Source organism: Lytechinus variegatus, chromosome 5 (assembly GCF_018143015.1).
Source record: "Lytechinus variegatus isolate NC3 chromosome 5, Lvar_3.0, whole genome shotgun sequence".
NCBI classification, from domain to species: Eukaryota; Metazoa; Echinodermata; class Echinoidea; order Temnopleuroida; family Toxopneustidae; genus Lytechinus; species Lytechinus variegatus.
This window is the reverse complement of record NC_054744.1, coordinates 37,851,163-38,103,255: the sequence shown is the minus strand read 5'-3', so window position 1 is coordinate 38,103,255 and position 252,093 is coordinate 37,851,163. Positions and strand designations below refer to the sequence as shown.

The 252,093-nt window shown below is 36.5% G+C and overlaps 5 protein-coding genes across 10 annotated transcripts; 2 read left to right on the top strand and 3 right to left on the bottom strand.

Annotated features, from left to right (window-relative positions):
* Positions 1-13,304: 13,304 nt before the first annotated feature.
* LOC121416082 (long-chain-fatty-acid--CoA ligase ACSBG2-like) lies at positions 13,305-68,844 on the top strand. 5 transcript variants are annotated; one of them, XM_041609534.1, is made up of 17 exons: positions 13,306-13,453; positions 23,418-23,656; positions 27,594-27,670; positions 48,395-48,633; positions 51,613-51,701; positions 52,172-52,373; positions 53,064-53,213; positions 53,581-53,748; positions 54,002-54,183; positions 57,757-57,792; positions 59,203-59,254; positions 61,926-62,061; positions 62,609-62,718; positions 63,279-63,429; positions 66,699-66,838; positions 67,223-67,463; positions 67,748-68,844. In XM_041609534.1, the coding sequence occupies exons 2-17, from the start codon at positions 23,496-23,498 to the stop codon at positions 67,840-67,842; spliced, it is 2,229 nt and encodes a 742-aa protein (XP_041465468.1). In that variant the 5' UTR covers positions 13,306-13,453; positions 23,418-23,495; the 3' UTR covers positions 67,843-68,844. The 5 variants fall into 5 exon arrangements, with proteins under 5 accessions (XP_041465471.1, XP_041465468.1, XP_041465470.1 ...); XM_041609536.1 differs by lacking the exon at positions 13,306-13,453 and adding an exon at positions 16,954-16,971; XM_041609535.1 differs by lacking the exon at positions 13,306-13,453 and adding an exon at positions 16,957-16,975.
* A 5,135-nt stretch (positions 68,845-73,979) lies between these two features.
* LOC121416081 (probable E3 ubiquitin-protein ligase HERC1) lies at positions 73,980-142,048 on the bottom strand. The gene is given in 77 exon segments (XM_041609533.1): positions 73,980-76,714; positions 78,048-78,219; positions 78,726-78,859; positions 79,448-79,600; positions 80,577-80,657; positions 81,061-81,232; positions 81,905-82,147; positions 82,597-82,769; positions 83,069-83,299; positions 83,769-84,013; positions 84,498-84,600; positions 85,122-85,244; positions 86,001-86,153; positions 86,718-86,899; positions 87,434-87,572; positions 88,061-88,186; positions 88,776-89,126; positions 89,478-89,750; positions 90,227-90,376; positions 90,831-90,957; positions 91,343-91,548; positions 91,771-91,901; positions 92,504-92,707; positions 93,322-93,536; positions 94,187-94,472; positions 94,605-94,803; positions 95,141-95,450; positions 95,803-95,980; positions 96,515-96,715; positions 97,344-97,635; positions 98,095-98,267; positions 98,715-98,842; positions 99,264-99,528; positions 99,808-99,924; positions 100,268-100,558; positions 101,139-101,535; positions 102,116-102,264; positions 102,561-103,064; positions 103,332-103,636; positions 104,291-104,477; positions 104,979-105,636; positions 106,104-106,187; positions 106,779-107,018; positions 107,387-107,553; positions 107,990-108,242; positions 108,782-108,885; positions 109,374-109,544; positions 110,036-110,232; positions 110,642-110,894; positions 111,335-111,455; positions 112,194-112,412; positions 112,986-113,137; positions 113,570-113,699; positions 113,951-113,988; positions 116,356-116,652; positions 117,032-117,107; positions 117,109-117,340; positions 117,702-117,816; positions 118,191-118,364; positions 118,787-119,008; positions 125,945-126,136; positions 126,499-126,637; positions 127,218-127,370; positions 127,955-128,167; positions 128,658-128,783; positions 129,508-129,673; positions 130,393-130,527; positions 130,775-130,946; positions 131,526-131,670; positions 132,386-132,513; positions 134,074-134,217; positions 134,762-134,999; positions 135,626-135,793; positions 136,402-136,593; positions 137,203-137,298; positions 137,795-138,772; positions 141,913-142,048. Coding segments are annotated over 77 exon segments (15,546 nt in total). The 5' UTR covers positions 141,916-142,048; the 3' UTR covers positions 73,980-76,528.
* Positions 142,049-147,282: 5,234 nt separating this feature from the next.
* LOC121416080 (pyroglutamyl-peptidase 1-like) lies at positions 147,283-159,302 on the top strand. Its single transcript, XM_041609532.1, has 5 exons — positions 147,283-147,456; positions 154,648-154,817; positions 156,190-156,303; positions 156,612-156,739; positions 157,579-159,302. Exons 1-5 carry the CDS (start codon positions 147,423-147,425, stop codon positions 157,751-157,753), a joined length of 621 nt encoding a protein of 206 aa, XP_041465466.1. The 5' UTR covers positions 147,283-147,422; the 3' UTR covers positions 157,754-159,302.
* A 7,065-nt stretch (positions 159,303-166,367) lies between these two features.
* On the bottom strand, positions 166,368-226,794 carry LOC121416079 (probable phospholipid-transporting ATPase IM). 2 transcript variants are annotated; one of them, XR_005970098.1, is made up of 26 exons: positions 226,603-226,794; positions 214,243-214,316; positions 212,445-212,503; positions 199,464-199,577; positions 197,486-197,584; positions 196,643-196,704; positions 195,892-196,035; positions 195,224-195,306; positions 189,909-190,023; positions 189,186-189,318; positions 186,708-186,898; positions 185,593-185,755; positions 184,839-184,928; positions 183,492-183,657; positions 183,092-183,171; positions 182,279-182,500; positions 181,084-181,181; positions 180,225-180,363; positions 179,058-179,345; positions 178,403-178,586; positions 177,286-177,509; positions 176,196-176,279; positions 175,200-175,341; positions 173,745-173,848; positions 169,574-173,233; positions 166,368-169,539 (listed from the first exon to the last, which is right to left on the bottom strand). XR_005970098.1 is itself a non-coding variant. In XM_041609530.1 (25 exons), the coding sequence occupies exons 2-25, from the start codon at positions 214,256-214,258 to the stop codon at positions 172,595-172,597; spliced, it is 3,639 nt and encodes a 1,212-aa protein (XP_041465464.1). In that variant the 5' UTR covers positions 214,259-214,316; positions 226,603-226,794; the 3' UTR covers positions 166,368-172,594. The 2 variants fall into 2 exon arrangements, 1 of the variants encoding a protein (XP_041465464.1); XM_041609530.1 differs by having other exon boundaries at positions 166,368-173,233.
* Positions 226,795-230,627: 3,833 nt separating this feature from the next.
* Positions 230,628-244,011, bottom strand: LOC121416078 (cilia- and flagella-associated protein 53-like). Its single transcript, XM_041609529.1, has 7 exons — positions 243,673-244,011; positions 237,896-238,125; positions 236,317-236,490; positions 235,585-235,888; positions 232,973-233,191; positions 231,860-232,076; positions 230,628-231,343 (listed from the first exon to the last, which is right to left on the bottom strand). The coding sequence occupies exons 1-7, from the start codon at positions 243,739-243,741 to the stop codon at positions 231,006-231,008; spliced, it is 1,551 nt and encodes a 516-aa protein (XP_041465463.1). The 5' UTR covers positions 243,742-244,011; the 3' UTR covers positions 230,628-231,005.
* Between the last annotated feature and the right edge of the window lie 8,082 nt (positions 244,012-252,093).

Genomic DNA, 252,093 nt, shown 5'->3' with positions numbered 1-252,093 from the left:
TGCACAGAGTTGTATGACTGGTTGTGACCAGAGGTTTACTTTAAACATCAAGAGAGGAACCACATCCAGTAGAAACGTACTTATATTTGGAATATTACTGCATGCACTATTTAATTGTATCTGGGGCCGTTTCATAAAGAGTTACAACTGTTGAAACTTTGCCATTATGATAACTGCCATGGCAACAGGGCTCAGCAGCCAATCAAAATCAGGGTCACCATGGTAGATGCCATAATTGCAAAGTTGCAACAGATGTACTATTGTAAGTCTTTTATGAAATAGGCCCCTGGACCAGAAATTGCTGATCTTGATGGTAAATTGATTCATCAATGGGAGAGGACCTTGTATGATGATGATAAAAACAATTACCAATTCATGATTTATTCATTGCAACGCTTAGAACAAAAATTGCACTTTCATTTGTAATGGAAATTCCTTAACCATTTTTTGAGCTTTTCCTGCTATATTCTGTTTTACTCAAGCAGATTTAATTTGATGATCAATTTCCCAGTAATATGATGTTTCTCTTTGCTGAATTGTCAAAAATTTAGAGGAAAGTCATTGGATCTGTCATTAATTCTATGAATATTGTTATAAGCACTTGTTTGCAAAGCAATGCTACATTAGGATACGCATGGTGACATGACTAATGCTTTTATATTACGGAAAATGGTTGATATTCCTATGGGTCTTGTAGCATTGATTGAATTAACCCTAGGCTAATGTTGATTATACATTTAGGGAGTATCAGTTGCTAACTCATTCATCATGTAGGGATTATTTTAATCTTGTAAGTGGTGTGTAACCAAAAGTTCATTTGGTTCATGGATTTACAAGAAAAAGAAGATAATAAGTAGTATGAAATGGATTTCTTTTCATTATTTGGCAGATTATCCTTGATATGAATATTACTATCAGATATCAAAAGAAAGGCCAAAGAGCATTCCTTAAAAATGTGGACAAAACTCATTGAATCTGGTCTTAAACTCTGTTTGATAATAACACCCAGTGAATATCTATACTTTATTGCATTCTAATGATTTGATATTTGGATTTTCATTCATAATGTTTAGTTTCATTTGGCATTATTTTTTTAGCATGTAAAACAGTATGATTTGAACTAAGTTTTTGTGCAATTGTAATTTGGGATGATTATTATTTGATAATTTCCCATATCATATGTTTATTTTTTCTTTAACTTTATGATATAGCTTAATCTTCACTGTAAACTCACAAATATAATTTGTACAGAAAATTTATATTCCATTGATTTTTGTTCAATTTTGTATGTATCATCTGACTCTACCCCCCCCCCCCCACATCCATTACTGGCTATTATTTTCACCCTACTGCAAAATGTTGTTTCCCTATTCTAGACTTTTTTTTTCATTATTTAAAATTCGATGGAAGATTGTTTTTCTTGTTCACAACAATTTAAAGGTCAAGTCCACCTCAGAAAAATGTTGATTCGAATCAATAGAGAAAAATTAGACAAGCACAATGCTGAAGATTTCTTCAAAATCGGATGTAAAATAAAGTTATGACATTTCAAAGTTTTGCTTATTTTCAACAAAACAGTTATATGAACGAGCCAGTTACATCCAAATGAGAGAGTCGATGATGTCACTCACTCACTATTTCTTTTGTTTTTTATTGTTTGAATTATACAATATTTCACTTTTTACGAATTTAATGATTAGGACCTCCTTGCCTGAAGCACAAAATGTTAAAATAATGGAATTCCACGTGTTCAGGGAGGAATGGAACTTCATTTCACATGACAATGACGAGAAAATCAAACTATTTCATATTTCAAACAATAAAAAACAAAAGATATAGTGAGTGAGTGACATCATGGACTCTCATTTGCATACTGACCGAGATGTGCATATAACTGTTTTGTGAAATGAAGCGAAACTTAAAAATGTCATAACTTTCTTATTTTACATCCGATTTTGATGAAATTTTCAGTGTTATGCTTGTTGAATTTTTCTCTTTTTATTCAAATCAAGTTTTCGTTGGGGTGGACTTGTCCTTTGATAGAAGAAAACTGTATGGTCAGTTTACGTGTTACTATTTTGTCGAATATTTTGGACCACCTGAGAAATGAGAAGTCATTGATGCAAATGTTGTATAGCCCCCTCTATGGTAAAATATCTACATTCTATACACAGAATCCTTTGGGGTGCCACGAGCCTAATTACATCAGGAGGGCTAAAGATATTCGTTCGACCCAACCCATTCGATTTTTTTTCAATTTGATGTTGCTGATTGACAAAAATGTAGAAAATGATTCAAAATCTAACACTGATTCTAGAAATGGTAACTACTGAACTTCCTTCGCCCAAATTGGGAAGATAAATAAGTGACTTTGAACTATTTTTTGACTGGCGGACTAATTAGGGCTATTTTACTGTTTCAGTTGATGAATTTGATCCATTCATAGTTATCTTCGTAAATGGCGATTTATTTTTAAAATGAGCTGGCTACGGTACCCTTTCCTGGTCAAATATGGAATGTCAGATATATATCCTATCCAATGGTAGTAAACATTCCACCCTCTAATTTCACATTTATTTTTTATGAATTTTTCAAAAGTGCCATTTTAACACACAAGTCTATGGGGAATGTTTTACGTGCGTGACACCTTGGAGTTGCACGGGCCTAATCACAACTGGCAGGCCATAGATATTCATTTGAGCCAACCCATTGCTCATTTTTTGTCTCGCCTTCACCTCTGGTAGGGATCCAAATGTCATCCGGCGTCCGTCCGTCACAAACCTGTAATGACACATAACTCCACAACCGTAAGTCGCTTTTCAAACAAACTTGGATGGTAGATGGACTTGGGGGACCTGCATGTTATGCTGCAGTCGGAGGTCACATGGTAAGGTCAAAGGTCGTTTTCAGGTCAACGTTAAAGTTAACATGCAAGACTCTCTTATGACACCTAACTCCGCAACCGTAAGTCACTTTTCAACCAAACTTGGATGTTAGATAGACTTGGGGGACCTGCATGTTATGCTGCAGTTAGAGGTCACATGGTAAGGTCAAAGGTCATTTCAGGTCAATATTAAAGTTTACATGCAAGACTCTCTTATGACACCTAACTCCGCAACCGTAAGTCACTTTTCAACCAAACTTAGAAGTAGATGGACTTGGGGAACCTGCATGTTATGCTGCAGTTGGAGGTCAAAGGTCATTTTGAGGTCAACGTAAAAGTTTACATGCAAGACTCTCTTATGACACCTAACTCTGCAACCGTAAGTTACTTTTCAACAAAACTTGGATGGTAGATGTACTTAGACGACCTGCATATGCTGCAGTCGGAGGTCACATGATTAGGTCAAAGGTCATTTTCAGGTCAACATTAAAGTTTACGTGCAAGGCTCTTATGACAAGTGTTATTCCATCCAAGTCATTTCACAATGAAGTTTCGATATAATTCTCTTGCGTGCCCTCGCAAATCATGATATTTCTGGTTATTTTCATAAGTGGGCGAGACACAAATTGCTTTTGCCTTGTTTAATTTGATATTGCTGATTGACAAAAATGAATGAATATGACTGACAATCTAACACTGATTCTAGGGAGGGTACCTACTGAACTTACTTTTTCCAAATTGGAAAGATATATCACCACTATGGAACTATATTTTTACTGGCGGAAGAATGAGGGTCATATTCTACTCTCTCAAGTGATGAATTTGGTCCTGTCAGGTGTAGTCTTCATAAATACTGATTTATTTTTTAAATGAGCCGGTCGAGATACCTTTTTCTGGTCAGATATGGAATGTCAGACATTTATCCTATCCACTAGTAGTAGATCGACATTCAACCCGCCTCGAATTTCCTCCTTATTTTTTATGAATTCTTGTGCCACTTTAACACATGAGTCTATATATGGGAAATGAATTAGGCCTGTGTGCCCTTGGACTGATGGAAATCCAGACAATTTTAGTACACATAGGCTATTTCATAAATTCTAATTATCTTCTTTGAAATAAAGTTTTATCACTTCACAAATTTCTTAACATTACTTGGGGGTGGGGAATAGCCACAAGACGCAACAAAAAGAATATATAAATCTTAAGGCGTCTGACCTTTATACTAGCGTAATGCTCAAGTCTAATAGCAATGTTTTATCTCCATGTGGTTAGTCTCAAACTTCAGACCCTTTTGAACAGATATTTTGTTTGTGCTGAATCCTGACGCATGGATATATCTTCATTCCAAATCAAAGAGCCCCTCCCATCCCAGAGCGTGAGAGCTCGATGAATGATTGCTCGATCTTGATTCTGAGCCTTGATTGGGTATGAAGGAACAAGCCACACCCCCTGTATTTTCGATCAAAATTATAAAGATATAGATATATTTCAAAGTTACATTGGATTACATTAAAAAATCTAAAGAAAAAAACATTTGATGGTAAATTTCCATTTCCATTTTAAAAAGTTTGCCGTTTCACCGGTAGGCCCTACCGTATTTACCGTACGTCAATCATATATGAAAATTGATGACGCCGGATCGATGACATGACGCATCAATGAATTCGTGCGTAAACAAATTGTTGGGCTGAGATAGATAGCATGCATGGTCGCCCGGTTCTGTCCGACTTTGACTAGTACTAACTTACATCTTTCCTTACTTTGTCTTGATCTTTAACACTAATGTGAAGCTGTGCTGAGTTGAGCTATCCTACGTCCGTCTTACTGACTTCCAAATTGGCCAAGGCAAACACTGACTGAAAAAAAAGGTAAGATCACTCGCCGACGTCGTAGAGCGGGGTCTAGCGGCCTCGGGTCGAGCTCGGCACCGCGCAGCATGCTGCACCAGCACATGTCCCGAGGTACACGGGTACGATACGTACCTGAGTCCCGGCTCCTTGGGCTTGGCTTGAGCTGGGGCTCGAGCATAACGTCAGGCCTAGCCTGGAGAGTGGAGGCTCCTGGACTGGAGAGTAACAGTCATTTTACTGACGTAGGCTTACTCTCCATTGAGCCTCGAATGGGATGGTATATATGCCCACACACACATACGGTGCCAAGTATTTGGACTTGGTCTTGGAGACAACATTTTGAATGAGTACGGTATTGACATTGTAATTCATTGCTCCAGTCCAAAATACTTCATTATTAGTTATTATCTAGCCTAGGGTAGCCCTAGGCCTAGACCTACTTCATTAGTCATTACTTGTTCTCTTTCTTTTAAAACTTTAATTAGATCTCTAGAAAGTCTAGGCCTATACCTTATCGCAAATACCGTTCGTTGCATGAGGGAGATGTCACCGCAAAAGATCACAGGAATGAAATGGGAGAACACGGAATCGGCTTTTTAATTCGGGAAGCTAGGCCTATAGCCTAGGCCTATAGAGTCTACATTACAACTAAATACAACGCCATATGTTTTGTGTAGTGTAGTGTCACTCAAAATCCAGACTTTTTTAAAGTCTGATTCCTTCATAATGAACATTATTTTGGATACTTGAATTTTTATTTTATAGAACAATCTTTGTATCATGATTGTACCATGAAAGTATGAACTCAATGCTCTCTGTATTTTTCAAGTTTTCTGGGGCTAAATTTGGGAAGATTTTGTGGGAAAAGTGAGTATGGTGATTGCGGGCATAATTTATCATCCCGATCGACTTTAGAAAAGAGCATGTCGGCGATCCAAAGAGAGCCTAAGCCTTGGCTTATTTCGAAAGGGTGGGTGCTGTCGCGTTAGGGTGCGTCAACGCGAACGCGAAGATTCGTCCAAAGCCCCCCGGTTTGGCCGAAAGGGTGCGTTGGGAGCGCCACGTCGCGTCGCGTTCACTGGAACGCGCCCTTTCGTCCAAAGCCCCCCCGGTTTGGACGAAAGGGTGTGTTTAATAATAATGAATAATTAAATAAAAATATTTATAAGAAAGCTGAATATAAGGTATTTTGTCAAACATTGCCAATTTGCACGTAAAATAGTGGATTTTCAATCATTTAAAGCATTTACAATTTGAGGAAAAGAAAGAAAAGTTCAACTAAGAATAATAATGATAATAATAATAATAATAATAATAATAAAATCAGATACCCACCCTTGCAATAAGCCACTTGGCGTGAAAATTATTATTATCATTATTATAAGTATTATTATTATTATTGTTATTATTTTTATTATTATAAGTATTATTATTATTATTAATAGTATACAAACAACACGCACATATTATTATTATTATACACACAACACGCACACATGCACAACAGACACATCTCACAAAATATACTGAGGCAGGGTCTCAAGTGTAAAATATAGTAAGGTAGGGTCTGAAGAGTTAAACGTTGTGAATGCTGACCCGACATCAATTTTGGCCTTGCCTTTCCAGGACACATCTGCCGTAAGTTTTATAATTTGGGGGACACCAAATATCTCCAGGTATACTAATGTTTTCCTTTGTAATAAATACACACCTGCTAAATATAAAATTGAAGGTAAGTTACTTTTATTTATTTGAAAGAACCTTGAAATCAGTCATAATTTTTACATGTATCAATATTATACCATAAAACATTTCCACCGAAAAAATCGTCATGCAGCATGCCGTCATTGTTTTTTTTTACCTTAAAAAATAATGTTTATGCCATATGATGATTTATGTTCCTATGCAAATTTCACATATCACTCGTCTTTTTTTGTTTCTTCAGCTTTCTTATAAATATTTGTATTTATTTATTCATTATTATTAAACACACCCTTTCGTCCAAACCGGGGGGGCTTTGGACGAAAGGGCGCGTTCCAGTGAACGCGACGCGACGTGGCGCTCCCAACGCACCCTTTCGGCCAAACCGGGGGGCTTTGGACGAATCTTCGCGTTCGCGTTGACGCACCCTAACGCGACAGCACCCACCCTTTCGAAATAAGCCCTAAGCCTTAGGCCATTTTTCCATTAAAGAATATTGATGAGAATCATAATGTAGACCATATTAATATATTTTATCTCCATAACTATTAAATTTAGCTAGTTTTTGAAAATTTGGGGGAAATAAAGTTCTTTGCAAATGGGCTTTTGAGCTCATTACAACTTGATCTAAGTTAGAGGGGGTGGGGGGGGGGGGGTGAGACTCGAGGATCGAGCGGCCGGAGAGACCAAATACAAAAATAAGCTACTTGTGTATTAAGAATTACATAAGAATAGGCCTATGACATGCAGAATAAAATGAGATTAGATAAATCCCTGAATTTAAAACTTTCTATCGATGCTGTATAGGCCCTAGTGTTCTTCATAGTCTCCCTCTGACCTCTCTGTAATTTCATTCTGTCTGAAAACTAAGCAGCTGATGGATATTTAATTCATATAAATAATATATATTGTTTTAATAAAACAAATTGGCATCTTCAATTAATTTCATCGCAGATTACTTCTCTCACAGATCACCTTCCTCATTTCATTTTTTTTATACTTATTTTTCTCTCATACTTTCATCTATTCTCACATTTTTTTCTATTTAATTCATTATTTTGTCTTTGCAGTATTATAAAATCTTGGGACCAGGGCCCGTATTCCATAAACGAGATAAGCATGCTTAAGTCAAAAATCTAAGCATTTTGTCTTATTTTTTTGTCTAAGACAAAAGTCTTAGACAAAACGCGTATTCCATAAAGAATTGGCTAAGAATTTTGTCTAAGAATTTGGCTAAGAATTTTTGCGCGACTAAGACAGATTTAGGATGAATGGCTAAGTAACTTTTCTTAAATATGCAGAGTCTGTATTCCATAAATTCTACATGGCTAAGAATTTTGCCCTAACTTTAAGACAGCTGTGAGTTGTCTTAATTGTATTAGTTTCAAGGTAATTCAGCCAACAAAATTTTTAGAATTTATACCTATATTGCATTTCGAGCTCCTGCCTCATTTTTTAAACCGATTTTCATGAAATTTTGAACACACATTGGTCTTAAGGTAAGGAGGTGGAAAATGTTTTTCTTTTTCAGAAATTGTTTTGCCATGGTAACAATATATTATGGCCAAAATTTTACCGTTTAAAATACTTCATTAATTTTCTACCAATTCTCATGAAAGTTGGCTCACACATTGGATTTGAGGAAAAGATGTTCAAGACACATTTATGCATGTGTCGGAATTTATGTTGCCATGGTAACGGTATATATTGGCAAAAATTATGTATAAATCTTGCTGTTCCAACTACTTCTTCAGTATTTAACCAATTTTCATTAAATGTGGCACAAACATTAGTCTTGATGTGAAGATGTGCAAAACATATTTTATGCCTATATAAAAAATTGTGTTGCCATGGTAACAAAAAAATTCCAAAAATAAATGAAAATCTTGTGATTGAATTACTTTATCAGTTTTCAACTGGTCTATTCTCCTAAAAACTTGACATACACATTAGTCTTGAGTTGAAGATGTCTAAGACACATTTTTGCCTGTATAAAAAATCGTGTTGCCATGGTAACGAAATATTATTTAACGAAAATCTTGTAGTTCGAACTCCTTCATCTTTTTCAACCAATGCTCATGAAATTTGGCACACACATCAGTCTTGAGTTGAAAGTGTGCAAGAATATTTTTTGTCTGTATCAGAAATCGTGTTGCCAAAGGTAACAACATATTATATAATGAAATTAGGTGAAAATCTTGTGGTTTGAAACCCTTTTTAGTTTTCAACCAATTCTTATAAAAGTTGGCTCACACATTGATTTTGAGGTATAGATCTGCAAGACATAGTCATAGTCTATATTGGAAAATTTGTTGCGTGAACAAATTTTTCTGTGGCCGGTCGAGACAAGTATTTCCTAATAAAACCAATATTTCGCAATTGGTAGCGAACTGATATACAAATAAAAGAAATGTGATTAGACATGTGAGAATCAAAAACTATACCGAGATTACGACAAGAACTTGACAGATTTACAGTGAGGCCAGAAAATGAGATTGAGTCGATGTGGATTTTACTAAGATGTACCGGTACTTTGGAGCCAAAAAGAAGAAATTCACATTTGGCTGGATTCAACTTAATGCTAGATCCCTAGCCTGCTTCCTTTTTCAGGCCTACTGTTAGATAAATAGATATAGACTAGCCTACATTTACTATTTTTTAGAACTAGGCCTAGAATCTATATTTTGATAAAGTCTACAAGTCTCTAATTTAGATCTCGACCTAAAACTATTAACACCTAGATTGTTATAGTTCTACTTCTACTAGATCTAGATAGGGTCTAGCTTTTAGTCTTATTTTTCGTCTAGATCTAGGCCTACGTTAGAGATTCTAGATCAAACAGTAGACTAGTCTGACTAGATCAGCCAGTCCTAACGTTAGGGCTACCGGCTAGGCTAAAAATAGAATCCAGAATGAATAGAAGAAAGTATAGCCATAATAGGCTAGGCCGCCTAGACCTGAAGTAAATTTTTATATAAATCTATTATCTAGGCCCCAGTCTAGACTGAGCTGTTGGTCTACTGTCTAGGCTTTACTTTTTAGGCCTGTTTTCTAGAAACCTAGATCTAAACAAACTCCCCAAATGTATAAATTAAGAACTCCTCCAAACAAACATATGGACCTAAAACAGAAGTAGACCTAGGCCTAGATCTACTTAGAATCTACATAGATGTCTAGGTCAGGACTAGGCCTAGATCTAAGTTTAGGCGTAGTTGGCAAGCAATGCATAGCGATAGGCCTAGCAGTAGCACTGTAGACAGGAATAACCATTGTTTCTGGGAATTTATTTAAAAGTTTCTGACATTTACTGTCATATCATTGGTGAGATTAGGGTCTAGGCCAACGTAATGTTGTTAGACTGTTGAGTGTCGTACTCGTAGTTTAGCTGAAAAACCAAAATACAGTCGGAGACAGAAGCTTTTGGTCTCGGGCTAGGCCTAACCGCCTAACTCTAGACTAAGTCAGATCTATTCTAGTACATGTAGGCCCTAAATCTATCCCTGTCCTAAGTAAGGCTAAGCCAGGCTAAGTCCTGAATGTTGTTCTAGGCCTAGGCCAATACTAATATAGGTCTATATGATGTATTAATATACTATTAGGGCCTATATAGCTTCAGTCTCGGTTGCTCCACTATGTCTATGGCATGCATTGCCACTAGAGTCTAGACTAACAAAGTTACGTTTTGCAGCCTTCATGAAACTAGGCCTAGGCCCTAGGCCTAGTAAAAAAAAGTAAAAAACAATGTTTAATTATCCTCCAAACAGACGGATATTATAGATCTAATTGGGCCTAGACTAGATCTAGGCCTAATGTTAGACCCAAGACTAGTCTCAAAAGTTTTCCCATAGGGGGCCTAGGTATACAGTGAAGTTAGAGTAAAGATGTCGAGAAGAATATATTCAATTTATATTTTGACAAACAATACATGAAAAGTAATATATGGGACTGATACAGAAAAAAACTGTGCAAGTCACTCGGTTTGGGATTGAAATGTTTTGGTAATTAACAAAAATATAGATAAGTAGAATTAAAAATTCTTACCATATATGTGTGATGAATGCTCTTCTCTTACTACAATAGTTGTAATTAGTTCCAATAAAATCCAAATTTTTAAGAAAAAACAACTTTAGTCACATTTTTGCAAGTTTGTTGCAGTGACCTCTGCAGCAATTTATCATTAAGAAGGTCACTGAAGGTCATAGAATTTGAGACTTTGGCTTAGCCATATCGCCTGACTTGAGACAAATGTCTTAAAGTTTATAGAATATCGTTAGGGAAGATTTCTTAGACAAGCAAAATGCTAAGACAAATTGCTAAGACTTAAGCAAAAATCTTATCTCGTTTATGGAATACGGGCCCAGGCCACTAATAAAATTTCAGAATGTCCGGCAATGTTCCTGAATAGACCAGTTCGTAGTTACTCATGGACAATTTTGGTCAAATGACCTTTCATTTCTTTGAGTAAGATAGGCAGATTTCAAAGCAAGATATTACGTAAGCTTGCCTTACATTGCAGGATGAAGAAATTGAATAGACCAGGGCTCCGTAAAACAAATGTTTGCGATGGATTGCAAATATGAAAGAAGCGCACTGATTGGTCCTTGGTCAGTATTTTAAACCAAATAAGCATGTAAAATTGATATCGATTGGTCAGTTCATTTAGCGATTGATCGCTAATCTTTGTGTTATGGAGCCCAGGTGACTAGAATAGCACACCAATGAACACTTCATCAAGGTATTTGTTGCTACATGTACTTTGACTGTATCATAGCATGTTGCACAATGTACATGTACTTGGCAAACTGTGAAATACAAGTCGTTGGTGGATGCATTGTTGTTTTTGTGGATGTAAATAAAAACCACAATTCAAAAGAATATATAAATAATCAAGACATAATGTTGGTGCTTATCTCATTAGATTTTAAACCACCATGTCACTTTTATACAAATGACCTTCGTCTGATCATGCGTAGAACGGAACTACGAACTGGCTTATTACATGTAATAATTGAGTATCCGTGGAGAGAAAAAAAAACTCAGTTAATATCTGAATAAAATCAGGCAGTGGAAGCAGGGGGCTGGGGGTGGGCTGCAGCCCCCCCCCCCCCCCAACTTTTTTTTCCAAAACTCTGTACAAAAACGTAAAAATAACCAGGCATACGATTTTTTGCATGGTCAGCCTTTTGGCTCAGCACCCCCCCCACTTTAAAAACCGTTCCGCGGCCCCTGAAATCTACTGCAGAATCTGTTTTATTGATCATCATTTTATTAATTCCTTGGATTTCTGGGACCATGCAATTTCATCCACTGCCTTGCAGACGTACACTGTCCCTGGGCCGAAAGGGCCCGCAGTCCGTGCCAGAGGTCCGTGCATACAAGTGCACTTTGCACAGTCACAGCTGCACAGCTCAGAATACGCACAGACAGTGCGTGAAAATGAAACAAAATTGCACTTGTCTTCATAAAATCTGTGGTATTTCTTGCAACTATAGATGGCACATCTATCTCTGCCACCCATTAATAAGAAGAAAAGTGATGTTAGTTTCTGAAACAAATATGATGAGCCGTTTACTTGAAGAAAGCAAAAAGTTGGCTGCAGGCGTCGATCATATTTTGATACACTGGAAATCGTACACTTTATTGTCGGCTGCTTGCGTTCGCATGGTCTCATACGGACAATAGCAGCGCTATTGCTCCCTTTTCGATCCTATGATCATTTGCATGAATATATTTGCGATAAGGTCTATATTTTCTGTAAATGGGCTTAAACCTCATTTCCTCCCACTAGGAAAAAATTAAAATTCTTTTTACACGAAAAATAATATTAAAAAAGAAGAATCATGTTAGAAGATGAGCTATACTCACAGATGTTGTTGTCGCCATCTTGCCGTCTTTGTTATTGTAGCTAAAGATACAGATGCGGTATAGAGGCATGAGCAGTGCCAACTTGGATTTTAAAAAATACTTGCATCGGCCGATAAATCATGAATCGTAAAATATGAAGTGATTTCAGGATATTTATTAGCCGATGCAAGTATTTTACAATCCATGATATTTATCGTCCAACGCAAGTATGTTTTTTGCCACTATCCCTGGGAGGGGCCAAAGCCCAGACCACCCCCCCCCCCCCCCCCCCCGTCTCGGTTGCTCTACTACCTCAGAGTCTACTGCTTTTGCAGTCTTTCTTGTTGTAAAGTAGTCCTACCTGTTATAGCTTTCACCTGTGATGCAGGCATGCTTCTACATGTATGATTAAAGGTAAATGCTAGTTTAATCACAGGATTCTGGCCCGACGCTCTAAGCAATAATTATGCATTGTCCCACATGCGCTTATCTGTGTTGGGGATCTTCGGTGTGAATATTTTTCAGCGTAGATTTCAAGATTTTACAAAGTTCATGACTGTAACTGTACCAGATCTAGATCCTTGATGATATACTGACAATTAAGCCTTGTTTTACAGACTTTCTCATGAAATCATTGTTTACTGCAACTACTGGAATTTCTCTTAACTTTTTTTCCTTCTGATACCCAATTCAGATAATCCTCTTCAATGATTAGAAATGCTGCACTCCCATTTCTCTCATGGCTGCTGAACGGCCAGACTTAAATTTGTAGGCCCATGTCCCAGGCACCTGCTACTGTCATGCCGTACACGTACCTTGAATGTCAGTTTCGTACTTATTTGTGTACCTTGATAGTCTCCAGCTTCTGTGTCAATTGACCGTGAGCTTTGCTCACAATCACAGATAAGATCAAGATTCAACTTCATTGTTTGAGAAGACTTGCAAATATTTGGTATGATTATTCTAAAGAGATAAATGGAAAGGTAAAAATCTCCATAGAAGTTCTGAACATTGCCATTCTCAGGTTTGTCACGACCACTGCCGCCATTTTTTCGCTGCTGAATGCGCGAGTTGTTGACAGAACTTGAAGATCTAACTGTGTGTTAGTGTATCTGAGATCTTTCGGATTTATTTTTTTTGTTCTAGGGACTACTAGCTCAACGCAAATCAGGTACAGTATGAAACATCCATTATTCTAGCTTTCATATAGGTATGTGTAGTATAGTGTGTTTAACATTATAAATCAAAATATAGTGTCTAATGCACACTGCAGAGATGCCAAGTTCCAAAACCAGCTATGCGTGAGATTTTCTGTGATCCGACGTGAGATCTATGATAAATTATACATGGAATTAGGCTGTGATACATGCATGAGAAAGAGATTTGAGGAAATGAGCAGGAGTCTCTAATGTGGGAGTTCCATGCATAATGCATGAGACTTGGCATGTCTAATTAAAGGTCAAGTCCACCCCAGAAAAATATTGATTTGAATAAATAGAGAAAAATCAAACTTGCATAATGCTGAAAATTTCATCAAAATTGGATGTAAAATAAGAAAGTTATGGCATTTCAAAGTTTCACTTATTTTTCACAAAACATACGATGTATGTACATGTAGAACTCGGTGACATGCAAATGAGACAGTCGATGATGTCCCTCACTCACTATTTCTTTCTTTTTTTTAACTACATACAATATTTCATTTTTAACAGATCTGAAAACAAGGGCCAACTTGAATGAACTGAACCTTCAACCATTTATATTTAAACAAAGCTTAAAACACATGTTAAGGGAGAAATTTATCTTTGTTTCACTTGACAATGAGGAGAACATTAGAATATTTCATACAATGAAATACAAAAGAAAAAGTGAGTGGATGACGTCATGAGTCTCCTCATTTGCATACATGTACCGACTAAGAGGTGCATATAACTGTTTTGTGAAATCAAGTGAAACTTTAGAATGTAATAACTTTCTTATTTTACATTCGATTTTGATGAAATTTTCAACGTTATGCTAGTCAATTTTTCTCTCCTTATTCAAATCAACAGTTTTCATGGGTGGACTTGACCTTTAAAGATGTGCATTATTCCCTGCTTCATGCATGTAAATTCATTGAATATTTCTTTGTAGACCACTGTAACTTTATAGAAATTGCATTGAATTTTATGGCCTGTCCTTATCCTACATGTACTCATAATTTACCTTTTCATCCAAGTTTGAATTTCATGTACAGCTGTACATGTTGGTTTGGTGAAGTCTGTTTTATAACGACTTGTCAAATATCTGAAATTTTAAACCGAGATCCATTGATCTTTAAAAAAGAATATATATCTTCTTACTAAACATTTTTCTGAATATGCAATGTGTGTTTGATTGAATCTGTTTTCATTTAGCATTGCCCGTATACTGGAGTGAATGTATGGGGGCGGATCAAGTGAGAGCTTTTTTTAGTGTATTATCTTTGCTGGTACTATTATGAATGAATTGTTTCCGGTTTTAAACACGATTCCAGAAATTCACAAGAAAAATGTACATGTATCGTAAATGAAAGGGCAGTGTGCGGGATGTTTGCATTTGCAAAATACCAATTTGAAAAAGATTTTTCATTTCCATTTTGATTTTTTATTTATTACATGTATTCCATAGTATGTAATTACATGACCAAGCCATGCCTTCTAGACATAAAACTCCTACTGTACTTAAACGTTTACACATGAATGTCTACCTGCAGTTTTTCTTTTTAATGGCTTTTTTTTAGATCATGCAACAGCAGTGTGGTACTTGTTACAATTCTCTGTATATATAATGTATGCCTACCATTCAAAATTTGGGCATCAATGCATAAAATACTACATGTATAACTAATCTCGTAAACTATTCCTGATGAATGAAAAGGAACTGCCATTAAAAAGAAGAGGGCACTATTAGAAATACATAAAATCACTGAACAAGATGATACTGGGGCCCCATCTCGGGGGGGGGGGGGGAGAAATGAAAAAGCCTAATGTAAGCTATTGATCTTAAAGGGCCATTTGACAGCAAAGTCCTTGGATGTTATAATCTGATATTTATCTCTAAATCAGAGTGACTTTGAGATTGATGATTATAGGGAGGAAAGAGAACAAACAACTCTTTGACCTGATAAAGGAATGGGGTGATCATATTCAATTTGACAATGCTAACTTGACATTTTTTATATCAGAATGCACAATATTGACAATGTACATTAATTCAGGTTTTGGCAGTTGCCCCGGGGTGGGGGGGGGGGGCACGAGTGGATACCATGCGTGACCATGGGGTCTCGAAAAGCACCCTAAACACGTAATTTCCATATTCTGAAAATGCACCCCTTAACAAGTACAGGAATGTTTTATTGTTACGGGTCCTTCGGTCGTCAGCTTTACCTTATTTGGTTTTAGTACGACCCCACCTTCTACACCTCATGCAAATCGGACTCTAAACACGAAGTGTTGGGGCAAAAAGGACATCCTTTATAAAACATTTTAATTTTGTTTTATCATCCCCGCAAATTAAACCCTAAACACGTAATTTTCCTAGTGAAATAGATACCCTTTTTTCATTATTTTTATGTTTTTGACACCCTTATCACGTTACGTACGTAACGTGCCCTATCGTGAAAAAGACATCCTTTTTACATGTTTTTTTGGTCAAGCATGGTATCCACCCGTCAATGTAAGTGCCCCCCCGGGGCAGCTGCATACACTACCAAAATACTGTACCTATATCATTCAAGTCCTAGTGTGCACATAATAATCAGGTGGACAAAGGCTCATTCTAACATTTCGCACACTCAGCAACAAAGTCTTTCAATAATTACCCACCTCCCTATAGATGACAATGAAATTTTAAAAATCATAAAAGTTTATTTAATAAAAAACAAAAATTTGCAATGTATATAAAAACACAGAAAAGAAAAATTGTTAAAATGCCATTGAGGCAAGGCTCTCCAATGATGTATATAATGTCCTTTGTTGTCTGGTAAAAAAAAAATGTAATGAAATTCTTTAATCAGTTTATAAATGTCAGAACAGTATCCTTGTAGATGTATGTACACAAGTTTGTTGGTAAAGTCTTGGACAGAAAAAAATCCTTTGTTGGCCTGCACACAATGTACATGTACAATGCTGTAATGCAATATTTGGATTTTTAATTTGGCAATTCATTCAGACACTATGCCCGGGCTCTATTTACCTTTGATGCACTACATGTATGAGAAAGGTTTAGAGTCTGTCTGAAGTTAAAAGCTTGGTATCTAAGGGTCAATAATTGTGAATTATACTAGCCCTGGACATAACATTTAAATTTCAAGCCAGCATTTTATTGATTATAAACAGCTGATCTGCATTATTTGAATGTAAACAATAACCATGTCCCCTCACACTCCCAATGATGAAAAGATGAAGAAGTGTGTACAAAATAGAGATACATGTATGTACAGGTAAATCCTTTGTATGGCCTCTGCCTGGGGATGTATGCCTTTTGTTCTCTAAATCAATACGATTGATTTTGAGTCTTTGAGATGTTCGCCCCCAAAAAATTAGGGACATGACATTCTTGGCGACCTTGTGAAAAAACTTGGTAGTACATGTACATGTACATACAGATGTTTGGATAATACCCTGAACGCGTTCATCTTGTGGCTTCTTGTTCATCTACTATGCATTCGTAGGTACAAGTCGAGTGTATTTTTTTCTAACTTATCTAAGAATACTTTTTCTTTGTTGTGGAAGGTTGGCATGTCATTGGTATCGAATTCATTTTGGTTTGTTATTTTTATTTTAAGTGGAAGGAAAAACTGAGTTATGATTTCTTCACTGTTAATGACAAGATCTAAATCTCTGTTTATGACTTTATTTTAGATTAAAAAAATATTTGCCTACATGTATATAGTGCTGTCATGAGTTTTTGACATTCTTATGACAGGGCTGCATCATTTGATATTTGGTTCTTAATATAACAGGGTTTGTGTTGGCCCACAAATATAGTGATGGTAGACCAGCATTTATTAAAAAAAAAATACTAGCCAGCAGTATGCTGAATTTATTTTGCCCAGTGAATTTTACTGCCTCTTTAATTTGCTGACCTGTTAAAATATATTTGTGTAAACATATGAGTAGCAGTAGAGAAGTGAAAGTCAACTGAAAGTCAACAGATGACCTATGTGTAATCAGGCCTCGTACAGGATAGGGGCCTTCTCAGGAATTGGGGGCTGATGTACTAGGACCTACACTGTACAGTAGGACTACATTTATTCTCTTGAGTCTTGAACTTTCATTAAAGGGATGGTCCTGGCTGAAAGTATTTTATAAAGCTTAATATTTAATAGAGTAGAATAATAGCAAAATGCCGAAAATTTCTTCAAAATCGAATAACAAATAACAGAGTTATTCAATTTTAAATTTTAGCAATATTTTGTGAAAACAGTCGTCATGAATATTCATTAGGTGGGCTGATGATGTCACATCTCCACTTTTTCTTTTGAATTTTATTATATGAAATTGGGTTTATTCAATTTTTTTCCTCCAAGAACTAGAAAAATTGGATTGACAACTGATTTAGTGCATTAGATATTTATTGCTTCAACTTATTTCATTATAATATAAGGAAGATATTATTCACACAGGTATGAAATTATGAAAAAATTATGATTTTATGTAATAACATAAGAAAGCGGAAAGTGGGGATGTGACATCAGCCCACCTAATGAATATTCATGACGACTATTTTCACAAAATATTGCTAAAGTCTAGACTTCAATAACTTTATTATTTGTTCTCTGATTTTAATGAAATTTTCGGTATTTTGCTCAGTGAATTCTACTCTATGTATTGATATATAAATATTCTCAGCCTGGACCGTCCCTTTAAGTTTGAAACTACAAAAAACAAACTAGGAAAGTTCCTTTCTTATAATCTTCTGCCCGAGACTATGATGGCGTGTTTTGCCTACATGTACATGTATGATATCGATGGTCCGGTTTAAAGAGTTTTAATCTGTAAAACTATTGGAAATTAGAAATTGATAATTTATACCTGTAGGTTTTTCACACCTAATTTTCAGTTCTATAGATACTTTGAATGACAAAAGTCACAGCGTGGTGTACAGCATATTTAGTTCCCAAGACCCTATATTTGTCCCTTAATAGTCGGTTCCTTTAAAGGTAAATGCCAGTTTTGGTAACGATCTCAAAATGACTTTTTACAGAATCCAATACAGTATAATGACCACCCAAGTGTCTGTTTATATGAATAAAAAATATGTGCCGAAGGATTCTGGAAGAAATTGTGTAATAGCTGAGAAATAAGCAAAATAAGTGTGGATTCGGGCACTTCCGTCGGGTCTTTATTCCAGCAATATAATATATACTGTCCCACGTGTGCCTATCTGTGTTGGCGATCTTCAGTGTGATTGTTTTTCAGCTTAGATTTAATGATTTCACAAAGTTCAGTTTATGTAACTGTACCAGATCTAGATCGACGATGATATAGTAATACTTAACCTTAGTTTTACAGACTTTCTCACGAAATCAGAGCTTTACTGCAACTACTGTAATTTAGCTTTAACCAAGGAGATATCACTATCTCCTTGCTTTAAAGGGGAAGTTTACCCTGACAAAAAGTTTATTGTAAAAATAGCAGGAAAAATAATAAAAAATATTGCCGAAGGTTTGAGAAAAATTCATCAAGTGATTAAAAAGTTATTAGAATTTCAATAATTTGATTTGTGACGTCATATGCGAGCAGCATTCCTACATAGCGAATGGTAAAAAATCAATGAAATGTTTTTTTTCCCAGAAAATTGAAAATGGTTTTCACTCTACCTTTTGTATATCAATAGGCAAATCATTTCACACCAGATCATGAATAGAAAACAAAATTAAGGCATCAGGAACAATAAAAAATTTGAATTTCAAGCATTTTATATTACATAACACATGGGGCAGCTGCTCGTTTATGACGTCACAAATCCAAAACTTTGAACTCTAATAACTTTCGTACTCTTTAACGGATTTTCCTCAAACCTTCACCAATATTTCTTACTATTTTTTCTGCTATTTTTACAACAAAGTTTTCTTCAGGGTGAACTTCCCCTTTAACCCCCATTTCAGAGTTTTGTGAGGCACACCCTCATCAAAAGATAATTTGAGTGCCCCCCCCCTCGGGCATTCCCCCTTTCCAAATTGATGATGCTATCCTCCTCTCATATGTAATTATGACCATGGACATTCCAGAGGCAATGATACATGTACATGTAGCTGACAGAGTATGACGTGAATAGACAGCTCTTTTATTCTGCTTGCCAGATATCACGTCATGACATACCTTTAAACTGGTAAACTGGAATGTCATTTCCTCACTTGTTTTGTTTACATCTTAGACATTGAATAGGAAAAATTTTGGTTTATGATTTCATTTTCATAAATATGAAATCATCCAACACTGTCAATTCTTTTGGTCATATTTGGAAATGTCAGTCATTGTTTCTTTCAAAAGAAGAGGCAATTTTTTTTGCAAGCTTTCATTTCCAATCAACATTTTACCCACCATTGCTTATAGTTTGCAGATTGCATACAATAGTGTCATGATCATGTGCATTTTCATTTACAATCTCAAATAGCATTACAAAATTGTTAATTTTATTTATCAGTTTATTATAGTACAATTTTTTTCTGATTTGTCTAAGTCTGCCAGTGTTGCTAATTTAGACATCCCATGGAGCTGTTCAGATAGAGTTTTGAAGTTTACTTGTTAGTGTCTATGCTTGTACATGATTACTGGCATCACCACTTTCAATCAACAATTGGTAATTTTATTATTAAAGTTCAGCATATGTAAGTCAATTGAGGAGCATAAAGCTTCTACCAATAATTTTGAGAAAGGCAGCTGCACTAATTTATGAAGTACATTGTCAATTCAAAAAGTTTTTTTTTTATTCACAATATGAGCTACAATGTACAATTTTTGGTATGGTACGCAATATGTTTTCTCAATCTTTTTACATGTACATCCACATTTCCTGGAGGCCATGTACTGTACATGTACATTGTAAACTTCATGACCTTTAAATATTGTGAAAAAGTCAAGTCCATTGAATTGAATAAATCCCTTTTCTTCCAAGTTCAATATTTTTTTATTTTATTGCATTTTATTTGCTATGCTTGGGCAATACCTACATGTATAGGCCTATACACAAAGCAACCAAGCACTAGAACATGGGAAGGGAAAAGAGGAGATTATTCATGTATCGATTGCTATCATCTAGCCGGTTATCACACGTAGAAACCCTACCGCTACATCATGCATGAAAAGATCTCTTGAGAGAATAAGAGAGAGATAGAGAGAGGGATGTACACATAAATTTGGAAGAATCAGAGAAAGACAAAAATACATCAGATTAGAAACAAGGAATTGTTATTAATAGTAATAGTTGTCATGGAGCTGTCAATAAAATAGTCCTTCAATGTATTTCTATATTTCATGAGACGGACAGAAATAGATGAACAGTGAGTAACATTTTATTAGGGTGTGTATAAAGGATACGAAAGAGAATGCAGAGAGCCGATACCTAATGATAATAAAATGTACATGTACTTATGGAAGAGATGTGTTGGAAAGAAAGCGGATGTTCAAAAATAGAACACTGAATGTGGGCATGTACTAGAGAAATAATAAAGCAATCCATGGTGTCATCTATTACATTCCGATTTAGATTTAAAGCTCCTTGAATGAAGTGAGATGTAGGCTATATTGTACAAATTTGGTGTGATTAAGTGTGATCTCCTTGTCTAGGCATTTCTATATTGGGCCCTATATTTTTATCTCCACAGACATACTCAATTAACAAGCAGTTACATGTAGTGCCTAATTCTTGGTTTTAAAATGTTGTAGATACATGTGGGACTACCAGTATGCAATATGTGTGTTTAAAACACACAAGTGGGATTTAGGCCTATACATTTATACATGCAATGCACTGCAGATATGGGGGGGGGGTCGAAATTAGTTACAAATGAGTACGGTAAACATAAAGATGTTATAAGAAAAAAAAAAATCAGTTTTCACTTAATATGACAAATCCAGAATTCATTTTAATATTGTATTTGACTATTTGAGTTATAATTACATTCCAAGGTATTATCATCAATGTTATTATCCTGACATGAATGATGCAAATACTGTATGCCCACTCCTCCAAACAATATGTACTAGTATTATGATTCAGAAAGTTTGTTCACCTTGGTTTGCTTTGTCTAGTTGGTGTAAGTGTAGTCTTCACATTTCAGTCTTTTTTATGACCACTAATCTGAGTTTCTCTATTATACAAAAATGATGAATTGAAATGTAAAAAAATATTATTATGAAATTCTTGGATTCTCAATGAATTAATTGATACTTTATTAGGATTTAAAAATGGTTTTGTAAACTGGGTAAAAATTCTTTTGAACTGCAGTACTGAACCGGATGAGGAATATTGCAATACATGTAGGTCTGGAAGGCAAAGTCAGTTGTGTACCATATTCCATTCATTGCTCTGTGTATGTGTGTGTGCTTTGTTATGCATCACTCTTGAAGGATGCAGTGTACGTGTATGGCTCATGAATATGGATGAGTGATATGAGGTCATTCTGGCCTGATGTGTAGTTGTAGTATTTACATGTAAGTACACGTGTCTTGTCTTGAAGTCTAGATCATCCCATGCCGGTTGAAATTCTGTACAGCATGCTGTAACTGTTGAATTCCAAATTGTTCTTACTTCTGATTATGTTGATGAAAGGATATTAAGATTGATTGCTTTTGCATATAATTTTGAATCAGGTTTGTTGAAATTATAATTTTTTTTTTACACATTATAGTAGATTCGACATGTTAAACTTTTCTGCAAAAAGTGCAATATTTTTTGTTCTAAAATGTCTTGTCACAAAATGAAATTTGCATGTATGTTACATGTATTTGTCTAATTTCAATTTGCTCATTTTCAAATTCCATCTCAATAAATTGTTGAGCGAATGACCGCTGCAACTTCCACAAGTTCCAGGTTGCACATCGTATGCAGTGTGGCGCAATTCAGCGGCTCTCGCCCGCATTGACTTGTGAACGTGCAATGCGCTTTGTCGAACAAAGGGCAGGGGATTAATCCTGGCCCTGAAACATGGCAATATATTTCAAGATTTATTTTTTCTGTTTTCTTTCATTTTCTTTACTTCAGATAATCTGGCGCCTTTGTCTTTGTTGTGTTCAATACTATACCTCCATCAGATCAATGCAGATAACATTTTCATTGTATATACCAGTCCATGCATTTATTTCTAGCTCTTGTTGATGTACCGGTACTTTACTTTAATCCAACGATGCATGTAGGACTGCATGTTTATTGGTCCAAGGGAATGAACTGTTTTATAAAAAAACTCACTTTGTATGAGGATCAGGATCATCAGGTGATGCTGCTACCGAATCACTCAACTTGTTGGTATCCATAAAAATGATTTTGTGTCATGTCATGAGTTGCAATTCCACTGATTTGCAACAAAATGGAGTTATGGACAAAAGTAAGGAGCTAAATGGTGAATTACATACCATTGCTGAGTAATTACACAGTTCAAATCATCAGACATGTCAGATGTTTTGTTTCATTCATTGAATTTTAACATAATGTTTGCAAATTACATGCATCAAAAACATTGACTGAAAATAGTTTAGTGCCTGAAGTGCTCACCATACATGTACACTGTACATGTGTCCTCGGTGTGCTACAGAAGTAATGGTACATACTGATTTAATTACCATTGCACTGCAAAAACTCCAGTGTTGATTTGATTTAACACTAGCACATATATTTGCACCAGAGAAGTATTGAAACAACACGTTTAGAATCAAACTGAAGATGTTTTGATACAAATTGGTGTTGTATAAACACCTACATGTACGGTATCTGGTGTTAGACCAAAACAAAACTGGTGTTTTTTAACACTTCTTTGATGTGGACATATATAGATTCTAGGCTGGTGTTGAATCAACACCAGAGTTTTGTAGTGAGTATGAAATAAGTTTGGGTTCCTATTCTTTCTATTTAATTTTTAAACCTAGTATGTATTTATCATATCTCCTTCACAGATTGATTGATACTACCTGATCTACATCTAATACAAATCCTCAAGAACTTCTGATTTCAAAGAGAAGCTCAAGATTATTATGATGGCGGAAACAGCAGAAGTGGATGTAGCAGAAGTCAAAGTGGGAGAAAAGTCACCTGACTCACCATATGATCCAGAGGATACTATAAATACCACGATCACATCGATAGACACAACGTTACCGAGTGATTCGGTAGCATCACCTCCTCCCCATACAAAGTAAGTTTTATAAACTATGTCATGAACCAGGGGTTTTTGTTGAGGATGTATTCATTCATTAGGAGTTTATTTTATATTCTTAATTCCATTTATTTCATTTTGTGTGTGTGTGTGTTATTCTGAAACATTCATTTTTTTCTATTTCATTTTGGCCATCATTTATTATTTCCATAATTCCTTTAACTCATTTTATTGATCAATTTATCATTAATTATGGGGGTGGATGGTCATTCATTTGATGCATTACAGTATGGGGTTGGCGTAGATCCAGCTTTGAGTAGCAGTATTACTGGCTTTGCAGATGAACATGAATAAAAATGAAGAAGATCGTAATACTAATTATTGTTCTCTGCTTTGCATCTGTAGTGGTAGTGTAGACTGTAGTAGTTGGCCCACATGCCCAAAATTTGATTTTTTTTTTTGGGGGGGGGTGTTAGGTTCATAAAAAATTTACATTTTGCTTTTCCATATTTTATGTTTTGGATGTTAGAACATAGGCCTATAGGCTATAGTATGACTTTAATAATGAATCAGGAAACATGTACTTGAAATCTTTAGACCAGAATCTCAATGGGAAAATCCCATTTCCTATTATTGAGCTTCCAGGAACATGCTCTTAACACTACAACGAATGCAGGATCTCAAATTCCCAAGTTACTGTACATTGAGTGATTGGAAAGTGAAAGATTGTACATATGTATATTCCAGAATATTTGTCAGACAAAGGCTCTAAACTGTGTGATGATATTATGCATTCATACTTTTCTCTATTTTTATGCATAGGGAAACAAATTGAATAAGGTTTAAATACTGACTTGGCCTATACACATGCAATGAAGGCTCCAACAAATTCATTGAAAATACAATTAGAGATAGCAAGTTTGTCATTTGTAAATGGTAATTGCCAAGCTTCCTCATGAATGATTAATGATGAGGTTATTCGTGGAATGTGTATTTCTACCACCCAATTGTGTGTGTGTATTAGGATCACCAAACAGTGTGTTATGTACTAAAGATGTGTGGGTGTTTTTGCTGTCAAAAATATATTTAGTTTCAAAAATTCATTTCTAAATGAAAGCACTGTCTCATTACGTTACATCCCCCTTAAACAGCAGTGTTGATATAGTTGCCACCATGACAAGGTTGCCATTGGCAGACAATGTATGCCTGAAGCTGAAGGTCTATTAATCATACATAGATACATTTCCTGCAGGGAACTGTAATTTACACCTGAATATTTGTTGTTTTTTTTTCATTAGAATATTTAGTCCTGACAGTAAATTTACAAATTATTATTCAAAATAAGTACTTGTGATTGCGTTGTGGCCCAGTAGATTAGTCTTCGGACTTTGAAACAGAGGGTCGTGGGTTTGAATCCCAACCATGGCATAATTTCCTTCAGCAAGAAATTGATCCACAATGCGCTGCACTCAACCCAGGTGAGGTAAATGGGTACCTGGCAGGAATTTATTCCTTGAAACGCAGCGCGCGTAACAGCTGCACTGCTAAAGCCAGGGTAATTATGCTGCATATACTGTAGAGCGCTTAGAGACTTCTGACAAAGTAAGTATTAAGCGCTACATGTATACATGTATAAGCAAGTATAATTATCATTGCGAATGTGCTCTCAGGAATCAATTCATGAAATACTTCATCTTAATGGTTTCATGACAGTAGGTGGTTTCAAACCGCCTTGATCACAAGAATCCCCGTTAAATTACGAGAACTTTGTAAGGCTAAAAAATACCCGTTAATTATTCCTGCATTCACACCGCCCCGAAACACATCCTTCGGGATAAGTTCCTGAAGTTACGAGCATGCGCAGTATGGTCTGATAAGCAGGCAAGGCGCGAGATTCAAAATCACTAGCCCAGCAGCCACCCACGCCGCCGCGCCCAACGACACGCTGGGCTAAAAGTTCCCGTAATTTGCTTTCACATCGCCAAAATACCTGCGACCTTGGAAAAATCCTCACGAAAGTTCTCGTAATTTCGCCAAGTACCTACTATTTAGCGGGTATTTTCTTTCGGGGAAATTACGCGTAGTTTGCTTTCACATTACCAAAATACCTGGTATTTTCTGATCGGGGTAAATTTCCCGATCAGAGAATACCTGGAACTGGCGAACTTCGAGGCGGTCTGAAACCACCTAGTTACTCCGCTCAAAATGATTGAATGACCAACTTCAACCCTGGCTCTATACCCTACCCTAAAGCTAGTCTGCAGGCACAGACTCCTATTAATAATTAATAATAACATACAAATATTCTATGTTGATGAGTGCGATCGTACCGAATATTGCATGAGTGTGCAAGTTGAAACAGTCTATTCAACGACGCAAAGCGGAGTTGAATAGACTGTTTCAACTTGCAACAAATGTAATATTTGGAACGTTGCAAGAATACAACATTGAATATTTGTTTTATAACAACACCGATAGGTTACACTATAGACTAGATCTGGATAGGCTAGATCTATAGGTCTAGTCTATGACTAACACGCGTTTTCATTTTGCTTACAATGTTGTCTTTTGAGCGTCAGTAGATTTAATACTCCAGTATTCCCAGGAGAGTCAAGTACTTTCAACATAGATCCATAAATTCATAGATATTCATGAAGTCCAATTTGTGAACGAATTCCATAAACCCAAAAGGAAATCCAGAAGATACATAGCTGTACCCTGGGAATATTTTGTTTAGCGATGTATGTACGCGCATTGTGTTCAGCTTAGCAAGGTGTGAGCTATGTACATCGGTCAGATATACGGAAACGTGTTCACCACTAATTCACTTTAACATGTACGGGACTCGTATGTCCATGGGTTCAGTGTGCCCAGGGATCTTGCAGTGCTGGCTCATTTACTTCAGCGTGCTTTAGTCGACTATAGCACGAGCGTGCAATAGTCGACAATAGCACGACTAGCATATCTTTGCGTGCTTAGCTGATTCCTCTCAATGTCATGTGACATTCAGCTGTCAAGGATCTATCCATATGTTGTATAATAATAATTATACTTGGTTTATAGCGCTTAACACTTTATCAGAAGTTTGTAAGCGCTCTACAACAATGCCACATAATTATCCTGGCTTTTAATAGCAGAGCAGCTGTTATGCGTGCTGCGTTTCAATAAAATAAATTCTTACCAGGTACCCATTCATCTCACCTGGGTTGAGTGCGGCACAATGTGAGTAAATTTCTTGCTGATGGAAATTACGCCATGGCGAAGACTTGAAACCATGTCCCCGGATTGAAAGACTAGTGATATACCGTAACCACTAGACCATGATGCACCCATAATTTGACACTTCAAGTTCAACCAATAATCAGGTCTAGAGTGAAGACTAGACTCCAAAGACCTTGGAAAAGCCATCCACAATACATAGTGAATCTACATGTAGTCGTTGTGGCCCAGAGGATTAGTCTTCGGACTTTGAAACAGAGGGTCATGGGTTCGAATCCCAGCCATGGCGTAGTTTCCTTCGGCAAGAAATTTATCCACATTGTGCTGCACTCGACCCAGGTGAGGTGAATGGGTACCCGGTAGGATTTATTCCTTGAATGCTTTAGCGCCTACATATATGGCCGATCAGCTATTGCTGGGGTAATAATAATATACCAAGTATATTTTTTTCAGCGCCTTGAGCACATAATCAATGTGGATTTGGCACTTTAGAAATACTCTATATTATTATTATTCAGACTCTACATTAATATGCACTATTCAAATAGGGGAAAACCAAGGTCTGTGCCTGCAGACTACCCTAAACCCACCATTAAAACCATATTATTTGCAACCCTAGTATTAACCCTACATCTAGAGACATGTTTTGTGATAAGTGCTATACAAAAATGTTAATTATTATTAAATTAAGCCAACTTCCATGAAACAATGCTATGATTTCTATTGTTTGTTCTTTCCATTTTTCTTTGCTCAAAAGCGGTATCTCAAATGGAAAAACCAATGGATCTGCCGTAGCTGGAAATGATGTGCATAATTTGAAACAATACAAGCCTGGTAAGCATGAATCCACATACATAATGCAGGATACAAAACTGATGTGCCTTGTTTCTGACATTCATTTTTTATGTCTGTCTTATCCTCATGGGAACAGCATGAAGGCTTGTATAAAATTTATGTTAAGGATAGATTGACAATGTGTTTGTTTTGAGTGTCTATAGAAGCCTACGTGTATTGAGTTTTGACTCTGTTTTATCATAATTGTCTTTGTTTTTCAGTGTATTTGATGGGGGGGGGGGGATTCACAATAGTATATTTGGTTTTGTCACATCATGTATTACTCCTCCATGTGCTTCCATATAGACTTTGTTGCTTATACCACAAAATATTCAGAGGTAGGGGGGGGGGGGGAGGAGGTGATTGCTCAAGGATAATGAAATATTTTGTGGGTCAGAATTGCTAGGGATAGATTCTCAAGACCTGTATTACAAAAACTGACAATCTACTTAAACAGTAAAATGTTGCTCTGTGGAAAGGCCATGCGAAGGGGCTTTGTTTGTATGTTTCGCAAAACTTAGAATGCCATTCATCTTATTTTTTTTTCATTTAAAGGACACTATGCATACACTGGTATAATGAACTACTTGTATGAACAATGTGTAGTTTATATTGCCAATGAAACAGAATTAGGTTTCCCACTAGGTGGTTTCAAACCGCCTCGATCACAAGAATCCCTGTTAAATTACGAGAACTTTGTGTGGCTAAAAAATACCCATTAATTATTCCTGCATTCACACCGCCCCGAAACATACCCTTCGGGATAACTTCCCGAAGTTACGAGCATGTGCAGTATGGTCTGATAAGCAGGCAGCAAGGCCCGAGATTCAAATTCACTAGCCCAGCAGCCACCCACGCCGCCACGCCCAACGACACGCTGGGCTAAAAGTTCCCGTAATTTGCTTTCACATCGCCAAAATACCTGCGACCTTGGAAAAATCCCCGCGAAAGTTCTCGTAATTTTGCCAAGTACCTACTATTTAGCGGGCATTTTCTTTTGGGGAAATTACGCGTAGTTTGCTTTCACATTACCAAAATACCTGGTATTTTCTGATTGGGGTAAATTTCCCGATCAGAGAATAGCTGGAACTGACGAATTTCGAGGCGGTCTGAAACCACCTACTGTGTACCCATTTCAATTTCATCAGTCTAACAGGTGGATCAAAAAAATAATGTTGGGTTTTCTCTGTGTAAATAGCTATTTAATGACACTGAAGCTATTTTTTAACAATAGCACTTCAATGTCACCTTATATGCTGTGTGCTTTGCATAGAAGAGCACACTTTGTTTTTGTATTACCAGTATATAGGAGCTTGATGCTTTTGACCTGACCTTCAAGAATTGGGTCATTGTAGGACATGTAGATATACTGATTAGGGTAAATTATATCTCAGTTGAACAAATTAGTATTATGGTTTAAAAGAAAGTGAACAAACCCTTGACTTTGGACAGCTCTAAAAAATTTTAAAGATATTTGATTGCCAAGTTTATAGTCAACAATAAAAGTTTAAACTTTTAGAGTTCATGCTATTTGATCAGTAGAGTTGATGTTTGAGTTCAGACCAATATTAAAGTAATTTTCTTCACAGGATTGTATACATGTACAAATAATGCATATACATTTCTTTGTGAGTAGCCTTCTTAAGTTTCATGCTCTGGTGGTGGTAACATGACTTTGTTGCTTTTATTAGAAAAATACCTTCTTTGCAATTGTGGCACCATAGAGCATTGAAAACGGGGGCTGGGGGGCGATTTAGCCCCCGAATCGCTCAAAAGAGCCCCAGAAACTAAAAAAAAAGGAGCCCTGGGAATCCCCATCCATCTTGATGTTGAAGCATATCCAATGTTGTTACAGATTTAGACAGTAAGTTGTTTAAAGTGGCCCTGACACAATTTATTTTTGCCTGATTGAAAAGAATAGAAGACAAGGGGGTGTTTCATGAGAATTACATGAAACTGTCAGTGCTAAAGATTGATGACTGGTCAAGAAGTACTAGATGTGGCTGTGGCTAGTGGCAACTGTCAAAAAATATTTATTTATTGATGCTGACAACTTCCATGAAATGGTCCCTTGGTTCAGCCCCCCCCCCCAAAAAAAAAAAAAAATCATCCCCTTGTTCTTGAGAGGGTTCTAATTTAAATAGCTTTTTACACCCTACCCTGAAAAGGGGATATTTTAGGGAGATATCCTCTACTAAAGTTTGATGAGAATTTTGACATTACAAACAAGAACTCTTTGCCTAAAATGAAGCAAGGCAACCACCATGGCTGTTTCCCCACCTGAGAAAGATTATATTATAGTGTATGAGGTTAAATACATAAATTCATGGTCATGTAATAATGTTATTACCAGAAAATAAAATGACCTTGGAGTTTATTTTGAGGTATTTTGGGGTAGACTTAAAGGCCTCTTCTTAAAAGCTCATTGAAAAAGTGATTTCCCAGCCTTTATTAGAGATCATTTAAATTTGTCGCTCTACAGTGTAGCAAGTTAAAAGCAGCTTTAAAAAAAATGAATAAAAATTCCAAACAATTTCAGGGCTTTGCATATGTGCTTGATCTCTGAATGTGTGTTGACCAATTAAGTACAAATGTAGGTCATTGTCGTATATTGTGAAAAGGAACTGATGAGGTCATCTCCTTGTGGTCAGGAATACTACAGGCCACACCACAGCCATGGTCCACTACAGTCCATTCATCATGGAAATAGGAAGTGACGTCCATTTGGGTCAAGGCCAATGAGGATGTTTCCTTTTAGCTTCTGACATAGTTATTTCAATAAAGTAGACTGCCCCTCCATGTGTACACCCATTTTTGATGAATAAATTTGGACAGAACAGTCAGAACACTTCTCTACTTTGGAAAAAAAAGAAGAAGAGTCAAAATACTCAAGTATTATAAGTAAAAATAATGGGCTGGTAGTTTTGTGATATTTTATTTTACAGAGCTCTCACTGTATTAAAGTTTAAACTACACATTCAGAGCCTAAATGTACAATGTGGGCCTGTATAGTGTGCATGTACTACAGAGTAGTGCACATGACATTTAAGGACAAGTCCACCCCAACAAAAAGAAAATTGAATAAAAAGAGAAAAATCCAACAAGCATAACACTGAAAATTTCATCAAAATCTGATGTAAAATAAGGAAGTTATGATATTTTAAAATTTCGCTTAAGTTTACAAAACAGTTACAGGTATATGGACATCCTGGTCGGTATGCAGTTGAGGAGACTGATGATGTCATCTGCTCACTATTTCTTTTGTTTTTCATTTCATGAAATATTCCAATTTTCTCCTAATTGTCAAGTGAAACAACAATTAATTCCTCTGTGAACATGTGGAAATTAGCATTTAATCAGTGAAGTTGGTCCTTATTGTCAGATCCGTAAAAATTGAAATATTGCATAATTCAAACAATGAAAAACAAAAGAAATATTGAGGCACATCATCGACTGCATGTCACTGAGTTGTGCATATCAGTTTTTTGGTGAAAAATAAGCAAAACTTTAAAATGTCATAACTTATTTTGCATCCGATTTTGATGAAATTTTCAGCGTCATGCTAGTTCAAATCTATATTTTTCTTGGGTGGACTTGACCTTTAAGTAAGATACACTATTAGTCAGTGGGTAATAAATTGGGATGGAGATACGAGATACATGAATTTGAATAAAGTGACTTGAATACACAGCTTTGTATTCAGAATTAGACTAGCAACAAAAGAGTTGATAAAGAAAGTCAAAGTTTTAATATGGATATACCCTTTCAACACCTCTCAGAAAGTTTGTTTACCTTGTTTTATAAAGTACCTGCTTCCTTTCATTTTATTTGAAGCTCTAGTTTGTTTTTTATGTGTACATTATACTGAAGGTTACTTCAAACAGGTCAGTGAATATCACTTTGACTTGAGGCCATCTCTTTCTATTTTTATTTTTTATTCGGGGGGTGGGGTAGGGGGCTAAAATGAAAGCTGAGTTAAGAACCATTCCATTTTTCAAGAAATACTGCAAATATGTACAGATTTTGAATTTTGTGCTATTGTTCATGAATTTAAAATTCCAGATTAATGAATGCAAATATGTAATTTTGTACTTTTTTGAACAATAATTTGCTCTAAACATGTATTACTGCCCTGTTTCTCTATTTTTTTTTCTGAGCACTTCTATTTGATGTAGAATATTCTCATGGTGATGATTCCTACATAAATTAAAGATGTAGGATTCTACACCATGAGAATAACAAAAGGTGGTTTCAGACCGCCTCGAAGTTCTTTAGTTCCAGGTATTCTCTGATCAGGAAATTTACCCTGATCAGAAAATACCAGGTATTTTGGTAATGTGAAAGCAAACTACGCGTAATCTTCCCGAAAGAAAATACCCGCTAAATAGTAGGTACTTGGCGAAATTACGAGAACTTTCGTGGGGATTTTTCCAAGGTCGCAGGTATTTTGGCGATGTGAAAGCAAATTACGGGAACTTTTAGCCCAGCGTGTCGTTGGGCACGGGAGCTGTGGGTGGCTGCTGGGCTAGTGATTTTGAATCTCGCGCCTTGCCTGCTTATCAGACCATACTATGCGCATGCTCGTAACTTCAGGAACTTATCCCGAAGGGTATGTTTCGGGGCGGTGTGAATGCAGGAATAATTAATGGGTATTTTTTAGCTGAAAACAGTTCCCGTAATTTAACGGGGATTCTTGTGATCGAGGCGGTTTGAAACCACCTACTTAGAAGTGCTAAGTTGGCACCTCAATCCAAGGTTTTAAAGTAACCACCTTTCAACTTCCGATAAAGTTGAATCAACCTGGGAATGTGATGAGTGTCACACATGAGGCACAGGTGTTATATGATCATGAACATCAGTGAAATATATTACATCTTATCACCTGTATGGAGTAGGAAGCAGGCATTTCCTTGATTAATTATGATTTCTGCATTTGTAATTCACGTGTAGTTTTTATATTCATATGTACAGTTGTGGGGGAACAATCTGTAATGGGGGCTCTTTTTTATTCAACTTTATAAAGCTATTCTTTTGGACTCTTGCAAAGTTGAATTGGGCCTGATTTTGTATACACGTAGTTAGTGGTTAGAATATCTTAAAGAGAAATTCCAGTAGTTGCAGTAAACACTGATTTCATGAGAAAGTCTGTCAAACAAGGCTTAATTGTCAGTATATCATCAAGGATCTAGATCTGGTACAGTTACATTAACTGAACTTTGTGAAATCTTGAAATCTACGCTGAAAAATATTCACACCGAAGATCCCCAACACAGATAAGCGCACATGGGACAGTGTATAATTATTGCTTAGAGCGTCGGGCCTGACGCTCAACCCGAATCCTGTGCTTATTTGCTGATTTCTCAGCAATTACAAAATTTCTTCCAGAATCCTTTGGCACATGCGTTTTATTTTTACATACAGACACTTTGGTGGTCATTTCATTGGATTCTGTACGAACTCATTTTGATATTGTTACCAAAACTAGCATTTAGGCCTACCTTGAAGAATCACCCCCCCAAAAAAGAAATAATGAATAAATTATGTAACTGATACTTAAATTTACTTCAATAACTCCATACATCTACTTGATTTGCTAGTTCAGCCCTCTGGACTGCCATACCCGAATAGAACTCCCAAGGATTTAAAAAGCGCGAGCGCGCCCTCTCCCGTTCAGGCTTACTACCCATGATCACCGCGCAACTAGCGTCCATCTTCCTCTTTTGCTTTCGGCAAGCCACCTGTCAAGACGTGCTCAGATAAGTCTCCTAAGAGCTCAAATCTTTTTGAGCTTTGGTATATTATTTTCGCTTATCTGTGGTGCATTCTCCCTTTTAATTTCAATCTTTCCATTTGTGTGTAAGATTGTGTTCAGAATTTACACTTGGCGTGACTTTTTAGACGTGTTTTTGGTGACACTTAAATTGTTTTTCTAACGTTTGAGTTCTCGTCGCGCCGCATCGCTAGCGCGTTCGCGAGGCACCGGGCTTGGCCTGCCTACGTGGCAGCAAGCCTTCACCACCTGTCATGGTTATTGTTCTTCACGTTCAAAGCGTGGTGGCTTTTGGTGCCGTTTTTGAATTAAATTCTAGACAGCCTCTACACTTTGTTGTCGAGGGTGTTATTGTTATTTCTTTTTGCAGGTTGGGATCTTCAACTCTGTTCCTTCCTTGCTTTCTGGAATTGATTTATTAAGATTTTCGATTGATTATTGATTGATTAATTCTTCAATTCTCTTCCCTTTCTGTTCTGAATAAATTTCTTAATTGATATTTTATTCACAGGCGGATCTTAAAGCTCAATTCCTCTTTCCTTCTGTTCTGAATAAATTTCTTGATTGATATTTTATTCACAGGCGGATCTTAAAGCTCAATTCCTTTTCCTTCTGTTCTGAATAAATTTCTTGATTGATATTTTATTCACAGGCGGATCCTAAAGCTCAATTCCTTTTCCTTTCTGTTCTGAATAAAATTCTTGATTAATATTTTATTCACAGACGCTTCGGGGATTGTTTAATTCGGCTTACGCAATTATACCTGATGATTGTTTGGTTATTCAATCCCCCCCCCAAAAAAAAAAAAAATTTTTTGTTCTTTACAGGTGGGGTCTCCTTCCTGTTAGAAATTTTTTTTTTTGACCTGTCCCGGAATTGTTTTCTTCGTTCAATTCCCTCTTCCCTCCTAGTCTTATATATTTTTTTTATTTCGACAGGCGGGCTCTACGATTCCCTTTGAGGATTTACTGTGTCGTTCTTCCTCTTGGAATCGTTACTAGAGACGTTCCTCCTTCCTCCTGTTCTGAATTTCTTTACCTTTCCACAGGAGGTTACTTTTTTTTCCTCTTGGAAATTATCGTAAAATTTCTCTTATCTGGAATTATTTGTCTCTCAATCCCTTTTCTTCCTGCTCTGAAATGCTTGTTTTTGTGTTTCTTCGCAGGTGGAAACTTCGTTCTCTTCTGAACTTGCATTCATTTTTGAATTTTTGTTTCGAATTTTTCCTTCGGGCACAAAAAAGAGAATATAGTAGGGGAACCTTGTAGGAGTTTCTTTTTTTTCAAAGTCTCCGATCTCCTTTTTATTTTCTTACAGGCAGATACCTAAACTATTCTTAGGTTCTTCTTCCTCCCTACCCCTCCCCTCTTGTTTTGTTCTGTTTGCTCAAACAAACTCCTTTTAGGAGGAGGGAAAGACCACTCCGGTCTCCACTTTTAATCTAAGCGAGATCTTTGTAAAAAAAAAAAAAAAAGAAAAAGAAAAATTCTTGTTTTCCTTTTTCAGGGTAGAGAGAGGTATCTTTGAATGGGACTAACACAGCCCCAGAGGACCTGGTGCCCTCCATGGGGACCGTCCCGATTGCAAGTTACAGAAGTCGGCCGCCTCCAGGCGAGCAGGAGGGACGCCGCGGTGAGCGCCCAGCGGCGGTGAGTATGAGGGTGCGTCGATCAGCATTCCGAATTTGCGGTCGGATGCTAAGAGAAGGAAGGCCGAGACTGTGGTGCCACGGTCTCGGACAAAGGAAAAAGTGGTAGCCAAGGCTTCCAAGCCTAAACTAGGTCCTGCCGCCGCAGCACCCATAGGGCTATGCGACCCACCGGCTACCGGGTCACCAGAAGTCCGGAGGGAGAGTGCGGTTCTCTCCCCCCGGCACAGGTCAGGATCTCTGCCGTATAAGTCGTCCTCCGTTGACAGCATCGGGAGAGATCGCCCAGCCCCTGACCGCGAGAGGCGTCACACAGACTGTAACCACAATCTGATCGTGACCACAATCTGACCCCGTCAGATTCGGGTGAAGTTTCGTTGTTGGCGGCCGCCCTGCCAGGGGCGGCAAATCGTAAGAGATCACCCGTGCCTCTTGTGCCTTCTTCTGCTCCGGCCACGCCGGCGGAGCCCGCAAAATAAGAAGAAGAAGAAGAGGTCGAAGGAGAGGTCGGCCAGCCCTGTTGCCATGGGCATTCCTCCTTCAGACCCTCTTATCGGTGGCCAGATGTTACAGTCATACATGTTATGCTGCTATATTCTGCTACCGCGAGAGGCGTCACACATCGGGCTGTGACCACAATCTGACCCCGTCAGATTCGGGTGAAGTTTCATTGTCGGCGGCCGCCCTGCCAGGGGCGGCAAATCGTAAGAAATCACCCGTGCCTCTCATGCCTTCTTCTGCCCCGGCCACGCCGGCGGAGCCCGCAGAAAGAGAAGAAGAAGAAGAGGTCGAAGGAGAGGTTGGCCAGCCCTGCTGCCATGGGCGTTCCTCCTTCAGACCCTTGTGTCGGTGGTCAGATGTTACAGCTATTCATGCTGCTACATTCTGCTACCGCGAGAGGCGTCACACATCAGACTGTGACCACAATCTGACCCCGTCAGATTCGGGTGAAGTTTCGTTGTTGACGGCCGCCCTGCGGCGGCAAATCGTAAGAAATCACCCGTGCCTCTTGTGCCTTCTTCTGCCCCGGCCACACCGGCGGAGGCCGCGAAGAAGAAGAGGTCGAAGGTGAGGTCGGCCAGCCCTGTTGCCATGGGCGTCCCTCCTTCAGACCCTTGTGTCGGTGGTCAGATGTCACAGCTATTCATGCTGCTACATTCTGCTTTCGAGTAGTGCGGGTTCACCCCACCCTCGACGTCTACTCACCCCGCTGATGCCCCTGAGCATCAAGCGAGACAAGTGGGCAATAACCACCAGACACCCGGGAAATCCTCGAGCGATTCTGTTAAATCGCCAGCCAGTGCACCGACTAACCGGGTGCCCCAAGATCGCGTGTGCTTTCCAGCATTTTCGTCGATCTCAGAGCACGTGTCCCAGCCGACACGCGGGGCCACCCCGGCGCTTACTGGACAACCTCCCGGTTCAGTCCATAGAGCGAGACTCCCTTTACGAGGACAACCCCTATCCCGCGGGCGACTTTTCAGTAAGCGCTCAGGCGCTGCTTGACAAGTATCTACCTCACATCTACCCTCCGAGCGGGGGTATTGATGAAGCAAGGGAGTCCATATTTTCTCGCCCCGCCTCTTCAGGCGCTCCGAGCTCAATCGGCCGAATTGGGGGTCTCGGAGAGTGACGGGGTCGCTCTAGACGAGGCGGCTCCTACGACGAGGAAGCCGCCAGCTCCGTGGGTGTAAACCCACCCCCGCTCTGCTGCTGCCCGGAAGCGCCAGGCTCCGGCGCCGCCGTCTCGAAATTTTCAAGCCTCTCGAGGCTAGCGAGAAGGCAGAGGCAGGGGGGGGGGGCGATTATTATGCAGGTACTCCCGAATTCGCCCTCTACGTCAAGCTCACATACGGCGACGACTCCTTCAGCGGTAACTCTCTCCATTCTTCCCCCTAAGCGGGCCCGTAGATTGGAGGTATGAATCTCTTACATACCGCATGCCGCACTTCTCTCGTGAGAATGTTTGGCTGCTTTGAGAGGACAACCTATCACGTCCGCGGACCGTCCGCCCAGGCGACGGGACCGTCGCATTTCTGGCCTGAACCTCACTTTCTATTCGAAAGTAAGGGTGCCCTGTCTTACTTAGCTCCTACCCTTGCAACGCCAGAGTCAGGGCTATAGTACAGACACCCGTTCTCCAGCGATCGCCGCTGAAGAGAGGGCGACTCTGATATGAGCACCATCACCGCTCAGCGGTATGTCTCACTATCTCATAGCTCTCCGAGCTTATGAGTATGTATATCGGATCTGAATGTCACGGCGATTAAAAGTTCTCCTGTGCTTAATAATCGCTATGCCTTCACCACCCGGTGCATTATGGTTATGTTAACCTATTTGTCTCGTATTCGGGCGGCTCGTACGAACCCTGCCCGAGCTGCCATCACCGGTCGTCCCCCCGGACACCGCCGGCAGCACCCGCACCGAATACGTGGAAGGAATCAGCTTTTCATATGCTAGATATCCCTCCTGTTGACATTCACAGCTGTTCCCCGAGTCTTTCCCGGTTGGGTAAACATCATCTCGGAGGAAAGTAACCGCCGTACATCTCATGAGATTGTTGGCTATGTACGTGCGTTCAAACTTGTTTAAAGCCCCAGGATTCTCTGTCGGCATTCTATGCCTACTTTCTGGGCACACCCACCGTACCGGGTCGGCGAGTTCACACCAAACTGTACACCGCCAGACCATCGGTCGAGCTCTAACTGTCTATCTTATAGACTGCCCTCTATGTGGGTCAATCTTGCGGGCGTCTCCGCCGCTCCCTCCTTGTGCGGAGTGGTCTACGGTGGATGTCTTTACCGTGCCCGTTAGTCGAATCGGCTTCTTTCTTAGAAATTTTTTCACGGCACACTCGAGTCGCCCCGCATGCTGCTTTCATCCTCCTTCCATGCAAGGCATGTGGCCAGGGTCACCGCACGACCGAGGATGATGTAACAGTGGATGGATGTATGCTTATGCCTTCCTAACCACGATCACTACGACCCGCCTTCTCTCGGGCCGACTGTGGATGAGCCTCTCCATGTAAGTGATTTACTTCACTGGAGTTCTTCTTTTAGAAATTTAGATTCTCATCCCCCGCTGCTTAGGGCGTCATTTTTGCCGCCCCCCCCCCCCCGCAGCTTTTTGGAGCTCCTTATCTTACCGATATCGGACTGTTCCACGCTGCCGCAACCGGCGCCGGCGGTGCTCGCTCTTACGATCACCTGAGAAACAGGCCTTGTGACTGTTTTCATAAACAACTGGTTCTCACCGCAGACTGATGGAAATTTTGTGATTACTTCCTCAAGTCTCCTTCGCTTGTTTCTTCAAGCGAGGACTTCGACACTCTTAGCCAGTTTCCGTCCCTAACTTGATAGGACAGGGCCGTTGCTACCTCATTCGATTCCGTTGGGAATGTAACGGTTGAGGTATCATATCTGGCGATGTCTGTTCGTTTAGAGCATCTCTTGATGGTCGTTTACACGTAATATCGTGACAGATTTTTTTTCGCCAGCTCCCTCTGGCGTACACTTGCTGCTGCTAGGGATTCCCCCGCCCAGCGGACAGCCATCGCAGCCTAGCCTCACGGGCTCTCTCGGCGATGGTGGCTTGAGCCAAGCCACCTCTTCCACCGCGGGCACTGCACCCTCAGATGGGTGCTTCAATCAGTATGGGAGAAAGGGGATCCTGAGTTCTCTCTCGATCACTCGGTCTAACACACTTTTGTCGTGATGTGTACCGCGCTGTATCCCTGACACGCCCGGTTGAGCTGTTTTGACCAGACTGCTCTATTCTACATAGGCAACATGTCCGCGGCATTCCTTATTAACAGGATGGCACTCAGTCGCTTTCTCGACCCTTGTCTGCCTTACGAGTGGTTTTCTTCCTAAATCCCTACTCTCCGTCGTTCCTGGTCCCCTTCGGACCGCTAGTAACTTTTTACCACAGCTCTCTATCAGAATTCTGCAGATTTCTGCCCTCACGCATTTGAGACAGATATCGAATTCTGGGCGCTTTCTCCCACGCGGAGGCTTCCCCTACAGAAATTTCCAAGCTTGCGGGAAGCGTGCGACTAGCTTGCGCAAGCTTGCGGCATGCTAGTAACTAGCATGCGGTTAGCTTAATAAGCGTGTGATATGCGTGCAGAGTAATAGTTAAGCGATCTTTTAGCGAGCAGGGACTGTTCGCTAGCATGCACTCGCTTATTAAGCGAGTGCCCTTGCTAGTCGCATGCTAGTTACTAGCAAGCGGCACGCTTAAATTTCGGTAGGGGTTCTGAGATATCTCGCCTTCTCAGATTGGTCGATTGATCACTTACTGAGCCTTAAAAGCTTCAGTTTTCCGATCACGATTCTTGTTGAAATTTTCAACAAATTTCGATTCTTACGCTCTAGTCAGCAGGTGATGTTGTTCTCCTGACACTAGGCCGAGGGCCCATGATACTTAGTATTCCTGAGTATACAGGGCATTCCTCTCGAGGACATTTTTGAGGGCCGCCTTTTGGCGCTCAACTAACTCCTTCACTTCTTTCTACTTGAAGGACATTCCGTCCAGCGAGGCGAGATTTGCTGCTTCGGCGCTTAAAGCAGCTGCGGCTTTTTCCCCCTCTCCCTAAATTTCGTTGTTTTTGTTTTTTTTTCTTTTAAAATTTTCTTAGGCTTACAATTGAAAACATGCCTCCCTACGGTTTGAGTCCGTGCTGGTCTAGCAAATCAAGTAGATGTATGGAGTTATTGAAGTAAATTATGAAAATACTTACCTGATTTTCTTATTTACGAGATAACTCATACATCTACTTGATACCCTCCCACCGACCCTCCGCCTTGCGTAGCAACATGTTTCAACGTATGGGCTTGCGAAAGGTGAGGAAGATGGACGCTAGTTGCGCGGTGATCATGGGTAGTAAGCCTGAACGGGAGAGGGCGCGCTCGCGCTTTTTAAATCCTTGGGAGTTCTATTCGGGTATGGCAGTCCAGAGGGCTGAACTAGCAAATCAAGTAGATGTATGAGTTATCTCGTAAATAAGAAAATCAGGTAAGTATTTTCATAATGTGCCTGATAAGCTTAGTAACAATTATCAAAAGACTGCTAATTCTACTGTATAAACCTTTGAATTACAAAAATTTGTCCATTACGCTGGAATTGACCATAGATAGATAGATAGATAGATAGATAGATAGATAGATAGACAGACAGACAGACAGACAGATAGAAAAAATAAATGATAAACAGCAAACAAACAATGACAACTTTCAAGTTTCAGAGGTTGTTGATTGATATAATTTATGTGTACATTGTATGATGAAATATTTTGTCTGTTCTTTGTAGAATGAGTAGATACATTTATTCATTTCTCAATTTCTGATACTAATTTTTCATTCTGTCTTGTGTGGGATTTTTGATGGCTTTTCCACATGTGTCATTCTATTTCACAGACTTAGTAAACTTATATCAGCTGATCATATTTGGCTGGTATTGATTTCATTTCATGTTGTTATGGAATTGGCAGCTGATCCAATCTTCTTTTTGTTTCTATGTACTGTATAGTGCATGAGTAAAAGAGTGTAGGCCAACTACATGTACATAGTATGCTCGCACCCTATATTGGCATATACCAAGGCTCGACATTAGCGGTGGCCCAGGGCCACCAAAAATTCATCTCGGGCAACCATTATTGAAAAAATGTTAAGTTTTGGTGGCCCGAATCGGGCAACCAATAATTTTCAAAGTAGCGCAATTTTTCTCCCGATTTTGCATGCATTTATCAACCTTCTACAGTTAAAATTGCAAGCCAATTCGTCATGCGCCTTTTTTGTTAATCTACACACAAATACACACACACAAAGATTGCATAGTCATGACAGTATGTAGGCCTACCGCTAGCATACAGTAACTACTATTCAGCCGGCCGCGCCGGCTGTCTGGCTGAGCTTTGCATGCATGAAACCAATGCAGCTAGCTGTGCACGAGCAGACTATTCAGACCCAGGGAGCTGCAATACGAAATGTTACTGCTAAGAAATCTTCCCCAGAGCTTTGGAAATCTACGTCAAAGTCACATTTTACACCAATGAAATGCCCTTCTACAGTCCATATTACTGAAACCTGATTAATTGCAAGCATTAAAAGGAGGAATTATGACCTCTCTTTTGACTCAAAAAGACCGATTTCCAAATGCATTAATACACATAAAACACATAGGTGAGTACATCACAGTCCCATATGTGCATTTGTATGTATGTTGATATTTGGTTTATTTCGAAGCTGTTTATCTTTGAGCCAAAAATACATAGGCCGCTCTTTCTTTCTTGTTTACAAATGACTTCTTAAACCACTCTTAAGGAAGTAAATACTTTGGGAAGGCATTTCATTGATGGTCAATTCCATTGTGACTTATGGGACATTTGATACTTTTTTCCACATAACTGAGGTGCATATCTGAAATAGTAGCTGCACAAACATGGATTTACTTTATTAAACTGTAAGAAGAATATTGAAACTTACTATATACAAAAATGTATGCTTTCAGCTTGTTTGCATAGGGTGCTATATCATCAGAAATGTCATTGTGACTTATGGGACGTTGATGGACCACACAAATTGAGCTCTTTTGTTCAAAGTGCCATATCTATCTCAGTTTTATGACAATGTTTTTAAATTTGGACTTGGAGATTAACCAGTGATAGTGCTCACTAACAGTACTTGAATTGGACTTGATTCATTTCATTTGTTTCAGTAGTTGTGTGCAATCGTGTGTGACTTATGGGACAAGTGAACGTGACTGATGGGACCCTATCTAATTTCATGGAATTTACATTTCCTCTCGATGACTTTTTAAGTCAAACTTAATTACAGCATGAATAAATATTCCCTAATAAGATGACACCTTTAATAATTCATGCCATTGTGTCAGAAATAAATTCAACAAAGGGCAGAAACATCTTATCATGCACTTCATTTATATAAAGGGAACATTAACCCCAAAAAAAGCTTCCTAACTTGTCATCAAGTTTTAAGAACTGTAATCAAATAAGTACAAAATAATCAATAAACAATTACAATCATAAATATTTAGCAAACAGATGAAAAATGAGCAATTAGAAAGAATGTACACACTTTCCATTGTGACTGATGGGACATAATGATAGGACATATTTGTTACAGATGGGGCAAATAAATGTTGCTTTTCTCTATCTGTCTCATACAGTATAGTATTAAGAAATGAACCTTTACAGTGTATACATGTAAGAAAATTAAGACATTAATGCTGTCATGAAGTATATCAATATTCTTGTTAATATATTCTCTTTTGTGTCAAATGCTGATATTTTTCATTAGTTGTTGATGTTTATGATAAAACAGATGGATATCAGTGCACAGGCAAATTTTTGACAAAAAAATATTAAAATTTTTGCATAAATTCTTTAAAAAAATTTATTAACTGGACTGTCTAGAAAACGGTTGCAATCGATTTCTACTATCTAAACTGCATGTACATGTATATGTACTTGTATAGTAAAAAGTGTATTCATTTACATGGAAGATTTTACTATTGTCTGTACAAAAAATATGAAAATAATTGATTTTCATGAAAAATCCAAGATGGCCACCAAAAATTGCCAATTTGGAATCCCATGGGACACGATTTGACAAAGGGAACATCAAGATTCATTAACTATAGACTTCAGGCATTAAAAAAAATGTTGGTTAAAAAATATATCATGGGGGTGCACCCTATCACAACTTCTTTTTTTGCCAGCTGCTTGGGCTGATATGTCATCTCTTTCATAGAAATTCTGAATGTCTGTTTTAAAGGACATCATCATTTATAGAGTACCAAAGTGATGATGTCAGTTGTCATGGTGTGATGGGGGCCTGGTTCTAAACAAAATAACCAGGGGGCCGTTTCATAAAGCTGTTGTAAGTTAGGAGCAACTTTAAGAATGACTAGTGATCCTTTCATATATGCTAAAACATTGCCAATTTATGATGACATTTTTCACAAGGATCATCGGTCGTTCTTAAAGTCGCTCTTAAGTTACGAAAAGCTTTATGAACCAGTGCCCTTTTACGACTCTCAGAATGATGGTAACAACCAGGGACAACACACATCACCATTTTTGCAAACACAAATGTGTAAGACGATCATGCAGCTGCGACTAGGTTTAGAACCGGCCGATTCGATGTTCATGACATTGTGACATCACACTTCGGTCCTCCTTAAATGCGCATGTTCCTTTCTATTCTCAGGCGGCAGGAATGATTCTGAGAAAACTTGATTGCAAGCTTCTGAACAATTTTTTGGCATTTACAGGGGCTTTAATAGCTCTGCTCATGGTAGCCTTAAATGCATCTGAGGACTGGTGCTCTTATTTTGACAGGATCCAGAGGGTCGCTCAACTACAAAATTTGTGACTGATGGGACATTGACATAGGTTTTAATAGTTTCCATGGAACTACATGTATATACCAAGTTCATATCATATGTAAAACAGTGGATGTATACTCCAAGGGGACAAGAAAACCAAGAGAGTGATCTGGACCTAAAAAATGAATAAAAGCTAGGGTGAAACAAACCCAATTTACCTGTACTCAGCTTTGCATTTTAGCGATCATATTCAGTTTTCTCCTTTCTGGACTGGGCACACAATGCAAACTTTTTTTTTGTTCAATGCACTGCCTATGATATTCAGACTGTTTTTTTCTGACAGTCAGCATACTGTTCTCCAGCTTTTAAGCATTCTTGTCTCTCTCTTTGCTGTCATGGACAGCTTTAAGGTGGCATGGTTTACGGACTGTATATGTGACTTATGGGACATGTGACTTATGGGACTTAAATGTATGTTTCCCCAGTATAGCTATTTTAAGTCCAATACAGATGCAGCTTGATTTGTTGATGCAAGCATGTACTGTGGTAGATAAAAAAGTCCAATACTTGTCTGCAGGAGTCTTTGGCAGCATATGAGGGAAACTTAATGCTCAAAATTGTGACTTATGGGACATCAAACATACACACCTTGAAATGTATTTTGTGCCTCACAGTTTCACTGCAGCGTGTAAAACAATACAGCTAATGGTAAATTATTGCTTGGAGATCACATGGACAGTGGAATTTTTCATCAGCACCCTTTGCTTGCCAGGAGCCAGGGATGGGTGAAAGTTGTACACTTTCTATGAAATCTTAGTACCAAAATGCAACAGAGTGCACATTGCGTATTTTATGAATGAATGAGGGTATAGTAAATATAGGTGTTTTTTTGTAAACCTTAAACTGTATACTTATAAACAGTATAAACAAAATTGCTCAGAAAAGAAATTTTTGAAAATGGAAAAATGCAACATTTGGCTGGAATTGACCTGATATGACATGTGATTTTTTCCATCATTTTGTCAAATATAGGGAAGGAATTTTCTCACTGTTTTTTCCAGATAACTTTTGCCATTTTATTTTTTTCTTTCATTTTTTTCAGTGATTAAACCATTTATACCCCTTCCCATTGAAAATGCCTGATTAAAGAACATGTTTCTACTGAATAATAATAATTTTCCCCATTTTTTGATAATTTTGTTTTATTTATTTTTCTTAAATTTTCTTTTGTTTTTTCTCAATTTTTTTTATGACCTGTTCTTTGTTTTTTCTTTCTTCATTTTTTTCTTTTGTTTTATTTCACTTACCGTATTCATTTTTACAATTTTTGTTTTCTTTTTTCAATATACTATTCTAAAAATTATTTTTGTTTATTTCCCCCTTTTACACATTGTTCTAATTCTGCAGCATGTGATTTTCTCCTGCTATAATATGCTGGAAAAGAGAAAATAAACTGGATTTGGGGCCTGCATAATCTAGGTTTTACAATCAAAAAGGAAGAAAGGAAAAATCATTGTTTTGTAAATCTATCTGAGTTTGATATGTATATGCACTATTTATTTACTTTACTATTATGAGTGTGTGTCTATACGGAGATTAAAAATCTACACAACCTGGGAACAATACAATTCTTTTATTCTCTTTCAATCATTTCATATTTACAATGATAGAACAATATATATATTACCACAAAATAAGCAAAGTAAAATAACAGCAAGCACGATTTACATATACACGATGTACAAAGAATAGTGGTACGTGTTAGTGATTGAAGAATATTTCAGTTTGTTTTATTCATTTTTAATCAATGTTTTTCTTTATATTTTTCGGGCCACCAAACCTTATTAGTGGGCCACCAAAAAAAATTATTTGAAGGTTTTGGTGGCCCGAACGGGCCACCACCAAAAAAAGTTAATGTGGAGCCTTGCATATACCGTATTGTGTTTTAATACATGTGAGTGTATGTACCCTGCATGATCTCGACCGTGCAATACAATTTGTGACCAATTACAATTTTCAAGACAATTGTTAAAAAAATAGGCCCCAAAGTTTGCATTACGAAGGCCTGTGGACACCTGTCCTCTAAGATCACTTTTATATACATTACAGTATAAATATTGGTTTGAAAGGTGGTCTACAAAATTTAGGGCATCTTGATATAGAATTTACAGTTACACGAGGCTGGGCAAAGGACATTTGGGGTTGCTCAGAACCTGCAAGGTAGATGTAGGCCTACATGTATGGGGGTCTTTGGTGTGAAAAGACACTATCAGTAATTACATTCAGGCCTGCCTGCAATCATTTTATGATCCATATTGTTCATGATTTTGGGTATGAGATGAATTGCCTAAAACTTAAAAGTGAAAGAGTCAAAACAATCCCAAAATTTTCGCCAGCCTAAAAGTTTGTTTGTGGGAAAGGGTCGTACACACTCGAACTGTATAGTTTTCAGTTTAATTTTTTTTGGGGGGATGGAAGTCAGCATCGGCTGTCAAAACAAATTTTGAATAAAATACCATTATCACCCTTGTTGTGATCATCAATTGATTCATAATTGCTTATTTTATTTGTTACTCATGTACAGTACATGTGACGTAAATTTGGACCCCCTGGTCCTTGACATAAGAATACACATTAGCGTCCCTATTCCAGGGGAACAATTGTGATTCACTGGCGTGTGGCACTCAAAGCAGACTGAATGCTTTGAAGTTTTGAGTACAGTCAATAAATGACCCCATCCATTGGTGTTTTGAGATGCATCGGTCCAATCAATAATTTGTTCAATGTAGTACTGTACTGCAAGCAGTAAAGACAGATCAAATGAAGTAGGCTATAGTAGATCTTGATACTCTGTCCAGAAAGCGAATGACCAATTTCAGGACAAGGGCAATTCCTCTGTTTCTTGAAGATATGTGCTCTGACTGCTTGCGACATTCATCTTTTACAGCGGATTATGTTTACAGAGAATTTGTGTCTTGTGACAGTAGACCAGGAGTGAATGAATTGAAGCAAATCATCAGAAATTGTGAAATCACTGTATGAATCTAGAGTACTGATACAGAGCTTTCTCCCAAGTTTGATGTTTTGTGGCATTACTTTTAATATTGTTTTGATTATTAAAGAACGTTTGGTTGGAGTTTCGCTCTTTTCTTCAGTCGTACAGGAAAATGGCTGGATACATTAAAATTTGTGGTCTCCAGCATCAAGATTCCCCAAAGAGAAGTGATTTTTCTTGTTAACTGAGAGGAAGGAGATCATCTACTTTACATGTACATACAGTATAGACAAAACAAAATGTATTGACTAGTGACATACCCAGACTATACATGTAGATCTCAAAGGTCTTGGAAAGTATAGCTGCAGTCAAATGCTATCTTGGCCTGTTGGCCCTAGAGAATGATAGTTTGAAACTATATAATTTTATAGGGTAGATGCCAGTTGTGTAGAACAGGACTGACATACTTTTTTAATATTGACAAGAATCAAATTTCAACAAGCTTGCTGGGAGACAACCCTACTCCACAAGGATTAGACAAGAAAAATGGGAGGAAAGAATGGTGTTCATGCTGCAGCAGAATGGAAAGTTTGTAAGTTCAGGGTCCAGTATAAAACCCAAATTTGGTGATCTATCACAGGGTTAACTTCTGTGATTGAAGTATGGTCATTGGAATGAATTGTGAAAATTGTTAAAACTGTTATGGACCCCATGTGTTGCTTATCCTTTAATAACTCAAGTCAAATGACAAGGCTATGAAGGCCACTTACAGTAAATGTCCTTGAGGCCATCACCGGCCTTGAGGAGAACAACCCTGACCGATGTACAGGGTACTTTTTAATAGTGGAACAACATACATGTACATGTAAGACTGGTGCTTGCATGCATGATAACTTGTAACTTGGTGCAGTCCTATATACGAAGCCTTTTAAAATATTACATTTTGGGCTTATGGCACAAATGCTCAATATTTTTTTGTTTTGTTTTATTTGTAGGCCTATGTATAGTACACTGTACATATGTGTGCATGTAGGAGCATGAATGTATGAAGATCCATAATGTTGTTATGACAGGCCAAATCATTTCAGAATCAAAAGTGAAAGCATGATGATGTTAGTAATAAATTCAAGTTTGATGAGGTTGATGTACACTGTGGAAGTGGGTTTCATCCTCCACTTCCTCCTCTCATAAACATTTGTATTGGTCTCACTCCAGACTCAACTTCAACTCCTTGGTCAGATCACTGAGCACTGTTCAGTCATCAATATCAGTGACACCCCTGATGTCCTTTTTTTTAAAATAATCACAAAATAATAATCCCAGCGTAAAGCAGAGTAACAGAATAATGTGTTTCGAGGAATAAATTTCTGCAAGCTCCCATACCTGGGTTGAGGGCAGCATGATAACATACATGTAGATGAATTACTTGCTAGAACTTGTATGATTTGAAGTCATGACCCTCTGATTGTTAAAGAGATTAGAGTCAGAACCACTACAGTGAGCACCATGATGTCACCACTAATATCACTATTATACATACTTGTATTTGAAAAAAAATCGCCCACTGTATACACATTCATGAATTTTTTTTTATTTTGGTTTCTTATGTACTTTCTTTTTTTTTTCTTTTATATTTTGTGAGATTGATAATGAATGATAGAAATGTGCCTGTTTATTTTGAAAAGCAGTGTCCAACACAAAGCCAGTCTAATGATTCAATTTTCTCTGAACATTCCGAAGCATTAAAAAGTTGGTAATGTTCTGACAATCAATACAGGTAATGTGGAATGTAGATTGTCTTCTTTGCTTTTCTATAAATACAGTGTACAGGTATGACTTTTGCATGATTTGTATGACTATATCAATATCCAAAAGTTATTTGGGCAATCCTCAAAATGTGATCACTTTGTTCTGAATGGGATAAAATGAAATCTAACTTTTTTATTCTTGTATTCTTCATAGGTGAACTGGCTTCATCAGAGACCCTTAGCTCAGTAGACGGCAGTGGAGCGGTCAAACTACGGGAATGTGACGCCAAGTTCAACCACACCCCCAACACAGTGCATGGTCTCTTCCACAGGATACAGAGTGGATATCCAGACAGCATCGCCTTGGCAGTTAAAAGGAATGGCGATTGGAAAAAATGGACGTATAAACAATATTGGGATGAGAGCAGGGCCGCGGCTAAGTCATTTCTGAAGGTGAGCTACATGTATGGTTTGCCAGAAAAAGAACCTCTGCTCATCGTAGGTGGTTGTAGGAGGCATGTTTTCTGGTCACATGTTTGTCACTACAAACATTTGGCTACCCAAGCTGTAGCTTTTGTTAGCTCTGTGGTTTTTGTCTCACCTGTGAAGCAAAGTGAGACTATAGGCGCCGCTTTTCCGACGGCGACGGCGGCGGCAGCGGCGTCAACATCAAATCTTAACCTGAGGTTAAGTTTTTGAAATGACGTCATAACTTAGAAAGTATATGGACCTAGTTAATAAAACTTGGCCATAAGGTTAATCAAGTATTACTGAACATCCTATTAGAGTTTCATGTCACATGACCAAGGTCAAAGGTCATTTAGGGTCAATGAACTTAGACCATGTTGGAGGAATCAACATCGAAATCTTAACCTGAGGTTAAGTTTTTGAAATGTCATCATAACTTAGAAAATATATGGACCTAGTTCATGAAACTTGGACATAAGGTTAATCAAGTATCACTGAACATCCTGCATGAGTTTCACGTCACATAACCAAGGTCAAAGGTCATTTAGGGTCAATGAACTTTGGCCGAATTGGGGATATATGTTGAATTCCCATCATAACTTTGAAAGTTTATGGATCTGATTCATGAAACTTGGACATAATAGTAATCAAGCATCACTGAAAATTTTGTGCAAGTTTCAGGTCTCATGATTAAGGTCAAAGGTCATTTAGGGTCAATGAACTTTGGCCGAATCTGGGTATTTGTTGAATTACCATCATAACTTTGAAAGTTTATTGGTCTAGTTCATTAAACTTGGACATTAGAGTAATCAAGTATCACTGAACATCCTGTGCGCGTTTCAGGTCACATGACCAAGGTCAAAGGTCAATGAACTTTGGCCGAATGGGTGTATCTGTTGAATTACCATCATAACTTTGAAAGTTTATGGATCTGATTCATGAAACTTGTACATAAGAGTAATCAAGTATCACTGAACATCCTGTTCGAGTTTCAGGTCACATGATCAAGGTCAAAGGTCATGTAAGGTCAATGAACTTTGGCCATGTTGGGGTTTTTGTCTCACCTGCGAAGCAAAGTGAGACTATAGGCGCCGCTTTTCCGACGGCGGCGGCGGCGGCGGCGGCGTCAACATCAAATCTTAACCTGAGGTTAAGTTTTTGAAATGACATCATAACTTAGAAAGTATATGGACCTAGTTAATAAAACTTGGCCATAAGGTTAATCAAGTATTACTGAACATCCTATTAGAGTTTCATGTCACATGACCAAGGTCAAAGGTCATTTAGGGTCAATGAACTTAGACCATGTTGGAGGAATCAACATCGAAATCTTAACCTGAGGTTAAGTTTTTGGAATGTCATCATAACTTAGAAAATATATGGACCTAGTTCATGAAACTTGGACATGAGGTTAATCAAGTATCAATGAACATCCTGCATGAGTTTCACGTCACATGACCAAGGTCAAAGGTCATTTAGGGTCAATGAACTTTGGACGAATTGGGGATATCTGTTGAATTCCCATCATAACTTTGAAAGTTTATGGATCTGATTCATGAAACTTGGACATAATAGTAATCAAGCATCACTGAACATTTTGTGCAAGTTTCAGGTCACATGATCAAGGTCAAAGGTCATTTAGGGTCAATGAACTTTGGCCGAATTGGGGATATCTGTTGAATTCCCATCATAACTTTGAAAGTTTATGGATCTTATTCATGAAACTTGGACATAATAGTAATCAAGCATCACTGAACATTTTGTGCAAGTTTCAGGTCTCATGATTAAGGTCAAAGGTCATTTAGGGTCAATGAACTTTGGCAGAATCGGGTATCTGTTGAATTACCATCATAACTTTGAAAGTTTATTGGTCTAGTTCGTTAAACTTGGACATTAGAGTAACCAAGTATCACTGAACATCCTGTGCTTGTTTCAGGTCACATGACCAAGGTCAAAGGTCATTTAGGGTCAATGAACTTTGGACGAATTGGGGATATCTGTTGAATTCCCATCATAACTTTGAAAGTTTATGGATCTGATTCATGAAACTTGGACATAATAGTAATCAAGCATCACTGAACATTTTGTGCAAGTTTCAGGTCACATGATCAAGGTCAAAGGTCATTTAGGGTCAATGAACTTTGGCCGAATTGGGTGTATCTGTTGAATTACCATCATAACTTTGAAAGTTTATGGATCTGATTCATGAAACTTGTACATAAGAGTAATCAAGTATCACTGAACATCCTGTTCCAGTTTCAGGTCACATGATCAAGGTCAAAGGTCATGTAAGGTCAATGAACTTTGGCCATGTTGGGGTTTTTTGTTGAATAACCATCATATCTCTGTAAGTTTATTGGTCTAGTTCATAAAAAGAGGACATAAGAGTAACCATGTATCACTGAACATCTTGTGCGAGTTAGAGTAGTATGCAAAGTCAGCACTGCTACTATATTGAACTGCGTGATGCAGGTGAGACGGCCAGAGGCATTCCACTTGTTTGTTGAATAACCATCATATCTCTGTAAGTTTATTGGTCTAGTTCATAAAAAGTGGACATAAGAGTAACCATGTATCACTGAACATCTTGTGCGAGTTAGAGTAGTATTCAAAGTCAGCACTGCTGCTATATTGAACCGCGTGATGCAGGTGAGACGGCCAGAGGCATTCCACTTGTTAAAAGTAATAAATACATCTCTGAATATTGCATTTAATATTGCATTGATGTTGCATTTACAAAGTATGTACACATATACCTCACATTTGTCTCCTCCTCAGTTTGACTTTGAAGATGTCCAGTAGATATTACACGCTTTTCAAAACTGGTCTGAAAGATTGTTGCAAGACAATACTTGGACAGATATTTTACTTATGGAAATTTCACTTGTATGCAGACTTAACATGTAGGTTCACTGTTTGTTGTCATGTTGACATTGATGTTGATTTCTTGTCTATCTGTTTTAGCTTGGTCTTGAGAGGTTCCATGGCGTGGGTATTATTGGTTTTAATGCACCCGAGTGGTTCCTGTCAAGCATGGGAGCAATGTTTGCTGGGTAAGTTGAATTACAAGTACATGTAGTTGAGAGGACATTTGTTCTGGTTTATAGTTACTTCTTTAAACAGGGAAACCAGTCATTGTCAGAAAAACTTCTTTCTTCATGCTTTCAGGGTTTTTTTATGTTAATATTATATCCATTAATTGAATATAAAATGATTTGTTTGGTTGTTGTTGAAGGGAAGGGCAGGGGGACTCTGCCAAATGTATTTTTAATATCTGTGATGTGTAATTCAGAATATCTTGTTCAGAGAATATTAAGAATATGAAAGAGACACTGATAAATGATACACTGTGTTAGGGGTAAATTGCCAATTCGTATATTGCCAACTCGTCCACCAATGGCATGGGATTTGTAAACCAAGTGAAAATTCAGTTGGTGAAGGAAAACTGACAATTTGGGAAATAGTTGAGAGCAATGTAAACCTGTAGATTGATTACAGGAGCCCCTCTTATTTTTATTTCCAGTGGATTTGGAGTTGGCATCTACACCACAAACTCTCCAGAGGCATGCCAGTATGTGGCAGGTAACTGCAAAGCCAACATCATCGTGGTAGAGAACTCCAAACAACTTCAGAAGATATTGAAGGTTTGGGATCAGTTGCCCCACCTGAAGGCAGTTGTCCAGTACACTGGTAAACTGGATGAAAAGAGGGAGAATGTGTATGAGGTAGGCGAATGGAGGGGCAAGTCCTAGGCCCCATTGCATTATCAAAAAAGTTTACTATCGTGGTAACTTTGCCATCCATTGATAAATTCCATGCAATCCTTGAATTTGATTGGCTTCGGCCATTGTCACGATGGTAGTTAGCATTGGATGGCATAATTACCACAATATTAACTTTTATACAGTAAGGCCCAGGGTGGGATGAGGGAAGTTGGGATGGTGGTGGGGGCTGGAGGAGGGAGGGTCATGAGGTGCTCTTGGTTTTTGGGGATGAATTTATTGAAAAGGTCATGGATTACAATCATCCATTGTGATACAAATCCTATTATGATCAAGAAATAGTTAAATATTCTAACTCATGCACAGTCTTTAGGCTTGCTTAAATGAATTGTAGCCCACTCAAATTCCCAGTTGCGTACGGTACAGAATACATCATGACATTGGTCAGATCATGCGCCCAGGACACGCACTACCGTGTATCAGGTAGCCTGTTGCATATCATATGCGTGTTGGCATTTAGGTGGGACTTAAGTCATACTTAAATCTTTGTAATACACCCCCCTGATCAAGCAGTTCATTAATGTCATTGACTTCACATTATGAGCAGTGCAATCAGTAATAGGCAGCCCTATGATCATCACTAAGTTTGATAGGGTCCTGATCACTGCAATTATCTATGGTTATGCTTCTTAGTGGGAAGATTTCATGAAGCAAGGAAGTTATATGACAGATGATGAATTGGATCGCATCATGCAGAGCCAAGCCCCCAACCAGTGCTGTGCACTCATCTATACATCAGGTACTACAGGCAACCCTAAAGGAGTCATGATTAGTCATGATAATGTGAGTATTCCATACTTTGACATCTCTTTTATGTTCTTAAGATCTTTCTAATTTCTCTATTCTTACAATCTTTCCCACTTCTCTATTGTTAAGACTCTGGAATATTCCATATTAGTCACAATCTAAAAAAAAGAAGAGAGATAGGGTCTGTAATACCTCACTATATTGTTTTGTTTGATCAGCTTAATAATTTCCATCATCAATATTGACATTAAAATGAACATTTTAATTTTTTTCACTGACAATCTCATCATTATCACCACCATCAGCAACATCACTATCATCATTGTAATTTTCATATTCATCATCATCATCATTATGATTGTCTCCATCATCCTTATCCTTTTAATCATTCTCTTTTTTTCAGTACACCTGGATTTCTGAACGCTGTCTCTCTCAAGTGGACATTCCCTTTGGCACCCACAGGGTGGTCAGTTACTTACCGTTGAGTCATGTAGCAGCTCAGGTCTTTGATATCTACTTCCCTCTCCATCTTGCTGGCACGACTTACTTTGCCCAACCAGATGCTCTCAAGGTAAGGATGTATTCCAGGACTATAATGCCACATTTAGAAATGATAAAACGAAAATTCAGCACCCATTTTAAATAGTGTTCAGTTGTGGTAAGACAAATAGTACCAATATCCTAGTAAAGGCACATGGTACAGTTTAAGTCTCAAGTGGTTGGAAAGTGTTCTGACAACCTTGTGAAATCATTATGATCAATTTTAAATAACCATCCGTCAATATTGCTGTAATAATTTGTGATTTCAATTTTCCCATCAACAGGGCTCCCTTGTCGACACACTCAAAGAAGTGAGACCGACAAGTTTCCTCGGCGTACCCCGTGTCTGGGAGAAGATCCATGAGAAGATGCGTTCCGTTGGTGCCAATGTTACTGGAGTGAAGAAACGCATTAGTGTATGGGCCAAAGACATAGGATACAGAGGCAACGTGGCCATTGCTAATAGGTCAGTCTGAAATTCATTTCACTTACTGTGAAACTGAAACATTTTACCTGTTATATATCACTTTTTGTGCAGAGGGCAGTGCTCATTTCTGTTCTTGTTTGGCTGTGTATCCATCTGGTGGGTGTTTCATAAAGTGCTTCGTAAGTTTGGAATGAGTTTAACAACGACTGGTGATCCTTTCCTATTGTAAATGATATCCCCCAAATTTTAATTGCTGATGATTTAGCACCTAAGAAAGGATCATCAGTTGTTCGTAAAGTCACTTGTAGCTTACGAACAGCATCATGAAACACCTACCCGGGGTCTTTTGCATTTAGAAATGCTTTGCTATCTAATCGTAACAGCCATGGTCATAGGGCACAATAGCCAATTAAAATAAGGAATCTATTGAAGTTACCTTGGATGGTAAAGTGATTAGATAAAGGTAACTTTTTATGCAATGGGGCCTTGGTCAATTGCAACTCAAATCATATCTTAATAATAATAATAATAATAATAGCGGTATTTATAAAGCACCTTTTGCCTGAGGATACAAAGCGCTGCTATTATTACCCCGGCTTTAGCTCGAGCTGCCATCACCGGCGCTCAGTGCATGCAAGGAATTAATCCTGCCGGGTACTCATTCACCTCACCTGGGTCGAATGCAGCACATTGCGGATAAATTTCTTGCTGAAGGAAAACACGCCATGGTTAGGATTTGAACCCATGACCCTCTGTTTGAAAGGCGAGAGTCAGAACCACTAGACCACGACGCGCCCGCGTCTATCTTAACCCTATCAAGGCCGCCGTATTTTGGAAGATCATATGGTGGGGGGGGTGTAATCAAAGACCTCCCCCCCCATCCCCTGTAATATTGGCACTGTCAATTGCGCAATTGCCCGAAAAGTGACACACAGGTTGTCTGGGACATAATCAACAAAATTGTATAGTAACTTATTTCCATGCAAATTGCTATTAAGTGATAATGCTAATTTATGCATAATTATTATTCAAAATCATACTCTTTCCTCTAACTCTATCATAACTGGGATATTTCAGACCAACATATACTGGGGGTCAATTTGACATTATCATTATATCACCAATTTATTATGCATTGATGAAGGGTAGGAATCAGAAGTCATTCAGCTTATATTTACAAATGTTTGGAACTTGATAATAATAAAAAGAAATTGAAATGCTTCATTTATACCTTCCCCAATCTTCATTGCATTTTTTTCTATTTTGCTTTGCAGCCTAGCTACATGATAACACCAAATATTACAATTTCAACCCTTTTGCTTTCACTTACATCATGTACATCTCTGAAAAAGATTCCTATTTCAGTTATAGGGACAGTGATTTTCCATTTTTAAAAATTGCCTTTTCCGTTTCAGAAAATGTCAAATTCCGTTTCAGCATGTCTGAAAACGGAAATTCTGTTTCCCCATAGACTTTGTGTACAAGAAAAATTGACAATTCTGTTTACATAGAAAACCAATACGCATACGAGTAGCGATGTCAAAATGCTAGCGCTGCTCAAAATTTGCATCTACCAATGTACTAACATCGCTTCAAAATCCATTTTAATCGAAGAGATTCAAGCTCAAAAACTATTTAGAGAAACAGTCGACATGAATACATTCTCACCTTTCATATTAATAGCATTATTTTATTGTCAAATGGGATTTTATCGCCGATTTGGGGACGGACATCGTTTTGAGCAGTCGACGACTTCCGAATATCCGCCATTTTGGATTTGATGAATCACCGTGATTATTATATTATGAGCGAGCGCAGAGAGCAGCAACACACGGCCGTATTCTGCCTTACATGCGGACATGAGTGTAAACTAATTTGGATACGATCGAGTGATGGAGAGGCTCGAGTGTAGTTACGATGTATTGATTGTCATGATTGTTGTTGCAAAGTGAGATCGTGTTTTTTCAGTTGATATTTTGTTGAGGATTTGGGATTAATTTCTGTTGTTATTTTGTACATTTTGAGAAAAAACTTGTTTTCCATGATTTTCGGTTTGAAAAGCCTCTTTCCGTTTCAAACAGCCGATTCCGTGAATTCCGTCCGTTTTCCGTGATCGCGGAAAATCACTGTCCCTACAGTTAGTTACAATGATACATGTATGCTAGAAATATATCAGATCAAATCACATGATTGAAAATTGAGATTTTCTTCCAACTTCCTAATAACAAATTCCTCTGTGCAATTGTTTTCTTCAAATAAAAATGATTTTCCACACTTTGTAAATCAATATCCGTTCTGCATGCATTTTAGTTTGGAGTTGTTTATTTTTTTTGGGGGGGGGTGGGTTGAGGAAGTCATATGCTATTGTCAATTGATGTGTTTTACAGATTTTGAGAATGCTACGTTCCATGTGTGGTACCAGTTTTTATCGTTCTATGTTTTTTTTTCTTTTAGAATATCAAAATCCTTATGGATTTCCTCTATCGTGTATTAACACCATGCAATATGGGAATACCATTTCCTTTTGTGGCTTGGTCTTTACAAGAACATGACCGTGATTTGTGGACTCTGTAATGTCTGTTGTGAATGACTTTTTTGTTTGTTCATCATGGGTCTTTTCATTTGTTTGAAACATGATAATAAGTCAATGTAATGCCCAATTTACTATTTTTTCCAATTTTAAGAATGTATACATTTAACCCCATGGTATTGGTTAATTTATTACTAAATTACTTCTTTAATAGAGGATATTTTATTAATTATTCTCAGTCTAATTATTCTCATGACTGAATCATGCTTTGGTAGCCTGTGTCCTTTGGCTATATATTCCCATTGTTTATTATTCATATTTCCTCATACTTTCTGTTTGATTATACTATTTCCTTCCACCCTTCCAATGCTTTCTGATTCTTCCTATTCTCTTGAATTTCTTCAAATTCCCCTCACTTGTCCATTTCTCCTTTGTTCTAATAAACTTCCTTTTGGAGTTTCATATTTTTTCTTATCTTCTGTTCCATACATTATCTTCATCTCGCTTTCATTCTATCCATCTTCTTTCATATCTGAATTTCGACTGATTTTCTCTCCTTTCTTCCTTCTTACTTTCACTGTTTCTTCTTTTCACTCACTCTTACATCATGTACATGTACAAGTCTGAAAGTACAGACTCAATTTTGAATTTCATACCAAATTTGATATAAATTTGACAATACAGTTTCTATAGTGAAGACTAGACTTCAGAACTCTGAAAGCAGGGAAAGTACATGAGTGTATCTAGTCTTACTACTCCAGACTCTGCACTAAGCCTACACTGTGCAAAAACCAGTTATTTATGCCTACAGACCAAGGAGATTAGAGGTGATATCTCCTTGTACAGACTATGCATGTACAATGTAGTTTCTTTCACCTCCCTCCTCTTCTCCTCAGCACTCTCTTCTCCTAATTTTGTTTTATTATCTCCTCACTTTCCACGCTTGCTCTGACTTTCTTTGCATCAATCCCACATCCTCATACCTCATCTCTGTATACTGCCTGTATCCTTGCCTGATAATCCACATATTATCTAAAACTTTTTATTTTTCAAATTAAATCACCAAATATTCCATGCCATAGCTCCATTAAGCCCAGAAGACCTAACAAAGTGCCAAGGTGAGAGTTGATATTTATTTGTCAATTAACCTATTCTTTTTAAAACTACATGTATGTGTATTTTTGCTGTCCATGCATGCACATTTTAATACATCCTATCATGCACTGCTAATTAAAACCCACGCTTAAATCCATTTCTTCATTAATCTGTAAATGAGGTGTGATGTTTTGTAGATTGTGACTAAGCATTATGACATTATGTTACTTAAAAGTATTTGGTCTAATTATTGATGTGTTTTGCTTCATGGGCAATAAAGTACTAAAACATAATTTTGATATTACCAAAAACAGGAATAATTTTTGTTTTCTTTCTCTGTCAGATCCAGTTTTAAATGTCTTTTTCATTTGAAGTTGTAGCATTCTGTGACATAAAATTAAGTATTTGAAGTTTCCTGAATGTTAAACTTTTACAATGTCATGCATTTCCAATTTCTCTGTCAATTTCTGCTTCAAATTAACTATTTAAGACAAGCAGTTCCTCGTGTATACCGGTACTTCATTTACAAGTTTAGGGGAACCCCCTTTTTTTCATTATCATTATTGACAGGTCACTGGTTTTAGTTCAGTTGATTATTTTGTTATAGATGTCTTTTATTGTTTATCAAATTGTGTAAAAAGTTTGTTGATATAGTTGAATGTACTAGTTGCTCAGAATATTTCAATGGTATCTGCCAATGTTATTATTAACTTTAAGAAGTTTTAGCTTTGCTTTGTATAAGGCTTTAGATTCAATGTTGTCTCAAATGCATGCTTTTCTGTTGAATAGTAATAATTCCAACAAATGTATTTCAGTTTACTTTGCTGTGCTTATTGGTGAAGAGTTGATGCATGCTCATGAATTATAGTACAGTGTACCTGTTTTGGGAAAGAAATCTCTTCTATCTGATAAAAGTCATTACCTGGTTTTATTTTTTTGATGGTTTATAATTGGCAGCATTTTACACGTTTTATATTGAAGAAGAGTAAAATACTTTTCCATACATCAGAGAAACATAAAAAGTTCATTAGTGAAATCTTGATACGCTACTTTTGTTGTTTTTACGTTGAATTTTAGATGTGGATTTCATTTCAGTTCTTTTGAAATACAATCTTTGTTGTGTTTTTTCTGTGTGGTTAATCAAGTTTTGATTTCTGATTTGGTGTAATCTGTTCTATTGAATAACTTGTGAGTTTTCAGTTTACAATGCTTCAGAGGATACCATTAAATTTTCCTTTCAACCCTACTCCCATGAATTGTGTCCTGTTAGATATTCATGTTTCAAAATTCTTCATTGTACATGTACATGTCCTTGTCCATTTGAAAATCAAACAGCATTTACCATGTACACCCCTCAACTCATACATGTAGTTTTGTAAAATCATAATTTTTAGTTTATCCCATAATGTTTTTTTAATTATTTTTGCTGACAGACAAACAGTACCGTGGGGATGGACGGTTGCTAATCTTGTGGTATTCAGAAAGGTAAAGGAATTTTCTTTTAATTGTAATTTACAAGGAGTCTCATAATTTACAATGTATATTGCACAATGCTCTTTTAGGTCATGTCCATGTAACATTGTTTCATATATAAAGATTTGCAATTGTTAATTTTTATTTTCAATTGAGATATTGGTTATTGACTTCAGTTAGTAATACAAGTAGTTTTTATTACCGCTGGGTTTCTTAAGGAAGCAGAGTTGGATGTATGCTCTCATTTTTGCACTTGAAAATGTTGGAAAAAGGTTTTGAAAATATTTTTTTTGTGGATATCAAGTGAATTGAATCTTTTGGTTGTATACATTAGAAGCATTAGATGACACGTGGAAAATGATCTTTAGCTTTCCTGTTGATATCGTTTTCCTTTTTGTGTTTTTGCTCTTCTGGAGATTGAAGTTATCAAATTTGATATATCAAAGTACTTGAAGTTCAAGAAGGTAATGACCGTGTATGAGTCATTGTGAACACGTGCAGTTCTCATATCTCCAAATTGATAAGGCCCAGAAAGGAAGGTTTTTTTTTTTGGGGGGGGGGGGCTGGTGGTTGGGAAGTATTATGATTAATGTAGGAAACCTGCATGTTATTTATGCTATTGAAAATGATCTTCCAACATAAAACAATGGAGTAAACGATGCTTGTTTTTGTATGCATATACATGTACATGTATGCCACTATCATTGTCAAATTTATTATCTATCTGATGATGAACAATTGAATGATGTATTTACATGTATCAATCATCTCAGACAGAAGTGGTTTGTTTGCTGACTTTGATCATGCCCTTCATAATTTTTTTTTAAAATTCTGATTGTGGAACATGACATCACAATGGGAACCGTATGATCAAGCACATGTACACAACTTGTCCGTCCGTGTACTCTTCTCAGTAAAATTGGAATTTGCTCTTGGTTTAGGTTTAGGAAGTCATCTGACCCCTTGGTGAAGGTTTATTGACCTCTGGCTATTAATTGAGTCATTGCCTTTTATGATGATTACCTATAGATTAATTAGGTTTTTTTTAAATACAGGTATCAAATGAAAATCACATGATACATGTATGTCAAGGTCTTTAAACTATTTTTAGAGCATTTATATTGGAGAAATGCATTTAGATTTGCAAGGTAATGAAAGTATTTCAATAACACTGGCTAGCAATAAGAAAGGTTTTTTTAGGGGGAGAGGTGGTTGCTGGTACATGTATGATGCTAAAAAGAGTCAAAAAGTCAGTTGTAATGTTGTAAGCCTGAAAATTAGGGTATTTCACATCAAACTCTTGCTTCCAAGGGAATAAAGAAAGGGGGTTGTGCTAAATACAAGTCAAATCATAAGTACATGTTTGAATTTAGATACTTTAAAGTGATAAAAAGAGCATTATTTCTCTGGCATCTTATGTACATATTCAAGAAATGCATTTGCAATATTTGTTTGAGATGTTATGTAGTTAATTGAGGTAGTGTGTGGATCAAGGAATAATGATGGAATTATATCTTTTAGATATAGACAGAAATATTTGCCTTTGTTTTCTGAATGTCACACCATTAAAGTATCATAGATTAAGATCTATCAATATGAAAAACAATATGATTTCGACTATTTAACACACTGAGGTTGAATTTCTTTAAGAACAATGCCATCTCATCTTATCATATCTTGCCTTATTATCAGCAAAATTGTCTAGACACTTGCTCAAATTCATCAAAACGTGACTCAAAGACATGACCAAGCTCTGGTCTCTTGAGCATTGTTTAGGTTAGTGGAGACATTGTCAATGACTTCACTTGCAATGAAGAAAGGGGTGGGGGTAAGAAGTAAACAATGATGGGATGGCCGGATGGGTAATTGGAATTCAAAAAAATAATGGCCAAAAAGAGAAGGTTGGTTCCTATGGTTATGTTTTGACATAGGTCATCAAGCATGGGTCTCGTCACAATAGAGCTCCTCTAGACACAAATTAAAGGTGATAACGGTATTGCAGACAGAGGTCATGCATGGGACTCGTCTATTCAATTCCTCCTACTCTTTAATTGTTCCTTAATTTATTAATATACTTGTACTTTTCTCTCTCTTTCTTTCATTGCGCCTTAGGATTTTGTGCACTACAAATCCCATATATTATTGTAATTATTGTAATCATATTTATTTTGCAAGATCTTATTACAAGTTATGTCTTTTGGGGGTCCTAGGTATTATTGTGTAAAAATGAAAAAACAAAAAAAAATTAAATTCTGTTTAAAAGTTAATCAGCGTTGTAGGATATGACAATTGAAAATGTAATCTTTCATAAGCTCTTCATAAATCAAACACAACTAATGAGTGATGACTTTTTCTTGTGCTAGACGATTAGGCCTATTTCAAGCAGGTTAAGTTGGAGTTTTTAATCTTTTTATTTGAAAATTCTTACTTTGAATGCAAACTTTATTTGTCAAGATTTGATTAGAGTTATAGAAAGTTTTTGTTATCTCCTATTGCAAAAGCAAGGGTCACCAAAAGAGTCTTTAAAAAAGTTAGGCACAACCTTTATACAAATAACTGAAATACTGAAAGCCAATTGTGTATAGTCTCAATTGCATTAGCTAAACATATTGCAGGTGTTGATGCATCTTTTTGTGATTTTGTTCACAGATTTATGTCATTCTTCCATTATTCTCAATTTCAGGTTAGATTGGCTCTGGGACTTGACAAATGCATGTACAACTTCTCAGCAGGAGCTCCCTTATCTATGGAAACACTAGAGTACTTCCTCAGTATCAATATACCTGTCTATGATATCTATGGCATGAGCGAAAGCACAGGTAAACAAGACCATAGTATTTTATCCTGTTTGTGCTGTAAAAGAGATAATTGATTGGTTACTGCTGCTAAATTGCTGCTTGGTCGACATCAACTTTGTCCAATGCCCTGCTGTTACTCATCCCCTATGGTTTGATCCCGTCGCCACTTCACATTGCTCATTTTGGTGAATACACACTTGGTGAAGTGCAACTTGGTTCATTCAAACTAGTAATGTAACCAATAGTCGATAGAATGAATGTGGGAAAAAGTAGATAAAATGGTGAATGAAAATTCGACAAAGTGACGAAACGGCAATTAGGCCCACTTGAAGTATTTCTGATTTAATCCATTCTTCCAGATCTTTCCTGGGATGCCCTGAGAAGTGGGTTTAATTGTACTGATACCTCGTCAGGTCTTTCCTAATTCTCTGTCACTCAGTCACCATACATAAATCAAGATACTTCTCCCCTCAGACATAGTTTATTTGTATTATGTTTATAGCATCATGGTAATTTTTGATACCTTTAGTTAATAACTGTCCTGCCATTATCTTTTTTTTTTCCTCAGGTCCTCACAGCTTCTGCTTACCAGGTAAATTCAGGATTGGTAGTTCAGGGACAACGTTCCCTGGATCCAAGACCAAGATCTCAGACCCAGACAGTGACGGTAATGGTGAGGTAAGGTCAAAATCCCTTATTTATCACGCCCCCCCTCTCCTTTATTGATTATTGGGTAATCTGTAAACAAGTAAAAGAAAATATTGTAACAAGGTTTGTGCATTTCTTTTTCAATCTTGTTTTTTTTTGGGGGGTGGGGAGTTCTATGTACAGGTGAAAATAAATAAGTTAGCCCAAATGGCCCAGCTGGAGTAAGCCATAAAGTAATAGTATTAAATACAAATTAGTTTGGACTATCATTATGCAGGTGCCTGGGAGCAGAAAAATATTGAAAAATAGATTTGTTGTGGACCTGATTGTAAAATCTACAAACAGAACTTCAAAATGTTTCATAAGAAAATATTCAGAAACCCCTTAACTTTTTTCTCTTTTCCAGAAAAACAACATAATACCAACAAGGAATCATTCTTAAAACAAAATGTGTCAAAGATAACAAGGCCCTGTCGGCTCTTTAAGGATTGACATTAAGGCCCATTTTTAGAAAATCTGTGGAAAAAATGGTGTATTTTAGATATCCTCACAAAGTTACCAATTGAAGATGTTATATTGTGATGTTATAGGTGTGCTACTATGGACGTCATCTTTTCATGGGCTATCTTAACATGCAAGAGAAGACAGATGAGGCTATTGATGAGGATGGTTGGCTTCATTCTGGTGATTTAGGATACATTGATCAGGATGGATTCTTATTCATTACAGGAAGAATTAAAGGTAAATATCAACAAGTCTTTAATGCATTGTGGTCAGGTGGTTGTCACTCCTGTCTTTAAAAAATGAATAGAGTTTTGAATCCTGGCTTTGGTGTTTTCCTTTGGTATGAAAGATTGTGCTGCACTCAACCCAGGGAAGGTAAATGGGTACCTTGCAGGATTGTGCACTTGAATGCGCTGAGCACTGAAAAATCCAGCTATTATTATTTTCATTCCTCTGATTCTTAAATTTGGCTACACGTTAAAGTCATGTTATAACACTATTGGTTAATTTGGTAGCATACATGCTTCAACTTAATATGCAATGTATGTGAAATGTTTTGTGCAAGTAAGGTTTTATGCCTTGTATAGTTTCAGACTTTTTTGTGTTATTCAATTTTTTATCATATAGGAAGTGTGGAAACTAATCACATGCAATTTATAGTGAATGGTCAGTTTGGTCTTCTTTTTGTGCAAATGTTATGCTATGTGAAATCATGAAAAATGTCCACATTATATTCAGATGTTGGAAAAGGCAGCAATGCCAGTTATATATAAAAGGGATTTTCGTAGATGCTGTCTTGCCTGGCTGCAAAGATTCCTTTTATTTTTGTATGCATATTTAACAAAAAGGTTTCTTGATCGATGTGTCAAGCCTTATATTAGATTAACAGACCCAGGAGTAGAAATCAGGACCATATTTATATATGAAGAGGAAGATATGGACACTGCAGCACAAAGCGTAACATTTGAATTTTTACAAAGATTACAAATGTTTATCAATGTTATCAATAATGAAAACAGGCACAATAATTCAAATTGTGTTTGTGGACTCAGATGAGAGGGCAAGGGCATCCTTCCACAATTAACCTTGTTGAAATCATCATAATCAATGTACCTTTCTCCCAAATAAACAACCGATCAAATCACTGTCCACATCCTGTTGATTGGTTTTGATTTATTTACATGTTCTTTGGCTTGTATTGGGCCTTTTTCTAACATCCTCATGAAATTTATACACGGCCGACACTGAACAAGCTGAATTTTTTTTATTCTTGATAAGTCTTCATTCATGAACTTTCCACTTGTGTGTATGACAATCAGTGCACCACCACCAAAACAATCAGTGACTAAGCTGGAAAACTTTTTTCCCCATTTTAAAGGGAAAGTTCACCCTGAAGAAAACTTTGTTGTAAAAATAGCAGAAAAAATAATAAAAAATATTGGTGAAGGTTTGAGGAAAATCTGTTAAAAAGTAAGAAAGTTATTAGAGTTCAAAATTTTGGATTTGTGACGTCATAAACGAGCAGCTGCCCCATGTGTTATGTAATATAAAATGTATGAATTTCAAATTTTGTATGGTTCCTGATGACTTAATTTTGTTTTCTTTTCATGATCTGGTGTGAAATGATTTGTCTATTGATATACAAAAGTTACAGTGAAAACCATTTTCAATTTTCTGAGAAAATGACATTTCATTGATTTTTTACCATTCGCTATGTAGGAATGCTGCTCGCATATGACGTCACAAATCAAATAATTGAAATTCTAATAACTTTTTAATTATTTGATGAATTTTTCTCAAACCTTTGGCAATATTTTTTATTATTTTTTCTGCTATTTTTACAACAAACTTTTTGTCAGGGTGAACTTCCCCTTTAATAGCTATTGTTGTAGTGGATATATGTATGCTGATTTATTTATGAATATTCATTTTTTTAGAAAAGTATTGATAAATTTGAAAACATTTATTGTTTTAAAATTAGGATGGCAGTAAAATAACCTCAAACTTGAGTCAGAGTGTGTGCGTGTGTTTTGTAGCATGATAGATGTTTGTTTCTTGTATAAACACACTATTAAGTCATGTCACGTTTGACAGATTATCATCTCAGCATGGGCTATCATAATTTCAATACTCTGATGAGGGTTTAATCTTTGCCCCTGACTGCTGATAAGCAGATGATAGCTTGATCAACATACTGAACAAACCATGAAAAGCTATCAGATTAATTCTTCATTAAGGTCATTGAATATAGGTTATTACTGAGGTATTGAATAAGATAAGAGTAGCAAAGTTATCAGAATCTGATATAAAAGTAATGCCATCTCCTTACCATGTTGGAACTCTAGGCTGGCTTTATCAGCAATGGAGAGAAATTAAGTAAAAAGTAGTGATTTTTCACTTGATAATTTAATCTTTCAAGATCCTTGCATTTGATTGGCTGAGAACTAGTTTGTCTGTGAAAATCACTGATTAATCGTTTCATGAAACACTCCCCTGGTTTCCAAATTACCCCACCATTCCTTATAAGGGCCCTGTCGCATAAAACAATCTTTAACATCCAATTCTAACTACCAAGATGGTAACCATCAACGCCAATCAAAGTCCAGGATTCCATGTTAGGTTATGTTGTACTTTAGTCTGTATTGATGATAAACCCAAATCACCACAACAAAATGCATTGCAGAGAACAATGTGTTAAATATATTAGACACCAATCATATTGGTTGTTTTGTTTTGTGAAAAGAGTTCTGGCTCCTGTAATAGAAATATAAAATCAGTTTATACCCAATCAATTGTACAAGTAATTACAATAAGTTCTCTTCTCATGTTACCCTTGAAATACATGCTCGATTCTCAAGTTAGATCGTACTGAGCAGACTTCAAACATTTTTGTGTTATCATTTTTAGTTGATTTATACTTTGTCTTGAGTCTCAATGCTAAAATAGTGAGTGATAACGTAGGTATTGTGTTTGCTTAAAAGCTTTTGCTGCTTATCACGTTTTTAGGACAAACAAAACTATTTGGCCTCTTTATGATAAAATGGCTGTCTACCAGCTATTACAGAACAGGAGTTACTTAATTAAAAAAAAATAGAAGTGATGAATTATAGTTTACGGAATACAAATGTGTATTTTGAAGCAGAAATTATGTTTTTATATGTTTTTGAGACAGTAACTTTGATTCCTTGTCTGCATTCATTTACTCTCTTTAAATCATTAAAGTGCCCAAGTCCTTTCATATCATGGGGAGGGGGGCTAAATATTTGTGTGTAGTCCCCATTATTGATGCATGTTTTATATATATATATATATATATATATATATAGATATATATATATATATATATAGATATATATATATATATGTATATATATGTTGCATACATAGGGCCCATCTTGATATCAGCATATTGCTGAAAGGGCACCCTAATCAGGTATCATTCAAGTTCAGAAAATATTTAAAGTGACATTAATTTTTTTTTCCAATTGTTTTCTTTCATCTTCTAGAGCTAATCATCACAGCAGGAGGAGAAAACATCCCTCCCATCCCTATTGAGGATATCATTAAGAAAGAATGCCCTCTTATCAGTAACTGTATGTTGATTGGAGACAAGAGAAAGTTCCTCTCCATGCTCGTTTCACTCAAGGTAAGAATTAGAGAATTGCTCTTTGGTCTAATTTCTCTCTATCCAATCGCTATGTGGTCTCGTTCACTCTTGGTCTAATTCCACCTTTTCTTTTGCTCATGCGGTATAATCAAACGGAGTGTTGTTCTAATATATATAATACCTGTTTGGTCTTTTGCTATTTGGCCAAATTTTTCCATTTTTTAAAGTACACATTTTGCATTTTGGCTTTTTGTCTAATTCTAATTTGTCTAATGGTTCTTTGTTCTCACACGACTTGGTTCAATTCCACTCTTTTTAGTCTAATCCCATACAGAATTCAAATTTGTCTAATTCTCAAAGTACCAGGTGAAAATCCATTTTTGATTGAATTTTACCTCTTAATTCTTGACCTTTGACTGACAGGTTGTGATTGAAGAGAAGACTGGTGAGTCTACCCAAACGTTGACAAGAGAAGCTCTTCAGATCCTCTCTCCGCTTGGTAGCAGTGCTACAACGGTTGAGATGGCAAAGAAGGATGACATCGTCAAGAAAGAGATCCAGAGGGCAATCAGCGAGCATAACAAGTCAGCGACATCAAGAGCACAGTGCATACAGAAGTTCCACATCCTTGATAAGGACTTCACAGTCGCCGGAGGAGAGCTTGGTAAGTTATTTTCTTTCTTTTTTAGTTAAAGGAATAAGTTGCAGTAAGGAGGAGGAGAATGATGATGATGGGGGTGTACTTGTTCACCATCAAGCAGATACGTGTCAAATTCACTTAAAATACAAGTGGATTCAGCTGATGATCATGACTTTGGTCTACAGATAATGGCTCATCTATGCACTGTCTTCCATGTTAAGAGTAGACTGAAGTTGCTGTACTGCAATCAAATCAAATAATAAACAATGTGATACCTTTTTTAACCATTTTTGTTTACTCTAATCCAGGTCCCACGTTAAAACTGAAGAGACCAATTGTCAACAAGATGTACAAAGCTGAGATCGATGCGCTATATGAAGACGCAGCAACACCGAAGGATTAACCTCTACTCCTCTAAAAACTTGTTCCCATGGAAACTACCTGTAAATAACCTATGTAAATAGATATGTTAAAGTGCATTATTCCAGATAGCATATATATTTTGAAAGTATTGATGCACACTAGTGAATTGTAGATAAGTTGAATAATAAAATTTGAAGCTGTGCACAGACTGAAAGTTACTAGACATCTTCCATTTATCATTTTTTTAAATTCCCTTGTTTTACTTTTTTGCGATATCAATAATTTTGCTTGGGAATTCAGTATTTGATGATTAACTATTTACATTAATGCGTACTTCTTACATCTGATTAATAGGCTATTCTGCATTGTGGGTGCATACCTCCCTCAACTGAAGCAGGAAGCTATGCAGGTCTCATAGATTTTGAACATGCTAGGTACATGTTAAGCGAGCACTTTGTTCTATACTATATTGAAAATGCATGCTTGATTGCATATGTATAATATCTGCAAAAGTTTGAAGATCACAGATTTATTGTAAATTTGCCTATTATTTAAAAAACAAATATCCTCAATTATATCTATTGTATGTATAGTCTCAATTGATATTAGGGTAATATCAGACAACATCAATTTCGATCCTAACAAGATCTTGTATTGTTCATGGAGCAAATTTGTACAAATATTTATGTTCAATTATTTATTTGATTTTGCTTGCAGTTTGTTTTGAATATACATGTAAATCTGCCAGCTTGTTTGGATTCTGCTTTGAAATGAAATTAGTTTGTGGACTTTGTTGTATAATGGAGAAAAATTGTATTCAACACAAAATATTGGGTTGAAATATCTTGCCACTTGTATGTTTCCATGTGGTATTATTAAAAAGGGTATTTGAATCTTGCAATGATGATTTGGTGCTGCAAGATATTTGTTTTCAATGTCATTAAAAAATCTTGGGGTTTAAAACAAATTATGCAGATTATTATAGTTGAATAGCAAAACATATGTGTAAATGCGTTATGCATAATTATTTGTTGTTAGGAACTTACTACCAAGTATGTTGAGGAATACCCGTAAGCATGGAGTACCAGCTGGCATTCTGCGACTTTATAATGAGTTAAAGAATAGCTTGTCTTTGCTATATTATAAACTCGCAAGATTCATTTCAATAGAGAGAGGGACACGCACACAGATGTGAAGAATATCAAACACTTTAGAGGGAATTCCCTATCTGATGAATGAAAGCTGACAAAATATTTAAGCGATGGAAATTTTTCTGAACATGTTATATTTTGTCCAAATCATCATGTAATACTCAGTGTCTATCATCAGCAGGGCTCCATAACACAAAGGTTTGCGATGGATTGCAAATATGAAAGAACCGCACTGATTGGTCCCTGGTCAGTATTTTTAACCAAATACGCATGTAACATAGATATTGATTGGTCATTTCATTTAGTAATTGATCGCTATTCTTTGTGTTACGGAGCCCTGGTCATTCATGAATCAGTTTGGAATAATTGCCAATTGGAAGTCTTTTCTGTGTTCTTAATAATTATGGAGTTTACAGTATAGAATGTTAGCATTCCTGATGTACTGGTATCAGTTTATAGAATACAGGTATCAAATGTGACCAATATAAATACAATAGTTACAAAATAACTTTTATTGTACATTGTGTATATGATTTAAACTTGTACTTGAGGGATGAAATATTCTTGTGCTTGTTTGAAGCAAAATGCATGTGAATGAGGAGACACTTCAATGTTTTGAAATGTTCAGATTTGTAAATTATACAGATAGAAATGAGTTTATATGTGTATATATAAAATGTATGTACAATATTTTGAAATGCAGTTTCCCTATATAGTGTTTTAATTCATTTTATTAGTGATCCTCGTTTTTTTCTTTGTTGAATCAAGAATCTCAACGCCCCCATACATTTTACTCGGGTTTTTTTAATCAAAATTATGGGTGAATTACATTGTAAAAAGAAATAAATCTTGCTTTACTTGTCAATATTTGATCATTATGTTGGCACTTTGCATCAAAGCACATTTCTGTATTTTACAAGTGCCACATCACTGTAGACATTTGTCATTTGTGATCAGTGTTAGGGTTTGATGAGTAACTCTTCTGTTTCGCAAATAATCATCTGCAAATTTCTGCTGTGTATTTCATTTTTGTTAGCAAATTCAGTTTTCTGATCTTGAAAGTGGATCAGGGCTCCGTAACACAAAGATTAGCGATAAATTGCAAATATCAAAGAACCGCACTGATTGGTCTCTGATTAGTATTTTAAGCCTAATGCGCATGGAACATTGATACTGATTGGTCAGTTCTTTTAGCGATTGATCGCTAATCTTTGTGTTACGGAGCCCTGGAATTTATCATGGGCTTGTTTATCAATGTATGATGGTTTTTATTACAGATAGAAAGATACATTGTATAAAAGAGGTTTTTTTTCTCTACTGATGTATACACAAAAATCCTCAGTGAAATTACTCATACTTTGTGTGCACTTGTACTACATATATTTGTACACATATTTTGTATTGTACTCAAATATCAAATTAATTGGTGCATAGCAAAGTCATGTATACCTTGAATCTAATTGAGACAATGAGAATGTACACAATATCCAAAATTAGTAATATATCCACGTGAGAATCATTTAATCGTGTGTGAGCCTAGTCTGTGCCTATATACAAAATGATGTCATCAATTGGTGGTAGTTTGGTGTAAAAATTATTATTACTTTGATTTATTTCTTCATAGGAAAGAAGGCGATCCATTGTTTGGTTTTTAATGATTTGACCATGTCAATTCACCCTACCTGTTCATGTGTGGAATCGTGTGTTACTGCATAGCAATATGGCATTACTAAAATATTTCTAGCCTTCATGGAAGTTCATTTAGTAAGATTCTGAAAAATAAATGTAAATAAATGCTTCAATTCAAATTTTGAAAAGCAGGCTGATTTTTTGGAACTTTGCAAAAAAAAAGAAGATATATTGATATGTTAACCATGGCTATAGATCACAAATTGACAGTGTTATGCATTTATGTTGTCTTGCTGTCCTCATGATAGAATCAAATATGTGTCATGAGATTCAATTTGACCTCCCCTTTCACTGATGTTTATATTTTAAGCAGTTAAGATTTTACTTTGAAATTTAAAACAAGATTGGACACTAGTAGCATTCCAGCTGGCAATTTGAATCCGTGTAATACAAACAAGCCTGACCTCTATCCTGTGCATTTTAATTAGGGTACGGGTTTCACTAAATTGAAAGATCAAAGGCCAGGCATTTCCATTGAAAATAATGGGGTTAATCGTTCTTGTTTGGTCTATTAATACACTGTAGTGTAAATTTATATCAGGGAAACTAGATTTGTGTTGGGGATATGGAGCGTTGTAATGAAATGTTTGATGCAATAATATAAAACTATGTTTTCTTGTTAATGATGTGGTGTTATTATTATGTGAATAAAATACAATGATAGGAACAAAATATGGACTTCTTTCATGCTTAACTTGTCTAATGAATGAGATGGTGATAGTGTTGGACCAAATGGCAAGTGGGTTCAGCAATGATGGCATTATACAATCTGAGCATTAGACCATCTACTAATGGACTAATAGAATACAAACCAGGGGTGGTATTCTGGAACACTGTCATAAATTTTGTCATTTCTCTCCGAGATGTGACACCGCTATGATTGTCACAAATCGGTATTCTGAACATTATATTTTCCCTTCCATAAGTTCCCGCCCATCTTTTCGGTAGCAATCCAATCAAAATCGTTAGTTCCCAGTGGGATCCCTTCTAGCCAATAGGAAGGCCCCGTGACAGGTAGGGCGTATCCCCAATACAGTTGTTGGCATTGCGCAACTACATGAATATTGATGCGCTTAATTACAAAAAGAGACGGAGCTGTGAAGGATTTTAGAGTAGAAGTAGAAAAAGAAGGAAAACAGAAAAAAGGAATTAATATATAGGGCGTAAGTAATTGTAGCATGAAAAAATAATTTTGAAAATTGTCATGGATGATGAGTGAAATTGCTACAATCTAATCTAAATATTATATGCTTGACATCCAGTCGGCAGGGTATCAGGATATTTGGTACTAAAAGATTACAAAATTTATGACTGCTACCCCCCTGTCATAACTTTGTCATATATTTTGCTTGTTTAAAAAGATTACACGCATCTAAAGTCGCGTAATTTTGGTGCGCGCTATTAAGAGATGAGACAAAATTTATGACATCCACCAGAATACCCATTTTGTCATACCTCTGAGAAAAGATAAAATATGGAGAAAAGACAATGTTCAGAATACTGCCCCAGGGGCTATTTCATAAACAGTTCATATCTTACATATGACTTTATACATGACTGGTTCTCCTTCCTTCTTCTAAATGATATATCCACAGGTATGTAGCAGACATTGCACCTAAGAACATGCTTTAGTCTTGTGTAAATATGAACTCATACCTTCTTTATACGCCCATCCTACGGGAGGTATTATGGTATCACGCTCAGTGTCCATCTATCAACTTTTCCTTGTAAACATAATAACTTCAGTTTAACTTTACCTAGACTAGTATAATTTTGTGTGTATGATACTAGCACCGATCCAAGGAAGCCTATTGATTTTGAGGTCGAAGGTGAAGTCGCCACCTTCCACTTTCCTTGCTTGACCAATAACTCAATTTTCCGCGTAAGAGGCGGGCGTATAATGTGCTCGCCTGAGCGACACTCTTGTTGCCAATTTCAATGTTCCGAATAAACAGCTTAAACATCAAGTAACAACACAAAGTGTAACACTCCTTTTCTCGAAAAAATTCTCATCACTGTCATTTATTGATGCTTCATCTCTGAAACATGCAAATATACATTTTAGCATAGCAGGTTTATACAGCAGAGAGAATCACAATTACATGCATTTTGGCATAGTAGATAAAAATCATCTGAACCTTTTTATTTCACCTTCCAAAGAAAATATATATTAAGCAAATAATATGTACATGTATGAAGATGTGATGTTTGGATCATTTAAGAAATTATAAAAAAAATACTTCAAAATATTTAATGGAAAAAATCTTGAAGTCATGCTCTTAAACTCTTGACTTGAAATTGTCTGGAACACATGCATTTGGGCATGCAAGAGAACTCAACTTGCCACACACACTTTCTTCACATTATTTACATTAAAGATATATTGACAGTATGTACAGGTATATCAGACAAATACATGCAAAATAATATTTTGGGGTTAATGGGATGTACATAAACATACATGTAATATAACAATGTGCACACCAACCAATAAATATATAGGCAGAAAGCTATCAAAACTGTTGCAACAGCTTTATAACTCAATAAAGGGCAATACCTTCTATATTTATAATCGAGCAAAGTATATCTATTTCAATTAAAAAAAATATATATATAACCAATATGAAAACAGATATAATAAAAAAGTAAACTGCATTACACTTTGGTTGGAACCAATTCCTAAAAGGACAAAAAATGAGAAAACCTTCAGAATACTTCAGAATCTTACAGTTATGACAATAGTTATAATAGCACTAGAGTACTACCCAAGAATCTTACCATTAAGCGATAAAGCTGTGTCAGGCAATTATTAGTTACAAACTAAAAAAAGGTCACCTTTGAAAGACCATATGAATTCCATACATCTACAGAGAATTTAACAATTACACATCACATTTTTTTTGATATTAACCCCCCCCCAAAAAAAAAAAAAAACTGGTGACAGATTCAGCTCAAATGTCATAATTAAATAGCACATTACTAAAGCCTACAAATGTACGTGTAGATATTGTGCAAAACACTTTGTAGCGTCTCATGACCAAGTTTCACAAAAGATGACCAGTTGAATGCAAAAATTTAAGAAATTATATAAAATCAAATATATTCAAGTTCTTTTGTTGCAAAAAAAAAAGAACTTGAAATAATCACTGAAGAGCACACAGCCTTGAATACTGAAAAACAGAATACTAAAATACAGGACAAATAGTTCCTGTTTCTAATCACAATGGGGGCACAATTTGTTTTGCAATGTTTCAATTAACTATAAAATTCACAACAATAATCCATTTTATCAACGTACAGTGTACATGTACATACGCAGTATGCACCTAATAATAACAGGTATTTATTCAGTGCCGTTTATCGATCAATTCTATTCTGAGGTGCTCGGGCTGTGACTTCCATCGCTTGGTGCATTCAAGGAATTTATCTGGATACACCGTTTTATCAGTTTCTTTCTATATATTTCTACTAAACTTGCATGTATATATATTTGTATAAGAAAATATACAACAAATCAAATAAAAATATTGGGCGATCAATTGAATAACCCTGATATGAAGAATACACTGTTATACCTATTTCTCTTCTAAAAATGTAACATTTCTTTGAAATAGTTCAAGATTTATACAGATATAGAATTTTTTCTTCCTTAGAGACTTTTCCTCGAATCTGGAACATATGAATGTACAGCAACAAAGATCATTTTTTTCTGTATATGAACGAAAATAAGTAAATATATTCATTGCACATAGTTATCTTTGTATTTCACCATATTTTTTGTTTGCTACATTCTTTTATTCATCTGAAAATATAAAGTAAAAAAAAATCAAAAAATGTTGCACAGTCCATCTATTTAACAACTTCTCTAGATGTAACTAAACTGTTAAGTTTATTGTTCATACGCTATTAATTCAATTCGTAAACCCGACATACATGTACCTGTATCTGTGTTATGTTCACCGATATACCAATATTAGTGTTTTCACTTTTGTAACACTTAAAAAATAAGAGTTTTAAAGGTTTACACTAAACCATGGCAGCACTCAGGCAATTTCTTGTCATTTGTGAAAATTATGTTTGTCAAAATACAAACATATAACCATTAGAAAGATGATTTGTAGAACCAGTCAAATTGCTTCAGGTCAACCAAAATCCTGATCATGGATTTATGATGTCTTTGACTGCACTGGCTTGCGTAGAAAGGGGGTAGGCTTTAAATGAAGCTGAATCAGCTTTAATAAAAACCTGCCAAAATGCTATCCTGCATTCACCATATTTTCTTTTTGTGTTTTTTTATTTGTGATTCGTGTTTAGGATTCTAGCCTGAGTGACTCGCTCAAATACAACCTGAAATCTAGCAAGAAGGTCCACTTTGATTAGAATGGTTAGCCAACCTAATAAATAAACACTAGTTGATCCCTGAAGCTCCCTGCTAATAAACAATTCCAAATAATAACCGTTAAAGCAGCATTTAATTCCATTAAATATAACTTACACATACAACATCAGAAATCAAAGATATACAGTATACCTCTCTCCTCAACAACATATTTAGAGTACTGTTCATGTAGCAAATATAGAATAACCTCTTTTCATTATATAACTTGAATGGAACCATACAGTGTACATGTATGTCCTATCTCAACTATTTTCCCATAGTATCATTGTTTTTCCTCAACTGTTTTGTGATAAACTGCACATCTACAAGTACATACACAGACAAACTGTATGTTTTCATTCGGGTATGAAAAATCAATTTTAATGACAGATAAGCTTTCGTTTTTTTTTCAGATGCAAGCCATATCATTTGTGACTAATATAAAATACATGACTGTAAACTTAAAAATATCATGTACTGTTACATGCCAGACATGCATAAAGAAAACATGCAAGTAAAGCTCACACACTTTTTAATGCAATTACTTCAGCAAAAGTAATAAAAACTGATAAAAAATACATGTCCTATTTATATAAACCTTGCAATGTCAAAAAACCCAGGCAAGTGGGCTGATATTTGACTGGTATCATCCTGAAATAAATATTCTCTCTTGCACATTGACATCAAGTAATCTTGCACCACCAAACCTCTTACCACACAATACATAACAGAAAATGTTGACACTTTTATAAATTGTTGTCTTTGGAAAATAACTTAATCTCATTGCCTGGTCTACAGCATTCAGGTGATAATTATATACAACTAACATATGTCACAATGGCAAGAAAACAGAACTACCCATGTCCACAAATTACTAAGCTTATAATCTGATGAATTAATGGCATCCAGTTTTCTAACAATCTTGAGAAAAATTGACAGGGCCATAGAATGTCATCACCGAACAAGTTGCAGCATCTGGGTTTCTCAGAAATAGTGGACGTGCTTACCAACTGTCAGTATGTCTTTACAGAATACTGCACCATCTGAATAACTGGCAGTGTCCAGGTGTCTAGACAACAGTAGATGTATTGTCCAACATACAAAGAGCACCTTAGAAGCTCACATACACCTCACCGTCAGACTAGCTTGCAGCGTCAGGTTTCTTGACTACAAATGATGCGCTTGCTACACTGTCAGAATATCTTCAGAGAACACTCTACATGTACACTGCACTATCTGAATCATTGAGAGTGTTTGGGTTTCTTGATTGCAGTAGATGTATTGTCCAACTGTCAAAGAGCACCATCGTAACACACTACTCACAATCAGCTCACAATTGATTAGCTTTGAAACAGCTTGGTTTTTCTGCAGCAAATTGATTTCTCTTCCAAACCATCAGACTGTCTTACATGTACACTTGATGATCTGAAAATAGGCAGTGTCCATGTTTCTTGAAAGCAGTAGATATATTGTCCTACTGCCAAAGGCTAATATGAGGAACACACTCCCTACATCTCTCCATCAGATAGGTTTGCAGCATCTGTGTTCCTGGATAGCATGTAGTTGTCCATGTCGATTGAGCGGCAGTTATGGATGGCATAGCGTAGTCTTTCTGCCATGATGGCTTGACTTGAGTAGGGTGGAATACGAAGCTGAAAGAAACAGGTCTGGGCAGTAGGGAGTCCATCAACAGACTAGAAAAATGGAGCAAGAAAGAGAGCATTAAAAATGAAGTAAACAAATTGATAAAACATTGAAGAAATAGGGACATTCACAAAATTTGTATTTTGTAAAAAGTATTACAGACTTTTTTTTTAGACACATGAGAGTGAAACGTACAGAATTTTCTGCTACATATCCATTCTTTTTAACCCTATCTAGGCCGGGGTATTTTGGGAGTTCATATGGCCGGGGGGGGGGGCCTCCCAGGCCCCCCCCCTCGAGATCTCGGCCGTCAACCGCGCAATCGCGCCGAAAATTGGCACGCAGGTTGTCTGGGATATAATGTACAAAATTGTGTAGTAATTTATCTCATGTGAATTGTTATTATGTAATTATGCTAATTTATGCGTAATTAGTATGCGAAATCATACTTTTTCCTCTAACTCCATAAATAAAGCTCCAAATGTTCTAATTTTTGGCATAGACACTCTTTGTGATGTTCTTAGCAAATGTACATGAAAAAAATTGTGATATCAGATCAATTTCTTATGTATTATATTGTTTTTTGCAATTTCTTATGTATTTCTTTGTTTTTTGGACCCTTTGTTTTTCATTGTTTTTTCAATGAAATTCGTTGGGGACTCTTCTAAGATCATAAACAGCATAAAAGACATACATTTAGGCCAGCAAAACTAAAAATAATCATACATTTATGATTTTTGGTTGAAAACACAATTTACATTGACTTTGTACACAAAATCACGTTTTTGAGCAATTTTTGGTCTGACGTGCACTTACATAACGTTGCGTAATTTCGGAACCGCGTACCCGGATGACACAAAATTGGTCTCAAAAGTTGCGCAAGACTTGAAAGTAAAAAGTCAGCGAGCAGCACGGTCAAAAAAATTTGCGGCAAAAATATGGCGCGATTTGTGGAGGGGGGGCCTCCGAGGCCCCCCCCCCCCCCGCCTAGATAGGGTTAACAGTTATTCTACCCAGAATGAAAAAAGTCATTGCTGTATGTTTACCACATCAGAAAACATTATTTGGAGCCTGTAACACACTGGCTAGCAATGATTGTAAAATATATTTCAATGAGAGACTACATTGACTACAATGTACAATTAATTGTGGAAATTAAGCTCACAAATAGCCACTAGCCTTCATGTTACAGGACACTAGAGTTACACATTTGAATCAAAAGTAGTAATCAATCACAAAGTTTGTAATGGCCACCAAGGATCACTCTTGAATGCATTTTTAATTTCTCATTTTTCAAATCTCCTGGCTGCAAAGATTCATTTAAGGGGCAATGTTGGGTGAATGAGATCAATACAGAAATCTGTTTGTTTAATGGCTACTCACCCTGTCCACTTTCATGATTTGGAAACGCTGAGAGATGTCTGCAATGTTTGCTGGGAGGCGGGACCGTCCAGACACAAAGCGCATGAAGAGGACACGTTCTTCGTTGGTGAACTGTTCTAGAGTCTGCCAAAGCCACTGGACCAAGGGATGGTGTTCGTCAATTTCACGGTATCTGAAATTTATAGGATATTCATCATCATAATCATGATCTCCATTTTCACCTTCATCACTTCAATCTTCAATACAGTCATGATCATCACTTTCATAATCATCATCATCATTATCATCATCATCAGCAGCTGCAGCATCATCCTCCTCCTCCTCCTCATCATCCTCATCATTGTCATCACAACCATTCGTTACTGATGCTTGATATATACAATACAATGGAAATGTGTTTCTCAAAGTAGTTTGCTAACATTCTTTGGACAAATCATCCAATACATAGTAGATGACTCCCTCTCATTATAGATACCATTGATGTCACTATTATCCTTATCAGCATTACCATCATTGCAATAATCTTATTGTTAATACCATAATTATAAACACCATCACCATCATCACTATCAACATCATCACCCTCCTCATTATCACAAGTTCTGCCATCATCACTACCATCACAACTACCACTAAATGTTTTCTTCTCATTCTTCTCATAAACTGTTGAATACATACCTGACAACTCTCTTGAGGATATCGACTGAGATGACAGGCATCCCACAAACCATCTGTTCCAGCTGGCGATATGTCAGGAGTGAGAGGAGTGGTATTGGTATGATCCATGACATACCTTCTCTTACAGCAGCCACCTGTACGTCACATGACAATCACTAGGATGTCAAACACTTGTAAAGGTACATATCTCACTTCTCACATACCCAATGTGACAACTATCAACCTTTAGAAAATCAAGACTCAATTCAACTGATAGCAATCATGTTTAGCCTACAACAATACTAAGCAAAATACAGCAATAACCTATGATGAGCAAATTTTATAAATAAACAGTGGATTACTAATTTGTAGGTATGATTGCATATTCGGCCCTCAGAACTTTTCTAAGAATTGAGAAAGCAAGTGAAGAATCTGTACCTATGTTATGGACATCTTTAGTGCTTACACACAAAATTTATTGTGTAATTTTCTCAGTTTTGGAATAGAATCAGTATATTTTCACAAGGGGGTGTGGGCTAAGCAATTGGAGCAAATATTACTTATCCAGCCTATAGATATTAGACATCTGGAAAAAATGCATATAATTCTCAGCCAAAACACACAAATAAATATTCCATTTTGTTTATATCTTACATGTAGGTGGAAATTATTTTAAATAAATATGAGCAGTGGCTACCTGGTAAAAGAAAAAGTAAATAATAATAATTTCAAGGTCGACATACCTGTCTGTCGAGTTCATGTAATCTGTATGCCAGAGCCCTCTCGACGTATTCCTTCCTGTTACTGAATGTGAGAGGGATACTCCAGCCCCCAGGTACAACGGGAACAAACCTTCCATCTGCACTCTGACCTTCAAACCTCTCAAGGGGTATCACCTAAATGAAAAAGGTTGCAAGGTCACAAGGTCAATGGGTAAGATCACATCCAAGTTTGCTCCACAAAAAACGACAGCCCTTCATAACATGAGATTTGCCATGCGATGAAAGCTCTTCAGTATCATCTCATGACAAATATCCTGAGAAAAGAATATCCCCTAGGCATGTTTTCTCTAAGTCTTAAAAAATAATGTCCAGAATATCTGACAGCAGTAGCTCTCTTGACATCACCTTTGTTGGAGCAACTGTCTCATTTTGTTATCAGGTCATTACTTGTCATTCAACTAAAAGCATACAGTGGTGCTCAAAAGTTCTGCAATAATTTAGATACTTAATTGTGAAGTCAGGTGATAAAATAAAGTTTCTTTCTCTGGGTTTGCAGAGCATGAAGGAGTGCATTTTGAGTTGGAGTTCACCAACTTTGAGCACAACGGTATGTATGCATGTTACAAAGACAGTGATTGCATTTTGAGGAACAATCATCAATTGTAGTTTTAAGAAGACCAATGTTTACACTGGAAAACAATTACACTGATTTATGTTTACACTGGAAAACAATTACGCTGATTTATGTATACACTGGAAAACAATTACGCTGATTTATGTTTACACTGGAAACAATTACACTGATTTATGTTTACACTGGAAACAATTACACTGATTTATGTTTACACTGGAAACAATTATACTGATAGGCAATAGGACACCTTCCCTTTTCCTAGCATCTAAACTGATGAAATCTAATGAGTTAAGTAGAAAGACAAGTTTGCAACAAGATACAGTCCTGGGTTAATGATATTCCTACAAGATATTTAAATGTTACATCAAGAAGGTGGTCAATTCAAAACTTGCTCACAATAGTATAAAATCATTTAATGAAAGTTGATGTTTCTTTCCTCTAGGCCTTTTCCTTTCACGTCCTTGTTCTTAATTAATTTCTAGACAATTTTCATAGATTAATCATTATTAAACCTACCTCATGAAAGTTATCTTCGTTTACTCCACTCTTGTCAATATCACTGATGCTTCGCAGATTCTGCACATTAAGAAAATCCACCTGTTACATAGGGAAGAAAAAAAGATGGAGAAATGACAACAAAGAAAGTTCATGTATGTAAACATAAAACCCAAATGTTAGAGTGGTCTGTACTGGTACACACGTGAGCATCAAATACAAGGGGAAATGAAGAGGGGATCTGCCATGGTGTAAAGTCAGAAACCCTCAGTTGAAATGGAGAAACTGCTCACTTCAACCAATATGATGATGATGGTGACGATGATGACAACGATAAGGACAATTATGGTGATAATGAAAGTGATGAAGAAGATGATAATGACAATAATGATGATTATAGTGATGGTGATGGTGACAATGATGAAGATAAGAGATGATGCTAATGACACTGATGAGGATGATGATATAATGATAAAATCAACAGCAGAAAGAACAAAATACTCACCTCTTCCAAGTCTTGTGTAGTAAGGGGTATCCCGACCAGTTGTTTCCAGACCACAGGAGCAAGATGAAGATCAAGAGGTTTCTTTGTTCTAATGGCTACTCCAAACAAGATACCAAGGAACTTGAAAAGAGATAGCTGCTCCTCGGAGCTGGCTGAAGGGCTCAGTAAGAATCTTGGGGGAAAGATATGAAATATATATTACAAGTACATATTTCATAGGAGTCAAAAACAGAATTTGCAATAGTGTACACATACTGTACGATTTCGGACCATTTCTCATCTAATACACCTGTATATGTAGGGCAATTCCATAAAGTAATTAAACCTCCTTGAAGGTCCTACCCCCCATTTTCTCAAAGTTTACATTTCTTTACATGTATAAACAGCTCAATTCTTGGTAATCTAAAAGCATTTCAACTTTTTATACGAACTAGAAAACATAAATATTTTAAGGAAGATCCCACACACAGGAAATCAGAAGGGCATACTTTTTAGAATTTCCCTACTTCATTTCTCTTCCCAAATTCAATAAGTTGGGACTGATAATTAATCTCTTGCTTCAAAAAAATTGACTTATATGATAAAGAACAAAAGAACTAAAAAGACTGGCTTAATCCGTTTGAATGGACAAAATTTTGACAAAATTATACAGGGTGGAAGGGACATGAAATTAAACAAGGAATGCAAAAAGTACAGTATTTCTTTTATCCTTGATTTAAAGTAAAGATGAAGGCCTGTGATATGGTTGAAAGGTCTTCTCATTTATCAACCACCTGGAAATGACTACTGAATTTCACTGGTTTATTTCTTGATGATCTAACATAAAAAAAGATGACCATCATACCTATCCCTGTTACTGCCCGTCTCTGAGACTGCATTTGGTGTTGGGATGAGAAGACCTACAGTCCCAGACTCAAGCTCCTGACACATCTCTGTGATGGTATCATCAAACACCCCTCCAGCATCATCAGCACCTTCTCCTACTAATTTAACCTTCCAAGCTCTAGCAGGAAGCCTCAGATCGGCTGGCTTCAGTCGTACAACCTGCTTGGCTATCTGCACAAAGATGGGTTTGCACTTCCGTCCCCTGCAAATCAAGAAAGACATGCAAGTACAATTATTATAGTTTCTTTTTAGTTCTATATCAGATATTCCAGTGTAAAATATAGTCAACTTTACTCATTTTCTCGCTCACATGTTGAGTCTTTATAAGCAAAGTGTAAATAAAAAAAAAATCTGCTAATGCTGAAATTTGTGTTTCATGTGAATTGGTTTATGAGATTTGTAAGAGAAACTAATTGTATTTTGAAAATTTGTATACATTTAATTTGAATACTAAAATCTACCCTCGATTTATTTGTGTGATTTTTTATATTTTCATCCTTTATCAGTCATAATATTCAAACCTTACTTGTTACTACTTTTCAAACTGTTAACTGGCATTAACTAGATGAAAAATTGAACTAAAAATGTTAAATCATAAAGGATGAAGAATATGTATGACCACATAAAAAAACAAAAATTGATTCAATTTACCTTGTTGCTAATCTCTTGACGGTGACTTGAGGGCCATAATTCTTGCCTTGTACCATGGTCCTACCAATAGCCCTCACCATAGGGAGGGTGTAGACCCTGGGCGCCAATAACGGCCGCAGAGAGCCATCCATCAAGCCAGAGATACCAGCTCCATAAGGACCTAGAGTTATGTGCTGCATGGGAAAAATATATCATGAAAGATTTGAAAACATTGAAGCGAAAGCATCAAATGTACCATCTTCCCTGTAAACTTATACAAATAAATGTAGGTGCAGATACTTGAAATATATGTTGATACAGTTAGTAGCCCTGTTTAAATGATTACAATGACAGTTAAATCAAGTTTTAAGCCATTATAATTTCTAAGCTTCCTTGATGATGTTTTTTCTAAAATTCAGGAATGTTTATTATTCCAGCTAATGGTTTTACTTTAATTAACTATGCCAAACAAATCAAAATCCAATAAGTTTACCTGAGCTGGATCTAGATTGAGTAATCTCCATGATGAATACATAAGATCACTGAAGTGATGAAGGAGTCTGAGACGAGCCCTGACACTACCTGGACTACAATCCTTGAGGGCAGTATACTGAGTTGGGATACGATCAGGTAGACCAAGCTGCAAGGGAGCAGGGGTACCAGGGCTGCATCGGGGTACAGGGGGTGCTGTCCAGGCAGCAGAGTGGCTACGCCCTGCAGAAATCTGTAAACAAATTCAACATGCACATAGCTGTATTTGAAACTTTCTTACAATTCATCACACAGAGTGTAAAGTAACTCACAATAGAGGAGTATCCTCATATTCTACTTTGTGTAGCACCAAGCAAACAATTACTACTAGTAGAGGTTACAAATTCTGTCAGAGGAAGTCTAGATTTCCCAAGTGGAACATGGGAAATACTGTTGCTAGGAAAGAGATATGTTTTCTCGGCTGGAATGAAAAGCTGATTAAAACTCCTTGAGGAGCACAAAAGTTATTTTTAAGAATGCACACAAGTAATGTGCACTTATTTCAGTATATTTATTGTTGTAAACAAAACAATACAACATAACCACTTTGTGCTTTTCTTTTCTTGTAATAACACTACATTGAAATATGCTTGAAGTAGATGTAAATCAATTAAATCAAATAGATACACATTAAAAGAAATTGATAAAATGTATGATCCTACCTGTTGGATGTTTTTCCCTTGCAACGAACCAACCAGGACAGGCTCCCTGACTGTGTTGAAGTGACCCAACCCTAGCTGACCATCGCTATTACTACCCCACCCCCAGACATCACCAGTGCTAGTAAGGGCCAGGGTGTGTTCTGATCCTACTGCAATGTCCTCTACGAAGAATCCTGCTAGGGCTAGGACCTGCTGGGGTCGGTTAGCAAGACGGGCCCTGTTCTCTGGTAGTCCTGTCAAACGATCTATGGGAAAAGATTGAGGGAAAATGAAGAGGGATTCAAGTAATGCAATAACAATTACAATCACACAAAACAGAGCCCTAAATCTCTCTTTTATCACAATGACCTACAATGAGGATGATTTTACACATTCCAGTAAGAGTAAAACCATGTGCTACATACTAAAAGCAGATCATTTTAACATTAGAAAATCCATAGCATAATGGAAACAAAAAGTAAGAACAATAAAGAAAGAAAGAAATATTTCATAAGCTAACAACAGCACTGACTCACTATTTTCTTACTGACATTGTAATGCAGATAATTGTTTGAGAAAATCATGCAGAACTTTAAGATGCCATAAATTTGCTTATAATTCCCTAACCTACACTGTATCTAAATTACTTATGTTTTGGTCACTTAATCTAAATTATATTCAACCCACTGATTCTAATCAAATCATCATTTGGGTTGAATAAGCTGAAAGGACTATAGATGGATACTGTACCTTGACCAAATGTGAAGACTCTACCATCCTTTGTGAGAGCAACAGAGTACTGAGTGCCACAGCAAACCTTCTTTACACCAATGTTGCACAAGGTTTCAATCCTCTGCAAAGGGTAAATGAGAAATCCTTTTATATGAAAGACAAATTACACTGGATAACCACAAACGGTACACTATCCAAAGCATTCACCTACCATGCAAAAATACATCAGGCAACAATGATTCATCCCTGAAAAGTTCATAATAGCTCTTGTGAATTACAAAATTGCCCCTTCCCTAAATCGCTTTCAGGTTCAAAACAAATTGAAAATGAAAAATTAAAATGAAAATCCACATTTCATTGTTCGAAATAGAAATTGAAAATGTGGTTTAAAATGGGCAAACGAAGGTGAAATAGCCCCATGCCATCTTCATTATACCAAGAGCACACTTTCCTATCTTACTAAAGTAGGCAGGGAATTGTAATGATTTTATAAATTTGTTCCAGATCACTTTTAACATCACTTTTCAACCAAACTGTTTTATGTATACAACGCATAGGACATAGGAACAGAATTATTTGAAATATTCATACAATTTTATACAGAACAAAGCTCATAGTTACCAAACTGAAAATGCTACTGACCTGTGGATAAGACTTGGCTGTAGAGTTACCCAGTCCAAGCTTGCCGTAATCACCATCACCAAACGCCCATACAATATTACCATCGGCTGACACACATAAGGTATGGTTCATGCCACATGATACCTAGATAGAAAACAGAAAACACTGATAGGTGATCTTTGAAAAAATCAAATGCATCAAGGAAACTTGTCATAAAGAAGATATATATATATGTATTTTTTTTTGCCAACCACTTGGTTAGTCATGACCTGGGCTCTGTAACACAAAAGTTTGCAATCAATAACTAAACATCAATAGCCAATCAAGATAAACATTGTATGTTCATTCTATTCAAAACTCTGACCAGAGGCCAAATAGAATGTTGCATTCATATTTGCAATCTTCTGCAAACCTTTGTGTTAGACGGCCAATGACCTGCCAATGATTTGCATTCTAGCTTTCACTTCTCTCTCTTTCCACACCTCATTTGCTTTTAATTTAGCCTTTTAGGACTCGATCCAAATTTCCCCTTTACACGGAAAAGGCAAAAGCATGTACAAGACCTATGTGTACTATTTGAAAAAAAGTCTATAATAGCAGGATTCTTTTGCTTCCTCTTATTTTTCTTTGAAACCAACTTCAGCTACAAAACTAGACCCCAAATTCACATTAGTGTCACATGTACACATTTAAAGACATCATGTCACTTAATTCTATAACAAACATTACTAGGAATTTTCCTAGAAAATGGACTAATGATCAGTTCATTTGAAGAGTTCTTTCATTTTCCTTGTAGCAAGCTTATAGTAAAAAGAAATTTAAATCATCAACACATTAAGTTAATGCTTTTCTGGGTTAATGACAAGGAAGAGTAAAAAAAAATGTTGAGATAAACTGTACCTGACCCACAGACTGGCCTAAGGCTATGACAGGTTCAGGAGTCTTCTTGTTAGATGTGTTACCATGTCCAAGACGACCGTAGTCTCCATTACCAAATGTGAAGAGTTTGCCATCTGATGTCACGACAGCAGAATGCTTGAAACCACACGCCATCTGAAACAATATTTGAATATATTTATGGTGATTGGTATTGGATATAATAAGGAAACAATTATGAGTCTCTAGGTAAATAATGTACACTTTAAATGAGTATTATGACAGTAGATGTAGTGGTGATGAGTAACTATGATAATAGTGATGATTATTATGGTGATGGTGATGCTAATGACAAAGAAGAATTTGAACAATGATATTGATTATCCTTATTCCTTCCCCCAACCCAACTGAACACCACTCTGCACAGATTTCAATTCATTTATATCCTCTCCTTACAATGCCTCTACTTATCTTGTCCTCCTTCAGATACCAATGTTCCCATTTTCCAGCCCCTCCCCATTTCCTCTTCCCAATCTAAAACATGGTAGTCAATGACTTTAATAATAATATTAATCCGTTTTTATATAGCACTAACTACATCGGAACAACGTGTCTAAGCACTTTACAGACATATTATTACCGCGGTCATCGGATTCAATCAGTCATTCCTGCACACAATAAGTGCACATCCTCCACTCCCTGTGGAGTGACTTTCCCAACCTTGATGGTAAAAGCACTCACCTGACTTATCTCCTCTCCTTGCAGTGCCTCTACTTGTCTTGGTCTCCTCTGCCTATCACTGTTACCATGTCCTAGCTTACCGTAGTCACCGTCCCCCCAGCTGAACACTTCTCCACTCTCAGTCAAAGCCATAGAGTGACCGTCTGAACCACATGATGTGACAAGCTGGGTCACCACAAAACCTTTAAGGGTGGAGGAGAAAAAAATGTATATTTTGACATGTTCCGTGAACGACAATAGCACACATACATGCATGCCTGCATGAGAAAGAGAAATCAAACAAAAAATTTCAATCAAATGAAAGAAATACAGATAAAGAGAGGGAAAAAAAGAGATAGAGACATACAGAAAAACTAACACAGAGTGAAAGAGACAAAAGGAAATATCAAGGGAACAAACACAGAAGCTCTTGGATAATACTGAGTAGAAATTAAGGCAGAGAATCAGAGATAGGGTGGAATGTAGAAATGATTATAGAGAGAGAAAGAAAAAGAATAAAGAATTGCAATACGCAGTCAGGGAAAATGGAGGATGTGTGACATAAGACAGAGAAAAGCATGAAAGCTCTAAATGTAAAAACAAAGAATGATATCTACTTATATTTCTACTGTAAAGATGGACAGCAGGGACAGAGAAAGAAACAGACATATACTATCAGATACTAAGAAGAAAGAAAACACAACTAATAGGATGACTAATCAAGTTATAGCTCATACCTTGAAGAGCTGATATGACAGTGAGAGTATGAAGATCATCCGAGTTTCCTTGTCCAAGCCGCCCATAGCTTCCTTCACCACAGGCTGACACTGTCCCATTAGAATGAATCACAAAGGTACAGTTCTGACCAAGGATTACCTGTACAAAGATCATAAATAGCCAAATTGGTTTACATTCATCCAACTGAACACAAAGCCAAAAGCTTAAAATGTTATACCTTCATTCATCACATTCACATAATACCACAATTTGATCATATTTCACTAGTCGAAATAAATTTTTGTTATATAATACCCCCGACCCATTGTAAAACATTGTCTTAAGACCCCCTTTTTACTGCTATTGGGCAACGTTGTTGATGTTTTTCAAATTTCGACATCTAAAAACATTCAATTTCATTGAATTCCATGTAATAATCAGGGTCTCGTTGCATAAAAGTTACTATTATGGTAACTTTGTCATGCAATGGTAACTTGAATGGAATCCTTGATTCTAATTGGCTGTTGATCAGCGTTATGATGGTAGTTACCATTGCATGGTAAAGTTACCATAATGATAACATTTATGCAACGGGGCTCTGAACATCAAATTTGAGTGGGTATTACAACAGAAGGAACAATGCTTACTTGCTGTGCTGATGAGAATGAGGTGACAAGGTTGGGAGTGGCTGTACCTCGACCAGTCTCTGCTAGTTGTCCCTGCCTACCACTTCCCCAGACAAACACCTCACAACGTCCTCCTAGCTGCCAATCCTAAAATCAACACAATAAACATAATTACATGTCCAATTCAAGTGATCTGACTTTTTATATATATAATATTTTAGATCATGTATAATGCTTTCCATTCACGATAACAATGCCATGAACATATTCAAAGTTACCATACGGGTTACCATTCCTAGCAAAGTAACAATGATTGCCAAAGATTTATACAATGTGACCCACTTAGATCGAACTGCAGTACAAACTCACAATGTCAGCATCAATTCATCACTTCACTGCAGTTTCGTTATGTACATTTGAGAGCATCAATACAATGGAATTCTCCTCTAAAAACTTTACAAGCCTATAAATGATAATATCTTTGCCCCTGCATGTACATGCTTTTTGCATTGTACTTTTGAGAAGTAAAACTTTGAATTCATTGCAGTTTAGTTATGTACATTTGACACAGTTTGTTTATTCAGTTTTGTATTGCACAAAGAATAGTGTTTGATACCATTGATTTATCAAAAATGCATAAATTTGTACAGACAGGAAAACACTTTTGTCATTTGGTGACATATCTCAGTGATATTGTACAGAAAATGTTGCCAATATCTGTCACACCTCCTCTTACCTCAGGTTTCTGCATTGCCCATGACATGATCTGCTGATCCATAGTCAGGGACCACTCGCTGTTCACCGTCGGCCTCGGCCTCTCACCGGCCTGGAGTAACTCCATGTTGGGCACCACAAACTCAGGGGGCATTCCCTCCCTCTGCATGAGTGCAGTGGCCGATTTCATTGCAGTGCAGAATGAGGATAGCCAGTTCCATTCTGGCAGTATAGGGGTGTCGTCTTCCAGGGTGAGGTGGGGCGGGCGAGGGTGGAGGTACAGGGCATGGCCCAGGTTGAGGGCAAGAGCAAGGGCAGCGAGACACTGGAGGAAGCTGCTATGGACAAGCTGATCCCCTCTCAAAACTTGTCCCTGAAAGAAGAATTTCAGAAGTTTCATACTACACTGTAAGCTATTGTCTACTAGTGACAAACTACATGTAACACATGTGTACAAATAGTTTTCTTTACTAATTTCTTACTTATTCAACAAAGAATTTGTATTACTTCCACATCTTCCTTCTCAAATCATTCTTGTAATCAATTCATACCATTACTCTCCATTACCCCATACTTCCTTATTTCCCTCCTTTAATCCATCAATTCACTAATAATTTCATCATTCCTTCCTTTAATACATCTATTACTTTTTTCGCCATGTCCTCATTATTTATTCTTCCTTCCCTCTTCTAAATCATACATCTCCACATTCTTCATTCCTCACCTTCTCAGCTGAGTACTGTGTCTGTAGGATCATGGGCAGTCTCTCCAGGAATGCACGTAGGAACGGAGCCTGGTGCAGCCCTACAATACCCTGAGAGACCAGTGCCATACGGCAGGCAGCATAGACCCGGTGCTTGAGGTACCAGTCCTCGGAGCACACACCAATGGTCAAGAAACGGGACTTGGCTGAGCAGAAGGCCAAACTGGCATTAGATGTCCAGGATAGATCCTGGACAGGGCCGTCTCCCTTGAAGGTGTGTAGAACAGCACCCTCCTGTGATTGTCAAGAATAGAAACATCAAAATTTCCTACTTTAAAGATTGGTAACTCATCACATTCTTCTCATATATCAGTTTTTCATTCCATTTCCAGTTTGGCACTTCAAGAAATGAAAAATCCTGAACTTATGTTTGCATAAAAGTAAAAATATTGGCCCAATCTCCATCTCATACATGAAATAATGTTTAACTATCTAAACCCATCTAATTATATATCATCTACATATTAAGCATCACTACTGCATATTTCCAAATCCATAATCAATACAAGTACTTTATAAGATGGTTCTCAAATATTGCAAACATGTTTTTATCTAAAATATTCACCATACTTTCTTTGTTTCATGAAAATGTAGTAACTGCACAAATATGATTGAAATAACAGTTCATATAGTCACGAAACAAACAATATGCTCTCTATTCATTTTATTTTTAAGAAATATCATTCTATATAATTATGTCAAATACTTACATGTAATGCCCATACATTAACAAGGCCTTCTGAACACCCTGATGCTAACAACAGACCATCTTGGCTAAAGGTCAGATGTGTGATGACCCCCGAGTGACCTTTGACCACTATCAACTCTTTGGGCTTTTCATCTGCAACACTGCTCTTTTCCTGCAAGTTAAAAATAAAATGTCCATGAATAATTCATTATCAACAATCAAATGCTGGGGAAACTTTACAACTCTCATAAAAAAAAATAGGAAAGACTTTTACTCTTCCATGTGGTATGGGGAATTCATGTTTTGTGAAAGAGGGCTAGGATTTATTTAGAAAGTAATCAATTTGATAATTTAGACTATCAATAAAAAAAAAAGTTTAAAGGATGAGCCACCCCCCCCCCCCCCCATTAACAGTGACATGCCACAATTCTGAAATGCACTCTGAAAATATAGCATAATTTCATGACCTTTTTCTATGAAATTTGGGGCAAAATTAAAAAGCTAATTGATACTACATCTTCTGCAATAAGATGAAAAGCTGCTCAAACATCATGTACATTAAACATAGTCAAACCCACATTTCTTGCCTCAGTATTCAGGGTTTTTTCAAATTCCAGTGATCTTACCTGAGCTGGTGAGGCTGGTGTGAGTGGTTCTAAGAACTGCCTAGGTCTAGATCCTAACGGTGTTGGTATGTCCATACGGCTCTGATATGGTATCCTCCACACATGAAGACTACCAGTTACGCAACCACTAGACAAAAATATAAATACATGCATTTCAGTCAGTTGGTTGGCAGTTAAAAAGCTCTAAATCCAGATTTGTTCCTGTTGAACTGGATGGCTGATATAAACCTCACATTCACACAAGTTTTGATTCTGAATTTATTAATAATATAACCATTTTCCCTCTCATAAGCATACATGGGCTGATATTGAATAGTATGTCAAATCCTTCTTGAGTTTGTATTTGACAAATCAAATCATACAATAACGAATACATTCAGTTTCTTTTGCAAGAAACAGAAGATTCGTCATTTGCAAGACTAATGATCCATTATTGGACCTAAAATAAACTTAAATTAACTGCAGGTTTCTTGTAATGCTACCTTATATGAATATGAACCCTATGTACTTACATGGCAAGAATGAAATTAGGGTTACTAAGATGAGGACTGAGCAAGCACCATTCCAAGGTAGAGACCAGGGGACAGGATGGAAGCTGAAGCTCAAATAGACAGCTTGGCTGCTTGCCTGTCTGAAGCCAGATCTTGACCGCATCTCCGGCCGCACAGCTGGCCAGGAGATGACCAGTAGTGTTCCACTCCACACACAGTACTTGGTTCTAGATGCAAAAATTGATTGATGAGAGATTGTTTTTGTTTAAAAGAAAAATTCTAATCCAAATTAAATAATCCCTGAGACATTATCTTGACTTTTAATGACCAATTGCAAGTGCTTCTCTGGAATCAAGTTTGTCAGTGCTCTTGTTCCATGTATGAAAACATACAGATCTTTCAAACTAAATTGAAGGCACAAAAATTAAGACTATATATCATTCACTTACCTCATGAGCTTCTAGAACAAATGATGGTTCTGGATCAAAGGTATCTCTACTGCAGAAAGCAAGCTGACCATCAGAGTAACCTACAGCAAACCGATGGTCTTCATCGTACCATGCTAGGCAGGTAACAGCAACTAAACAAATTAGAGGAGCAGTTTTGAATTAAAAATAATGAAGTAAAATACATGTACATGTAAAAGGATCTTCTGGAAGCAAGGATAGTAAAGACGGTTTATGGTGTGACAAATAAAAATGAAATTATGGAAGTAAAAAGCGTGGCTTCCAAACTACAACTCTTCGTAGTGGTAGTATCAGGATGACATGACTTTATACAATTTTAACAGGATATTTGAATGTATCACTGCAGTGACCTTGAAACCTTAACAAGATTATTGTAATCAATTAAATCAGTCATTTTATTGCTTATAATTAATTACAACAGAACTACTTGGTTTTTTTGTTGTAAGTTTTTCATGCCATTCTTTTCACAAGCACCTGTTCACAAGCTATGAATTCCTTGACATCAGTTTTATGTTGGGATCATCTAATATATGCATTATTGTTATAATTCATGTAAATTCTCATTGATTAATGTTAATTTTTCTGTTAGAGTTGCATATGTATATTTTCAAACATCTTTGATCATACTGATGTATTTCACTCTGTCATGTTTACAATACATATTTCGATTTAATGGACAATAACTAGATACTTATGAAATGAAAGCCATAATTACCTCCCTGTCTGTAGCACTGCTCCAGTTCTACCCGATGGAAGGTAGTATGATCTAGGATCTCAATCAGACCAAGAGAACCATCGGCCCTCCCTACCACCAACATATCAGTGGTAGTACCAGCCCTACCCTCTAGTAGACCTTTATGAAGAGGCCATGTCAGGGATGTTACCAACTGGGGTTGGATGTCTAAGTGACCACGCCCACCTAAATGAATATGTAAAAAAGGATGGTGATGAAAGTGATATGGTGTGGTATAAGGCATTAAAGAAGTAAGATAATCAAACATGGTATGATAAAGACATTAATCCTATTTTACAAGTGATTAAATAAGACCATTTGCAAATGTTCATTATCAGCGAGAAAGAAGTGGGACTTTTTACCCCCACCCCAACTTTCTATCTCTGAACACCATTGTGAATGTCCCCTGTAAGAGATGTCAGCAGTTGGTGATAGACAAAGAACTTGGCCAATCAAGGTGGGTACATATTCATGATGATTGATAAACATGAAGGAGTTTCGAAAGAGGAATACAGTCAGGTAGAACTATAATATCTATTTAGACCAAGGAAACAGCCTTTTGAAGAAGAAGAAAAAATCAATTCATAACCAATGGTCCATCCTATCTTGTCTCCCCCCCCCCCTCCTGTCTCTCCATACGTCCCCTCTTACATCTCTCCTTTCTCAACTCTATTCTCCCCTTTATTTCTCTTTATTGATGTCTCTCCATGACCCTGACCATGAAGGATTAATCCAATGAAACTGGGGGTCCTTTTGCCCACCTATTTTCACCATCACATTTCTTTTAACTCCTGCCTCACCTGTAGTAAACCAAATATTGACCAGGTTGTCAACAGAGCCAGCCATAATGCGACCACTGGGAGTCCAGCAGAAGTTTGAGAGGGGCAGTCCATCTGGGTAGCGCCCCTTCAGGATTGCAATCTGGTCCTCGGTGGCAGAGAAGGTGCATATCTGCTGGGGTAAGGGGTGTGAGGAGGGGGTCAGACTCCAGGTGCGGACACGCCCATCTCGACCACTGTGTTCAAGAGTAGGAGAGAATAAAAAGTTCATTAATTTTCTTTTGTCAGAACGATTGTATATATCATAATTTTTAATAAGTAACATGGGGAAATCATGAATAATCATGAATGTAAACATTTGACCGTAACAAAAAAGTAGTTGCTTCACAACTGAAAAGACATTTGCATGCATGTTCTGTTGTATCATTATTATATTCTATTCATGCATAATACTTATGTATTGATGACTGAAAATCAATATGCTTTACACATGTAACATATTTGCATGGATACTGTCCATCCTTACTAAATGGTGGGATTAAAAGTAACATTACAAGACAATGAAATGCAATAATTGAGATGCATTTTGCTTTCCAATATTTCCCCTATTGTAGCATCCATTCCCCCTTTACCTCTTGATTGAGGGTTGTGGGGACTCAACTCTGCAGCTCACCCACCAATAACATGAATGTAGGGATGCCAGTTGGTATTGATCAGAGGGCCTGAAAATCACCTAGAATACAATATTTTATACACAAAAATGCTAAAACTATGACCTGAAAATAAATTGCCAGAGCCTGAATTCAGGCTTTTGCCTGAATTCAGGCATCTCTGCATAAATGTAATCATCTTAAAATTACAATCAAAATGCCATCACAATACTCACCATGTTGCTAGAAGAGCCTTCTTGGAATTCCACCTGCTGGCTGTCAGGGGTGCTGTATGAGCCTCTACCTTCTCCACTGGGCACTGAGGCAGCTCTCCTTGGACATCAGCCACCATGGGGAGGGACTGGGGACCCCTGGACCCTGTCTCTTCCTTGGCCTTGCCGGCTAGAGCCTTGACCAGCTGCTGTGCTGCCCACTGACGATGTTCACTGGCTAGACGACTTGACAGGCAGCAGGCCGCCAGGGCATTGGCAAGCAGTAGAGGATTGGACTTTGGTTTGGCATCTGGAAAGGTATACATACATTATATAAGATTTATCATAATTTGCAGTGTCTTGCTTGCTATCAGGCCTAAGAAAAAATTGTTATGCTGCCTTCATAAGAAGTATGTATTATCCACATAGAACAGAATCCTACCTTTACTGTCACTTGTTCCATGTGACTTTGCTGTAGATGGTGTACTCTTGGCTAACAGAGCAACAAGAGCCTTAGTTACTGCAAAACTAGGGGATGATAACGCCCTCTGATCTGAACTTCCGGGGTCCTCCGTTGCCATAGTAACTCGTCTTGTGTCTATAGCTGCGATATTTAGACCACAGGCAGCCGATAACAGATCCTTTGAAAGAAATGAGGGGAAAAGAATGATGTTGTGTTTTATACTAGAAAAGTATATTAGGAAGCATAAAGCTATCAGAATGAGCTTAGAGAAGCTCCTGTTACACAGTTTAAATTTAGACAATGCTTGCACTTGTAGAAAAAAAATATAACCCGATTGTATATGCTAAGTAGAAGCAATATGGGTGCGGATATACACACACAGTATTAGCATGTGTTTGAAGAAAACAAGGAAGTTCTTTTGTGAACAGGTAATTGTATTTATTCAATAGAGGAGCAAAAAAAAACAAAGGTTGAGTATGGTTGATTTTGTAAGCAAGTTTCATTTAATATCTTACCTTTGTACATAACTGAACAAGCAGTTTGGCAGCACTAGGATTGCTCAAGACCAGAGCTCCTATGGCCGAGCTAAGGTACGAGAGACTAGATGTCGGAGAACTATGGCTGATAGCATCCACTACTGAACTGGTGGTCGATGAGGGACTGGGGTAGTACTGAGTTTGAGAGAAGCTGGTGTCGGGGTATGAGGTCGACATCGATGTGAAATCAGCTCGGCCTGCTGCGGCCAGGCACATGAGACGGACAACAAGACGGATGTCAGCGAGGCCTAGTCTCTCCAGTCCTTCAGAGAGATTGCATGCTGACCCACTGTGGAATAATTTATATAGAAGCAGATTTTCTTAACAAATTTTAAGTAACAGTAGGTTATACAATAAAAACGGCAAATTCTGACATGGGACAGTGTTCTGGGAAAACATTAGTATTGGCTATTGAAATTGCATATCAACTCCTCAACAGTACAGTAGGTGATGAAAAATAATACCAACTATGTTTTTGATAGCTAAACACCATGAGGCGTAAAGTCCAAGACCATCCTATTCTCACAATGGTTGTTGTGGCCAGTGTTTCCAATCCAACACCAACATTAGTTTTCAATACCAAATTTGAAATGAAACTTGACGTTATGGCCAATGAAACTTCATAAAGATAGCATTTTTACCTGACAGACAACAACGAAAGAGCTCTCATCACCATTGACCGTGCAAGGAGAACTTGGGAAGCTGCAGCTACCTTTCTGAGTGCTACTCCTCTCTCCTGGGGTGTCAGTAAGATAGACACCTGCTCCCCTAAAGACATTCTACAAGGTTGTCCATTGATGCTTGGGAAACTGGTCGCATCTGTAACAGAAGGAAGACAAGAATATTTAATGGTATTTCAAATAATTTCTCTACTGCATCATAGGTTGAATGTTGAAAGCACACTACTTGACAAAGCTTATAATGCCCTAGTAAAGCGTTATATTCAGCGCACATACATACAAAGGAGAAACATCAACCATTGTATTTACACCTATGGATGGTTACAAGGTAGACATGTCTAAACTCTAAGTAATGTCCATGAAATACACCAATTTGTTCTTCCGCCATCTTTAATAGTTTTTTGCTATCGATATGGTACAAGTACTAAAGAGCTAAAAAAAAAGCAAAATCCACCAAATTACAGTAAAACCTGCTTTAATGACTACCTGAATATAAGGAAACCGCTCGATAAAGACCCCATGGTTTCCCTCATATAATTTTCTGCATTGTACTATGAATACGTATTAAAGAAATTTGCCCACAAAAATCATCTGGCCATAATGATCATCATTCTTTTATACCTTGGGCCGTCTTTATAGACACATTCCCTTGTACCTTGTTCGAACATCTTACCATTTTGTTGTGCACTGCCAGAGCTGGTCTGTCCTTTACAATCACAGCAGGCCTTGGCCCCGAGTGGGTCTTGTTCTGAGAAGTCGAGAGCTGAAGGAATGGGCCTGTTATCAGTCAAACCAAGACGATGCATGACCTGTTCAAAGTTCTCTTGGCCAGATAGAAGTAGATCTTCATCAACTCCAAGATGACCAGTCTCATCTATAATGAAGGTAGGAGAAACCCATTCAATCATTATTCAAGGTGGTAGACACTAGCCATGTATAATAGCATCGGCTACAGTCCTGAAATTACTCACACTGTCCAATACCCCTCACCAGTTCATTCTGAGATCATGTCATTTGAAAATACATGGTCAATGTTAGAGTGGTAGAAAAGTTAACTGCTACTCTTTAACGTTCATAATACAAATAAGTTATCAAGAAAAGAAACAATTACAGTATATTTCCGATCATTTTAGTTTTCTAAAGGATAAAGTGGCTATGTATCATATCGGGTGAAAGTACCAAGACTGATGATCAAACGAAGGAGTGATTGGACTATCTATGAGGCATTCCCCTCCAAGAAAAGAACACAATGTATACATTTCAATCACACCAACTTGAAACAGATAAGCTTCACGTACAAATGGAAGTATACTATCGTGGATAGCAGAGCAATGGTCTCATGAAACATAAGCTATTATTTGGAATGTTACTGATAGTAACCACTCACATATACAGCATGATCAACACAATATCAGAGATACAGCAATGACTGAGTGACAAATGCAAGAGTACCTGAAGTTCCAGGATGAATGTGGAAGCTTATCGTCAATATCTCAACTTACCATCAGCTCCAGCATCTGCTCCTACACCCAAGTCAACAGCGACAGGTGAATGCTGCGAAGGCTTTCCTTGAAGGTACTTCTGCCTGCAGTCTTGGCACAGCAAGTAGTAGGGTGTGCCTGTCCCGCAAGCCCCTCCAAACCAACCATCAACGTAGGAGCCATTGCTACGGTATCCCATGTGACCACAGCTCTTGCCGCAGCCAGGGTGATGCTGGTGCATGTGACGGTTGAACCAAGTCACCATGGTGTTACAGAGCTCACAGGTCACCTGAGCAGAGCTGACATGTGACAGCTGAATCAGGATCAGTGAGAAGAGAGATGGGGAAAAGAGTGAGATTCTAATATTTATTTTCTTTCTTTACAGAAATATACATCCTTTTTCTTCTTTTTTTTCAATTTGGCCGCAAAGCAAACAACTTACATTTTTCGCCCCAACACCGCCACAATTGGAAGCTACATGTATGGTGGCAATATGGCTCAAAAGCCAATCAAAGTAGGCATTTTAGATGAGCGTCACCATGAATGCAATTAGATTTAGACATATATGTTTTAAATATGACCTCTGGGGTGCTCTTTATCGATGAATAGAGATGACTGAATTATACATGTATAAATATTCATGTACTTTATCATCAAATCAATTTAGCACTTGTATCAGGCAAATACGAAGACAGGATAAGTGCTGACAGTATAATTTCAATCCAGCCATCACCATCCACATAGAGAAAACAGAATTTAGATAACTACATACCTCCTCATACCACTGTCCAAGTAGATCTGTTTCAGACGTGATTTCAGCAAGGAGTGTGTTAGTCTGGTCATCATCCAAGTCCATGTCCTCGTTATCAAAGACAGTCACGTCAGGTAGGTTCTGAGGAAAGGCACTTGACAGGAGGCCACCTCCAACTCCCATCAGATCTTGATCTAATAAAATGAGTAAAGGAAAAATATGAACATATTCACTGTTTAAAGGAATGGTTCACCCTCACAATAAATTGGTTTTAATAACAGAAGATAAAGCAAAAAATGTTGGTGAAGGTTTGAGTAAAATCTATCAAGGAATAGTGGAATTACGAATGTATAATGGCTCAGTCACAAAAAAACGTTAAGAACTGTTACGAACGTAATACAAACAATTTTTTGAACATTTCGTAAGATCTTCTCAAGAAGGCCAAATGAAACCTGTGTTCGCAGACCATTCTTTAATTCGCAGCTTGGTCAATGGTCTTATTCAAGACTTTTTAAAGTCGTACAAAACTCTGTTTGATCGGTATTACTAGAAAGTATCATGTGGGTTGTGAATTCAGAATATTAATATTGGTCAGTTGTTCTAGGAATGTGATCTTTCATCACATCCATAGGTATACTCACATGGAACACTCGGTGTATCCAGACTCCTAGCCATAGCATTGGCAAGTGACGACAGGTCAGCTACTGCTCTATACCTCTCCAGACGGGATGGAGGACGTTCTGTAGTTATGGCAGGTGTGATGCCAGCCCTGGTAGAAATGCAAGACAAAATTTCAATTTCTTTTGTACATGAAATTAGTTTCTTTGAATTCAGAAGCTATTGCAAATAGATTGAAATAAAAATTCTACAGGTTTGTTTGCCTTGTTCACTCAAGAAGATTGCTAGCCCTGTAGAATGGATCTGGTTCAAAAAGTTCACAAAAATCAGTCAATCATAATTCATTACAGTTCATTGACAGGCAGGTGACCTTGAAAATATGAAACCAAGATCTCTCAGTTTACTCTTACCAAATATTGGAACAGCTCAACTAGCTATGAAACATCAACATAAATCCTACAGTTCTTGAGAAGAATTGACAACTTTTTATGTATGGAAAATTAATCAGGTAACAAAATGTTTGCACCCATAAGGGCAGTTGCATATTTATAAAATAGCCTTAGAGTTCTTACTCGTCGACCATGAAGATAGATTCCTCAATGCCTGCATCTAAGCCATTCTCTCTGTCAGTTGAAACACCCATGGCATCAGTATTAGCTGTTTCTTCAACTGAAAGTGAAGTAGAGCTCAACCCAACAGTTGCTCCTGTCAAGATTTCACTATCATCGATGCCTTCTTCTTCTTCCTCCTCGGGATCTGGCTCAGCCGTGTGAGGATGCTCCAACATCCAAGTTGCAAGGACAGTGATGCGTTCCGGGTCAAGCTCTCCCCTCGTCCCTGAAAAAAAGGAATTCATTGCAAGTTTTAATCAAAATTTCTAATTGGTCAAGGTCTCTTCTCATCACTGTAAAGAAGGAATTCATTGTGAGGTTCAAAACACAAACATTACTGAAAGCCCAAAATGCCAAATTTGAATTTTAACAGATGGAAAAAAAAACATCCATGACCACTATACGTGTAATATTGAAATAATAGATAGATATTCAAGTATAATTCACATTACGGACCCTATACCAAAGCTTTAGACAGGCTTTAACAAAGAAATAAGAACATTACCAGTGACTTCCATCGCTTTCTGGATATGCTGTATAGTAAAACCCATCTCTAGTAGAGGACCAGCGATAGGAGGGGGAGGAGGAGAAGCAGCTCGTCTGGCAGCTGCCCTGCTCGCTGCTGAAAACAAAAGAGAAGGGAAAATAAACTATCAATCATCCATGATGAACAAATATTCCCTGAGAATTGTCAAGTCCCATCATGTTGGGTTAAAAAAAATTGAATATTAAGATGTCTTTGAATTGCTTCAAAATAATGAATATACATATATATATATGTATCATTGAAAATTTCTTGTTCATGAATAATGTTTATGAACACTTTGACGATTGTCATTTTGCAATAGATAGTGATTTTACATGATTGTAGTCTTAAGGTTATTGCATACAAACTTAGTGATCAGCCCCACCCCTCTTAATTCTACAATGTAAACAGCAAATAATTTCTTTTATTGTACACTTACCTGCAGCCGTTTCTCTTGCAGACTCACATGGATCTGGTGACGGTGGGGGCGTGTCAGCAGGAACCCTAGGAGGCCCTCTGGGTTGACGTCTTAGAGTCAGGGTGCCATTGTTGCGAGTAATCCTCCTCAATCTCCGAGGAGGGATGGAGGATGATGGTGTGGGTGGGGCGGAGACCGGAGCCAGGGACAGGCCTTCGTCCTGTGATTGGTCATTGCTATCCCCTTGGGGGAGGAGAGAGTCTTGGGGTGGGGTTTGGGATGGTTTGGAAGAAGTTGATGCAGGTAATGCTGCTGAAACCAGAATACAAACATTGATAAAATGAGTTTGATTAAATTTACATTTTCTTAGATATTTGAACACGATGAGATGCAAGGACTCGAGTGTCGCCATTGATCACAGCTTTTAAAGCGAACTGAGCTCTAATGCACAATACTAAGACACTAATCCGGACTAGCTAGTCCTGATTATATTTACAGCTGAAGGTCACTGGTCACTCCCTACCAAGCTTATGCTTGCCAGGGTTTTTTTTAGCAGATAGATGCAGCATACTCATCATGGTATTTCTAATCAAAATCTACTAACCAGATAATGTTTGAAATTTCGAAAAAAAAGCTCTGCCCTAAATCTTAATCCTTATGCTATCATATGCATGCTCACTACATATTGATACTTTAACTCGATCACCTTTAAACGTAAACCCAAACAATATGGATCTTGAATTGGAAATGTGTACAAGGTGATATCCCCTACCATTGATACATATCATTAAACCATCATTGATAAGTTTCACATGGTCACCTAAACACTGACAAGTAACTGGAAACATTTTTTAATTACTTCCTCTAATTTCAACATAGGTACCATACTAACCTTCATTTGTTCCCCTTTCTTCACCCTCTTCGACAGCAAATGGAGATTGGGCTGTTACTTTCACCAACATGGCTTGCGCCCTCTCTAGTTCAGCAATAGAAACAACACGTTTGATGGGCGATGGCATAACAGCTTGTTTGACCAGTCGTCTCATGATTGACCGAAGGGTACTCCTTAACTCCTCCAGACATTCCCCACTCTTTGGAGGATCGTCACCATCCGATGACTTAGGGCTTGGTGGCCTAGAGGACGACGTGGACGTTGACTGGGTGGATGATTTCTCTTTGCTGTTTTGCCGCTTCACCGATTTGTTACTTGTTTCCATCTTTGGGACAAGGAGCATTTCAGCATACTTACTGCATCCAATGATGGTTCCCAAAGACTTCATCGCATTGACCTGTAAGATTTGTTTTAAAGAAATAATGAGGAAAGAACTCTGCTATATCACACTAATATAGAAAATAGACCTACATGAAGTAGTGGTTTGAATTGAGAATACACAGAAATTTTCATGAAGCAACTACATAATCATAACAGTTTGAAAAGCCTGACTTAAGTGGAAGTTATAAGGGCCCAGGTACAAGAATACAACATACTTAATCGACACCTTTGGCTACATTCAAGCCATTCCATAAAATAATCAACATTTTATATCAAGTTATAAGGGGCCAGGTACAAGAAAAAAACATACTTAACTGACACCTTTAGCTGCATTAATAATGAACCAAGAAGCCATAATTTCAGAGCATTACGTCATTTCACATGAAGCACAAAGCAGAGATGAATATTTCAGGGAAGATCTTGTATAATGTAAATAGGGGTTAAATGTCCATACTAATGGCATTGTACATTTACAAACAGAGATATTTTGATGTTACACTGTAACCTTTCTAAGTGCTTTATAATGTGTATATGCATGGTTGGATCATGCCATTAATATTACTAACATGAAAACCAATAGAAATCCAGCATCTTACCCTAACGAGAGCTAGCATAACCTGCTTCATTTCAAGCTGTGCCTGTTCAATTGGATCTATTGATTTGGATATCGCACTTCCTCGTCGATCACTAGTTGGTCCTGCCTCGCCAACACCACTGCTTGCTGGTATATTTGCAGGTTCTTTGTCTGGGAAATGAAGGAAGAAACAGAAAACGAAGAAAATCTTCAGATCATAACTTTTGAAATAACCTCAAACCAAATATCAGAAATTACAAGGAAAGTTATGTAACTTAGTTGTGGTACCACCCAGGTTTTTATTGATTTGTGCCTTTATTTGCAATTAGAATTCTGTAAATCAGTGAAACTACACTACAGGCGCTGTCAACAACCACACAACTAGGGGTCACCATGAGGGCTGAGATTTGTATGTTCTCGATGTCAGCACTATCTAGAGTTGAATATGAAGAAATAATAATTCTGACCTGTTCTTGGAGGGTTCGCTGCCAGTTGGGTCACAGCAGGAGGAGCCAAGACGTTTGTTGCAGATGACGTTGCAGTGTTGCTGTCATTGCCCGCAGGTTGTGTGAGTTGAATGGTGCAAGTACTAATGGACATGGAGACCGAGATCTCAGGAGGAGCTGCTGCAACTGCAGCATGATTGTCCGTCTTGGGGATATCACCTGAGGCGGCGATGGCATCAGTCACTTGGGTGCTGTCAGGTGTTGTTTCCTGGCAAGACATGGCTTGAAGATCTTCTGTGATGCTCTGAAGCATTTCCTCCACCATCTCTGTTGTCACAGAACCAGAGCCAGCAGCAGCAGCCGCCTTGGCATCATCAGTAGCAGAAACATCTCCATTGTCCTGTTCAGAGACTGCCAAGGGTGAACTGATTGCTCCAACTTCATCAGGTACTGGCGAGGAAGTCTTGGAAGCAGATGCTGTCTCATCTACAGGTGGATCAGTTGACTTTGGGGTTTGGGCAGCATCTATGTATAGATGACAACAACAACAAAAATCATTGATATTTACTTTGCACACAGAATGCAAGAGAATTCATGTTAATTTCTTTCTGAACTGAGCTACTATCCATATCATTTAATCAAATGCATAATTTGCACACACATACTATATAGTATTGGTTGTAGGTGTTGCTATCAAATGTACGTTATATGCAAAAGTTGTGTATTATTAGAACAAAGGTACATGTATAAATTAAGAACGATAATGACAGCTGAAATAAATATCAAACCTACCTCCATTCTGCATTTCATCATCCATTGCTTTAGCTATATCCTCATCTAATGACCTTTCAAGAATCTCCTGTTCCTTTTCTTCCTTCCTCTCTTCTTCTTTGCCCTCCCTCACCGCATCTTTTCCTTTATTACCCTTTGCCCCATCTTGTCTTGCTCCCCCTTCCCTTGGGGAAGTCTTTGGAGTCTCCTCCGCTAGACCAGAGAGGAGGGCTAGGTTGGAGAGGAGGGATGGGGTCAAACCTTGCAATCGACCTGTGTCAAAGGTCATGGGTATCACAGGTTCCAAGTTGGATATTGCACTGTCACTGCAAACAACAAAGGACAAGTACACATCATAACAAGATATACAGAACATGTACACTGTTTTAGTCTAAACAGGTATATCTGTTAAATATTTCAATATCTACAAAAATGTAACACAACATTTGAAAATTATAAGAATGATATTATTAACTGCAAAATATCATCAGACACACAAACATCAATTTAAGTCTATACTGGTAAATTGAAATATAAAGTAAATTGGCATGTGATAATAAATAATTCATTCAGGAAAAAACATCAAATTCTATAGAGGCTGATTCTATTTTACTAAAATATTTTTATTGAATTTTACATTTGTGAATGATCACCAATAACTTTTTAATGGAGCTGATAGCAAACAATCACATGGCATTGAATTGATTAAGAATAGCTGGGTCAAACTCGGGTTAAAAATGATGAAGGTCAATCCATTCGAAGGTCATATGAAACCCAATTGTAATAGGGATCGATAATTGAAATGTTTCTCAAGTTCAATTCAATAAAATTGTGGATAGGGAGGACGTTGCAAGACTTTCATTTTTCTTGCACTCTATCACATCAATCAAAATGACTAAGCAACTACTTACAAGCAAATGGCCACATCACAGGAGCTCATAAAACAAAAAACAAAATGCACACAATTATTACAAGCTCACCTGATATTGGCATCACCGTCTTCCCACTGTACCTTGGCGGAGGAGTTACCGACCTTGGCCACGCCCAGAAGGACCGCCTCCCTCGACGTCTGTCGATGGATACAACGCCCTCCCATCCGTAGACCTCTATCGATACCACCAATGATGGCCAAGGCTGGCCAGACATGCTGACACATATCCTCAAGACCTGGCAAGGGAGAAAATTCCATTTTGTAATTTGTGAATCTTCACCACATAACAAACACTAAGACAAAAGTTTTGCCACTATTTCAACAGCCACCCCTATCCTGCCATACATAAAACTAACTGTCAAAGTAACAACTGTACTGGTCAAGAGCCAATCAAAATCATAAAATCAAGTTTATACTGGAAGATGGTAAAGTTTCCAGAATAGAAAGTCTTCAGTAACAAGAACCATGATTTCTGTCAGCTTATTTTCCATAAGGCAGAAAAGAGTGTAGGCCAATTCAATTATGCATAACTGTGTTCTATTGCCCATAGCATAAAAAAGTTTGTAATTAGTATGGTTTTTCAAGCATTGTGATGGTTATCTTTGAATTTCCCTACAAACGTTCCAACATCCTTCACATGCATATGACATATGATTCTGCCATCTTTGGAAGACTTATCTAATTGCCTTAGTTCATCTTTGTGTATTGGTGAGTAAATTTGCTTTTACATGACTTACTTTGAATATGAGTCTCATTCTTCTTGTCATCCGGGAAAGCTGATGGTAATTCCTTTGCATCATCTTCCTTCTTATCCTTCTCTCCATCCTTCGATGAATCCTTCCTTCCTTCAATCTTATCTGACACTGATGGGATGTCATATTCCACTACTTCCTCCCTTTTCACCTCTTCACTCTTTCCTGAGTTTATTGTTTGCCTAGTAGGTACCATCTCTCTATTCTCATTGCTGTTCTGCTCGGTTTGAACAACCTCCATCTCCTTCAAATCCTCCTTACTGCTGTCTTCTTTTCTAACCATTTCCAATGATTTCTCAGTTTCTTCAGTCCCACCCTTAGTTTTTTCTGTTACTTTTGTGTCATCCTCTTTTAATTTGTCCACTTTCTTGGTATCCTTATTTCCTTTTGAATGACTCCTACTTCTAGCCTCACCTCTACCCGAGGTAGTATCGCCATGGAGATGACCCAAGACTTGACCAATTGACTTGAGGCGGTCAAGGAGGCAAGAGTTGACAACGTCACGCCACTGGTCATTCCGATGAAGCCAATTGACCAATGAGATGTGGGATTCGGACAGGATGGAGGTCATTGGGGCACAGAGGGGGTCACCGGGGTAGAGGTCACGAGGTGCCCCTCTGACTTGCATATCACAGATCTTGACCTGTAAATAGTAAGTATAAAATTAATGATTCTTCAGAGAACTTGTTTTGAAGTGCCCATATACAGCCAAAGGCCAGGCTCTACACTACTTTTGAAACAACGCCTATTTTTCAAATATTTGTCTTTGATCTTACGTTACTTCTCTAGAAACCAAAACATTTTCACTGATCAATTCACATAATCAACAGACCAAGTGAAAGGTGCAATGGTACTGGGTAATATAAATTCTACAATTTATGTCCCAGTCAACAGATAACTTTTTATGTGCACAGAAGCATCATGGAGTGACATAAACAGAAATGCATTACTGTGAATTCTGCATAAGAATAATGAAGATTGCAGCCTGAAAACCTGATTCATCACCTCACTGGCAGAAGAATGTTTACTGGAACTGCATCCAATGCAAGATTGTCAGCCATACTGTACTTCATGCCCTTTTGCCAGACAAGCACCACATGAAATGCTCACCTTTTCACCAGGATTACTGCTGTAGAACATGACCACAGGATAGAGCTCAGTGGCTTCAATGTCATCAAAGGCCAAACGAGGTTCCTGAGAGAGACAAAATTCACTAACAATGACATACCAGAGAGAAAATTCAGAAACAATAACAAGACAACCATTGACAAAATAATTCTGTATTGCATGAGGTACTGTAACTGAACTGTTGTCCAGTCCCCTACCATCACTTCATACGATATTAACAATATAGCAGGGTTGACTTGTTTAACTGGGCAGATGCTACAGTCAATTGGTGCATCCAGTTACCATAAGTAAAATAAATAACAAGAAAAAAAAGAGGTATACAAGAGTAATACTTACATGTAGTTGATTTCTACTCTCATTCCAATATTCTTTCTAATTCTGATCTAAAATACATACATTGTAGGATTACAAATACATTTGTCTAGCAACCTCATCACATACAACATGCTATTCATGAGATGAGTAATACCATATGAAGTGATTGCAGGAAAAAGTGCAACATTTGGTCATCATAAGGTACTACAAGATGTAACAAGCTGGAAAATAACAAGGTCAAACAGTACAAATATGTATGGACAGCCTACCATAATACAGTTTCTTTTTCCCTTCCGAGCTTCCTCAACCCCCCCCCCCACTCCAAATCACCAGCTGTCTCACCTCTCCATTCTTGCCAAAGGACACTGTCCTTGCCTCCATGTCCAGTACACATGTGACATGATCCCCCTGGGTGAACCCTGGAAGTGTCAGGGTATGCTCTCCGTTGTGGTAGAGATTGCCGCTGTATGCCCGGTAGAGCCACATGTCTGAGGTGGTGCGGTGGCTGAAGTCTCTGACAGGGTAGCGGGAGACACCCACACACGTCCCTTCATTGCCTTTGTTCTCCTTCACGATGTTGAACTGTAGAGGGAAGTGACAGGTTTGTGAAAACAGATTGAACTTCTGATAAATATACATGCAAATTTATAAAAATAAAGGAGTGTAGCTCCGTTAAGAAGCCCTGGTCGATTCTACAACATACAGGCAATGAAATTTATTTTTTTTTTTTTATTTTGCTAAGTAGGTTTTAGGGAATAACATTTGAAGGAGAGGATATGTCAATAAATGATCATCCACTCTTTATCCACTGGCAGCTTCCAGCAGTCATCTCAGTAGCTCCCAATCCCATCGGAACCACTCATAAATAAAACCCTTAACGATCATGGTTAAGTGCTTAACCATGACACTGCTATTACAAGAGGATCAAATCAAAGATATCATCAACTCACCTTCCATTGGTAGCATCCAGCAGTTATTCCTGTGGCTCCTAACCCATACCCTCTCCCACCAGAACCATGCACGAGGGTGTGGCTGTTCTCAACGCTACAACAGACTGTCTTATCAGGGTCAAAGACAGCATCTTGCAGAATGAGACCATCATCGTCATCATCATCATCTGATAAGAAAATGAGAGGAACATGTGTTTAGAAATCTGTTGGCAAGATTTATTTTATTTCCATTTTTAAGGGGGGGGGTATTTCAAATATTGTAAGAATCTGTGATTTCTTAGGCTTGAAAATACCATTACACCTGGTATAATAGCAACCACACTGTGAAAAAAAAACAATTTTCCTCCCATTTCTACACTTTAAAAAGTAAGAAATGAAGAGCCCCTATTTTAAAAGATCATTAATCGCTACAGCATAGTGATATCCAAATGAAGAATCATTCAAAAATTCTTAACCAATTAATGCTAAAGAAAGGCCTTTAAAACGAAGAGTCATGTTATTTATACACATCTAAAAACGAGAGAATGTGGTTTTAGGGGAGAAATTCCCTAAAATTATTTTGCTAAAGTAATATCCTCAAATTGGCTGTTCGTTGAAACTGACCTGATGGAGCATCGGCAAGACTGATATTCATCCAGCAGCTATTGCTGTTGATGGTTGTCGTGTCTGTCAGACTCTTCTTGGTGAATGGAAGCGCCCTCTGGTTGCTTTCGGGCCGTCCTGCATCAGAGGAGGATGTGGAAGCTGATCGTTGTCTCGCAAGGGCACTCTGAATGCGGTTGGCACAGTGACGGGCACTAGCGAGGGGTGCTGACCACATGCTGTTCGAGATGTTGGTCATCAGCTGTTCAATGACCTATGAAATCACAAATGTGTAATGATACATTTTGAAATGCAGAATACGTCATATAATTTCTGATGGGCACTATCTATTGAAGTCATAAAAAGGATTTTTTTTTAGCTACCATTACGAAGTTGTCAAAAATCGTAAGAAATTTCTTACAGTAATACATCAGATATTCATGTTTACATCTTTCCTTTACATGTGTTCAGGAATGATACAATAACGTAAAATGAAGTTAAATCACATTTAATTCAAATGATTAGTTGAATATGCAGTTGTACCCTGATACCTGTATTAAGGTACTAATGATAATCATCCTCCCTTCTGCTCATTCTGAACCCATTAGTAAATAAGTTGGATCCATTTGCAACCAATGAGGTACAAGGGCTATTTTTTACAAGGGGGGGTGGTAATTTGCCCTTTTGCCCTTATGCTAAGTTAGTTATCCAATTAAGTCAATCACTGCCACAACCTTCATTGACTATTGCAATTGTTATGATGATAATCAGTATATGACAGCTTTAAAACAAAATAAAGTAAAATAAACTTACTTGGATTTGCTGCCCTCTATTGTTTGTGTTGAGTGCAGGTAAGACAGTTTCAAGTAGATGTAGTGCTAGAAGTCTTGTTCTTACATTCTCAATTCGCGGAAGACCTAGGAGGAATCAAAAACAATTATACAATGCATATATGTTCAGTTACAACAGTAAAATCGTTTTCAAATTTAAACACAAATCATATTTTGATGAACCAATTTTATGTATCTTGTTAGATGGATGTATATGGATGTGTATGTATCTCGTTAGATTTATGGGATGTCCTTAACAAAATGGAATTGGGGTGATTAGAAGGAGTGGAAATTGGGTCATATAAGTTTCAAATTATTTAAATATTTCATGAAGTATTTGAATTTTAGAGTGTCTGTGAAAGGTTGATTGTGATCAGATTGATAAAACAGGTTTTGAGATGAATGAAAACATCAAATTCCAAGATCATCAACAAAATCTATGGGTCAGGTTTCATGAAAATCATTTCCATGAAAGATTTTTCTTAGCCAATCAAATTTCACAATTTCAGAAGCTCGTAACAATAACTTGTAACCTGCCAATGATTACAGACTTATGTAACCTATTGTGACCCCACCTGACTGCGGATGATGTCCAACAATAGCCAATAGGATATCTGTCCATCCGCTGTCAGCCATCTTAGCCTGTACCACTCTACAGCTAGAGACTCGACGTAGGAACACCAAGAAGTCTCCAAGTGCATTCTGAGCAGCTTGCCTTGTGCGTCTCCCAACCTTATGCTCTTTATCTGTAACAAATAAAGTTTGACAGCTTGAGATATTTCATTCTTTAAAATCACATTGAGCGATGGATTCTAATGGAAGTTCTGGCAAAATACACAAAGGATTGATCCTCAGGGTAATCAATCTCAAGGAGAGGATGCTTCATTTGAACTTGTAGAATTCCTCAATCCTCATGTTAAAGAAGTGAAACTGGCTATAAACAAGAGTAGGTATCAAAATTCGTTGCAAAGCAGTATGAGCAGAAAGGCAAACAAAAAAATTAATAAAAAATACCTAAAACAAATAAAGTTAGGTGGAAAAAAGTATACCTTCGTCAACGACAAGCTAATTCATAGAATATGCTTCTAATACCCTAATTAACAAATTCCAGTCAATTACTTGTTAACCTATTGGCTACTTAATGATATGATTTCCACACTTTGTAGTTTGTACTGATATCAACAGTTCCAGTTGTCAATGAGTTAAGAAAGCTTTTGGACAGATTTGTATATCAAACCTTTGGATGACTTGGAAGATTTCGGTTCACTTTTCAAAGACCCAGAACTTGTATCCGTGAGTGAATTAGACTTTGACCTCCGACCCGAGGTCAAGTGAGGGTCGGTGATGGCCAGGGACATCAGACTGTCTAGCTGGTCCCAAAGTAGATCAACAACTGATTGGACAATCTTGTTGTCAAGCTGCTCGGCATATGTTCTGTATGGTTGAAGAAGCAGAATTAATTTCCTCAAAAAATTTAGAAATTTCCCACTTTGGTAAAAAATTTCAGCGAATCTGTAGGATGTTGTTGTATTCCTTTTACCAGAATTCACATATAAGATAAAATCTATTTTAGTAATTGGAACAACAACGTTTAGTCTTGGTCTCAGAGCAAATGTCCTACTGTCTTTTCACTTTGTTATTTGCAAGATATCATCAGTATCATAAATTGATCTTCAGTATTGGGTTTGTTGTCTTTCAGTCTTAAGGCAGTGATATATCAGTATTTGGTCATCTTAGGTCAAGCTGAGACTTGGCCTTAATTAATCAGGTGTTGGTCTTGGCCCATACAAAAGATAATTTCAATTCATTAGTAGACTGAGGATAGAAGTATGTTGCTACTCACCCTGCGGTAATGGCTAGCACCTGAAGCAGTCTCATGCTTGCCACCTGGAGAATCCTTAGGGTTGGAGGAGTCCCTCCTGGCAGCTGAAGACCAATGAGTGATGGATGTAGGGGACGAGCTAGGGCTGATTTACCACCACAAAGATCAGCCAAGAGTGGTAGGATACCACTAGAGATGGCCAGACAGATGTCAGCGGGGTGGTACTTGACACTCAGGGCAAAGACAGTGGCAAGGGTCAGTCTGTGTTGGGCACCTGAGGGGGTTAAAACAATTCATATCAAGTCAAAGCTGGTCGAGGGGTCAGAATCGCAATTTTCCCTTGAATAATTTTTTTAAATGAAACTAATAAGAAAACCTGTCCATAAGGACCACCACATTATAAATTTGACACTTTTCTCCTTTGCATGGCCTTGAAATAAAGTTTTGATACACTTTACAGTGATACTGAGATGTGACAGGGAGTCAAGAGACAGACCTCATTAAATGGGAAGCAGTACAAAGAGGAGAAAAGATAGGAAAGAGAATCAGCAAAGAGTATACATTAGAAATGTAGATTGGTTATAAGAGAGAGAAGAGCCAAGTTAAGAGCTGCCAATCGACAGAGCAAGATGGGAGCTTAATGGTAGAGATTTCAAACTGAATGTCATCAATCTTGTTGAAATTAAAATAAAACCCATGGCATAAGAATCTTACTTTTCTTTGCCATCATTTCTGAAGCTCTCTCTGCTAGCACTGTAACAAGATGATTGCAAATCCGATGAGCAACAGCCCTGATCTGGTCTTGAGTGGATCTTGTGGCAGATCTAATGCCGTCCTGTAATTTTAAGATATTGGGGATAACTACAACTTTCTTTATATATATATATATATATATATATATATATATATATATGACTATTTTCTTGCAAATAATCAGTTCCTGAAGATGCTTTTTAAAACACACATTACAACATGCAATTTTCTTAAGGAATAGAATATTAATTCCAAGTTCATAGTGATATAATATAGAAGGGCCCAATATCATCTAATTTAATAACATAATCACTTCATTACAATGACAACTTATCAAGACAATCTCATATATGATGGGATAGACAATTACATTTTACTAACATTTGGTATGCCTGGGTATTGAAAACATGGTCATCATTGACAATCTGACACTGGGTCGTGGGCTCGAATCCCAGCCATGGTGTAATTTCCCTTGGCAAGAAATTTATCCACATTGTGCCGCACTCGACCCAGGTGAAGTGAATGGGTACCCGGTAGGAAGAAATTCCTTGAATGCTGGAGCGCCCGATCAAGGTAGCCGTGCTAAAGCAATAGTAATAATAATAGCAGGGCCCGCTGGGAGAACAGTTTTCTGAACTGAAGTGGCTACCCTGGGTAAATATGCCGTTATTATTATTATTATAATCTGGAGGTATATCACTTGGTATCCTATTATCCCGGTGTCCTTAAACTTGTTAATTTTCATAAATCTCCACCACACCTGTTAGGGATCATACTACTTTTATATCAATAACACATTAGCAACAATGTAATAGCTTACACTATAATGATAGAGCTGCATAGTTCTGGACGTGTCCCTATTGCACTGGTCTAGCGTGTCCAAGCCAAAGGCACCAAGCATAAACTGAAAGTGAGCCGACGTGAGGAGACATAGAGAACTGAATGGGCTCTCAACACTGCCCTCTGGAGTCTCCTTGGTTTTGTCGTCTTGGTTGCCATGGAGAAGGGCAAGAATCTGGTTCAAGGCATCAAACCGCGTCTGTGTAAGATTGATTGTGATTGGATGGACAGAACAGGAGGGGGGTGAAAACATCAATATCAAATACTTCATTGATAAGGATCATAAAAAATCAACAGATTGGACTAGAACAGTATGCAAAAAAAATCTTGGAGGAACAGTTAGCATGTCCTAAAACTTGCCACACTTTTCAACTCTTTCAAGATGATATTCTTCACATTTGACACAATAAACATTGTTTTTTTTTGAAGGCTGATTTTTTTGTAATCCATTGTACTTCCTCCAGAGACAATTATTCTCACTTCTTCACTTACGCATCTGCTTAAGGATTTCACTGCGCACTTCCTTTTTGTACTAAACATAACACCTCTAATATGCAAGATTAAGAACATGCACAAAAATTTTATTTAATTTTGTTTATTTTCAACAGATACAGAGCATGTTGAATGTTTGCAAATTCTCATCATCTTGCATAATGTTACTCTTCTTTATCTACTAGCTATTGAGGCAATGCTGAGAGTTGAATGTCTTGAAAGGTCAAAGCAGTCCTATTCTATGAATTATCATGTGTCAAATAAGAGAACAGCAGCATACCTCTGCTCTATACTGTTGATTCTGGAGGGCCAGTGCCACCGTGTTGGGGTCAGTACAGTAGAGAAGCTCCTCTTCCTCTCGATTCATCTGAGCAGGAGAGAATTCCTGACATACAAAATTCACTGCTTCCGTGCAGATGTTTCTAAGGCAAGCTGTTCAAAGGAAATCGCAGAGAACACAAACTTAGCAAAGCAAGAGGTGTAATAGAGGTCAAACTTCACAAGGAAGAACCAAAAGAGTAGTAAATTTGTACTAGACTATCACATAACATTCAAATGCATACAGATCATTTAACAATTTATCATTCAGTAATGTATCTTTCTTTTTTTATGACGAAATGCAACACATCCTACATGAAAATGTCAAAACATTATCAACATTATATTTTATTATCGAGACAATATACAACATAGAATTTAATTTGTATAGAACAATTTCACTTCAGTATGACAAAATACAAAATACAAAATACAAAAACTTCTATAGCTACTATCCCAAGCTATCTCCCTGCAGGGCTCAATGGATAAATTAACAAATCTAGTCATTATTCATCCAAGGAAATTCAGAACATAAGTCTAACTTACAGAGGCAATTTTGATGCTTGCTTGAATTACATGAGAAGCTGCTCTTCAATGGAGATCTATTATCTAAATCACTGAAGAGTTTGCTTCCATCTTGGCTTGAAGCACCAGATTCTGAAGACTTCATCTTTTCCTGTAAAATTAAAAAATGGATGGAGCCACTCAAAGGAAATGTAACATGTCTCAAATAAAGATAAATGATATAAGAGTGGTAAATTTTCCAAAATTGGGAGGAGGAACCATTTTAAACAATTCTCAGCCTAAGAAAGAACCTTCCAATAAACTGTTATACATTTATTCAAAATCATAATTAGATCAATACAATTTAAACACCCTCTCAATATGCCCTATTCTAATGTGAAAAAAAAATAAAAAGTACAGTACCTCAGATTTTGTTGATCCATTCTTGTCCTCTGACTTTCCTGTGAAAATTAAAGAATTCGAAAAAAAATCATACAATCATCTAAAAAATTTCTACACGAATGATGAAAACTCTTTAATCATAATGACATATAATGATTACTTGTCATTCAATTATTAGGCCGTGGGCCGAACGACCAAAAGTGCTTTAGTTTTTAACTTTTGCTTCAGTTAACCCTGAGGTATTTTTGACATATTGAAAAAACGAAGAAAAATACATTGATTATGAAATTGCTTTATCATTTCTTCTTTGTACAAATCATATTTTGCAATTGAAATTATTACATTTACTAGAAGTAAAATGGCTATGTTATTAGGAAAACTAATTTTTTTTTATCAGGGGCGGATCCAGGATTTTCCAAGAGGGAGGGGGGCAAATTTTTGAGGAAAATTTGACAAGCAAAAAAAAAATTTTCAACCACAAATTTGGGATATTTCGTACCAGAAAAAAAGAAAATGTTTTCAACCAGAAATTGAGAATATTTTGTACCCGAAAAATTTGACAAGCCAAAAAAGTTGCTTTACATTAAAAATTGTTATTTTGTTTCTCAAAGGGGGGGGGAGTGCCCCCCTCTGGATCCGCACCTGTCTTCCATTGAACTTACCAAAATTAATATGCATTTACATTTATTTTTCCCTCATTCTCCGTCTTTATTTTTCTTTAGTATAATCTCATATTTCTCTTTCTCCTCTTACCCCTCATTTTCTTTCTTTTTCTCTCTTTAACTACACACAGACACAGAAACACAAAGATCGAAAGGCAGGGCCAGGAAAATGCATTCATAAAGGACATAATCTGCCTTCTTAAATCATGTTAATGGAATCTATACATCTTGCCACTTTGGAAAAGGAGTTACTATCATTTCTTAAAATTTGTCCAAGGCGAAATATTGTGCTGTCATACCAAAATTCCATTAAGACCAGTCTGTTCATTTTCAAGTGCTTGTGAATAAAATTGTTTATAAATAGATAGTTTATAAATACAAATTTTCACCATATTCGCGCAGTTTGAATTAACAAATGACGCACTACGTACGATCTGAGTGTACAGCTAAATTGGCAACGCAAAATTTTCTGCTAGTATATTCAGTTTCAGTCCAACAAGTGAGTCTACATTTTTCTCGACTGTTTCGATAAATTTGAGGATATTATTATGGAATATTCATATATTGCGATGATTTGCATTTAAAGGTAGGTTGTTGACATCTAAACAGATTTTCAAAGATACTTCACATTGACTCTCTGATTAATAATAAGGCTCAATCCTGACCGATTTAGACTCGAAGTTCGGATGTCGCGAGCGCGCACTTCTCTGCTGTGTGCCAAAGTGCTATGGCAGTGCGTGTGGCTAAATGCGGCTCGTACAGTTGTTAGACAGCATGATGAAACCGGAGTTCCGAATTACATATTTCACTAACTGCAGCGATATGACTGCGGGAACAAGCAATTTCCCAATCAATGTATTTTTCCCCTTTTTTCAATATATAAAAAAACCTCAGGCTCCAACTGAAACGTTTTGACACGATAAACGCCCACGGCCTATATCTAGACTACACGTATAAATACAATGTTTATTTTTTACATCATGTTTAACACAAATAAAGAGGTAAGCTAAAGTTAGTTTACTGAAAGCTACTTAGAGGGTTTATTGGGACGGTACAAAAATGAGATCGAGATTTAGATTCATGTTGACAGCAATATTTATCTGCAAAAACTTGCAATGCAAGAATTAAACAGGAATTCAGGCTTCTATTTGAAATGTTAGTGTATAGAATCGAGTAAAATTTGAACCTGAATTAAATGGAATTTCCTCAGCACTTCAAACATAAGATTAAAATCAAATTTAATCTGACATTGAACTCTAATTAAGTATTTAATAGATAGGTAAGAGATCAATATCAATCGTATACTGAATCAATCTATTGCAACTATTTGCAATACTAGGAGCAAACACACACTGTTAAACAATGGAAACAAGATTAAACAAAACATTAGACGTGGGGCCCGTTGCAATTCATAAAATCTTGCGCAACTTGATTTTCAGCCAATAAAGCACCCGTATTTGGGACTTGCGCTTGATATTTTGACTTAACTTTGCCATCCATTGCTATCTTTCATAGAATCCTTTATTCTGATATGCTGCTCTGTTGTCATTGTAATTACCATTGGATGGTAAAGTTACCATAATAGTAACTTTTATTCAACGGGACCCAGGTGGCAATTCACCTTGTCCATTCACTCAGTCATGCTATAGTAGCACCAACGAAACTTTTTCAAACTGACCACTGGTATACCATTGTAAATGAATGATGTAATAGCCTTTGTTGATATGGAGTCTGTTATGTAGGGATGACTGTGACATTACCTACCTGTCTTATCGAAATCTGGCAATACACTCTGATGGCCATTCTCCAACATGGCAGGACTAACACCTAGGATGAGGAACATACATCTCTCAATCAAAGACTTGCAGGCCTCACTGAAGCTGAAGTAGGTCTGCTTTGGGGCAGCCTTTGAGGAATCCCTACGTTCTGGGTCTTCTTCCCTGACTGTGTCTTCATCATCGTCCGTGTTGCTGGGGTCAGGCTTGGGTGGTTCTGTCTCAGGGTCAATGTCCAGGTCAGAGAGACTGAGGTTCTGACTATTACTAGAAGTTGATGGGTGCTCTGTACCGGAGTAGATTAAAGAGGGGTAAATTCAATGGTGGTCTCTGAAATGCTAACTGGAGGTTCCCCTTTGCAGGTACATGTAAATGAGTAAAGCAACAAATTTGTACTCTACATTTATTGGATTACTTAACAGATAGTTAAACTGAAATTACTATTTTTAATCATGGATGCTGACCTTATAAAGGTTTTATTCTGTTCCTTAAGATATCAGTCCAAAACATTAGTAGTTCCTCACAATTACTCAGCACCACAAAAACAGACAGTGGCAAATTTAAAGTACATGTAATTCATAATCATAAAGGCATTTTTAAATACTATATTCAAAGTAAGCCAAATGAAAGAGTGTGATACTGGTTCAACTCTACAAAAATCTTACCAGCTTTCTTGCGCACAAATGACTTTGTCCTAGGGCTGTAGGTGATGACAGTTGCCGCTGCTGCCCCTGCCACAGAGAGGGATGACCGCTATGGTCATCCCTGATGAGGTAGAAGCAGTGGCAGCGGTGGGATACATGGTCCTTTCACCACTCTCTGAATCAGAGAGGTTAGAGGATTCATCCATGGGTTCTGATTCTGCTTCTTGGGTGTCTTGCCTCTGCATGAGCTTAGTGGTGACCAGCTTGCGTCTCACCCGGTATACGGTCCGGTAGATTTCAATCAAGATCTTGGAGTCCTCAAGGGTCGACCTAAGGAGGGATAGTAATATAAAATAGTGAGACTTTTCGACACACCACAAGAAAATATGGGGATGATTTGTGACGGTGTTGTTGATGATAATGTCGGTGGTGGTGATTATGAAGGTGACAATGGTGATGATATTGATGATGGTGATGATGATGATGTGATGATGATGACGATGATGATGATGATTAATGTGGCAGTGGCGGAGGTGGGGATAGAATTGTTGAGATGGGAATCTATAACAGTAATGATGACAAAACTTTAAGATAAACACAAGGAAAACTAGAATTACTTCTGAGGACATTCTGGAAGTGTATTTAACAAACACACAAAATCTTGATCTTATTGAAATTGAGTTGTTATTACCTTGGTCTCTGAGCAGCATAATGAAACAAGCGAGTCTGTTTGAGAAGACATGCCAATAGACAGCGTGTTGCTCTATCTAAAAGATCATCCAAATCATCATCACTTGTCTCCCAACCTAATATAATAGAAGAATGAAGAATAACAAATGTACATTTCATTCAAGAAAATCACGACACTTCATTTATAACATATAACCTTTCAGATAAATGTTAAGAATCATTATCAAGACACAATTTAATCCTGATTTGGTGAAATTCCACGTCATATTCATTAAAAAAATCAATACCTGTTGTGTACACTAATTTCTTTGACAGAGGGGCACATTTCTGATGACTTTGGACATTCTTTTGTCGGAAATGGCCTCCTGTGCCATGCGAGAGAAGTAATTACCCCCTGCAGCAGAGGACATATTCCTAAATGACATTTCCTGTTCACTCCCAATTATTACTTAATGCAATATAGGTTCCTTGTCGACAGAGAAGAACTTACCTCTGCTAAGAGCATATTCCTGCATGGATGTCCAAATGAACTGTCCAGGTTCCCTACTCTTCCCTAGTGTCAGGTCCAGGAGAGATAAACATTCCTTAGGGACCTTGTGCTCAGAGATATCAAAGTCATCATCACCAAGCATGGCTGCCTCTGACATCTTACTCACAAGCTTGTCTGTAAGATTAACAAATCAAAACTGTGATACTCGGCTCCTTTCATAAATGCACCGCAAGGATGAGGCTGATTTAGAAAGTCAAGCATGAAATGCAAATTACAGGAATTTGATGCACAAAGTCAATCTCTCGATCATTATTTACTATAAGAGTCCAAATATTCAGCTGTGAGTTGATATATATTATACTACTAAACATATTTAAGTTCATATACGTGCATAACAATTCTCCATGTACAACTTTCCTACATAAACAATTTAACACAATGAGTATGCTTTGGCTCCCTATCTAAATAAGTTTCTTCACAAAATCTAAAGCAGCTTTACAACCACAGCACAAGGTATGACGAAAGATCCACACAGCCTTGGGAGATTCCATATCACTGAAGCTGCAAAGCAAACCTAATTCTGCCTATTAACTCACCTATATGTTGAACCTGTTTCTCCATGCCATTCTGCATGAGTTTGGATACCATCCATCCACTGGTCTCCCTCTCCTCCTTGGATAGTGGTCTCCAGGCCAGCATACCCCCTAGACACCAGCCAATCACCAGGGAACAGGTGCGCTCTAGGTCCACCAGCCACACCCACCCTCTGACTGGCTGGGGTAACGGCATGGCAGTGGGGTCAGGCGAGTCTGATGAAACTGACAAGGTTAAAAAGAGGAATGGATTTAGATTACATGTATCCCATTTTAAATTTTAAAAACACCAATGAAGAGTCAGTTGATTTCAAGGATTTCCAAAATAAATAGGATTACAATTGTATGCACAACTGTCATCCAAGTATGAAATTTGATCACAGTTGTTGAAGTTCTAATTTTATCTCCTAATAAACTGGCAAATATCAATCCTATGCCCCTTTCACAATTGGTGTTGCGACTGCTTACTACCGTTGCAATTCTATGCAACATATACATTAGGCTTGGGCGGTTCTAGTCTTGGCGAGAGTCGACTCCGATTCTTGCACCAGGCGTCGGTTCCAGAGAGAGTCGACTCCCAGCGCCGATAATGAGCTTTGAGACAGTAATGCCTCAATTATGCCCCTACACTAGATACCTTTATCTCGGTGTACGCTTGTTTCGGTTCTTCTCCCAACTCCCTGGTCCTTTCCCCAGTCATCACAAGATCCAACTCACTGCATTGCAAACATAAACCACAGTTACCACACACACAAAAATTCTCTCCCCATTATCACAAGATCAACTCACTGCAAAGATAACACACACAGCACATGTTTCACCGTGGTTTGACCTTCGCATTGTTTCTTTGAAGTGATTGTTTACGATTTTAGTGTTGTGATGATAGATTGATTGTGGTGCTTGAACGATATCTGCATACTTGCCAACATTTGAAATCTAAAAAGAGGGACAAATTTGGCCGGGCGGCCCCCTGGACAAGCGTTAATACATGTCCCACATATAGAGATCGGTGCTGTGCATACATGCGTTGTGCACAAGTACATGGGCGCACTCCGCATCGCATGCAAACAAACCACGTTTTCACAGTCTAGTCAGTCGCATGTGTACACCGGTCACACAGCGGAAAATCGACTTGGGAGAGCGATCGAAACTTGACATACCGTACACATGACCGTACATGTACCATCGGTCAGTTTCGTTGGTGGGACTGTAACATTACGTGTATCGATAGCTCAAACCCGGAAGTCATAGACAATACTGTACATTTCGTAATATTGAACACGCGCAAACACTTTTTTCTCTTGTTTTCTTTATTGATTTTTTTTTTGTCTAGGCTCAAAAATCGGAACATTCCGATTTTTCTGCTCTAAAAAATTTTAAAAACGGGACAATTCCGATAAAAACGGGACAGTTGGCAAGTATGTATCTGAGTTGATTAATGGGAGGTAGAACCTCCATGATTTAATCCAAGTTTGACTGTTTGATACTTGGTTGTGATGTGAGCTTTGCGTGTTTACTATTTAGTGTTTGAGCCCATTATTTGTCAAATTAATCTAGAAAAATCTGTATTCGTGTCTGAAGACAGTGTCAAAGAAAAAGAAAGTTCTTAATTTGTACAGTTCTGAGGTAATTTATTTTATCATACAGACATACAATAAACCTGCAAATGTTATGAAGTTGAACAAATATCCTTCGTACATACATTTTTGACACATTTTAAAAAAGACTTAAAAATTATTCATACAAATGATATATGTCATGAAGGTCATTGAATTGTTAAGCGTTCGTATCAGTTACAGAGATTCGTGACAAATTAAAAAGGCCTATCAGAACCAAATTTGGCAATTTCCAAAGTACATCATCCATCAAGGAGGCCTTGCAAAGCCTCTAATTGAAATGAACTTATCCACGTCTTTGCAAATTTCACCTGACCTAATTTCTCCACACAGTAGAGGCCATGTGGCAGCCAAACCAAAACAGAAAAGGGCGGCAATCTCGTACCCCCCCCCACCACCGCAAGAATATCAGATTTCCAAACATGTGCTTCTCCAGATTGTGCAATACATGACGGAGACAAAGAAAGTATGTAAACAAATTGCCGAGGGTTGATGTCCCTGAATTGAGGGACTAGTCTACGTTCTCAGTCACTTAAGAAAATGGCGAACTGGCCAAAGGTGAAATTCATCATTGAAAAAAAATGAATGTTTGGATTAAAATAGCTAAGATTAAATGAAATATGACTGAAAAATATCCATAGTTGAATCTCTACTTTTATTACTGACAGAATAACATAATTTTTTTTATTACTTTCTCGCCAATATTCCAATAAGGCAAGACTCTCATTTAAGACTAGCAAGCAAATGTTATCAATGGGATTTTGGAATGAAAGAAAAAAAAATCAAAGCGTGATGAATTTTTTTAAAGGGATAAACTGACTCTTGTTTATACCTGATGTTTTCTTGTACAACAAGCGAATATCTTTTACAACTCCTTAAAACCATTTTCATCTCAATTTCAACTCCAATATATACCATGATTGAGAGAAAAGTCATTTTATATCATACAACTTGAAAGTTTGCATACAAAATTGTGTTATCATTTATCAGCGTTCAAAAGAACGTCGACAATGAAATAAATCGGAAATAAGTACAGGTATATCCACTGTTCATTCTAACGGTAAATTCGTTTTGATAGTTTAGTACATTAAGTATATTTACTGAGTTTATACATGACGATTCTTTTTAGCTTGGGGAAAAGAAAATGTTGATCCTTGTTCAGAGAGAGAGAGAGAGAGAGAGAGATACTATAATAAACATCAAACTGCTGGATGCACTAATAAGTGGATAAGTTTACATGTGAGGTTACAATTTTTAACAAAGCAAATCAGGGCCATTGCGTGCATGAGTAAGAGACTAAAATTCACATGATAATCCCAAAGCCATATTATAATTGCTAGCTTATATGAAATGCTGTTTGCTTGCAGTTATCATATTTTAGTCTTATTTTGGTGTATTGTCATGGAGAAATGTGAGCATACCAACATTTTCGGGCGTAAGCAATGATCGTTTTGCTGTGACAATGTTCCCTGCAACACTGAACAATAGTTCAGATGGAACACTTGTTGCGGGAGTACACAGGTATTTTCGCGCCATGGCAGCCAAAGTAGGGAATTTCCCTTCTTCCAACTTCCACCAAGAGAGAGGATCGCCAGACATCCTTACTTTTGGCTCGCGGAGATAACGATTTATCTCATCTCGTGCCTCACTCTCGGGGGAAGTTCGAGGAAGATTTTCCTCTTCGTCAAGTTCGCCAATCGTTTGACTTATGAGGTATGCCAAACTCTTCTGCTTTTTTGTTTTTGGCTGCCCTTCTGATTCGCCATCGATGTCAATATCGGATGCTGGTTCATGCATCCTGCGTTCGGCTGAAATGTTTTCGGTTAGTTCTCGTGCTACAACATCAAAAACTCTGACTCGCTTTTCCTCTTGAAAAAAGAGGAGTCGTTTGAAGCGCCCATCTAAAAAAGCGGAAATCGACAGAAAATCTTGAATATCTTTTTCAACATAGTATTGGGCTAGCTTCTCTGACATTTGCCGCTTCACTGCTACTATATCAGGTAGATCATTACCATCAACTTCAAATATATGCTCCAACATGCATATTGTTGGGATAATGTTAGATATAGTTACTTGGGATTCACTTGAGAGGGACTCAGTGATCTCCTTTAGAGGTTGAAGCAGTTCAACTAATTGTTCTGCGATGGACACTTCCCGATCTGATAAATCAAGCTCCTTCCTCTTTGTTTCGATCAATTGATTTGATATCGGTTGCTGTTGCTCTAGAATTCTCTTCAGCATGTCATGAGTTGACCCCCACCTGGTTTCTACGTCCTGTATTAGCTTGTGCTCGGGAACATTCAGGTTTTTTTGATGTGATGCTAAACAATATTTAGCTTTCGCCGAGCGATGAACAAATTCTACAAGTTTTGAGCATCTGGCAAGTGTTGTCTGTATTCCACGACATTTTAACCCAGCCTTCACTACTAGGTTTAGGGTGTGCCCAAAACATGGGATATTAGGGAGGGACAACCCTTCACGAACAGCCTTCGTGATATTAGTGGCATTGTCCGTGACAACGGCACTGACTTTGTTTTCAAGAGCCCACTGTGCAATAATAGCTCTCAAAACTTCAGCAATATGTTCATTGTCATGCGGCGGGGGGAGTTCTCTGTTTTCAAGGGTAAAACTTCCCATCTTCCAATCATCATCAATGAAGTGAACCGTGACGCCAATGTATTGATCAGAAGCACGGCTCGTCCACATATCCGTTGTTATGGCAACTGAAGTTGCTCGTTCGAGGCGGGGTAGGACAGTTTGCTCTCTGACGATGTCATACATTCTGGGAATGACGGTTGTGGAGAAAGTTTTCCTTGATGGTAAACTGTAGCGTGGATCGAAAACTTTAATCATATCCCGAAAGCCTTTCTCTTCCACAATGTAAATTGGTCTCATTCCCGTTACGATGAATTTAGCAACGGCCGACGTCAATTCCTTCTGTCGTACGGAACCGCTTGTATAAGGGGTCACTGATTGGAAATGTGTCTGTGATTAGAACAGAAATAAAAAGAAATGTCTTAGAAAATATTTTTGACAAGAATTCCATTCAGTTTAAGAAAATTATAATTACTGATCAATAATACTTGTTTGTAAATATCTACATGTATTTTCATATAAATATATTGGTGATTTCAAACGTTTTATTTCTAGGGGTCACTTTAAAAATGCAACGCCTTTTAATGATTGCAAACTATAACATTTTTTAATATTTAAAAATGCATTGAACTTACCATCAAAGAAGGTTGTGTAAGGTTCGTTCGGCCAGTTTCACTCGACTTGGTAATGGGTTGTTCCGCTGTCGTTGATGGATCTTGAACTTGACTTTTTGGCGTAGATGCGCCCTGAGTTAAAGTTCTAGCATCCCTCGGATGAAAGGATTTCAAATGTTTGTGCATCGAACTTGTGCTTGACCCGTACGATAGCTTCTTTGAGCACAAAACGCAACGAACATGTTTGTTAGAGAGTATCTCTTTTGGTTTCTCTGGATTTTCTTCAAATCCAAAGAAGTTCCAAATTAAGCTGGACGCACCCGGTTTTTTCAGGAGTTTTTTCTCGGCAAACAAGTTATCCATAATGATACTGATTACTAGTAGTGTTTAAGGAGTACAAAAACGCTAGACTGAAACAAAGTTTGAGATGGGGCTGCATTTATAAGTTTCACGAACGAATTTATCTGGTGAAAAATAAAATAACTAAATAAAGCGGGTGTCTGGACTGACTAGAGCAAAACAACTCTTCATTGTTTGATAACGCATCATTCTCTTGGAAATATCAATAACCAAGGGAAGATGGAGCTTAAAATTCTAAGGAATTTTTTTCATGAGACAATGACCAACAGTGTATTTTATCAGAATCCTTAATGAACAACTGACAGGAGGGAATGACCACAAAAGCGAAATTATTTGCTAAACACCCCCTCCACTGGGGTTATCTCCTCCAAACTACTTCATTTGTCCTCCCCACAAAAAAGATTTATTGACACTCTCGAATGACATTTTCCAGATGAGAAATATTCAGGAAAGGAAAAAATACAGTAGAACCTTCGAAGCCCACAATACCTTTACTGTTCAAACAAACTGTAAAATGCGTAGTTTTATGTGTACGTTTCAATCATTAATAAAAGTATAAAGGATGGTTAATAAACATGATATTCACTCAAAGCGATATGCAAATAAAGATATATCTCATAGTATTATAAAGAATGCTTGTTTATCAATGCATTTAAATTCAAAGGGGAGACAATAAAAGAGGAGACTTAATGTCCTGAAGATTATCATTGATTTCGAAACATGGGGTATATGCTTCATATAAAATAAGGAAAACGAAAAGTAAACTTATTTTGAACAGAGATATACAATTATTTATAAACAAACAAGAGGTGATAAACACTTCATTAAAATTATAATGAAATTCGTAGTGAATTACAACTTCTAAAAGGAGAAATTAACAAGAATAAAAGGGGAATAAAGTTTGGAAGAAAAGAAGGAATGAGGAGAGAGAAGCTTTGGGGGAAGGATCGGCATGGGGCTGGAGAGTGTACATAAATGGGAGGGGGGGGGGCAATCATCTATTCAGTCACCCAAAATCTTACACCTTCATAACTTCTCACACAATCCACACACAAATCCCAATACACTAACTTTCATGATACAATCACAAGTGTCGCTCAACACAACGCACGTGGTCTCTACTGGCATTTTACAGTCACATACACAGAAATACACAGTACACACAATGCATCCCCATACCACACGCAGTCATGCACACTGAGCCTAATGCACACGGTATACTGCAGGCTCCAACTCCAAGCAGAGAAACGTTCTGCTCGAAGTATGTGACTCTTCGGCTCCAAATTCCACATTTATTTTATCTCAGTGCTTGGATTCGGCGCTGGGAGTCGACGCTGGGGCCGATTTTCGTCCATGAATGAGAGAGCATGGCAAAGACTCGAATCCCTTTATCTCAGAACCGCCGCCGCTTGGTACTCGAGTCTCCAGAAATCAGGGTCGACTCCCCGACTCTGGCATTGAGAATCGGGTAGACTCGATTACCCGGCGCTGGCTCCCAAGCCTAATATACATGTATTGTGACCAAATGATCGCAAACGATCGCACAAGCTACTGTGAAAGGTCAATGCATCTTAATTTAGCAGGAAATGTAAATTATTTTTCTTGATGGGCCCAAATCACAATATAAAGGAAGCAATCTCACTTCTACTTGCAGTATAATTTGAAAATCGAGAGAGATTTATAATGATATCAAAAACTGTGACCTACTATGGGATACTTTGATAAAAGAAAGCAAGAAAATTAAATGATATCCCCTTAAAAAGAACAAACCTTATTGTTTTCTACATAGATACAAATGCAGTTTATTATGTATTACAAATAATAAAAGAATCCTCTTAGAATGATTAGTTAAATATTTACAAAGTTTTGACTGCAAAAAGTGCATACTGATTGAATTATAAAAATATTGGCTAATTAATTCAATTTCCTTCATGTCACTTAATTCCTTAATTAAATTTTTTTTTGCTATATCCTACCCCTCATGGGCCAATCCATTTCCTGCTCTTCTAGGACATTTGCTGCAGGGAGGAGACGATTGAGCTTATCAAGCTCTGGTAGAAGAGCCAAGAGATGATGAAGAAGAGGGCGTGTCACTGTCACTGGTAGGAGGAGCAAGGAGTGGAGAATGTGCGACAGCATGGAACCAGCAGCAGAGTTCATCAGCACATCTGCAGGTAAAGATTTAGGGGAAAAGCAATGATTTTAATGAGCATCACAACAGGGAAGACTGCTGTATTAAAAAACTCTGCCCCAACTCCATCCCCGTTCAGTGATGGCACAGGGAATTTTGATTCAGAAGAAAAAAGTGTCTAGGGATATTTATTTCTTTTGTTCATCAAAAATAACATTTTGGGTTGAGCTAGGTGAAATGTAATTGCAGGGACGTTTATGCAACTTGAGAAGACTAATTCTTGTAAGATAAGGACATGTCAACCCCAATGACATATACCTCTTTTCAAACTTATAAGGGCTATTTTTCGTATTTTGGTGACAAATCATCCGGTGTCTGGTACATGTATGTAAACTTTACCTCTTAGCTTGCTCCTAACTGCCTGAGAGGCATTGCTCCCGCTCTGCTTCAGTAGAGTTGTAGATCTTTGTAGAACTTCCACAGCATGAGGCAGAAGAAGGCATAGGTGTTTGTGTAAAAGACTGACACTAGATGAAATCTGAAAGTTTCAAAAGTGAATAAAGTGATGCATTTATAAATTGGGTGAAATTTTGATGATACATAAGTTATTAACTGTGATTTAATACCCGTAACTTACGACACCTAGGTTTCATAGTACCTAGTCAGGACAAACACTCAAATACCCATGAAAGTATTTCAAAAGCAAACATAACAATCCAAAATGGGGATAGCAAAGCAAATTATCACACAAAATAATCAAGAGTTGCTTGAAAAGGGCCATACCTGTAAATAAAAAAAAAATCATTATCTTTCATTAATATCTCTTGAAAATTATATCTCGGAGGCAAATTCAAAATGAAAGTATAGACAAACTAAGGGCATCTTCCTTAAATCATAAGATTAAGAAGATATTCACAAAGCAGAAAATGGAAAGCCATAAAACAAATATATTAAGCTAGATCCAGTGCATAAACAGAGGAAAAGTATAGCATAACTGTAAATTCTACCCTTTTAACATTTTAAAAATGATAAACTTTGGAGATGACAGATCATCATACTAAAATCAAAGTAGGTGATAATTGAATACAAAATACAAGCAATATCATGGCGCTACAAACCTCATTACTATTGTTTGCATGACAGTAAGCAAGTAGATGTTTCTGAAGTGATGATAAGAGTTCTCTAAGATGAGACGGTGGAGCTCCATCTTCACAAGTAATGGATGGTTGACGTTTATCACTGTTCTTTTCTAGCTCACCAAATGCTTGCTCCTGTGTATCAGGACATATAAAAGGAAGTTATAGTAATGACTTGGGTAAAACAAATTTTACAAATAAATTGCAATAGTAGTAATGACAAGAAAATGAAATCGAAAAGAATTGAAAAATAAACATGGTCAAACGTGTGTTTCTTCATAAAATAATACAGTGTACATGATAAATGTTTCTGGTATCAAAATAAGTAATCTCTCAGAAACTAAAATGGACCTTTTGGAAAATTGGACTGCTAATATTACTACTACTAGTAATACTACAGTAATACCACAAAGTCATATAATCTTTCTCAGTTCTGGCATTCTGGAGAATGTGCGTAGTGTGTGCAGCAATGAATGACTGAATCTAAATGATGGGGGCAATGATAATCTGTCCACAAAGGGTTATGCTTTAAGCACTTTGTACATTATCAGACTATTACTATCATTATCACTTTATTTCAGTGGGACATTGATCACATAATCTCATTTCTGTACTACATTCTCCCCTAAACTTAACAGTTTCCTAATCGCAACTTCTTTATAAACAGGTTTACAAAATATTATAAAATTACTCTTTGCATTGTATAATCTGAAACATACCGTGTGATATCCAAGATTCCTCAGAAGTGTCTTCATGAGGACCTCAGCCAAGTGAGTATCTTCAGTAGGGGAAGCCCCAATGGACATGCCACTCCCACTGTCCCCCTCCAGGGGTGGACTGAGCTCCCCCTCTAACGGTGAGGTGAACCCCAGTAAGGAAGCTACATGGATGTTTTCTTGAAGGCTTGTCAGGACGATACCTAGCTGCATTCGCTGTTTCAAAGATTACAATTTTAATACATTAAAATGTGTCTTTGACTTTTATTTGTAATACATTTTTGGCCTACAAAAACTGCACTTACAAAGGGATGCCAGTAAATTTTACTCACTTGGCCTGAAAAAGGAGCCAGGGCAATTACTAAAGACGAACATGTGCTGTACAATACAGGGCCTGAAATCAGACAAACGCATGAAGACTGGCATCTCTGTATAAGGTTTTCAATCTAATTTTCATTCTCAATAATTATGTCTGTCATTTACCTGCTAAGTACATGTATCTGTCAGTAAGAGTGGGTATTGTATACTTTTGTGTTGTAAGATTCCAAACAAACAAATAAACGCATTCTGCACTTTGACTAAATTCACAATACAACTATTATAAGTATAAATCACACTACAGTAAATACAATAATTCATGTGTACATTTACCCAGGAATCATCTATTCACAACTCTTAGTAATGAAAAGGAGTAATAGAAGCCTACCTGTCCCTTGGATAGGCTGTCCCAGCGATCAGGTCCCTGTGGTAGTAATGAATGTAATAGTTCCATTCTTTCTCTGAGTGGGGGTAGCAGTAGGGGAGCACCGATAGAGAGTGTATCACTCACAGCCTGTTTGCAATGAAATTTAAGTACATTTGAGTCACTCACTTTGGCATGCATGGCAACACTCCAAGGCTTCTGAGGCAGTTACCCATGTGTGTACATCACTAAGCAAGAGTCAATTTCTAACAAAAACCAAGTCACTCAATTGCATGAATAAAAAAAGTCAGGAAAATACATTGTACAATGCATATGATGACTTGAACTTGTGTGAATTTTGCATTTTTGGACTTACAATTGTGCAATCTGGTGCATACCTTAAGAATTACTGTTTATGGGTGTGTTATAATTTGCTCAACCAGAATACAGAAGTTTATATTTAAAAAAAAATACGAATATTAATTGACACACTATGCAAGTATGGATAGCCAAATGTCCCAAAATCATCAAATCTAAACGTTCAGTTTTAGGGAAATAGAAACATCCAAAACTGGAAAATTCAGTTAAAAACTGAATGGTTAGCAATACCGTGAACCCAACCTTCTATTTCAGCCACCCAACACATTTTAAAACTTTATTATGGGGACAATGTAATCAAGAAAAATAAGATGTGATGATCTAAATTGTTTGGAATAGTGTGTGACTATTCAGTTTGATATTTCCCAGTACATGCCTCCATCAAACACCAAGAATAATCTCATGCCAATTCTTAAAATCAATTTCCCATCAAAACCTAAATACCTAGCATGAATGTGGCTATGGACAAAAAAAATATTGGATGCAATAGACTAACCTTCTGTATTGATGCAGGTGTGTTGGCATCGATAAGACGGAATAGAAGATGACGTAATGGCCTAGCCTGGTTACCTAGCACACTGGCAGTCAGGCCTCCTGCTAATGCAAGCTGAAGATGAGTGCATAATAACTTGAGACAGAGTAAAACAAACTGCTGATGCTCTCTGTTATGAAATTGGATCAGAAACAGAAATCATTGGTTGTTAAGTCACAATTATTTGCATATAACTGAACAGGTTGTAAATGGCCCCATAGCTCCAAATACCTGTTTTCCTCAACATTTTGAAAATATCACGAGGGAATAATATTACTCTTTAAAAATGATAATAGATCATTCAACTGAACATTTCCAGTGGAATTAACTAAAGCACACTTGTTAAAGTTACAAGTTATAGTGTAACAGTGATTAAAGAACATTTTAGGACATGCAGTGATATATCTCTGGCAGGAGAGATTGAATGCAAGCAGAATCAGGAGATTTTGATAAAATAGCTTCAGAGCAGGGTCCCATAACACAAAGGTTAGCGATTAATCGTACGCTCGATTTTTACGATTGATTGTACAATGTAGTCAATGGAATCAATCTTATAAAAATTTTCTACGATCATTGCTAAGCTTTGTGTTACGGGCCCCATATCTCCTGCTCTAAAATAGATGGGGGTGTACTTTACGAAATATAATGAACTCTGTGCCATTTCACCTAATGACATAAAACAGAACTTCAATCTACACAAAATCCTAATGCCTCCTGTAACCACCTATGATGGGTGGAGTCATAAAAATTCTCCAAGTAAAGAATATAATATTACATTCTAAAAAAAAGATATCACAATTTCTAGAACTTTCCAATTGGTGTGAGGTTGGATGGTTGCATCACACTTACCTGGAAGTTGGGAATGGGGGTGGAGGCTGTGTTCCACTGAACCCCTCACAGTAATGCTCTATGAACGATCGCAGGTGAGAGAACGTACCCTCTTGAAGGTCAACACAAAATGGACGATGCCAAGCTACAACTTGCCTGAAGAAAGAAATACAAATAAATTTATCAGGAATATTCATTACTTCTATTTTTTCAAAAATAATAATGAATATTAATCACTTTCCATTTTAATGAACATATCACTTTTTATTTTCTCCTGACTCATTCAAAGTCCTGATGAATATTCATTATAATCCTTTTTCTTCAAAGGGGCTTATTTAAACATTATTAATAATATTAAATAAAATATCTCGTAACTAATTCAGACTTAGTATAGTCGTCCTACCTATCTGATGGCAGCGCTGTCCACGCTACACTGTGTGAGGTCCCAGCAGATATCTGGTGAATGGTCACTCCTTCTAGACTGGCCACTTTCTTGACCCTTGTAATGGGGCTAGTAGTATGCCCCTGACCACACTGACCCATAGCATTGTTGCCCCAGCCATATACTTCATTATCTGAAAATAAAAATACAAAAATAATTTTAAATGATAAAGCAAAGTAAATCTAATCCTAGGGTGATTTCTCCATTGTGTATAGGCACACTTTACGTGAATTATGGAAGGTATTTGCATTATTTCAACTCGGGAATGACAACATAATTTGTTTCCATGCTTTCTCTATGATCATGCTCATTTCTTGTATATTTTTTTTTTAATGATGACCAACTGCAAATTCTTTAAAACTGCTAAAGATAATTTTCAATCACTACATTACCAGGATGCATATATACATGGTGACTGCATACTAAAAAATCAAATTAAATGAAACTGAAACCCGCCTGACAACCACTGAATGATTTGACGTTCAATGTTGACTTTTCTGTGTTGATGTTAGGTTGATTTTTACATCAGCTCAGCACCAAACTTAAAATGAAGCTGGTACTGGAATTAATCTCACTAGGTGTTGAGCACTCTATAATGTCATTTGGGTCATTACTGTAGACTCAGATTAGGGTATCTAAATCATGCTTCAAACAGCACCAGCAGCAAAAATGCCAAACCTAAAATCTCCCAATGTCTCCAATGTCATCTTACCATGAGTGAGTGCTAGGCAATGGCTGTCCCCACAGGCAATATCCACGATCCTTGTAAACTGGAGGTCTTCAACAAGTTTGGGTCTCAGCGAAATGGCTTCTGATGATCCACACCCAAGGCAGGCACCATGGCCCCATGCATACACCTTTGTGTAATTGTAACAGAAGATGGACAAATGGTTGCCAAATTAGGACATGTACTTGTATTTTCATTTATGTGGTTTGTCAAGAGGCAGTAATTCTTACAGTTGACAGGCACCCGCCTACATTACATTTTTAACAGAGATAAATTTTCATATTTTTTAAACTTTATTTTCTTTTAATTAATCAGTATCAGGTGCAGAATGAAGTGATCAGATGTAAACATATATGCTCACATTCATTTAACTTGCATCTATGTAATTGGAAGCAGAGGATATGGAAGACATAATAGAAAACTTGACAGGTTCATTCAAGATTGATGTTTCTAAAATTCATATCAATCTCAACTTTGGAAAACCAATGACATCATATTTTGTCACAATGAATCGCAGGCCCTATAGGCCCACACTGTCCATGGCAAACAAAAACATACAAAATAATTATATTGTATGTCCCATTGTACATTTATGCAATCTCTCTGAAGCACTGTGCTTGAACATATAAATTATTTTGTCAGAGGCTTTCCATAAGTAATTATAACCCTGGATAAATTGCATTTACTATGACATAGTCCTGGGCCCTGCAACACAAAGCTTAGCAATTGATGATCGGGCTGATATCATGCTTGATTACATTGACAAGTATGTGCAATCAAGTGTACAGATCAACTATACGATTAATAGCTAAGCTCTGTGTAACAGTACCCTATTAAAGTCTTACCTGTCCTGTTGATGTAAGAGCCAATGAAGACTGGCTACCACACCCAACCTTCTTGATGAATAAACCAATCAATGATTCTATTATCTTGGGCTTGTATATCCTATTTGTGTCTCCATGGCCTAGTTTACCTTCAATAGGGATACAAAGAGGATTAACCATTTGACTCCATAATTCTCTATTCATGGTGAGTCGAATACACTGATCGAAAGCTCACTGTTACAATGGGTTGAGGAACCAATAGAGGTATAGTGCATGCATCATAAGTGTAAGGGAATGTGGCATGAAAAAATTTGCAATCAACCACAAATTTCTGCTGCTAATCTAGAAGTGATAGATCAATCATAACTAGACAAACTTTATTTCTACCAATAGATGCAAGAAGCAGACCAGCAATCAAGTGTGGATTTGCAATTAATTGCCAGTCTTGTGACTGATTTTAGGGACCTAAATTTGACTTGCAATTGATCACAGCTTTCTTGCAATGCCCCATTAGAATAATGTAATAATAATGTTTCATTCAAGAACAACCATAATTTAATTCAGACTTTGACGACTAATGTTCAATAGATATAATGCCTAAGCCCATTAACTTTTAAGTTGATTGTTTGTTTATTTTTGGGAGGGGGGCACTTTCAGTGCTGCCAAGTCAAACTGGAAACCAGAAGAACCTTTTTACAAGGATCTGTTGAAGTAAAGCACTCATTATTATTTTCCCTTTAATATTTATTCTCATAGGAACAATGTACTAAGGAACGCTAGTTATGCATGAAGGCCACTACATTCAGGGACCATTGTTTTCTGTTTCCCCATGAGTGGTCTTTGGAGACAGGAGTCACTGTACTTAAATAATACAATTTCTTAAAGAGCAGATTTAGACACATGTCTTGCAAGCTTCAAAGCTTAACAAAGACTTAGCAGCATTTGACCATGCAGTCTCTGCAAGCAACATTCAGGCACAATCTTATGGGACACAATCAAAGGGGATTAATGTCCCTTTATAATTCAACGAGAACAAAGGAATTCAGAGACAGGTAGCCAAGTCTTGTCTAGGGATTGTTGCTGTCAGATTTTGCTTGTTTAGAGATTAAGAGTCACCAACACCAATAAGCTCTTTAGAAATTTTGTGTCCAGTAAAATAAAAGTGTGGTTGACAGAGAGTGAGGAGTTATACATTATACATCATTATAGTTGTACATCAAAGGCTATCAAGGATTGAACATGTAGATAATGCAATTTGTCAAGGTTTTTACCAATAAGCAAATATCAACAACATAATAATTATATTTCAGTTTTTTTTTTTTTTTCAAATATCCACAATCATCAAAAAATGACAATTGGTTTTTACTTCCTTAATTTTGCTCTGCATTGACATTTCAGTTTGGACAGAGTATGTCATGAATGAAAACATTTTTTTTTTTCGGGGGGGGGGGGCATTTTGAAAATGTAATACATGTATTTGACTTTCTGATGTTCTCTCAGTGTTGCTGTTTTCAAGAAGTGTCCCAAGTGGCCAAAATTCTAATTAGATAAGATATTTATTGCACCATCCTGGGATCAAAATTAAATGAAACTGCACACTTTTAGCCTTCTCAAATGACCACGGAACCAAATCTAAACAGCATGTTCTTTCTAAATTTGTTTACTCTCCTTGGGGAAGATTTGAAAGCAGTGATGATAAGTTTACTTACCATTGTCTCCACCACCAAAGGACCATACTGTTCTACTGTCCTGTGACACGGCTATGGTATGGGAGCTACCACACACAACCTTACCAACATTACTGATGTCTTTTACAAGGGTAGGTACATTCCGACTGTTACTATCACCATGGCCTGGCAAAGAGAGGATGATAGTTCGTAAATTACACAACTGACGTGTCTGGCTAGAATTTCTTCAATCTTATGGGAGAAGCTGAAGTAAATTAGGTATAATATTTCCTTATCTGCCTATGAGGTGCACTGACATTGCATGTCTTACAACAGAAAAAAGGGTCTTTTTTGGAATATCAGCCGTTAAAGACAGACATGTCACAATTCCACTGCATGGAAAATGTACATCCTACTATTACTAGATTTTTATTTCATATTGAAATTTGCAAAATGTTAATTACATTAAGAAACCCAAAGTATGTTTTATCATTAAAAGTCAAAATGCAACTCCTCATCGTTATGTTGACAAAGTGAGAAGTACCAAGAGTCTATTTGTATGTTGTGTCTCATGGCATTTCCTCACATCTTATTTGTTCAGCAGAATAGTGTTTAAAAATCATAGACAGTGATGACAGACATAATGATCAGAGTTAAATATTATCATTTTAGTGAGGCAATACATGTATTGACACACTCCATCATAAAATAAAACTACCTAATAAATTACCCAATCTTCCATAATCTCCTTCACCCCATGTGTAGAGCTGCCCGTCATCTGTAACACAAGCACTGTGCCTGTATCCAGCAGAGATACACACCACAACCTTCCCAGTCAGTACACCCATGATGACCTTAGGGTACTTCTGGGTCAATGTGTTACCATGTCCAAGCTTGCCATAGTCACCATCTCCCCAGCTAAAAACCTGACCTTCTGAGGTCAGCGCAAGGGTGTGGCCATCTGATCCCTGGGGAAAAGGGGTTAAAACAAATGGTAAACTTTGCTTGTGAATTGATTTCTAAAGTTTAGCATCAAATTATATTTTACACATTATGTCAACATGTGTGGCTTTACAAACAACTTGAAAATAAAAAAGCAATAATCAAGTCATTCATGAAGTTTTGCAAAAAGTCTCAATAAGAATCCCTAAGTGGATAATGAAAACATAATGAAATAATTCTTGGGTTTATATGGTGGAGAGATTAATGGAGGTTTTTGCAGTAAACACCATGTTCGGAGGGTGCCATTAAAAATTAGGGGGGAGGGGACACCTGCCGTCTGCCACTTTAATCAAGTATCAATCTTATGGCAGTACCAGCTTTTCTGGTAATCAAAACTATCAAAATATTCTGGAACTAGTAATAGTTAAAACAGTTTTCTTAATATCTAAATAATTCAAATCTAGTAGACTTATTGAAAACAATATTCAATGTAAACAGGAATGCCACATTTGTCAAACTACAGACACACCAAAGACTTCAATGGCTTACGTATAATAAGTATACACAGAACATATTGCATATCTAGGACACAACACGACAGTCTTGTCTAGAATCTGGAAAGAGTGCAATTCACCGCCAGAGATCAACCAACCTTTGAAGATGATATTCTTGTGATGATGCTGTTATCAAAGTTGAGTTTCTTGAGCTGTGTCTGATTGTTAGAGTCACCTAGACCTAGTCTGCCATAGCTCCCTTTCCCACAAGCCCTCACTGAGCCATCCGAAGAGATGACGAATGTGCAATACTGACCGGCTTCAATCTGCATAGGAGTAAATAGGATAGGAATAAATGGTCTAGAAGGAACTAAATACAAAGGAGGAAGAGCACTCTGGGAACAGGGCCATGTGCACTGATATACTCTTGATACTTTTAAATTTGACATATATTTTCTGATTGTTATGAAAAGAGTAAACCATTATGAATCAACTTGATACAAACTGGTATGACCTTCTATAAAACAATCAGAAAAAAATATATTGTGACTTTAGGTTAAAGAATTATAATGATAAGATTGTCTTTATCGAAAACTAAGGAATGTTTTTCACTGCACCTACCAGACTGGCATCTACGTTTATCACAAATATTTGACTTACAATGCCATCCTAATTCCTCTCTGAGGTGGCCATCCATTCAAGCCTAACTGTCATGATGGTGGTCTAGTGCATTCCAAACTGCATATATTTTAAACCAAAAATTATATCTTGAATAATAAAATAAATACATTTATTTCAGATAACTGTTCTTTCTGTTTATATTACTTCAATACACCATGTTATTTTTGCTTTGTATGTTGTGTGGAACAAAGAATAAAACTAAATCAAACAGGCATCAAACAAAGCACCAAAAACTGTATGAAGAAAAACCCACCTGCTGACTCTCAGCAAAGGATATAGCCATCTTCGGTAGAAGGATCTTCTCTTGGCTACCCTCAGCAAGCTGGTGACTACTGTTACTACCCCATACAAACACCTCACTGTTCTCTGACACCACCAGACTGTTTGGTTTCTTATCTTCAGGACTGATGCAGGTCCTTGCATACTCCGATGCAAGCCTTGCAACCTACATGGATCACAAGAAAAGAGTTGTTGTCAACGGTCAGACTTGACAATTAAACTTCAAGTTTGCTTTATGAAGAAAAGTTTTCAAAGCTTCATTTGAAACACAAGATCATAATTTTGAAGTGAAATTATCAGGGTTCTACATGTATATTATAATTAAGTTTTTATAGCACATGGGCGAAAGAGTAATACAGCTCATGCTTTTGTATCAATTTTGTAACCTAATCACATTGAGCACAAAATCTACAAACATTTCTACTGCAAGTATCAAATTCTATCTTCTTATGTTTTGTTCTTCCTTCTGAGGCTCTCTACAAAAACTCTCCACTTTGGAATAACTCACTGCTCTTCAATGCAACATTGTATATTCGCAAATGTAAGAATTCTAGTTTCAATTACTTTGAAAAGAAATAATTATGAATTGAAATTTCATACTACAGTATTTGCACTTAAAAGTAGATGAGATATGCTTTGAAATATTGCATAGATCTTCAAATCAAAGTGAATATATTTGTACCCTGTTGCCATTCACTTCTGAGTAAAAACAAAATTATGGCCAATTTCATAACAAAGAGGGAAAGAGGATGCTGACTTGAATCTCTGCACTTACTTCTTCAATAAGACAAAGAGCTGCTTGATAAAGAGGACATAGTCCTTGAGTGCTCTGCATTTCAGAAAGTATAGACCCCCTCTCAGCTGATGACCCCTGTTGAAGTATGAAAAATAATATGTGTTTGGTATTGCAACATCTGAAAATAGCACTAAACACAGACATACTGAAACTCTTTTTACATCGAATGAATGAAAAGAAAGCAAGACCAAAACAATATACAATATATCCAAGGAAAGTTATAGTAGATGCTGAATGATGAGCTTTGCTTGGCTGTCAAGAAATGCTGAGTACCCTGTTCAGTCAAAGTCATGTAATTTTACCTTGATGAATGCATGTTTATCAATTATAAGATCTAAAGGACAGAGTGAAGAAGCATTTATTGAAAAAAAATCATTTAGTTTTCAGCAATCAAACTAGATGAAAGCAAACATAATTTATGGCCTTTTATCATTGAAAAACTATAAATGTAGCAAAATCATCATCATCACTATAAGAATTCTCTTATGTCTTAATTCATACAAAAATAAAGCAACAAAAAAAAAACCTTCCACAACTAACAAGAAAGTAACTTTACAAATGTTAAACTCACCGTGGCTTTCCTCATCTGTCCTAGTACAGACATGAAGTAGTCATACGAAATACAACTGTTCTGTTCTGGGCCTCCTTGTCCTGGCATAAGTCCCTGGGTAGCTGCTGCAGTTGATGCTCCCACAGCCATTTCTACCCAATCTAAGAGATGCTGTAAAGATCCTCTCTGACTGGCCAGTCCTAAAACTAACTCACAAGCTACTCTCTTCCCCATCAGGTCTGCACCAGACGTCGGCATGGTGACCGATTTCAGGAATGAGGTAACCTGCTTCAGGCATTCTGTACCAAGGGGCGGAATCTTGCTCTCGTTCGCAAGCGAGAGAGGGGGCAATGAGATAACCACATCTTTAGCTGTGAGCAGCACGTCGTTGCAAAGATGTGGTGCCCCAGTCGAAGGTGGCTGCATCCAGTTCTGACGAAGAAGCGCAAAGAGGAGTGTAAGGCTGGTCCTGACGCCCATCTCAATCAGTGCATCTGTGCCAAAACGAGCCCACTGTCCACATGATTTCTCTTCAACTGTTCTTGACTGAGCCTGCTGCAGCTTTTGCTGCTGCTTTACTTTCTCACAATCATGATATTTGCTAGAAACAGAATGAAAGATCCTTCGCAGGACCAGGAGGCGTTTCCGCAGTGTGGTAGAAAATGGAGAATCAGTGCAGACAGACCTTGCTAGACCCAGTTGCGTGCCAAGGAGGAGTTCTAAAAAATGCTCCTGCTCCTCCGTGGAGGGCAACTCACGCTCAAAATCAGGCAGCTGAGGACCCTGTAGGTGGAGGGTGTGACGGGGAGCACCAATGATCTCTTTGTTTGTGATGAGGCGAGAGTAGAGTTCCATTACTCCATCTCGGCTGGCTATTCTAGCCCAGTCCTCTGCCACCCACGAAGCATTCATATGCTCCATCCATTTCAACTTGACTGGAAGATTTGCTGTCATGTTGCTTATCAACTTGTGTCGCCTGGCTTCACACCATGTAGAAATCTTTCTAATGTAAGATAAAAAAAAATCAAAAAGCCATGTCAATTCAGGATTATTTTCTTAAGGACAGCCAAATTAAGGCTGTGAATATAGCAGCACCATCAGAAACCCTGGCCATCTAAGCGAAACCAGGCTGAGGTAGGTGATGTTTTTATATCATATTCTTATTTTTTTTTTAAATGTTTTTAATGTCATTTCAGAGGAGTTCCTTTTTTATAATATGGTGCTAATTAAACCAATAATCAGAAACCATTACATCTGTTATGAAGCAAGGCAGATCTTTTAATTGCTAACTGCATATAAAAACTATGGTGAAGCGAAGCATGTCAGACAAAGCAATGTCTGACTAAGAATTCAACAAAGGCGTCGAGATCTAGCCAAAATACAGCCGATCCCGATCGCGATACTCAGAAAAGCGGAGGGGGGCGTATTGACCTTGAAATGTGATTAAAGTTAAGTATTTGAGGGACATTTGTGAACAATTTTTGGTGGGGAAACTAGTTTAAAGTCAACTGATTTGAAACTGCAGTCAGCATGATTAGCGCTGACAGCGACAAGAGGCATCTTACCAAGTACCTAAGGCTTACTTTTAGAATCCAAAGTCTGATCACTGCCGCATTGAGAGTGTCATGGAAACTTTTGGTTGATAATATTCCTGACATTCTTAAAGAGTAAGTGTACAAAAATCTCATAATAATTTTAAAGAAATAGAAGTAGACTCTGTATGACTTTCTTGGAAAAACCCAAGGCCAGCCATTTTCAGATTGAATAAAAACAAGGTGACCTATGTCTGCGCATCCATTCATTTCACTACACACACGATTCAGGGATTTTGATGAGAAAGGCTGCATTTTGAGGCTGTCACATGATATGCCTAAAACTCATTATTTTTCCACCATTTTGAGTGAGATTTTTTAATGAATACCTTTCAATGCATTGCATCTGTAAAGTTTGTGGTCGTTGCATATTTTCTTTTTAAATTCTTGCAGGTAGTGTATGCATTTGCACAGACAAGGGGGACTGCGCACACTTGGGGGACCTCACCTGGTGCCACACTACCTGTACCAGTGTCGTTGCCTGCACAGATACACTGTGTTGCCATTGCCATGGCACTACCACTCATTCAATGAACAAGGTTATGATGTAACCTCGTTCTCCGTTACATCTCCATGTGTGGCAAAATAAGGGTGGCAATGTTTGGCTATTTTCTCTTTTTCTTTGGAAAAAATGCTTGAATATTTACACTGTCAGTTTTCATTAAACAGCTATTCATCATATAACTTAGCTCTTCAGTAAATTTGATTTTTTGAATTATTTTTTCTTATTTAAAGATAGAGATTGAAAAAATGAAAATTTTCTTGCCACATTACTTTCCACCAGTAGAGGGCGTACACCACAGTATGCCCAAAATTATAAAGTTTTTGAGCGCTCTGTTGAATACAAAAATTATTCCCAAATTACTAATGAAAAGTAAATTGCAATTAGTAACTTTGGTCACAAAAGGGATGATTTTTTAAAGCGTGTGCTCTGTACGGCATTAATTGGCATACCATAGTCCTACCTGTAGATTCCCCACAGGCAGGATGGTTGCAGTGAGCAAGTGCACTACACTTTACTACTGCTACACTGCTGCACCTACCTGAACCATCAGGGTTCTCTCTTATGGTAGATTTGGGAGGCCCGATGGCTCAATGGGTAGAGCAGGGGTTTCGGATTCCAGTAACCCGGGTTCAATTCCCAAGTGGTGCCCTAGTGCCCTTTGGTAAGGTATTTATCCTCATTACTAGGTCCCTCGGGGAGGACCTTAAGCCATTGGTCCCCTGGTTGCTTGCTCACAGGCATTCGTGCTTTCTTAGCAGTCAGGTAAAAAACCCTCGGTATAACATAACTCGCTACCATACTCCTGATGTCGGACCCTCGCGCATGCGATGTTTTGAAATTGGCAGCGAATTATTTATAAGGGTGAGGAACTCGATGTTGGCTCTAAATAAATTACCAATTTTGAGGCTAACCGGAAGATGGATATGGAGTGAAATTAGGGTGTAAAGTAAAAAATTAAGCTTTTATTTTTTTATGCTGTTTCGACATATAACTTTTACAATAAATATGCATTTTTTCCCACCTTTGCCACTCAGAGTATCAGAGCGAGATTTGGACCTCGAAGTTCGGGTACTAGGTGGAGCGTAGTGTAAAAGATGTGAAGTGGAGCCTGCATGAACATCGCTTGAGGTACGATACCATGACGTACCGTACTACTAGACACCTGGCAGCTGTCTGTTTCAAGGAGTTTTTAAACATTTTGTTTATTTTTTTAAATTTCTCCTCCTCGTACACAGACGACTCACTATTGTGCAGCCACCATTAACAATGCAAAATCCCCCCGACAGGGCTCATCGATTTTTGTATTTCATAAAAATATATAAAAAGAACTGTACCAAAATAAAGTTATTATTCCGTTTTGACCTGAAATGCACCAAAACGGGGAAAAAACAGTGACTTACTTTACTCTAACTTTTTTTTATTCCTTTTTTTATTTTTCCTTCATTTTCCCCTTAATTTTTTCTCTCTTTCTTCTCAATTCATCTCTTTTCTTTCGTCTTTTCTTTCTCTCCTTCATTATTTCTTTTGTTCACCCTCCTTTCAATTCTTTATAATTTTACACAGGTGTAACACTGTGTAGCCTTCTTTAGTTTAGTTAGTTTAGTTTACTCCAACGATGTTGTAGGACGAAGCCTGTTCATCGATCAAAGTAGAAATGTCTATTGTTGCTCTCCTTCAGACAAAATTCTTTGTTGACATTTTTTGTCGATTGTCCAGTATTTCATTTTGTGAAATCTGGTCACCCTGCTTAATGGCCGGGCATTGTCATTGAGTCCCTGTACAGAACAAACTAGAACTTCGGTCTATGTATTTGGTGTGTGGAGCCAACGGAGTTCAGCGCACAGCGGAACAGCCAACGTAACAGAGACCGAAGCTTTCGGTCTAATAGTACCGGTACCGTACCCGGGCGTACCGTACGTACCGGTACCGTACCAGACTAACGACAAACGTTAGTCGGCTTCACGAAAATTAAAAATGTGAAATTCTTATATTACCAATACTACAATCAATTTCATATATCCAATTTATGATTCAGAACTTACCATTCAACTGAACATATCACCATATTAACATTACTTTTAACCTCCCATATGAGCAAATTTGTCACCTTCCCGAAAGATTCGAAGTGGGATGGACGAAGATATGTTGACGTCCTTTTATCAACAGATGGCGCCCTAGCTACGTGCCGGCACTGCTCTTTTTCAGCGCAGATCTGATGATGGTGGGTGGTTGTGATGGTGGTGTTAGTGGTGGTGGTGGTGATGATGATGATGATGATGATGATGATGATGATGATGATGATGATGATGATGATGATGATGATGATGATGATGATGATGGTGATGATGATGATGATGATGATGACCGATATGGTCAGATGGAAGAGCGTCGGAATGGGTCGGAATTCAAGCCCCGGCCGCGTCGTTTAGATGGGAAGTGCTGCTATATATCCTTTTTTTTCCGCTTTCACGACATGACACTTTAAGCCTATAAAAATACATTGATCTGGTGCTGCAAAGTGACTGCCGGGTTCATGATCAATTGGGGATGAGTTTTCGGACTATGTATTTCAGATTTCAAGTTCGAACAGTAAATACATAGATTTTCATTCTAAAATATAATGAAAATAAGAATAGGTCTATAGTCGTAAAAATGATATAGATACAGATGCGGATCGAGGATTTTTTAAAGGGGGCACATTTTCCCGAGTAAAATTTGACAATCAATTAAAAAAAAGTTTTCAACCAAAATTTCTGGTAATTTCGTCCACGAATAATTTGACAACCAAAAAAAAATCCCCTTCTCGAGGGAACCAAAAAGCCCTCCCCCCCAGTAAGTTGGGAGTAAACCATGTATTGTTGTTTCGATATCATAATAGTTGCCGTTAATAATCCCTGAAAATAAACAGCTGACCGATCTTTATTTGAAGCCTACATCTCGATTATTTATCGAAGATGTGTATCTTCACCAGTGATCAGCATCTTCCATTCATTCGATTCGTTATTGCTCTTTTCCCTCTCTTGTGAATTCGTAAGATCAGGCTACATCATTTTGCATGATTCAACAATCTTAATATAATCGTTTGGTTGAATTCGTATTCATTGAATGTAAGTGAAAAGTCAAAATGAAATTATCATTGTTCACAAGGGTGGATTGGTTTTTTTTTTAATAGAAGGGGGAGGACATAAATGAAAAATGAAAAACAAAATTACACGGTGATTTTCATTCTATGAATTTCAGAAATTATCTCTTTAATTCTATTTTTTCTCCCGACATCTACAAAAGTTATTTCCTTTTTTTGTTTGTTTTCTTTCCCCATCCTTGTGCCCTTGCTTTTTTTTCAGTCTTTCACCATGTGGCTAAATTAGGCCCAATTGTTCAAGAGATATATTATCAGTGGCGTATCTAAGGGGGCAGCGGCCATGCACGGACGGCACTCTTTGAGGCCGGGACAAACAGAAAAAAAGAAGAAAAGGTTAATCAGAATGAAATAAAGAAAAAAAATCCATTTACTTCAAGGTCACGCCCAAATTGGAATCTGAATTTAATGCATCACAAGTACAGTCTCATGAGTATGGAGGCCGGGGCACATTTGGTTTTTTTTATTCAACTCAATCGCTTTGCCTATACTTGCATTATTTCCGGCAGAATGGCAATATTTTGTGACCCTATTATATGCACCATTTGATCCCAAATTTGAGAGTTTGCATCATTTTATACAGGTAGAGGTGAAGCATTAATTTAAAAGAAAATTATAACTTATGAAGGCGCAATTTGAGGGGCACGTGCAGAAGTTGAAAGAGAGAAAGGGAAAAAGGGAAAAATAAATGAAGTACAATCGTTGGTAGGATTATACTACTTGTAGTACAGACATGGGCGAATCCAGGAAAAGGGGAAACTGAGGGGGGGGGGCACAATTTCCTGAGGATCAACTTCAGACAAGTACAAAAAAAAGTCTTCTCTTTCAAAGGGGGGGGGGCTCACTTCGGTTTTAACGGCATTTTACATTACAAATTTGAATTGTGCATCTCAAGGGGGGGGGGTGACCTTGCCCCCACCCTAGTTCCGCCGTGAGTACAGAGTTAATGCTGTATGAATGATCTGCATAAACAGATCAGGGATGTCGGCCTAGCTCGGACCCCTCCCGTGACTTATAAGTTTCAAGAAATATTCCCGGGGGCACTTAATGCATTGACGAGTGGATACCATGCGCGACCCCCCCCCCAAAAAAAAAAAACATGTAAAAAGAATGTCTTTTTTTAAGGCGGGGCACGTTACGTACGTAACGTAATAAGGGTGTCAAAATAATGAAAAAAGTATTTCGCTCGGAAAGCTACATGTTTAGGGTCAAATTTGCGAGGGTATAAAAATACTAAACTGTCTTATAAAGGATGTAGCTTTTTGCCCCAACAGTCAACACTATGTATTTACTGAACTGAATTTACAATATGTATTACCAATAATGTCAAAATACATTGATACAGGGTAAATTGTCATACTATTAGTAAAAGGACTCCACAGAAATAGCACGCTATTGGGACGTGGAGACGGTGGAGCCCCCCTACAATATAGATAATCTTAATTGATAGCATGAAATAACGTTTAAATAGTAAGTTTACAAATCATGCTCTTTGGCAAATACAATATCTAGTGTATAAAATAAGTGAATAGGTCTAGCGCAATAGGGTAAAAGCAAGATTGCATACAAATGAATTAAAACATATACAACATTTAGAAATAATGAATATTCTTGTATGAAAATGATAAGTGCCCTGCGGAAGGACTCAGATTTAAGCCGTTTTACTTCATCAGAAAACCAGACCCCATGGTTGCACATGGCTTATCCACTCGTCAATGGAAGTGCCCCCCCGGAAATAATAAACAAATATATATTTACAACAAGTAGGCCTAGACCCCGGGGCCGGGCACGGGGGGGGGTCAAATATATTGCTGTATAAATATGCGGCGTGACAAAAAAAAACGCGTTTAAAGGTTTTTTTTAAGTTTTGGACGCCGGTGCACAAGTTAAGAAATTAATGTATAAAAAACACAGATTTTCAAGAAAAAGGGTGGTTTTGATCGTATTTTTTCCCAACGTGTTTAGGGTATGCTTTTTCCCCCGAGGTCTTATGTTCTGTCGACAACTTTTTTAGGGGCCAAATTGTGTAAATCAAGACCGTCAAAACCCGTAGGGAGTTCTTAGTGTATTAGTATACTAATACTCTTCAGGGGCGGATCCAGCCTTCGCCAATAGGGGGGGGGGCCGGAATTTTTTTTCAGCCATATTTTCCCCGATCGGCCACTCGAATATGATATTTGCCGGGATTTTTGGATTCTTTAAATGGGTAGTCCTAATAGTCACTTCTTAGCTTTATTCTTATGAATAAACATATATAATACCATAATCCTTATTTATATAATGCGAGCGCGAAGCGCGAGCCATTTTTTTTCGGGGGGAAATCTTGTGTACTTTTTCCTAAAGTTTTTAACATTCTGGGCAATGTTTGTTATCCTGAAAAAGATGTGTAAGCAAGTGAATAATTATTACGAACGTGAAGCGGGAGCAGAAATGAACTGATGGAAAATATACTGTTAAGGACTTGCTTGCAGTTAGCCATGATGACGACGCTACATATTTAAAAAAATCAAATAATGCGAGCGCGAAGCGCGAGCTGCAATTTTTTGACATTTTTACCTAAGGAATGGAATTCTAAGCACTTTTTGTTACTTAACAGAATAGGTATATATTAAACGATTGGTGCGAGCGCGAAGCGTGAGCAAAAAATTTCGTGATTTAGACCTACTGAACGAGACACTCTATTCAAGTTTATACATTATTAATGCGAGCGCAGAGCGCGAGCAGAAAATTTTTATATACGTTTTGAGCTGATCGAAAACGTACCTGTTATGGACTGCTTGAACTTAGCCATGAAAGACGTTACATATTTCAACATTCAAATATTGCGAGCGCGAAGCGCGAGCTGAAAATTTTTGACATTTCTACCTGAATAATGGAAATTTTAAGCACTTTTTGTAATCGTGGAAAGGATAAGACAAAAACTTAACATTACTGATGCAAGAGCGAAGCGCGAGCGGAAAAATTCTGGACACTCTATTCATGTTTTGTAAATCATGAAAAGGTTAAGTTATTGGAAACTTTTCATACATTAATAATGCGAGCAAAAAGCGCGAGCAGACAATTTTTTCATATTGTGATCTAAAACTGGATTTAAATGGAGAACAAGCTGCGTATCTGAATAAACGTGTGCTTCAGATTTCGACCTAGACTTTGGGTATTCTAAATACATTTTTTTATCATGAAAATCAATAAAGCGAGCGCAAAGCGCGAGCTAAAAATATATGATATTCCGATCTGAAAAGGGGTCACTTTAAGCTCTGTATTGCAAGCACTTTGTGGAAAAATTGTGAGGTGAAAAAGGATCACAGTTAAAACAGAGCTGATATTTTTCATTATTGTTACTTTGAGTTTATGACATAGGACCGGGATATTCTATAAGGACATTATGTCATCATAAGAAAATGATGAATATCTTCCTATTTCTCTTCCTAAGCATGACAGCGCGAAATCTATCAGTATTATGGCCTGAAAACTGGACATTTAAAACACTTTTGCAATATGCATAAGATGCATGAGTTTAATATCTATCAATGCGAGCGCAAATCGCGAGCAGAAATTTATGATTAATTGTCATCAAATGGTGATTTTAAGTAGTTTGCTTTAGAATTAATATTGAGATATACATAACTCACTAATCAAAATGAGAGCGTGCAGTGCTAGCTGGATTTTGAGAACTTTATGAAATACAGGAAAATAATAGGTACCTGACAAATCAAATTTTGCGAGCGCGCAGCGCAAGCAGAAATTGTTAATATTCAGACCATAAAACAGAAATTTTTACACTTTTAAAAAATCAATTTGTAAATAAAACAGAATAATGAAAGTTCAATTTCCCAGCTGAAATATGTTTTGTATATTGACTTCAAAATTTGATAGTTTAAGGTCCATATTGAGCAAGATATCACCTAAAAGGCAATGCAAGCGCGAAGCGCGAGCGAAAAATTTATATCCCAACATGAAAGATTTGTTAAAAATTATTTTCAAAGTCTTCCCCTCATCGTATTTTATTCACTCATCTTCCTCCTCTTATGCTTGTCTTCCTTCTTTTCTCCTCTCTTTTCCCTTCTTTTTCTTTTTTCCTTTCTTTTCCCCTTTTTAAATTTTTTTTGCTCCGCCAATAGGGGGGGGGGGCGGGCCCCTCGGCCCCCCCCCCTGGATCCGCCTATGCTCTTAGTCTACTCTATATTGCATTGCTAAGCTAGCTAGAGCTGTGCTGCTGCGCGCGTGGAATCGCCAGCGCTAGCGCGCGTCATACCGGCGCGCGCCCGTACGTTTACTATTTACACAAGATCGCCGAGACCGTATACCGAGCTAGCGAGGGGTTATTTTTTATATTTAATTGGATGTTTACTCTCAATTTGGAATCATTTACATAAAATTGCAATTTTTTGAAGGAGCAACGATCTTGTGAAGATGCGAGATAAAAAGAAAACCGTCGTTGTCACCGGTATGTATTATTAATGACGTTTTATTTGAGTTACCTTTGTCGTGATTTGCATTGTCATTCATTCAATCATTGATTATTTTGAGCACATCCCTCACAGAGCGTCCCGCTACGCCTTGGCTCCGGCTAACTCCTCTGACAGCTGCCCGATCCAGGCACTGCCCTGGCTTCCTAGCCCGGGGCCGATTGCACGAAAGGGTCTTTCCAAGCCAAGGAAAAAGGACCGTCTTTCGTGTCGCCCATCTTGATGCGCTTTATGCGGGATATTTCTTAAATGTATCATTGTATGATAAACAAATAATCTGAAATTATGAAGTTATTTCAGTTTAAGTCGCGCATATTCATCCAAATTTGTGGTCATTGTCTTAATGTGAAGTCCCGTCAATGGAGTACCGATCCTATTTTTGTGACCATTTTGAACCCAAGTCTTCAAGTTCAACAGGCTCTAACTTCTTTGTTTTTTAGCCCTATGAAGTAATTTAGGTATCAATGAAAGGTGAAAGAAGGCTCAATTGATGTGTAATCATTTAATTTTGTAATTTTTCTTCTTATTATGTGTAAAATAATTTCTAATTCTAATTAATTATGCAAATTACGCAAAATCACAATTACTTGCCTCTTTTTTTGCCAAATGAAGGTGATCATGATAGATATAGTTGGCATCAAAACAGCGTCATGTAGATAATTTCCTAAATGAATTTGTTTAAAGTATTGTTTTTGTAATTTCTAATGTAGGCCTATTTATTTTTATTATATAAATTACAAGCTCTTTTTCAACTTAAGTATTGTAATTTTGTACACATGTATGTACGGGGGTCCTTTTTTATGTATAAAAATCATTCCTTTTGTACTTTGTATGAAAAAATAAAAATACAAGTGTGCTTTTTTCTGATGTATTTGATTGTTTCAGACTTTCACCTAATTCTTATGTATTCTATTGTTTCAACAATCTGTTATACTGTACATGTACATGTGTAATATGTAGCTTTTGATTTTAGAGACAATGGACATTGATGATTTGATTACATTTTTTTAGGAGGAGGGATGAGCAGCTGAGTGTAAAATATGTATTTACATGTAGCTTTGTATGCAATTTATTTAAAGTATCAAGAAGGATAAAAAGTAAGCTTTAGTATATTCTATAATTTTTCAATGTATTTCTTAGATTTGTATACATTATATTAAAAAGGCCCTGTCTGAGCTCTCTTTTTTAAAGAAAAATAAATAAATTCAAATTATTAGTTGAAGCCGAAATAAAAGGAAAAGCGTGGTCTATTTCTTTCAAAACAAAACACACAAAAAAACCAACCAGGAAAAGAAGATAACAAAGCCCTAAACGACAACCAGACATCAAAGCTCCAAACAAACACTAAACACAAGAGAAACAAAATTGACACAAAAACTTGTACCTATCCCGTCCCCATTTTCCATTTTTAAACACAACCCCCACCTGCACCCCTAATAAAAAAAAAGAAAAGTGAATAAAAGAAAAAAGAGTAAAATTAAAAAAAAACATAAATACAGGACTTGGACCCATCTGGAAATGAAATATTCTTTCGTCTGAGTTTTCAAGTATTTTCTTACAAGAGTGAAAAAAGTTCAACAAAAAATGAACAAAGTTCGTGCATTTTGATAAAAAAATCAATTAAGATATTCTCCTTTCAAAAGCAAATCCAGTCTCCAAATAATGAAACATGATAAAATAAAATTGAAAAAAATAAACAATGCAAAAACTTAAAAAAGAAACTAAAAAATAAAAAAAAAATAAACATAATTTTTGCATTTTAATTAAAAAGTAACATGATTGAAAAGTTTCAAAAATATACTTTTTTCTTGAAAAGAAAAAAACACACACTAGATTTTGCATTTCAATTAAAAAAAGTCAACATCGTCAGCATACGCATGCGATGTTTTGAAATCGGCAGCAAATTATTTATGCGTGTGAGGAACTCTATATTGGCTCTAAATCACCAATTTTTAGGCTAACTGGAGGATGGATATTTAGTGAAATTAAGGTGTAAAGTAAGAAATCAAGCTTTTCTTCTTTTTTTTATGCTGCTTCGATGGATAAGTTTTACAATAAAATATGGCAAGTTCCCCCAAGTCTGCACACAGGCTTATATGTGCGATTTCTAGTAAAAGAATACAAACTTTACACATACATAGGGCCTACATGTAGACAGATACTCATAAAAAAATCTGATTCAAAATGGTGGAGAAATATTGAATTTGGGGCATTTCTTGTGACGGCTTCAAAATGCAGCCTTTCTCATCAAAATCCTTGAATCGTGTGCAAAGTAAATGGGTGCACAGACATGGGGCACCATTTTTTTTTTTTAATCTGGAAATGACTGCCTGCTAGGTTTTTTCCAAGAAAATCATATATTTCTTTAAAATTTTTATGAGATATTTGGCACACTAACTCATCATGATGTAAGGAATATTATCAACTGAAAGATTTTGTGAAATAAAAAGAAATTCATGTTAAGATCTTAACTCAAATCGTTCTGCAGACCTGGGGACCACCATCATACATACACTACTACTACAACAAGCTCAGGAAGACTATTCAATAAAATTACATAAGTTGCAGATTCTCAATGTGAGAAAGTTATTAGTATTACATTTCTTTTTAACTCTTATCTTGAAAAACTTGTGTGCGTGAGGGAATTAAGTTGCAGACATGGGGCAACATGCAACATCAGGGTCATATACATGTATATATACACAAAAAAAGTAAGTTCCCCCTAAATCAAATTGCTGTAACTTTTGAATGGAATTATTTTGAGATATGATATTTTGAAATTTGATTAAAATGACCATTTTTGTCTCACCTGCATAGCAGAGTGAGACTATAGGCGCCGCTTTTCCGACGCCAGCAGCGACGGCGTCAACATCCAATCTTAACCTCAGGTTAAGTTTTCGAAATGACATAACTTAGAAAGTATATGGACCTAGTTCATGACACCTAATTTATGAAACATGGCCATAAGGTTAATCAAGTATTACTGAACATCCTATTAGATTTTCATGTCACATGACCAAGGTCAAAGGTCATTTAGGGTCAATGAACTTAGACCATATTGGGGGAATCAACATCAAAATCTTAACCTGAGGTTAAGTTTTTGAAATGTCATCATAACTTAAAAAATATATGGACCTAGTTCATTAAACTTGGACATAAGGTTAATCAAGTATCACCAAATATCCTGCATGAGTTTCACGTCACATGACCAAGGTCAAAGGTCATTTAGGGTCAATGAACTTTGGCCGATTTGGGGGTATCTGTTGAATTACCATCAACTTGGACATAATAGTAATCAAGTATCACTGAACATCCTGTGCAAGTTTCAGGTCACATGATCAAGGTCAAAGGTCATTTAGGGTCAATGAACTTTGGCCGAATTGGGGGTATTTGTTGAATTACCATCATAACTTTGAAAGTATGTTGGTCTAGTTCATAAAACTTGGACATAAGAGTAATCAAGTATCACTGAACATCCTGTGCGCATTTTAGGTCACATGACCAAGGTCAAAGGTCAATGAACTTTGGCCATAATGGGGGTATCTGTTGAATTACCATCAGAACTTTGCAAGTTTATTGATCTGACTTTTGAAACTTGGACATAAGAGTAATCAAGTATCAATGAATATCTTGTGCAAGTTTCAGGTCAAAGGTCATGTGAAGTCAATGAACTTTGGCCACATTGGGGGTATTTGTTGAATTACCATCCTATCTCTGTAAGTGTATTGGTCTAGTTCATAAAACGTGGAAATAAGAGTAACCAAGTATCACTGAACATCTTGTGCGAGTTATAGTAGTTTTCAAAGTCAACACTGCTGCTATGTTGAATCGCGTGATGCAGGTGAGACGGCCAGAGGCATAGGCGGCGGAAGCAGGGGGGACGGGTCCCCCCCTAAATTTGAGGAGGGGGGGAACGGTCCTCCCCTAAAATTATTGTTGATGACCTTTTTTTTTTTTTTTTTTTGCTTGTCAATTTATTTTCCTACGTGTCCCCCCTAAAATTTTTAGGTTGAGAACCTTTTTTTTTTGCTTGTCAAATTTTTTTCTTGGGTTGTCCCCTCCTAAAATTTTTGGCTTCCGCCGCCAATGGCCAGAGGCATTCCACTTGTTGAAAGTTACAAGAGTCGTTTTTCAGATTGTGCAAATACAAAGTTGGGCAAAAGTTGTTGTTAGGTGAATTTTATGGTGTTATGCTGTTTTACTATCCATCATTTAGCCACTCCACACACAATTTTGATATCGTATGTTCATGGTTGAGTGAGCACGATGTTTTGCAGGGGCCATGGAAGTGGAGGGGGGGGGTAGGGGAGGGGCTTCAGCCCCCCTCCCACTTTTTTCCAAAAGCATGTACAAAAATGTAAAAATGACCGAACGATTGTGATTTTTTGCATGGTCAGCCCCCCGCCACCCACTTTGAAAACCGTTCCGCAGCCCCTGTATTGTGACGTATCATCGTAGGGGTTTATGGTAGCATCCTCTACAACTTGTTAGATCATGTTATAATTTTTAAATGTTGGTGTGATTATAGATGTAGGCCCCTCCCCATTTAAAAATTTTTGAGACCAAATTTGTGACGCCCGGGTACATGTAGCGGTTACGACATTACGCAACATGATGTAAGTACATCCCAAAATTGCTCATAAACGTGATTTCATGTACAAATCCAATGCAAATTATGTATTTAGCCAAAATTCATATGTATCATTATTTCTACTTTTACTGATTAAACTTAATTAATTTTGCCTTGTTTATCATCAGAAATAAGTCTGGAATGATTTCCATCGAAAAAACAATAAAAAACAAAAAGGAGAAAACAAAGAAATACATAAGAAATTTAAGAAAAACAATAAAATACATAAGACATCAGTCTTGGTACCAGAAACTTTTTCATTGAAAATTGTTAGGAATGCTATAAAGAATATTTCACAAAAAATAGCATTCTAGGAGCTTTATTTAGTGAGCAAAAAGTATGATTTCATGAATAAATTAGCATAATTAATTCATATAAAATAAATAAAAAAAAATTAATTCAGTGAAATTTACCAATGCATCTGCATAGATAACGTCATTCTCTACCATCATGCAAATTTTTGTTGTGATCGCGCAATCCTTAAGCCGAGATCTTAAGGGGGAGAGGCCATAATGGCCCCCCCAGGAATGACAAGAATCAATATACATGTACAGTACCCCGGGAGATTTAGGGTTAACATTCTGTATTACATCATAACATGCCCTCCTATAGAAAGAACACATGATCTACTGATAGATGTGATAAAAGAGGCAGTTTACACATGTATTAAGTGAAATATATTGGGAGAAAAGGTAAGTTGTGAAGAAAGGTACAATACTGAGCATTACACTGTATTTCAGTAAAGTTTTGATGAAAAATATGGCATATTTTGTTACTGTAAATTATATTCCCAAAAGTACGCCTTGCATATACATGGAACAGTAGCCTCCAATAAGCAGGTACGCACATGAATGTAGATTTATGAATTTCTTTATAGCCGCCTTCAGTTCTACAAATGAAATGGACTTATGAGTGGACACTTCCCGAGTTATGGAACCAAGTTGAAGCTACTGTATATTTTTTATTGAGAATTAAATAAAAAACACTTAATCTTATTTTTGTGCGAAAATTTGTTTGTGTACACCCCTCAACATTTCACATTAGTTTGCATTTCAGAAAGTTCTCACTGTCACATTTCATAATTTGTTTTCTTTAAAATCTTGATTTTATGCATAAATTAGCATACATGTACATGTAATTAATTAGCAATGAAATTTTTGCAAAATTTGATCTCATAGTTTTGGAGATTATGCCATGGGTAACGCATGTGCCGATTTTGGTCGCGATGACGCAATCGACGGCCGAGATCATAAGGGAGGGGGGGGGGGCTGAATCAGCCCCTCATTCTTTTTTTATAGGTGTCAAAATAGCCCAGTCTATATTAATTCTGCCTGATCTGGTGAATATTTAGTAAATTTTCCTGTTTTAATTGTCAATATTCACTATTTTCAGTTTACATGTAATTTCAAACTAAGGAATGAATTACAGCTGAAAAATTATAAAGGAGTGAATGATATTCATACATGTACATGTATACTGGTACATTGGTATCTCTACCTTCAAGGGTTGCATTGAAATAGAATGTTTTCTCACCCCCTTCCTCCTCAGGATGTCGGTATGAAATAACCCTCTCCCCAGTCTGGTCAATCCCAATAAAAAGTTGATTGGAATGGAATAGAGAAAATTTAAAAAATCAAACAAACTAAAAAGTGGACATCATTTTAAAAAGTTGCTTAATTTCACAATAAGACAGATGGGATGCAAATGATCTTACAATGCTACCAAATCACCGTATCATAAGAATTTCATTGTTATATAAATGCAATTTTTTGGGGGGTTCATTTTTGTCTCACCTGCCTACATGTAGCAGAAGCGAGGCAAATGTCCATGTACAGTGAGTAAGCACCACTTATCAGAATGCAATGTCATGTACATTATGTTGCTTTGTAAATCGTATCATTCCAAATTTTCATGTCGATACTGGGTGTATGAAAAGATTTTCTCTTGTGAGTGTGGCAGCACTGCATACAGGATTATCTCTAAAGATGTTTACTCATCTTGCACATAAGTAGGAGGCAAGTGATTAGTGATTCATACAGTGTGGCTGCTCTTTGAGTCTCTCACATCTGAGAGAAGGGTACACTGTACATGTAGCTAATAGCAAGTTAGTATGGAATCAAAAAGTCACATTCAGTGACATCTCACTCATTCATGTGTACAATGCAGTGGTGTCAATCCTGACCAAGCAGTGGAAGGATAATATTGACCTAAATATATATAAAATTTTGTGGGACACTCCTACATTTTCATCAAGGGCTATAATTGGGGTATTGATTAACATTTACAAATATTTTTTGGGAACAGATTTTCACTTGTCTCTTGTCCATGGACTCTGGACATTGGCTGTATTTACAGTAGTAAAGTCTGGTGCTTTAGCATTTCAATGAATACTCATAAATTGTGATGTACATGTACATGGAGTCCGGAGATGTCCACTAAAATGCTACACCACTACATACATGTACATAAAACAATAGTGTAAGAAAGGCAAAGCCTATGATGGAACTTGCAATTAAATTTGTTCTGTTTTTATTTTCAGGGTTTGGTCCTTTTGGTGAGCACGAGGTGAATGCGAGTTGGGTAGCGGTCCAAGAACTGAAAGAATTGGGTTTGAATGAGGATATAGAGCTTGTAGTAAAGGAGGTACCAGTTGTGTACGACGTTGTCGACATTACAGTTCCGGCTCTATGGAAGGAATACAATCCTGTAGTAAGTAATTTTGGAGACAAAATAAAAGAAATGCAATAGAATGGAATTTATTATTTCATTGTACATGTACTATGAAGGATCAAAGGCCACAATCTATTATAAAAACAAAGCGTGAATTATTGTATCAGTAATAAACATTGCATGTGGTCTCCCAGTCACCAGGGAAAAAACAAATACATGTACCCTGTAATATGCAGGACACAATGTACATGTACCTGCATTTGTTTGACAGTATGGAGATTAAATTTTGTCCTGGCCATTGCATGATATCTGTTCACTGTATGCTGATCATTATTCTGTCACATTTTCTGATACCTGAAACCATAAAAGGTATTAGAGCTTGAAATTTGATGCCCTTTTAGGCTACTTCCATTCAACAGCACAGGGATAATTAGAATTAAAGTCTATAAATATTGTAAGATTGATTACATGTTATCTGTTTTGTGTCATTCAATTTTCTTTTTCATTTTAGTGTCATTTGAATGAAGAACAAATCAAACTCTTTATATCTCTCTATTCTGTACAATAATACATATAGGCCTTCATGTAGTATGCATGAGCCAGCAAGGCCGTTTCAATTATGTGCAAATATTCCCACAAATTTACTTCGTGCTATGTAGGCTTTATTCTAGAAAGTCATGATAGTACAAGAACAATAAACACAATGAAGGTCATTGCACTGTTTCTCATTGTTCAATTAAATGTGCATGTCCATGTACAGTTCAGTTTGTTTGATAGAAATCAAGTCCATCATGTGTATTAAGTTATGACCCTATGAAATCATGAGAGATATTTCATTGTTTCTAGTGTTTTATTATTTTTTTTGTTATACATCCAAGGTTCATGAATGAAACCCCTATCATAGTACTTGATCAGATCAGGTATATCACCTAAATGTAATTGCATGTACTTTTCTGTGTCCTTTCATCATCAGAGCTACCAAGTCTCACGCATTTTGCGTGAGACTCAAGCATTTTGGACTCTTGTTCATCCCCTCAAATCTCTGTCTCACGCAACTGTCACAGCCTATCCCCATATACATTGTACACAATGTCTGTGATCTCGCTCAGATTCACAGAAAATCTCACGCATAGCTGGTCTTTGAACTTGGCATCTCTGCATCATTCATGTAAATTGCAATGCACGCATTATTGCTACTGATGTGTGCTTGTTCTATTATGATCAAAATCAATATTTATGTCACTAGAGAACCTAAAACATGATGAATAAAACATCAAAGGCTTGTGTAACATATTCAAATTGATATATATATATTTTTTTTACCAAGCATATTTATTCTTAACCTATGGTAGACATTACAGGTATCTGAGTAATATATTTCATTTTTTTTTTTCTTGTCATTGTGCAACAGTTAATGGTTCATGTTGGAGTTTCTAGTGTTGCCTCAGAATTAACTTTGGAGCAACAAGGTCACAACAAAGGATACAACAAACCAGATGTGACTAGCAAGTGTCCGGAAGCAAAGGTATGTTTTAATGAATACACAATATACATGTACCATGTACTACATGTATACACCATATGTATACTCAGCTAGTTTGATTTTCACCTTGATCCAATTATTTATAATACACACAGAAATGTTTTGAAATTATAAAAGAAAATTGTTCATACCTACATATAAATATAAAAGTATTTTGATGAATATAACCATAAAACTATGATATTTACTTTTATTGAAATAATTTATTGTCTTGTTATGATTCACTGTATACTGTATGTGGCAGATTTTTTTCTCAATATTTTACCCATTTTTGTGATGTAAATTTGCAGGATTTTAACTGCATCATTGGTGGGCCAGACTGTATCTTGAGTCATATCAACATGGCGTTGGTGAGTGATGAAGTGAACAGGAAGGAGAACTGCCCTGTCAAGGCTGTTGTATCATACAACGCTGGAAGGTAATGTATGGGACTGGGATAGAATGATGCAATCAATTGAAATTTAAAATCAATCTTTATTTTATTTCATTTCATTTTATCTTATTTTTTAAAATTTTATTTCATTTTCAGTTTCAATTACAATTTAATTGTAATTTTCAACTTCAATTCCAAGTCAGTCTTATTTGAGATTTAAATCCAAATTCAAGTGTTTTTCCAATTTGAAATTAACTCTCAATTCTAATTTCCAATTACAGTTAGTACTATGGCAGTTTGAATTTCACAATGCTCATTCCAGTTTGTAATGTTGATTTTCAATTTATGCATCTACTTAATAAACCTCAATTTGTCCTGTAATCTTCTCTGGCTAATATTTATATGTAGCAGCAGTGCTGACTTTGAAAACTACTATAACTCGCACAAGATGTTCAGTGATACTTGGTTACTCTTATGTCCACGTTTTATGAACTAGACCAATACACTTACAGAGATATGATGGTAATTCAACAAAAAAAAACCCAACATGGCCAAAGTTCCTTGACCTTACATGACTTTTGACCTTGATCATGTGACCTGAAACTCTCACAGGATGTTCAGTAATACTTGATTACATGTATCTGCACAAATATCAATTCAGGAAGATTGTAATTTTAATGAAATACTCGTAAGTCTTGCATTGTTAATTACAGTTTGCTAATTTTGAACTGAAAAACAATCTCAGTGTCGGGATCGCTGATTCATCTATAAAGCTGCTAGCCGTATTGTAGGTAGCTTGAATCAAGGACTGGACTAGAAACAATTCCAACTCATTCTTAGAATACTAATTGTATATCTTGTCTTTACTTTCTCATGTGATTTAGATACCTGTGTGGTTATTGCTACTACTTATCCTTACACCAATCTTCAGACAGCTCTGTCTTTATACACGTACCCCCACTAAACCAGCCATACTCTGGTATTGACCTAGCCAAGGGTCTACGCACAGCCCTTCTCTGTATGCTGCAACAGATTGAAGAGAAGAATACCAAGTCATGACGCTATCCAAGGGACGAGCAGTCATCTACGTTTTAGTTAGTTAGTTCATTACCGTAGCAAACTTTATCTTGTGTAGGCCCTCTGAAATATCAGCGATGTGATTTCCATGCACAAATTAGATTTATATTGCTGTAATGTTTAGCGGCATTTTGACCCTTTTTTGGTACACAGTTTATAATAACACCAAAATTTATGTTATGGTAAGGCGTTACCATTTTCATGATTTCTAGAAATATGAAGTTTTTAGAATTTTTAAAATGAAACAGGCCATTATGATTCCTGTTTTTCACTTTTTAATGTAAAAGATTTATCATAAGCTGTGTATTTAGAAATCAATTTTTACCGTACACTTAATAAGAAAAAGCATTTTGAGAATGGCATAAGATATTAATTCCTTAAAATTAAGCTCTATGATTTAAGATTTCATACATCAAATTATTTTTCTGTCATTTTTATCAAAAAGTGAAATCAGCTCTAATTGACTGATAACAAGATTTGTATTGAAATTACAAATGCTAAATGTTCAATACTTGCCAAGATTACGAGTCTTTAAAAATGATTGGTAACTGTAAGACTGAACTGAAACTCTTCTATGCTGTTTATAACATTATGTCGTCGTATTAATGGTGTTTTTAATTGGCAGTATTTGTACATGTAGGTATAGTAGTAAAAAATCAACTTGTGCAAAAAATGAATTAACATTAGCTAGCTAGAATACTAGCGTAAAGCTGACAATTATTTTTACTCTTCAAAGAGAAAATACTAGCTGCTATGACAACAGATTAAACTTGCTTTTATGAACTGTATTTAATTCTATATGAAATAATGAACAACGAATGCTTGCTTTTTAAAGAACTTCTTGATGCCCATTTCATTAGTTTAATAGTGGATTAAATATTTATCTCTTCTTTTTTGTCCTTTTTTCTCTCTCTTTCCCTCTCTCTTGTTTACTTGGCCTCTATCTATTTCCTCTTGGAAACCTGACTCTTTATCTATAGTTCACCGTATGGTTATTATTACTATGTGACTATTAAATCAACATGTCTTTCTCCTTTGTTTCTTTTACAGTTATTGGTAGAACTCTCATTTTCAATTTCTTGTTCCTCTTTCTTTGTGAATGTGATATCTGCGGCAGAGTTTAATCTTAACGATAAACCTGTGATGTAAAGATGGACATACACATTCGTAAACTTGAACTTTTTTATATAATAATTGTGTGTGTGTATGTGTGTGGCGTTCTGTAGGTAAAATTTTAGGAATAATGTAGATTGGTATCAACAGTTTTCCTATCAGCAGGACAAGGCTCTCAAACCTGTTGACTCCTGTATTATTGGTGATGCTGATGCTCAGCACTTTGAATCCACATGTAGGAATTGTAATGTATGTAAATCTGGAAATTCATTAAAGAAAATGAATGCTGTGAAACCCACCTACTTTTTATATTTAGAAATTTACACATGGTTTATGACTACCAGTTTCATGTGCTTGACAACCGTATGATTTTACATTTGGGATGTAATGATTATTGTATGTAAGTGGTAGAAAACACAGTGTAGGGGAAGGCGGGGTAAGTTGTGACAGTTTTTGCTTTTTGCATGTAAGAATTGATATGTTTAATAATCTTGTTGAAATAAGTACCTTGCCTTGAAATTTAATTCTTCTGAAATATTTTCCACCTATATATAACTTTCTATCCCCACACTGAAAGTCATCGTGACCTTTGAAAAAAACGATGTCAAATGGCTCAACTTGCCCCATATATGGGGTAAGTTTGAGCCACCTTCTGGGGTAAGTTGAGCCACAAAAACTATGTACAAAATGTATGAGGGGAGAACCAGCATGTCAATTTTTTGTTTAAAGTCTTTTCACTTGCTAATTCTCTGTAAATACTAACATTCTTTAAAAGGAAAAGAGCAGTCATGTAAATTTGCTCCTTTCAGCCAGCATTTCAATCGATTTTTATGGTTTGTTTGTTTTTTAAGATACATTACCATAGGAATTACCATGGCTCAACTTGCCCCATGCTGTTTGGCTCAACTTACCCCAGTCCGAACTTAGTGCGATAATTTTGTATCCACACATTTATTATGTATCCATCATATAAAAGACTATGACAAGAATTAAGATCCATACCTGGACTAATAGTGTTGTTATCATGTCTTTATTATATTTAAAGATGTGTGTGTTTATAAAGCACTTATCTATTTCACACCCTTTTTTACTTTTTTGGCTAAAATTCATATTTTTCCCTCTAAAAAACTACTTTTTGTTTCAAAGTTGAAAATAATGTGGTGGGGTTAGGGGTTATGCTATGGGTCATCAATACATGACACCACCACAATGTCTGACTCATTCATTATTTGCCTGGGGCTGGTGGCTCAACTTGCCCCTATGCTCAACTTACCCCGCCTTCCCCTACATATATATGTATGTACTGTACATGTATAATATCAAATGGAACTGTGACAGATACTGAGGAATCAACCAAATTGCTATGCTTTTGATCCTTACATATTGGATACTGAGGCATTAAAAAAGCACAAGATGATGACATGGAATTGTATTTTTGCGATATTGGGTTGCAATTCTAGAAATTGTGGGAGTGGGGGAAAATATCAGTGCAATCAGACTCTTCAGACAATAGGCATTTTGGTTCTGAAAAAGTGAGGTTAAAGATTAGGTTTTAGGGTTAGATACTGACATTTGCATTAGGTGTTTTGCTAGTGTGTTTGGCTGGATTTGTGCACAATTACCATACATGAGCATTTTGACTTTGTATTTTTTGCTCTTTTAATGGATTAAAGAATTACTAATTTTGGATAAGGGGATCCAAAAAAAAAAATGATACACCCCATAAGAAAATTTTACCTCACATGTAATCTTACTTACATGTACAACTGGAGATGGTTTTGAGATGATCATGATAGATTTATGAAATGATGAGGACCCATTTCAACGTTTTAGTAAAAAGCCCCCAGCCCCACTTTTTTCCAAAACGGTGTACAAAAACGTATTGATTTTTTGCACGGTCAGCCCCCCCCCCCCCCCACTTTGAAAACTGTTCTGCGGCCCCTGTACATGAAAATGTGCGTAACTTACAAACAGCGAAATGCCACTCTATGGGTAATCAATGCCCTCATTTTTCTGATTATTGGTATATTTTTCTGTGAAGCTCATATCTTTGTTGCATGTCCCTCTCATCAAATGTACAGTGCTATACTATTGGGTCAATGGTCTTGTATTCATTATCATCCTTCCAAGTATTCTGTCCATGCTGTTTGCTGCCCAATTTATTTTGATTATATAATGATTCTGTAAGAATGAAAATGTCATTCTCTCATTACATTGCTTTATATCTGTGTATTTCTTTCATAGGGAATATGATTTATCACATAGGTACTTGTAATGTAGTCGTAGGTTAGAGCAGAACTAAAAAAAAAAAGTAGTTTTTTTCTTAGATTGTTGGAGATCATCTTTCTATGAATATGATCATTACCAGAGAGCTTTACTCAATGGCACTATCATAGTTGATATTGAATTTATGTATGACTATGTTATCTTGCTTAGAACAGTATTTTTTGTATACATGTATAGTGTAAGTGTTACTTGTAATTAAAGATGCAATGAATTTTTAGCTTAACATAGGTCCTGTTTTGCAGACTTTTCTAATATAAAAAAAATCTATAGTGAATGTGTAGGATTTTAAGTGCCTTTTGATGGCTTTCGTTTTTGTGTGTATATTTTTGTTTCTTTTTAATTTTTATAGTGATATTGATGTCTTATGCTTTCCATTTTTTAACACATACATAGATATTTGTTTATATTTCATTGTAAATTGGTCCCACTTAACTCATTATGTGGAGGGATGCTGGAAAAATGGTTGAAAGTCCTTTTGCTTTTTTGAAAATAATTCATATCTCATGTGTTTTGTATGGTTAATTTTCATTGTTTTAAAGTCTTATTGTTTTAATTATGGATAGCACTTTTGAGAGGAATATGGTAGCTGAAATTTTACTAATTGAAAGAGATCTAGACTAGATAGACTAACATTTAATTTGGATATTGACTATTTTACCGATATTGACAGTTCTGCATGAATACTTTGCTGATTGTGTCCACTGATTTCAGTTGAATGAAAATACACTTTTGAATATTTGATAAAATTTAGACAGTAAAACTTGTTCTATAACTAATTGAAACCTTGAATTTAAGTATGTTTTGTTGAAATCAGTTGGCTGAAAGCTTTGATACAACATCACTAGTGAAATATTTGTAAATTTAGTAAATGTAGATTGACTTCGATTTGTATATGACTTGGATTATGATATATTCTGTTGAAAATTTGTGGATTGGAATTATATTTGCATTGACTCGAGATAAACATGTAGACGATATTAATTGAATCAAAGTTATGCTAAAGTGCAGTTGCCGTAACCTGTACACATCTGCTTGTAAACGAAGAACTCTTCTAATGAATTGAAATCTGTATTGCAAATAAATGGATGGCTTATGTAGTATATAGCACATATAATTGCTACAAATTACATGGTGTAGGGATTGCAAAACAATAACTCATATACATCATAGTTCATTTTCGATCTCCATTTTCCCCAAATTGGTTTCCATTTGCAAGGATGATGTACTTGTGCATGTAGAAAAGTGTGTGCCTCCCTGCCTGCCTCTTTAGTTGTAAGTGTATTCCTATTTTGTGGAGCTGTACTGAACAAGTTCTGTGTGATAATCAATACAACTCAATCATTTGTGGAATATAATTCATTGCTTGTATCAATATTTCCATTCAAAGAGAGAGAGAAAAAAAGAAGAAGTGATTTGTAACTGTATATAATCATGACAGTGCTTGTGTTTTCTTCAAAACAACTTGACGATATGAAATAATCCAGTTTTTGCAAGGAAAGGTGATTGATGCAATAATTCAGATATTTTATTTTAATGCGTGGAAGTATTTATGGATATATTAAGTTATGAAGATCATCTGTAGAAAATAGAGTTTTGTCCCTTTTTGTGTATATATACATTCCCTGGATTGAAGAGTATAGAGGTATGATGAAAAAAATGTGTAGAATTTGTTCATGTGGGATTTCCTGAAATTATTTTGACATATGGGGTAGGGGGTTTATTTGAAAGAAAACATGCAATCGATCCATTGTGATGTCATCAAATAACATTTGGATTTGCACATACACATGTATGTGGATAATGGAAAAGTGAAACATAAACTGGAAATTACCTGTAAACAACCGATATAGTTAGCATATTTGGAAATTATCACCCTTGATAACCGAAATATCAAATAGAAATACATGATTATGAGCACCCTACAATGGGACATGGTTGTTTGAAATATGCATGTTTTGGTTTTACTAACCTGCTTCCTTTTAATGAAAACTTACAAGGTTTGATTGGTCAAAATTTAATATTTGGGGGTAAAAACAAAAATTTTGCTTGAAACCATTTAGAAAGACATGATGTCTTTTTTTTTTTTGGGGGGGGGGGAGGTACTGGGAGATTTATTGAATAGTTGGTTCTCATTAGGCCAGTTAATCTGTTGACAAACAGTAAAGCCAAATTGAAAATACCTCATTTGAGTTTGATGTGAAAATAATTCTTTGAATATACTTATGGGGAGAGAGGTGTATGTATTTTATTCAATTGTATTCTCATTTATCATAATATAGCTTGCATGGGGGGAGCGTTTCATGAAAGGACTTTCACGTATCAGACGGTTGATCCGACAAGTCTTGTTTTATCCGGCAGGTACATGCACCATATGGACTGTGCTTCTGAGCCAATCATAATCAAGGAAGCTGTCAGATCTGACAACTTGTCAGACTAAAATGTTGATGAAACGCTCCCTAGGACACCATCCAGGTTCTTGTAATTTTCATTATTCCCTGTATAGTGTGCCACCTATTGAATGTCCTGTATTGCACAAAACCTGCAATGCCTCATGGGAAATGCATGTAGTTAAAACCAACAAACGTAGAGGGCAGCAACACACATCATACCGCAAAGTGTTGCTGCCCTCTACATTCGTTGGTTTATACAATGATGCCACGTTTGGATGGTCTAGTACTTCACATCTTATCTGTGGCATCTGTTAGATGGCACTCTGTATTTTGAGTATTGAGAATGAATTCAAGATTTAACTTTATTTTCTTTTGATGTTTTATGTTCATATGCAAGGGATGTCTTTGGCTCAGTTTGAAATCAATTAACATGTTGCTTAATGTAGAATAAATCATGATACGTGTATCTACCCCACAAAATAATTGTCTGAAATTTGTTTCAATCTCTTGCTGTAATTGCATTTTTGCTATCACAAACATGAATGAGATGTAGACTCATGTAAATAAACCTGTTATAAACATAGAGCAACAAGCTTGATGTTAGTACCCTCTGATTGTAAGACATTCATTCATTATGGGATTGGACATTTCACAATTGATGTACCTGATTAAAGGACACGTCCACCCCAAAAAAAAGTTGATTTGAATACAAAGAGAAAAATCCAACAAGCATAACACTGAAAATTTCATCAAAATCGGATGTAAAATACGAAAGTTATGACATTTCAAAGTTTCGCTTAATTTCACAAAGCAGTTATATGCACATCCTGGCTGGTATGCAAATGAGGAGACTGACGTCATCCACTCACTATTTCTTTTTGTGTTTTATTATATGAAATATTCTAATTTTCTACTCATTGTCAAGTAATACAACAATTAATTCCTCCCGGAACATGTGGAATTAGCATTGTTTAATACTAAAATGGTTCAGTCAAGTTGGTCCTTATTGTCAAATCTATAAAAAATGAAATATTGTATAATTCAAACACTAAAAAACAAAAGAAATATTGAGTGATGGACATCATCGACTGACTCACTTAGTTGTGCATATCACTGTTTTGTGGAAAATCAGCGAAACTTAAAAATATCAAAACTTTCTTATTTTACATCCGATTTTGATGAAATTTTCAGCACTATGCTAGTTTAATTTTTCTCTATTCGAGTCAGCATTTTCCTGGGGTGGACTTGACCTTTAATGGTTCAGTTCACTTGATGACTATAACACAAAACACAGGCAAAATTGGCTTTCTTTCCCATTTTTTTATTATTAAAATCATCTAAATATTCCATCTATAAAATATGATATAACTCACGAAACCTGAATTTTATGCAATTAATTTACACAGTACATGATACTCATAGTACATAACATAGATGAACTAATGTGAAAATATTTTTTTAACATACATTTATATACTATAATACTAGACTCTATTGAGCTTAATGTAATACACAAAATATTAAGACAGTGTGTGATGTTCTCACATTGCTGAATTCTGTAATTCCAATGGGCTGACAGTAAGTCTAGGCTAAATTGATAAGAATATTTTTAGTACACTTTAAATGGAATGCTTGGTTTTGCCTTTCTTCATTGACTGTTCTTGAATGAGATAATGTTCCAAAAATTTATCGACATTGGCCTGTAATCTGATGCCTGGTCAAAACTTGAGCAATGGTGTATTTAAAGTCTATGCTTAACCTATGAGAAGCTGAAAATAAAATGTTTACAAAGTGATGTTTCTTCCGTTCACTGCACTCTTTCTCCGTGCTTTGATGGTCAAGAAGAGTATTTCAGTTATCGTTCCAAAACTTGCATTAATAGTTCAACAAAATATGGGCAATTCAGTGGCTATATTATTTTCTCATTCATTGCAGAACCATTGTTAATAATTCAAAAATTCAGTGAGCATACATGTACCAATCAATATAACTACATATTTGATACATTGTGTACTGTACCCACTTTCACTAAAATACATGTAACATAAATACATGTACCTGCAATCCCCACACGAGGATTATAAATCAGCTACATTAATAATGAATTCTACCAATCACCAAAGAGAGATTCTTCTCTTTGTTATAGGTTCCATGTTATAATAGATTCAAAACATGGGGTTCAAATATTAATAATTCCAAAATATTTTGATGTTAATCATTTTTCAAGACGGGGAAATTAGTTTCACCTACATGTACAGCGCTATTCTTTATTCCCTTTGTGCTCTGGAACTCGACATGGCTTGCACATTTTAAGGTCTATGTACATGAGAGGGCAGTTCAGCAATGTTTGTTTTAAAAAAATAGATATTCTCTTTCCAATCATAGCATTGGATTTGCAAATTATCAGATATATTTTAGAGGTTGTTATTACATGATTTACCACATTTTCATAACATAATGAAGTGAATTTTGTTCACAATCCAATAAAAGACACTAGACAATTCATTCCATCTATGAAATATACAAACTTTGCTTATTTTGTTATAGCTCTCACAATGATACATGACTGACTTCAGCTACACACAACTGTGTATCCGACAACATAATTCAAACATACATAGAACATACCATCACATGAATTACAGTACACTTAATAGACATTTCCGTATCATACCCAACAAGTGAATATTTACAAACTACACATGGTAAAAAATATGAGAATGTTCATGTTGTACATTAGACATGTATTAGTACTACGACAATGCATCTGGTTGAATAAATAATACAATTTTTTTTTCAAGTCAAAGTCATATTTTTTGCCAGCATTTTGATAGTATAAGTGAAAGACAAAGCTCACCTTCCACGCACATAATTCACATGTAATGCTGAGTTCTACCTTTCTTTTAATGAGTGAACAGGCCAGTCATATAGAATGTTGCAATGGATTCAAATCAGCTATGGAAGGCCAGTTGCTCCATAAGTTATAGTTGAGAAAAGTTCTGCATGCACTCAAGTTAAAAAAACGAAAAGAGCACGGTTAAAGAGGGATGCACATGGGTACATCTTCAAGAGCACTTCATATGCGCCGACATACTCAAACAAGACACATGATGGAAACACTGGCTTTCCATAGTTGACACAGAATTAAATCACAAGTCTGTAAAGTGAAAACCCAGTTAAACTGAGAGAACACAATCCTATCATGCTCAGAAAGAACCAACAGTCAATTTCAACCATAAATATTTGTGACAGTTGTTTTTCACACTCCTGACCAGAGTTTGTCAACTGATGAATAAACATTTTGAAGATGTTATTAGGAACTCCTTAGTACAGCAAGCCTCAATATATGAGGATTCTTGTTAAAATCTTTCACAATTCACTTACTTTACATGTACTTATGCCATATACATTCTAATGAAGACATAGCTTATTAACAAATAGTATGATACAAAATTAAACATCTTTGTTAAAAAAAACCCATATTCAGCAAAAATCACTACATCACAGCCTCTATTTTAACTTACTGGTAAAACATGTTATACATTTAGGTGTGATTTATATATAGCCTCTAATTAATACTTTTTAAAACAAATAAACTACCAATGACCACAGTGCATAGTGCACCTAAATACCGCATCACCATATGCTCTATAATGTACACATCTATGATTCAAATATATATAAAATTCAGCCTAAAAATCCGCTGATGATCTAATTGTATAAAGAATTATTTTGATCAAGGCATCATTTCCTATTATCATATTCAGCGAGAAATCGTACAAGGTTGAGAAATTCTGTGAAAAAAATCTTTGATCGACTTGGTGCAGGAGAAGAGCCCACGAAGGCACAATGAAAATCATATGAATATATAAACACAACAGAAATTTCTTTGAAAATTATACTGGGGATAGGAAAAAAGTAAAACGAAATTCACTACGATGAGGTACAGAAGCCTTAGCAAGACTATATATTGTACCCAAACAAAATTTAAGTTTTCACCTTGTGTACAAAAAGAAAAGATAACTCAGTGTAGAATCTTTGTGAAAGATATGTATGTACATGTATTAGAAATTTTTCTGCAGGCAGTTATGCAGTTTACTAATTGTAGAATTATCCGAGAAGTACATGCATAACAAAGGTGTTTTCAATATGCATAAAGATTTACAGCAGATATCTTGAATTCCCGGTCATAAGAGAATGACTTTAACCTCAATTTAGTGGACAAAAATGGAGGGATTTAAAAGATTTTAAGATTCTTTACATGCTAATCAATCATATGTTAGGGGGTGTAAGATTTGGGCAGCATTATATTCACATTAACTGATTTCACATCTCTTGGAAATAAAATACTGCCAAGCAAGATCTTACTTACACTTCAAAATGTGAGCATTCTATATGCATACAAATATAAAAGCTTATATTTCATTGTTTCCATATCGGTTGCCGACTAAATGTACATGTACAACCAAAACAGATTTTATGATGTACCACTCTAGATTTGACTGAATCTATAATATTACATTTAAAGTTTGGTATTTGACATGTTCCAAATTGATGATGCTTACATACTCTTAATTGTAAGTCAAGCTTGAAGAAACATCACATAATCTAGGATTGCAAAATAACTGATAACCATGTACAGCAAGTTGAATCATGTCTAATAGGAAAACAATAAGAATAACAGTTCTTCAACCAAGATTTCACTGTACAAATTAATTTGAATATACAATGAAAAATATACCTTCAATATTCAAGGAAAAATAGCAAATTCTTTGACAGCCTCTACTTGTTATAACATAACAAATATGAAATGATTTACATCTTTAAATTACTCTAGCAATCTAATCTCATGATACAAAATTTTAGAAAGAAGTGCCTTACAGTTTTGTCCTGATCGCTTCCAACTTGACAATTTTATTTCATGGAACAGTAGAATAACAAAATTTGATTTGCCATCATGTTTGAACATTTGCATGTAGTATAGGTATGGAGCTTGTCATACATAGCACGGTGCACCCATTCACATAATGTATTTCCGAAAATACCTTGATGAAAATTATTATATGAATACAAGTATTGATTATACCCAAATTCATTTCAATTGTAAATGTGGAAATAAACAAGATATGATGGGCACAAATCAAAAGTTGAGCCACTTCTAATTTTGATAATTCATGTACAGCCAATACCAGGGGAGGTAGATTTTTTATTCTTATGCATCAAATATATATTAAGTTGTTGTCTTATCCTTGTTACAACAAATACTCCAGGACTGAATTCTCAATTATCAAAGTTGAGTATATTTCATTTCTGGAATGAAAAAGTAAGTACAGGATCATATTTCACTCGACTTCCATTATGTGTGCAGTACCAGTTAGCAGTCATGCTTTGAAAACATTATATATTTGACAGTTTTTGCAGTGAAAGTCCCATGATTTTCAGCATTATCTAAAATTATCATTCAGCGAATCAAATAAATCTGAGTAGTGAAAGATTGAAAGACACAATTGCAGATCTAAAGACATTTCACAACACTTCTATGAACATAAACCAATAGAACTCCTGACTTGTTACAAAGTTTTTTGTAATTAAGGCTTTTGCAGAATGGCAAATTTAAGCATTCCTACACCAAGCACAAACCATTGGAAATCGTCTTTCATGATTATTTGAAATGTCCCCACATAAAATGAAAAGCATTATTTACTAACTACTTGCATTGAAGGAGACTATGCGAGGACATTGTCAATTTAATCCTAGGTCTTGCTATGTATGTACATTCTTCACTTGAAAGCTATTTGGAACATGCAAACATGCTATTTCTAGAATATGGTGACCTCATTCGGCAGCACTTTTTATTATCAATAGATCTGCAAAATGAAAGATCAGGCATAAGCTAAATATCAGTAAAGAATACATTCATTATTAGGGCAACATGATATTCTACTTGTATCAAAATATTATGACCACGAGGCTCAGCTACTAAAAACACTACTGTCGGTACACCATGTAACACCTCTCATGGTAATGTAGAGAAATATTGTGTTTAATGAGGCTATGGTATATGGAATATATTGTTAAATTGTGTTGAAAGGATTAATGCAGACATTGTTTGACAATATTGCATACTCACAACACCTGATCAAAGACACAAATGTGTGACACTGCGCAGCCATAATTCAAGAGATATATTGATACATGCAATTATACTGTTTATATTTATCAAGGGGTGGAAAGTGCACAGGGCATACATAAGCAACATGTAGACAGGTTTGGATTATGACTGTAAATTACATGGAGTCGCCTCATCAAAACAAACTCTTTCAAAATCTACCAACTGTAATGAATGATGATGTTATTTGGTCATGCTTCAGTACTGTTAAACTTTCTAATAGGGCAAATAATTGTAGGATATTAACTGTATCAACACAAATGCCTTTAAAAACTTAGACTGGGTTTTCAATTGACTTTGCAATTAGACGTGGTTTCATCACAACACAATAGTATTCATTACATTTTTTAATGAAGGATGAGAATGTAATAAAGATACATAGCGTCATATAATCTTTTGATTTCATTTTGTGTTGGCATTATAAAGTTACTTCATATGTTTTATAGACATAATTCATTGTCATTCAATTAAAATGTAATTCCTGGTTCTCCAAAATAATGCAGTTACCAAAAAAAAAATTACAAATAAGATTCCCCCCTCAAAAAAAAAAATCCTTAAAAATTATTTGATATTGGTAAAATATTTGTGTAAGGTTATAAGAAAACTAGTAACTAGTATTTTGGTTCTCATTGAAATTCAATTGAAATGCTATATGACCCCACAAAAAAAGAAAAGAAAAAAAAAACAGGCAATGGTTTTAAGACCAACAAAGTTCTTTTTTATAATATCACTGGTATCATAGGTTTGAGTGAAGTACTACGTTTTTCAAGGAAATAATTTAATTTTGGAAATTGCCATTTTATAAAAGTCAATACCAACAGCAGGAAAATGTAATAAATAAAATCAACAATAAGTTTGATAAATATTGAATAGTCCAGTCGCAATTGTCTACATTATCATAGAAGGAAATTGAATACAGCTTTCCATTATATCTATACAGATATTAACTTTTGGTCAGTATAACTTTTCCTTCATTTACAAATGCATCTAACAAAATTGAAGATATGATTAATATTTATAACAACCAATGTGTATTCATTAGATTGATATTGAAAGGAACTTTTTTTTATTTCAAACATTTAAATTAACCACAAGCATTGTATCAGTGAAACTTCTTTAATTCGATGAAATTTGCTCTTTACCAATCAAATTGCATTATTTCATAAACTTATAAAAGTAACTTTACATTTGTCAATAACCTTCTTTATGAAACATGTTCCCTGACGTGTGTATACTGACCATTTCATCAAAGTTGAAAATGAAACTGCTTTCAAATAAGACAGAAATATTAAATCTCACGACATAGACTGAATATTGAAATAATTGATGCACTTTGTATCAGCTGGTAGGATACAGTGTTTCAGCTTAAATTTGTTTGGCACATGATTATATTAGGTTCACACTTTGTTTAAAAAAACCCCATTTTCCCTGAAATTCAGCCAGTGTTTCATCAAGCACAGGGTGGCTAAAAAAGGGTGTTAGGGTTTACATAAACTAGCAACAGATATAACACTGGATGTGTAATGAAGCTGGTGCGAAGTCAGTGTTAAACTAGGTGTCGAGCTACAAATAATGTGATTGGCATTATGTCTATAAACCCAAATTTGGTGTTTGCACTCGAATCAACAGCTCTTAACACCAAAATTCCTGACACCAACACCAAATAAACACTAACCAACAATATATCATTGACTGTATATTCTCCTCTTCTGGTAGATTTAAGTATATCATTGTGGAGACAAATGTTTCTGTATACGAAAGAAAGAAGGCCTCTTTTGATCTACATGTACTACATGTATCTCCTTTGACGATGTGCTTCCAGAACAATCTAAGTAATATCTGGATAAATCGGAACACACAATTTTTTTTATCTGTACCAACTGTGAAAACTTAAAATAAAAGAATAATGTACCTGACATTGCAAGTTTGGAGGAAAACTACTGGGTCTCATTTCATAAAACTACTTATAATAAGAACTGCCCAAATTCTATGACATATTTGTTATCAGCCAATCAAATTGAATGATTTCAGTAGCTTGTAACTGTTATTGGAGATTTGTTATTGTAACAAGTTTTATGAAACAGGATCCTGGTTTTTCTCTTACTTTAATCAGTACACTAGAAGATTATAAACCTTTCTGGTCGGTATGATATTTTGGTATCAAAGCAATAAAAGGCAATTGTATCTTAATACTTCATTCATTTTAAGAGCTGTCAACAAATCAACAGCAGTCGTAGGTTGAATTAGAATGTTTACAGCAATCTTTCTGGAATTTCTACACTTTAGAAATGAATTGCAATACAATGCAAGGTTTACGAAAATAAATTACTACCTTGTAATTTTCATTAGAATGATTGGTCTTTGAATATACATCTCCATATAATACTTAAAATTATGAAAATCTTAATGTCAACAATTTTTGTGGCAATGTCAATGAAACTATTCATTCTGAGCACTATAAAAAATTAGATGGTCACTTTAATTAGATAAGTGTTCTATTACGAAATTCATTTTAATCATCAATTCAATCAAACAAGAAGACTATTACAACTTACTAAAGTCTTCACTTTTTCAGGGCGAGGAGAGGCAATGATATATACACTTACCATGTAAGCATGGGATATAAATAAAATTGATATCACTTTTCATTTTCATGAAATAGCTCATGATAAATAAGATCAAAAAGAATAAAATTACCCAAGATTTTTTCATTTAGGATTAAATATAAGACATTACTAGTAATTCTTTACACACCATGAATATAAAAAATAAACTGTTACAAGGAAGAGGGACATTACATGTACCTGTGTTGTGAAATAATAGTCTTTTGGGTCCAAATGACATGTATGACATAATTTGTAGGTACTATGCTAATATCTCATTAATTTCTTCATCTGTTACCGTAGTAACACCATTCTCCTTCTTCTCTTCCACATTCTCCTTGCTCTTTGTTTTCTTGACACCACCGGTTGTTCCGTTCTTTTCTGGTGGATCCTTGATACGCATACTACGCCCCGAAGTGATCATCTCCCCGAAGCCTTCTTGATGGGCGAAGGCGTAACCGGAGCGGACCGATCCAGGTCGCGACTTTCCGCTCCCCATGCGAGATCCTGGTCGGGCAGAGCCGATCCTTGAGGGGATTGCACTCTTGTTTCGGATCTTTGTCAGCTCCACGTCTCCCTTTCCCTTCGCCTTCTTGGCCTCCCGTGCCTCCTTCCTTTGGAGCAGTCTCACGCGGTCTGTCAACGTCGGCGCAACATCCATGCCCAGCGATCGTCTTCCAAGAGCGGGAAAGAGGAGGATGACAGGCAATAGAGCTATGGTGAACCAGAACGTTGGCAGACGACACATAACAAATGTGACTCCAACATAGGTAAATGTCGCCCTCAGTAGTTCATATATGGGCTCAGAGTATAGTAGAAGAGCATACAGCCAGTAGAGGGCAATGCTGCCCCAGATACATAGGTGACTGAAGACAGTCCAATAGGAAGTATCTATCGCAATCTGGAATGGAAACAAAACAAATATTAATTGAAAACTATAAAAAGTCAAGATGACAAATACAAATGTAATATGATAAAAGAATAATGAAGATTCTTTTTTTTTAAAATCATTACATTATTATACACTTTATGAAATTTTCAATTAGGCTTTTACAGATTTTTTTGGGTTTTTTTGGGGGGGATTTGTTTGTCACTGAATACCATTTAATCGGAGCCACCACATGAGTAGAAGTGGAGGTTTGAATCAAAGCGGGAATTACTTTACATTGAACATCTCAATACTAAAGCATGCTTAAAGACCTAATCTTATTTCATCCAGGCAATAAAATGCGGGAAACATCAAAAGTAAAAAGAAGAAAGCGTGAACGAATTGTAGATTCTAAAATGAATAGGAAGGCAGTGAACTATCTTCTTCAGGTCCACATAACTCTAGCAGTTCTAATTTTGTTCATCATACCTAGATGAACACTTAATCACTTCTGAAATGGCACAGGAAGAAAGTTGAAACTGACCTTTAAGTTGACAACATGAACAAGCATAGTCGCCACAATAGCGCCAAAGAGGAACTGTGTGTGTATAGGCTGACCATCAGGGGACAGATTCTCAGACAAGGCACCTAAAACAAATGAAAAGGGATGAAGTGTGAATATATTCTTCTTCGAATGAAAGCTCCCCCCCCTCAAAACATTTTTTTTAAAGGATGCTGTAATATTGATTTAACAATATTTAAGCAGTTCCCTTTTTACAGAACAAGTCCACCCCAACAAAAAGTTGATTTGAAGAAAAAGAGAAAAATCCAACAAGAATAACACTGAAAATTTCATAAAAATCGGATGTGTAATGAAAGCTGCTTTGAAGATAATTTTGTATATTTTATTTATCTGAAAAGCCATCAAATGATTTATTGTGTTAAAACTGGAAAATTTCATGGGGTCTGTGGGTCAGACTACTTGAGTGAGCACACACACATTTTTCTATGTATTTACACTTTGCATGTATAGTATGTGTGCTATGTATGCCTTGTCTGAGATTTTCTTTTGTTAGCGCCATCTCTTGGCAAACTGAGGTAATGTGATATTGGAATCAGTTCTGGAGATTCTGTTTGAGTTTTTGAATCAACATAAATCTAAAGCATCCTACATGGGATTGCCCTAATTAAGAAGATTTCAAGAGGCAAAGAGGTCAGTACAAACTTTGATTCATTTATTTAAGAAATACAAATTTTATAATGCAAAAGAAGGTTGATTTTAATCTGGTTGGATTGACTTGATATTGCTATTGTGTATTAATTGTAATTGATGATAGGAGAGTATAAAGTACATGAATTTCTCAGGTGCTAGTTAATGTATCTTGAAACAGGGTTATGATTTATATTCAGGTAGAATATTGAATTTATGATGTAAAGGTTTATTGCTCTCATACTTATTAATTTCCTATCATTTTGTTTATCCTTACAGTTTTCACGGAATTATTAGCAATTGCTTCATGTCAGATTACACAGAAGAGAATGAACGAAGAATTAAAGGATGGCATGAAATTTACATTCCCGTCGTGACCTTTGTTTTTTGTTATTAAACTCTCGAACAAGTCTCCAGTAACAGGATCCGCTTCGTAAAATAAGAAAGTTATGACACTTTAAAGTTTCGCTTAATTTCACAGACAGTTATATGCACTTTCTGGTTTGTATGCAAATGAGGGAACTGATGTCACTACCATTGCCATAACCTTTACCTATGTAACCATCACCACTTGATTTCTCAATATCATCATAATCAACATCACCACCACCACCACCATCATCATCATCATCATCATCACCATCACCATCATCATCATCTTCTTCACCATCACCACCATCATCATTATCATTATCATCACCATCACCATCACCATCATCATCATCATCACCATCACCTTCATCATTACCATCATCATCACCATCATCATCATCATAATCATCATCTTACCATATGGGATGAAGAACAAGGCGAGTGAAGTAATGACTCCTTGGAAAAGACTTTTTAGGAATACAAACCAGTTGAAGAATTTGTTCTTCTGACCTGGTTTATAGAGTGCTGGGAATCGAATGCTCATTTCATCATTCACATCCTGGACAACACATTGAAAAAATAGAAAGACATCTAATAACATTACAATAGAAAAGACATCTAATAGAGCATTTTCATGAAATGTATGAAATATATGCTGAAATGATTTGTCTCCATTTTACAGTTCACATGGAAAAGTTATGTTCTCAAATTATCATTATTTGAACATGGAGACAAATGGGGTCAGATATAAAAAAAAGGTAATTTTTTTAAAATAACCAAACAGCAATAACAACAGTAATCATTATAACAATAATAGCAAAAGAATAATAATACATGTACATCAACAAAAGACATAATGTTATCATTATTTTGATCTATGCTAACAAAAAATCTGATTGAAAGTAAGTTTGAACTTTGATGATACAAATTCATTTAATTTTCTATCACTTAATGTTGCAGATTGGTAAAAAAAGTGAGAGACTGATCAACAAACAGACAGATAAACACAGATCTAAGCAAACACAAAACAGGTGCAAGATTCCAGTGGCCGATTGCACGAAAGGGTCTTTGCAAGAACCGTCTTTCGTGTCGCCCATCTTTTATGATAAGCTGTATGCGGGGTATTTCTGAAATGTATGATAAACAAATAAAATTCAATAGCTAGCATCTAAATCAATTTGTATACGATTTCATGATTTATCACATCATTTTATAAACAAATATTTTGTTTACTTCAACGGATGAAGAAAATATGTTTGCAGGTAGTTTATTTAAAATACGTTTCTTATGGCGCATCATAATAAATGGGCGACACGAAAGACGGTTCTTGCAAAGACCCTTTCGTGCAATCGGCCCCAGTAATACAGACAAAAAGACAGAGAAAGGATATCATACATAAGTTCAATCACTGACCTGGTCAAATATTCCAAGTGATATAACAGGAGTAGACGTGAAGATAGTATTGTAAGCTGTGATGAACCACTGGTCATAGCCCGTCTGTAGGAAACAACAATAAACAATTATACACTATCCTTGACAATGAAGTATTCTACAACACTATAGCACAGTTATGCAGTTCCATGGACTACTTCTACTTCATCCACATTTGCTCACCTGGGTTGAGTGCGGCATAATGTGGAAATATTGTTTTTCCCTGAAGGAAAATGACATCATGGAGTCGGATTCAAGCCAATGGCCAAGTGATTAAAAATGTATCACGACCACTACAAACCAATGCTTTCAATTCATAGTAATACATATAAAAGTTCATCCATCAAGAAGACAAATTTAATGAATATATTTAGTTAAAAAAATAAGAAAAGCACAACACTGACAATTTTATAAATATAAGATGCAAGATAAAAATCTACATGTACAGCAATTTAATATTCGTGATCTATATAGTTATATGCACATCTCGGTCAGTATGCAAATGAAGTAACCGATGTTGTCACATCTAATGTATTTTATCATGAAACATCAAATTTTTCAACATTCACAGATTTGATGATAAAGATTGTAATAAGTTACATTGTACAACACCTAATTAGCTTGTTGTACACAAGCAAATGGGAGGCTGAATGACAAGCATTCATACCGTTGCACACATGACGTACTGTCCAAAATGTACCTTTGCATGGCTTTAGGAGGTGACGTCAGAATAATATTTAATTCATTACGCTCAGTAAAAATGAAGGGGCCATACGCCTATCTAGCCTGCTGACGAATTGCGCAATGCTGCCCAAAGTCATGTGCGCTTGGGCTTTTTGCTTTCAATTTTTTTCTAAATTCCGAGGTGTTGTACAAAATAAATAGCGAATATACCTATTCGTGCAATGGTGTAAGACACACTCTACTCAGGCTAATGCCTTGTTGAATAGAGCATCTTTCTTTCACCTCATTCGAAATCTTGCACCATTGCACTCATGGCTATTTGCTATTTGTGTAGTGATGATAATTTTCCATGGGGCTAAACAAGCAATGTTGATGAGGATGTACTCACCATAGCAGAGTAACCACAGAAGAATGCAAACCAGAAATGACAGACAGTGAAGGCAAAGTTTTTGTAGAAGAAGTAGGAGAGGAACTTGCACATTCTATAGTAGGACCATCTACCGTGGACGAGGAGAAGACGTTCTAGGTAACGGAACTGAGCAAAGGAGAAATCACTGGACAGTACGGCCTGCATTCCTTCTTGACCACTGATACCAACACCAATGTGAGCAGCTGAACAGAGAGAAAGAATACATTGTGCTTTGTTAATCATACACAGATGGAAATTCAAATTGCCAAATACAGTGTGAAGCAATTACATTATGAATATGTAGATAAATGTAGCAATTGGGCAATTCCATACAATATGTTCATGCGACCCGCTATATATGGGACTTCCTTGAAAATTTCTGTCTCCTATTTCTTGATCTTTTGACAGTCTGTAATGTTCTCAAAGGACCATGACTTGGTCAGTTCATGAAGTGAAGTAAAATTTTAAGAAAAATGGGGGTAGGACGTATAAAAAGGTTGATCATTTTATGGAATTGCCCAAGTGTGAAATCTACATGATATATCATATTTATTTGATGAAATATCAAAGCCAAAAAGAACGAATCAAAAACAGATGATATTGATATGCAAAGAAAAAACAACCACAGACAAACATCTTTTGGGATATTATTTCACAATTAATTCATTACTAACTGAAACTAATTATTAAAAAAAAAAGACGCCTACACTGTATATTACATGGAGGAACATCTGTAATAAATTCCATCAAAGTTGTGCATTCTTCCCAGCCATGGCGTAGTTTCCTTCAGCAAGAAATTTATCCACATTGTGCTACACTCGACCCAGGTGAGGTAAATGGGTACCCGGCAGGATTAATTCCTTGAATGCATGAGCGCTGAAAGGCAGCTCAAGCTAAAGCCAGGTAATAATAATAACAACGCGCCTCGGAATAGAGTATTTCTAGATAGATGGCGCTATATAAATGCCTATTATCATATGTCCTGATTAATCCTCCTCCCAGCAGATATTTAAGTCTCATTTACTTTTTAATAAAATGTGTTGAGAGTAGACAAGTAAACTTGTAGTTAAGTCAAATGGATCTGGACTGTACTTACTCTTGATCATACTGACATCATTAGCTCCATCACCAATGGCCAGAGTGACAGCATTCCTGTGAGTCTTGACCAGGTCAACTACTTGAGCCTTCTGTAGAGGGGTCACTCTGCAGCAGATGACTGTCTTGCAGTAGCAGGCTGCTTCTAGGAAGTCGAGTTCTACCTCTGGGTCGAGAAGATGGGCCTGGGAGGAAAATGAAATATAGTTTATAAGTTTACAACTATATTTTTCTGAAAAAAATAATGGACTACTGTTTTTAACAATTTACTCTAACAAATATGGAGTGATTGTTCTATCGCCTTTTCATTGATCGATTCATCATGAAATTTTGAATTTGACCATATTATCAGGGAATTCTCAATATTTCAAAAATGTTGAAACCCTCATTTGAAAAGGCATCTTTCAAAAATATTTCTTATGATACAATGCATCCCTCATCAAATTTGAACCTAAAGCTGTAATCCCCCAAACATCTCCCAATAGACGAGAGTTGTATTGTATGTACATGGCACTAACATTTCAAAGGATGCCAAAAAAATTTTTTTAGCAGAATTAGGTCATATGTAACTTTCTATAAAAAGTCAATAGGATAATGCAAAAATTCCTAATCAACCCATTAAATTCCAGAAAATACAAAAGTGGCAGCTCTCTCACCAATGCAGCTCCTGTTACAACAATGGCAAAACTGTAGATATCTCCAAGCTCATCAATGTCCTTGCTCTGGTAGGAGACATCATCATCCAGTTGGTCCTTATCCTTGATACCCATCACGTCCTTGATCTTGCACAGCGCCCCCTCTAGTTCCTCACGAGCCTCCGCCTTCTCCTTTGCCGAGATGATGAAGATCTCGTTGAGATCTTCCGTCAACAGGTTGCAGGAGTACCCGATGTTGATGGCAGTCTCTTGCTTGTCACCGGTCAACACCCACAGTTTGATGTTGGCCTGAGGAGGACAAAGAGAGATTTATGTAATTGAGATTGAAATTTCACATCAAAACAAGTGCATATTAGGCTTCATACCCACATGCAATTACGATCTAAATGTGAACAACACAAATTAGTAAGGTAAATAATAAAAAATGCAATATGGCAGCAGGCAAAACTGTAAACAAATATTTAGTGGTATTGTCAACAAAATTAAATATTCTGAAACTTGACAAGTGTATTGGTAATGCACCCCGGTAGAGTCATGGGGTTCAAAAGTAAATAGTGATATTGTCTGCAACCTGTGCAGGTCAGCACAAGCATCGATTAAAAATAATGTAGAGCAATTGAAAAAGATTCACAAAAGATTCTATAGAAATTGTAAAGCCACATAACCTTTTCCATTTAACTGGAGTTATATTCTTAAATGAAAGATAATTGCTCCATTACAAATTTGCACGAACTAAACATGGGTCGTGTGGTCCAGTGGAAAGAGCATTGGACTCATAATTGCAAGGTTGTGAGTTCGAATCCCTACTCTGCCATTTTCTCTACTTTGATAAAAAGGCCTGAGAGTAAAATGAATATCTGTCGTCTATAAGGTCAGCCAATATGACTGATTAACCTTGACGTAAAATGTTTCCTAGGTAATTGGTTATATACCAGCTTGACTTTTACCAGCAAAATGCTGTCCTGCCGAGTTCCTATGGGAGTTACCATAAACAGAAACCTAATCCCTTCTCTTATCTTTCATATTCTGAAACCCCAGACCATATCACATTCCTAACCCTACATCTCTGCATGTGTAAATACAGGTATGCTCTTCCTGGTTGCAAATGTCAATTCATCAAGGCTCCAGTTTGAAATATCAAATATCGAACATGAATTGATCCTTTACCTTGTGTAAGTTTTGGATGGTTTGTGGAACTCCATCTTGAAGTTTGTCTTCAATGGCAGTAGCTCCAAGAAGAACCAAGTCTTGTTCAATCTCGTTGTAGACCTCATCTAGCTTGGACTCTCTGTCAACTGTTGCCAAACTATAAGAAAGAGAATTACTAATTCAATCCTTTTTATCATACAATTTCGCATTTTGAGGTCTGGTTGAAGGGACATATATTCAATATACCAATATACAAGTTAAGAAGCACATTCATACCACCTTTGAAGAACATGTAAATAACTAGTTACAGCAGGGAAGAACATTCCTATCTTTGCCAATGAACTGGTTAACTGATTTCTATTCTAAATATATTTCCATTTCATTTTCAAATTGATTAATTCACGAGAGGATGTTGGCTGTGTATATGCATCTGATGCGATTCTAGCAATGTTTATATGGACTGTGGTATGGAGATAAGGCATCCACTTGAATATATTTATTTACAGCTCACATTCCTAATTCTCACTCATCATTTTACACTTATCTTTTAATTATGTTTCTATTCAATATACACGAATGTGTCATAGGCTACAGTGCTATAGGCTACAACCTCTGTGCTAATTGTTTTAATCCATTTTTTTAAATTGAATATGTTGAAATATGTGTGTAAATACACTTACAGGGCAGCGTTGTGTTGTATAAGTTATGACACCATCATAAAGTAACTCTTCCCTGTCCTCTTCCTGGCTTTTTTTTGTTGTCTTATCAGAAATAATTCATCTTTTTGGTATATCTAAAAATGCATACTTGGAGCAGACCATTTAAACTAATGAAACATTTGAAAGTGTAAATTTTTTAAGAATGATATGTTTCTTACGATGCTTCTTGGTGTCTCTTTCTCCATTCATAATAAGTGTGTTCATCCACCTCCTTCATAGCTAAGCAAAGAGTTCGTAGACCATCGTTAGCAAAGTCCTAGAGGTCAAGGTCAGAAAAAATACAGACGAATTTGGATTGGTGCAATATATAAAGTTTTTATTATAATTGAGATAACATTAAGAACCTAAATATTGACTTGAACTTAAGTCTGACTCAAACCCTAAATTTTGACTAACCTTCAGTTTGACTCAAAAGTAAATCTTGGCTCGATCTTGAAGGTCAAGCCCACCCCAGAAAATTGTTGATTGGAAATGATAGAGAAAATCAAACTGGCATAACGCTGCAAATTTCATCAAAATCGTATGTATACTAAGAAAGTTATGACATCTTTAAAATTCGCTTATTTTTCACAAAATATTTATATGCACCACTTAGTGATATGCAAGTCTGTCAACCTTTTGACCTATGTGGGTGTGGGTGTGACATCATACTAATACTGATGTCTGATGGGGAAGTTGGATCAAGCTTGTGAATCCCTGCGATAACCTTTGAGAACTAGTTACAAAATGCCTTCTGACTAGTTTCTGACCCCATAACTAACAAGAATTATAATGGAAAAGCTAGTGTCACTCAGTAAAATACAGTTTCCTGTTTAACGTGGTGGCCAGATTTACCTCATATCCCTCTTACCCCCTTGCTCTACTTTACACTTGTCAATGCATCCTTCTTCCTCGACCAAACCATAATACTCTCCTCCACTTGAGGTGGGCTTAATACAAGGTCATCCACCGAGCAAGACTGTTAGACCTCAAAACTTAAATTGAGATACTTACATACAGGTCAAATCGTCCGGCATGTTGTGAGCGTAATAATAATGGCATATTAACCCAGGGTAGCCACTTCAGTTCCGAAAACTGTTCTCCCAGCGGGGCCTGCTATTATTACCCGACTAAGCTAGGCTGCCGATTCAGGTGCACACAGCTTTTTGAGGAATTATTTCCTACCAGTACCCATTTACCTCAGCTGGGTTGAGTGCAGCACAGTGTGGATAAATATCTTGCTGAAGGAAAACACACCACGGCTAGGATTCAAACCCATGACCCTCTGTTTGAAAGGCAATAGTCAGAACCACTTGACCATGACGCGCCCACAATAGAACTTTCCAATCAACACAGCTAACTATAAAAACTTACATTGAGATGCTCAGTGGTTACATCCTTCAAGGCATCACTGGATGAACCAAGACGTTCATAGATGACGGTGTCAGCACCCTTACAGAAGAGCTTGATCTTCTGACCCTGCTTGACAATGACAGACATGCGTTTCCTTACATTGTTGAAATCAAGGATGTGAAGGAGTTCATAGACATCTTCCTGTCCCTGTACGACCAGGGTGATGGTGGTTGGTGTACGAGACTGAAAAAATAAAAATAAAACAGAGAGCAGGAGTTGAAAATGTGCATCAACTGGGCTGATGTAATACTCAATTCAATTTAATATCACCAGTTTTAACTTTAATTAATTGAGCAGCATTGTTCATTCAATTCATTTCTATAAAAAAAAAGATGTTATGACCTATTGATCTACTGGCTAGTTAATTATGATAGCTTTGGGCCATTATGTGAAAAGCGCTATATAAAAAAATAGCTATCGTTATTATTAGCGCAACAGGAAGAAGAACTACATTTTTTTTTAATTTCTAGATGTGATAATGGGCAATCCCATGAAGTATTTTTAGGTCTTCACCCCTTTATTTGTGTCTTTCATGCAATGATTTTGTTTTCTTCTTCATATGATAAGTTGTAATACTCTCAATTTATCATGATGTGAGAAGTAAAGGGAAAGAATGTTTGATAACTTCATTGAATTTCGTATTGATTCCTCCTTTTCAAACTGTCTCCCTTTTTCACCCACACTGTTTATAATCCGCTATGTCCCTACAAGTACAGATAAAGGTTTATTGTTCTATAAATGGTTGGTTTGAATACTCTTGAACAGGTCACCTACCTTGAAAACAAAGCCAAAATTTCTGGCTGCTCCAACCAATGCTGCCTCATCTGGTGATTGAGCTTGGTATGCAAGATTACCTGATGTCAAAAATACAATTGTCATTATCATCTCCACAGAATCATTTTGACATTTGAATCTGACTCTGGGAAATAAATGGTTCAGCAATAATACAGAAGAGGAGGTTAATTACTGTACAATGTCTTTTATCTAATATTGAATAATTCTATTGTTTGTAACACAGGATGTGTTGTTAAAACATATTATTTGTTTTATGGTTCATTAATGTGGAACAAATTAGGCAACTTGTCATATGTTTGTGCTGCCTCTCTTAGCAGAAATCCTGTTATAAAGGCACTACATGTATGTAGAAAAAGATGATATATGTGTTTCTTCTTACCATCAGCATCAGTTTCTGGCATGACAGTATGACAGAGAGATAGAAGACGAAAGAACAACCAACAATGTTTATCACCCCTCTGAACAGAATCAAGTAGGCTGGGATCATAGAACTTGAATCCTGGCTCACACATGGTATTAGATGAGAAATCAACAAGGGGTGTGTCCTGTATAGGGGAGGGGGACAACAAAGTAATAATAATAATAATTGTAGTTAAGAAATGCGATTCACGTTTGTACCATAGCGCTTTACAAAAATTCATATTGAATACAATAATACAACATAATCATAAACCATACAAACAAAAATAAATCATGCATTAAAGAAATATGACTGCAGGTGCTTCTTAAACGTAGGGGTATTGGCAATTTCACGAATGCTTTTGGTATGTTATTCCAAATATTGGGTGCTGCTATTCCAAAGCGTTTGCCAACGAGTGTTAAGAGGAATCTTGGTTTTTAATAATTGGGTCTTGTCATCTGATGATCGGAGTGTGCGTCTGGGTGTGTAGACTGATAGATTGTTGTTGAAATAAGATGGAGTTTGATTGGTGAAAAATTCATGTACATATAGACAATGTTTGAAATCAATTCTATGAGCAATAGGCAGCCAGTGTAATTGTCTTAAATAAGAAGAAGTTTGTGCTTGCCGTCCTAACTTAAAAATAAGTCTGGCTGCCTGATTTTGGACACCGTGTAAGCGCATTACATCTTTGGCAGACAAAAGAGAAAACAGACCATTACAATGCAACAGGAAAATTTTCAAAAAGCTGTTTGAAAATTACGCATGACATACCCAAGAATTATGGAAATGGTTAATTCCCATCAGCGTATTTGAATCTGATCTATGTAAATTAAGATTCGTGCTGTTGGAAGAATGTAGATGCAAAGTTTATCATTTGCCCAAAGTTTAGTAGTCTTGCAGGAAATTCACTCCCAATTTCTAACTATACTTTTTTTTCAGATATTTCATTTAAACATACTGGTCCACCAGCAGATGCAAATAGGCCTTACTTGTTTCCATCCACATATGGATATCAAACAAAAACCCTCACTGTTGATGGTCCTATGTGACAAAGACTGCTATCCCTCTCTAGCTCTCCCCCTCATTGTTTTAAAAATAAATAAATAATAATATAGGATTTGTATAGTGCACATATCCACCTTGCTATGAAGGCAGTCCTATATTACCATGGCTACGCTAGTCTACCGATCTTGGTGCCCACAGCTTTTGGAGGAATTACTCAGAAAAAGTGACCCATCCAAGTCAGCCCAGGCTTTGTAATCATTTGGCCAAGTGACTTGGTTTGTCATATTTCTAAAAAATGATTATAATAATAATAATTACCTCTGTTATATCCATGACATCCCCATTGATGTCCTTCACCTCTCCAAACTTTCTTCCTCCAATGGAAGCCTTGTTGAATGTCATCATATTCTGGATGAGCAAAATGAATTAAAAAAAAACAACAATGATATTGTATACCAACATCAATTACAAATCATTCCCCGCCTTGCCTAAATGAAATAAACCTTACAAATGAAAACAAATAGTTGACAAAATCATAAACTGAATTTGTCGACTGAATATCTCTAAAATGATGTCATTTTCAAAAGGTCACCTAATATCTAAAACCATTGCTTTTTTAATCACATTCCAGCTTTTAGGGTATATGCGCGTTCATGGTGAAACTGGTTTTACGGCTTTTCGGTTTCAAAGGGTTAACAAATCTGTTAAAGGTGTAAGCTTTATATCTTTCTAAGGACTGAAAAATAAATATACATTCTAAAATGATTTTAAGATTCTTATTCATAAGACTTTGACCAGGGAGTAGGCATTATCACTGCTTACACTCATACATATCATGACCCCTGTTGCATGGACATACAATCGATGGCAACTTCCATGGTAACATTGCTCAACAACCAATCAATTCAAGCTATCTAAGAAAAACTAAGAAAAATAAAGGTAAAAGTACAATTAAAGGTAGGTTTAATACATGTAATACATCAGGCCTTAGGTTATATGGTGCCCTTATTCAGAAAAGGCGTCTGGACCTTAATCCCAGCTAGGCTATAGATTTGCAGTTCTAGGTCTTTACCTGAGTAAGAGTCCCGGTCTTGTCTGAGAAGACATACTGTATCTGGCCCAGTTCTTCATTGAGGGTTGTAGACCTGGCCCTGGCTCCAGTCTCCTTTGGATCATAGTACATCTTGACATCCCAGTTGATAAGAAGACTCTGACACAGTCGTATCATCTCCACTCTAAAATAAGATAAGAAAAATGATATATATATATAATGATAGAGGAGGCAAGATAGCTCAGTAATTATAACAGTGGTCTTGTACTCCTGGCATCCTGTGACGACTGCACAGACACATTGTTAGCCTAGCAGAGCGCTAAACAGTATGCTCAGTTACATCTTTCAGATTGTCAAAGTCAAAACATTTATTTCATTGTTAAGCAATGTATTGTTGTAACATTAGGCATCGGCCCCCACATTACCGGTTGTAACTGGGCCTCTGTTAGTACACTGGTAGCACCAACAACGTTTCTGTGTGGTCAGTACAGGTTGTTTGTAAGGTATTTGCCCACAATACCAAGGCCTGTGGAAAGAACTTACGCTGTCAGTCCTCTGGTTGCTTACTTTCATTCATGATCTTAGTGGTTAGGTGAAAATCATTTTACTACCAATACCAACACAATAAAGAACCACTGCCATCATTATAAGGAACCACTGATGAAGGTAATGGAATGAAAAATTGTTTTAAAAAAACAAATATTTTCAAACCATGACACCAATCAAATGACTTTTCAGCAATAATTTAGCTGATACTATACATCTCACGATCACATAAAAACTGCACAGCTATCAAAATGCTGTGGTTTCCTATTTAACATCTCATTTTCATGAAACTGAAGTTTAATTTTCTTTTAATTTTGCCTTTAATAGCAGCATTAAGAAGGACATAAGAGAAGAAGGTATAAAGTGAAGAGATGATGTACTTGATCTTTAATACTCATGTAATAAGGTGAGATGGACACATCGGTATTGAGGATTACAAAAGATACATAAGAGAAGGTGAGTGTAGAGATGGTGTACTTAAACATTAATACTCACATAACATGGTGATATGGGCACAATGGTATTGAGGATTACACAAGACACATAAAAGAAGAAGGTGAGTGTAGAGATGGTGTACTTTTAATACTCACGTAACATAAAGTGAGATTGGCACAACGGTGTTGAGGAGGATTACATAAGAGAAGAAGGTAAGTGTAGAGATGGTGGCAGCATTCTGGTACTCCCAAGGAAGGTAGGCCTGGAACTCGCTACCGGTTCTCAGCTCCCACACTGAGCATAAGATTGCGCAAATCACGCACATGGTGAACAGGAAGCCAAAGATCTAGAAGGATTGGCAAAAAATGAAAGTTCAATAAAACATATCATTCAAAGAACATAAATATAAAGGCTAGAATGAAAAAGAATCGATTACATCTGAAATAGCATTAATCCACATTGTGTTGCAGTCAGCTCAAGTGGAGAAAATGGATACCTGGAAGGAATGTTCCTTCTTTCAAATACCTGTGCAGCTGGAAGGCCTCTGGGACAGCCACGACGATGGCTGCCCGGCTAAGGCCAGGGTTAAATGAAAACTATTGCACTGAGCACTCTGGAGAGTAGATAGGACTTATCATCACAAATGAATTTGAGGTAGAATTCTAAATTGAATAATTCCTCATGCTGTAAAAAATATCTAAGAAATCATAATGTACAATAAAAAACATTTGCATTTAATTTGGAATGAAGCTCTTTAGAAAATGGTATTAGAGATCCAAATGCATCTCAATTCCTTAACAGGGTTCCCACAGAAATTTGAAAACTGAATTCCATGACTTTTCCATGACTTTTCCCTGACTTTTCCATGACTAAATTGCTGCTTTCCATGACTTGCTTTCTGGCACCGTTTCCAAAATCAGACACATTATGATGGCCTCCATAACCTCCCCTCACAGCCATCCATTCCACCCACTGCCTTACTCATGACATGTACATCTACATGTATTATTGGTATATGGTCTGTTTCTGACCAGGGTACAGTACCATTTTCATTTCACCAACATCAAGATTCAAAATTGTCTTGAACACAAACTCATGTAATTTCTTGAACTGACAGATTTCCATGAACTATTTCCAAATTTTCAGAGCATAGCATGCAGATCTTGTCACAAAAGTGAATTACAATACATGTAGATGTAAATGTCAAATTTTCCTGGCATATTGAAATTAGGAAATTAGGATACAAAACTTCCACAAAAAAGTCATGGAATTTCTGTTTTCAAGTTTCTGGGGGAACCCTGAATTATATGAAGATGAAACACTTTACATGTCACACATGAGCAAATTATTACAAAAAAGTGACATTTGAGTTTTACAATAAGGTGACATGAAAAAAAGGCTAACAAAGACATCCTCATCCTAAAATTCTCAACATAGTGCTGCATTTCACTCTACATTACAAAAAAATGAGGCCATTTGGGATAAAACGTGAGGACATCAGCTAAATTAACAAGCGTATTTCTGTATATGCTCCAAAAATAATGATGATATCTCGAAAATTGGACATATGATGCCTATTTTGGTATTTTATTAAACTTCATTTTCAAGTAACTTTTCCAGAGAGGACACATTATTTGACACTAAAATAGCAATTGAAACATCTTGTGTAACTAAGAGATTCAGAACCTTTTGAATGTATTGTGTTCTGATAGCCACGCTGGTAGTGCTTGATAAGTTGTGGCTTGATATGCCAACTAATTGCCATGAATGCTGAGTAAAATTGTACAAACCTTGAAATTTAAATTCTCTAAAAACAACTAAGAATGCAAAACTGGTTACAAAATGTGACATATTAAAAATACATTGGACTGATTAACATCTTATATCATTGCAAATTAGATGAAATTTTCTGTAGTCTGGTTGTCCAAATTTAATGTCAGGAGCAATCAATTTATTCATGGCCATGAGTATTTTGAGTGAGGAATGTGGATTGTGGCTGTGTTATACATGTATTCACAAAAACCTTTTTTATTAAATGTTTTTTTCAAACTTGCTAGCCCTAACACTAAGTCATCTTGGATTTTGAACATACAGACAAATGACTGGTATTGTAACTAACCCTAGTGTATTACTTGACCCTTTAAACCATGGTTTAGACACCAAACTCATATTCCCCAGACAGATATTGAACAAACTATGTCCTTTTATAAAAAAAAGTAACTAACATCAGACATTTTGTACTCCATTTTTGGAAGCCATCTTGGAATTTTGAACGTACTAGACCAATGAGTGTCATTGTAACTTGTCCTTATAATTTGACCCTTGAAACCAAAGTTTAGACACCAAAATCATATCTCACCAGTGGATATATAATTAAGTATGAGAGAACTTTGCGAGACATGACAAAACAGAAAGCTGCCATAGCCATGAGGTAAATGCAATTCCATGACTTTTCCATGACTTTTCACAAATTTTCCAAATTCCCTGACTTTTCCCTGACTTTCCAGGACCACAAATTTTTCCAGGATTTTCCATGACCGTGGGAACCCTGCTGAAGAAATAATAGAAATTGCAGTTGTTTGAAAATTCAATCACATACATGTAGCTTATTGAAGAAACATATTTATACTTACAAAAATGACCATCTTGTTGAGTAGTCTGTCGAGACTGGTTCTCTTGAATTTAGACTTTCCGCTGTTCTGCATCAGCTTTGTGTCCTTACCAGCGAAGATAACAATACCATAACACCATGCGGTGTTTCGTAATCTATACAATCATACAGGAAAATAAAAGATAACATTGAACATTCTCAACACGGCATGGTAAAGATTGGACCTATTGCATAATAAACTGATCAATGCTAGAATATAAATACATGTACATGCATATAAAGAGCATTAAAGGGAACGATTAAAAGGATAGAGCCTCGTCGATCTGGCGCTGCACAGTGGCTGCCGGGCCCACGATCAATTGGACAAAGCAAATTTTCGGAGTATTTCATTTCATTTCATGTCTATTTCGAAAAATAAATTATGGATTTTCATTTTCATTATGATAGTGGGAAGGGGAAGAAAGAGGGAGAAAATGAAAGGGAAAAAAATACAAATAAAATGTTCAATAGCAAGTGCAAGATGGGGGTAGAACACTAAGTAGAACAAGACATGAAAGAATGTAAGGATGAAGAAGACAAAGAGGACAAGTTGAAAGGATAATGACAAGGGAAGAGAAAAAGGAACAGGTTGATAATGATAAGAAAAGAAGTATAAATAAAAAGAGATAATGCCTGAGGAAAGGAAAGAGTAGTATGGGAAGCAAGAGAGAAGAAAAAGAGAAAAAAAGTAAAAAAGAAACCTTACCTGCACCCTCGAAGCATGATCTGATCATTGTTAAGGGAAAACCTATCTCCAGCCCAAGACATTGCTCCGTCAAACTTATCCAAGACATTGTTGGGAGCCTCACAGCGAATTTCACCTGAAGATAAATATACGTAGGAGCACAAATGCAATTATTAAAAAGCCAATTTAAACAAGCATGGATTTTTATTCTTCATCAGTTTTAGAATCACAATCATAGTACTGATTGCATAGTTTTACACCTTTGAAAATAGTTTCAACTTCCAACGTAGATGGGGAGGAAGGGAAGCTGCTGGAAATGCTTTTTTTTAATTCATGACAATTTAGATACATGTACATATACAAGTTCTTAATGCAGTTTTGAATTGTTTGAAAGTATGTTGATTGTTCTAGGAGTCAAGCACAATATCTTGTTATCTGTTTCACACCTATACTCATAGAGTGAAAGTTTGCCAGAGGAATATTGCACTACACTACAAATATTTCAATATAAAGGTAAAAATGCAAGAGCAATTCTAGACTTTGAACATTGGAGACTGCTTATGTGTCTCATGATTCTCTCCTTTATTTTTGAAAATTCATTATAGTGCTGGGTCCCACTGTAGTAAATTAAAGGGTGCCGAACGCAAATCTACCTGTGGCGAAATTCATAAATAGGTCTGATATTTCATTTACCTTACTTTGGTAACATTAATTTTATAAGAATATCTATATCCCAAAACATAGAAAATGTGTAAGATGATTGAATTAACATTAGTTTTAAACTATTTAAAGTACATATTACTTCATTTATTGGATTATCAATATCTGTATTGGCCATTTCCATGGCAATACCTAATTTTTGTGTCTTGCCTCTATAGCAGAGTAGGACTATAGGGGCAACTTTTTCCGGCGGAAGAGACGGCAGTGTCGATATAACAGCGTCATCAACCTTGAAATCTTAATCAAGGTTAAGTTCTTGAAATTTCATCATAACTTTGAAGGTATGGGTGAAAACTTCATGACACAGAGTATTCAGGTATCATTGATTGTCTTGCATGAATTTTAGGTCACATGATTAAGATAAAAGGTCATATAAGTCACTGAACTTTGGCCATGCTGGGGGTATTTTATTATTATTATTATTATTATCATTATTATTTATTTGACCAATATAAAAAGAACATATACATTACGTTAGAATAAAATTTTTGAAATGTCATCATAACTTTAAAGTTTGATCTAGTTCATGAAACTTGGACAAAAATGTATAAAGTATCATTGACCATTTTCCACAAGTTTCAAGTCACATGATCAAGGTCGTACATGTATGTCATTTAGGGTTGATGAGCTTAGTATTTCATTATGAAATGAATGGCACTTTTGTGAGTAATTATTAGTTTTAGTTGTTTCTGAATTTATGCTGCTATGTTTATTGAAGAAATAACATCTTGTGAAAATATGAATAAGTATAATCATAAATATTTCTTAATCTCTTGCATTGTATATTAAGATTTTTACTCCGTTCATTTGACTTGATTACAACAAATTCATGTTTACCTTCAATTTTCGCATTTGGCGTTATCATAGGTCCATGCTTTTATATATCGTAGTCTAAGACAGAAAATACTGTACGTGCACAGGGAAAATTATACATTCAGTCTATATATCTGTGCTGGACTCTGGTCATTAGCCTTTACATTCGTTTGTCATGATCGTCATAGGACTGCATTTCCCAACATGACAATGCATGTGATGAAATGAGATTAAAAAAAAAGAATTAAAATGTGAACTCTAAGAGCCTACTCTTGGTATTTCAAACATCTTTCTCCACATATGAAACCTTTAGCTCGTTCAAATGGTTATGGACCGATCTATTTATTATTGCTGGTCTAATGAACTCACTCTAAAAGATATTAGATAAAAGTGCCACATGAGGGTAATTATGTGTTCAACTAACATTGGGCATTTCTTTGGGGTATTTTTATTTATCCAGTGTGATGAAAATTTTGCCACTGTAAAGTTAATTGTAATATTCCCGCATTGGGTAAAATACTGCCCCAAATTGGTTGGACACATAATTATCCTCGTGGTGGTTAAAATTTTACCCAATATTTTTTAGTGCTGTTCAATTAATTGTATGAAACAATGCCTTCTAGATTCTAAAATCAAGAAATTGGGCTATGGACACTGACATAAGCCTTTTGATAAAGATGCATGAAGTGAGGGGGAGGGGGGAAACTTGCCCCAAAAAGTTTCAAAAAAAGGTATCGAAAAACAGAAGGAAAAGAATGGAGAGCGTGTTGGGGAGGGGATCAGTGGATTGTCTCGCTTGTTGATTTGTTTCTCCAGCCCTCTCTGTTGTTTATCTCGCCTAATGTCGATGGCTCACTCATTTTCTAAAATTTTCTATTAGACCTTTCCTTGATTGCTTCAAATGAGGGTCTTGCCCATATAACTCTACAAACTAGATAAAAATATGTATTTTTTGTTTGCTAATGGCCCTGGGAAGTAGGAGTGCTGAAGCACCCCCAAGATTTGACTGGGGGTGATGTGTGTATTATTCTTCATTTCCAGCACCCCCTGGGATTCTAGTATAAATTAATAAATGTAACACAAAAGTGCTCCACTTTCTAGGGACCAAAGTGACCTTCATTTTTTAGTGAAAGTTTTTTTTTGCTTGTCAAATTTACATCAGCACCCCAAGTTAAAATATCGTTCCCAGGGCCTTGTCCAACCCCCGTGTATTTCTTTATCTTGTTCTCTAATCCTATATAGGCTCTGAGGACACCATCAGCTCAATGAAAGATTCTTAGCTCAAGAAGCAGTGACTTAATAGATATTTCTTTATTCGGATTGAATATTTTCACTGAATGTTCTCAATTGCATAATGCTAGTCCTTGGGCATGTTGCAGAAAGAGTTGCCTTTAAAAACAACTAAAAATCTATCGCAAGTCACTAACCGTGCATCCCATTAGTTTAAAGTCAATTTAATGTTCGATTAATCACGTTTGATTAAAGATGTCATGCCAATCTTTTTAAACCTCCATTTTCCTTCTAAATTTAAGTATCGGCCCGCAAGTTGTGGGCCGAAATTCTAAGAAAATGAAACAGACAAATAGAGAATGAAGACGTGATTGGGGGCGTACTTTATTCAACGCAATAACAAACTCAGATTGAGAGGTTTTCTTCTGAAATTTGAAAGAAGGCTCATCTCTCTATGTTTAATGAATTATATTGCATGAAATTCAAGCCAGTTGTATGAAAAATGGTAATCTATGACTACATAAATTATATATAATAGGATTTAGTAATTTCACATTATACTCAGCTAAAGTGCCATTAACATGTTTGTGGGACACGCTGTAGAGTACAATGCTTGGTAAGATCATGGAGCAACATGTACGGTACTCCATGTTATGATAAATCCTTGTTAAAACTGGTGGTGTAGTTTTAACATTACTGTTTTTTTTTCAAACAGCACACAAACAAATAATTCTTGTCGTTGCCGTATGCTCACGATTGACAACACTCAAAATCTGAAGAACAGAAAGTGGTTGTAAACAAAGTCCTAGATAATTGTGAAATCAAATTAAATCCACTTTTTAAAATATTAACAGTACAATACACCCAAAATTCAAAAGTTCATAGTGAAACATTATATCATCATTGGTGTCTTAGCTTACAATCAGAGCAAAGAGTCCTGCAATTGTTCAGTTTTCCCTAAATTGAGAATTGTAATAAGTAATTGCAGTACACACGGTAGAGCAGGGCTGTTTTCAGCCCAGTGTATGATCGGTGTCAAGTGTTTACAGCATTCAGCATTTCAAAAGAGAGAGATATATATATATACTGTAACCTCTGCTTGTCATATTTACATGAGCACCCCCATTTAAGTAATCGACCCCAGTTGCGGGGGGGGGGGGGGGGCAGGGACAGTTGCGGCCAGAAATTTTGTTACTCATTTTAAGTACGTACTTATACATGTAATTGGTTTATAATGTACAGTGTATTTAATGATACCTTCAAAATGCCCACCCGATAAACTATGCATGTCCCCTATACATAATAATAATAATGATAATACATAAGATTTATATAGCGCACTTTCCATCTTGATTAGATGCTCAAGGCGCTTCAGAGCAGAACAACAAAGACTATTTACATATACATGTAATACATGTCTGAACAATAAGTCAATGTCTATAAAAAAAAACGCTTTTATACAGGTAAGTTTTCAGGTTGCCCTTGAAGGTGGTCGCTGAAGTCTGGGTTTTCAAACTGTGTGGGAGAGAATTCCACAGGCTAGGTCCTGCATGAGCAAAGGCCCGCTCCCCGCATGATTTCTTAGCAACTGAAATTTGTAAGAGATTAGATGATGAGCATGATATATCTTCCATCTTACTTGAAAATTCTTTAAGATTTGTGACATTAGGACGATTGATATATAATCAATAGATAAATACATTTAAATCGAAGAAATTGAAGTTTTAAAATAAATTCGAGTTATTGATAGTTTTCACAAACTTTTATTTTGAGTATCAAAATGACGATTTTATGTTTCATAGTGCCATTATGTGTGTTTAATATTCCAATTTGAAATGTATATTTATTAGTCTTATAATTTGAAACTCCAGATAAGAATGATGGCATATCAAAGGTAGTCAAACTTAAAGATATTCAGTCAAAATATCCAAATGCATGATTTATGACTTTCTTTCAGATTTTACACTAAAAATGACATTTTCACGCAAAAGTGCGCTTGGCATCCAGCTGTACACCACTTTGGGGGTATTTTTGCAAGACTTTTAGCTGGGATGCCAAGCACTAGCAAGCATTAAAAAAATTTGCCGTCCAAAGTATAAAAAATCGTTTTGGCCAACCTACTATTGCAGTTGGTAACCTTGCTATCCACTGGCAACGACCAAAGTCAGGCAGCCAATCAAATCAAAGATTCCATGCAAATTTACTATTGCATAGCTAAGTTTCCATAATGGTAACTCTCAAGCAACAGGGCCCTGGCCTTACTTTCAATTAAAAAAAAATGCATATCTGTAGCCTGCATTAGCATCATTCATTTTTACATTCCTTTGGAATTTACCCTTGCCAAGTATTACAAAGAAATATACTAATGTTTTAGGGGGTGTTATACAAAAATATTTGTGACTAAAAATCACATTAACATTGAAAGTGGGATGTAAGGTATTCAGGTGTACTAATCAAATAGATGTGTTTACTATGTGCACGTTGTTAATTGAGCACAAATTCCACTCACACTTTCATTCTTTTTAACTGCCCTTCCCCCCCCCCCCCGGATATAAAAAAAAAAGATGGCAAACCTTGGAAACCACTCAGTCTCTCTAGATCCTCTCCTAATTTTGAAGTTTCAGGAAGAGCTTGTCTTACTTTCAGATTCGTTTCCCTGGGAAATAAAAACAAAATTAACAACAAATCAAAAGAAGAAAATCATCTTTTATGGCCTATTGTATGAGAGTTACCTTTGCAAATAAACTGTGTAAAAACAATTGGGTACGTCAAAATATACATAGTAGACAGTCGAGCAGGTATAGTCTGGCTTAATCTACTGAAGGTTTTAAGCAGGAGATTGAGTGTAAAATTACTACAAGATTTAGAAATAATTCTTGTGTCAAGTAATTCAAAAATTCTCACACTTTGTGAAGCACACCTGAAAGTGCCTTTTTTTTGTTGAATTTCTTTTTAAAGCATTAAATCATTTGGTCATTCCAATTAATCATTCACATGTGAGAATGAGCTCGAGTGAGGTGCATTGTGCATGAAATGGATACAACATCAGCTTGAGAATAAGGCAAGTTCATTTTGGGCTTCATTGCCACATTTCAAACATATGAAAACTAGTGACTTTCGAAGGCCTCTGCCCTTTCACACATATTACACTTTCAGTGGGTATTCCACTGTATGTCTGTATTTGAGCAATATGCATGCAAGATATGCAAAGGTGTGACATGACATGACGTCTCTCTCTTACCCATCCAACTCTGCCGTCTCTACATACACCAGACTGTGAGGCTCGCTGGATGATAAGAGTAAGATGTCAGCTGCGATAAAGTCATTATTCTTCATTCGAATGATGTCCCCCACCTGAACATGCTGCCATTTTACAGTTGTAAGCCTAATCAAAGTAACAGAGCAAAAAGAAAATAGTTGAAATGAAATTGTAGAAGTAATTGATATGCCAAAACAGGTCAATGGGGATTCAAAGCCGCAGCCCCTTATGAAAGGGAGATTAAAACTTAGTTGAATTAAAAAAACACATTCATCTATCAACAATGAAGGACCACTAACATAATCTAACAACAGCTACTAAAATGATCACTTAGACAAATTGAATGTGATTGTTTGTAATAATTTATTTATTTTAAAAGAATGTCAGTCTATAATACCCATTGACGAGAATGAATAACTGTTATATCCCTATTTCTCATCATTTGACTGGGGTATGAAGTAGGTAACTTCTACACTATAAAGGCAGCCCTGCCTGTGATAGAAGCAGTATAGTTGGTTCTTCTTTACATTGCAGGGAAAGATACCAGCCAGTTACATATATACATGTTCTCACCGCATTTCATCATATTTTCATAAGTCTATACTTGGAAAACCAATAAATCATATTTTATTATACAAAAATGCAATTTCTACATTAAAAATTCATTAAATGGTACCAAGGGAGGTCAATGTATGTATACACATAATATGTGTGTGAGATAAAAACTACTTACTCTCCATTGACAAGGATGAAAGATTCTCTGTTGTTGACTTGGTTGTCACTTTTATGTCTCCTCTGTGATGAACAAAAAGGGAAAGATGAAAAAATATAATTTATTTAATACAAACAAGAACAAATCAAAAGATATACATGTAATGCAATGTAGTGGTCCAGCAGTGGTTTTTTGACCCAGTGAGCCAGGTTCGACACTCGAGTCAATTCACTCCATTCAGAATCAGCTTTGGACATACATGTAAGACCAGATGGGCAAAAACAAACATAGAAATATTTTTGTTTTTGTTTCTATGAAAATGCTTGAATGTATGTGGAATTGAGTACAAGCAGTTGGGTAGAATTACAGACCAAATGAGAGGATAATGAGTCTAAATTATTCATGGCCTAGTCAGCAATTAGTTGAAATTGCAATTATGTGACTAAAAGCTTTACCTTTCTATGACAACATAGAGCGACTTTAAATAGTTCATGTAATTTCATTTCACTTTATGACAAAGTATATACTTTTCAAATTTCAATAAGAATCACTGAGCTCTCATTTCAGATAAAAATATTAGTCTAAGAAATGATTTAGGATATATTTTGCTTGCCATATTTCAATAAAACAATTAATGAAATAGCTAGAAGTTTTACTCAATCCAAATTATGGTAGGTGTTTCTCACATGTAGGAATAATTTATCAATTGATGAAAGCATTCATAGTTTGAACTTAAAAAAAAACAAGATAAAGCTTTTGACTTTCAGTTTACTTGGTTTCATTTTGAACGATACAATACAGCTCAGATATTTCAAAGTTGTCTAATGTTTTTTTTGTCAAGTGGTGTTTTGAGATAGTACTTACAAAGTCATCTACTGCATCTTTGATAGCTGTTAATCCAAGCACAACAACCAATGGAAGCGCAGTGGTGACAGGGCTTAGAGATGAGATAGGACCAATCAACTAGAAAAATAGGAAAGAAAAGGAATCCAATATTCAATACATGAATTCACAAATACAATACATAGTAAAAAAAAAGGTCAATGGTCGTGAAGAGAGTAGGTGATAGTACATGTATGTAGAATACATAATAATAATAATAACGGTGGCTACTTATATAGCGTACAGGTCCACCTTTCGATGCTCATGGCGCTTTAAAAAGGCACTGCTATTATGCAGTACATGTACTTCAGAATCCAAATGTTTAAGAGAACATGCAAAAGTCAAAATTAAAATCAGAGGAGAGAGTTTTGTGAGTTGGATCACAATTTCAAATCAGAATCAGAAATGTTTAACAAAATGCAATGGTGTGGTGTCTCTTTATACTAATGTTTGTCTTTTCAATTTCATCAGATATTTTCGAATTTGAATCCCACTTATTTTCTTCTGCAAATTATTCATCCCAATTGCGCTGTGCTTTTTATAACCATTATAGGGACATGGGCCCTGTTGCATAACTTGACCAATGGTACATGTAACTTGCATGGAATCCTTGATTTTGATTGGCTGCTGATCATTGTTACCATGGTAGTTATCATGGTATGGCAAAGTTACTATAATAGTATAGTTTTATGCAACAGGGCCCAGGAATGAATTTTAGTGTAAAGCACTTGAACAAGCCTACTGTTTTTTTTGTTATCTTTTTTTTATAAATGTCTATTCAATGCAATGCGAATCGATCAGCCTGCTTGGTTGTAGAGCACTTTGATTTACGTGTCAATGTTAATATGTTTCAGTAATCAGTAGAAATAAATTCTCTCCCCTATATGTCATCTGTGGATTTGTTATATGTACAATGTATTCAGTCATTTCAAAATCATTGAATATAATCTGGTAAAAACACATTTATAAGATCGTATATAGAATTTCCTCAAAACCAGGATTTATTTTAATATTTGTTATGATTTATTTATTTGTTATGTCACAAATGTTCATTGTAAACATGCCATGAACATTTGTCATTAGATTGTGGTATAAATGACTCTGCAAAGCTAATCATGCATAGGTCTGTCCAACTGTAAACTAAACATCTGTTTGTCTGCTGAATATATCTCTATGGAACAATCTATGAATCATCTATAGGGCGTGCACTTACACAGCAAATTTATTGAACATCATAAACATTCATTGTATACATTTCTATGGACACAAGAACAGATCAATGCATAATATTGACGTCGTCAAGAGCAATTTTGCATTCATGGCCAATCCAATTATCGAAGCAAATCTTGAGGGTTGTGATCTTCTCAGTATGTATCTGCTTCAGTTGATCTCTTAAATATATTTTTCTCTCACATATTCCTCTTTCACTTGATACATGTAGATAAATATGTCTGTCTGATCTACATTTACTTTTTTTATGTCAGCATACAAGAGTCAGATAAGCTGTGCTAGACTAATTCTACCTTCATTTTATCTAAAATTTCTGCCATCCTTACACTTTATTTTAACAGTGCCATAATAGCAAATTCCATAGAATCCTTGTTTAATTGACTGTTGGGTATCATTACAACAGCAATGCCATAGAATGCAATATGGCCCAGATCTGGTTCTTTCAACATGACCCTGTTAACAAAAAAGTACGAAATATTATTTTCATCGTCCTGTAAAGTCTTCGAATAACCATCATTACACATTACACATTCTACTACTACTGCTGCTGCTGCTGCTGCTACTACTACTACTACTACTACTACTACTACTACTACTACTACTACTACTACTACTACTACTACTACTACTACTACTACTACTACTAAATACTACTACTACTTCTACTGCTACCACTATGACAACACCTCTCTCACTACTTTGTTGTAAACATATTCAAATGAAAACTTACTTGAAGGATGAAGAGTACAAGAAAATAAAAGTTGGCTATCCTCAAAAACTGCTCAAATAGGTTGATGGGAAGGAAGGTGAAGATGTTGTACTTGGACGTCTTGATGTAATTATTCTATAAAAGAAAGAGAAGAGACAGAAAACAAATCAATTAAATGCTTTTTAAAGTTCACATCCATTTATGACTCAATCTACTGTTTTACGAAACTTGTCATCAATGATGAAATTGATGTTCTACTTTATGTGCATGTAACTGACAAATCTTATTCTTCATCAAATAATATGTCAAAATGATTGTAAGTACATGTAACTTCACTTTATAGATAAAGCATTCTCACGCATGATACAGGGTTTATGTAAGTGATAAAACACAGATGGATTAGCTCATCATGGTGTGAATGAACCTAATGTCATTATTCATAAACTTTTAATTAAATTTATTTATTTAGCCTGAATACGGTTCATCAAGACTGTTCAAACAAAACAGTAGGCCCTACTCTGAAGTCGAGACAACAGTATAATATTGTGCATCAATATAAATCAATGCACTATCATTACCCATCTCTCAGAAGAATGTACACATTAAAGGGAAAGTTCACCCTGACAAAAAGTTTATTGTAAAAATATAAGAAAAAATAGTAAAAGATATTGCTGAAGGTTTGAGAAAAATTCATCAAATAATCAAAAAGTTATTAGAATTTCAAATATTTGATTTGTGACGTAATATGCGAGCAGCATTCCTACATAGTGAATGGTAAAAAATCAATGAAAAGTCGTTTTATCATAAAATTAAATATGTTTTTCACTGTACCTTTTGTATATCAATGGATAAAATCATTTCACACCCGATCATGAATAGAAAACAAAATTAAGTCATCAGGAACCATAAGAATTTTGAAATTCATGCATTATATATTACATAACACATGGGGCAGCTGCTCGTTTATGACGTCACAAATCCAAAACTTTGAACTCTAATAACTTTCTTACTCTTTAACAGATTTTCCTCAAACCTTCACCACTATTTTTTACTATTTTTTCTGCTATTTTCACAACAAAGTTTTCTTCAGGGTGAACTTCCTCAACCAGGCCTGTCCTCAACTCTAGAGAGTGACATAATCGGTATAAATTCAAATGGATACTTCAGTATTTGAAATTAATTCAGTTTTTCATTTCAAATATCATGCATTTGGATGTGTACAGTGGTGTTTCAATCGTATATCAAATGAAATTCCTTTTCATGGGAGTTTTTTTTTTGGTTTGTTATAAAGCCAAATATTTGCTTTTCTTTTGGTCCAAAAATGAAGTTCAACAGTTATTGAGGAAGTATATTATTTTCAAATTCATTTTTTTCTCATTCACACTATGTGAACATGTTGCAATGGCTAAAAATAGATTAATGTTTATGTACTCACATATTTCTATACCTTACCACCCACGACAGGCAGGCTAGTGGTTTCCATTTTAAACAGACAGTTCAATAACTACTGTACATGCAGTACATTGCAGTTTACAACATTGTTTCAGAAATCTTTTGCGGGGGGGGGGGGGGTGGCTTTATTGAAAAACAAGTGGAATGCCTCTGGCCGTCTCACCTGCATCACGCGGTTCAATATAGCAGCAGTGCTGACTTTGAATACTACTCTAACTCGCACAAGATGTTCAGCGATACATGGTTACTCTTATGTCCACTTTTATGAACTAGACCAATAAACTTACAGAGATATGATGGTTATTCATCAAAAAACCCCAACATGGCCAAAGTTCATTGACCTTACATGACCTGTGACCTTGATCATGTGACCTGAAACTCGCACAGGATGATCAGTGATACTTGATTACTCTTATGTACAAGTTTCATGAATCAGATCCATAAACTTTCAAAGTTATGATGGTAATTCAACAGATACACCCAGTTCGGCCAAAGTTCATTGACCTTTGACCTTGGTCATGTGACCTGAAACGCGCACAGGATGTTCAGAGATACTTGATTACTATTATGTCCAAGTTTAATGAACTAGACCAATAAACTTTCAAAGTTATGATGGTAATTCAACAGATACCCCCAATTCGGCCAAAGTTCATTGACCCTAAATGACCTTTGACCTTAATCATGAGACCTGAAACTTGCACAAAATGTTCATTGATGCTTGATTACTATTATGTCCAAGTTTCATGAATCAGATCCATAAACTTTCAAAGTTATGATGGGAATTCAAGAGATATCCCCAATTCGGCCAAAGTTCATTGACCCTAAATGACCTTTGACCTTGGTCATGTGACGTGAAACTCGTGCAGGATGTTCAGTGATACTTGATTAACCTTATGTCCAAGTTTCATGAACTAGGTCCATATATTTTCTAAGTTATGATGACATTTCAAAAACTTAACCTCAGGTTAAGATTTCGATGTTGATCCCTCCAACATGGTCTAAGTTCATTGACCCTAAATGACCTTTGACCTTGGTCATGTGACATGAAACTCTAATAGGATGTTCAGTAATACTTGATTAACCTTATGGCCAAGTTTTATTAACTAGGTCCATATACTTTCTAAGTTATGACGTCATTTCAAAAACTTAACCTCAGGTTAAGATTTGATGTTGACGCCGCCGCCGCCGCCGTCGGAAAAGCGGCGCCTATAGTCTCACTCTGCTTCGCAGGTGAGACAAAAACTTAAATTGAGGGAAAGAGCAATTGAGCATTGAGCTTGTCATTGGGGGACACTTTTGCATTTTGTGGAGTGAAATTGAAGTATTTGATGCATAGGTAATTTTTGTCAATTTTCAGTAAAAAAAAGTCAGTTTTCAAAATTTCTGTCATGAAATACTCTGTCAATGTTTAATACCAGCTCTTATTTTGATGATATGGGTTCCCAAACATGAAGGGGTGTAGGTCATAAATGAGCACAAATCAATTTCATCTCCCATGCTACAATCAATCAAAGATATGTACTGCAAATTATTTCTATTGTTTGAAGAAAAGTGCAATGTACGCAGCTGCCCCTGAACACAATGACCTGCCAATGTGCGTCAACAGACGGCACAATGAATCGTAATACATTGGGTATTACATTCAATTTTCTATCATATCCCAGTAATTCGAAGAGCTTTACATTTTAGACATATCAGTATTGCCAAGGAAACCATTTTTTCAATAATATCCCTCTATATTATTGGCATCTGTAAAGGATATCTGAATAGCCAGCAGTTACACATACTGTATTTCCTCCTCATTGATTTATTGACAAAGCTAAAATTAGGCCGGAGTCATTTTGACGACAATGAGGCAGTCATCGACGAAAAAAGTTCAATGTGACGTGATGTTTACCAGTGGAGGCCTGCTAATTGCCAGAACGAGCGTGAAAGAGAGAAATATAGTATGTTTGCATAATGAAAATAATGCATTCAAACCGGATAAAGTGGTTCGAAAATATCATGTATCATGGTCAAGTATTCATTGTAACATTTCAGGACTACAGAGTAAAGACCTACATGTAATCAAAGATGTGACTGTAAATATATACATGTAATACTATCATTTTTCCGATAAAAAAAAATCCCCTTTCGACTTGCAAGCAGGCTGTTTCCATTTTCCACAAATCGCATGTATAGAATATATATATATATACATGTATATATTTTTTAATACAGATTTGACAATACATACCCTCTTGATAGAAGGCAAGTCCACATGTTCAGAGAGAAATCATACATTTGAGTTTGTTTCAAATAATGATGAGAGATCATTAGAAAAAAATTGAAATATTTAAGAAAATATGAAAGAAATATTGGTAGCAAAATTACTCTCATGCATACACCATAAATGTATCTACCATCCATGTTGTTAATGACTATATTGTAAAAATAAGCTATACAACTTTGAAACACTATTTCTTACTATATGATTTTTATGAAACTTTCCGAATTATACTTTTTATTCGAATCAACTCTTTGTTGGGGTGGACTTCCTCTTTACATGTACATGAGTACATGTACATGAACGTGAATTTTCATATTATTGCAATATTTTCTCCTCAACAATTTTAATATTCCAATAGGAGGAAGAGTGACTAACCTACAATTACAATACAGAGATAAATTTTATGAAAAAGTGAGTCTGAAATATGAAAACAATCTAAGTTGAGCATGAATTGAGATATTACATGTAATTGGTATTAGCTATTCATGATCAAATCCCAATTTTGTCTCATCAAAATATTTGTGAATGCCACAAGCAAAGGAAAGGCAGAGAGAAAGGGGTGTGTTAAAAAATGTGATATTTTCTAATTTCAATTGTGAACTTTTTTTAAACTTTTAATAAGCAATTTAATATTCACATGATTTTTGCAATGTGCACTGTACATGGATATGTAGATATATTTTCATTACAAATCACTTTTTTTAGGTAGGAATGCGGAAAACTTGAAAAGTTGAAATGTATCCTTCCCTTGGCATACGATCAAGTCATCATAGTGTGATGAGAATCAAAACAAAATATATAATTTACTTTAATAACAAATAAAGGGAACCTGAAGAAATGCAATCGAAAATAGATAAGATAGAAATAAGATAATAGAAATAAGGAAGCACTTAAAGTTTGAATTAATACACTTCCGACCACACCTCTTTCACAGTACCAGTACTGTATTTCTTGAATGTGCAGTACACGTTCTTTAATTTGATGGGGTGGGGTATCCAAATACTTTCCTTCTAAACAAGGCAAAAGTGATTTTGTGTCTCGCCCACTTATGAAAATAACCAGAAATATCGTGTTTTGCGAGGGCACGCAACAGTATTGTATCGAAACTTCATTGTGAAATGACTGGGATGGAACACTTGTCATAAAAGCCTTGAACGTAAACTTTAATGTTGACCCGGAGATGACCTTTGACCTTACCATTTGACCTCCGACTGCAGCATATCATGCTGGTTGCCTAAATATATCTGCTATCCAAGTTTTGTTGAAAAGTAACTTCCAGTTGCGGAGTCAGGTGTCATAAGAGTCTTGTATGTAAACTTTAACGTTGACTTGAAAATGACCTTTGATCTTACCATGTGACCTCCGACTGCAGCACAAGATGCAGGTCCCCCAAGTCCATCTACCATCCAAGTTTAGTTGAAAAGTGACTTACGGTTGCGCAGTTAGGTGTCATAAGAGAGTCTTGCATGTAAACTTTAACGTTGACCTGAAAATGACCTATGACCTTTGACCTTACCATGTGACCTCCGACTGCAGCATAAGATGCACGTCCCCCAAGTCCATCTACCATCCAAGTTTGGTTGAAAAGTGACTTACGGTTGCGGAGTTAGGTGTCAAAAGAGAGTCTTGCATGTAAACTTTAACGTTGACCTGAAAATGACCTTTGACCTTACCATGTGACCTCCGACTGCAGCATAAGATGCAGGTCCCCTAAGTCCATCTACCATCCAAGTTTGGTTGAAAAGCATCTTACAGTTGTGGAGTTATGTGTCATTAGATTTGTGACGGACGGACGACATTTGGATCCTTAAGTCTTGCCTTCACCTCCGGTGGGCAAGACAAAAAAGACACATCATTTGGCTATGTACATGTACATGAAGGTCCTCTTCTGTGATAAATTCTTATTTTGTTTTATACTGCATTGATTCTGGCAGTCATTTACTAAGCACATGCTCAGCTGATTCAAGAAATGCATTAATAATAGGTATACATTTTAGGAAGTACTCTTTCTGGTGTAGCCTTATTAAGGGCGGATCGGTGTAAAAATGGCAGAGGTAAAAATGGCAGAGGTAAAAATGGCAGAGGCAAAAATGGCAGAGGTAAAAATGGCAGAGGTAAAAATGGCAGAGGTAATAATGGCAGAGGCAAAAATGGCAGAGGTAAAAATGGCAGAGGTAATAATGGCAGAGGTAAAAATGGCAGAGGTAAAAATGGCAGAGGTAAAAATGGCAGAGGTAAAAATGGCAAAGGTAAAAATGGCAGAGGTAAAAATGGCAGAGGTAATAATGGCAGAGGCAAAAATGGCAGAGGTAAAAATGGCAGAGGTAATAATGGCAGAGGTAAAAATGGCAGAGGTAAAAATGGCAGAGGTAAAAATGGCAGAGGTAAAAATGGCAAAGGTAAAAATGGCAGAGGTGAAAATGGCAGAGGTAAAAATGGCAGAGGTCATAATGGTATAGGTAAAAAGAGTCTTCAACCCCCATGAAAAAAAATAAAAAAGCCCCCGCATGTAAGCCCTACATAGATTAACTAAGAAAGGTTTTAAGAAAATAAAATAATGGAAAGGGTGACATTCTTAAAATCATAGATAGATCGTCTGCACCAAATTGATAATCTTTTGGCTAGAATATCCTATTTTTTCTGGACTCTCATGGATGGCCTTCTCATGTCAAATCGCTGTATTAGTATTCAAATTTGAAGCACACTCTTGATCGCAATTGAACTTAATTCATTACAGGGGAAGTTCAACCTCGGTTAAAAGTCATTGTAGAATAGCAGAAAAAAATAAAATGATAATGGTGAGGGTTTTAGGAAATCAATCAAAGATTTAAAAAGCTATACTTTTATATTTCAATGGTGACGTCATTTGCGAGCAGCTTTCCCATATTTGGTGTATAGAAAATATTAATGAAATGTAATTTTCTAGAAAAATCCAAAATTTTTTTATCTTCAGTTTATATCAAGCGACAAATCATTTCACTGACGCTCCTGAAATATTTTTAAAGCAATTATGAACCATTTTTTAGTGCATAAAATGTCATGGGGCAGCTTCCCATATATGACGTCAAACCCTTTGGGAACCTGGCATCCACTTGGACTAGCTGCATTGAGGTATTGCTCTATAAAGACTGAACAATAATTGTATCATTTACATTTAACGTATCACATTAATCAGGGGCAGATCCAGGATTTTCCAAGGGGGGGGGCACATTTTCCTGAAAAATGACATGCAAAAAAGTTTTCCGCCTACTAACTCATGAACAAAATAAATAGCAAGCAGAAAAGGGTCTCGCTTTAAAAAGGGGGCACACTTGAGTTAGCATATTTGCTAAGATTTTAATAATTACCTCTCAAGGGGGGGGGGCCACGGGCCAGCTGTGGATCCGCCAGTGACATCACTGGCGAATCTATTCATCATGATCCATCATGATATGGAAATTAAAAAAAATACTTTTATTACAGAATGTTCAGTTATTTTTTTTATCCAGTTTAAATTATGAAAGTAGTTCGACGTAGACCCGAACTTGTTCGTTTCAGAGAGTAAGTGGCTGCACACATTGGTGTTTACATTTTAAAGATCGTTGGGTTTGTATTAAAGCGTTGTTCTGCTTACGAGCTTAAGATCCTTTCATCATGCTGTCACTAATTGAAATCATTTTGGCAAGAAAATGATTGAGTTTAGATCTTAAATGATGAAAAACAACATACTATTTCAATCAGTTTTTATAGCCCATTTCGTCGACAAGAATCCGGTCATGGATGATAATCATAATGTAGCCTATCTTTATAATTTTTACCTCTGCCATTTTTGCCTCTGCCATTTTTACCTTTGCCATTTTTACCTTTGCCATTATTACCTCTGTCATTATTACCTCTGCCATTTTTACCTGGCACCATTAAGGGCAATCCCCATTCAGAAATATGGTCAAAATTTTACAAACAGAAAATGAGTCCTGAAGTCTTGTGAAATCCATAAAAGAATACCAGTCATAATTCTAAAAGCTCTGGTATTATGATATCACATGTTTACTTTCCTGTAGTACAGCTTTGTGTTGTAAATCCTAAAAAATTGCAAGCATTTTAATGTTCATACATGTACATTATGCAAGCAAGCAATAAATTCAAATAAAGAACTGTTGATATTTGTTGTTGAAGTACATTGTAAAAAAAATGAATTTGTGGAAATAAATAAATCACCCTTTAAATGGTTTTTGGTTTGAGTGTAGACATTTAATAAAGGATTAAAAAATATCACTGTTCAGGGTATTTGTGCATGTAATGTGCTTCTGTTTTTTTAATTCCCCAAAACTACTGCAGAAGACTATAATTTTGCTTTTTACTAAAACAATTAATTTTGAACAGGAAAGGGATATCCTGTATAGTTTTTCACTGATAATTTTGTAGATCATAACAGTTTAGATAATCTTTATTTGTATTACATGCATTTTTCCGATCATTCTTTTTCTATTTGGAACTCAAGAAGAAAAAGTAGGCTTTTTATTATCATGATTATCATGATTAATTTTATTATTATCATCATTATTCTTTTATTTGGCATTTCAATACATAGAGAATACAGAGTTACAGATCAGTAAATGAGAAAAACAATTACTTGATAGGTACAGATTTTCAAAAATTATTTGTTGCTAATCATGCAAACGTACTACATTTTTTGAAGCTCTATGAAATATACAAACGTTGAGCTAAAATGCTTCAATTTTTACAAATTGACCTAGATGAAACTTTTTCGCTGCAAACAAAATATGAACAAGACAAGCATCTTTTTAAATCATTAACTTGATTCTAACATTCAAACTTTCTAAAATGGCCTTTTATCAGTCCTCTGAGGTACATGTAATCATTAATAGAGGAAAGGTGATTTACTTTCACTGAAGTGGAAATTCCAACATAACAACAGGATTAATGATGACATTCCTGAAATTATGCATTACATTCCAACATGCCTTCTTTTCTAATATCTGTTCCAAGTTATTTGTACTTTGCAGAAAGAAAACTATTGAGCGAGACCACATGAAATCTACTGAAATAACATCTTCAGAGATGCATTGCCATCACGCCATGCGAAAAAAAAAGCAATGCATGACAATTCAAGTGCAGGGACCAAAAAACTAACGAGAAAAATAAAATTTGATGAAAATTGATTGAAAGACAACACAAATTTTATGAATTTTAAAAAAAATTTTAAATTTTACATCATAAGCAAATTGCTTGTCCAGTAACGAATGAGAGTGGAGGTATTGAGGCAAGAAAATAGACCCTCCATCAGAGACCTTTTGCATTGAACTTTGAAGTGCGTGGGTAGCCCTACACGCCAAATCTTGTAGAACATATTATCCAATTTTGTTCAATTAATTATAGTGCCCTTTTGCCTTGATCAAAAATGCCTTTAGCTCCAAATTTTAAGGAAGTATTTTTAAAGTTCATACTTTGTTCGGAAATGAGGAGGAACTAATCTCTTTATTGCACAGGGGTCTGTTTCATAAAGACTTTATAACAGGCCCAGTGGTAACTTGTATCTTTGCCAAACATTGTACAGTATTAATGGTAGCTTTGACTGCATTTTACCAAACTCTTTATGAAATGGGCCCCTCATCTAAAAGATGAAAACAGTCTTATAGACCTTTGTCAAAATAATCCTGCATCAGAGGTGGTCATGTAATTTCATTGCTAGAAAATATACCCTATAGGAATCTCAGGATTGGTTTTTAAAATTGCCAATAACTTCAAATTGCTAATTTTTGATAATTTTCATCCTCTTTTCTGCTACTCTCGGTTCAAGTTGCTGTGCCTAGAGAGATAATGGCAAATAGTGTACATTTGACACCTCCATCTGATAGTAGTTCTTCTAGGTAAGATTGATCCATGATCTTGGATTCTCTCATTAAATACACACTGGAGCCAGATTGGATGAAAGCGAGGAGTAATATGTCTTGGCTGGTCTGATTGCAAGCAGCGCATTCCCATTAGCCCCCCTCCCCCCTTAAAAAAATAAGAGCTTCAGATATCGGCTGGGGAATAAAAGCGCTTCACAGAAAGTTACATGTGGTCCAACAAATGAAGTAATCATTATGGTTTAATGTCAATATGCACAGGACGATAAACAGGCAATAATATCACATATAAAGCATGACATGTGATATTCTTCACCAACAGACTTGCTCTCAGCGAATCAAATACAAGAATTTTGGTATCTTGTAACATTCCACCATCATATACGATATCAAACCATTTTCATGTTTAGAGGTTTCCAAGGATATTGTATTTTGTATTCCTTTTGTCAAATAATATATTAAAACATCCATATTTGTCACTGATATCACAAATGCTTCATAAAAAGCTCAGGGATAAAAACAAAAAAAATATAAAATAAAAGAAGAAAAAAGTGCACAAATGTACAAGGTTGAAGTCACACGAATGGGACAGCAGCCAGACTGATGTTTTGATCAAGTACAGAATTATCTCACATTAATATGATACTAAACCACAAAACAGCCTATCAAAGTGCCAGAGATTATTTCATGTGGAGTCAATAGTATGTTTCACAGGATCTGGTTGGGTGTTTCATGTAAAAGCTGTTTGTATGTAAGTTAAGAAGAGCGATTTTAAAGACTGGTGATCCTTTCCTGGTAAATGGTTTACTGTACACCAAAATGTTCATTGGCGATGGTTAAGCATGATGAATGAAAGGTTCACCAGTTCTTAACTTTATAACTTTATGACCCCCCCCCTGGATTGGTGGACTTTCACAAAGGCCTATATTGCAAGACAGTAGAACTAGACGATATGGGGATAATGGAAACTGATCTACATGTAATTAGTCTCTCAAGTCTGCCGACAAGCCAAAGGGGGAACAAATGGAATTAATGCAGAGATCCTCAGGGCCTAAAGGGGTTGATGAGATGGATGGCGAATGACACTGCATGTACTTGGACAGATCAAAAGAGATTCACTCAATAATGTGCGTTCAGACAATGTACCATGGAGCTACTTTATAAATCTATGCATGAGCGTGCAGTACATTGTATGAATAGCAAGCGATCTGTTTACATTGTCTTGTTCAATCTTTTTTTTAGTCTGCAATATCATATTTCTCTCTCTGTCTTTTTTATATTTCTTTGAAATTTTATGCAAACATATAAATTTGTTTGAACATACATGTACTATAAACCATGTAGGCTTAAAAAACTATAAGGGGTGTGAACCACGTAGTTCCAGCATTTTTACTGTGCTTTTATACAAACAGTATTCATGTACAACTTGTACACTGTACACACAGATTGTGCAATCATGACCTAGACAAATGAACCTGTATGAAGGTCACAAAGTAGTTCCTTACAGTTACAAGCAATCTTAATTTTAACTTTGTCAATGCTTCTTGTGATGGTAGGCAAATTTTGTACATTTTTTTTTCTAAAAGGGCAACATCAAGACTTTAATATGACATTTTGTGCATTTTTGTTGTTTTTATAAAATCAACTTGATGCATACATGTACAGGGTGTATAATACAAAAATAATTTAAATGACAAGTCTGAAAAATTGATAAAGGATCTGCTTTTCTGAAACATTAAGACAGAATTTGATTTCATATCAGCCAGCTAATTTTCATTTAAAACAGAAACCAATGACTTTCATAGTTTACCAAGCATCACTGATGTTGCAGCCTTTTGAATAATTCCTGTCAAGAATATCCTGATCATTATTCATTAGTATGCGAAATGACAAACATGAATCTGCATTATCATCCCCTCTCCACAAATCAGTAAAAACAAGGGTGGAAATTTGATCGAAACCACATCCCCTGGAGAAAGTCATTATGGTTGACATTTTCATGATTACACCAGATGAAACCAATTCTACATGATAATAACTGGTACTCCATCACTGTCATGAATCAAAATTTTTGATTATCTGCCAACACCTATCCCTATATTTCATCAATTACCACCCTGTATATTAGGTGCATTCCACACGATATGATAATCACTATGAATATGACATATCAAACTTATATGGTGCTAATCAAGCATCAATAAATTCATATTTTATCATAAAACAAGACTACATGTATGTCATGGCTGCATGTACATCTCTCAAAGTAACAGAATTAGATTCTGAAATGGTGCTTAAAAGTCACCCAAGTCACTCCTGGGTGATACTAGGGTAAAATATCATCCTAGAATCATAATGGGCCACTTTTGACCACACCTGGACACCAGGGTTACCCCTGGGAGACTGTGGAATGGTACCTGGGGCGACTGACTCACTGGGTAATAGTATAGTAGTATCCTAGAATCATCCTGGGGTCACTCTCATACCGTTTAGACCGAACAACAAACAAGAGGTGACCTAGGAGGCTAAGGCAGGTCATCCTTTGTACACTGTAGATCTACATGTAAACAATCTCAGTACAAAGCATGAATCTGAGGTAATCCCAAGGTGAATATTAGGCCTATCCAAGACAATCTAGCACAATCGCGATGTCACACGGTGTGATACTCTGTTGGACTGTAGATTTAAACTGTCTCGGAATAGAAAATGAAAGTCCTAATCTGAGAGATCGTTGTACTGCATGTTTCCCCCTTGATCAATATTTTGCCATTCACTTGTCCAAAGGGAGACGATGTACCTCATGATTATCGCAGATGATCTAAATGGTCCCAATGTGCACCTCCTGTTTTGACAAGGAATATCATGCCATGTTCGCTCCAGATGATTGTCTAGTGTGACACCAGAGAGATACATACATGTAGATCTAAAAACGGGTTATCATATGCTATAGGGTGACTCCCTGATCTTGTAACATCATCCAAAACACATGTGCTTGTGTGCTATTGATTCAAAAAAAGTTATCCACTGTTGAAAAGCCAAGTGAGGGAAGTCACTGAATAGCTCAGATGGCACTTTGAAGAGGTCTACATGTAGTTTCCCCCCAGAGCAAATGTTGATGATCATCGAGGAGGGAGGGGCCTTGAACTTGCCCATTACCTGTAATTGTGTACATGTAGGGCTTTGGAAAAGGCAGATTCCCTCTACAAGGGGGCAAACCTGACCGGGACAAGCACTGCTATTTTAAGGGGAATATACATGTATTATACTTGTAGGAAGGCTTTCAAAATACCTACAGGTGTACAAAGAAGAAATATTTTATTTAAAAATGAATGAGAGAAAGACATACACTGTATAATGAAGGAAAGAGAGATGGAGGGATAGTCTGAGCATGCATGTATGAATAAAGAGAAGACAGGCAGAAGTACTTACCGCATATTTGAATCTGGAATTAGCGATTCTATCATTGGCCTTCACAATCCGTTCTGTTTCTGTATAAAAAATGGATTTATAAAGACATTTTCTATAAAAAGCAAAGAATTTGCAAAGTAGGCCTATGCAAAAAGTTCTTAGAAAAATAAAGATGCAAATCCACCCCCCCAAAAAAAAAGTATAGGCTAATGACTTTTTCAGTTTCATAAAGTCAATTGAAAGAAAAAAAAACTGTTTTACCATGTTACAATACTGCAGTGCAAACTAAATGTTTAAATTCGGTAAATTTTTACTTTTACCTTGTATCAAATTTTAACGAAATTTTCAATGCCGATAAATTTGATATCTCTCCCTTTATTAATTGATCTCAGGGACAAGTACATGTAATCCTTAGTTTAACTTTTGAAATTACCAGATGCGGTGCTGTAATAATGTTTGTATATATATGTAGTTTCAGATTCACAACTCTTTGACAATAATATAAACAGATTCACATAACATGAACATCCCAAAGTAATTGTTCACGATTCTCAGAGTGTTGACAATAGTAGTTGCAGTTGCAGTCTTTGGACTAAGTCGTTATGAATATGTTCACCCCCTTTTTTTTCGTTTAAGATGACATTTTTGTAAAAAAGATGATATTTTAAAAGCAGCTTTGTAATCTTACAGGGTTTACATGTATATCTAATATCCATCTCACTCTATGAGTATTAAATTTTTTTATTATTTTTCTTTCTCATTAAAATTCTCTTGTACATTGCATATGAATTCAAAACATGAGATATGCTTTGCTGGTAAACATAAATGGTGATAAGTCTGATACGTACAGTGTAGATGTGGAAAGAGATTCCTTTGTCCCTCTAGGGTTTCAAATAATATTGATTAGTTCATCCTCCCTCCCCCTCCCTTGTGAGAGGGCAAGACAATGAGAATGCAATATGCACACAGAGACAACTGTAGGTCTCTACAACACTCATCCATAAACACTGTATGGTATCTTTTATTGACTTTTGTTCAATTGTAGTATGACCACTCTGTCATAGAATAAAATAAAACACAATGTATAGCAACAGTATCATAAAAGGGCAAGGTTTCAAATCAAATTTGATTTTAATACTACCCCATGTACTTGTACCCCTATGTACGTTACTGCACAGTACATGCATGCAATCATTGAGTGAAATAAATTCCTGAAAGAGCTTCGATGAGCTTTACTAACGACTCGGGGAAAGGTGTGCACATGGTGCTCAATTTCTTTTGTTTAAACTCAATTTTGTCTCCCATTCTTTATTTCATTTTAATCTGAATAAATCTCTAAAGCTTCTTTCAAAGAGATAAATATCTATTAAAATACACAGCAATGAACAATATGATGTGGCCTATATAGTCTAGATATAATCAGGGACCACTCACATCCCTGATATAATTTTTAAAAATGAGTAAAACTATACAAAGATTAAAGCTGGAAATGCCTGAAAGAGGTGCGCTCTTTTTGAATGAAAAAGTTTTAAAAAAGATAAACTACAAGTAGTATCAGACCGAAAGTCCAATCAATTATGAATACATAGGCCTACATGTATGAGTTTACATTTTTAATGGCCCACTTCATCAGCAAATTGGGTGAGCCTATTAAACTATTCATGTATCTATCAAAAAGTGCCATCACTACATATAGGAAACTTTGACTCTAGCTGATAAATGAAACATTATTCAGAGTATAATTTCTTCCAAAAAACAATTTCATGACCATAACACCAACTTCTGTACATGTAATCAATTGAATTTAGAATGAACTTACCCTCATCTGCACCCATGGCTGTGCTTGCTACTGTAGATTCTTCTCAGTTCATCAAAGCATTGTTAATTCAGCATCTGTAATATACAATAAAGATACTCTACAATATCAATCATATCAACTAATGTACATGGCAAATTGGGGAAATATTTTCAACTTTCAGTTTCAAGTTGGGTGATAACATAAGTACTTCAAAATTTCAGGAACTACAAACTGCAAAGTATTTCCTGAAAAAAATCTCTCTAAATAATGCATTTTTTGCCATATTTTCAAGTATTTCCCTGAAAATTATTGATCTTTGTGACTTCTTGGGTTTAGCTTTCATAAAATATGGAATTCTAAACTTGAAAATTGAAATAGCAAATATGTATTGCATGAACACATGTATGTACAAATGATCGGAGGGGGGGGGGGGGGGGGTGATGGCACACTTTAAAGACATGCCAGTACTTTACATGTACAGGAGAAATAAACAGCAGTATGCAGCAATTACAACGACAATCTCCTTGAAAAATTCTAGGATGCATCTTAAAAAATAAAGTGGTACTCGTGGTTAAAATACTACACTTCCAGGAGCAAAACACTCAAAATCTGAATTTATCAAAATCTAAAAAAATGATTGAATATTGCTATGCTATGTAAAAAACAGCAATATGAAAACAGTAAAACTGCAACAACTTCTGGGCTGACGGAGTCATATTCCCAATTTCTCCTTTCTTATTCAATACATAAAATCACATGTGTCTTGTTACAAGATAAGTTTCAGCTCTGATGATTATCATGATGTGATATTACGTGCTATACAAGAACTGTTTATCATTAACATCATCATCATCATCATCATCATCTTCATCATCATCATCATTACCATCATCATCATCATCATCATCATCATCATCGTAAAACATATATTTTCATATATGAAATAAAAAAGATTACATGTTGAAGTGGGTAGATGCCATGTTATCAGATAATAATTAGTGTTTCACTGAAAGAGTTTGTTAGATAAAAATATTCTAGTCTGATTTAATGAAATTGCAAGTGTTTTGTTTGTGTGGTTATCTCCATTCATACAAACCATAAACTCTTTTTTATGTTCATGTGCAACCTTTTAAAAAAATCACATCAGATTACAAAATTGAAAACTGAATTTTCTGGAAAGAGACATACAGTATTTGATTTTTATTGGAAAATCATAAAACCCCCACTGTAATGATCAATCTATATGTACAGTACCAACCAGGTCAGTAGAAATGAAATACTCATTTCACACATGATCACAATATGAAACCTAGGAATTACCTAGCCATTGCAGAATTAAATTTTGATGACATCTGCTATTAAAGAAATGTACAGTACAACACACAATAATTAAGTGAAAAATGCAAAGTAATTGGAAAAGCAATTGGCAACCATTTCTCACATTGCAAAATTCAGCCAGGGACCCATCTACATACACACATTGGATGCCACCTCCTATCCTGTTCCATAATAATTGCAGTATTATTAAACCTAAAAACATTCATGATTCAAAATTTAGAATTCAGTGATGATATTGCCCATGTACGAGTGTCTTAATATGCATTGATTAAATTCATTATTCAGCTTTCATTTCAGCTCTTATAATCCAGTGGAGATTTGCTGTTTTCTATTAAAGTCTCAAATGAACAAAGCATGCACTATTATAACAAGTGGAATGCCTCTGGCCGTCTCACCTGCACCACGCAGTTCAATATAGCAGCAGTGCTGACTTTGAATACTACTCTAACTCGCACAAGATGTTCAGTGATACATGGTTACTCTTATGTCTACTTTTTATGAACTAGACCAATAAACTTACAGAGATATGATGGTTATTCAACAAAAAACCCCAACATGGCCAAAGTTCATTGACCTTACATGACCTGTGACCTTGATCATGTGACCTGAAACTCGCACAGGATGTTCAGTGATACTTGATTACTCTTATGTACAAGTTTCATGAATCAGATCCATAAACTTTCAAAGTTATGATGGTAATTCAACAGATACACCCAGTTCGGCCAAAGTTCATTGACCTTTGACCTTGGTCATGTGACCTGAAACGTGCACAGGATGTTCAGAGATACTTGATTACTATAATATCCAAGTTTAATGAACTAGACCAATAAACTTTCAAAGTTATGATGGTAATTCAACAGATACCCCCAATTCGGCCAAAGTTCATTGACCCTAAATGACCTTTGACCTTAATCATGAGACCTGAAACTTGCACAAAATGTTCAGTGATGCTTGATTACTATTATGTCCAAGTTTCATGAATCAGATCCATAAACTTTCAAAGTTATGATGGGAATTCAACAGATATCCACAATTCGGCCAAAGTTCATTGACCCTAAATGACCTTTGACCTTGGTCATGTGATGTGAAACTCGTGCAGGATGTTCAGTGATACTTGATTAACCTTATGGCCAAGTTTTATTAACTAGGTCCATATACTTTCTAAGTTATGATGACATTTCAAAAACTTAACCTCAGGTTAAGATTTCGATGTTGATCCCTCCAACATGGTCTAAGTTCATTGACCCTAAATGACCTTTGACCTTGGTCATGTGACATGAAACTCTAATAGGATGTTCAGTAATACTTGATTAAACTTATGGCCAAGTTTTATTAACTAGGTCCATATACTTTCTAAGTTATGACGTCATTTCAAAAACTTAACCTCAGGTTAAGATTTGATGTTGACGCCGCCGCCGCCGTCTCCTTTAGGATATTAAATGAGAAACATTTTAGTTCTGGGTTATGCCTATAGGCTATCCATAAAATTCAACATGTACATGTACAGTATATGTAAACTAGATAGTAGATACATGTATTATCAAAGAGATGAACTTGTGCTGATGGTGATATTTGTTAATATTCACTCTTGATACAAAACCATTTTTAGGCAGTGAATTATATGTAACCCCTTTAAAGGACATGTCTACCCCAACAAATAGTTCATTTGAATAAAAATAGAAATACATTGTATCCAACAAGCAAAATCGGATGTTATGACATTTTAAATTTTCGTTAAATTTCACAAAACACTTCCATGTATATGCACATCCTGGTCAGTATGCTACATGTAATGAGGATACTGATGATGTCATTCACTCACTATTTCTTTTTTATTACATGTACATGAAATATGGAATATTCTAATTTTCTCCTCACTGTCAAGTTAAACAATGATACGTATGTAATTCCTCCCTGAACATGTTGAATTAGCATTGTTCGATACTACAGCTGTATATATGGTTCAGTAAAGTTGGTCCTTATTGTAAAATCTGTAAAAAATGAAATATTGTATAATTATTAAAAATAAAAACAAAATAAATAGCGAGTGAGGGACATCATCAACTGTCTCACTTGGACGTCAATGAGTCGTGCATATCACTTGTTTAAAGTGAAACTTTAAACTGCCATAACTTTCTTTAATATTTCACATCCGATTTTGATGAAATTTTCAGCGTTATGCTAGTTTGATTTTTTCTCTATTTCATCGAACCAAGATTTTTTGGGGGGGTGGACTTGACCTTTAAAAGTAAATATGAATTGCTACTAGAAAATGTTGGTAGCATTGATAATCTACATGTAGGCTTTCATGGAAAAATAACCACAGGAAGAGGATCTTGATCAAATGTGGTGGAGGATGTACTGTAATTTAAGGTCAAGTCTACCCAATTAAAAAGTGATAAAGAGAAAAAAAAAATCAAACAACCAAACATGAACATGTAGCACAGAAAATTTCATTAAAATCGGATGTCAAAGAAAGTTATGATTTTTTTAAAGTTTCACTTATTTTTCACAAAATAGTTATATGTAGTTACATCACAGTGTCTGTGATACAATGTACATGTACATGTATGCAAATGAGAGAGTTGATGATGCCTCACTAATTCTTTGTATTTCATTGTATTTATTGTTTTGTACTTCATTGACAATATTAAAGGAATTACATGTACATGTACTTCATTGGGTGATTTCAAGTTCAGTGTTGATGACCTTTTGGTGTTGGTGTTTGACCAATTTTTACACAAACACCAAACATAAAACGACGATGGTCTAAAAAAGTCACTCACTAGTTGTTGAGATGTTAATAATCTGATCTGGATCAGTTTTACAAACTCTGAATTAGTTCTGGAGCTACAGTAGGTGGTTTCAGACCACCTCGAAGTTTGCCAGTTCCAGGTATTCTCTGATCGGGAAATTTACCCCGATCAGAAAATACCAGATATTTTGGTAATGTGAAAGCAAACTACGCGTAATTTCCCCGAAAGAAAATACCCGCTAAATAGTAGGTACTTGGCGAAATTACGAGAACTTTCGTGGGGATTTTTCCAAGGTCGCAGATATTTTGGCGATGTGAAAGCAAATTACGGGAACTTTTAGCCCAGCGTGTAGTTGGGCGCGGCGGCGTGGGTGGCTGCTGGGCTAGTGATTTTGAATCTCGCGCCTTGCCTGCTTATCAGACCATACTGCGCATGCTCGTAACTTCGGGAACTTATCCCGAACGATGTGTTTCGGGGCGGTGTGAATGCAGGAATAATTAACGGGTATTTTTTAGCCTTAAAAAGTTCTCGTAATTTAACGGGGATTCTTGTGATCGAGGCGGTTTGAAACCACCTACTGTACATTGTAGGGGAAGTAATCCAAATTTCAACATCAACACCAAGGCCAACACCGGACTTGAAATCACCCATTGAATCATAATAGGATGTAATCATCAGTGATCCTTTTATGTTCACAGAGGAATCAAACCAATTTCTCATGATATTTACAGGAAAAAAAAAAATTTCAGAATTATAATATGTCCATTTTATAGCACAGTTTTTATGTGCATATAATACTCAACTGCGCTTTGATACTTGGTATCATATTATTACCTCGGCTGTAACCGAGCCGCCATATAATTGGGACTAAAGCGTTCAAGGAAGTACCCATTCACCTCACCTGGGTTGAGTGCAGCACAATGTGGATAAATTTCTTGCCGAAGGAAATTACGCCATGGCTGGGATTTGAACCCACGACCCTCTGTTTCAAAGTCCAAGAATAATCCACTGGGCCACAACGCTCCACATGAATTATAATGAAATAGGGAGTGGATGACATCATCAGTTCCCTCTTTGCATACAGAGTTATTACTGACCAATTGCAAATGTCATAATCTGATTTGGATGAAATATCCAGCATTGTGTTTACATATTTAATTTTTCTCTTTTCATCAAAGTCAACTTTTCGTTGGGGAGGACTTGCCCTCAAATAAAACGCTTCTTGATTTTTTTAAATGTGGGGAATAGTTTTCCCATCAACCACAAGGCATTTCTTTTGCATATTTTTATAATGCTCTTTTAATACAGGCCTATAATGTAGCAGTGTATAACGCACTCTCAACTCCCTGCTGAAACATACCGTCGGTATGTTCACTCATCATGTACGTGTATTTAATACAGAAACTTATGTGCTGATTCTCCATACTTGCACCATGGACTTTTAACAACTAAACAAAGCCTTGGTCCCCATGGTCTGAAAGATAAATGTATAAGGTTGTCTTGTCACATCATGGACCTCTCTTGTACATGTACACGTACTGTAGGTCCATGGTCACACCAAACAGCAATGCAGTATAAAAGATAGATGAGGGCAACTGGACATTACAGGGAAGTGATCCACCATCTGTGGGTGGGGAAAGGAATGTCAAATTGAGCCATCACTAAATTAGAGTAGGGCCTACATGTACCTATAGGCCTCTTTGTCCATTTATCCATGCTTCTATGAGCCAGACTTTGTCCACAATCTCGACAATCAACAAACATAAAGTTATACTTGAACTGTAATGTTAAGAAATGATCACACATTCCCAGTTTTGAGTTAATTTGTGCCTTGTGGTCATTTACTAGCACTTGTCTAAAAAGTGACATTGGCCTTGAATCCTCAGAAACAAAGCCTTGGCCCTTGGGTCAGCAGAACCAAAATCTGATGAGAATCACCAAAGCCTACGGTTTAGATGGAGGTTCACCGGTTTAGATGGAGGTTCACCGTTTGGGTGCAATATTATACCCCTTTCATAAACCCATCCTCCAATTATCCGCCTAAGAGTAATGCGGATTTTAATTCAATAAAAATTGCATTCACAAACTCCGAAAATAATCCACACTATTTTTTTACGAGCGCCCGACCTGAAAAAGGCGGATAATTGTCATGGCAAGTTGGCAACTGCACACGCCCCCTCTGATGGGGTTGCGTTGCAAAAGGGTGACCTTGTGACCGCACCATGGCAATCATCCGCATTACTTTGGAAATGCGTTCATAAAGTCAAAATGATATGTGAATGATCGCCTCTTAAAGGTCAAGTCCACCTGAGAAATATGATGATTTGAATCAATGCAAAAAAATCAAACAAGTACAGGTACATGTATAACACTAAAAATTTCATCAAAATTGGATGTAAAATAAAAAAAAAACTATGAGTGAGTAAAACAGTTTGAAGAAAGGATAGCAAAAGGTCATTTGGCAGGGGTATACAATTTTTTTAAAAAGTTCAATATCTGCTCTTTAATTTGATAAACTCTACGATGTACATGTAAATCACAGAAAACGGTTAAGAAATAAAAGTTTTGTTTCTTCGAAACTACAAAACAAATAGTGACTGAGTGACATCAAACGTCCCCTCATTTGCATACAGACCAGGTAATGTTTTGTGAAATAAAAGTGAAACTTAAAAATGCCATACATGTAACTTTCTTATTCTACATCCAATTTTGATTAAATTTACAGTTCTATGCTTGTTGGATTTTTCTCTTTTTATAATCAAGTTTTTGTTGTGGTGGACTTGTCCTTTAACTTCTTGTCCAGCAAAACCAGAAAAAAATACTTGGGCCTGGTCTGGTACATGTACATACCCCTGTATAGGTATATTAACCTTTCTTAAAATAACAAATTGAAATTCTAAAAAGTTCATGTGAATCAAGAATAATGCACCCTGTAATAAGTTTCTTAATATGAAACGGCCCAGGGCCAGAGACAACGCTGTACACATGATGTATGTTCAATAATCTTTATATATACATGTAAACATGTACATGTACCCTGGTAGTACCCTGATCATTTCAATAGGGCTACAAATAATCATGGAGATTTAACCTCCATGATTTTATCAAACGAGCTACATGTAAATTAGCAAATTCCCAGAACAAACAACAATGCATAAAATCCTTTATTTTCAAGGTCTTATTGACTTTGAATGTGCAGAGTGAGTGAAAAAATCCTTAATAGTTTTTTCCATGCTTGGGTTGATAAGAAAAAATTGTCTTCATTCCCTCCAATACACAATGATAAAAAGAAGAGCGTTAATACCCAAGTATGAAGTAACTGAATACATGTGTACACAACAGCCTACATCAAGTATTGTTGACCTGTACTTTCTACATGTACATGTATACAAAACGCTTCATCATGAACATCAAGCTTTTCTGTTCTCGTCTGACATGTTTAAATTGCATGGTACTTCTACATGTACATGTAGAAACCTGTTTTTTATGATCCAGCTTTGATACTCAGTGCCTTAATAAAGACCCCAGTCTCAGTATACTAGTACTTTCTAACTAGTGAACCCGCTTGGATGATCGCATTTGATCACCCAAAAATTATTTTCAGAACCATCTTGTAAAGCTGTCTTCTTGCTACAGGAACGCTCTAAAGTGGAGAAACATCATGTTTCATGCAAAATTTGAAACTGCAGCATGGACATTCTACACACAGTGTGTGGATAAGCGCACCAAACCATGTACCTGTTGTTATAGGTCCACGACTGAACATAACGAAGATCGTTTCCTGAATCTGAATGGTTGCGTCCTCGCAAAGTGGTTTTCCTAACTGGTTTGGCAGATCACTTCCAAGACCACTTTGAGAGTTCCCATTATGTTACAATATTTTCCATTAAACTGGATTCCACTGTGTAGTTTTAGGACTGTCATGAGAAAGGGGTCATTGGCACTTGGTTCCTGAAACCATCCAGTCTAGAAGCACACAACACATTTTCCTAAAATATTTGCAGGCCTACATGTATATACATAATGTACTGTCTTGTAGTACATGTAGCTGTCTACTTGGGGTGTGTTTATGCTTCCAATCAGACTAGAATCAACGTTTCCATATTTTAAAAAAAATGTACATGTACATGTATTTCTTTTCAAAACACCGTTGCACCCTTTAATAAATGCTGATCATAACATTACAAAAAGGTGCATTTCAGAACATAATTTCTCCAGAATCATGGTTTCTGGGGAAGTACAGTATCTCAAAACCATGATCGCAAACACGTTTTGAGTGATGTCATCTGGTACGTACATGTACATGCTTCCAGATGGTAAGATGAAAATCCACCTACATGTACGAATACTTTGCACGGTTCTTAACAGAGAGTTACCTCAAAACTCCCTGGCTGGTCAACATTTTGCATATAATGTGTGATTATAAAACTCCTCTAATTTGTTATCACAATGAATGTATTAAAGTGATCAAAATAATAAAATAAGGAGACATCGCTGAGTCAGTAACACAAACAAAAACCATAACTTTATTACCTCACCATGGTTGAAATTCTGTGGCTACATGTATGCCAAGTAGCTCTTTGCAATTATGTACAGGGTACAACATCAGAAGATGTTTTAGTTAAAATACAATAGTCGGGTTTACATGTACTGTACTTGACGCCTTGACGGTAACAACACTCTGAAAAAATAAACTTTTGAAAAAGGGCTGCCCAATTTGACTCTGCTTTAATACTGGTCGATGAAGAATATAGCTGCTGGGCCCTGTTCCATAAAAGTTTAAACTTTGCTATCCAATGTAAAACTTGCATGGAATCCTTGATTTTGATTGGCTGTTGATCAGCATTTTATGGTGGTTACTAGTTATTTACTTATTATTTACAGTATTATTTATTCGGCACTTCAAACATAATTTAATTTAATTAACATTTGTCACTAAAAAAATAATTCATACTTTTAGGTAAGCCTACTCATAATGTAAAGAAGGTCTGAAAATCCAATGATATTTCATGATATTTATTTGCAAATTATGCAAGTATTTCATGATTCATGATATTTAACCAGGCAATGGAAGTATTTTTTTTAAATTGGCACTGCTCATGATATTGTCGCCCTCTCTTACATGCATCTGGTGGTTAGGCTACGATAACAAAGACGGCAAGATGGCGACAAAAATATCTGTATCTGCTCACCTTCTTGTTGATTTTTGTTATCTTTTATCTTTTTAATATGATTTTTTGTGTAAAAAGAAGTTCAATAGTTCCTAATGGGGGAAATGAAGCTGTTTTCCATTAATAAATTTTGTGATATTTAAAAAAAGTTAAAGAAATCGAGTATTTTGGAGTAACATTGTTGTCTCCATAATACTTGGTGTGTGTGGGCCTGTGCCATCCCATCCCAGGCTTCATGGAGAGTAAGCATACGTGCTACGTTAACTACTTTTACTCTCCAGAAGCCTCCAGGCTAATCTGGACTCCAGATCCAGGAATCTCCAAAGAAGTTGAAGGATCAGCTCACTCAAGGGTTCATTACCATCCTGCCTGTGGGGAATCTACAGGTAGGACTATGGTATGCCAATGCTGTATACAGCACACACTTAAAAAAAAATTAAAATATCAATTTTGTAATAAAAAATACTAATTTCCATACAGTTGAAATCTATATTTCATAACTTGGGAGTAATTTTTGTATTCACCAAAGCACTTGAAAACTTGAATTTTTGGCATACAGGTGTCTACGCCTTCTAAGGGGGAAAGTAATATGGCAAGACAATTTGTCATTTTTCAATTTCTATTTTTAATTAAGAAAAAATAATTTAAAGAACCAAATTTACTATTGGCTATCAGGGGCGGATCCAGCTTTCGCCAATAGTGGGAGGGGGTTGAAAAAAATTCATCACAATATTTCTCGATTGTCCACTATTGTACGTATAATCTGATTTTTTGTTGGTTTTCAGGGGGTAGTCCTAACTAAAAACTAAAGTTTAAAGTATAGTTTTTATTGTTATAAACAAGATAAGGTATCTCATGTGGTCTTTATATATAATGCAAGCACGAAGCTCGAGCTTAATTTCTTTGATATTTTATGTCCTTATACCTGAAGATTCTGAGCAGTTTTTATAATCATGAACAAAGATAAGTATCCAACTAAACAATGCGAGCGCGAAGTCGAAATTTTCATATAGTAACGTAAAAAGGGACTCAATTTATTAGGACTGTTTTAAGTATTAATGTGGAGGATACATGTATCACCAATTAAATAATGAGAGTGCGAAGCGTGAGCTAAAATTGTTTGATATTCCATCCTGAAAACTGGACAGTAAAGCGTGTTTTTATTTAAATAAAGAACAAGCTGCGTGTCTCAAACAACTTAACGATGCGCAAAGAACGAGCTTCATAAATTTTTGATATACTGACATAATAAAGGGGCATTTTGAGAAATTTTGGTAAGAATTTCCAAAGAGGATAGGCATCTCACTAATCAATCAATGCCAATGCGCAGCGCGAGCTGAAAATTTTGATATATATCAACAATTTTTGTATATATATCAAACAAAATAATGAAAGCTTGAAATGCAAGCTAAAATACATGCAAATTGATTTCAGAACTGGATATAATTGAGTGCAATTTAATCCTCTTGAATGCAATTCATTAACTTTACACATGCGAAGCGCGACAAATATTTTTTGATATAAAGTATATTTTCAAATTCTTCCCCTCACCTTTCTCTTGTTTCCTTTCGGGGTCGGGCCGGTCCTTACAAGGCTGTAAATTACACATCATGGGTATAATACCCTTCCTTACTTTTATTTATGTTTTTCATCGTTTCTATCAAGTCGAAGATTAAGAGTAGACTACACTGTAATCTGCAGGTTGCCAAAATATAGGGGGGGGGGAAGCCGGGGCGCTAATGCAGTTTCGCACCGGCCGGTTACCAGCATACCTCATCACCAATATTTGTTCCCAAATGTCATGACAAGTCTCTCAGTCACATTTCGATGTCAATATATCCACCACTTTTCAAAATATCGTGATCAGGAATGGCTGCATTTCGGCTTCGATCTCAACATCGTTGATCGACACGGCATAGACATCGCTTGGATTCACCGTGCACCGTAATGTTGATATGAACTGAAGTTAGCAACCAAATCATGCGAACATAGATTCGCATGCGGCATGCTGGCAGTTTGTTCGCCACATTTTTGCATGATTTGGTTTCTAACTTCAGTTCATATCAACATTATGGTGAATCCAAGCGATCCGCGAAGCGATGTCTACGCCGTGTCGATCAACGACGCTGAGATCGAAGCCGAAATACAGCCATTCCCGATCACAATATTTTGAAAAGTGGTGGATATATTGACATCGAAATGTGACTGAGAGACTTGTCATGACATTTGGGAACAAGTATTGGTGATTAGGTATGCTGGTAATCGGCCGGTGCGAAACTGCATTAGCGCCGCAGCCGGCTCTGCCCCCTCTTGGATCCACGCCTGGCTACCGTACTAGAACTTAAAACTGAGATTGCAGTCTTTGTGTTTAATTCAAATTTTAAAAATTGGATTGAGAAAATTAAATTTGGTGCCTGGTGGAATTCAATGACTCAGAATGATAGAAGGGCTATCTCAAGACTTACACTTTTATATAAATCTATAAATCATAGTGCTTCGGTCGACGTAGGTCGATACTTAACAGCTCCCTCTCAAGATTCTGTCAGGACACGGAAATCATCGTCAATCTCTTTCCCGACCAACAACAAAAAAAGATTGCTTTAAGTACTCTTTCCTTCCAAGGACCATGGCAGAATGGAATCTGCTACCAGTAGACATACGTGAAGCTAAATCGGTCGATGGTTTTAAGACAAGGCTTAACAAAATTCAAATGTCTACTTTCATCCGGGGGGCACATCATTAATTCAAATTCACCACTAGCCACACACGCCTGCAGCAATTATATCCCAATTGAGGAGTTTGCCTGCAGTAACAGGAAGAAGAAGAATCAGGTCAGACACTCAGAGATTGCTCCTGATGCACTTTCAAATTCAAGCTTGAATTAGCCATAGAAAGATAGTAGCAACCAAACTCGACGTTAAGAACGGATATCTACAGAGTACAGGACTCTAGTATCAGGAGAAATTTATTCATCCGCAACCTGATGACAATTTGATGAAAAAAAAAACCAACACAAATAATTACCAACGGGACTACACCATACCATACGCGTGTACACAAAATTACAATCACAGATGCAAACGCAAATACACGAAAATATGTTTTCTATCCCTTACCTCTGGATAATTTGCAATTAGCTTACTTAGTACTTCAGAATTCACACAGCAAAATCCATGAAATAAATATAAATCCTTTTATAATCATCCAAAGTTTTCGACTGTTAAAATGAGATCTCGCCAGAATCAAAGTTTCGTTTCACTCCGCACACCCATAATCAATCATAATAATCAATTTGTGAATATTCATGAGCTACACAGGTACGTCACTAAACACTGATCGTACTTTATTGTTGCCGAGTGACTTGATCAACCTCCGATATTTTGTTCGTCAATGTTATTGATTTGTTCTTTAAGAATGTCTTGTAAACGCCCCGAAAAAGAATCAATATATGTCCAAGGCATATGCCATACTTCATGTTTGTAACTAAAGAATGCAAGAGCTAGAGATCGGATTTGAAACTTCTTATAGATGAAATAGCCCGAGATCTTAGTCCCGGATCTTAGTACGGTATATGAATATTGAGAATTCGGAATTCATATTTCCCCAAAATATTTGTTACCACAACATTGAGTCGATCATTGGTTTCATGGGGTTTCATGATGGATATCAGATTTTAAAAGACAATTTTCAGGAAATATGCAGATGAGGCCCGGACCCTAGTTGATGATATGCTATGATATAGCTCATCTCTCATTTGTAGGGGCAGGGGGCGGGGAACTCGCGCAGAACCATCATCAAAATCGGACGGATGTAAAATAGGAAAGTTATGGCATATTAAATTTTCACTTTTTTCACAAAATAGTTACATGCACAATTTAGTCACACTAATGCAAATGAGAGATTCGATGATGTCACTCACTCATCACTCACTATTTCTTTTGTTTGAATTATACAATATTTTTATTTTTACAGATTTGACAATAAGGACCAACTAGACTGAACCAAATAATAGCAATTCCACAAGTTCAGGGAGAAAAAAAACTTTGTTCCACAGGACAATGAGGAGAAAATTAGAATATTTCATAAAATAAAATACAAAAGAAATAGTGAGTAAGTGATGTCATCAGTTCCCTCATTTGCATATATACCTACCGGGATGTGCAAATAACTGTTTTGTGAAAAGTAAGCGAAAATTAAAATCCGATTTTGATGAAATTTTCTGAATGTTGTTTGTTGGATTATTCTCTTTTCAGGCATTCAAATAATCTTTTTGTTGGGGTGGACTTGTCCTCAAGGGTAAGGTTTCACACGCTAATACTTGTTACAGGGATGGTCCGGGGTAAAAATATTTATATCTTAACTACATAGAGTAGAATTCACTGAGCAAGGTGCTGAAAATTTCATCAAAATCGGATAACAAATGATGTCACATCCCCACTTTCCATTTTCTTATGTTACTAGAATTACATAAAATCATAATTTTTGCTTGTGTGAATAATATGCCGGTCTCCTTCATAATGAAATAGGTTGCAGCAATAAATATCTAATGCACTAAATCATAAATTGTCATTCCAATTTTTATAGTTCTTGGAGGACAAAATTTGAACTAATAAACCTAATTTCATATAATAAAGTACAAGAGGGGATGTGACATCATCAGCCCACCTAATGGATATGCATGTCGACTGTTTTCACAAAATATTGCTAAACTTAAAAAATCAATAACTTTATTTGTTATCCGATTTTGATGAAATTTTCGGCATTTTGTTTAGTGAATTTTACTCTATGTATTAAGCTATAAATACTTTCACCCCGCACCATCCCTTTAAGGGGTGCATTTTCAGAACATGGAAAATACTTGTTTAGGGTGATTTTTGAAACCCCACAGTCACGCATGGTATCCACTCGTCAATGGAAGTGCCCCTCCCCCTCCCGGGATTCTAAATTATGAAGACTTAAGCTTACATGACTTACGAGTCAATTATAATCTTGATGTATGAGGGCGCTAGACCTCATCTGTCTTCAGGGCTAATCATTGATCTATGGTGCTAAAAGCTCATAGACTAAATTTTTCAAATGACACAAGGAAATCTTCAATAAATTCATGTGAGCACTACTCACTTTTGTAAAGGGTATGAAAAATACACACACTCACTTTCCTATACACACATATCCACAGGCAGTCATACATGCTTAAGGCATCAATTATGGACAGTAAGCCCCCCCCCAAAAAAAAAAAGCTATCATAAATGCAGAAAAGTTGGGACCCACACTCACGTGTCTGTAATAAATTGCCAGTAACCGAGGACATAAGGGGTTCATATGAATTCTCATTGAAGTATAATTTTAGCAGCATTACCTTTGTTCAATTTGCAGCAATTTGGAAGGCTCAAAACAAGGACCATCCCCGATTTAATAGTGTTCTGTCATACTTGTGTCCATGGTTGTTGGCAATTACCGACACACATACACAAAAAGCCAACAAACGGATTTTTCCTGTCTACAGGTTCAAAACTAGCTATTCACTAAAAAAACCCACTAAATATGCCCGGGAAATTGCACTTCTAAGGAATTGACATTGACTTTTAAGTATCATATGTATTAAGAGCTAACAATAATACATGCTTACAACTCATTCAGTCAAAAATTAAAAAGGTACTTACTGATATATTTAGCTATGTGTTTTTTATTGAAACAGTTACCATCGATTCATAGAAACTGTAACATAACATCTTTTCCAAAGCAGATACAAATACTTTGAATATATATTTGTATATTTATATTTAATTTATATACATTGTACAAACACATTGGCTTGAATTCACAAAACTCTACCTTGGGTTTTCGCACACACACTGAATGTGATTCAACCTCTTATTTTCTTTAGGTTCCCGCAAGAATTTATGTCTATTTGCTCTCACTTAGATATATATCATAAAACCTAGTTGGAGGTTTGAACTACTTTTTCATGGATTCATGCTGTTTGATGGTATCCTCAAACTGATCAAGTTCTCACTTTTATGGAATACTGGATTTGATATTTCTTTTCCAGGAGTAAATTGAATTTAATTCCATACTAGCATTCCTTCTAATTACATTGAAAAATTAACCTCATCACCACAAGAAAAAAAAAACAATAAGTACAGTTGGTACATGTAAATGGTATAGCAACAGGTACTTCATAGCAGTGTGGTTCAAGTTAACCCAACGTTGACAAGATAAACACTACATGATAATACCGACAAGTGAATACAACTTGCCATTCACACAAGGTGGTTTTGTTTTAATAAAACACTTTATATACACTCTGCATACGGACGGATATAGTATTCTACAGAACCTGCACAAACAAAAGATAAAATTCTCATTGATTCAATAATATACATGTACCTTCTCCCTGTAAATAACAGAAAAATAAGAGCAATATCTGCAGAATTGGAGACACATGGAAAAATCTTCAATTTCAATCCTATACATATCTACAGATTATGAGATGACTGTCCAATTCCTATTTGATGAATTCAAATCCAACAAAACGTGCTATTCCTGTAGGATGGATGCCACAGAAGTAGTCAACTTAGGATTCATTAAAATATTGTTGAATAGAAATCTGTCTTTGCCAATTTTCTTTTTTGCAAAGTAATCAAAATGTACCAGTGAGTTAATACAAATAAGTAACAATCATTGGCATCATGAGACTTCTAATTTAAATGAATAATAATTGGCTAAAAGTTCATATCATCCTAATAAAGGTCAATGCATATTGGTTATCCAAAATTTTACAATAAAATTAAAACATATCTACATGTAGCTAACATGTTGTACAACACACTTTCCTTGGACGGAAAAACTAAATCATAGTTATACTTGATTTGGCTTTATAGGGCTACCATCATAATACAATTTGTAAAAAAAAATTGATTAGCCTTCAGTATATCAACACATGAACCTTTTTTTGTGTGTGATTTCATTCTTTTAAAGTGTCTTTCAAATGTATGTTAGGAATTCATCAGATTAATCATTCTTACTGACCTGTATGTCTTACTGACATATATGAACAAAATATTTTACACACAATAAATAAATGATAGTCCATAAGATAATGTCAGGATTAATAGAGGCAACAAAATACATATATAGAGTGAACAAGTAGTGCTTTGTACCATTATGCAAGGCCATGATGAATTTGAGTGAATTATCAAAATGATAATGAAATGCATGAAATTTAACGACAAGAATCATTTATTCTTCACGACAGATTCTATGTGTTCTGAGACAAGGATCCTATCTAACTCATGTAAACCACATTACACATTATAAGCATGCAACCATACAATGCTTTATGAGGATCTAGTTTAAGTCCCATGATGGCAAAAATGTAAAATCCATGTTCTAAAATAGATTTGGTACATGTCTGTTTACTTAGAAAATTGGAATGACAATGTTTTCAAGGCAAATATCATCTAAAGGAACACATTCTGTTGATGGAATGACTCATTCGCAAAAACCATCAATTACTTTATGCTATCTGAGGAGATTTGCCTGCCGACATATGCATCCTACGGACTGGGTGGGCCTTGTCAATAATCGGCCTAGCGAGGGCCTCCTTCAACTTAGCCTGGTATTCGGCCTCTGTCTCCAATCCTTGGAGGTATTCCCTGTACTCTTCATCTTTAGCCCTCTCTGTCTGTCTGTGGGTATAGTCCATCTGGCCCAGGAGGTCCTGTTCATAATTCTTGTTGGCGAGTAGAATTGAGGCTTGTTTCTCATCTTCAAGTCTCTTGTGTTCTTCCATAGCGGCCTGCATGGCTTCTCTTTCCTTGGCCAGCTCTGCCTGTGCATTAGCATTGGCTGCCACTGTTAAAATAGAGGGGAAAATATTAATTTAAAAATATTCACAAGAGAATCAACAAAATTAATGTGAGGCTCTTTGGTACAATATTTAGAATTATTTATCAGAACATACAAAGATGATTTTTTTTTTTTGGGGGGGTGCATTTAACCAGTACAAATGTATCAAAGAATGCTCAAGGAAAGAGGTTGGACTTTTTATGACAGAAACTATATACTATATTGCTCAGAAGAAAGAAAGTTGATTTACTTAGATGTAAGTTCAATAGGTAAATGAATTTGGAAATTGAAATCTAAAATTTTAATATGCAACATGTATTCATCCCAATAATGGAATCAATGTTTACAAGTTCTGCTACTTATTAGTTCCTTGTTTCTTATGTTCTTCCCTTTATCCTCCCTCTGGATTCATTATTCTTGACAAACATTACCATCACACTTTATAACTATCACCATTTCCAACATCATCTCATCCACTACCACCACCACCGAAGACTATCAATAAAGATAAATTTTGCTTACATCTCTCCTCCACCTGCTGTCTCCTTATTGCAAGTACCTCTTCCATGAGCTTCTTACGTGCATTGCGTTCCTTGGCCCATTGAGTGAGTCTCTTCTGCCATTGTCTCTCAACCTCCGCTGATATCATGCGGTCAATCTCTGCTTCCCTCTCTTGCTCAAGCCTCATCTGCTCCTGGAGGTACCTGCGGTAACGTTGATCTTCCTCCCGCAGTTCTTTCTGTATTGAGAGAAGCAGCAGAGGTTTGATGAAAGCATATTCATCAATCATCCAAAATAGAAAAGCTGGTATTGTACACTTATATGGGCTTTGGGCTTATATGGGTTTGTCTACACACCACATGGACTACTTTCATTTAGCCTAATGCCATTCCATCAATAGCCAGTTGGTCGAATAGCCATTCAGTCCATATACCATTTGGTCTAATTAAAGAAAAGTGTTAATTGAGCAAAATGAATGAAAAGAAGTTGGGTATTAGACCAATGGGATATTAGACGAAATGGTAATAGATGAAATGGTGACGAGACGAAGTAATGATTGCACCAAAAAATGATTACTGGACAAAATGGTTCTTAGACACAATGTTGATGGATGGAATGGCATTAGACTAAATGAAGGTAGACCATGCGGTGAGTGGACGAATTGGCAGATTACCCTTATATAATGTTAAGTTTAAAAAAATGAAGTTAATCAAAATACTTGCACCTCAAGGGTAAAAAGAATGCCTGAGGGCCCATTTCATAAAGGATTTACATTTATTTGTAATTATGGTACCATGGTGGCAAAGTTACCAAATTTATAAATGAAGGGACAAGGAGGTGAAAAGTAGGCTGCCAAGAATAGGACAAATGTTCACATTTTCATGGTACATGTACTATCTAAAAAAATTAAATTGAAATCAATGTTAATATTGTTGAAACTGTTGAAAATGGTTATGAATGTGCATTGTACCTTAAAGCTTCTGCCCCATCTCTATCAAAATTGTGCACCCAAGTAATCATCACAATTTCTTACTGATAATATTAAGTAAGATTTATAGGGCTCTGCATACAATCAATTGGACCCAACTGTAAAACATGGGAGTTTTTAACAAAATGGTAGTCACAATTGCTGACCTTTCTCTGTGCAATCTCCATGGCTTCATTCCTAGAGTCCTCAAGGAGTTTCTCCAAGATCTTCATGTCAAGAGCTAATTCTTCCTGGACTTCCTTGGCCATTCGCTTGGCTTTGAGCTTGACATTCTGATCCAGACCAGCTCTCATCTCCTGTTGGAGGGCCCTCTTTTCAGCCAAAGCACGTTGCTCTTCCAGTTTCCTCAGTGCTGCCTCCTCTTTCTGAAGGGAAAATGAATGATCAATCAAATAAGTTATTCATTTTATGGAAGAAACAAAAACCAGAGTTATGGTTCATCAAAATTCTTACCGATAACAAATGCAAAATATGGTAAAATTGTTACGAGCATATAATCACTCATATTCCACTGTTTCAATAACTTTCAGAATATGTCATCTGTAAGTTTCATGAAGTGAAACATTGCACAACAATCTGCTGCTACATTACTTTATGAATAATATCAGTAGCAATGGACATAATCATAGAATCTGCTTATTTGTTCTTACAAAAAGGCAGTGTACAGATGAATACATCAGGGCTCTACATAACCAGTGGTTCGGGGCAACCAAAAATGAGAGTTGGGCCATCAAATTCTGTTTTAGTGGCCCAGTCGGGCTACCAAATTTTTGATAAATTGTAATGTTTTCTTTTGTTTTAGGGCCACCGAATTTGCTTTTCAGGCCACCAAGAATATGAAATTGATCACTTTGGTGGACCAATTGGGCCACCAAGAAAAAAAGTTAGCATGGAGCCTTGAATAAACAGATGATTATTGACTTTAAATAACATACCAGGAAATCATCTCTCCTTAGTTGTAAAAGGCTGATTTACATCAACTCATGACAAACTCTGTTATAAGGACATACCGTAAGTAACGGTGTATTAACTACACCTTTTTCTCGGCGGGATAGAAGCAAAAGTCGGGGGGTGTGGTTTATACACGGTGACGGGTCTGAGCCAGCCCGCCGTAACCCCTCCCATACATGTACGATGTCTGCCAGTTCACAACACATCGAGTGGCCGGGCGTAGCCGCCAGGCAATGTCATTTAGAGGGGTATGAGCCGCGGGTAATGAGAAGCGATTATTACAATATTAATTAAATGTTGTCCATAACAAACGCACCTAACTTCATGACACTAATTTTGACTATTCTCAATTCAAAGTAGTGAAGTTCCCTGGCTAATTTGAAAGAGACGCCAAGAATACTCGGTAATATTTTGTCACCGCTGAGCGAGTTGAGTGAGCTTAGAGATTGTGTTGTAATGTGGTTATAGTGCGACTTAAGCTGGCGCTATTCAAAGTCCGTTTTGCGCCAGCTTGTTTTTTTTCCTTCCCATTTGCTTTTCATAAGATACCATGTAAGCCACGCACGAGAGACGGCACGAAGCCGTAAAAAACAACTGGAAAAAATGTCAATTTCTTTGTTTCTTGAACCTTCCTGTAATCCCGTATCCAAAATTCATGCTAAGACATCAAATTTCTGAAAGTGATTGTGAGGTTGTGATGCAAGAAATGTGAATGTTTCTTCCTCCTACGCTGGGAAAGACACAGATCATAATTTGATAAGATGTACTGGCATGACTGGTACTGTATCGTAGTTTGCAATGTAATGGCAGTGCTGTGTGTGTACACTGTGACTGTGAGGTGAGTGAGTGTGTAAGTTGCCAATATTGTCGGGACCGTTCTTTCTTTCTAACATTTGTAGATGAATTGATCAAGAACAGCATATTTCCGCATACCGGTAATCTCTTTGGATACTTTGAAATCTTAAAAACTTAGATTTTGTTTCTTCGTACCTCAAATATGCATGTAAATGTGAGAAGAATTTTTTTTTTAGTCCAAAGTTGGGGGTGCGGTTATACACCGTTACTTACGGTATACAACTAGATTTAAAGGAAACCAAAACCCAAGAAGAGAAGCAATCTTATTGGAAAGAGTAAAATGAGAGGAACATTTAAAAAAAAATCATTAAAATTGGTTTTGAAATAAGCAAATTATGGAAGTTTGAAAAGTCTTGTTGTACTTTCTATGGGGATCCTCAAATTGGCAAACATGCTCCAAAATGGCTTATTTTGTGGACAAGTCTCCATTTGATTTCTACACATATTTTCAGATTTTCCTTTATCTTTCAAATTGCATTTTGCCTCCTTCTGAGCACAACATATGTCATGTGGAAAATATAATTCACACTATATATGTCAAGGTCAAGAGGAGATAATGTGAAATATGTAAAATAAAGGGGAAAATCTGAAAATTTGTGGAGAAAACAAATGGAGAGTTGTCCACAATATCAGCCATTTTGAAGCATGTTTGCCAATTTGAGGATCCCATAGAAAGTACGAGACTTTTTAAAGATCCATAACTCACTTATTTCATAACCGATTTTGATGAAACTTTTAGAAAATTGTTCCTCTAATTTTACTCTTTCCAATAGGATTGCTTCTCTTCTTGGGTTTTGGTTTCCTTTATCAATTTCAAAAAAGTGAGCAAATTACCTTCTATTCTACAACAGTGTTTGCAAAAATTTTATAAAACGCATCAAAGTGTACATATTTGCATCAAACATGCAGTCCCTATCCTTTTCTTATTATACGCTTCGGTGACAATCCTTACCCTAAGTCTGCCACCGTCGATCCTGAGCTGTTTTTCTTCCTGGCGCTTGGCCTCGATGGCAGCCATCTGCTTCTGCAAGACGCTCAACATCTCCATGTTTCTTGCATGTTGGTCCTGGGCAATCTTCTCCTCCTTGGCCTCCTTGGCTAGCCTATCCTTCTCCCACAGGTCCGCATACATGCGCTCTACTTCCTTCTCATGTGCATCCATGCGAGCCTTTGTCTCCAGCTGATGGCTACGGTCCATGCATACTTCATCCATATGTCGCCGGGTGAGGGTAGCCCTAAGCTCCTCACATTCCTCCCTGCCGAACGGAAGGTAAAGAACAATTTCATGCTCTAATTCGTTGCATAAAAAAGAAGTAAAACCTCAGGGGACATTTCACAAAGGTATTCCTAAGTTACAATGAATGTAAAAGTCCAACACCGTGTCAATTTGATTTTATTAAAAAGCAGAAAAATATATTGCAAAGGTTTCAATTCAAAGTGTTCTGCTAATTTGGCAAAAACTTAAGCCTACATAATGTCTGAACTTATCATCAAACTCATCTTCATTTGCATACATGTATAAACAGTGTTATGGCATTCCATACTTGACATTGATTGAATCAATTACAACTATGAGAAAGAGCAAAGTCTATAACTTGCAATCACCTAAAAAATGGAAAATCTTGAAAACCTAAACCAATACATAAAGAAAGGAGTTATTTATGATGCTCCGACAAAGACATACCTCCATCTCTGATCAAGTTTTTCTGCAACGATCTGTAATCTTTCTTTCTCCCTCTTCTCCTTCAGAAATTTTGCCCGTTCCCTCATCTTTGCTTGTCGCTCCAAAAGTGTTTCTTGACTTGCTTCCATCTCGACCAGGTATTGATCGTTTTCCTCTGCTAGCAATTCTCGTAATCTGAGACAGAATTAAAAGTACACACATTATAACACACAGAAATCATATGTTTGTGCCTTCATACTACATGTTTCCCTTTTCACAGTATCAAAATAGTTGATGATGGGGCAGGGGAGGAGGTAATTAGTACATATATTTTGACCTGTCATTGTGATTCTTGAAAAAAATCTATTAATGTTCATTTATTATATGTATATTGACTGCATATTAAAGGTTTAAGAGCACCCCAGTTATCAAGAGGTATTTTCCTCCTCCTTATCATCATCTCTGTGGCTTCTTGTGATCAGAGCTAATTTCTGTCAGAATCAGCAGTGGGTTCTCCAAATCCATAACTGATGGTGGAACTTATATGTAGGAATGCATCCCCTTTCTCATTCTGGTAGGATCATTTTTTAGCACCCATCATGGAGTTTGCACATGCAAACAGCAGAAAACTGTGACAAGTTACATACGCTTAACTTGTTCTACCAGGCTTTAAATGTTTTTAGGGCAAGGCCACTTTTATAGGTGGCACCTTCCATTTTACAGCACAAAAAAAAAATGAACCAAAATATCTGAGGCTAGTGGAAGTAGCATGTATGACGATGGCACATGAATTTACACAAAATACAAATTCTGGGGGCCGTGTCATAAAGCTGTTCGTAAGATGAGAGCGACTTTAAAGGTCAAGTCCACCTCAGAAAAATGTTGATTTGAATCAATAGAGAAAAATTAGACAAGCACAATGCTGAAGATTTCATCAAAATCGGATGTAAAATAAGAAAGTTATGACATTTCAAAGTTTCGCTTCTTTTCAACCAAATAGTAACATGAATGAGCCAGCTACATCCAAATGAGTCGATGATGTCACTCACTCACTATTTCTTTTGTTTTTTATCGTTTGAATTATATATTTCAATTTTACTAATTTGATGATTAGGACCTCCTTGCCTGAAGCACAAAATGTTAGAATGGAATTCCACGTGTTCAGGGAGGAATGAAACTTCATTTCACATGACAATGACGAGAAAATAAAAATATTTCATATAATAAAATACAAAAGAAATAGTGAGTGAGTGATGTCATCAGTTCGGCATTTGCATACGGATCGAGATGTGCATATAACTGTTTTGTGAAATGAAGCGAAACTTTAAAATGTCATAACTTTATTATATTACATCAGATTTTGATGAAATTTTCAGTGTTATGTTTGCTGTATTTTTCTCTTTTCATTCAAATCAAGTTTTTGTTGGGGTGGACTTGTCCTTTAAGAACGACTGGTGATCCTTTCTTACGCGCAAAACCATCGCTAATGAATATACCATTTGCCATAAGAAAGGATCACCAGTCGTTCTTAAAGTCACTCTTAACTTACGAACAGCTTTATGAAACACCCACCTGGAGATATTTTGTCAAGCCTACTTACCTCTGTCTTCTGTCTTCAAGTGTGAATTCTTCTTGTTGCATCAAGCTTCGGACCCGTCTCTTGACTGTGTTTGACTGGATTCTCCGGTCTGTGATCTTCTCCCAGTCATTCTTTAGGTCACACAGTGCATTATACTTTGTGACAGCTTCTGCTTCTTCCCGCTGGTCATCTCGTTTTCTTCTCTCCAGGATGAGGTGGTCTGGAGGAAGTTTGCTTGGCATCTTAGCTCTCTGTATAAAATATAAACACTCTGGTTGACCTGGATACAATTTTCATGCTTTTAATAGACATGATACATGTAGGATGTTGAAAGTACACATGTATAATTACAAAATGATATTGTTCCAATTTCATTCCTCTATACATACCTGTGTCATGGCCAAAGATTCTCTTACATATGAAATTAATGTTTTTGGATTAGTTTTTCCTTCCATAAACAGACAGTAGGTCATACTACATACTGAGATTTCATAACGGAGGTGTTGCGAGCGGGGCTGGACGGCTTCTGAACTGAAATTTTGTCATTCGGAGTACTGGTATCTAGAGAACTGAAAATTAGATCTGAAAAAGTTGGTCATCAAAGCGGCATGTCCCCGTACCACTAAATATAGGTGAGTGCCCCCCCCCCCCGGCGGGGCCTAACTCCTCATTTCATTTATCTCCTTGCACTTTTGCACTTGCAGTCTTTCCCTCATTTCATTGTCATATACATTGTAGGCCTACAATGTACATATAGCGAGTGATTGTATTATTGACTGGCCTTGTATTACCGAATGTGCGCATCATACGCATCCGAAATAATTTCATACTTCACGCTCAAACCTTTGGAAGATCCTCCAACATGCCCAAAGCCAAAGAAAGGGAACTTGAATAGAAAGATGATGAAAAATAGTAAAAAGCACATTTTTCCACTTGTTCAATGCTACCACCCTGCCTGTGGGGAATCTACAGGTAGGACTATGGTATGCGAATGTTGTACAGAGCACACACTTTAAAAAATTTTAAAATTCCCCAAATCAACCGTGGTCAAGATTGGGTACGTTTCAGGCCATTTTGAGCATGTCACAAATTTGCGCGCGCACAGGTATGCGTGCGCGTTCTTGCTCCTACCATCGCTATGCCTCTTCGAGTCGTCATTTATTTTATGTCTGTCTACTGTCCATTATTTTCTGATTAATTTGATACCTCATTCAGCCTCTTACGACCAATAATACGCAAATGCGCGTCAATTCAAATGTGCATTACACGCGCATGCAAACTCGCAAAATAAGTCAAAAGTGGGCAAAAATATGCCTATATAAAATTCACTGTAGCTCTTCAAGGAGTCCGTTGACCCCCAATTTTTTTTTCCTATTCGAATAGAGTATGAATTGGAGATATGATTTTATGTCACATTTGACCCTTAAAAACATCGTGACGTCATCAACATGGCGTCGGAACTAAAAATTAGTGTTTTCTGTTTCATGATGTCACAACACTCATGTAAATTGATTCTAATTACGTAAATATTGGTCTTTTCTCGCCAAATTTTAAATATGTTTTACCTTAGAATGTACCCTTTAGACAATATGTCCATTGTTTCATTTTAAAGCTTGTACTATTCTCAAAACTGGAATTTGTACTAGGTTTGTCATCATGACATTTTTCTACTTGCAACAATTTACATTGACAATATGTTTCCTGTTTTGCGCTCCCTGTCTGTCCGGAAGATCGTGGTCGACTGGATAACGCACCTGCCTGGTAACGCTAGGGTCGGTGGTTCAAACCTCGCTTGACTCTTTTTTTTTTTTTTTTTTTTCCCTTCATTATTAGGTGGTCTGTCATGAATATGACAGATCACCTATTATATTCGTCAGATTTTACTTTATTTTTATTGCCAAATTTTGTTCCCAGGTTATCTCAAAATCGGGCCTGTCAAATTTCTTGATTTTCATGTCATGTATGGATATTATTGTGGAATCGCGAAACGAAACTTTTCAAGGTCATCAAATCCTGATGACGTCATCTAGGCGCCATTTTGTAAAATTAAATTATTGATCATATCATCGCAACTAATCATCATAAATCATTCATATTTGCATCATATCAAGTTCAGATGACAGGTCATCAGGACATGTCAACAGAGGTCATGCAAAGGTCACGACGCGCACGTACGCGCGCGTCAAAATTTTAAAATTCCCCAAATCAACCGTGGTCAAGTTTGGGTACGTTTCAGGCCATTTTGAGCATGTCACGAATTTGCGCGCGCACAGGTATGCGTGCGCGTTCTTGCTCCTACCATCGCTATGCCTCTTCGAGTCGTCATTTATTTTATGTCTGTCTACTGTCCATTATTTTCTGATTAATTTGATACCTCATTCAGCCTCTTACGACCAATAATACGCAAATGCGCGTCAATTCAAATGTGCTTTACACGCGCATGCAAACTTGCAAAATAAGTCAAAAGTGGGCAAAAATATGCCTATATAAAATTCACTGTAGCTCTTCAAGGAGTCCGTTGACCCCCAATTTTTTTTTCCTATTCGAATAGAGTATGAATTGGAGATATGATTTTATGTCACATTTGACCCTTAAAAACATCATGACGTCATCAACATGGCGTCGGAACTAAAAATTAGTGTTTTCTGTTTCATGATGTCACAACACTCATGTAAATTGATTCTAATTACGTAAATATTGGTCTTTTCTCGCCAAATTTTCAATATGTTTTACCTTAGAATGTACCCTTTAGACAATATGTCCATTGTTTCATTTTAAAGCTTGTACTATTCTCAAAACTGGAATTTGTACTAGGTTTGTCATCATGACATTTTTCTACTTGCAACAATTTACATTGACAATATGTTTCCTGTTTTGCGCTCCCTGTCTGTCCGGAAGATCGTGGTCGACTGGATAACGCACCTGCCTGGTAACGCTAGGGTCGGTGGTTCAAACCTCGCTTGACCCTTTTTTTTTTTTTTTTTTTTTTTTTCCTTTATTATTAGGTGGTCTGTCATGAATATGACAGATCACCTATTATATTCGTCAGATTTTACTTTATTTTTATTGCCAAATTTTGTTCCCAGGTTATCTCAAAATCGGGCCTGTCAAATTTCTTGATTTTCATGTCATGTATGGATATTATTGTGGAATCGCGAAACGAAACTTTTCAAGGTCATCAAATCCTGATGACGTCATCTAGGCGCCATTTTGTAAAATTAAATTATTGATCATATCATCGCAACTAATCATCATAAATCATTCATATTTGCATCATATCAAGTTCAGATGACAGGTCATCAGGACATGTCAACAGAGGTCATGCAAAGGTCACGACGCGCACGTACGCGCGCGTCAAAATTTTAAAATTCCCCAAATCAACCGTGGTCAAGTTTGGGTACGTTTCAGGCCATTTTGAGCATGTCACAAATTTGCGCGCGCACAGGTATGCGTGCGCGTTCTTGCTCCTACCATCGCTATGCCTCTTCGAGTCGTCATTTATTTTATGTCTGTCCACTGTCCATTATCTTCTGATTAATTTGATACCTCATTCAGCCTCTTACGACCAATAATACGCAAATGCGCGTCAATTCAAATGTGCTTTACACGCGCATGCAAACTCGCAAAATAAGTCAAAAGTGGGCAAAAATATGCCTATATAAAATTCACTGTAGCTCTTCAAGGAGTCCGTTGACCCCCAATTTTTCCTCACTCTTGGATAGAGTAAATATCTTATTTGGAGATTGTATAAATACCACAAAATTATGTTAGAATTAAAAATTACACATTTTTGCAATAAACGTCAACGTATTTATGCATATTTGACTGTATCTTTTTTATTAGTGGTCAGTTTTCTCTCAAATTTTGATATGATGTAGTCAAAACAATTTTCTACAAATAACGTGTGAATAATTTTCACTTTCGACCGCAGCATCAATGTTTTGTGACCTGTTTAAGTTTTTGCAAAATTTTTCTGGGCCTAATTTTTGAGAATTTTTGAGAGAAAATGTTTTATTAATCAATTTTACGGTCTTCCTGTAAGTTTCAAGCCCACTGGTTTTGCGCTTTTTCATGTACGACATTTTTCGTATTTTTCCGGAACTCTTTAAGAGGTAATTTTAACATTGTAAAACATCATTTATGTATTTTCTGAGTAAACGCTACAATATTGAAACGCTATTTGGTGGAAAAATTTCATTCCAGACATTTTGTGGAAATTCCCGGATTTTTTTGTTGTGGTCATTTCTATTGAATATAATGTATAACAAATTTGCAGGTACCTTATATGAAATTTTAAAAAATTGTGCAATTTCGTTAATTTTGCGGGAAAATTGCTTGTATTTTAATCTTTTACCTTACCTTTTTTCACTAAAAATCATCACGAAAGAATTTTCAAGTAAATTTCAGTCATACTCAATTAATCAATGGATATTGAAAATTCTTGACGGTAAAAATGTGAAATTTTTAGAAATTTTCAGAATTGTGCAAACTTTTACAACAAAATTCTACGTCATTTTTTCATAGAAAACATCGCTGATCAGTTTTTAAGTGATTGCTGGGAAACTGAAGCATTGTGATTCAGAAATTTCTAATTAAAATGATAGAAATTTAGAAGAAATTTTGAACAAAAGTATTAAACATATTTTAGTTTTAAAAAAGTATCACCTATGAATTTTCATATTGTATTATCACCACCATCATTATAATCATCACGATTGTCATCACCACATTAATAATCACATATAGGAATGGTCTAAATTTAGTCCTATGATGTCTATGATCAAGATTATCAATCATATCTAAGTAATTCATTTCATACAACATTAGCCGACACTGAATGAAAATTCATGACAGACCACCTAATTCGTCCTCATGACGAATTAAAATCTAGTTTGATCTCTATTTTTAATTAAGAAAAAAATAATTTAAAGAATCACATTTAAATAAGAGTCAAGTTGTATGAATAATAGGTGTAATGGCAACTGTCGGTGTAAAAAAAATCAAGCATTCGCCCAAAGAAAAAGAGAAAATAAGCCAAACTTTGCCACCCTTATTTTGCCACACATGGAGATATAAGTGAGAACAAGGTTATATCATAACCTTGTTCATTGAATGAGTGCATTTTTCAAAGTCTTTATATTCTCGAAATAATAAAACATTGTAAAAATAGCTGATCAGTGATTTTGTTGTTTTCTCCATAAACACGTTCGGGAATGCAATAACATTTTCAAGTGACCTGGGGCTGGGTCCGATTGCACGAAAGGGTCTTTCTAAGGACCATCTTTCGTGTCGCCCATCTTTTATGATGTGCTGTACGCGGGATATTTCTGAAATGTGTGATAAACAAATGAAATTTGTTAGCTGCATTTAAATCAATTCATATAATTTAATGACATAGGTCACATCATTTTATAAACAAAGATTTTGTTTACTTTAAGTTTAACGGATGAATAAAATGTTTGCAGAAAATTTATTTAAAATGCGTTTGACATGGCACATCATAACAAAAGGGCAACCCGAAAGACGGTTCTTGCAAAGACCCTTTTGTGCAATCAGCCCCAAAATATTTCACATGCGAAGAGTGGTCTGATCGTTTTTGGAAGCACTCATTCATTTCAATTTCAAATACCACCTGACCTGTGGCTGTGTGTGATACCATTCATAAAAAGAAAAACTATTTCGGCAATTTTTTTACATATTTATTTTTTGTAGGTGTTTGACTATTTATGGTGACAGTTTTGGGGGATTTTATTATTTCTTATAATTGAATTCATGAAACAATCATCTTCCATACTCACTATCGCTACAGAGTGGGGAGTCGGACCGGTGAACTCCCGGGTTCGGCGGGGTTTCTGTGCAGCCAGCATCTCGAAGGCGGAGAAGCCTCGGTTTCGTCAGCCCAAAATAAACGATGATCTCACACTTCTTGGGCGGCAAAGCTGTCTCTTTGGTTACTTGTTCCTCTCTTCTGTATTTTGTCGAATGGTCTGGTTAAATTTCAAATTGAAAATCACTATGATTATTTAGTTAAAGAGTTGGCTAAAATAAGTTGTCCCAATCCGTCGTCTAAAAAAATCTCCGCACAATTATACACACAAACTGGAGTTGCGTGTATAGTACGTAAACCACATCACACACACCTAGTGCATGCATGCTAGCTGCTGCGGCGATGCTGTTGTATGAGTGACGTCAGTTACTATAGCTACAGCAGATCTCGGGTACACGTACGGTATGAACGAAGGGGATCGAAGGAGGATAGTCAAATCATACAGGGCATGAATGATCATGGAAATAAAATGGAATATAGGCCTAATATCAAAACTAGAATTACAGATTTGTTGAATTTATCAAGTAGGCCTACTGCTGCAATTTAAGACTAAGGTATCGTTAATAATCGTTTGCGTGAAAATAAATGGATAGACAAAGGACTAATTTGAATATATAGGGGCACTTTTCCAGGGCTCAACCTTTTCATGTCGGACCAGTAGATACCCATTTTTTCAAATTTTTACTGGTTCGAACCTTAAATCTACTGGTCCCAAAAAATAAAGAAAATATCAAGAAAAGGCGCAAATTTATTTTATAGCATTTCGTTACCCCCCCAAAAAAAAAAAATGAAGGAAATGAAAGACAAAAAGAAAGCAAGACAGAAACGAAGAAAGAAATAAGTAAAAGAAAGAAAGGAAGGACAAGAAAGCCTGGAAGGAAGGAAGAAAAGATGTAAAGAAAGGATAGATGTAAAGGAAGAAAAAAAGAAAGAACTAAAGAAGGAAAGGAAGGAAGGAATAAAGGAACAAATCATAAGAAAGAAAGAAAGAAAGAAAGAAAAGAAAAGCAATGAAGGAAAGAAAGAAATGAAGCAAGTAATACAGATAGAAAGAACAAATCCAGAAAGTAGTAAAGGAAAGAAAGAAGAAGCAATAAAAAAAGGGTAAAAGGAGAGATGGAAAGACGGACAAAAGAAAGAGAGGAAGGATTGAAAGAAAGGAATTTAGGAAGAAATAAAGGAAAGGTAAAATGATAGAAGGAAAGAAATAAATGAAGGAAGTGAAGGAAAGAAGCAAGCAATTATACAAAAAGAATAGATGAAAGGAAGAAGAAAAGAAAGACTGAGAGACAAAGAAAGGAAGGAATGAAAAAATAAAGGAGAGGAAGGAAGCAAGCAGTAAAAAAAGGAAAGGTAAAAGGATAGAATTAACAAAGGGAAAAAGGAAAGAACAAGACAGATAGAAGAAAGGAAGGAATGAATGTAAGAAAGAGAGAAAGGGCTGAGAAAAGAAATAAAAAAACAAGAAAGGGTAAATAAATGATGGATAAAAGAAAGAAAGAAACAAAGAAAGTAACAGAATGAAGGAAAGAAATGGGTAAAAGAACGAAGGAAAGGAAGGAAGAAAGGAAGAGATGAATATAGGATTGATGGACTTAAGAACTTAAGAAAGAAAATATCAGAAAGACAGAAAGAGAAAAAAGAAAGAGAAAATATTTTATAAAAGGATAGAAAGAAAGAATGAATTAGAGAAAAAAGGGGAGATTCAAAAAGAAAGACAGTAACAAAAAAAATCGAGGGAAGAAACACAGAAAGATTGAGAAGGAAAGAGAGGAAGAAAGCTAAAACTATCATCATAAATAATTTATCAGTTTCTTTTTGGCTCAATTAAAATAGCTACGAAAGAAAGTCAGATACCAAGTGTATCAACACACACATAAATGCATATGTGGGGCCAGGGGCGTCGATCCATTTTTCAGATTGGGGGGGCAAAAATCATTAACGTTCCAAAGGCGCTCGATCGTACAAGCACCCACCCACACACACACACACACACACCCTCACACACATATATACATATATATATGTGCGTGTGTGTGTGTATATATGTATATATATATACATATATATATATATATATATATATATATATATATATATATATATATATATATATTTATATATATATTTATATATATATATATATATATGACTCATGAGGCACAGACACATATCTCACTAACAAATTAATGCGAGCGCGAAGCGCGAGCTGATTTTTTTAGTATACTGACAGGAAAAGCATGCCTGTTTAGGACTGTTTGGAGTAACTCATGAGGAGGATACATATCTCACTACACAGATAGTACGATCGAGTGCCGAGAGTGAGCTGAAATTTCTTTATATTCTGACCTGAAAACTTTATATTCTAAGCATTTTTGGTACCAATGATTAAGATTTGTATCTAAAAGAAGAATAGATGCGAGCGCGAAGCGCGAGCTGAAAATTTTGATATTTCGATCTGAAAAAATGACAGTTTAATGGACGTTTTTGATAAAGAACAAGATATATATCCAAGAAAAGATGATTGCAAATCGAAGCAGGAGTTCTTTTGAGGAGAAAACGGGACATTTCCATTCACCTATTTAATCATGAAAAGTATGGGTTTATGCTACAGAAATGATGCGAGCGCGAAGCGCGAGCTGAAATTTTTTATATTCCAATCCGAAAAGAGGACATTTTGAGCACGATTTTGAATAAAGAACGAGTTGTGTATCTCTTTCTCGCTTGCTAAACATAACAATCTTGTTTTTTTTAATGCATATCCGAAATTATTGGGGGGGCAAAATGATATGTTTGCCCCCTCAATATTTTCATTGGTGGGGCGATCGCCCCCCCTGCCCCCACAGGATCGACGCCTCTGTGTGGGGCTATTATGTATTCAGACGATATCACCTGAAACCCGATCTGTTTGAACCAAAACAGAAGTGAAAATTTCTCCTTTTACTACTTACAAATGACAGAGTTACACCAATTTTTAAGAAATATGGACATTATAAGAGCCTATCATGAGTATGAACCCCCTGGGGGCCACTTACATTGACGAGTGGATACCATGCGCGACCAAAAAAACACGTAAAAAGGATGTCCTTTTCACGATAGGGCGTTACGTACGTAACGTGAAAAGGGTGTCAAAAACACAAAAATAATGAAAAAAGGGTATCTATTTCGCCAGGAAAATTACGTGTTTAGGGTCGAATTTGCGGGGATGATAAAACAAAATTAAAATGTTTTATAAAGGATGTCCTTTTTGCCCCAACACTACGTGTTTAGAGTCCTATTTGCGCGAGGTGTAAGGTGGGGTCGTACTAAACCAAAAAGGTAAAGCCGACAACCAAAGGACCCGTAACAATAAAACATTCCTGTACTTGTTTAGGGGTTCATTTCAGGGAATATTTGCCAAGAGTATCGTTTTGTTTCCAATACTTGTTAAGGGTAGGGTTTCACACGCCAATACTTGTTAAGGGGTGCATTTTCAGAATATGGAAATTACGTGTTTAGGGTGCTTTTCGAGACCCCATGGTCGCGCATGGTATCCACTCGTGAATGGAAGTGGCCCCCCCCCCCCCCCCGGGTATGAACCGTGAATTTTGACAGTTCTGTGAGAGATTTCTGCCAGAGTTTAACCATGCTTCGTTCGTGCGGCCATTAGAGAATTTACCATGTAGGTTGTGTGGCTGACTACATGTACACCGTACTGTATGCATGCTGTACTCTAGTAACACGTGCGATTCATTCTGTGTGTATTTTGTGTACGTGTGTGAATGGCAGAATTTCACGGGGGGAAATGGTTTGCTGTGAATTTGACCATTTCTGGAAAAGTTATTGGCCCAACAATGGTTTTCATTACTGGTCATGTCAGACCCTTAAATCTTCCTATTTCTGAAAATCTACTGGCCCGACAGCGATTTTTACCGGTCTGGGACCGTCGGACCGCCGTTAGTGTCGAGCCCTGAGTCTTTTCTATATAGTTCCTTGTCAAAATTATTTTTCTTAATGCCACAACATAAGCTAAAAGTGAAATCACAAATTGAAATGCTAACGTTAAGCTCAGCCATTCAAGTGTTAACGAGAAATGTGTAGGGACTTAGCTTGCTTGCCGAATACCCGGCGAATACCCCCGAATACAGAACTCAGGGGCCCGAAGGTTTTCAAGGGGGGGGGGGGGGCAGAGCCAAAAGTGGGGGCTGACCATGCAAAAACACCGCTTTACAAGAAAAAGGGTGGTTGATCATTTGATCACGGGGTCAAACGTACTTAGGGTATTTTTTCCACAGTTTTTTTTAAGACTAGCCAAACGTGTTTAGGGTATGTTTTTCCCCAAGCTTTTTCCCCGGAATCATATTCTAGCGACAACTTCTTTAGGGGCCAAAATGTATAAATGTATAAAGCATATTATAAAGCCCACACAAAATAAGTGGGTTATTTTGCACACAGAGAAAAAAAAATCGTTCAGGGGTGTTTGGAAATAATTTGGTTACGAATGTGTATAGCAATATATTTGACTGCCCCCCCCCCCCATATCCAGGGATCCAGCTCTCATATAGGAGGGGCGGAAATATTTTTACTTCAAACATTTTCCAGATCAGCAGCCAAAATCTAATCTTTGTTGTTGATTTATTTCCATTATTCATCATTATTTCCCCTTCTTCTTTTTTTTGGAGAAAATATCTGCACTGTGAAAAAAAAGAGTAAATTTACGTTGGTCATTTTTTTGTTGGGTAATATATACGTTGGTTATTGTTTTGTTGGGCATTATGTGCCCAATACTTAGGCAAATTTTTACTCTGCCGCTGCCAAAATACAGATGTCCAATTGTTGGGCTAGTAATTGCCCTGCTGAGTGGTAAATGTTGCGAAACTTTACGATCACGAGTTGCGCTTGCAGCATGCTACACACGGTCGATAAGATATGGAGGAGCTTCTAGATGACTGGGGGCTGGGGAGCCTCGCTGAATCTTTCATAGATGAGTTGCTTAAACGTTTTTTTTTTAATTTTTTATTTTGGACTTTACGTTAAGCATAATTTGTAAGGAATTTGTCAGAATAGGCCTACATACATGACATATATCTGACGCTGTTTTGTTTTTGCTTCACTCACTTGAGATATGCACTTGCACTTGTATGCAGCGTTATTGTGCATGCAAAGCACTTTCGGATAAGGTCTCCGGATCGACACGGACCAGGTACACGAAGTGAGTGTAGGCCTTGCCCAGATGTTGGGTTAATAACTTTATTAAAAAGTTGGGCAAATTAATGTCCCCCAAAATGTAGTTCAAAATATTACCCAACAGTTGGGCACATTCAATGCCCCAACAACGTTGGGTAAAATATTGCCCAGTAGTTGGTAGGGTTGACTATCGGCCCAACGTTGGGCAAAATATTGGGTAAAATATTGCCCAATTTTTTCACAGTGTGGAAAAGCGGGCAGTTTTGCATGTTTTGTGGAAATGTGCGTAAAGAGTAAATTCCTGGGTAGTCATATTGCATTAAGTTGCCCCCATATTTGGATTTTAGAACTACTACAAAAAAAAATTGATGGTTAGCTGTAGGGCCTTAATTTTTTTTTGTTTCCGATAAACCTGTATTAACACTAGGAGCATGTGAAATTACTTTGATATAGGGTAAATTTTACAAACAGTTTATATCATAGTGGTTCCCGGGAGGACATGGGGCATTAGCGTACCTACGGGGGGGTGGACAGAGGGGGCAGACTGCCCCCCCCCCTGACGAGTCACAACCCATGCAAGGGACGTATCCCTGCCCGCCCCCCCCCCCCCCCGACGAGTCACAATTGATCCCTGACGAGCTACAAGTGGCCCGCTCCTTTGAACTTGAAAACCTCTTATTTTTTGCTTGTCAAATTTTTTTGCGGACGAATTTGCCCCCCCCCTTCGAAAATCCTAGGTACGCCACTGACGTGGGGATAGATAGAACATGGCAAAAAAGGGGAATATCCCCGTTACCGCACGAACAAACAAACAATGTCATAATTTCATTAAAAAAGAAAAGACTCCCTGACAATTTTCTTTGTAAACACAAGTTTCTCTGATCATGTTCTATTCAAAGTCCATTGTGAGAAATTTTTCTTGCAAGTAACGCATGGAGAATGAGAATGGGGCACTCAAAAGGCTTGAAAGCAAAAATACATTCCCACTGATATATCATGCTTTAATAATACATAATTCAAACAATTTTATTTCTTCTTCCATTTCTATCGTTATCTATTCCCTTTTCGATAGTTGATTGATGTCTCTATACTCATGTTTGAGTATATGTAGAGATATCAATCAACGATATAATAAGTTGTGACACCACTGGAATATCTCGCCTTTATTTATGTGGATTTTTTTTCTGTTTCTTGAAGAAGTTTGGAATAGTTTTGAATACTGTTTCCATAATCATAATTCCAATTAGTTTTCACCCATCATCCCTTTAAAATGATGATTGTAAACCATGAAACGAAATAAAATCCTGAAATTAAATAAACTGTACCCTTTCACAAGAAATCAAGGCGTAGACATATTTAATAACATATTCAAATTTTGTGCATCATTTTCATCAAAAGTTGTTTTTGGCAACTTGAGAGCTTTTCAAAGGTTTGCCAGACATAGTGGATTCCAAGTATCATAGTTAATATACATGTACTTTTCGAACATATTTGTTTATATTTCATTAAATATCACGATCTACAATACCAAAAATTGTATTAACGTTGAGAATGGAAATAAAAGAAATGAAATGAAGCCTTTCCAACTGTGTAAAGTGACTAAGTCAATGGTCATGAGTCATGTTAGTGTTTTTCATAGAGCAAGATATGTATCTCATTTTTTTATATCATGATTAAAAACTTGACACTTCAAGCACTCCGCTTTTTTGTAACCATGAGCAGGATCATGAGTATTTCCTCAAATATGCGCGAGCGAAACTATCAAACTCAACTAATTGACGTCCCATAAAGAATTGTTGGGCCTGAGTAAAAGGTCACGTGAACTCGATCTTGTCTGCTATGCAGACTCTGAATGGCTCATGAAGTGGGATCTGCAGCTGGTTTGCGAAAAGCCTGAAAGGGCGAGCGAAGCGAGCCATTTCAGATCTGCAGCTCCAGTAGACCTAGTCTGCTATGCAGACTCCTTGAATCAGCTTTGATACACACACTGCAGATGGTGGGTCTACAGTTGTAGACTAAACTCGATCCTTGTCCCCCTACAATTGCTCTGATCGAGTTTTTGAAGTTTGTAAATCTGGATCTGCTATACAAGTTTGCTGTATGAGACAGCTTTCAGTTTCGGGTTTTTTTGCGTGCTCTTTGAATAACAAATCAGGGAGTTATTGTTCATCGGATCCAGTTTGGAACGCCATCGCGCAAGGGATAAGGGTTGAAATCAGATTGGTGACTGACTGCATACATGGCATATACATGAATGCTGAATTGATCACGGAGAGATATATTTCACCAAGACATGTTTCTAGAGCCTTTTGGATGTTACTGCAGTATGTTCCTTTTATACACCAGTGTGATGTATGTTAGCTTATTCTGCGATGTGAAATGGATGACAATGTTAGAGACATCCACATGCAATGCAGGATTACAATAAACCCACGATGGATGGGGCTCCTTCATCATTATCGTCGTCGGTACTCTCACCGTCGTCGTCTTCCTCAGATCTTACAGACGAGGAACTCTGGGCACGGATAGCAATACACATATCAATGAGTTCTTTTATCAAACTTGGTCATGATGTACTCGACTTCTCATTTAATGAAGTTGAAGAGGTAAGTTTAATATAGGCCTATAAATTAAAGTAATTAGGGCCCGGGTGGGGGGGGGGGTCACTTCCATTCACAAGTGGATACCATGCGCGACCATGGGGTCTCGAAAAGCGCCCTAAACACGTAATTTCCATATTCTGAAAATGCACCCCTTAACAAGTATTGGCGTGTGAAACCCTACCCTTAACAAGTATTGGAAACAAAACGATACTCTTGGCAAACCTGAAATGAACCCCTAAACAAGTACAGGAATGTTTTATTGTTACGGGTCCTTCGGTCGTCGGCTTTACCTTATTTGGTTTAGTACGACCCCACCTTCTACACCTCGCGCAAATCGGACTCTAAACACGAAGTGTTGGGGCAAAAAGGACATCCTTTATAAAACATTTTAATTTTGTTTTATCATCCCCGCAAATTCGACCCTAAACACGTAATTTTCCTAGCGAAATAGATACCCTTTTTTCATTATTTTTGTGTTTTTGACACCCTTATCACGTTACGTACGTAACGTGCCCTATCGTGAAAAAGACATCCCTTGTGTGTTTTTTTGGTTGCGCATGGTATCCACTCGTCAATGTAAGTGGCCCTCCGGGAATTTCGGGAAGTGCTATATACACAGGAGC

Excerpts from the sequence above, each read along its gene's own strand:
- LOC121416079 (XM_041609530.1), bottom strand. Across the intron at positions 186,899-189,185 it reads TCAACAAGATGGTCATTTTT|ATCTTTGGCTTCCTGTTCAC; the intron begins GTAAGTATAAAT and ends CAATCCTTCTAG. Across the intron at positions 178,587-179,057 it reads TTGTAACAGGAGCTGCATTG|GCCCATCTTCTCGACCCAGA; the intron begins GTGAGAGAGCTG and ends TTTTCCTCCCAG.
- LOC121416080 (XM_041609532.1), top strand. The coding sequence starts at position 147,423 with ATGCGAGATAAAAAGAAAACCGTCGTTGTCACCG. Across the intron at positions 147,457-154,647 it reads GAAAACCGTCGTTGTCACCG|GGTTTGGTCCTTTTGGTGAG; the intron begins GTATGTATTATT and ends TTTTATTTTCAG. Across the intron at positions 154,818-156,189 it reads GGAAGGAATACAATCCTGTA|TTAATGGTTCATGTTGGAGT; the intron begins GTAAGTAATTTT and ends ATTGTGCAACAG.
- LOC121416082 (XM_041609534.1), top strand. The coding sequence starts at position 23,496 with ATGATGGCGGAAACAGCAGAAGTGGATGTAGCAGAAGTCAAAGTGGGA. Across the intron at positions 59,255-61,925 it reads ATCTTGTGGTATTCAGAAAG|GTTAGATTGGCTCTGGGACT; the intron begins GTAAAGGAATTT and ends TCTCAATTTCAG. Across the intron at positions 62,719-63,278 it reads ACAGTGACGGTAATGGTGAG|GTGTGCTACTATGGACGTCA; the intron begins GTAAGGTCAAAA and ends GTGATGTTATAG.
- LOC121416078 (XM_041609529.1), bottom strand. The coding sequence starts at position 243,741 with ATGCTGGCTGCACAGAAACCCCGCCGAACCCGGGAGTTCACCGGTCCG. Across the intron at positions 235,889-236,316 it reads AAACTTGATCAGAGATGGAG|GGAGGAATGTGAGGAGCTTA; the intron begins GTATGTCTTTGT and ends TCCGTTCGGCAG. Across the intron at positions 233,192-235,584 it reads TCGACGGTGGCAGACTTAGG|AAAGAGGAGGCAGCACTGAG; the intron begins GTAAGGATTGTC and ends TTTTCCCTTCAG.